Source organism: Anastrepha obliqua, chromosome 1, assembly GCF_027943255.1.
Source record: "Anastrepha obliqua isolate idAnaObli1 chromosome 1, idAnaObli1_1.0, whole genome shotgun sequence".
Classification (NCBI taxonomy): domain Eukaryota; kingdom Metazoa; phylum Arthropoda; class Insecta; order Diptera; family Tephritidae; genus Anastrepha; species Anastrepha obliqua.
In genome coordinates this window covers 103,733,639-104,021,996 of record NC_072892.1, presented here as the reverse complement: position 1 = coordinate 104,021,996, position 288,358 = coordinate 103,733,639, and the positions used below count along the sequence as shown (strand labels likewise).

The 288,358-nt window shown below is 36.2% G+C and overlaps 3 protein-coding genes and 1 pseudogene across 4 annotated transcripts; 2 read left to right on the top strand and 2 right to left on the bottom strand.

The window, feature by feature from the left end:
- Positions 1 to 71,004: 71,004 nt before the first annotated feature.
- Positions 71,005 to 236,732, top strand: LOC129253469 (titin). Its single transcript, XM_054891857.1, has 7 exons — positions 71,005 to 71,775; positions 158,735 to 158,839; positions 213,594 to 213,632; positions 223,649 to 223,846; positions 223,935 to 224,189; positions 224,264 to 233,969; positions 234,095 to 236,732. Exons 1-7 carry the CDS (start codon positions 71,718 to 71,720, stop codon positions 234,195 to 234,197), a joined length of 10,464 nt encoding a protein of 3,487 aa, XP_054747832.1. The 5' UTR covers positions 71,005 to 71,717; the 3' UTR covers positions 234,198 to 236,732.
- Positions 236,733 to 243,597: 6,865 nt separating this feature from the next.
- Positions 243,598 to 244,211, top strand: LOC129253466 (ER membrane protein complex subunit 6). The gene is made up of 2 exons (XM_054891854.1): positions 243,598 to 243,840; positions 243,894 to 244,211. Exons 1-2 carry the CDS (start codon positions 243,714 to 243,716, stop codon positions 244,100 to 244,102), a joined length of 336 nt encoding a protein of 111 aa, XP_054747829.1. The 5' UTR covers positions 243,598 to 243,713; the 3' UTR covers positions 244,103 to 244,211.
- LOC129253465 (beta-1,4-galactosyltransferase 7) lies at positions 244,127 to 245,493 on the bottom strand. 2 transcript variants are annotated; one of them, XM_054891852.1, is made up of 3 exons: positions 245,446 to 245,493; positions 244,570 to 245,386; positions 244,127 to 244,512 (listed from the first exon to the last, which is right to left on the bottom strand). In XM_054891852.1, exons 2-3 carry the CDS (start codon positions 245,313 to 245,315, stop codon positions 244,263 to 244,265), a joined length of 996 nt encoding a protein of 331 aa, XP_054747827.1. In that variant the 5' UTR covers positions 245,316 to 245,386; positions 245,446 to 245,493; the 3' UTR covers positions 244,127 to 244,262. The 2 variants fall into 2 exon arrangements, with proteins under 2 accessions (XP_054747827.1, XP_054747828.1); XM_054891853.1 differs by having other exon boundaries at positions 244,570 to 245,161; positions 245,219 to 245,477.
- A 6,709-nt stretch (positions 245,494 to 252,202) lies between these two features.
- Positions 252,203 to 252,955, bottom strand: LOC129236319 (uncharacterized; annotated as a pseudogene).
- Between the last annotated feature and the right edge of the window lie 35,403 nt (positions 252,956 to 288,358).

The following is a 288,358-nucleotide window of genomic DNA, read 5'->3' as shown; positions in this document are numbered from 1 at the left end:
TGAAATAAATATTGATGAATATGATATCAACGTAAATATTTTTTGAGAAAAATAAAAGTCACCTCGTTTGAATCCAGAGTATGTTCAAGAGTATGTATCAAATGAAGGCAGAGATTTTCCATTAGCTAGAAATCACTCAGTTTGTCAAAGGGAAATCAGTGAACTCCATCTTACACTATCTGGTAGTTAAGACGAAGAGAGGCAACGAGTCGACGGAGACTGCGTTGAGCGCTTGCAAAAGCAATGCAAGAAGGCTTATTTGGAACTCGTATATAGCCATGTAGGCAATGTTGCCTTGCAGAAGAAGAGTCGCACGTGCTTGGGAATTAAAGATAGATGGATAAGACTTTCTAAGGAAAATTTTTGTAATTTGGTTACTTTTTACTTTAAAACTTGCTTGTTCTTCAAAACACTTCCATTCCTAAAAACTGGAAAATATTGGGTATGGGAATAAGTCTCCGCCATCGTAAAAGAGGTGTCGCTGCTGATACTATTTTTGTGTTCGCTCTATTAATATACTGGTGATTTGAAGGTGTATATGTGACGTTTCGATCGCAGTAGTTGACATTCGTTTGAAGCGTAAAGATTCTTTTTTATCTGACGTCAAAAATGCCTACGTTCGTCTCGAAAAAACAGCATTTGCGGTAAGTCATGCTTTATTATTGCTTTTTAAAGAAAAGCGCAGCTGAAACGTGTCATATATTGATAAATATTTACGGTAATCGCGCTCCAATAAATACAACTTGTAAAAAGTGGTTTGACGCTTCCAAAGTGGCAATTTCGACGTGAGTGATAAAGATCGCGAATGGGCAGCGAAAAAATTCGAAGATACTCAACTGCAACAATTATTGGATGACGATGCATGTCGAACTCTTGATGATATGTCTAAAGAGTGGGATGTTGACAGATCAACCGTCCGTACATGTTTACATGCGATGAGAATGGTCCAGCTGGTTGCCACATCAATTGAAGGAGAGGGATATCAAGAGACATTTTGTGTCGTGTGAGATGCTTCTTGAACGGCAGAAAAGAAAAGCATCGTTATTTGCGATGAAAAATGGATCTATTATGATAACTTTGAGCGTCGAAAAAGTTGGAGCCTGCCAGGTGAACCAGGTCCATCGACAGCGAAAAGAAAAGAAATTCATGCTTCAAAGTTTACGTTGTGCATCTGGTGGGATCGGAAGGGTGTTGTCTATTAAACCATTTGAAACCATCACTGGCGTTACCGACTGCGTATGAATCGAGCTCTCAAAGAAAAGCGGCCGGAATGGGACAAACTGATTTTGTTGTATGACAATCTCCGGCCACACGTTGATAAATTGGTCCAGTAATATTTCGAGGGACTGAATTGACCATCCGCCGTATTCCCCAGACATTGCACCTTCAGATTACTATCTGTTTCGATCAATGCAGTCAGCCCTTATTGGAGAGCGGTTTACTTCTTACGACAGCATTACAAACTGGCTCAATGAATGCATGAAGTCGAAAGAACTCGAATTTTTCATCAGAGGAGTCCGTATGCTGCCTGGAAGATTCCTACAAAAAAGATGTAGCTTCCAATGGCACACACTTCATATAATATCACGTATTATTTAATTGTTTCAATAATTCGTAACTTTAGCTAAGACAGGACGGAAACTTATTCCCATACTCAATATTTATTTGCTTGGTGGTTTTCTTACCAAAAGGCGACCGCTATTAAAAAAACCTTATTCTATCTTTTTGCTATTTCAGGCACGGAGATTCGACCCTGTGTACTTCCGAATGCTAGTCACGAACCAACCTATCGGCTACAACGGCCGCCAGTTTTCAAATGAAAGGATTAAATTGCATGCGTAACAAATGAAATATGGAAGGCTAAATTTAAAAATGGCGCAAAATCATAATTTTTCCGTGTTTCATTCGCTGTGAGCCACCTCAAACGCTTTTTTGACTGATCTAAAACTTTGTACCCATATTTGTGTTTTTAGTCTACTCACATATTTACAGAGGGTGAGACATAGAATTCGAACACTTTTCAAAGTACGGGTCACCCTAGAGTGCATATGGATGTATGTGCGTGTATCGATTCCACTCTTCGTTAGAACTTGTTTGTTCAGTTCGAGTTGTTGTTTTCCTTGCAGTAAGTAGCACTTCCTGCAACCAAAGAAATTCTGTATGTGTAATCAAGTATTTTTCTGACACAATTTCCGTCAACAACAATAAAACAAAACCAACTTATAACATGTAATCAGAACTTTCCGACTTACGTACCCTCGGCATCGTCGGCAGTGCGTGAGTGATTTTGCACGAAATGGCAATACTTGTCTATACAAATACTGTTGTTTGTTGGTCGTCGCAAGAAAATAACAGCAAGGCACATGAAATAAGTACTGAGTTATTTATTTACTTTAGTTTATTGCTTGTTACCCACTGATGTTGACATTTTGGATTAATGAAACGCAAGCTCGGAGTTGAAGTCTTTACGGGCAGGAGTTGGTTTATTGTTTTTGATCATAATCAATGAGGATACGTTGCAAGAAGGAGGAGTGCTTCTATTAAAGTGAACATCTTACGTGGCATTTAATATATTTTTAAAGCGGAAACAGCTGGGAATAAAACTTCATTCCCTTTATTGGCTACTCGGCCAAAAAGTAGATCTTCCGGTGGACAATATGTTGCTGCTCATATACCTATGTATAAAGCTTTCAGTATTGCCAATATGGACATATGGGGTAAAAATCTGAGGCTCAGCTTCAAAATCAAATCCTGACATCATACAGAAATTTCAGTCTAAAATACTGCGCATGTGTGCCAACGCGTCATGGTTTGTCTGCAACGATGCAATTCATCGTATTCTGGGAGTGCTTTCGGTACATGAAGAAATTGGCAACATCAGCATGAGTAAAATAACCGGCTTGCTAACCATTCATATCCTTGGGCGTCAAACCTGTCACACCAAACCTAGGGTCCACGCAGATTTAAAACTTGTAGCCTTACTGATATGCCACAAAGATTTAAAATGTAGACTTTAAGTCATGGACTCTATTGGGAGTTCTTGCCGTTGCCATTTTTTCAAAATATTAATTAAAATTATAAGTAATACTGATTGTTATGTGTGACAGATTTTTTGACAGTATTCCATAAATAGAGTTAAAAAAGTGCGTGTAGCTAAGTACACATAACAGAAGTGAAACTTTCAAGGTAGACAAAGAAAGAGTGAGAGACCCGAGAGAGAATGAGCGAGAGAGAGAGAGAGAGAGAGAGAGAGAGAGAGAAAGAATATAGATCTAAATAAATTCACAACATTTGCATGGAATACAAATAGACAAAATTTACAAAAAACGGAGCAGGGTCGACCGGTATAGGTAAACGCCGGACACAAACAATGGCAACAACGCGTACTACTCCGAGCGTTTGTCACCCGCACAAACGCAGCCATTCCAGGACCGCAGCAACGGCACAAATTACCGCAAGGCAATACCAATAAATCCACCGCCGGTATGGATAGCTTTTTATAGTACGCCCAAGCACTAGACGGGAAACGGAAATAAGCACCAAAAAGTAGGCACCAAAAAAACAACGCCAAAATATTGGGACCAAACGGAACCAACGCCCCAAACAGTAGGTACCAAGGAAATATAACGCCAAAAAGTAGGCACCAAAAATATATTTCCTACAAGTTTGCACCAACAAACAAGCGCCAAAAAGTAGGCAGTGTCATTTCTCACTAGAAATTAGCAACCACAAGGAAAAACTCAGGAAAAATTGCCTAAAGTGTATCTAAGATATATATAAGGTATAGCTCTTTCTCTCCTTTTTCTCTACGTTATATCTTTTTTCTCTCTCGCGGAACGAAAATGCGAAAAACGTTGCATGGCCTTGAAATTTTACTCTCTATTACTCACTAAGAAGTTTCACTTCAAAAACATACAAAAGTTCTCAAAGTAGAAATGCTTTTATTTTGTGAATCCAATATAAAGGATGATCAGATTGGATTTACTTTTCCCTATTGGGTATTTTTGACAGATCACGCGTGATTGATGTCAGGTAACATTTCTCTAATCTCGGTTCCAGGACATAGGAGCATAGAAGGAAATAAAATTGCTAATGAGCTTGCCAAGAAGAAGACTGAATCGGTCGCAGAGACCTCCTACTCGGTCATCGGCATCCCATTTCAGGAAGTCCTGGGGACTCCATGCCACTCAATTTCAAGCTCGTAGCTGTGTTTCCCGGTCATTGGATGATCGGAACACGCGCGAAAAACCTAGGTTAGCCATTTAACCCCCATTGCAGAAGCTTTGGGGAGAAAGCTTTGCACTTTCTCTGTAAATGTCAGGTTTGGCAACTAGACGCTGTACTGCATTTTACAGTAGTTTCTCTTTCCTCAAACTACCATAATATCTTTCGCGAAGTTGATGGCATCTCGACACCTCTTCCCCAGCGAGTGACACAAGGCCAGATTCCAGGAGCTTAACCCACGTAAAGATCAGCATTTAGAGGAAGTAATTTTTAAGAAATTAAATTCGCACTTGTATTCTTTGTTATAACGGGTGATGTTTTAGCTATTATCTTTTTGAACAGTTTGTTTAAACAGCTGACGCACGTTTCGTGTTTTGTATCACTATCAAACATCTTCAGTTTGGTCTATAATTTAACCATAAATGGCCTTATAAACGAACAACGCTTGCAAATCATTGAATTTTATCATAAAAATGCGTGTTCTGTTAAGAAAGTTTATCGCGCGCTTCTTGCATTTTATGGCCAGTTTAATCGACCCACTGAAGCGGCTATTCGAGCTATTGTGCCTAAATTTAGAACCAAATTTACATTATTCGATATCAAACCACCAACACGCTTACGTAGAGTGCGAATTGAAGAAAATATCGCAGCTATATCGGCCAGTGTTAATGATGACCATCAATTACCGATGCGTCGCCGTTCGCATTAATTGGACCTCTATTACTCAACAACGTTTTTTTGCGAAAGGATTTAGGTGTGAAGCCTTTCAAAATACAGCTGGTGCAAGAATTGATGCCGAACGACCTACCCAACGCAGAATTTTTGGTGAATGGGTTCTTGGAAAGTTGGCCGAAGATCCACTTTTTATCGAGAAATTGTGTTCAGCGACGAAGCTCATTTTTGAATCAATGTGTACGTAAATAAGCAGAATTGTCGATTTTTGAGTGAAGATCAGCCAGAAGAATTGCAAGAGCTACCAATGTATCCAGTTTTGTGCGGTTTATAGGCTGGAGGTATCATTAGACCGTACTTCTTCAAAGATGCTGCGAATCGTAACGTAACTGTGAATGGTGAGCACTACCGTTATATCCAACTTTTTTTTGCCCATAATGCAAGAGCTTGACTTGCATGACATGTGGTTTCAGCAAGACGGTGCCACATGCCACATGCCTCACAGCACGCGTAACAATGCACTTGTTGAGAGGCGAGTTCGGTGAACAATTTATTTCACGTTCGGGACCTGTCAATTGGCCACCCAGATCGTGCGATATAACGTCTTTAGATTATTTTTTGTGGGGCTATGTTAAAGCTCATGTCTATTCAGACAATTAACGCATTGGAAGTCAACATTAAAGCATTTATATGTGAGATACCGGCCGAAACATTGGAAAAAGTATGCCAAAATTGGACTAAGCGGATGGACCATTTGAAGCGCAGTCGCGCTCAACATTTGCATGAAATAATCTTCAAACATTAAATTGTATGGACTCTACTACCGATTTAAATAAAAATTTCCTGAATTTTTCTGAATTTTACTTGTGTTTTTTTTTAACTTTCCTATATTTCTTAAACAATCACCCTTTAGTTATTGAAATAAACTTTTATCATGTGAAATTTTTTTCTAATTTAGTTTTTAATTCATAATTCTGCCATCGGACACCCTGCAGCATGAGGTTTCGCAGCGTTTAAGCATAACTCATTTTTCTTTCCCTAGCACAATATTGCAGACATATCACTATTAATTTTAAAACATCTTCGACAAGGCCATTGCGATGAGAAAAAGGGCGCCCGCTATTGTTGCTTTAAAGAGTGGAGAAACATTTTATGCTTTGACTTCCTCAACTTCCACCCTTGTATTTGTATAAAAAAAATTTGTTTGGTGTTGTGTAGTATTATAGCATTGTAGTTTTGATATTTAGGTATACTCATCTATGACACATTTTCGCTAATTTAGCTAAATATAACACTAACATTTAGTCTACTTGTTGGTTAAATTTAAAATACCACGCTGGCTCAAGTACTTAAAGTTATTATAATTTTTGCTTTTGGCTCCGTAGCTTTCTATATGTAGAATTTTATTTCATTATTTTTGAACTTGGCAATTTTTAAGTATCCGACTTTTATTTCTAACGGTGCTTAGAAAATTAATTGCGATCTTTACGATCAGCAGCAAAACACCGCCGCTGCTGCGTAACCACGTGCACTGACCCTCAACGGTTGCTGCATATGCACATACATACACACATGTAATATATGGCTATGTGTTTGGACTTCTGAATACCGCTGCTGTTCGGTAACTTACTAGCAAGCAACTGCCCATTTCTAGCATTTCGGTGGGAAAGTTAGGAGCACTTTATAAGCAAAATAAAAAATGGAAACTAAAAAGCACAAGCAGAAATGGCAATCCAAAAAACAAAAAACACTAGTCTGCAAAATAAACAGAATCGTACATTTGATAAGCGTTTGATCTCGTACGCAGTTCTAATTGTTTTTGTTAAGTTTCCTTCCACTGGTACCTGCGCTCTTCTATTTCCGCTATAGCGGTGATTCACACCGAACTTAGCTAATTAATGCTTTCCTCTCGACTTGCAAATGCCCATTTTTCACAAATAAAGCAAAGAAGATTTCAACACAAAAAAGCAAAACACAACAAGAGAATTCACCGTAGTACATTCTAAAGAAAAAGTGCACTGAAACCGTTGGAAACCAAAGTTCAGGGAATTCAATAACACAAGTGCTCGTACACACATATGTACATACAATACAGTTAAATTCTCGTAAATACTTTCAATTTGCACCGATACTATCGCTAAGCAAATTATTAACCAAAAAATAAGTGATGCGAGGCGATGAGGAATTGGAAAGCTTGAAACAGTTTGCCGCATACAAAAAATGGATTTATGGATGGGCATTTACTCGTATGTATGCACATTAAGGCAGGTTGATTTGTATGGATAAAAAGATTATGTGGAAATAACCGTAAAGATTATAACAATTACACATATCGTTTTGAGTAAAAGTAAAAAAAATTATCTGTAAGTAAGAACGTGATCTCAACCCGCTGAATTTCTGAGCGGAATGTTCAAATTTTTTTTGAAAATTTTCTTAGTGATTACTTCAAAGTTTTATCTGGAAGAACGTGATCTCAACCCGCTGAATTTCTGAGCGGAATGTTCAAATTTTTTTCGAAAATTTTCTTAGTGATTACTTCAAAGTTTTATCTGGATTCGATGCACAATGTGGACATGAAGCAACGAACATAGATTAGATAAATTATTACTTCTAATAGCGATTCGAGTATCTTTCCGCCTGGAAAAGGCGCTTTATATAAACCCTCTGCGGTTCATAAATATATAATAGGTCTATCGATAAGTTCGTGCGGTTTTACAACAGATGGCGTAACTTGATTATTATTCCATCGATCCACATTTCCAAACATTCATTGGAGAGCTACTGTCGTAAGGCACAAACGTCAGTATAAGTTTTTTATTTGAAGCGTAAACAACAATATTTTTACCACACTTGAAAATGTCGAATTTCGTGCCAAATAATGTGTTTTTGCGGGGAATTCTTCTTCATTATTTTAATATGAAGAAAAAAGCAGCCGAAAGTCATCGTATCTTGGTGGAAGTTTATGGTGAGCATGCTCTAGCTGAGCGAACGTGCCAGAAGTGGTTTGCACGCTTTAAAAGTGGTGATTTTGGCTTGGAAGACGAAGAACGCGAGGGTGCGCCGCCAAAGTTCATGGATACCGAATTGGAGGAATTGCTCGATCAAGATCCGGCTCAAACGCAAGAAGAGGTTGCAAAAACTTTGGGAGTTGATCAATCAACCATTTCCAAACGTTTAAAAGCCATGGGAATGATCCGAAAGGTAGGCCATTGGGTGCCGTATGAATTGAAGCCAAGAGACGTTGAACGCCGTTTTATGGCATGCGAACAACTGCTTCAACGGCACAAAAGAAAGGGTATTTTGCATCGAATTGTGACTGGCGATGAAAAGTGGGTCCATTACGACAATCCAAAACGTCGGGCAACGTATGGATACCCTGGCCATGCTTCAACATCGACGTCGGCGCAGAATATTCATGGCCTGAAGGTTATGCTGTGTATCTGGTGGGACCAGCTGGGTGTTGTGTATTATGAGCTACTGAAACCGAATGAAACGATTACGGGGGATGTCTACCGACGACAATTGATGCGTTTGAGCCGAGCACTGCGAGAAAAACGGCCGCAATACGCCGATAGACACGACAAAGTTATTTTGCAACATGACAATGCTCGGCCACATGTTGCACAAGTGGTCAAAACATACTTAGAAACGCTCAAATGGGATGTCCTACCCCACCCGCCGTATAGTCCAGACCTTGCGCCATCCGATTACTATCTCTTCCGATCGATGCAACATGGCCTGGCTGACCAGCACTTCCGTAATTACGATGAAGTCAAAAAATGGATCGATTCGTGGATTGCGGCAAAACCGACCGAATTTTTCACAAAGGGAATCCGTGAATTGCCAGAAAGATGGGAAAAAGTAGTAGTAAGCGATGGACAATACTTTGAATATTAAATTTGTAACCATTTTACGTCAATAAAGTTTGAAATTTCGAAAAAAACCGCACGAACTTATTCATAGTCCTAGCGATTTTTTTAAAGATAAAGATAAAGATAAAGATAAAGATAAAGATAAAGATAAAGATAAAGATAAAGATAAAGATAAAGATAAAGATAAAGATAAAGATAAAGATAAAGATAAAGATAAAGATAAAGATAAAGATAAAGATAAAGATAAAGATAAAGATAAAGATAAAGATAAAGATAAAGATAAAGATAAAGATAAAGATAAAGATAAAGATAAAGATAAAGATAAAGATAAAGATAAAGATAAAGATAAAGATAAAGATAAAGATAAAGATAAAGATAAAGATAAAGATAAAGATAAAGATAAAGATAAAGATAAAGATAAAGATAAAGATAAAGATAAAGATAAAGATAAAGATAAAGATAAAGATAAAGATAAAGATAAAGATAAAGATAAAGATAAAGATAAAGATAAAGATAAAGATAAAGATAAAGATAAAGATAAAGATAAAGATAAAGATAAAGATAAAGATAAAGATAAAGATAAAGATAAAGATAAAGATAAAGATAAAGATAAAGATAAAGATAAAGATAAAGATAAAGATAAAGATAAAGATAAAGATGAAGATAAAGATAAAGATAAAGATAAAGATAAAGATAAAGATAAAGATAAAGATAAAGATAAAGATAAAGATAGAGATAAAGATAAAGATAAAGATAAAGATAAAGATAAAGATAAAGATAAAGATAAAGATAAAGATAAAGATAAAGATAAAGATAAAGATAAAGATTAAGATTAAGATTAAGATTAAGATTAAGATTAAGATTAAGATTAAGATAAAGATAAGAATAAAGACAAAGATAAAGATAAAGACAAAGACACGATCTATAATCTTTCTAGCGGTTTAAATTTTAAAATCGGGGTAGTTGTTTTCAAACGATGCTGCTTCGAATACATTTTTTGTGTTTATATACAGGGTTACCGAGAACGTCATTCTTGAACAATATATTTTATGCCGTTTCTAATTAATTTGGTTATATGACATATTGTCCAAGACTTAACCGTTTTCGAAGTATTTGATGCTAAAAATTATTTAAAAAAATATTTTTTTGCTTGTGCTTTCTTCAATTTTAGTTCAAGCGTCCGATTTATTTTGTTTTTTTCTGTTTTTATTTAAGGTGTTGCACATCAACCACGGATGAATCGCATAAGCAGCCAAAGGAAAAAAGGACGATTAAGGCGTATTCTCACAACGGACCCATTTCGTGGTCTGAGTGGCATCGCTGTCTCTATGTGCGATTCAGCTGTCAAACCTAACCTAAACTAAGGCGTACTCTAAATGTTCCATTACAAAAGTACAATCGGTATAGCACTCGAGTTGCTGGATACATACATACGTACATTCATACTTTTTAATTGATATCAATATCAAACATATTATGATACTTAGTTTCTCCTTTGTTTTCAAGGAATGGTGTTTAGAATGCGAAAAATCGTTTAGCTTTGCTACTCCAAGTATTTTTTAGCGTAAACAAAGATTTTTAGCTTTCAAAGATTTATTCATTTAGAAAGTTGTACTGAAGCAAAAATATATATTATAAATATTAAAAATATTATTTATTATATCTTTATTTATTTATCAGTTTTTAATGTATTATATATTATTTATTATATAAATTTTGTAACGATCTTTCTAGCTTCGCATATTTTTTTCTTATTAAATGCTCCTTAGTTTCATTTTATAAGTTTTGGAAGTAAAAAGGTCGACCCAACTTAATGTATTCATTTTCTTCCAGAACTACTTGCTAAATTTTTGCACAGATTCTTTGTGCCGCCGCAGTGAAAAAATCGATAATCATGAAATCGGCAAGCAAATTACATTAAATTGAATTAGGTAATTCAAGCATAAAGAAACAAAGGCAGGTATACGAGGGTGCTGGAACTTTTGAAGAAATGATTTCGGATATTCATTCCTATAAGTATAAAAAACAAATCGACAAGTCCTTATGTTCTGCTTTGAAAAAAATTTCAAATATTTTGCCTGATTTCTACGGAAGTTTAAATACGTGAAAGATGGGACTTGTTTTAGGGAAAAGTTTTCAAAGGAGTACATAAAAAAGACACTTAATGCATCGAATAACTTCATCTGCATGGAATGCAAAATTTAAAATATTATTGTGAATATAGAATTATATTAAAATTCCAAGTTAATCGAAGAAGATTTATTCCAGTTGTGCCTCCGGCTCAAAATACAGTAGGTTCTGTTTTTATGGGGCTTTTTTTATGCGATTTTGAAATAGTGCGGTTTTTTTAAATTAAAAAATGCATGTCGACCTATCGGGAAATGTACATATAAATAAGATTCTAAACCAGCTAAGCATAAACTCATCACAGATTACATCAGAAATGCTAACCCTACAAGTATGGAACCGCCTGCATAACCATCTAGATCAGACGTGTACATTTCCTCAAGTGACGAAAGTGATTTTACGCCAAATCCTAAACGAATGCGCAACATGTGGGTATTGTCTGATTCTATTTCTGACGTAAATTTATTTTTCGATTCTGACGGTTCTTAAATAAAGATAAAATTTTCAAATATACAATATTTTGTTTGTGCGATTTTATTTAATTATTTCAGATTCATGCGGTCTATGGAACGTATCTATAGTTATAATATGGGACTAGTGCCCTTTTTTATGCGATTTTATTACATTATTTCAGATTTATGCGGTTCTTAGCACTTTTGAAACGTATCTATACTTTTACTATAAAACTGGTAGCTTTTTTATGCTGTTTTTTTTTATGCTGTTTCTTGCGATACGTATCTACCGCATAAAACAGAATCTACTGTAGATGTATTCAGACGTTTCTCCCTTATTATTTGTATAAGCATGCCCTTTTAAAGGTTTGTGGCATATTTTAAGTAAATAGAAATTGATTGTTTGAATTTTCTATAAGTGCCCAACCTATGCAGAAGTCTTTGCGATCCTGCACGGTTGCAAAACGCTTAGGGAACTTGCGGGCGAACGATATATTAACATTTTCTCCTACAGTTAAGCCGCGATCAAGGCTCTGACGACGCCATAGTGCAGATCCACACTGGTGAGCTCGTGCTATGAGGAGATCAATTTTCTTAGGTGTGCTAATAATATTTCTCTGATCTGGGTACCAAGACAAAGGAACATGAGCTTGCCAGAAAGGGGTCAACTGAATTAGTCTCAGGTCTCAGGTCATTGGCAACCCCTTACTGTTAAAGGGGAATTGCAAAACTTATGACTCAGAAAAGCACAGAAATATGGAGATCCATTTGTTCATGTGCTATTTCAAAAATCATTTGGCTCCAGTACAATAGACGGAGGACACAAAAAGTTCTGGGGATTCCACGCCATTTAATTTCCAAACTCGTAGCTGTATGACTATCGGCACACACGTGGAAAAGTTAGGTTTACCATTTAACCTCCATTCTCTCCTTTCAGAAAGGAGAGTGTTGAGTACTTTCTCTGTAAATGTTCGGGTTTGTTAACTAGATGTTTAAGGTCACTGGGTGCTCATTCCTTCGACAGCCTGTGACCGTACGTCAATCTAAACCCCATAAATCTTCCCCATTACATCAACAGCTCTGACTGGCTGTAGATATATACCCATTAGAGGTCTCAAAATGGCGCTTTAATGCTGCTTGGGGAGTGTCAGAGTGGTACTTCAACCAATTCGCCTACCTACCTACCAACCTAGCGTGACCATTTCTTTTTTGGCTAGAAAGGGGACACTTTTTTTATTGAAATCGTTTGCACCAAAATAAGTAATGCGATGTATTTAATTTCTTCTTCTTCTTCTTATTCTTTTATTATAGGTTTTCACCTGTTTTTCTTCACACAATTACATAGTTATAAATTACAAAGTATTATTAAAATTCAAAATGACGAAATGTTATTGTCCTTCCGCTGATGTCGAAATCCAGCTTTCGCGCCATCTCTTAGGTGCTCTTCCAGGTCTGCGTTTTCCATATGGTATATAGTCCCTCGCTATTTGGATAATTCTGTCACCACTAGCTCTAGAAACGTGATCATTCCAAGCTCCTCTTCTTGTTTTATAAACTTCACTACGTCATTAACGCCAGTTTCGTCACGAATGACCTCGTTTCTAATGCAGTCAAGACGTGTTTTTCTTACGATGGATCGTAGAACTTGCATTTCAACTGTACGCAGTAGCTGTTTTGTTTTTGCGCTTTCAGCTTGTGCTTCGGCTCCATAGGTCAGGATTGGTCTTATTACAGTCTAGTATATACGCGTCTTGCTTTCAGTGGTCATATATTTGTTCCACCATACAACATCCCTAATGCAACCTGCAATACGTGCGCCCTGCATACATCTCTCTCTGACTTCTTTAATAATGTCGCGGTTACTGGATGTTTCTAGCCCCAGGTATTTAAATTTCATAACTTGCTCTATCATCGTCCTTTCTATTTCAAGTTTGCATCTTATCGCATTCTTGGCAGCTACTAAACTTTTTGTTTTTTCTCTGGAGACCTCCATGTTAAACTGTTTGGCTGTAACTGCAAACTTTTCTCTGCAAATTGTGTTCAGAGTCCGCAATTGATATGGCATCATCTGCATAACATAAAATTGGTATGCTCATGTTATTAAGACGATACCAATCTAATGACTTGACTTCTTTTATTATTTGGTCCATTATTGTATTGAAGAGTATTGGGCTCAGCGACTCTCCTTGTCGTATTCCGCTTGCGCATGGAACTTCGTTGATATAATTTCCATCTATTCTTATTTTTGTTTTGCAATCACAGTTCAGGTTTTAATGACGGTAAGAATGTCTGCTGGTACACCTTGTTTGGCCAAGTTGTTCAAAACATCTTGCAGTTTGACTCGGTCGAATGCTTTTTTAAGTCAACAAAGCACATATATGCTGGTGCATTGAATTCAATTGACTTTTCCACTATCTCTTGAATGATATATATTGCATTGCGTACGATGCAATTTTGTTCAAGAAATCTGGTTTTTCTTTCAAGTAGTCTTTGACTTTAGGCAGCTTTGCTCCAAAGTAGATTAAGTGAACAGGTTAGACTTCAGCGTTTTGACTTGTAAGCGGGGTTTTTTGGTCGTTCAAATACTTTTAAATGCGTGGTATAGCAAAGGCACACTGAATGAGAACCGCGAATTCTGTGAAATGTGCGCCATTTTCAGATTTTTTCTCTACTTTTACATCTACCTTCCGTTCATTATTTAAATTTTTTGGAAAATAGTTGCTTCCGGGATATAAGTACACATAGTTAGCTCTCATTCGAAACGATTGCTCAGAGTATGAACCCCCTTATTACGGATTTCTGATTCCGCCAGTGTACTCGCCTCCATTTACACACACATGCACAAACAAACCAACAATAGGAGTATTGCCAGTTGCCGGCAATTTTGTTCACATCGTATGGCTGCCAATTGCCTATAAATGCCTGCATGCCGGCATGCCGAATGAGCCATTGAATAGGAACCATTGCAGATAATCGCTAATTATTATGTTTTTCTTTTACATGAATAGAAACACACTTTACAACTAACAGGGCATACACTCAGCGGTAGGATCAAAGAAACTTGTGGTGCTTATTATATTTACTACTTTTTCTTCCTTTGAAGATATTCATTTTGAGTGATCCTAGTAATAAATTTCAATTAAAGAGCTCATTTAATTAAATTTTACATTTAGAACAAAGGCAGGAGCTAATTGCTTTTATCGCGGTAAATTTAATAATAAAAATATTGGAATATTCCCATCTAATATGTTGGCATTAATGCTCGGAGCACTTTTGAAGTATTCGTTATGAAAAATGCTCACTTCTAAATGAAATCAATAAACATTTTGAATTTAACTAAAATTTAATGTTGTTCATCTTTTATCAGATAAGTTACCTTTTGATCAGAACTGATGCATGAGATAGTCTAGGGTTTTTAAGTTAGTATTGTCACTTGCGAACCGAATGAAAGTAAATATATGCGAATTCAGCACTCTCGAATTGTGAGATGCGAATCGCCAGCGAATTCGGTAAAAAATGGCAAATGGAAAGGAAAAGAAATTGGAAAAATGCTAGATATACTGGAAAAATGTACGAGCTAAAAATGCAGGAACTAAAATTATTCTAAATAAAAGAAGGAAGGAAAAATGAAGAAAATTTAGAAAAAAAAGGTGACACAAAGAAAAAATGGAGATAAAGCACAAGAAGCTGGACAAAATATAGGTTTAGAATAAAGAACCACAGCTAATGAAAATGAAATCAAAAGTAGCTGAAAATGTGAAGTAATTTTAAGTTGAATATTTAATGAAGTGAATAAATTTAATTTGTGATTTTTATTTATTTTTTATGAACCAAGAAAAATTTTTAATTTCACCTGTCTATAATATAGAATTCAAAAGTTATCAATGAAATAAACAAACACAATGAAATAAGGTGAATGATTTTAGAATTATTCAATAATTCATCCTACAACAAAGCAGCAACTGCCTGCCTTCTAGGAACGGTAGCAGCATAAATCGTAATATGAGTTCCATCAAGGCAGCCAATCACATTTTGTACTCCTGATCTAGAGAAATATTTATTCCTTGCTTCTTGCTTCTCTTGTTCGGTCATTTCTGTGCTTATCGGGGCGCTGCAAATTTCACTTTCTAAAATGGGTAGTATCTCCTTTAAAATAAGCGGAACTGTGCACTGAAACTCATTCCCCACAGTTCGTTGGTAACTGCCATGAGCAAATAAACTTAGCATACAACACAATTTTAGCATCGGCGCTTTGGATGATGACTGGCGGCAATGAAATTTATCCTTAATTTTCTCAAGCACAAATATAAAAGCGTCCGCACTTAGCCGAACGTACGTTATGAATCTACAAAACATAACTTGCTTAAAAACATTCAAGTTTCTTCGAATCGATTATCTGCATTAAATACTTACATTACGGTCGGCAGCTCCGTAAAATTGGAGCAGTTGCTTATGAAACGCCTCTGATGAAGAAGATTGACTCCCGGCTTAAAATTATACTCGAAATAAAGCTGCGCGCTATTAAACACTTAAACAAGGTGAAGTCCAAAATAAACAAGGCTGAGCTGAATTAGAATCGACAGGAGCTCTGTTCTGATAACTTCGAGTTTATTTATTCGGAGGAGACTACCCTTTGTCCTCGATACACACGATCATTCCCGGAATGTCCTTCAGGATGCCGGTACAAGCCTTTTGGATGACCTCTACTTTTCCGAATAGGTAGCAGTCAAACAGACCCATATCAGGCGAATACGGTGAGTGCTTAATGATTAAAATGCGATTTCTAGGCAAAAAATAAGTCACAAGAGTGGATCGATGAGATGGTGCATTATCATGCAATAAGCGTCAACTTCCTCCTTCGCGGTATTCAGGGCGGATTCGACAAATGCGATGCAACAAACGCTTCAAAGCGCCAAAATAGAAAATTGTATTGACGGTTTAGCCCATTGGCATGAACTCCTTGTGGATAAATTCTCTCGTCTTTTCTCACCTCTTTAATGAGGTCTTTTGAATGTTGAATTCTGAGTAACTTTTGGTCCTCAGTTAACTTGTGCGGAATGAAACGTGCACAGACTTTTCGTTAGCCCAAATGATCAGTTAGAATGCGATAAATCGATGTTTTGGAGATATTCAACTTCGATTTTATGAATTTCAACGATGATTTCGGTTCATTTTTGATAAATTTACGAACTAGTTCTTTGGGGTTTTCGGTGATTACTGCTTTTGGGCGGCCAATATTTTTATTGTCAATTATGTCATCACAACCATCTCTGAAACGTGTAAACCACTCATGAACTCTGGCATAAGATAGACAATCATCGCCATAAACTTGTTTCATCAATTCAAATGTTTCGGTCAACGTTTTACCGATTTTGATATTAGCTCTGTGTTCGAAACACATTTTTGTACCGATAACACAAACATACTGACACTTTAGATGGAATAACTTCGCTTCCACTGAATCGAATGCCACCAAGAAAGCTGGAAGTCAGCTAAGGATGTAACTCCCAACGCATTAACTCATTAAAATGATGGCGCCATTAAAAAAAAATTTTTTATGTTTCAAATTTCAATTCGTTAAAGTACACAAATTTTTAAGCATAAATGACCCAAATGCCAAAAAAGTTTGAACTAATTTATTTGTTTCAAATGGCAATGGCATAAACTCGGCGAATTTTAGGTGTATTCGCCAAACCGTTCATACAGACTCTATTTATGCCCGATCGCACGAGTGAACAAGGATAGTATTGCTTTATTTATATAACGGTAATTTCTAATAGTCAAGCGGAATCGAAATATGCCTATATAAATAGGTACGGAGGAGTTCAGTCTATTTATACGTCACTGAAATCTGTACTGCAATTCACTAACTTTTAACGATTCGACAATTGTTATTTTTGTCTACAGGATTTGTCGTTGGAACTAAACAGCTGTCTAAACGGAAGTTTTTTCAAACCGATAGAAAGTTGCTCCACTAGAATGACATCGACAGCTGCTAAAGAAGCCGCGCCAGAGCTTGAGTTGCTCAATCAAACATTTCTTTTGCAGCTTGCCACACCACTTGGGTCATAGGAAATATAACCTTTGCGTAGCATCTGAATGCTACGGCTAACAGCCCACTTGCTCATGGGTACTCACATTGCTCACCTACAGGTCGTTGATAACAAAATCGCAGAATTTAGGAATAAGAGAGAAGGTATATGATTTACCTGTTTTTCAGTCCAAATCGGTGTTATTCTGGAACCTCCAAGTTGACTATCAAGAGGAGTTAGGTTCTTAGCCAAGTCTGGAGTTAACTGGAATAGTTTTTGGAATTCCCCTGTAGCTTAATGGAAAGGAGTGTCCTCAACTCAGAGCGAACGTCGATTTACTGTTCAAGGGCTCACTGCATCCTCACCACGCGATAAATCATAAACCAAATAATTAGAACCTCTTGATAATATAATTTCAACGTTTTATTTAAAATCACTAATTCTAATTTTATCATTTAATTCAACCACATTGGAGTTGTTGGAGTTTAGTTTGCGACTTGTTAACCAGAACAACTGATTTTGTCTTATCGGTTTTTGTTATGAAACGGGTTACCATTAGCAAAGCGTATATCGTTAAAATATGTTAGTGAATTCCACTACTGAGATGACTGAATGAAGTTTGGTGTCTATATCCTTTTATTCTGGAAAGATCCAGACTCTCTTTTTGGGAGTTCGGTAAGAACTTTCTACCCCGACGGCGCCTAAACAGAAAATGTTACTAGAGCGGAATGATACTTGGAAAGTAGCTTCAAATGCTTTACTCTTTGATGTTAAATGATAATGGTTTTCCAATCGGCAATCTTTGCGATACTTAAAGTAGCAGATTGGACAAGTAGCGAAAGGTGGCGAGGACTTAAAATCAGGATCTTTAGTGACAGCCAAGTTGCTCTAAATGTTTGAAAAAACACTGGCACCTTTACAAAAATAGTCCAGGAATATATATTAAGTTGAGGCTAACTCTCTTGTAAGTTTGAATGAGCTTAGACTTATGTAGGTGTCAGTACACTGTGATGTTCCAGGCAATGAAATGGCTAATAAATTGGCGGACCGCTGTTTTTTTGAGGGTTAAATACAGGGTAGGCCATATAGCGTTTGCTTTTTGAACCACCTATTTTTTTGAGAATGGTAACACAAAAGACATGTCAAATGTATTCATAATTTACTTAAAGGTTTTACATTTACGAAGTGGGACGCTATACGCTGGAACAAAGTTGGGAAATATTGAAAACCTATTTCCAAAGTGGTGAGTCTTCTTCTTCTTTTCTGATTTTCACATCGGTGGCTACGTCAATAAGCAAAATTGTCGGATTTGGGGCTCAGAAAATCCACACGTACTGTAGAGAAGCAAATGCATCCACAACGAGTCACTTTTTGATGCGGTTTTTGGTCTGGCGGCATCATCGGGCGTTTTTTTTTTTTCGAAAATGAGCGAGGAGCCGCGGTTACAGTAAATGGCGAGCATTACCGTGACATCCTCAACGAGTCTTTGTTTCCAAAAATTGAAGAGGATGACATGGACGACATTTGGTTTAAACAGGATGGTGCAACTTGTCACACTGCCAAAGAACTTTTGGCTACCGTTTTTGAAAACCGAATAACCAGCCGAAATTCCGATATCAATTGGCCGCCTCGGAGCTGTGATTTAAGCCCGTTGGACTATTTTTTGTGGAGAGCCGTGCTATGCGAACCATTCAGAGACAATTGATGCTTTAAAACACGAAATCGAAGTTTCCATTCATGAAATTGGAGCCCAAACAATCGAAAATAAAGCCAGTCATGGCAGTCATTTGAACGATACTATTTTTTATTCATAAATGACAATGTTGAATCTTCAAAAAAAATATTGATTCCTTTTTTTTTATAGCCGATTCAAAAAGCAAATTTTACATGGCCCACCCTATAGAACCGGACTCACTGTTAGAGCCAAGCACATCGCGAACAACTGGGTACATCAAGGCTTTCGTTAATAAAGCTCATGAGAATCATTGGTGCAGTACTGACATCTACAAAACAATTAAGTGTTTCTTAAAAATGTCAGGGTGGCCGTAAAATTCCTTCTTAAAACAGAGATGGAGTGATTTATGATATTTGATGGGACTAGTTACGGGGCACAATCAATGGAAACGACACATGGTCATCATAGAAATCGTCTATAATCCATTGTGCGTCTTTTGTTTAGAGGATGAAAGTAGTCCAGAGCCTCTTTCGCTGCCCTTTAACACCTATTCGGAGCATTAAATGGTTCATTTTTGAGTCGAATGTATTGAGAATGGACGAGCTGGATTCTCGTTACCTCGACAAACTGCTACGATTCATAAAGACATTCGGGAAGTCTGCAGGAGAATAATGAATTCCTATACCTCTCTCTATAAATCCTCTCTCTGGGCCTTAAGAACAATGAGCAATATTGCCTGAGTGCTTGGAAAATTTCGGGTCATCCGAAATTCTATTCCCGGCTGATGCAGGGTGATGTTGTAAGTGAACAAAATGAGACACTAACCACGACCACCTTCTGTCTATTGGTATTTTATAAAAATGCACGATGTACGATATTTCATTAGTACCACAGATTAATCATTATTAAGATGCATTTAAAGATTTAGAAAGTTGGCATGACAAAAAAAACCTTGACAGCTGCAGTATTCAAAGTGCAAGCAATGGAGCACTTAAAGGTCAAAATAAAGATTTCCATCACTCAAAATAATGTTTGTTTTTTATTTAGTAAAAAAGTTGTGCAAAAACCAAATTGGATATTTAATTTTGCGCCATCTTGTATATCTATGAAACTTTTTTACAAACATTATTTTAAAACATATTGAGTAATTATTGACTAGAGGAATGATTGAGTGCTTGAGTGTGGCTTATGTGTCAATAACCTAAACTTATGAGTTCAAATCCCCTTTCTCAGGCATAAAATATCAAAAAGTATAGAAAGAAGTTTTTTCTAAATCTATGCGAGTATTCCTGCTATAAAGAGAAAAAAATTAAGTAGTAAAAAAACAAAAAATTAAAAAAATAATAAAATAATAAAAATAACTATTTTATTTGTTGTTTTATTGTTAATCCGGTCGAGAGCTCGAAAAATAAAAATAAGGGTTTGAAAATTGGTTTCCGCAACTTAATAGAAAAAATTTCAAGTAAAAACCAAAAAAACGTCGAATTTGAATTAGCAGAAAAAAAAACTTTGTGTTTTTTTTATATTTTTTTATTCTTTATGTTGTATTTGTTCCCTTACAACATTCATGCTGACTGATCTTCTGTTGGTTAAGAGCAAATTTAATGTGCGCATTTTGCGGTCAAGCGGCAAAATAAATTCATCAGCTCATCGGCTCTTATCAGCGCTACTGTTGAATTTCGGAAGCCGCGTCTTTATTATGCGCGGCTTCACCGCAAATTAGGTAATCGGCCAGCAGCAAAGAAAGGTTCATATCTGTAAGTGAATAACTTCGCATGCCCAAACACACATTCAATTCACGCGCCTGCGCGTAACCATCAGAATGTGGAGAGGAGTTCCTGCGGGCATCCAGCACGCAAACACACACACACACGCTAAACAATAACACATCAAATGGTTATCACATCATCATAATATGCTGTACGTGCCACAGCGGTCAAGTGACGGATTGTTATTAACAACTAAGTACCTAAGTGGTGAGGTATGTGCTTGGGTATATGTGTGCATATGTACCTAAGCACGACGATTTGTCCTCATTTTCGTGTCATATAATTTTCGTGTAACGTGATTAGGGGTATTCGCTTGACACAAAAAACTAACAAACAAACAATAACATACTAACAACAAAAACAAAAATACAAATTTGCGAAATTGAAAAGGCGAGAATTCTAAATAAATACGTATAAAGTTTAATAGAAATATAAAAGTGTCACAAATCAACCGGGAGGTGTAAATTTTTAGCATCACTGTACCTCAGCAGCAAATTACTTGATGTCGCCAACAAGTAAGCGGCCAGCTCACGCATATATGTATTTAATTTTTTTTTGTTTTGTGTTTTTTTTTGAACGGTCTTACTTGCCGGGTGTAAACAATAAAGCTTCACTGCGCGACGAGCCGTATAAATTGGGTGGGAATTTTACGCAAAATCAAAGCAAACATTTTTTTTATTAATGTTAATATGAAAAGTAACAAAAAAACAACAACCAAAAATCGCTTAACAGCCGTAAAACACCTAGCTATTGTTTAATGTATTTTTGGTTGTTGTTGTTGCCAATTTTATGGTTAGTTGCCTCTCTGACTCTAATTATGTATTGCATACTTTGAAACAGTCTGCATGTACAGTTGTTATAAAACAATAGCACCAACAGTTTTTGTGTGAAATTCATTGTAATTTGGCCAGCTAACGGCTATCTACGGCCGGAATTCGCACCAAAATGTACAATAAAAATATTAAACATGAAGGATGCAGCAGAATGGGTTGGTGCGTGACTACTATTCGGGAGTGCAAATGAAACAGCAAAATGCAGAAAGAGTTTTTTCTAATAGCGGTCGCCCCTCGGCAGGCAATGGCAAACCTCCGAGTGTATTTCTGCCATGAAAAAGCTCTCATAAAAAATATCTGCCGTTCAGAGTCGGCTTGAAACTGTAGCTCCCTTCATTTGTGGAACAATATTAATACGCACGCCACAAATAGGATGAAGAGCTCAGCGAAACACCTAGAAATAGGAACCTTTAAGTCGATATAGGAGCATTCCATGGTTCGTACGGGACAGATCGTACGAATTTTTACAGTTTACAACCTTAATTATAGACAAACCATAACCTTTTAAAACGAGTTATTTAGTGCACTAATACTGTGTGGTAGTTTTCTAAACGAAACCTATAAACGTGCTTTAAAATATTCGCATATCTTTGCAAAATCAAAAAAAAATTATATGTTCGTACGGGACAGCTCCAGTCTACCACTACTCTGAGTTATAGTGAATTAAGTGAAATTTCAGCGAAACTAATAATATTAACAAGAAAACGAAAATGACATTTGATTGTGATTGTATTAGAGTTTATTAACACAACAAAAACATTTAAAACATATTTAGTTTAAATGACTTATAGTGTAAAAATGAAAATGTTCGTACGGGACAAATTGTGTTCGTACGGGACGCGTACGAAATTCAGCTCTTAAATTTTGATTTTAACGTTCTCTAAAGGGAAAATTTGATGCTGTTGTTATCTTGAGCATGGCTTTTACATGTAACTTCGCGCCCATTTCGTGAAATTTGGATTTTCCGGGTATAGGCTTGGACGATTCCCAGGGACGAACATCCCGAATTTCGTCAGCTATTTCGGATGCAGAAATATAAAAAATGGATGTTGAAGGAACTAATGTGGCAACAACTTTTGCGAAATCATTCGCGTTTTGGATTACAGTATTGCTTCCTTGGCTACGGGCTTTTTGATTAACAAGTATTTTTATATTGCCACCGACTCCGTCTACAACTCCCTTACTATGGGAAGTGGCAAAATACTTCCATTCAAATTGTTTGCTATATCTTTCAAAGAGATATACCAATAACGAGACCATATAACGATTTTTGAATTCAGAAGAAGGACCATCACTCCATATAACTTCTTTAATTCTTTCGCCATGATCCGCTGCAAAAATTTTATCATACAAATATGTCACGAAGGCGAATATACTGTCTTTATCTTTTTGCTTTGTATCAGAGCATATCACAAAAGTTTTACATTGTGCCATGAAAAATGAAGCAGCGGTAAAAGGAGTAACACTTTCCCTGCTCCATAAAGCTGGCTGCACCTCGTTTTGATATGCGCAAGAATAAGAAATAGCGAAATCAATTTGAAGTATTCTTGCATGTTCATTATTTTTATCGCTTTGGAATGCTTGTACTTTTTTTATATTTATGTGATACATGGCATATGGTAAGTCGGATATAAGGTTTTCGTGTAACTCTACACAACTGATTTCTTCTGTATTCAGTTTTACTCGTTGATCGTCTCCTTTTTTCCATTATATTTTTTCCTGGGTCATAAGGTACATATTACTATTTTACTTCCATTTTTACATGTATCGCACACATTTCTCCAACAGCTTGAATCAAGGGCCGTATCACGGAGAATGTTGCTCCAGTAGGAGCTATTGTAGCTTATTTTCAAACACTTCAATTTTAGAATAAAATTCTCGTGAATCATACATTTGCACTGTTCTGATGGCGTGTCTTTTAATAACAAAACATTTTTCGGTCGTAGTGCACAAAATCTAGAAAACTCTATTTTTATGTTCGGAAACTCTTCCTTAAATATATAAAATGCTTTTTACCGTTAGCCCAACAGACCATTGTGTCGTTCATGCCCGGGCATGTATAAACAATGTCTGGACGCAAGTAAAAATCTTTCACCATTTTGGTGGTTTTGTCATCGTTAATTGGTTCATTTATAGATTTATTCCTAACGTTATCAATATTAAGTCCAAGTTTTTTGCCATACCCGCTACAACAGCCTTTTGTTTAGTGGGTGAACTGGGTAGACTTCGCATACATTTCTGTACAGCCTTAGCATACGTTTGCTTACATTTGTATGGAAAACATTCAGATTCGCAATCACCAACAATATTTGAACCAGCCTTCCTGTCTTGGGTTTGGATCAACTTTCTTTCTTTTTCGTTGTTTTTGAAATCTGGACCTTTTTTTCGTTTCTCGTCTCTCCATTTTTTATAACGTGACACGCTATGGTTGTTATTATTTTCGCTAATTTTCTCCATTTTTTAGTTAAAAGAAAAACTTATTATATATGTGCCGTGTTCGTACGGGACAAAATTTAATGACTGAATATTGAACTTATTTGCAATGCAAACTGAAATCAATGCTTTACAAGAAAAAAGAGCACCAGAAGTTTGCTTTAAATGTAAAGTAATCGAAACAAATAAGTTACTCGGATGAGCACAAAAATAACTGTACAGTGTTAAGTGCGTTCGTACGGGACATCATCGAACCATTTTTTTTAAAGAGCATATCTGCGTTGTTCATAAATAAACTTTTTTTTTAATATTACGTTTCAAAATGTAAAAGTTTGTTCTTTTAACACTAATTATCAGTTTCACGCTATATATCACACATAATGAGAACTAAGCGCTTAAACTTGACCAAATTTCGATAGAAGAAAATAAAATTTTTATGAGTTGTTTTTGTTGTAAAAAAAGATACTTCAAACTGAGGTCCAGTAAAAGGTCGATGTTTATAATGAAGATTCATATATTTTAAATACATTAACACTAATATAATCATCCGGAAATGTAATTTGTTCGGCGGTCGAAATTTACCATTTTCCATGGAATACTCCTATACGAGTATCTGTGAGAAAATTTATTTTCTTGCTTCGAAGCGAATGGTGAATGGACTCTACAGCGCTTGCAGTAGAACACAGAACATCCGAATCTGGGAAACAGATAGTATTGGTCGTTGAGTCTAGTGACACGTTGGAATTCTTGTGATAAGCCTTACGTAAGTTTATGAGATCCTCAAGTCTGTTTTCTTCGTTCGCCGTGTGTTAGCCAAAGTTAATGAAATACTCGAGAAATGTCTAAATTAGTAAACTACTGTCCTCAACGTATGAAAACACAGAGAACATGCTTAGACTCGCTTCCCGAACTCAGCCTCAGTGCTTCTACCGATGGACTTCTAAGAGGAAGCAGAGCAGACACAAATACTACAAACAAAATGCTGCGTTGTAATGCTGTGAAAGAAGAAGTTTTTCTAAGTAAAAAACGTTCCCCCTACCCTCTCCGACTTGCCTTCGTACTTTTCATTAATTGTGAATTATGTGACACAAACGCGGTATTTTCCTCATCTTTACTTCATTAACACATGGTAAAAATCTTATCGAAAAAAAAAAATATTACAAAAAGAACACAAGAAAATTTAGATATAAGCGATTTTGATATAACTAACGAACATTTAAAAGCTTCTAATAAAAACATTGCTTCCTAAATGCGTTTGTTGTTTGGTCTCTTTTCCCTGTTTCCTTCTATTATTTTGACTGCTACTGTACATGTGCATATGTATTGCCTAAATGCTGTGTGTGCGTTAATAATTTTTGCGCAATTATCACTTTTTGGCGTGCTTTAACACCTTTGCTGGTGTTAATAAATGAAAATTTATACAATGACAATAGCTGCTCGTGGCTGCTATAGATGGCGGGGATGATGACAAAAATCGCATGATTAAATATTTACGCTCGTTTTACATATATATTACATATACATACATAAAATGTGATATGTAAATATTTATCACTAATTTTTAATGCACTTTATTATTTATTTATATTTGTTTTAAGTTGCGTTATGCAGGCCACAAACAGAAAACAAATAAAATCAATCGGTTGAAATGTTATAGTGCATATATATTTATAACTTTATTAACGAAAATGCAACGGAAAGCAAAATAATAGTATTAAATTTCTTAACTTTATTTAATTGTACTTTTTTCCCCCAAAATATGTTTATTTGTCCAAATGCATTTCCGCTAACGAAAATGCAACAGAAAGCAAAATAATTGTATTAAATTTCATAACTTTATTTAATTGTACTTTTTTCCCCCAAAATATGTTTATTTGTCCAAATGCATTTCCGCTAACGAAAATGCAACAGAAAGCAAAATAATTGTATTAAATTTCATAACTTTATTAATTGTATTCTTTTCCCACAATATGTATCAATATGTAAATTTTTTTATCCAAGTGCATTTCCGCTAACGAAATTGCAAAGGAAGGCAAAATAATAGTATTTAAGAAAGTGGAAAATAAAGAAAGACAGCTCATTATTGATTCAACCTTAAAACCGTGTGTTCTATTTTTTTTCGTTGTTCTCCGCCCCGGGAATAAAAGTTTGAAACTCATTTCGCCACACACAGCTGGATTTGTTGACTATCTGAGTTTCACGCTGTTCGTTGCTGAGTGAACATGGAAGCGGAAAAAGTGACTTTAAGGTGTGGTATTTATTTTTGCATGAAAATAAGGTAAAGAGGTGGAAAAGGGCGTTTAATTGGGGTGCAGGACTGGTTTAAAGGCGAGATGAGTTTGAGAGAATTAGAATGAACAGCTCCTGTAGACTACAAAAAATTTCTAAGGATGAACGCGGAAACGTATGAGGAATTACTTATCTTTGTAAGTCCCTTGATAGAACGGAAAGATACTGGAGTGAGAGGAGCAATAACACCGAATAAGAGACTATCTGGAACTTTAAAATTTCTGGCTTCTGGTCAAAGTTTTGAGGATCTTAAGCAATAATTTCAACATCACAAGATTTTATTAAGGTTAGTAAGTAAGAACGCCGCTGCCGGCCGCCATAACCGAATAGTTAGTGCATGACTACCATTCGAAATTCGGAGTATGTGGGTTCGAATCTCTGTGAAACACCAAAACTAAGAAAACGTTTTTTCTAAAAGCGTTCGCCCCTCGGCAGGCAATGGCAAACCCCTGAGTGTTTTTTTGCCATGAAAAAGCTCCTCTTAAAAACGATTTGCCGTTCGTATTCGGCTTGAAACTGTAGGCCCCTCGATTTGTGGAACAACATCAAGACGCACACCACCAAATCCTATGAACCAAATATACTTTTTCGGAAAGGGGAGAAAAAATAAAAATACACGTGTATCGGCGATTTTCATGTACACGTCAGAATTTTTTTTTTATGTGTAAAATATAGAGCTCGTAGTCCGGGATCAATTTTTAATCCTTTTTCCGTGATCCAATCGCGCTGAATTTCTGCAGGCAGACTCGTGGAAATGTTTTTATTATGTAAAATTAAGTAAAAAGATTGTATCAATTCTCAGATTTTCTTGAATTATTTTTTCTAAAAAAAAATTTTTTTTCTAAATTTTCGGCATAACTTGAAGGGACTCCAAATTTTTAAATAACTCATTAACCTTTAATTTATTGTTTCATACAACACACTCTGTGCCGTTTGTGTGTTTGTTACAGCTCCGGAAGTTCCCATGATTCAATTATACAAGGTTAAGTAAAGTTTAACAACTGATTTCGGATGCTACTTAACCCATTGATGCAATTCGGAAGCAAGGGAAAAAAGGGCATACGTTTATCCCCTTTCTGAAAATGTATTGTAGTAAAAAATTGAAAAAGGTCGTTGTAAGCCATAGAATAATTTTATGTTATTTTATAAGTGGTACTTAATTATTTATATTTTTACTTAACTATTCCCATGGGTTTGTGTCATATATATATGTATTTTGACCATGCATCGGATTGGAATCTATATGCCACTTGTAAACATATATACACTGAAGTAATAAATAAAACAACTTGAGAATAGTGGAAACTCTTAACGAGGAAATACCACTTTTATTTCGTCACGTCCGCTAATCATACATTTCATTTTTTAACGAGATTACCTGCAAAGTTACAAGTAAAAAATCTGTGTTAAAAAAAGATAAATTTATATATACGCAGAAACACAAGTAGATACCCAAAGCATTGCATACTTTACTTGCAATTATCTTATCGAATGCTCATTGTTCTCTTCTTTTGTTTATTGCACCGGTTAATATGCTTCATTCGAAAGTGCATCCGGGATTTAAAAAAAATTCGTTTAACAACATCGCGTAAACTCACGTTTTCACTTAATGTGAACAATTTTTGTAAAAATGATATCCCACCGTAAAGCTCCCTGCCGTTGAACTGGTTAAACGCTGATTCCAAAATTTTAATTTTGTCCAAGAACTCGGTGCTTGGTTTAACTAATCCGCCCTTAGATAAAGTGTCAACCCAAGTAAATGTAGGCTCATTGCATGAACAATCGGTCAACTTTAATTTGCGTATTATGTAACCGGCAATATATTCAAGGGCATCTTCGTGTAAGCTATCAAAGTCAGCGTCCTCATTTAATGAATCGTTGGCGAAGAGAGAGTCGTCTGAAACTATCTCATCTTCTGTTAGCAAACTTTGTAAAGTTTCTAAAGAAGTATCATTGAGACGGAGCCAGTTAGTTTCGTCGGCCTCAACATTGCCACGATCAACTAATATTGAACATGTGAATGTGGAACATCTGCGAACACGAAAACCTTTCCGTCTGTCGCTGGGTGGTCAAACCATGTTTGATCTAAATATAAATAAGTATCTATAAAATATCAATCCTAGTTTTTAAATGACCTTCACGTACCACATGAAATGTTTACGTCCTTCCATAGGGCTTGATTTGCGGAACCCATATCCGAAACAATTCTAACAACCGTATAGCCAACGTCATATAATTTGCTGATTGCCTTTTCTAAAATGCTTTTAGAAACTTTTCAATCATAATCGCAAAATATCGGCTGCTTCCATGAAGACCTTACACGGTTTGCGCACCGTATCAGTTAAAGAATCGTATTCAAATACCGATTCCACTCTCATTTCATCGAAGCTTATTATACACAACCTATCTTCTAACGGGGCATCGTTTACGCTGCGCATCATGCTCAATGAAAAACTTAAAATACCGCCCTCAAATTTTAGTTTTTGCAGCCATTTTGAGATTGTCGACTCACAAGGCAACGGTAATCCTTTGTTGTATAAATAATTATACGCCTTTCGCCCAGCAGAATGCAAGGATATAGCCTGTGTCATATCGTCCCAAGCCCAATGAATTGTTTTGGTCGGGTCTTCTAACTTTTTAATTTGCCCCTCAGAAAGTATTTCACTGACGTTTGATTTGAATTCATCCAGTTTCACTAGTCGTTCCTTAAGATGGGCCAATTCCTTTTGCAGTTGAGACACACGAAAATCGGTAAATTATCTAAATCAAAATTCGTTTAAATAAAACTACACTTTTCAAATAAAAAAAGTATTTACTCTGTTTGCGTAGAAGCGTCAACTAAATGAGGGGCTGTCTCAGGCTCATTCCAACAATGCAAAATTTCGATAGGCATCGGAAGAGCATCACTATACAATTTAGCCCTTTTCCGATCTGGTCCGATCTCGAAATCCTTTGCCGAAAAGTGATACATGCAAACTTTTTCGCCTGGCTCCAACGAAGTGCTGCATGATTTTACCCAATTTTTTCTTTTCACTTCGTCTTTTGGAACACGAACAAACTTAGCTTTTTTTTTTGTCCACGTTTTGTGGCACAAAACACAGCTTGGTTTTGGCATATTTCGTCTGTTAAAAGATTCAATCCAAAAATTAATAGTAAAGAAAACACAGGCATTTTTGATAAAATCTTCCCCGAAAATTGTTAAGAAAAATGTAGTATTTTGAGTGTTTTCCCTTATCTATATATATAAAAATTCAGCCGTTTTTCGAGTTGTGATGAACTTTACAGAGAATGGCTCAACCGATTTTAACCAAACTTTGCCACATTGAAGAGACACGTGTGGAGAAGGTTTGTGTTTTGAAATTTTAAGAATTTCACACAGCTAACGAAACAATGGCTCTTTTGCGCGAAAAATTTGATGACCGAATAATCTCACGTCGCGCCGATGTCAATTGGCCGCCAAGATCATGTGATTTCACACCGTTGAACTTCTTTCTGTGGGGTTTCTTGAAGGAAAAGGTGTACGTGGATAAGCCAGCAACAATTCAAGGGTTAAAGGATGAGATAATTCGACATATTAACGACATAGAACCTCAATTACGCCTCAGCGTCATCGAAAATTTGGACCATCGGATGGAGGTGTGCCGCCGAGGCCGCGGCGACCATTGGCCGATATTTTGTTCCAATACTAATATTATCATAATAAAGAGAAATGACAATAATTTCTTGAAAAAAATTTTATTCAAAACTTGAAACTTAACCACCCTTTATAAATATATATATATTGAAAGAAATATGAAATGAAAGAAAGAAATATCCACGGACAATTAAGACAATTAAGCTGCTGATGCCTGCAAATATTTTAACATTTTCTTCTCCTTCTTTTCAGTCCAGAAAAGTTCTTACTTTGTTTATGTGCAGAAGACTTGTAGATATTTTTTATTGGTTGAATACGTAATTGATTGATTTTTCCAGTAATGACGATATTTATGATTTTAGGTAACAGTAAAATATATAGAACCAGGTGATGTAAACAATAGTGAGCACTAAAGTCTAAAATCGCAACAAGATCCTCAAATCGTTTGCCGGCAGCACTTGGGGCAAAGGCAAAGAAATGTTGCTATCGACATTTATTCGATTTTAAACTATGCTGCCCCTGGAACCAGTTATTCGCAGTGGACGAAGCTACAGAGTTGTCAAAACACTGCCATTAGGACTGAAACAGGATGTCTTTTGATGTCCCCACTTCAACATCTACACGACGAGGCCCATATGCTCCCTGTAAAGGAGCATAATAAACTGCGCAGCAAGCAGTTCCTGTTAGACATCTGCTTGAGCCTGAGCCACCTCCCAGGCACGTCAGGACGTACCTCCTCATTTACGCGAACGAGATCCAGGACAAAACAGACCGACGATTACTGGAGTACAGACAGACAATTAACGACATTCATCGGCAGACTCTTACCACCTTCCTATGCTCCCGACCCCCGAATGCCGTCATCGAAGTCCAACCACCACCCATTCCAGACGAAGAGCTCCAACTTCCCGGAGAGTCCCGCGTAACCTTGGCACAATTGCTTTCTGAAAACTTTCTGTAACAGGTTAAACTCCTGCCTATCCAGAATTGACCCCGACATACTAAACATAGTCCGGCATGTGAAGGCAACGCGCACGACAGCTTTTCACATGTCCCATCAAATCCAATCGGTCTTAGATGATCCCTCCCTCTGGACCCAAGCTGTCGAAACAGCAAGTTTCCTGGGCCTACCGTTAGATGATCGAGACGAAGTCGACCGGTGATTTACACTACACTGATAAGGCAAAGTTAACAAAGATAGTGAACAACAATCGATTGGCGCCGTGCAAAAGAGTCTACTAATGGATAGTAATGATGGTTTTATTAGTTCAGACGAATGTGGAAATATGACTGACTAGGCCAAATGTTTCTCAAATGTTTGTTTAGATAAGAAATCAATAAATTAAAAAATGACTTTACTTTCACGAAGACTACTTTGTACTTAGGATCAAATGCATATTCCTATGGTGGGAAAGTGCAATAATTTGTAGCACTTATTATTATTTTAAGGTTTTTTTTTATTTAACTTCTATTTTTCTTGTGAAGTAATTAAATTATTAACTTATTAAGCATTTACATACATAAATATACATTTTCAGCTCACATACCTTATGCAGTCACTTGATACGAGCATTGAATAGAACAATGAAGAAGCGGCATCATTAATCTACAAATTGTATACATTTAGCTTTAGTGTCACTATAGAAGCAAAAATCATCAAAGTACTTGTACGCAGCGCCAAAACTTAACCATCCAGAAACAATTCACGAATCAATTGCACTTCAATTTCAAATTTTATGGAAATTACAAACAGCTCATGGAACGACTGTCCCATAGCAAATTAACTCAAGTCATGAAAATAGCAAAATAGTCAAAAAAATGGCAAAAATACGTAAGAATGTAAAAAACAATAAACACTTTTTTATTTTTAATGCAAATTGGATATTTTCATTTCATATTTTTTCATTTATGTTCACTAACTACAAAACTAGAAAAATGGCGCTAAAAAGGCAGAATCGTCGGTGAGAGAAGAACTTAATTTGAACAAATCGTCAAGTTTTTTGCAAATAAAGACATTAAATGACCGAAACCAAATATGAATAAAAATAATCTAAATGCTTAAAATTATTTAAAAGCTGAAGACGCGTGTTGCAAAAAAAATCCATTAAAATTTTAATCAATCAATGAGTTTTGAAAAACTTAAGTGATTTGTCATAGTGCGGCGGTATTTAATTGCTTTTCCGCTTTTTGTTTATTTTATATTTAAATACTTGAAGTTTAGTACTTAGTTTGCTCTTACACGCTTAAATATATTCATACGGATTGTTTTCAAGTCTAGAAGGACTTTTATTTGATACTCAAAGCGCAACATCGCGTGCAGGAAAAAGCTGCATTTACCATTAGCATGCCATATTATGGCCGCACGATGCACCACAGCCACATGCAGATACCCTGTAGGAAAAATATGAACTAGCGAAACTAACATCCACCTTAGTATGGAAGTACCGCCACTTAGAAGTGCAAGTAAAAGTAGAAATAGAAGCAGAAGTAGAGTAGAAGTAGAAAAAAAGTTAAATTACTTCAGGAAGAAGTAAAGAAAAGTAAATGTAAAAGTATCGACAAAATATATAGTAAATGTAGTAGGCGGCCGCCGTAGCCGAATGGGTTGGTACGTGATTACCATTCGGAATTTACAGAGGGATCGTTGGTTAGAATCTCGGTGAAAGCAAAATTAATAAAAACATTTTTCTATATTAATAGCGGTCGCCCCTCGGCAGGCAATGGCAAACCTCCGAGTGTATTTCTGCCATGAAAAAGCTCATCATAAAAAATATCTGCCGTTCAGAGTCGCTTGAAACTGTAGGTCCCTCCATTTGTGGAACAACATCAAGACGCATGCCCCAAGTAGGAGAAGGAGCTCGGCCAAACACCCAAAAAGGGTGTATGCGCCAATTATATACATATATTGTATATATATGTAAGCGTTGAATAACTTTGTCAGTTACCAACCATACATGTTTTCGATGTGTCAATTCAATACAATTTCAACCATGGATCCTCATAAAAATATCTGCCGTTCGGAGTCGGCTTGAAACTGTAGGTCCCTCCATTTGTGGAACAACATCAACACGCACACCGCAAATAGGAGGAGGAGCTCGGCCAAGCACCTAACAGAAGTGTACGCGCCAATTATTTATTTATTTATTTAGTAGTAGTAGTAATAGTTTTTTGTAATAGTGCTGGCAGCCGAATGGGTATATGAGTGAATACCAGTAGGCATGGCGTAGACTGGGTGCTAGTGAACTGGGTATGATTGCCACTTGGTGCTGTATGAATTGGCTATCGGCAAACTCTACCAAAATTGGTATTGTCCTCTTTACCAGAATGAGGTAGTTCGAAAGACTCGTTCTGCCTAATATCTGCCAAATATCTTAGAGTAACCCTCAATAGTAAATTCCTTTGGAAGTCGCACGTTGACACCACTAAACGAAACAAATACATCTAAATTATTGGCAGCCTTCTGGCAGCGCAAAGATGTCATTGGGAAATCATAGGGTCTTTCTCCTAACAAAATCTTATGAATATATACAGCTATGATAAGGCAGATTATCGCCTACATATGCATCAGTGGTCGGGATGAGTAGACTATCTCTCATGTGAGTCAACTTATTGAGACTATAACGCACTGTGGCCATCTGTCCGCATTAGATGCTCGTGTTAGTCTACCACCACTTGTTGTTTTCATCCAAGGAGAGGCTCTGAAGTCCATATGAAGGCTGAAACACAATTGGAATTGGTACGGTCCCTATCCAGCATTGGACAAGAGAAACGTCATGGACTTCGATCCAACATAATCAACATGCCCCTTGACTCCATGCCATCAGTCATATTAGAAAAGAGATGCAGAAATACAGTGTGGTGTTGTCAGAGGTTCCATTGCTGTCAAACTCTGAATATGAGCCCGGCAAACACTGTTTTCGTATGTTAAGGCTCCAGGGCGTAGCACGGTTCCGTCACTGGTGTCTACGTGGAGTCCAGCGGGACAAAACTACACTTTGCTCTTGGAATGTGCGCATCTGTGTTTCAACCGGAGGTGTACGAGTATGCTATTCAAGAAGCGATGAACTTTGTTGTAGAAAACAGATGTATAGGCAGATCTGTGTGCGTCTGCAGCGATAGCAAAGCTGCGCCCATGACCTTAAAATGCCCTGCAACCACTTCAAGGGTAGTTGAGTCTTGTAAATCCTCACTGAACTATGTCGGCAGACATAATATCCTGCTGCCAACATGGGTCCCGGGACACGTTAGTATCACGCGTAACGAGACCTCTGACTTTTTATATAGGATGGGTTCTAGGGCCAACTTCTGCTTGGACTTCGCTCGAATCAGGCTTGAGGTCTTTGGCACTGATTTGTTAAGAAGCCACACACAAGCGTTGGCTCCTTGGCACCACAAGATCTACTCAGATTCGTAGGTCGGGTAGATTTAAAAGAGACTGCACCTCTGTTGAGTTAATTTTGTTTGAGTGCTGTACTTCCTAATCTGTCTAACCTGGCTTGTTTTAGAGCCCGCTATAGACACGATATATCATAGGATACGGATGTGCTGATGTCACTTCAATTGTGAAACACATCCCAAATGACGTCGAATCCAAAGTTCTTCTAAAAAAAATTTTTTCCACCATATCTAACGAGTAAACCCGGCAATCTAACATCCTTGCGTGTTGAGTGTACTGCTTGCACGAGTAAGCTTTGCCTACCTCTGGTTTAGAGTTTGGGTCAGGCGACAGGTGATAGGGCTGCTTTTTGTTCAATGAAACTGAGCAGAAAAATATATCCAAACTTTTCGTGCACTTATGTGTTTGACATGAGGCTGTATTTGTAAAATATTTGGCAAATTGGGCATCTTTAAGTTCTCTCGTACCTTAAGATAAGTTTTTATCTAGCTGAAATGTGTCTTGGGGAATTGGGTGCAAAAGGCACCACATAAATATTTTTTTTATTAAGTTGTATACGTAAACTTTTTCGTATAACTGTTCATGAATAAGTTAGCTTTCAGTATAAAAAGTTTTACAAGTACAACTCTGCAAATACCTGCCTTAATATTCGCATTCAACATAATGTACATACTATACATACGTACAAATGTACTTGGAGATGTATGAATGGCCGTCTTTAGAACTACTAAAATGGACAAAAACTATGCTTTGCTCATTTTGTTTATAATATTTCTATAGTTCTTAAGCTACCATTTCATTTCATTCCATTCCATTGACCATCAATTTCCATGTGCGAATTCTTTGCCTACTGAACACGCGTTTGCGACGAAACCAAACACGGGCGTCCCCTTTATGGTAAGTCATTTTTCAAACACCGTGAAATGTTGTAAAATTTGCATATTTTTTGTAAATCCATATCTACAATAGGTATCTGTGTTTATTTAAATGCGGACTTTTATCTGTGAATATTTAGGAGCATCACAACTGAGTTGGAAATAAAAATTCATATTCGCAGAGTGGGCAAAACCAACACGCAGGTACAAGAATTAATATTGTACTACAATGAGGAATTGTGAATTTGGATAAAAATTGCAATAACAAATATTGATTCGCTATTCTCTGCGAATTTTTTGTAACAACATCAGTTTGGGAGTCTTTGATGTTGTTAAAGAAATGAAATCAAAGCATGAAAAAAAAGATACAAATCAAAACTTTCTCATAAACAACAACTGCTTTTGCAGCTGCGAAAGTGGTCCACAAAATTTGGCCCACAAAATAAATATAAATATAGAGAAAAATATAGTAAGTATAGTAAAAATAGTAAAAAATTATTATACTTATTTTTTTATTAAATTTATACATCTGCTTTAAACTCAAATACAATTTTCAAAAATGTTTCTTAGAAGCATCTACGAATTAGATTGCATTCAGCCGCATGTAAACTGTCAGAAAAGTGTAAAGTAAATAATCGTAAGTCTATTGGCTGAACTTGACGGTCATGCAAATACAGCCGTTAATCTTAACTCAGCTGAATCAATGAAAATTGAGCCTCTCGAATCGATATCATCGTGTGAAGCCTCTTCGGACATTTGAAGCTTTTTAAATAGAAAGATAATTTCGGCAATAGTTCACACACCGCTTGGTTCATTTTACTGTCTCAAGGATGAGGCATTACTGGAAACCTTTTTACCCCTACTACTATAGGGTGTTCTTTCAGAACTTGAGAATTTAAAATGATAATACAAATCAGAAATATTGATGGGATGATTTTTTTTTACTATAATCTGGTATTTATTTCTTTCATATGATATCCGGTATACATATGTCCGCCGCGGCCACGAGTATATGAACCATTCGATCAGTCGAATTTATCATTACTATTTCTAATAAATTTGGCCGTATGGCCATATTGGTTGCTTGAGAATTGTAATAAATCTAATTGTTAAGCCCGCTGTTTGGCAACTTGCCCCCTCTTGTTGGAGCCAACTGTCGTCGATGTTTAGCTGATCCATGTCGCTTGCCATTCACCATAACGAATGGAAAGAAATAAGGACCGAGTGCTGCACGAACTTGAAGATTTATTTTTTCCAATGTAAATTTCCATAATTTGGAAGCATTGTTCGAGAGTTAAGACATACTGAACCAAAATGACAGCACACTTTGCCATTCTTAGCTGTAAAACCAGAGTTATCGATATCGATAGTTCTCATGCTGCTTAAAAATCAATCGATACTACTACTACTACTGCACGAGAAAAAATATTTATTTCAAATCGGTATAGAAGCGCGAAGAATTTAAAAATGTTGAAAAGAGTAATTAAATTGAAAAACAAAAACTATCGAAATAAAAATATATGTATGTAGTAATATATAGAGAAGTCCATTCTGACAAATTATAATTGTAGGTTTGCTTAGGTTACGGTGGTTGCCACTCTCTATAAGGGTGCAAAGAGTCCTACTTAGGTTTGTAGGACCATTGTGATTACACTAGTTTGGCCTCGAATTCCACCTCTAATGTCTAAAATGGAGAAACCTCTTCATCTCTTTAATAAATTATGAAATGCTGTGGATGGTTGCAGTATCCAAGTCTACTAGGCATACAAAGAAGTAGTAGGTATTACAGCGAAGTCACGTCCTGCAAGAACTGAGCAGTGACAGAGAAAGTACTCAACTATCTCCACCTTCCCCTTGTTTCTGCAGTCGCACCAGAAGATAATTGGAGGAAATCCTCTGTACGCTTCCCATATGTTTCCATTAGACAGTACTCGGTAACGATACCATCCACTGTATTTTTGGAAGGCCAATCTAGATTTTTGAAAGTCAAAGTTCTGTGTTAATTCCTTCTAAACCAGGCCTGCCTAGTTACTTCATAAGTGAGTTCTGTGATCCATTACTTGAAAAAATGTAGTCTCGACAAAAACGTGCTTAAATTATCTGACGCAGTATGCATCGGATAGAGACGGACTACGTCGAAATTCGAAATAAAACTATTTAAACATTATTTTCATCTTTATGTTTTGGATATGCAATTTTTCATTCAAGTATTAAAAAATTTATTTTTTCCCTGTAAGATTTCTTTAATAATTCTAAATTTATATTTATTTAATGTAACATGCAACTTTAAATCGGCTTCGGTTAAATAAAGAAGGTGCACTGCGTCAAAACCCCTCGTAGCATAGTAAGCTTACAGTCACTCACTGAGATGGGCAGATATCAGTGAGGTTCAACGCTATCATACAGACGCCTACCCTCGACTGCAAAAAATGTTGATGGATATGTTATATCCTGAATTGATAGACGGGGATGTTTAGTGCCTGCCATGGGCCCCATGCCCCAGTCATGACATCTCCACGCTAACCTCGCCAATAAGGGTAATCCTGATAATATGCCTAAGTAAAACGATGGCACAGCCCAGCCCTTCATTAGATATACGCAAGCCCAACAAAGCAAACAACAAAGCCCAACAAATCGTCGGGTTTTAGATGTTAGCATTTTTTTTGTGAAAGCAGTGCCAATGCGGGCTTAGTTTTATAGTGAGCTGTTTTTTAATGGATTCACAACTACCTGTTGGGTGTCCATCTTGCACTAATATTGCTTCCAGATGGACTAGTATGGTGCTCGTGTAGATATACTCAAATTCATTACGTGGTATATGAACTATGTATGTATGTATGCACATACGATTGCACCGATGTGTACATGCACGCAACTACGGCGAACCAATTTCATTCGATTGCTCTCTTTATCCAGCTCCAATTAGCGACCCGCTCCAAATCACGCACTGCGTGTGAACTGCAGAATAATGAAATAAGCATGAAAGTAGAGAGGGAAAAACCAGGTATTGAAAGAATAAAAAACAAAAAAAACAATAACAAGAAAAAGGCTAAAGACAGAAGACAGGAGAAAAAAGACAAAAGTGGCTACAAGAACGCCAATTTTCATTTCAATTTTGTTTTGCAAATTGCAAACTTCTTACTTGGTAAATTTCCATTACTTGGAGTTTTGGTGTTAAAAATTATTCTAGTTTTAATTTATTTTTTTTGTTTTTTCGTGTAAATATTGTTTGGTAAGTCCCGAAATTTCGGGACGCGGGGCAGTACTACAAAGATATCAATTTTATTTTTATATAAAGTGACTGTGCATGAACTTAGTGATTTTAAGAGCGAAACAAATAAAAATCAAAGGATTTACTTTTTGCATATAAAAGACATACATTTTTTGATTACAAATAAATAAATATAAATACTCTATTTCTCAAAATTAAATGGACCGGTCGAATAGAATCTTCGATTCGATAGTTTGAAAGGAATGGAGAGAACTTACAAAAAATCAAACTCAATGCTTCCAACTTAATTCCGTTTGCTCCCTCTTTCGTTAAAAAGTTATTTTATTTATTTATATGCAATGTAAGAAAAGTTTTTTCTAATAGCGGTCACACCTCGGCAGGCAATGGAAAAGCCTCCGAGTGTATTTCTGCCATGAAAAAGCTCCTCATAAAAAATATCTGCCGTTCAGAGTCGGCTTGAAACTGTAGGTCCCTCCATTTGTGGAACAACATCAAGACGCATGCCCCAAATAGGAGAAGGAGCTCGGCCAAACACCCAAAAAGGTGTATGCGCCAATTATATACATATATATATATGTAAACGCTGAATAACTTTGTCATTTACCAACCACACATGTTTTCGATATGTCTATTCAGTACAATTTCAACCATGGATCGCTTTATACCGAAACAACCAAAATCGACGCTATCAAACCCAAAATGCTTGACAAGGGATGACCAACCCATATTCGACGGACCCATGTGTTTTTTTGGGCCCATTCCAATCGACGAGGCTTGTCCGCAGGCAACAATCTTTGCGTCAATTGAATCTTATACGGGAATAAATGCAAATCAATGCGGATAATTCGTTGTAAAGTGGTCCGAGAAATGCCCAACAGCTGAGAACGGCGATTTTGGGATGTACTTGGCGACGTCTCAACACTGGCTCGTACAAGTGCAATAATCTCATCTGATCGCCTTGGTCAGTTTTGATTTGGCCTCTTTGGATTAGAAAGAGCATCACCAGTCGAAAACCTTTCGTACACTTTTCACATTATTTAATTTTTTATACGCACGTCGAGTTTTCACAATTGACCTCTTTTGTTGAATGTAAATTTCAACAATTTGGGAGCGCTCGCGTGGCGTGTATTGTTCCGTGGTAAAAATCTGCTTGGACTGACGCTTCCAACGCGGTATGTCATTAAGCAATCTGACGTCTCTGTCAAAAGATACAGGGTTGACAGATGAGTCCGTCGAATATGGACAACCCGGTATATATGAAATGTAATTACTTTATATTTAGGGGGCTATCGGCCTGACTTGAAATTGAAATTTTAAAAGTCCTGCAAAAACCACTGAGAGAGCCGAGGAGGATATTTTGGAGGTTTTGCGAGAATCGGCCTACAGCAGATGTTTGTTTCTTTTGTGCATCATCATCATCTCCTTTTGGCACTATAGCTCTTTGTGAGCTTTGGCCTACTGCACGTGGGACCCACATAGCTGCATGTGGGATCTCGATCGCGTGTGTCTTTCCACTTCCTTATCCCAAGTTTGAATTCTCTCATCGATTGTGAAGCCTATAGGTCTGAATCATATATGGCCGAAAGTTTCTTCATGCCGCGACATGAGGTTTTGATTGTATCGTTCGGCAATAGATAACAGACCAGACTCTGCTTTTAATAACATAAAATCCTGTTATTTGTATATAAGTCCACCCTTCAGCGATAAGCGCGCTAACGATAACACTCGAGAAGGTAGAATCCTACGTAGGCAACAGCAAACCGATATTTTGGAAGCTGCTATATCGGCTGAAGAACTATTATATGGCCCAGGAATAGATGACACAGTGTAACTAATTAAATAATTCGTATAACTCGATATAAATCGACCTTTCCAGATTTATCTACAGAATTCTCAGCGACAGAACGGTCGTGGCAGAGTGGGGCGGCGTCTCTCTCCGCTGGCAGGTGAGCAGAGCATGATTCCTCTGGATCATTGTTATCAATGACTTGCTGGAGGAGCTGGTGAGGAGGGGCTGTAGGGTGATTGCCTACGCGGATGATGTGGCATTAATTGTTAGAGGAAAGTTTATAGATACCCTGTATGATTTAATGCAGGGATATCTGAACGTGGTTGTTCGATGGGCAGCAGATTGCGGCTTATCGGTGAATCCTTTTAAGACGGAGCTCGTCCTTTTCACGAGGAAATATAAAATACCCAGAGCTCAACTCCCCTCGATGGGGGCCGCTCCGCTGGTGCTTTCTGACAAGGTGAAGTACCTAGGTCTAATCCTTGACAGTAAGCTGACGTGGAAGCCCAACATTGAGGAGAGAGTAAGGAAGGCAACAATCGCCCTGTATGGGTGCAAAGGCGCAATTGGCAAAAGGTGGGGCCTCTCGCCCAGAGTTGTATTCTGGCTCTACAATACCATAATAAAGCCAATTCTGTTATATGGAGTCACTGTCTGGTGGAACTCACTGGAGAGGACGACATCAGTTAAAAAGCTAGAGAGAGTCCAGAGGTCTGCACTCATTGGAATCAGTGGGGCGCTTCGAACTACTCCTACTCTGGCGCTTAATGTAATGTTAAATGTGGTACCTATAGACATCCCAGGCAGAATTGCCGCTGCTCGTACCGCAATCAGACTGAGGGGCTTGGGCTATAAGCTCAACCTCACATATGGGCACTCAAGCATCCTCAGAAACTTTGAGTTCATCCCCTCGTCGACGGACCAGTGTGTGCCTTCGCTAAGTCCAAGTGGAACTTTCTCCACCCACATTCCACCAAGGAAGGAGTGGACCGGGCAGAGGTGGCCGCAATTAAAGAAGCAGCTGACTGGCTACTTACTTGCGTAGTAACTGTTAAGAAGGTATATTAAATATTTACTCCGATAGCCAAGCGGCCATTAGGGCCCTAGGCTCTATTATGGTGCATTCGAAGCTGGTCAGGGAATGCCTGGTCTCACTCTCGATTGCATCTGAATTCTTCGACATAAAGATAATTTGGGTACCTGGTCACAGTGACATTGCAGGAAGCTGCGAAGCCGACGAGCTGGCCAGACAGGGGACCTGTGCGGCAATGTGCCCGCGAGAGGAGAGGATCGGGATCCCCTTGACAACCTGTGCTCTACTCCTGGAAGGATGGGCTATGCACCAACTCAGCGAACGCTGGGCAAGTACACGAACGTGTAGGGTCGCGAAGTCCTTCTGGCCACGTTTGGATAGGAAGCGTTCGAGGGATATCCTGGGAATGACAAAATGTCATCTCTCAAATTTCGTGGGCATCATCACGGGGCACTGTCCGCGAGGTACACATGCCGTGAGATTCGGAATTACTTCAAGTCCTTTTTGCGTCAGCTGCATGGAGGATGACGTGGAATCATCTCAGCACCTGCTCCTTAGCTGCCCAGCCTTCGCGGGACTAAGATTCAAGTATCTTGGTTCTCACTTCTTTTCTGCGCCTGCTGATATAGCAGGTGTTGATAACAAAAATCTGATGAACTACATCAGCAGCATAATGAGGTTAACACAACCGCGGACTAGTCACCGTTCGTAGTCCACAAACACTCACCACTCCCCCTTCCCTTCCCCATCCCTTCCCCTCCTCCCCCTTCTCTGTCCTTAAATGGTATCACAAAGGACGAACCAAACTATTTCGTCCAAGTGGGCCCTACTCTCTGGGCAACCATTATAACCTAACCTAACCTAACCTATATAAATCGATAGCAAAACTTTAAATGCGTTTTTTTTTTTCAAAATTGTATTTTTTGAACTGGCGATCACTGCAACTTAAAAACTGCTTGGTAGATTTCAATAATATTTATACTGCTTTTGATAAACATAAAAAACTCGTGCCTGATCGAACGAAGTTTTTTTTTGTCAAAAATTTCGATTTTTTTAAAACAATTAATTGTCGGTTATTTTCTCGAAAATCTGAAAAATATTTCCTGAGGTCCCCATATTGTTAATTTTGAAAAAAAGTTTCGATCGGACACAAGATTATCTATTAATAAAATTAATTTCTTTTGTCCGATTGATTTTAGATGAATCTCCAAGGACTTGAGATGATCACCACAAAGGACTTCTGGAGAAACGGGCTCCACACAAACAGCGATAACTTTTACAATTTTTAATATTTTTTTTTTGGAAATTTTGCTAAAGTCAAGTGGAAATATGATGTATTACATACAATTGACTAGCCGACTCAAAAATTTTTATTAAAATAATTTAAATCGTCTAGCCGTTGCAGTGGGAATTAATAGGCGTTTTCTGATTGTAGGCGACACTAATTTTGCGCAGAACTCTTTTTCGCAAATCGATTTGCTATAAAATTTTGTAATACTTACTATTAATCTGCGTTAAGCCAATTTATTCACTTTTTCTAATGCTTTAAAAATTCTAAAAATAAAAAAAGGATTTGTCAAAAAAATTGTTGTTTATTTATACTAAGCGGAATAGGCAGGAATAAGCAGCAAATACAAATATGAAAAATGTATGCTTTCTCGCGTCTATAATTGTTCCTCACTGCTATTTCACATATACAGGGTGACTCAATAAGATTGTAGATTATCGTTTATATATAAAACGCATCCAAACTTATCGAAATGATTTTTGTTTTATTTTTTTATCATGATTTTTAGTCTATGGAATTTTTTTAATGTAATAATGAATAAACAGTATTCGCAAAATTACTACCACGACCTTTCCGAGAGTTCTCGGTTTAGTTCGAACTGTATATTATTTATAACTCGATTGATATCGTTTTCAAAACATGTTTCTTTTGGGTTTTTTTCGGTGTAGGTTTTAGCCTAACAACACTCAAGTTCCTGTTTATAGAAGGAACGGAACCCGTTCAGCTTCCTTAGTCTTGACTCATACATCCATCGACATTATTTACTCGATCTCCGCACAAGTTACTTAGGTTTTCAGGGGGTACCACGTGGAGGTAGGAAAGTCTATGCGATACTAACAGCAGGCGGCATCGTAGCTTGCGCGTTCACTACTCCGTTAACCCCCTAGAGAGGCTAAGGCAAGGCAATGATGTTGACCGTTACGGACGGTAAAATCATAATGATGATTATGATAGCGTTCCTCAGCTCTGAAAACATCTCTGGCGTACTTTTCACCTAGCCTCAGAAGAAGAAAAGCAATGGTGTCAAATCGCTAAATATCCGGCAGCCATTTGACCTCGTTATTTCTTGAAATCATGGGCAATAGAGCCATTGCTTCATGCGCTGCGTGGCAAGTGCCACCGCCCTATTGATAGTAATCCAAGTCCATCTCATTTAATTCAGACCATAAAATGTTTGTTATCCTGTCACGATCGTGAAAGATCACCGTTCACTATAACGAGCAGTACTTCTGTCGAAAGAGTAAATTTCATGAAGCAGTCAGTTTTGCTACTTATTAGTCCCACCTTGTATCCAGTTATTGTTGTATGCCTTCACTTACATACGAGTATATTGAAGGCGATTCCTATGAATCGTCTGCATAATTTACATTCCAGCCACGCTTTGAACGACACACCATTGCACAAATGAGCATAGCCAACTTATGCACACTGCTGTCTTTATTGTTATTTTTTTACGATATAAGTATTTATTTATTACGTTTTTACATTAACAAAAACTAGAAAAGAACATGAAACTTGTAGTATGAGAAATTGGCTTATCGATCAATTTTGCTAACTCGTTGCATGCAACGCTGCAAAGTAAGAGACGCTGCTCCAATAATAGGCTAAGTGGAGTAGGTAATAAAAAGGATCTACAATTACCAAAACACACATACGCACATCTCATACACACACACATATATATATCAATAGATCGACGAGCGATTTGTTGCACCAAGCATTACCATCCGTCATACACTTGCCCGCCTACGTCCCTTGACCATCACACTGTGCCAACATCGCCACCGCTGCTGCTGTCGATTCGTGGGTGGTCCATAAAAAATAGCCGCTTCAACTATTCGGAGCCCCATTGCGTTTTATGAGGCAATACAATCATTATCGACACTGAGTTATTCGAATTTTATATAGTAATTTTCGTTTTATGGAGTATTTAATGAAATTTTTGCATTTTATTTATAGCACAAGTAAATAGGTAGGCAAGTATTGTTATTGCACTGCATACGCGTGCGCGGCACCCCAACCGGCAGCAGCATGCATAGCAATTGCCCGCCAACACCAACTTTACTCGCCGTGATCACACTTACAGCGGCCGCATTACTTCAATGGACTTCGAGTTAAAAGGCATGCCACTAATGAATAACATTACTTAGGGATAAACCACATATCCACACAATGTTTTTGTGCGCCTTCTTGTGACACCATCTCATTCAAGTGCGAAACGGTCGGTTGTCACCAGCGTAAAGGCACTGACAGACAGTTCGTGGAATGCCGCCGCATGTCGCCTTCCCAGGGGCCGGGGTTGTGGCTATTGTCTATTGGCGATTGGTTGTCGTTTGTTGTTTGTTTTTGTTTTTTTTTTGTGCTTGTGGTGGCGGCGGTAACTGGTGACTTGATTCTGCAGAAACTTCCTATTTGCAATGTGCCGCAATGGACTCTTCGATTGGCAGGCGGCCAAAAGTCCATTGGGCATGCGGTTTGCAGTTAGACTAGCAGTGCCCATTCTATACTGGTAGCCCCTGGCCACTGGGCCGTGTGAGCGAAATGCGAAAACTTTATTGATGAGAAGTGTGGATGGACAGTGGTGTCATAAGCAGAGGGAGCCACACAATTTGCTGTGAGATTAGTGAGGTGACACGATATTGTTTTTTTTTTTTTTTTGTAGTTTTTGCGTAAATGATATGTACTTAGAGATCTAAATTCTGTCAGCATATTTCTTTCAAATCAATATGAACATCCGCAAGCAGCCGCAATACTAGTTTATCTTCTCTTATATTATTTGGACCAAGAAGCTCTGCAAATGGGTCTGGAGATGAATAGGAAACCATCTTGGCGACTGCGTAAGTTTTGTAAGTTAAACTTTTGTTAGCAGCTACATTTAAATGATTAAAAATTTTAAAAGCAGAGTTTTTTCGACACTCAAAACACAAACTTCATATGAGGGCTGTGTATACATACAATTGGTTTTTACACCTCTTTATGGGGTGTCTGGCCGCGCTCCTCCTCCAATTTGTGGCATGCATTTTGATGGTGTTCCGCAAATGGAGGAGCCCACAAATTTAAGTCGACTCCAACTCGGTTACGGTAGCTGTTTCGGCGCAGGCTAACAAGACAAGAATGCAGCGATGAACTAAAATCTTTACAGGGTGAGCAAGCAGCATCGTCGAGCATTGTTCGCTCACCGACCAGTTCCATGAAAATGGTACAATCGTAAATCGATTATTTTGGGCCAGAAAATTATTTATAATAAATTATTTATATAAAAATGACTAAGCAAGATTGTGAAATTAAGCCATCCTTGGGCATTAGTGTGACTATCATCAATTCGATTTTGCATGATCCCCTTATGGAAAATAGCTGTTTTCGCGTTGGATTCCACACAATTTAGAAAGCGCGCACGAAACGCGACTACACAAAGACCTTTGAAAATTGGTTCAAACGAATGCAAAAATGTATTACTGCGGATCACTGCGGAGGCTATTTTGAAAAACCATTTAATCATTTTTGGTGGCTAAACTCACTTTTGCATTGTTAGCCCAGAAATATAAATAGCAGCCCTCGACTGTCTGAAGATGCAGCTAACTTCAGTTTTCAGTATATAATATTCGAAAGAGTTGAAAACAAAAATAAGAAATAGGGTCATTAAATATTTTTGATCAGATCTGTAATTTGTGATAAATAAAGCTCTTATATGAAATGAAAGAAGATTGTCATTATGAACGCATGAACGAGCGTAGTTGCAGGACGTCGACATCGAAAACTGATGAAAACATCAGTAAAGTGAAAGAAAACTTGATCAATAATCGCAAATTAATCATCAAAGAGTTGGCAGAGGACTTGAACATTGCGTATAGATCTATTCAGGACATTGTAGTCAATAATGTGGGCTTGCGCCGGATTCCTACAAAGTTGTTCATTAGTCCTAAAGAAGCTGAAATCCATGCAAAAAGTGGCTGCGTTCATACCGCCAAATACATGATTTCCTAGGGTGAAACTGATCAAACAGTCATGAAATGCGTCAATACTGGTGACGAGAAGTGTGTTTATCAGTACGACAAGCAATCCAGACATCAGACGTGTAAGTGGAGAGTTCCGAATGAACCAAGACCAAAAAAACCACATTGTTTTCGGTCAAAAAATAAAGCAATGCTCACCCTTTTTATGGATTGTACACGACGGATTTCTGCCAGAAAGTCTGACTGTTATGTGGGCGTTGTGAGATGTTTCATTTCGCAATTCGCCAAAAAAATTGTGGGAAAACAACTCGTGTATCTTGCACCATCGCACAGTGCCGTAAATTTTTTACCAAAAAGAAACCAAAACCATCCAACAGCTGCCGAGTTCACCTGATATGGCTTCTTGCGATTTGCTTCTGTTTGATCGAGTCAAAAACTACAGGTGCGCCATATAGCGTTTGCTTTTTGAACCACCTATTTTTTTGAGAATGGTAACACAAATGACATGTCAAATGTGTTCATAATTTACTTAAAGGTTTGACATTTACGAAATGGGACGCTATACGCTTGAACAAAATTGGGAAATATTGAAAACCTATTTCCAAAGTGGTGAGTCTTCTGCTTCTTTTCTGATTTTCACATCGGTGGCTACGACAATAAGCAAAATTGTCGGATCAGAAAATCTACACGTTACTGTAGAGAAGCAAATGCATCCACAACGAGTCACTATTTGGTGCGGTTTTTGGTCTGGCGGCATCATCGTGCCATTTTTTTTCGAAAATGAGCGAGGAGCCGCGGTTACAGTAAATGGCGAGCGTTACCATGACATGCCCAACGAGTTGTTTCCAAAAATTGAAGAGGATGACATGGACGATATTTGTTTTCAACAGGACGGTGCAACTTGTCACACTGCCAAAGTTACACTCGAACTTTTGGCTACCGTTTTTGAAAACCGAATAATCAGCCGAAATTCCGATATCAATTGGCCGCCTCGGAGAGCCGTTAAGGACAATGCTATGCGAACCATCCAGAGACGATTAATGCTTTAAAACACGAAATCGAAGTTGCCATTTGCCAACTTTTTGAGCAAGTTGGTACAATTCTCGAAAATAAGTTGATTTCAAAATATTAGCAAAAACGTATTATATCATTTAATATTTCATGCTCATAGCGAACGTCAAAGCCGGGAGTCCCAACGCCAACCTGAAATTACTGGGAAATTTTTGTTAGTAGCAAAAAATAAACAAAAAGAGAGGCAAACCTTACTTGCTCGCATGACTTAGTAAAAGTATATGAGTATAAATATAAGCTATTCTATTTCGTGGAAAACCATTGCCCAATTTTTAAGTTTTTTTATTATTTTGAAGTATTAAAATTAAATTTTAATTTTCAAATATTATTAAAACCCTTTCCATATAAATGCCACCTATGGCTTTTAATCAAAAGTGTAACAAGTAAATATTAAAAAGTAACCACAGTGCTAAGTAAAGAACAGGGGAGTGCTGGAAAACACTGGAAAATTCATTAATATGCACAAAGTGTGAAAATGTCTGGGCATATTAAAGGGTGTAATAAAATCAGTTGTGAGTTCGATTTATACAAAAATTATGGCACGTGACCACGCATAATAATTACGCCAGTGATTATTTTATCAAAAACAAAAGTTGGACTTTGATGGAAAATAAAAAATATAATAAAAATTAAGAAGGCTTAAGTGGGAATAATTTAGTTGGACTTGAGGCAATGCATGAACTTTAGGTAAGTTGTTGGAAAATTAAAATTAAACAAAATGAAATGAAGCTAAATGCGAAAATTACATGAAATAAAACGTAATGAAATAAAATAAAACGAAACGACGCACATGTGCTTATATATGTAGTTGTGCACTAAAAAAAAGATGATATCTTAGTTGCCTATTTGAACAGATTTTCAGTATTTTATTGCGTTTACTCGGAAGACACTAATGCAGTTTCGGCAGCAATAAGAAAGGTAGGTATCGGGGTAGTAACTGGGAGATGTGCCCGAGCGCGAATAAAGTACGTTTCTGCAAGAAGCCCTTTCCCTTAGTCATTAGTCGGAAAAAATCATAATTCGTATAAAACAATCAGAATGCCAAGGTGTTGCTCAGCAGTAATCACGTCACATCCCGTAGATGTGTTAAACGTTTGTGCCAATTATTTATTGTAAGATAACTTCACAACGTTTAAAAAATCAGACCGTCATTTGCTAAGTCAATATTGCCAAAATGAGAAGACAAGAAACTGACTAATCAATTGGCAAACTGCAGTTCTTTGGAATGTCTAATTGGACCGGTGCCAATTTTAGGACCAAGTATACTGAGAACAGTGGATTACATCAAAGGTGTCAGTAATAAGTCTCATGAGAACCGTTCGCGTAGTACTGACAACCGCAAAACAAAAAGTGTTTCCTAAACAGCCATGACGGGGTGGAGACAAAATTTCTTCTCAGACAGTGGAAAAGTCATAGACGCTCCACTGCGTACATCTTGTTTGCAGAATGACGAAAGTACAAAACATTTTCTCTGCCGTTGACCGACTTTCGCAAGATTTAGGTGGCACATTTTTTTATCCGATGTATTGAGTATGGACTGCTAAGATTTATAAACAAGCTGAGGAGTAATGAATCCCCACCGCATCTTCGCCTCCCTATCCTTTTAAATCCTATTTCCAAGCCATAAATGTAATGGGCAATACGGCCTGAGTGCAAGGAAAAATTTCCGGGCATCCACAACTCCCTATTCGGCCGCCGTACCCGAATGGGTTGGTGCGTGACTACCATGCGGAATTCACAGAGAGAACGTAGGTTCGAAAGCAAAGATCGGTCGCTAAAGTACTTTTGGTTTATTAAAGAGTAAATATAAATTCAGATATAAAAATACTTTCGTTTTCATTTTGATATTTCGCCCTTGTATTTTAGTCTAAAACAATTACTTTTCATATTGCTCTAGTTGGTGGGTAGACGTCGTCGGCTTCCTACATATTTTGCTAAAAATCCTCGCTTTAAATACATTTCATTATATTTAGTAAACATTTTATGCAACATTCGCATATCCTAATATATTTTCTCAAGAGCCATTTTCTTTTTATTTACAATTGCTGCCTCACGTCTCTGCCCTGCTATGGGTTAACGCCATTACTACAACAATAAATAAGAATAAGAATAAATAAAAATGTACAAATATAGCAAAGCAAGACAAGGAAGAAAGGTGTTCCTTTCATATGTGCACCGATGCCCACACCTTCACTCAGCAGCCATCAAATACGTACCTTTTCGAAATGGACGAAACGAGGAAAGAAGGCTAAGATTTTGGTAATTAAATTTCCCCGCACACAAGCAAACTGACTGCAATACAATTAAACAATAGTAAATCGCCAGACTAATTCGCGCAAAGCCCCAAACACTAAGCCACTACCACTAACTGATTGGCAGCAACAACAACAACCATAAGAACAGCAGTAACAGTAACTAAACCAGCGTCCAGTCACCACACAAATGCTGGGATACGCAACAATAACAATAACAGAAAATGAAGTAATAAAATATATGAACACATCTACAAATTTAGTTGCCCTAAGTATAATAATAACAACAATAAAGCAACTATGTTGCAATATAAGTCTAAGGCAAAGCGAATTGTAGCAAGTCGCCGCTCAACAGTGTGGCATAATTGTTCGTATGTATGTGTTCGCATGCATATACGTCTATGTATGTGTGTATATATTGGCATAAGTATCCGTGTTTGTATTTACGTATTTATGTGTGAAGCAAATGCACAAAGATTGTTGTTGCGGGTCGCTCAAGAGCAATGACTTTATGTTGGTGGCCGAAAACTGTTGTTATGTTGGGGTGTAGTAGCCGGTTGCTGATTTGTGAATTTTCGCTGATTTTTATGCTTTGTTAGCGAGGGATGCTGTAAATTGAAGATTTTCGTTAGCGCAAGTATTGCGATACAAACCTTTATGTACTCGAATGTTGTGGAATCTTATAACAAATATTTAGGAGCAATAAATTTGTTCATTGGTATTAAAGTATGCGCTCCGAATCTTATGTTTGCTCATTTATTGCAAAATTTAGTAACAAAGAATATTTAAAGTCCATAAGGTGTTTCGTTCATTTATTAATTTATGTTTATGGGAACTGGAAAAATATTATTGGGAACTTTTTTAAAAGCTTGAGAACTCAAAATGATAATACAAAACAGAAATATCGTTGGAACGTATTTTTTTTATTAAAATCTGGTAGGTAATTGCATAGCATTTATTTTTTGAATATGATATCCGGCATACGACCACCGCGGCCACGAGTTAAATGGTCCATTCGGTCAGTCCATTTTTTGACTAATTCTTCCTATATATCTGACCGCATGGCATCAATGCTAGCATGTAAGTGATACGTAAAATAGATGAAGTGCTCTATAAACTTCGCGAGCAGATTTATTTATCCATTTATTTTATTTTTCTTTTCTTGTCAAAGTAAATTTCCACAATTGAAAGTGTTGGTCTGGCATTAACCGATTCATCATGACTTGCCAAAGCTTACTATATAGAAATATCAACACAAATTGTCATTCACAGTTGTCAAACCACAGTTATCGTTATCGATAGTTCTCATGTAGCTAAAAAAGCACCCGATTTTTCGTTAAAAAAAGTATCTAGTCAGCAGTACCAGAATACCAGAATTATAATTTCTTCTAATACATATAAAACCAGCTGTAAAATACTATGGTAAGACCCGAAGATGCTCAAGGTCCCAAGACCCAGATTGTAAACTTCTCCTTTCCTGTCAAAAAGGCATTTCAGCTATCGCCACGCATAGAATAATCCATTTCGACAACACTGGGTATTTGAAATAGTACAACGTAGAAAAGTGCATTCTACAAGGTGGCACAATATTAATGAACCTATCGGAAGATTTATAATTTTTGAAAATTACTTCGTACGTCAATTATATTTGACACTTGTGAACTTGACAGCTGGAGTATACAAACATACAAGCAAAGGAGCGATCGGAGCGGTCAAAAGATCAAAATGAAGATTTCCATCACTCAAAATCATTTTTGTTTTTTTTTTTTTTCATTTTGTAAAAAAGTTACTCAAAAACAAAATTGGATGATTAATTTTTCGGCACCTTGCATTAAATGTAAAAATAAAAATGTCAAAATTGCATTAAAAGTATTTAATTTTTAAACCTTATATTTTAATTAATATACAAAATATCTTATTCCTGAGTTTTAAAGGCTGTAATAATTATATAAAAATAAAAAATGGTATGTCAAAGGGCGTCAAAGAATCTTGTATATGCACATTGCTATTAAATTGCACACTTGAATTTTTTTAAAGGGCCAACATTTTAAGTAAAAAATTACACATAACTAGCCGTACATTTTTGGGAAATGCTACCAAATTGATAATCTTCCCCTGGATCTAGGTACACCCATGGTTGCTTAAGGATTATGCTTTGCGGAAGCGCGGTGCACAATACACGATCACAAAGTTTAACATAGAGGTTATATGTGTGACCGAAAGATATGTTCTTTGAAAAATTTATGAAAATTCATGAAAAGGTTCATGATCTGTCCATCGTACTCACTGTTTAGGTTATGTCGTCCGATTAGAATTGCTACGTCGACAGATGGTCATGCATTGCAGATATAAGATACATTAATTTTTATTTGAATTGACTTGGATAATGGCGTTGGATTGGACACACTATGCGAAAGGGAAATAATGGCATTACTAAAATTGCAATCACTAAGGTTTGCGAAGGAGAGGATGACCCAGGAATACATGGTTGAGAACGGTACATGCTGAATGCCAACAAATTGACAGCTGGCCTTATATTCGAGGAATTGTATGTACAAAATGGAGATAGATAGAATGCGTTAGTCTCCGATATATGTTCCGACGGCACTAAATTGTAGCGTTTCATTAATTTTTCTTGTATTCAATTTATTGTCAAGAAAATAATATATAATAAAAGTTTCACCCAGATCTGCAGCAGATAAAATTATCAGAAACTTTTGTACACTGCCCCAAAGTGGAATCATATAGTGCGTATCCGGCTGGCTCTTCTGCTTTGTCCATGGAGAGGGTGCCGCCCAGAACAACTTCAAACTTAGGTTCAAAAGAAAGATCCACTGATGACTTCATACCACAATTTAAATTCTTTTGCATCCCTTTCAGAACTATCCATTGAGTCTGATTAGTCCCATCTGGCATTTTAGGTAATCTTCGTCGATCCGATGAACATTGTTGCTGTTTTTGGCTGTCATATTGTACTAATTTTTTCTTTCTTGTTAATTTTTTTTACTTTAAAAATAGTGCGGCAAACTTTTATGCTACATTTTTCAAAAAAAAAAAAAAATTGAACATAAAACAGACTTCGCCGGAACAACCTATATTAGCTTTAAATTAAGTAAAATAACGTTGTTCATTAAGGCTTAAGTCGTCATACGCCTCACCTGTTATAGATTGAGCAGAAGAGGAAACACCTAATACCGCAGTCTGAATTACACAGTACATTTGCATAGGAAATGAAAAATCGTTTTTTTTCATAGTTTGTTCTTATAGCTTCTGCAGTGTGTTCGGAAGGTATGCCTGACCTTTTGGCAGGTCTTCCCCATAGAGGTACAATGACAGTTGGCAAATCATTTTTAATCGAATCAATCACAATCAAGCATATTCAGAGAGTAATAGGGTTTCTTTGACAGATCACGCGTGACTACTGTCAAGCCAACCACATACTTGTTTTCAGTATTCATTAGCATTTCATCATGGAAGGACTTTCGCCTCCACAACGTTTACAAATCTTGCAATTGCATTACGAAAATCGACGCTCTGTGAAAAGTGTTCATCGCGCGCTCAGACCAACTTATGGTGTACATAACTGTGGAGCGATGAGGCCCACTTTTGACTTAGTGGCTACGTCAATAAGTAAAATTCCCGTATTTAGGCTGAATAGTAAACCAAGGCCATTTAAGAATAGCCATTACATTCATTGAAAACAATCGTTTGGTGCGGCCTATGGGCTGGAGGAATCATCGGCCTATATTCCTTCAAAGACGAGGCGCCAGTGATCGCGCTATCATAAACGACTTTTTGATACTCTCCACAACATTTGGTTCCAACAAGACGGCGTTACTTGCCATGCAGTCCGTGAAATAATGGACTTACTGCGTCGTCGTTTCGGTGAGCAATTTATATCTCGCGTCGGACCAGTGCATTTACCACAAAGATCGTGTGATATCACACCTTTGGACACTTATTTGTGGGGATATGTAAAGTCTAAAAGCTTTGTGGATAAACCGATTGAGGCATTGGAAGCCAATTACTAAGGTTATTCACGAGATACCAACGGAAGTCTTCCAGGGATCATTGAAAATTGATGGCAGAATGACCGAATTACGTTGCAGCTGAAAAACTCATGCACGTAGTTATATTTGCAGGTAAACTATCATTAAATCTTTACATATTACGTACTAGAAGTTCTTTTTCGAGCGAATGCAGAGTTTATCATCGCTGAAACTTCCATTTGGGAGACGCTGTAGTGATCTGGTGATATAATGAGAGACTTAAACGTAGCTTTCGCGAAAATACGCCACCTCCGATCATGCCATCTACGCAGTTTTGCGTCTTCCATAATTTGCTACACTATCATATGGAGTGTGTGAATGCACTCTTCTTTCGATCATAATTTGATATTAGTAGGGCCACGCTATAACTCTTTTAAATAATTTTCGGCTATTAGGCGTGAGACATTCCACTTCCAATAACTTGAACACTTACGAAGGTGGGGTTTTTAACGGTATATTTTTCCCCCAGCATCTTCAATTGCCATCCAAGTAGTCGCGACGACAGCAGTCATATTGCCGCAACAACAGCAGACAGCCGCAACAACGAACCAGACGTTTCCGTGTCTCAACAACTGATATCAAATTCGAAGAGGACACAAAGGGCGGAGGCGAAATCCAACCATAGCACAACAACCAGCGAAGCGAGCAAACTTTTTTTGGGGGTTGGAAATTTGAGTGCTTGCCACTGAGGCTGTCGCCTGGTGCATGACAGCCTGAACAGAATGTTTGACATTATTGAATGCGACAAGAATCAAGCAAAAATATCGCAACGACAATACGAATAATAATGCAATAAAAATGAGAGTAAGAAAACACCAGCAAATAAATGAATTTCTTTCCGGTTTCAATGACACGGTTGCTAGTTAATATTAATGTATGTGTATACATACACTTACGTATATATATATATATGTGTATGTGTGTGAAGGTGAGCGAGGGTGGGCTAGAATTGTACAAGCAACCATAGCAAGTACGATTAAGTCGAGTGCCGGCATGGCCATTGAACGATAACAAATTTTGGACTAAATTGAGTATGCAAGAAGTTGTGTGTGGGTGTGTGCATGTGTTTGAAGAGACTTGTGTGTGCGTGACAGCAAGAGAAATACCAACTTATTTGTATCCAAGGAACTATGCTCCAAATTGAATTACTATTATTTCTATGATTGTTAAGATATTGTGTGTCTTTAGCAAAGAACAAGTTGATAACTACAAAAACAATAACAGCTTATTGTTTTATTGAATTTCATCAATTGTTCGCAGACATATTCCCCAAAAGTTAGCAAACTCAGAAGCGCACTAAACTTATTATTAATCTGCTCTTTTCCCTGTGACTGCACTCACATAGTGCAATACTATAACCTGGGACTGCGGTCCTTTGCAGCCTTACATACAAATGCGCTTAACAACGCTAATTGCACAGCGGTCATGGTCGCCAAAGCAACTGGTGTGCAACATGCGAATGTATGTATGTAAGTGTATCGTTGAATTTGTATGCGAATATGGTATGTGTAGCAAAATTATTAGGGAGCGACCGAACATTGATTTTTAAAACCAAACCGAACCGAACCGAACTTTGGTCAACTTCAGTCGAAGCGAAACCAAAACAGTACTGAAACCGAACCGAACATTATAAAGAGCCCGAGTAATTAAAAAGCAATGAGTTTTTAAGAATCCACTATTTTTTGGATAAAACAGCAAAAAGTTACTTAAGCCTCAACAACATTAGTTTCTGCTTAAAATACTTAAGGGGACCCGGTCGTCTAGAAATTTCAAAAAATCATTTTTTTGTATTTTAAGAATACACTGTGAAATTTTCATGCGAAAACTCTGAATATTATAGCTTCTACAGCCCATTAACTAGGTAGAGAGCGGTCCGCGTGCTCCTGTACCTCAAACTTTAAACTCATTTATCTCGAAACGACTTTTTTTGGCCTGGTGTTGTAAAAAACAAAAAACTATTTCATCGAATCGTCTGAAATTTTAATATGTTGTTCACAGTACCAATGGCTAACACCCGTACTAGAATCATATTATTATTTCGTACTTTTTTGATTAAAAAACTGAAAAAGAAAGGTTTTTAGAGTGTCAAATTCAAAACAGCGCCATTTTGTCAATTTTTTTTTATTCTAAGTAGGACGGGACATAGCTACAGTCGTACTGATTAATATTTTTTCGGTCTTTTGTGTTTCAGATAAATAGAAGAGTTTCAGATAATAAATAGAGTCCACGTCCAATTTTTCGGGAGGGTCAACTTCAGCGCCATTTTTAAAATTATTACAATTACAATTTTCCCCATTTTGGATGTAAAAGAAGTTACATAAAAAGTCTAAAAAATTTAAATATCGTTTTTCGTTTTTTATTGTAAAAATAACCTCCTGAAAATACCCTAATTTTACAAGCTCTAGAACACCGGGAGCCCTTAATCATGTTTACAAAAGTTACAAGAAGAATATTTGTAAAGGTGTAAATGTAGCAAATAATTAATAAGAGGCCACACAAAATTAGTCATCCAATCTTTTTTCTGAATAACTTTTCTACTAAATAAAACAAATTGATGTTTAATGACAGAAATCAAATATTATTTCCGTACAATCCCATTTGGTGGCTCCATTTATTGGGCCAGCTATATGGTAATGTAAAAACAATAGCTTATCGACATTTTTTGCTTACTGGGAGCATCACACTGAACAATGGCTCACTAGCCACACCTGATGGAGGGGCACATGATATTATATTTCGAAGTTAAAAGTTAAAGCAAAAATGTTAGATTTTATATCACTATCTCTTTTATCGATTTTATATCACTTTCTGCCATGAATAAGCTCTTCATGAAAATCCGTACGCTATTCGAAGGCGACTTAAAAACTGTAGGCCCCTCCATTTGTGGAAAAACATCAAAAAGCACACCACAAATAAGAGGAAGAGCTCGGTCAAATATCGAAAAATTTACCCAAAGAGCGTGAGCGCCAAATATATATTAAAAAATGCTACAAAAACTCAGAGTTGATAAAATTTTTGAACGCACAAGTTTTTTAGAAATATTCGCCTCTTTTTTTTATACGAAGTCGAACTGGAATTTTGTGACCGAACATGGCCAAAACGGAAGCCGAAATTCGGTTATTCTCTAAAAATTATGATGCTAATATACATATGTGTATATGTGTAAGTACCCTGCAGAGAAAGCACTAGTTGTGTACTAGAACATAGCCAGTTCACTTTTCAGCTCAACAAATTCATGTTCTGTCTTTTTTCTATGTGAGCAAGTTGGTATTTTTAATACGCCGATATCCTAGGAAATGTCAATTATCGGGTCATGCATCATCAAGAAATTAATTGTATTCAGTTAAAATACAAAAAAAAAAAGAAAACAAAAAAGCATCTACTCCATTCCAATGTTTTGAAATAATTCGTTTCATATTAAAAGAAAACACAAAATATCTTTTCTATTAAAATTATATAAAACTTCTTTCCGTACAGCATTTGGTTAAGAGTTAAAAATTAGTTGAAACTTACATTTTAAATAAGCCCAAAAAAATTTAAATAAATACTTAAAAAAAACTATTAAAAAATAAAGTTAAAAATATTCATTTTATTTTTTAGATGGTTAAGATATTTATTTAAGACATTCATAAATAAAAATGAGATTTCGGCATCTGCTAGTTTGCGCCACATCGACCTTCGCCAAGTGTTCCCTTGCGGGTTCCAGTCCAGTGCCATTCTCGTGATGGTATCTGGTGGTTTTCTCAACGTTTGTCCTATCCATCGCCACTTTCTGCGTTTGATTTGCCTAAGGATGGGTTCCGGATGGATGTCCGGTTGTGTATTTTTTTGCCATGGCCCTTTTTTGGAATATTTTGTATTTTTTTATTTTTTATTAAATTAAAATGCTTTTCTTATTAATTGCATTTCTGGTTCATCGACGCTGGTGAAGTTTATTATAAATTCTGAAGTAACATTACTAAAGCACATATTTACATTTATTTTGGTGTTATATAAAAGTTCATTGTCCAAGAAAACCGCGCAGAAATTTTGATTTGCTGTGAGGCTGTCATTTCCGTGGGTTCTGTATAAATTTGTTCATAAGTGCTAAACAAACTTTTATGATTTCTGCTGATAGAATGCTGACGCAGACTTCTTCTTGCAAAACTCTGTCAACGATAAACTAAACACTTTACCTCATCTGCATCTTTTTTTTATGATCGGAGGTAATACACACCAGCATAGAACAGTTTCTGGCACTACGCTTTCATTTATGTTAATGAAATTTCTGTAGAGTCCTTAGGAAAACTAGATTTAATAGACCCTTCTGCAAAATCTTGCCGAACCAAGTTTTTGTGATTATTTTTTGCTTTGCCCGTGGCGCCATACCGAAGTATAATAATTTTTTCTTTTAATGTTTTAAGCTTAAACTGAGCTAATGTAACCTTATTATAAATCTGTCTCTCTAATCTTACTGGCTTGTTATGCGAGACTACATTTAAAGTGAATAAATTTTATTGAAATATGAATGAATTGCTGCCTTTATTTAATAGACTTGGGTATAGAAGTTCCCAATTAAATGTAATCATCAGTATCCATTTAAATATACTCCTTAAGTCATTGCGATGCATTTAATTTTCTTATCAGAAAAAGAATCAACTAATTTGCATACAAATTAATCATTTTTTCTACTGGCACTATTCTAGTCAATGACGTAATAGTATTATTTATTTTATTGTATTAAATACCAATATCTGAACTAGAATATTTCCAAACTACTTATACGATAGTTTGTAATTCCCTATAGGGTATGTTCCACATCAGTTTTCGGTCCCTACATCTGTGTGGCATAAGAATCGTGCCATCTGACCAGCCTGCCTGCGTCGCTGATTTGACTTTCCATTCCGTACCTGAAACAGGTGTGTGCTCCGATGGTGACCTGAAATAAAAATAAAACGAAAGCACGTATTTGTCAGATATGGATTGCTGCGGCGATACGTCATTTCTCAGCTGGCATGAAGTCAACGACATTGACATTTCGTATCCTTTTGCTGTGATTTCGCACGACAGGATATGCCAGAATGATGTAGGCATACAATTGTATATCAGCAGAAAATAACCCACTACCTTGCATGGATTCCAACTGGATTACTGACATTTGAAGATTAATGAAATGAAGTTTCTTCAAAGTAAATTAACTACACAGCCACACGTAGATTGGAATATACTGTTAAAAAGAGGTGTTTCTGAAGTGGCATTTGCTGAAATTTATGTTGTAATCGATTAAAATAGTCATATCAAGTCTTCCAATTAAATTTAATTAGAATACACAATTTTAGCCCAGCTCAGTTTTATAGCAGTACAGCTACTCTTTGCATAAACAAGGTCACGCAATGTTAGCCTCATTCCATACAAAGTTTTGCCAAGGTTGGCTGTACAGGCTTCTTCGTTGATAGCTATAACTTAAGGTTTCCGAATCTGGCTATTACAATTGGCTTCTGAGGCCCTGAACTGAAGTAGATTTAAGAACAGCCCATCTAACTTAACTTAACCAAATCTAGAACTTCTTAAAATTGTTCCATGATTTACCATATGATTTTTGACAAAACAAAATTTGGCTCCTTTCGATAAAACTCTGCGAAGGAATGCAGTACGTAAACACGCCTAGTAATTGTACTCTCTAAGTTATAGCAGAGCTACTGGTTTGTAGCTGCTTAGGTAAGCAGCTTTTGATTCATCAACCTCCTAGCGAGTAAAAAAAAGCTACTGCAGCACTGCACTACGGCAGCACTGCAATATTTTCGTTTTGAAATGTGAAAAAATTTCGAACCCGTTTGTAAAAGATACTCCTTTTTTCATATTATGGAACAAAAAGTAATCAGTAGGAGTCTGGTCTGCTATAGGCTGAGTGAAGTCCCAATCTCGTACAGCGGGTTTTGAAACACGCGTAAACCGGAAGATTGTCGTAATGAAACAACACATCGGTAGTTAATTTTCTCGTCTTTTTATTTACTTTACATATGAGGCGCTTTTTTCATGACATATTTCTTTCATGGCAGAAACACACTAGCAGGTTTGCCAATACCTGCCGATGATCGATCGCAATTAGATATCATTTTTTCTATCAAAATTAAATTATGAAAAGTGATAGTGCAGGATTCTCTATTTACGGTTTCATACCTTTTTGTGTACTCAATCAAAAAACATATTTTCGGACTACAAAATAGCAGGTGGTGTAAAATTAATCAATTATGGAAAGATTTATAATATTTGCAAATATCGTCCTACGGCAATCAAATTTGACACTTGTGAGCTAGACAGCTGCAGCATACAAACAGACAAGCAATGGAGCAGGTAAGCAAAATAAAGATTTCCGTCATTCAAAATAATTTTTTTTTTTTTAGTAAAAAGTTGAATGGTTAATTTTGCGCCACCCGTTACTTCATACACTCTTGCTTACTTTCACGGCCATAGTGATGAGCATATGTTTCCCCTTCACTGAAAATAATAATTGAGTTTTCCCTCGCACAGTAGGCGACAAATTCAGCAGATTCTCACAATCTCAAGTAGAAAGTGCCGGTGTGAAATTGAACTTTGAAATTGGAAAAAGGCGAGCCAAAAAGCAAAGGGAGATTGGTAACTCTTAAAAAACTCGGAGTCCAAAATTCGTAGCCTGGCTCTTGTAAAGGTAGGATACTCACAGAGAAAATGATCGAGGCCTTCCGATTCCTCTAAGCAAGACAGACAAATCGGGTCCTCAATGATTCCAGTGGTGGTCAAATACAGACCCCATGGGTTGCGTCCTGTAATAATACCGACCATCAGCCGAACGTCTTTTCTATCAAGAAGAAAGTTCGACAGTTTTCTGTTCGGGATAACAAAACTCTTTGCTGTTCTGCACCGTTCTAGACTGGAACATCGCTCTTTATATAAATTGCATATATAATCGCTGATCCAATTCTTGATTCCTATAGAACTGATTCCTCTGGTCCGTGTGGGGTAACCGCTGATCCGCAGTTCGACAATTCATTGGCAATTTTATTTCCTTTAGTGTCGGCTTGTTTCGTTTATTTAGCGAGGTTAGGAGTATTTTCATTGTAAGTATTTCATCGGTTTTTTTCTTAACTCAATTGAGGGAGGTTTTAAAGTCTAACCATATTCGTAAGTATTCACAAAGTAAGTGTCAATTAGTTTAACGGGTACAAATACAAAAGTTCCAACATAACTTGCCTGTCCTATAAAATAACCTATAACGATTTATATGTAATATTTCTAGCAGTCGTTTTTACACCAGTCCAAGTGATACCAACTTTTTGGTCGACTCGTTAAAAGCATCTATAAATATTCAATTAAAATTTTGTTAGCGGACAAGAAGACATGTGAATGCAGATACCTAACTTGTGACATAATGACGACCTTTTCTGAATAAATGCGAATAAATGTTATATCCAGTTTACACTTGAATGCACACACAGTTCCACAAATGAGGAACTGTAATAAATTCCAGGCTAACCTACACCACTAACGCAGCAGGTCAGAGAAACGTCTGCCCGGAACACAAAAGTACGTTCGACAAGACAAGTAACTGCCACAAAAATCGACACTACAGCAAAACACTGTTGCCACTACTAAGCGAGCGCACTCACAAAAATTGTGCGCGCCAAGAGAGGAGAAGGGCGGTTGTGGCGTTAATGTAACAAGCGCTGTGAATGTCAAACCGAATTTTCGCGACATTTTTTTGTTGATATTCCGCATTTTTGGTTTTTTTTTCTTTCTTTTTTGCTCGCTGCTTTACTTATTTACTTTACTGATATGTTATTTTGTTGTTGCTGTTAGCTGAGTTGTCAATTCGTCTATTTGAAGCTGTTGCTCCTGCCAAAAATTGCGAAAACGGCCAAGAGCAGGGTCAGAGCAGCCAGCCTACCGAGCGACCGAGCGACGGACCGACCAACCAACCAGTCTCCGCCATTCGAATTGGCAGACAGCTGGGACAACCGACACCAACAAGAAAAGCACCGTAAAAGCCGGCAAATATGTAACGTGAAAATGCTTAATGGGAATACAAGGTGGCATTACAACAACAAGAGCAAAATGAACACACAGCATGCATTTAGTGACAACAAAGGCCACAGAAAGTGGTGCAACCGCCACACTCTACAAGTACTCAAATGTTCGAGGCGGGCATGCGCATTGCCGTGAACCAACGATGTCGGTGCTACCAGTGGATGCTGCAGCATGCAGACAGGCCGGCCGGTCGGTCGACCGGCATAATGCAGCCAAGGATGCCAAAAAGGATGTAGCAGTTCATTAGTGAAACGTGCGCCGAAAGCGACGGACAGCAACCACGACCACGACGACAAGGTAACAAGGCCAGCGTGGAAACACCGTGCGGGCGAAACGTAGGCAAATGGGCGAGTGTTGTTAGATGTGCGACATTGGCAGTAGTGGCGACCTTTGCGCAGTTAGACATGTGTGCGTGTGTGTGATTGTGATTACGATATGCTGTCAACCGAGGCGTTGGGTGAATAAACAAACGGCGTTGTTTTTTGTTTTACATACCTACATACAATACATACATACAAAAGTGGAACTAGCGAGTATTTCAAAAAACAAAACAAAACAAGGAAATTAAAATAAAATATCTGCATGTGTAAATAAAGCCAGAGTAAGGATTGTATTTTTAGAGATTTTATTTCCTTCAATTTTTTTTTATTTTGTACTCCCTTTGATTAGCAAATGTTTCGCATACGACGCGGCGCGGAAATGGCTAATAAAAATGGATGTGTGTGCGTGTGAGTTTGTGTGTGCGCGCGAAAACGGTAGCGCGAATTCTGTTAAATGTAATTAATTAATTAAATTGAATAAAACTACAAAAACAACAAACGCTTCGCAAGTTGGTAGCATTTCGCAATCGAAATAGATATGGCCAACAGACAGTCACAGGAGCAACGAAGCAGCAGCCAAAAAAGCGTCGGTGGTTGTAGAGTTCTTTACAAGAAGCTTGAAGAGTTCTTTGCAAGAAGCTGTCCTACCTTTGAATACATACATATGTATGTGCCTAGTGCCTAGTGACGGCTGCTATGTTCTTATGGATAGAAGAAAATTGCAAACAATTAGCAGAGTGTTGTTTGCCTTAATTATGCGGAGAGGTCAAAATCCAGCAGGCAACAAAACGACCAAAAGACCAAACGACCAACCAACCATTCATCCAGAAAATATCAGAGTAAATCTGCACAACAACAAGAACATCTCAGAGCATTTAATACAAAATACAAGCAACAAAGAAACAAAAACAAAAAAGGTTGACTAACTCTTAAGACCAACGCTTTGTTAGGCCAATTGAAACCGGTTTCGTGCACATCGAAACTAGTAAAGATTCATATGGGCTTTTATGTTCATACATACATACGTACATACATACATATGCATATATGTATGGCTTCTTGGCATTTATTGTACTCGCACTGGCACTCGCATTCGCACTCGTACCGGGCAATTGTAAGTTATCGTGGCAGTGCTTTTGGCGAAAAAGTGCGTACGACTGGCAAGTTGCTTTTGGAAGAGAATGATTTTTTTCTTATTTCTTGCTGTGCATGTACGAGTATATGTTTTCGCATGTACATATGTACATACAGAAGTGCGTTTGTTTGTCGGCTTCAGCCAACAAGTGCGTGCGTTCACTAGCTTTACTCTCAATTTTCTCAATTATTGACCAAAAAGTGCGTATTTATGGATTGAATATCCGCAAATAATTCAAGCATGTGGCGATCAAAATTAGTTACTTGCACCTGATATTTTTCTAAAGCCTATTTTTAATGTGCTAATCTTTGGCGTGCACTTATTTCATGTAATTTGAAATCATATTTTATTACCTGCTTTCTATTCTTGGAAAATACCCATTTTATGAAAATATGTAGGTATTTATGCACGATCCTAAATAAACAAACGTCGATTAGGCTTTTAATTCACAGTTTTAAATATCAGGCTCGAATGTACTGAAATTCAGACGAAACCCGATGTTCTCTGAGATTACAAAGGATATAAGATGTGGTGATATTTGTTAATTGTGCGGACTTGAATTGTTGACGATTTTTTTTATTATTTATTAAATCTAATTTGAAATCAGTTTTAATTATTTTCTATTGTTGCAAAATACTCATTTCAACACAAATAAGTTGTAAAATTAGCAAACGTTCATTAGGTTTTAATTGACTATGGCTTGGGTTGTAGTGAAATGTAAACATTATTTCGGATTATAAAGGAGTTAAGAAAGAAAACAAAAATTAAAAAAATAGAAGTGCAATAAAAAGAGTGGAGTGGCTAATTAATGAACAAATTTTTACATTGTTTAGAGAAAATTATAAGTAGCAGATGTGGATGAGCCTGAAAAAGAAGAAAAGTATCTAATAATGAATATGTTTGCATATCTGTGGACTTTTGATAAAGCAACTTATCAGATTTTACGGGGTTTTGCTTTGAGGTCAATAAAGTCTGATTAGTTATAGAAAAATTTGGTATTTTATTAACCTTTTATAAGGGGTTAGGAGTAGTCAGAGGCCCGAAAAAATGATGATTTTCAATATATATTTTTTTTTTGCTAGTCAATCACTTTATTTTACAAAAATAAAAACATGGCATTAATACATCATGTTTCTACTTAACTTTAGCAAAATTTAAAAAAAAAATTAATAATAATTGTAAAAGTTATCGCTGTTGGTGTGGAGTCCGTTTCTCCAGAAGTCTCTTGCGGTGATCGTCACAAGTCCTTGGAGATTCATCTAAAATCAATCGGGCAAGAGAAATTAGTTTTATTACTGGATAAACTGGTGCCTGATCGATGCTTTTTTTTTGTTTTCAAAATTAAGAATAAGACGGCCTAAGGAAATATTTTTCAGATGTTCGAGAAAAGAACCGACAATTAATTGTTTTAAAAAATCGAAATTTTTGACAAAAAAAAAATTCTTAGATCAGACAGGAATTTTTTATGTTCTTCAAAAGTAGTATACATTTTATCAATGTATACTACTTTTCAAGCGGTTTGTAAGTTACAGTGATCACCAGTTCAAAAAAAGTAGTTTTGAGAAAAACGCATATAAAGTTTTGCTATGGATTTATGTAGAGTTCTACGAATTATTTAATTACTTACACTGTGTCATCTATTCCTGGGCCACAGTTCTTCAGCCGTCATAGCAGCTTCCAAAATATCGGTTTGCTGTTGCCTACGTAGCATTTTACCTTCACGAGTGTTCTCGTTATCTGCCTTTCATACGTGCGGCATCCATTTTTTCAGCGTACGAACGCTCCGGGGCGCCTGAGCACCCTTTGTTAATTATTGAATAACTCGAAAAGTATTTGAAGGATTCACGTCAAATTTCACACAATATTTTTAAGCCATTATACATTAATGCAAGAAAAAACGATTTTTTTTTTAATTCTGACTAACCCCTTAAGGTGGTTAATTAAACTGTTATTAATGGTTACTTCTCATAAAAAGCCATCTTTTCGCCGCTTTTGTTCATAACAGTTCTTTATGGCGTCTCAAAATTCACAAATGCAGTAGTTCCAAAAGGACTGCAATAGAGGCTCAGCCAAAAACTTAGTGGCATAGATGCTGACGACATCTGCTTTATGACTCATGCATTAACTGACGCCAGTGCAAAAGTTCGCTTAGAAAGGAATATACGTCTTAAAATAAAATTCATAGAAACTATACTTATAAGAATACAAACAACAAACACAACTCCTCTTGAACTTATTAACAACGAAACCGCCTCCATTTTCGAGGATGGAGAGGAATTCTGTTACCTCGGTAGCCAAATCACACAGCTCCTATTTTTAAAGCACGAACTGCGTTCCATAAACTTAGGAGACTGTGGCAATCTCGCACCCTGTCACTAAGAATAAAACTGAAAAGCTTCAATACCAGCGTAAAATCAGTTCTCCTTTATGGTTTTGAGGCCTGGTTTGTGGCTGACCACATACATCGACGTCTTCAAACGTTTGCCAACAAATGTCTCAGAATTATATGCCATATCTCTTGGCCGAGAACAATCACCAATATGGACCTTCTTCTGCTTAATGAAAACTGCCCAATTAATTTCGAAATAAAAATACGAAAATCGAATTGTATTGGGCATACCCCCCCGTAAAGAAGACAATAATTTTGCCAACTTAGCTTTTCAATGGAATTGAATTGGTTAAATATTTCGAGAATAGCAAGGAATTTAATACCTGACAGATAAAAGTGCTAAGTCGACTTACGCTGTTTTATAAAAAAGTTCATAGGTATAATTGGATGTATGAGTTTTTAAACAACTAATACTTCTCAAGTTCATATTATATTTAGATAATTTTCAAAATGATCTGAAACCATTGAACAGTTTATAATTTTCAAGTTGTTCTCAAGTCCTTGAGAAATTTATAGTCCTCAAATGTCGAGTTGTTATTTACGTCACTCTTAAAAAGATTTCAAACTTCTCAGAAATTTATAATTTTGAAGTTCATATCTTACACTATTCTTAAATTGATTTCAAACAGATAAAAAAACTCATAATTTTCAAAATTTGCAAAATTCTGAAACTGATCTCAAGCCCATCAAAAATTTATAATTTTCAAGTTGGTCTCAAGCCTTTAAAAAATTTACAATTCTCAAGTTGATATCTTAAATTGACTTCAAGCTATTGAGAAATTATATTCCGCAAAGGTGGAATTGTTATTTGTGCCATTCTTAGGTAGATCTCAAACTTTTCAGAAATTTTTAATTTTCAAGTTCATATCTAACACTAATTTTAAATTAATCTTAAACAGTTGAGAAATGTCTGCAAAATTCTTAAATTAATTTCAAACGTTTGACAAAATTTAAAATTTTCTAGTTGATCTCAAGCCTTTGAAAAACTTAGAATTCTCAAGTTGATATTTCAAGTTGACCTCAAGCCATTGAGAAATTTACAATACTCAACTTGATTGTTACGCTCATTCTCAAATGTATTGAAACAGTTTATTCTTAAATTGATCTCAAAACTTTGAGCATATTTTTTTATTCTGAAGTTGATATTTAGTGTCATTCGCAAAAGAAATTTGAAAAAATGATTTCAAGTCATTGAGAAATTTATAATTCCCAAATTCATATTCTGTATAGTGTTTTAATTGGTTTCAAACTGTTGAGAAATTTACAATTCTCCAGTTCATATTGTGAAGCTGATCTCAAGCCTTTGGGAAATTTATAATTATCAAGTTGATTTTAGGCTTGTTCTCAAATATATTGAACCAAAATACTCTCAGCTTGAGATCAGCCTTTGATAATTTCTTTTATTTTGAAGCTGATATTTAGCATCATTCGCAAAAAAATTCAAGCAATTTTCCTCACTTCATCAAGAAATTATTATTAATTATTACGTTCATATTTCGTATAATTCTCAAACTGATCTCAAACTCTTGAAAAATGTATAACCCTCCAGTTAACATTTCAAGTTCACCCCAAGCCATTGGGAAATTTACAATTCCCAACTGGTTTTTTAGCCTGATTCCAATGAATTGAACCACTTGAGAAAATTTTTATTTTTCAAGTTGGCTATCAGGCTTTGAGAAATGTGTAATTCTGAAGCTAATATTTGGTGTAATTCTCAAATTGCACACAATTTATTCTAAGTTTACCGTAAAACAGTTGAGAAATTTATAATTTTCAAGTTCATAATAAGCTTCATTTTCTAATTGATTTCAAAAAAATCTATTCTTAAATTGATTTCAAGCTCATATTTTGCATAGTTGTTATATTTATAGCTCTCAAAATGTACTCGGACCCTGTATAATTCTTATTTGCATCATACTTAAATTTCTCTTGTTGATATTTCCAGTTAATTTCAAGTCTTTGAGAAATTTTTATCTATCCAATATCGATTTCCAATTTATACACTACGGTGCAAGTTGGGGTTAAGTTGATAAAAATCATCTAAAAATTTAACTTTTGCGTGCTAAGTGCGGTATCTTCATCCACTACGTCCCATTAGCTCTCATCACTCAAGTAGGAGCTGCATAATTTAGTACTGGCATTTCAAACGATTTCCTATTGTATTTACGCAAAAGATTTCAGAATAAATTCCTTTTCTATAATTTTATTAATTTAATTAAAATTGAATAGTTGTCTTTTTCTCTAAAATTCGCAAAAATATGAGAATTTTTCCTGCGGTTTTTCCTAAGCACACAATGTTGGCCTCAGTGGACTCTTCATCACAGTTGTAAGCGTAAGAATTACACAATTCCGTTTAATTTAAATGAGTAATGAGTAAAATACTCCAGATATGAATGAATAGGAATGCGTACATGCAATATATGCGCGGCTTCACGTGCATTCTAAGGTATTTTGCAAACGGGAGGAAACTATTTGCCCAAGCCGCACTTTGTTTAAAGGGCCACACAAGTGCCAATAGCGACTACATCGACGACACCTGTTCAACGGCGTCGCACAGTAGGTAATGTAAATAGCACACATCCACAGCCACACATACACATGCAAGTAAGTGTTTGTAGAAATGTAATTGCAAAAATTTAGCTGAAGCTGTGGTTGAGAATGACTGAGAATGCTAACCATGACTGCGATACGACTTAGTGCATGTAAGTCGACTAAATCAGAAAAATATGTTAAAAATTGCAAAGCTACAAAACCACGAGAACCAATAACTTTAGGAGTGAGTTGGTTTTGTTCGCGTTCTTGTTGTTATCTTTGTAGTGTTGGGTAGCGTGTATCAGCACACATACACACATTCATACTGAACATGTGTACATAACTACATACTTACTTACACGTATAGATGATGTTGTATGGACGCTAATGGTATTGGCTTGCACGAGATCTGTGCAAAAATCGCACGATGGTGCGCACAAGTAGACATGCGGACAGACATTACTACATAGGCTCTTTTCTTACTTGGCTCCTCACACATACATACACACTCGTGCATATGTACATATTTATGCTCATATGTGCGTTTACTTTTATCATCTTTTTATTTCTGCGGATTTACGTGTGTGTGTGTATGTGCTTGTTTGTGTTCGCATGTAACTGGCAGCAGGCAAAGTAGTGGAAGAAGCAGCTTAGATTTAAGCCATGTCTTCTTCAAGTGTCTACTTTTCCTCGTCGTCTGGCTCGTTAAGTCTTCTTCGGTTGGTGGTTCTGCGTTCTTCGATCTTCTTTCGGTCCTCTGCCTGCCTTGGTTGGCTTAGTGCTCTTGTCGCAGCTGTCTCGTGGGGCTTGTGATCAGTTTGGCTTGAAGGCTGCTGCGTCTTCGTCTGCGTTTGCTTCTTCTACTTTTACATGCTACTTCGCCTTCGTGTACTACACCTTTTTTAGATTTTCTTTTCGTTTTTTTTTTTTTGCATTTAGTATCAAGCAGCTTCTCGTCTACCACTTTTAGCAAAAAAAAGGATATTTTAGTTTTTTTTCTCTATTCTTGGCATCTGCGGCTTTTGTGTTGTCTGCACGACCGCCACCAACATGACCAACAACACCACCATCGCGCCGCTAGCTAACGAAACAACAATTACATTGCTTACCATCAGCATATTCAACGCCAACGTCAGAGTCAGAGCCACAGCCAGAGACATCGTCTTTGTCGTGTCGTCCGTGACCACGAACTTGAAAATGAGCCACAGCCAAAGTGAGACCACAGACAAGTCGAGCCAAGCCAAGCTAAGCTCCGAACAGCACCACCGACCAGCACTACACATACATACATGTTCATACACACAAGCTTCGAGCGCGTATCAACCAAAGCGCGAGTTGTATAGCAGAAATGTTGCAACAGCAATGTTGCTTGCTGCTGCTTAGTGTTGCTCTTCGACTGTTACCCATTCGTACTCGCCAAAGTCGTCGACCGTCATCCGTCGCCAAGCCGGCTCATTTCGTTTTGGGTTGCTCATGACCATCAAACACTTTTTAAGACTGTGGCGGTGGCGAAAGCGACGCGGGCTTCTAAATCAAGCACTGGACAAGCACAGCAGCCCGCTCGTACGAAGCTATTGGTATGAGTTGAGCCGAAGTATGCCGGCTGGCATTTGTAGGTTTTTACGCTCACACGCTTTCTTGCTCTCTCGCGCGGCGACGGCGACTGCAGCAGCGATGTTGATGCGCGGGCGCCGTCGCTGCCGCTGGTAGCGGCGACTTTGGTTCTTGGACATGGGCCAAGAGCAGCTGCAATGCTTTTATGGTGTGATGTTGCTGCTAGTTGCTTGTTGTTGCAATGCTGTTTGATTTTTATTTATAGTAACGAATATATTGCTTTCGCGAAGAAGTATGATTTTTTTTTTTTTGTAATATTTACTTGTTGTTTGTTTGTTTTTTTTAGTATTATCATTATTTCCAATTTACTACATCGCGTTTTTATTTGCTTTAGCGACGACGCACTCAACTATACAGCCAAACAAAGAAATTAACAACATAGCGCCGCGTGGATGCACGCACTCATCTCAAATTTATGCATACGCACATACATCAACACACTCACACTCACCCCACCTAACACCCAATTGCATTTGTGCTTCCTCGATTCTCTGCCCAAACTTGCTGCGCGTACATCAACAGCAAAAGTAGCAGCAGTAGCAACGTTCTGACTGCGCAGCTCAAATGTTCAAACGCGCGTCTCTCTATTTGTTGCGGCTTGATTTGTAACTCATTTGGTTTGACGCGCATTTGAGGCGGTTCGAACACGCGCGTGATTCGCACATTTGTTGTTGGTGCGGTTGTTGTCTGCCAGCTACCAGCTGCTGTCGCTGATTTCTTACTAGCAAAATTCATCATCGTCATCGCCATCATCCGCGTTCAATGTCTGAAAACAGTGTTTTATAGCGCGTGTGCCCATCTTCGCTGCTGCTGACTGCGCCGTTCGTAACGTTAGCCATCGCTGACGCGTTGTCTCAACCAACAACGTTAACGCTGGCGTGTTCGACGTTTGGTTTTTGTGGAATTGGTATATGGTTGTCGCTTTTCTACAAGCCGCCGCGCTACGGAGGCTATATAAATAAGCGTAGAGACGCAGAGACTTCGAGTCTCTTTGAATTAAATGAAGCGGTGGTGTCAACAACATCCAACAGCCCACAGCGCTGGTCGTCGCAACTAGTAACTAGCAATTTTTTTCAGTTTTTGCCAATTTAAAATTTTATGATTTCTACCAATCGAAGAAGAAATTGAACAAAAACGCAGCCAATTAAGAAACTAACCCACGAAAAAAGCCAATAGGCGAGAATTTGGCAGAATTTTTTCTTAATTGAAAAATATATTTTACAAAAAAACAAAAAAAAAAAGAAACAAGTGACTGCAAAAGTGTTAACGCTTTTTGGGCAATTCAGTTTTTGAAATTTTAATAAAAAGTATGCTCATAAAAATTACTTGCATATATCGTTAAAAGTTGAAAAACGGTATAGGCGTGGAGAAATAACTGCAGCCGTTTTCCACATACGATGAAAATTTCTGAAAGGAAATCCGCAAGTGTCGTGTGAAAAAGTGCTACCCAGTGTTTTCGCAAAACTGTCAAAGGACTACCCCAGCAGCAGCCACTGGAAATGGATTAACTGTTAAACCGAGCGCGAAGTTCAATATCGAACAGAGAATAACTAACTACCACCACCACAGAAAGCTGTGGTGCAATAATTCAAGTGAAAAATTAACAGTGTTTTAATTTTTACGCGTAACGCGCTTTTGGCCTGAAAAGTGAATTTCAAAAATTTGCATTTACAAAAGGAAAAAATAAAATAAACTAACAAACTTTGGAAAAAATTAAGTTGTGTGCAATTTTTTATGAAAAAGCACACAAGCACGTCGACTACGAGAAAATCCGCATACGCAAGTGAAAAAGGTGAGTTTTATCCAGTTTCGTTTTCAAAAGTACCTAAGTACTTATGGCCAGGAATAGCACGGCGGGACTTGTACAGAAACATAAAATATGAAGTGAAGCGTCAGATTTTGAATTGATATTTAAGTGAATATTCGTAGGTAGTAAATTTTTTTCAGAAACAAGGAATTTTTCAGAAAAATATTAAAACATCCAATTTCGACTGCGTTGTTTTTTTAATTAATAGCTAAAACTTTGTATTCAGTTGAATTTATTTCGTATCAAACGCAAAGAAAAAATTAAAAAAAAATCCTAATTTTTAATTATTAGCGTAAAACTTTGTATTCACTTTAATTTACTTCTTAATTTTAAAATTAAATAAAAATTAAAACTAAAGTTCTTAATGAAAAAACTAAAGTAATCTATATAAAAACGCTTTTAAATTATTATTATTATTAACATTCATATTTATAAAAAAATTAAGCAAAAATTCATTCAAATTAAAAGCTAAATTCAAATTTATTCAAAAAAATTAAACCAAAATCAAAACTAAAGTTTTTATTACAAAAAAAAAAAAAAATAAAATAAAAAATTTAAATAAAATACTTGCGATTCAAAAGTATTATATTATCTATAAATTATATTTTAAAGGCCAAAAAGTTTCAAAATGAGTCGTCATCATAATGAAATCTTTTCGCGTTCTGAGAAAAAAAAATTATTTTCTCTAATTAAAAAAAAATATAATAAGACATTCGTGTTGTTCAAATTTGAATAAATTTTATTAGAATTTCTGTTGTTGAAATAAAAGGTTAAAAAAATCAGCTACTGTGAATAAATTCCAATTTAATTTAAAGAAGTCCAAGATTTTCTAATTTTTTCAAATTTCGATCATATATAATTTATTTTTTTAAATTTTGTGTTGCTGAAATTTTGTCTTTTAATTAATTAGGCATCAAATGTGTACAATATAATTCTCTGAAAATAAAATCTGCATTAATAGCATCTGTATGAACAATTAACGATTATTTTAGAAAAAAATTTGTTGAAGTGAAATATTAAGAATTCTAAGGACACAATTAAAAAAAGTTGCAAAGCGTTTAATTTTCACGGCTTTTTTCTTAATTCGTTTGAATACATACATTCTAAAATGTCAAACGCTTCTTAAAGGATTTGATTTGGAAAATTCATTTGCGAATTTCGTTCAAATATCTACTTCATTATTTGTAGGCATTAATTTAAATTTATTTCTAAATTAAATTTACTTTTACTGCAAAAAATGTATTTATAAATAAATTTAAATGCTTTGCTTGCTTATTATAATGAATCGAAAATAAGGTAAAAATTAATTGAGACGCTCAAAACCTTTTGATACTTTTTACCAAAATTTTAAATTACTATATTTTTGTTTTTAATTTTCAGTTCAATTTATTTATAGAAAAAAATGATTTTTGTGAATTTTTAATCATCAGCGTAAAACATTTTATTCATTTAATTTTTTTTTTTATAAAATATTTCCCAAAAATTAAAACTAATTTTCTTAGAAAAGACAAATAATTAAAATAATTTTTAAATAATTAATATCAAAATAGGCTTTCTTAATTAATTTTTTGTAAATATACTGAAAATAATATAAAAGAAATCGGATTTAGGGTTAATAAACCCTATTTTTAGTGGTACTAAGCAGTGAGAAAAATGAGGTTTGACATTTCAAATATAATATATATAAATTATAAAAAAATAAACACAAAAAACGGAAATAGTGCAACACAAAAAAAAATATTACAAAATTAAGTACTAAGAAAAAAATCAAAAACAATGTAACAATAATTTTTTGCAAATTCAATGCGCATGCGTTTGAAGAAAACTCTGGTAGGATTACAAATTATTTACTTTATAAATGAATGAATATGAAATAAATAATAGTAATACCAAAAATTAAAAAGCTGCAGATTATTTATTTTCCAACTTTTGATGCAAAAATATTTAATTATAAAAGCCATTAAAACTTATTTCTTACAATAAAATATCACCATTAAACAAATACATTTGCTATTGTGAGCACAAATTAAAACATTAATTTTTAAATTAATTCGATTTACGTAAAACGATATATTTTTTTATTTAAAACATTTAATGAAAATAATAAAATTTTGAATAAAAATTTTGATAAAAAATAATAATTTTATCAGTTGAACTATTTTTGTCTTGTAACGAATTTGGCAGCTTTGAAAAATTTATGAATCGGAGTTCATTTAATATTATTATTTAATTTTTAAATTCTTTTTATTTTATTTTATTTTATTTTATTTTATTTTATTTTATTTTATTTTTTAAATTAATTTCTTTTTTTAATAACTTTTTTCATAAATAAACTGTAACTTTTAAATTTATTTTTTATTTTTTGCAGTAAAAGTAAATTTTATTTAAACATAAGAGGAAAAAAACACTTGTGCATCTACAATTAAAAACGATTATTTCAATTTATTAGTAGTTGATTAATTTTTCTTAAAGTAGTTATTGCTATACATAAGAAAAAAAATATTTTTTATTTTATAGTTGATATTTTAATGTTTTTACATACATATTTTTTCTTATTTTTTTTTGTGTTTACATTTCTAATTTTATTTTTTTTCTTCTTATTTATTTTTTGGTTTATATTTTGAAATTTTTTATTTTGCTTTTACTTCTTGCAAAGAAATATTATTTGTAGACTTTTGCTTTACAAGTTTTAGGAAGCATGGACATTATTTTTACTTTGAAAAATATCACAATTTAAACAAAAATTCTTTCAATATTGTAGGGATAGTTTTTAATATTTCGAAATTAACGCAAGAAATCTCTTCAAGCAGTTATTCAACTTAGAAATCAATTTATATTAATATTTTATATTCATTTTTATAGCTTGAGAACTACTTATTTCTTGCTTTTTCATACTTATATTGCTAAAAATATATGTGGAAAATATCAAGACCCACACCACAAACAGGAGGTAGCTCGGATAAACTCCCAAAAGGGTGTAAATGTTTTATTATTTGTTTTAATTTTTTTTTAACTGCGTTTTAATTACAATTTGCTCGGTTTACCATTTTGTTTTTTAATTTACAAAAAAATTTTTTTTTTTTTAGAATAAAATAATGTGCGACATTTTGGTTAGTTTGGCTATTTTACTTTTGTTTATTTAGTGTATATTAGTTTTTTATACAAGTTTAGCTTACTATTCAACAAATATTATATAAATAGTTTTTTTTTTTTTTAATTATGAAAATTCTGAAAAAATTTCAATAAAATATCAAGCTTTTAATCACATTTTTTAGAATAATTTATGGCATGCAGTGTAATAGCATTAAATAAAATATTATTAATTTGCTAGTTGCAGTTAGCTTCAAAATACTGTTAATTTTTTAATTTTGTTTTTGTTGCTAAGTTGTTGTGATTGAATAAAATTTAATTTTTTAATTTTTCGCAATGAAAAAGTCCCATCGGCATAATAGGAAGCTGTTATAAAGTATATCACTTCCATTTTGTTTTTAGTAACATTTTTAAACTGTTTTAACCCATACTCAGGCCTACCTGTTTATATTTTTATTATTTTTTCAATTAATTTCAATTTATTCATTTTTTAATTCATTTCTAATATTTCAGATTTTTTATTTATTTTGTTTCTATTTTCTTAATATTTTTATTATATTATTTTAATTAATTTCTACTTTTTAATTTTTTAATATTTATATTGAATTTTTTAACGAATTTCTATATTTTAATATTCAAGTTTTATATTAACTAAATTGTTTTAAATAGTCTTAACTAATTTCAATTTTTTATATTTTTATTTAATTTTTCTAATTAGTTTCTTCTCTCTTAAGATTTTTATATAATTTTTTTAATTAATTTCTATGTTTTTAATATTTTTATTTAACTGTTTGATTAATTTGAATATTTAATATTTTTGCTTAATTTTTCTAAATATTTTTTAAATTAATTTCTATATCTAATTAATTTCTGTTTTTTAATATTTAAATTCATTTTTTGAATTAATTTCTATTTTTTCATATTTGAATTTATTTTTTTGATTAATTTCCAATTTTTTTTTGGTTTTTCTTGATTTTTTAACAAAATTTCTATTTTTTAATACTGGTTTTTATTTTGTTTTTTTTAATTAATTCATTTTTTTAATATTTTTATTTTATTTTTGTAATTGATTTCTATTTTGTTAGTATGTTTATTTGAGTAATTATATTTTTTAAATATTATTTAAATTATTTTTTAAATATTATTTAAATATTTGATTAATTTTTTTAACTAACTTCTTTTTTTAATATTTCTATTTAAGTTTTTAGTAAGCTTTTATTTTTGGTATATTTACTTATTTTTTTACATTTATTATAATTGTTATTTTTATTAAATTTTTCGAACGAATTTCTATTTTCAATATTTTCGTTTAATTTTTTTTTTTAATTTCTTCAAAGCTTTTTTCATTTTCTTTTTTACTTCTTTTATTTAATTTCCATTGTTTTTACGTGAAGATTTTTAGAAAATCTGAAAAGAAAAATAAACCAAGTTGGGTTAAAGGTCACTTTTTGTAAGCAACCCCCTTGTAGGTACTCACTTGTATTATAAATAAATTAAAACTGGGAAATACTTAAATACAGCAAAATGTTTATTCCACTAATTTAATGTTTTCTTCGCGATCTTCGCACAGATCACAGAAAGCAATGATTAAACAATTTCACAGAATAGCCTTACTTCGGTTGGTGCATCCCTTTGTGTGTCAGTTGTAGTGGCAAATCACAAAAAGCAAAAGAAAACCACATACACACACAAATTTTTTTCACATTAAAACAAAATCAACAGAAGCAATAAATTTGTAATGGTAAAACAAAAAAAAAACAAGAAAAAAAGTACCTTCTCGTGCAAAATAAATAAATATTTCGTAATTTCCCAGCGACACCACAAAATTATTTCATTCATTCATAAAAATACTGCGGCAGTCAGTCGCATCCAGCGAGCACACAATACACCCCCATCTATAACTTCGACTTGCACACTCAATTACACACACAAACACACTTTTGTGTTATGACTAAATACAGCAGTCGTTACATTTGTATAAAGTACAACTTAGCAGCAATTCATTCAGCCGGACGAGCAAGGCGCTGCGCAGCCAGAACCGCAGACGCAGCCAGAGCGGCAGCAGCACTTTACGATTTACTCGAACGTAAATAAAATATGCACACGAGTGTACTCTGAAATTGGCGTTTAAGTAAAATGTTGAACAAAATGCCTATAAAAATATAAAAAATAAAAATAAAAAGAATATGAAAATATTAAGCATTGAAACCGTTAGCGGCTGTGATGGCTCCGGCTAAATGTGATGCCCTGTAGGGACATCAACTTGTTAAGTTTATGGTATTTCCGTGTGCTACTATGAGTGCAGTAAATTTTTTGAGGGCAATCAAATTTACAAATTTTTTAACTTAAAATTTGATGTTCATAAGTGAGTAAAATTTTTGGTTCACATAATGACTGGAATTTTTGGGTTAATTTTTAGGCTTGACTACTTTTATAATGTCCAAGAATTTGTTGGGTTTTCACTAATTTCACACTTGGCTATAAAGTAATAGTAGTTCAGGTTACTTTGGCAAATGCAAAAAAAAAAAGTCAATTTTTTATTCGAACCATCACATTAAAAAAAATACTTCTTATTTTATTCTAGAAATTTGCTAGTGAGTAATTAAAAAGTAATAAATAAACTTTGTACAAGTTTTATAAAGATTCGAAAAAATGTTAACAAATTTTAAATTTGTTTTAATCAGAATTAAAAAAAAATCAGATATGCCGTTTTATAGCCCAATAAACTTTATTATAGCGAAGGGCTAGTTTTAATTGGCTCAAAATTTTTGTTGATTTTTGATCATTTTTCTCTCCGATGGTATTTTTTTAAACAAAATAAAAAAAAATTATGTAAAAAGTTTATAAAAAACATTAAATATTTTTATAAGATTTAAATTTATAAATTTATAAAATGTAATGTTTTTCATAAAATTTTTTTTTCAATTTTTTATATATTAAATTTGTTTTTCAGGCTTCAAAATAGATACAGCTTCAAAATAGTTGACCTCACTTCCTCAGCATCAGTCAACTTTTTGTCTTTCACCCTCCTTCAATTTTAAAAATAAATAATAAACTGCACCTTAGGGGATTTCAAAATTACGCTGGTGTAGTCAATCCATGGCAATAAGACTATTCTAAACTGGCACTATTTCACGCAAAGTACGCTTAGAAAGAGTTCATTTCTCCTGACATATTTCCCCTTATCAACGAATATTCATTTTGAAGTACTCCTTTCAAGCCGATTGTAATACTTGAAGTTTGCAGGCGGGCAGGCAACTTTCTAGTGCGACTATTGATTCCTATATCAATTCAATTTCATAATGTTAACCCAAGTTTTTCTCTAACAAAAATCCAACTCATTGCCGCTCTGAATTTATGGATTAAAACAACCACCTTGAAGGGGTGCAAGTATTTCCGGCACCAATCTTCAATCTTTTACTAATTTTAAACATTCCAAGATCATCATATAGAATATTCAAAATAGGCGATCCTTCAAACTTTTTTGTGATTTATTTATTTTCCCAAGGCGCGTCTTTTAGAAGAAGTTTTTCGACTTTGTCCACAATATCTGAGTTCGTCGGCTCAAAAAGCCGCCCTGAGAGCTCAGCATCTTCAATGGGATATTTTATTATTCTAGATGACCTCTCTCTGATGATGCTGTCTGTCAGTATTATATTCATATTACCTAAAATGAAGTTCTCAAAGTGAAAGGGTATATAAAAGAGATTTATTCTTGCTACAGGGTAACTGCAGCTATACCTACTTTATGTATCTGCCTTTGTTATTGTGCTTAGTGCAAATACCCTATTATATATCCAATTTATTGTGCGACCTCTAGCCATTCTGCCACGATCTGCTTTTTAAAACAATCTCAAAATACAAATTTGATGGTGCGCGCTGCGGCGGGAGTTAAGGCTTACAAAACCTTGTTAATGCGCACCAAATTTACACCGAACACATTTTTTTGGGACTCTCGAAAACCTAGCAGAATTGTGGCGCTACGTAGGTAGGCAACTGATTTGGGAGCAGCATTAATTATAGCTCACTGTTGGTGTTACTATTGGCTGGGTGAACTGACTAGGGTAGTGGGTGAGCGAACCATTGAGCTGGGTAATAAATATTTGGCGCAAAGGGTGGTGGTGGCGATGGAAGAGTAAATATTTGTTTCCTTTTTCGCGCGCACGCTGAACGGATTGCGTGAATAGCGATGAGCGAGCGCACATTCCTTCACCAACAGCTCATTCCTTCAATCCCCCTCTCCTTCCAAGCAACGCATTGTTGCCATTGTCCTGTTTAAAGGATACCGCATACGCGGCTGTTGGGGTTGGTTGCCTTTTACTTGTGGCCGTTGCCACTGTCACGGCCATGGCCACGACCAGCTTGAATGAGTACAGCTGTGACCTGACTGCCCTTACACTACTGGAAGCAAAATATTGCTTCTGCTTCACCTTCTTCATGATTTTCTTTTTATTTTTATTTTTATTCCACAGCTTGCCTTCCCTTTTTCCTTTTTGCATTTGCCCACTAGTACCAGCACCAGCACCAGCACTCGCATAGCTTCTCATAGCTTTTTCGTGGCTGTTGCGGCACTTGTGTGCACTTGCCGCGCCGCGCTTCGAGTTCATGGCCGCATTCGCATTCGCATTCACATTCGCCATATAACCATGTGGCACGATGAATGTTGCAATAGCGCACCAACTTTTGTATGCTGCACGTGTTGTTATTATTGTTATTGCAGCCGGCTGCCTCCCTGTTTTGGTACTTAATTTATGAATAGCATTTCTCTTTGGCGCTGCTCTTTGAAACTCAATTGTGTGTGTGTGAGTGCCAAGTATTTGTAAGTGTGTTTCTGTTAATTAGAATTTATGGGTGAAGGTTGCTTCTGGCTATGCGCTTATGGTGCATGTTGTAGAAGCTGCCGCGTGAAAATTTACCTTCCAGCTTTCTTGCAATGGCAAAAATTTAATTTTGCATATTTATTGCAGAAATTTTCGAAAGTTGCCAACTGCAAATTACAACACACCTCATTGCAGCCTATAAATTCATGTAAAATGTTTGCGCTGCACACACACAAGCTCAAGTGCTTATCGTACATATACACGTGCATTGTGCACAGGCTCATCCTCAATCATATGTGGCAAGCACTTAAGCAAACTGCAAAAATCGCTTTCAACATTTTGCATTAGAAATTGAAAATAAACCAAAAAGGGCCATCAAAAATCAACTAAATATTCCCAACGGTAACTTCTGCATGCTGTTCTTTGCACTTTTTTCATCTTCTCTTATATTTACCACTGCCAACATTTCGCCATCTCGTGCCGGCGATGCCGTTCATTTACACAAAAGTCAACTCTTTCATACTTTATGACATTTTCATTTTACTGCCACATGCGCCACATATCAAACACACATACACACGCACGCTTCATAGCCGGTAAAGTCGATGCTGCCAAGTCGAGCCATCCGCTCAGACAGCTTACTGTTGCCCTTTCACTTGTCCATTTACCATGCAGCCTCACACAAGCGGCTGTTTGTCTATTCCATGGCAAAGTTTACAGAACCTCATCGAGTCTGGGAAAATAAGCTTTGTAAAAAGTGGGGAAAAAATTCCAAAGGAAAGAAGCAGAGAAAAAACAACAGCACACAACAACTAACTTTAGCATGTGATCATACGAGCCTAAGATTTATTTATAGTTTCAAAAATGTCATATTTTTTGGCGCAACCCAAAAAATAGTAAAAATAAGGAGTAGCTTATTCGGCACGGTTTGTGCAAATATTTATATGCATACGAATTCATGTATGTAAAAGAGCTTATGTAAATGGCCAGTAAGTCAGCAAAAGCCACTGTCTCAGTGGAAGGTATAAAACGTGTGAGGCCAGTGGGAATCTGCCGAGAGACAGTTAATGAAAAGACAAACCAAACAAAATAGTGCTAATGCACTGGAAGGTACACACCGGGAACAAATTATAGCATCTAAATATTTTGACCAGTTTTCACTAGGCTTTTCTTTTTTTGGAGTTTTATTTTTCTTTTAAAAGTATAACTCATCAAATTTAAAATTTGGTACGAAAATGTCTTCACTGAGCAGTGGATTCCTTTAATCAGCCAATTTAGCTAGCTTCTTCAAATTGCAAAATACTGTTAGTGTTTTTCAGGCAGAAGTCCTAGCGATCCTACAGAAATGCAAAATCATTGGGGAACGTGGGGGCGAGGGAAATATTACTTCTTTTCTGATAGTCAAGCTGCGACGCTAAGACGCTCTGACGACGCTAAGATCAAAATCCAAAATAGTCAACTTTTGAAAGGAGGAGATTAAATCTCTTGGGTATGAAGGTAACAATTATTTGATCTGGGTTCCAGGACATAGAAGCATTTTCCCACTACGAATTGACTGACGAGCTTACCTGGAAGGGTACTGAATTGGTCTCAGACACCTCCTACCCGGTCATCAGCATCCCCGTGACTGTTGTTAAAGGATTACACAACTTATGTCTCAGGAAAGCACAGAAAAGATGGAGCTCCATTTCTTCATGTGCTATTTCGAAAGCCCTTTAACTACAGTGCAATAGACGGTGGACTCAGAAAGTCCTGGGAACTCCACGCCATTCAATTTCCAAGCTTGTGGCTGTGTAGACCGGTCATTGGACGATCGGCACACACGCGGAAATGCTAGGGTTACCATTTAATGCTCATTGCAGAAGCTGTGGGGATCTGTCAGAGAAGGAGACTGTTGAGTACTTTCTCTGTAAATATCCGGGCTTGGAAGCTAGACGATTACGATAATTGCGCGCTACTTTCTTCGACAGCCCGGGGCCTTGAAATTTGTTCCTTGTTATATTACAATTTAATAGGCTATAAATCTGCATATCCGAGGTTTTTTTTTAATTCTTGTAAAAATAGTTTGAAATTCTATTGAAAATTTCTCGAATTTTTATAAAACTTATACAAGTTTGGAAACTTAGATTAATATGGGGCCTTTGTTACAGAATGAAATTTGTTAGAAATGAAACTAACAAAGTTTTGTAAAACATAAAAAAAACGGAAATGAAAAAATAAGTAAATAGTCAAAACTTGTAAAAATGTTGAGCTGCTATAATTTTTTTGCGTGCGGTTTATTAGTGTTACCAATTATTTTTATCATACTCACTCTCAATGTTAACAAATGCTCTGGTGTGAACTCAGACACAAGTGCATTATTGTCCTTACAACGCTAACGAATTTTCGGCAACCCTTTTCGAAAAATGGCTTTTGAAATAGCTTTCGTTTGAGTTCGATAATAAAATATTTTGTTTTGTGTTTTGTCTGCCCATCGAGTTCATGAAAATCATTGATCAAATGCATTACAAATGAAGCTTTTCGAAATATGTTTCTCTTAAATCCTAAACTATACATATATAAGAAGTTTTCAAAGTGCCCACTTTGTCAAACTAAAATTTATTTCACACTGTGAAAATTTCTTAACGTCCATCTAAATGCAACCCACTTACATACAACCACATCAATAACTTCACACAAATCCACACAAACTAGCAGAATGTGTAGTTTCAGTTTTACATCAGTCTGATGCTATTCGCCTGTAAGTATAAAGTCACAAAGGACCTATAACGCGCACACATACACACACCTGAGGTTATACAAAAAATTTCAAATGCAAACGACTGAGAATAAAAATCGAATAACGATGTGGTGGGTGTGCCAGCAGTACCGCCAATCAAATTCAAACAAGCACTCAATGAAAGAAGGGGAGTTAGTGGCTTAGAGAAATGAGAGAGGACAGCAGAGGAGAAATTGCACGGATAGGAAATACTACAGGCAGCAGCAGCAGCAGGTGTTTGAGTTTATTCAGCGCACATTCTGCACAAATTATTTGCGCTCAAAGGCATTTGTGTGTTGTTGGCAAGCAAAAACAAAATCAAAATCGAAATGCTGCCAACTCGCATATTCATCATAGCCATGACTAGCCATTGGGATATAAGTTTGTATGCATGTTTGGTATTTGCTATTCTCGTGTGAGCCGGTGAAGTTGGCGGCAAATATGTGATTTATGTATGTGCGGCAATCACAAATACAATCAAAGACGTAAACTCACACACACGTACAATTGGATTCACATACATGCATGGTTTTATTTGTAGTAATATTTTTTATTGTTATAAGTTTGTTGCTTTGTTGTCTGTGCATTTTTGCGAGATTTATTGATGGGCAAACCGAAAGTGCCAGGATACTCGCACAACAACAACAACAATAAAAAATACAATAATGTCGAATGCTGCAGGCTAAATTAAAACAAAAACTATTTTACCGCAACTTGGCAAAATTGAATGGCACAGCTGTTCCACAAGCGGTAAACTATGCAAAAATTCAAATAGTCTAGCAAAAACCGGAGACTGAGTGATAAAAAATTCCAAAAACACTTGTATCCCAAAAAAGGTAGCCAACTTTGCTGAACACATACAGCCATTCCTAGTAGTAACAGGTCTGTGCGTACATATGTGTATATGCAGTAGAGCGTAAAACAATTTTTATATGTAGTTAGTGAAGTAGATTACTGGAGTTACTAGCATATTGTTTTCTGTTTTTTGAAGAAGCCCTGCTGCCACAACTTGCCATGATAATGCACATTTTAAGCGAATGCGCTGTCACGCTGACACTCTCTAGCAATGTCAATGTCTGCCTAGAAAATCAAGTTTGACGGATGTTGATTGAGTGGTAGTGCAGAGAGTAAGGATTCGTTTGCTGGAGTGGGTGCTATGTAGTATGAGGTGTGGAGTACAGCATAATTTGGCTGTATGCGTAATGGGCGACAATAAAATAATAAGAAATTAAATTAAATAAAATGAAATAAAATAAAATAAAATAAAATAAAATAAAATAAAATAAAATAAAATAAAATAAAATAAAATAAAATAAAATAAAATAAAAAAAAAAAAATAAATATGCGTAATGGGCGACAATAAAATAATAAGAAATTAAATTAAATAAAATGAAATAAAATAAAATAAAATAAAATAAAATAAAATAAAATAAAATAAAATAAAATAAAATAAAATAAAATAAAATAAAATAAAATAAAATAAAATAAAATAAAATAAAATAAAATAAAATAAAATAAAATAAAATAAAATAAAATAAAATAAGCGATGACGTGGGAATGGAATTTGGAGCAGATAAGTGGGTAGAGGTCAGCTTGATGAATCCGAAGAAAACTACGCAGTAGATCAAAATATTATTATAGAAAACTTGCATAACAGCGAATCTTATAAATATTTAGGATTTCTGCAACTTAAATGAATCAACCACACACTTGTAAAGCAAAACCTTATTAACAAATTTCAGGCACGTTTGAAAGCTGTATTAAAAACGAGTTTGACCGGTGGAAATAAATGCAAAGCAATTAATTCCTGGGCCATACCTCTTTTGACTTACTCGTTTGGAGTAATAAAATGGTCTCAGACAGATATCCTTCAGATTGAATCGCTGATACGCACCACTTTTACTAAGTTCCAAAACCATTACCCTCAAAGCACTGTGGAAAGAATATCGCTTTCTCGAAACGTTGATGGGAGAGGAATCATTAATATAGCGCGTCCACACTTTTCGCAAACTTTAAAGCTACGTACATATTTTCTAAGCTATCGCTATGGCAGATGATGCAGCAGGATTTCCCAGTACCTTAGGGGGTTAAATCCTTAGCAGAAATGGAAGGCAAAAACAATACATGGTGCCCATCTCCATGATCTCGAAATGGAATGGACAGACGCGCAATCATTCAATTCATAGTTAAAAAGAGGAAGAAGTCTTGTATTTTAAATATCAACCAAAGGCAATATTGGAAAATATAAATTTTAAACTGTACTGGGACGGATTTATTTCCACAGATCACACTGATCAAACCGCAGCTGCCAACAAACCTGACATCATCTTGTTCGACCAGATAAATAAAATAATCGAAGTAATCGATATAGCGGTATGCGGTGTAGTCTCCGGCAATAGCCGAGATGGATTAAGCTCAAATAAAAAAATTATAAATTTAAAATATAAAAATTTAAAGAAAATAACGTAAAATAAAGTAAATTAAAATAAAATTAAATCAAAAATAAGAATGTAATAGAAAATAAAATCAAAAATAAAGAAGCATTCAAATAAAATAAGGTACTATGCAATAAAACAAATTAAAATAAATTAGTATAAGAAAATAATATTAAAAAAAAGTTTAAAAAATTCCAAAATCAGTATATAATAATTGAAAAAAAATGATGTGAATTAAAATCAAGTTAAATAAAGTTAAAAACATAAAACGAAATAAAAAAATATTAGTTTTGGCAAAAGAAATGCATTAGTTTTGCGTAAAACTTTGGCGCAAAATGTTTAAAAGTAGTTTGTGGTCGATCTTTAGCTCCTGCGCGATGCTACGACTACTAACCTGCCGGTCAACTTCGATTATTTCTGTGATTTTATCGACATTTTCTTTAGCATCAAAAATGCCTGAACAGAATCGACGAAACAAAAAATTTGCTCGTAATTAGCTGTTTCGGTATCGGCATTCACAATTTCAGCAGCCTGGCTTGCCGAACTGTCTCTCTGTTGACTTCCATTCTTAATACACTTTAACTCGAAACTCATAACTGAATGGAGCAAACAAAAAACAGCAAAAGAATTTGTTTGGTGTGAAATATCACATTGGAAACGCGCATAAACTTTGTTAATTTAAATTGTTTGATCAATACTTTACGCGGTATCGATCACTACAGCCGTCTTCCGATAGAAAACTGGATTTCTTTTTGCCCAAACTAATTTAAAATTAATGATTGTAAAATGAATGACATTTAAATGGTAAAAAGTATTGTAGAATAAAGTACTATAAAATGTAATAAATAAAATATCATAAAATAAAATAAATTATAACGAAATAAAACCAAATAAAATATAATAAAATATATTTGACCCTTCAATACTATCATTCCTTCATAGTTAGTGAATAATTAATAAAAAACAAAAACGCTAATAAGATGAGTCCACACTCTACACCTCTGAGGTGTGCCGAAAATAGAAGATTTTCGATTAAATTCCTTACCAATCATTGAATTGAAAAAGTTCCATCTATAACTAATTCCGAATTATAAGATTTGGATTAAAAAAAAATGTATTTTTATGATAAAAACTCAAAACGAGTACAAACCAACTAAAAGTGCGGCTACTGTTTCTCGATATCTCTACATCTTTAAATTACGTGTGGTTAAAATAAAAGATAAAAAAATTTAAAGCATTGCGTATATAAAGCGGCTCATTTTAGTGGTGTAAAGTTGGCGCGCAGCCACAGACACACCGACCGGCATGTGTATGTATGTGTGTACGTGCGTAGAACTTTTACAAGTACTGCATTGCCTGTAACTGTTTTACAACTTTTTTCTCAATTGTCAAATTTCTTTATCTATTTCCGACTGCCACTCTATTACTTTCACTTATATACCTACACATACATACATATACATGCATACACATATATATTATATTTAACTACATTACCACGTTCATACGTCTACATACAAATGTGCGTTGGTTAGATCTTGTTTGTGTTTATTTGGGAAGTACATCACAACAAAGTATGAAAGAAAAACATTAAAAAAAAACCTAAACAAAAGTGTAGTATAGACCACAAATAAGGCGCGGAAGGAAAACTGCTTCCCCTGCAGTCCTTTCTCGAAGTTGTGTGCCGCAGATTTGGGTAGTAGAATGCAATATACTATACATTTCTGTCTAGTCGCTGTCTGCTCCAGAGAATATATTGGCGGATGGGCATAAAGCCACAACCATCTACAAAACCATACACACGCACATAAATATAGCGTACTAAAGAAAAAAGGCAAATGCACACCCAAACATCAGATCTTCCGCCCAAAATTTCCCAAAAAATTTTTTTGGCAAGCAAAGCGCACTACTGCCGTTCAACACAAATGTACACTGTAATTGTGTGTGTATATATAATATTTATATATGATTGTGTGTGTGTGTGTATAAGTCACTTCCTATAGTCTTAAATCAGACAGGACATGCACAGCCACTTGAATGCCGTAGGCGAAATGCGTACATCTCGCCCTCGCCGCCATTGCCATCGCATTGCAGTAGAACTAAGTAAATAGAAAAAAACAAACAAATTCTAACCTCAGCTGGCACATTCGGGTCTATCAGTTTATGTACTCATTTTCAACATATGCATGTATATGTTTAGTCTGTATGTGTAAATAGACGCACAAATTATTTTAGTCTTTAGTCTGTGCGGGGTATTTTTGGCAACGTTTCCGGTTTTCCTTTATTTTTGCTGGTTTTTTCACTTTTGCCAAAAACTCAGTGAGGTCTGCGCGTAAAAGTGAAAAGTCAATGACGACAAGTTGTATGAACTTGTCTTCCAGAATGAATTGTTCGAAAGTCGAAAGTTGAATGTTGGTGTGTAGAAATTGAGAGGAGAAAATTTTCGGTGCTGGTTGATTGAGGAGAATGAGGTAACTTTGATGTGTAGGAAAAAATATTATTTCCTAGTATGTGATGATGCCGCATACATACTTATGTACCTATATGAGAGAGTAAATACAATATAACTCCGGAATTTGCAATTAAATTGTAAAATGGACGAATTGACTTAATAGGGAAAAGTGGGTGGAGAATTTTGCTAGATTGCTTTTATTCCTGTATTTTTTTGGAAAACTTTTAGAAAACTTTAATAAACTTTAATCAGATAATTTATGAAAATCTCAATTGTGTAAATGAAATTTAAATATGCCATTTTTGAAAAATAGGAATTGACCGGTTGAACTAGCACCGAATGCAATCTAAAATTGTTTCCAACAAAAAACAAAAAAAAAAAAAAAACAGCATCTAGTTTTTGGAATAAGTTTTTCCTTTTATTTTAAGCAACATTTTCTGGAAACCACAACTTTTGTTTATCGTCCAAGAGCTTAATTTTAATTTAGTTTTCTAATTTTTAATAAAATATTTATTTGTTCACATATTTTAGAAATCACATTAGGGTAGTTCACAATTAAGTGCAGATAGTCTGGGCGCATATAACACACGCAAATTAACATATCAACACAACAACAAAATTTACATAGGTATTTGCATTGAATTGTAAATTGCCTTACTAAAACATTTTAAATGCAATAAATACAAATTTGAGGAAATATGATTTTTTTTAATTTGTCAGCGAAATAAATTTTATGCAAAATTTAAAAAAGATTCTTGCATATAATAATGTTGAAGTACTAGTAAAATATTTAAGTCTTACTTACTACTACTGATATAAAAAAATAAATATATTAATTAATTAATAAAATAGAATAAAAATTTAAAAGGAAATTTTTTTTCATCGATTTTTTTATTTGGCTACTTAAAACTTAGAATCTACAATTTGAGTTCATCCAGCTTAGGTTAAGTGTGCGCGTGGTACGGTGAAAATAATGAATATAATTGGTAACACATTTTTTTAGTATTTTCACATATTTAGAAAGACAAAATACATTTCAAATTTTAGAAAAATTTTCAAATTTTTTATAAATTTAAAAACTTTCAAAAATTTTCAAAAACTTAAAAATCTTCACTAATTTCCAAAAACTTTCAAAAACTTACAAAAATTTTTTAAAATTTCAAAAAATAAATTACCAAAAATTTCAAACCAAAAAATTGAATATTTGTTCAATTTTTTTTCAACGCATAAGTGAACGCAATAAATGATTTAGTACCCACTCGAGCTTGACTTGTTTACAGTAGCACAGAAAACAAACTATGTGACATATCACGCTGAAATTTGCCATGTAAGCTTATAACAGTCCTACCCAAAAACAAAAAATTTATTTTTGCCATATGTCATCCGCGGACCGTTTTATTGATACCGTCTCGTTCATATTTGAGTAGAAGGTATACTCTCAAGTAATTCTTAGCCATATTTCAAAAATTTCAAACTTTAAAAATTTTAATTTCAAATATTTCTGAAGTTATCAAAAATTCTAAAAGTTACCAAGGTTACCAAAAAAAGTTGTGTATTTGTATAGTTTTTTTTAAAGCATGAAATAAATGATTTAGTTTTCGGAAAGGAACTTTGTACACTTTCAAGTAATTCTCAAAACCTTAGCCATATTTCAGGATTAACATTAAAAGAACAAATTAAGACGGAATTAACATTAAAAGAACAAATTAAGTTATTGCCTTTATTTATTTGCCGATACTTTCACCTCAATTAGAAGTTATCTTTAATTTTTATCAAATTTTTATTTTCCAATCCTCTTCTGAACTTATTTAAAAGCAACTGCACAACTCTCTTAAAATTAGAGCTAACCATAATCAGTTTATTAAAGTTAAAACTGCAGCATATATTTTTTCCAACTCGCTAATCTCTATTCGTTTCCCTTGAAGCATCAAGCATTTATTTACATTCAGCAATTTAAATGAAATAAGAAACAAAAATCGCACAATCACTACCGCAAAGCAAAACAGCTGCACATGAAATGTTACTCATACGCCAGAGTCTCCGAGTCTTCATGCAATTACTCAGCTCATTTGAACCAACATGCACAACTGCTGTTTTGCACACACTTTTCTCTGAAAAACATGTGACAAAGTAAGCTTTCTTAAAAGTGTGTACGCGTGACATTGTAAATATGCGGTATTGTAGATAAATATGATTCTCAAAAATAAGCGCATAGAAAAACACTTCAAAAGCGCATAGTAAAATGTTTCAGCTTCTTTGCTGAGTCAATCTGCAACCATGTAAAAATCATAGTCCACCTTTTCTTCCCATTGAAAAGGTAGTTCTCCATTTTCGTATTGCAATTCATTTAATCTGTTGACTAGTTTGGAAAAATAATCAAAAATATTATTTGCAAAGTAAGCGAAGCTGCGCCCACCGTTTGCGTTGTGGACATTGAAATTTCAAGTACGTGCATGTGCACACAAAAAGATTCATCGTTGACTTTTTTTATTGGCAAATATTTTGTGTGAGTGTCATAGGTATGAACTTATTTCTTTTATCAACTTGGCCATCGCTGTTATTATTCGGGCGCTGATTGTACGTATTGCTAAGCAGCTTATTGTGCAATGGGCGTGCAATTTCTGATTTAATTATTTGCCCGGTTTTGTTGTCTGTTGACAAGGTTGCATTTTTAACATTTCATTGCTGGTCAGGTGAGTTGCTGCCTACTTGACGCGTAGCGGCTGCACAGTCATTTCCTTGACATATTTCTTTTTTGTTTGATCGTTTTACTGCGATCGATTTACTGCGCTCCGCTTTTCCGGTTGGGCTTTTTGTGTGAGTGTTTTGTAGTGAAAATTATACACATCGTAATATTTCTTCGGAAAATTAATTATTACAATTTTACTAACTGCTTTTAGAGTAATTTCTGTGAAGAAAATGAGTCTCGGATTTTTCGTATTTTTAAACGTCTGCTGGTTTCAGATGATTTCCTGTACCTTTTTGTTCTGCTATGGTGACGTTAGGGTCTCTAGACTATCACTGTATCGCTCCTGAATAAAAATTGTTACTATGCGCCGTGAAATCGGCAACTAAAAAAAAATAAATAATTGGCACGTACACTTCTGTTAGGTGTTTGGCCGAGCTCCTCCTCCTCTGGTAAATGATTGTCATTTCATGTGGCTACTTGTAATTGCAACCAAAAACGCAAGCAGTCGTTTCCAAATGTTCTTATTATTACTTGTAACTACATGAAAAAATTATATGTAAACGCTATGGAATCTTTTAATTACTTGTAATTATTTTTGAAATCCATCGGTTATCATTATTCGATTTTATGATTTCTTAATTGTAGTTAGAATCTATAAATATTTTATAAATCATGTTAACATTTTAATGTGCAAAATGTAATCATTACTACCCTACTTTAGTCAAGCATTCAAACGCAGAATATTCTGTTGGTACAGCAATTGGCACCTGCCTGAATAAGGTCGTTGGCGCGCTTAGTTATTGGAAACTAATTATTATTTTAGTTTTTTACTTATTTAAAGCAATTATTACTTTTTTATTTTCGTTAAAATCAGTATTCTAGTTAACGCATGTGTACGTGTGTATGTGTGCACGCTTTCATGCGCGTTTGAAAAGCGTTTAAGCATAATTATGCTAATTCATTATAATTTTCGTACAGCTTCATATTTTTTTATTTTTAGTTTTATTTTTTTAAGTGTAAGTATTGTAAAAGTATATACAGCTACGCCTTACAATTTCGACCATTTCTTTGCTGTCTTTTCTTCAACAGCCACTTCAAACGGTTAACAAGCAGTTTTGTTCCAAAAACTTTAAGTAAAAAGGGAGGGCTAACTTCTGTGATGATGAAAGAGGAGAAAAAAATGTGTTTAGCATTCCTGGCTTTTTGTTTTTGTATACTCTGAAGCAACACGAAGAACGCTGCTGAAAGTTTATACTCTTTAAATACTGTTATTGTTTTTGGCGTTCAAAACATCTTTCCCTTCTCTCTCTTTTGTGCCATTTTATTTCGCCGCACCTTTCCGTTTCATTTCTTTTGCCAACAACGTGTAATTATGCCATATTTTAATATATACAGATACTTAAAAATTTACTCTAACTCCAACCTAATTAGTAGCTATTGGGTTATTTTTAAAAGCTGACGCTACTTTAACCTCGAAATGTTTTACTTACGTTATTACACAGTTATTTTTCAAAATTTATTGAGACTTTCCAAACATTCTTTATCTCTGGCTATCCATTGACAGTTAGCTGCTTAAATTTATTGCATCATTATCACTTGTAGGTTATGTTAATTTTTTGTTTTGTTATTTTTATTTTTTTGCTATCTTGAAATCTGCCATTGTTGGTGTATCAAAATTATTTCACGACGATTTATTGGCATAAAAATTGCTCAACACCTGTGACCGACACAATGGGGTGGTTTGCTTTTTTTGCTCCTCTTCATTTGATATGTAAAATAACAACAAAATCTCCCGCTGCTGTTGTTAGCACAAACTTGTACAATATGGCTAATGATCGCTTAATTTCGCGATAAAGAAAAAATTTTAATCCAAGTGGTTGTTTTCCTCATTTCCACTGTTGTTTTATTATTTTGTCTAAATGTTCATACATATGTACACAAATATATTGTATTGTTACTAAAAATAGCTAGAACGTTATAGTAAAAAATTACGTAGTTTTTTTTCCGACTGTTGTTACTTCATCGGCATTTAAGAGGATGTGTGAGAAACTGGAAATGTAAATTGTAAGCAAGTAATTTAAATTAAAATTTAATTTAAATTAAAAGTTTTATGGAAATACAGAAATAACTTAAAAAAATGTATATATAAGGTTATTTATATAAATATAAATGTTTTTTTATATTTATATTTATATAAATGTTTTGTTGTGATCAATACGTATGTATGTGTGCAAGCATTTGAGTCGAACACATTTTCGAAGTATTTTTAAATATTACCTGGAATCTATTGTCGCAAATATTTTCAAAACAAATACTGTAAGTGTTCACAAGAATAATGAAAGAAAAATAATATTTACTTCAGCTTCAAAGTTTGCGTAAGAAACATTCAATAGGAAAATGACTACGTTGGACACGGAACATATATATATGTATATTACATAGTTTCCTAGAGTTCTTCAAGGGCAATGGAACATAACCTGCGTTAAAGGACTATGCCACTATAAATAACTGACAAATTTTTACCAATTATTTGCTTCTTTTTAAATTTTAATAATTTTTTTTCTCCTACAAAAACTATATACATCTAAGTTGCAAACTGAGCGAAATTTTGAAAAAAATATTCAGAAGTTTTCATACAAATTTCGCACACGAACTCCTTCTCCAATTTGTGGAGTGCGTCATGATTTTGTTCCATAGAGAGAGATTTACAGTTTTATGCTGCATAACAAACAAACTAAGTATTTGTATGTTTCATTCCCCTACATGTTTTCTAAGGCCTTTGTTTTTGTATTTACTCTCATTGTTGTGTTGGTATATATAAACGTTATGTGAGTAAATGAACGGTCTATCAATTACGGTCAAGCAGCGAAACAACAATTGTTCTGTTTACACTCTTTTGCTTTGTAAAGATAGTGATTTTGGTTTTGGTCTAGCACAAGATGAGTCCACTTGACCGTGAGGTTTATGTGTTTGGACCAATCGGGAAATCAAAATCAAAAACAAATATTTCTTTGTTTTTGTACTAAGCCACACGACGTTAAACACCTATGGCACGGGCACTGTGATACATTTTGACAATTAAATTATTTCTTATTTAATTTTACAAGTTTTATATGAAAATATGGTTCATTCTCCTGCGAAAATCATAAAAATTAAAGTTTGAAACTTTGTGCAACTTAATGAAATAAATTCAATAAATACTCGTATTCATAAAAATTTGGAATTTTTTCATTAGAATTTTCAGAAAAATTAATATAGTTAAATGAATGTAGTAAAATATAATAAATGTAGTTTCATATTCAATTAAAAATTGGTATAACAAAGTGCATATTCTCTATATAGCGAATGTTCGACATATTTTTCTAAGAAAAAAAGCACCCAACACCGTCAGCAAAGAGATTTGCCGATTTTCTTGCCACTTGAAACTTGCACTTTATTGTACCATAATTTAAGGAGCTATTAAATTGCATGCTCGGAATTTTTTTAGAAGTCTGATTAAAAATTGTTAAATGTTGGTGGAAATGTATTGCATCATCAATTAATTTGCGCAACGTTTTAAACTTATATGCAATAGCAAATCAAAACTTGAAATTAAGTTTCTGCGCTATAGTTGTTTAATGCAGTGTGGGTTAGTACAAACAACATCTTTGCAACTTAGCATTATGGATGGATTATTTGTATCCATTGAGCAAAGCTAGCTACTAGCATTTCTTTGTTTGAAAGAAAAATCTTTTTTTTTGCATATCACTACGAATTTCGAATTTCGTTCCGCTAGCAAACTCTACACCAAATTTCCAGCCCCATTTATTGTCTTTTCTTATCTTCGCTTCTAAACATTTAAAATTTCTCAACTCTATACTGGAAAAATTCGCTGCCAATTGACTTCAAGTGATTTTTCCTACGATTGCCAATTTTGTTTATACAATTTTGCAAAACTATTTTTCCCCGAGAGACCGAGAGATTTTGAAATATGCATATTTTCAAGTGGCTTAATTGCTTATTAATTGAAATATTTTCACATGAAATAATAAGAAACAGAAGTTGAAAAAACAAACAACGAAGCTGGTATACATTTTTCTATCAATAACTAATCTCATCAAATGCATACAAAAACAAAAAACAAAAACAAAACACTTGAAATAGTGAATATTTGGACTGCCTAATTTGTTGCTGAGCTCATTTAGCGCCGGAATTTGTATGCGTATTTCAAAAATTGTGAATTGGCTTTTGAAATATTTTTGCGATAACTAGCGTTCAAATGTGCAAAGCAAAAACAACTAATCACGCTAACGGGTTTTATTTGTAACGCGCAAAACGGAGTTGTATTTGAATCAATAAATAGATAGAAAATGAGAAGGCAAATATGCATATAAATAAATATAAACAAATAATAATACAAACAAATTTATATTTGAAAATTCATATTTTAAGAAAACTCACATTTGAAGCGTAAGATTTCATGCGGAAGCATCAACGAACGCACTTAAACAATTGTTGATGATCAGCCTCATGACCTTAAAGTAATGAACTCAGGAGCCAGCGAAATCAATGAAAATGCATACATACATAAGTACATACATACGATTATGTGCACATGCGAGCGTACTAGCGATTACCTAACTTTACTAGTGATAAACCAGATAATAATTTTTTTTATCGAGTTATGGACAGCCATACCCGCTTGTACACGAGCAATTAGAAACTTTGTCAGAAATTTTAAACATGAAAAATTAAATATTTGTACTCACAAGTTTTCAACACGATGAGCTTATTAATTCAATCAACAGCAGCTTGGTTGCTAATTTTATGGCATAACTATTGACAGCCAATTGTTTGTTGAATTCCGAAGTGTTTAAGTGCAGATTATACCCGCGGCGCCTGACGATTGATCGCGCCAGATGAATCCTCAATATCCAAATAGCCCCCTCAGCGATGTTTATGGCCGTGCTTGCTTTTATCGTCATGGTACAGCTAGTTTGTTTTGTGCTTTCATATGGCATAATAGCCGTGTGTGGAGGGCTTAACACAAGTCAGATCGTTGATCAGCATCACATTAAGCTATAAAGTGATGTCGTGATGGAGATCTAAAGGTTTTTACATAAATATTACTTTTATATTTGTATAGTAAATGCCTACTTATAATTTGTGAAAAAAAAACAAGAAAACATTATACGTACTTGCCTGTTGTCATGTTCGTGTGCTTCGGTGTTGCTTGCTGGCCCGTCAGTACTGCTTATGGATATTTAAAGAAATCGAAATACTGAAATACTTAGTGTCAAAAACTCTAATTCTTGCTTCATGCTTCTACTTCTGCAAGCGCTGCACATATACTACTGTTGGCAAAAAGTAAGGTGAATTTGGTTGTAAAATGAAAAATCTTTATTTATTCTTGTAAATCAATTTCATCCCCTTCAAAATAATCCCCTCTCGATGAAATACACTTATTCCAACGATTTTTCCAATCCCCGAAACATGCCAAATAGTCCATTTCCGGTATAGCCATCAGCACCTTCTTCGATTCAGCTTTTATCTCCTCAATCGACTCGAAACGCGTTCCCCGGAGTGGTCTCTTGAGTTTTGGGAATAGCCAGAAGTAACACGGAGCCAAATCAGGCGAATACGGTGATTGCGGAACGATATGCGTGGAATTTTTGACGAGATGGTCACGAAGAACGAGTGCAGTGTGAGACGGTGCATTATCGTGATGCAAAAACCAAGAGTTGTTGGCCCATAATTCTAGTCTTTTTAGACGAATTGCTTCACGTAAACGACGCATAACGCTCAAATAATATTCCTTATTAACAGTTTGGCCAGGTGGAAGGAATTCATAGTGCACCACACCACGAAAATCGAAAAAAACTGTCATCATGACCTTTATTTTTGCTCAATCAAATCAGACATTGTAAAAATCGAAAAATGCACTCTTGGTCATTTGGTAAACACAAGCGTAAATATATTAATGATAATGACATTCACATGAAAGTTGGCCCAGATGTTATTAACAGTGCTGCCAACTCATGAAAAAAATAACTAGAGCGAAATTTTAATCACGCGAAGTTTGACAAATAAATTCACCTTACTTTTTGCCCACCTTACACATACGTAAATTTACATATACACACATATCGCGCGTTTGCTAGAACATCAAAATTGTGTAAAAACATGAAAACATCGAGAAAACCGGTTTAAATAATTTAATTTTACTATTATAAAAATAAAAAATACTGATGTATTTTCTAGTAATGAAATGCTTTTACATATTTTACACACAATTTCATGTTTGGTTGGTTGGTAGTGATGCTTTTTGAGTGACACATCCAAGACTCAATTAGCACAAAAGGTGCCATTTTGGTACACCACTAGTAGAACCAATGCCATTATTTAGTCAAACCATCTTAATTTGACTATAAATCTGCCTTTGCCATATATTTTCTTGCCTGCAATTTCTACCAAGTTGTTCATTGAGAATTCCCCTTCATTCTATGTCGTAGAGCGCCCAGCCTTGACCACTCACACATATAAAGAAATACTGTCCCTAGAATCTTTTTTAATGGCAGCTTCTACATCTATCGTTATACGGCCACCCCATCTTCCTAGCATGGTCTCCGATAGGCCAATGGTCGTCTATTCTTGACGTAATTCTGAAGTTGTCTGTTCTTGGCTTTCTTAACAACTCGTCAGTTATGGAGTTCTTGTAATGTGGCCACGTTTCCTTCGCTATTTTGCAGGTATTGGTCCATGTGTCAACAGTCTACTTCTGGTATAGCAAAAAGATCTTCCTTTTGTAGACCTTCGGTGGCAGCCCACTGCTACCATTTCGGATACTCTAGAGGAAGTTCCTTGCTTTGACAGCTCATTAGCTTTCTCATTTCCTTCCATGTTCCTATGGCCAGGTACCCAAATGAGAGTGATGTCTGTCGTGCGTGCTAAGCCATTGTATGACGATTTTTGAATTGGTTGTTGGTGACTTTTTGGCTAAGATGACAGCTTTACTATACAAGAAAATACGTGCTGCTGATAGTTGTTGTGGATGATTTTGATTATCCTGCAAGCTTTCCTTATACCGGGAGCCTCTGGTTGAAAGATACTCATTTCTGCGAACTTAATTTAAAAAAATCTCTCTGATGATGAGACTCTTCCAGCAAAATACGATAAACGATATGTCTTTGTTTAAAACTTCACTAATAAAACTTCAAAATAAAGATGCACCTACTAGTAAGTCCAATACTTTTTGAATTGAAAAATAATTAGAAAACCAGATTTCTCAATAAAAATTTGCACGATACTTACATTCTGATACTTATTGCATCTGTATTGATTTAAAAAAAACAATAAAAAAAAAAAATATATAATAAAAATACTATGCCCGTGTGTGCGCAAGGTTTTTTTGCGCAATTATATATGCATGCACAACAAATGTAAGTGCTAACAGCAATGTTAGTTGTTGTATGTAAATATTCATATTGCAACATAATTGCCTGTATAGTTTCTCTATATTCTGCACATATTATATTAGTAATTTAACATAAAAATCAGCATTAACATTAAGATTAGCATTTATTAGGTGCACATACAGAACTCCTATTGGGTGCTGTATTTTGTATGCATGAACAGCAGTAGAGCGTTCTCATTTGTGATTTGCAGATGAGTAGCGCTGTTGTAAGAGTGTGCATGTTAAATTACAAATGCTTTTCAAAGTCATGGGATTTCTTTTTGAAAAAACGTTTAAAAAAGTGGAATGTCAAAATTTAGAGAAAATCGAGACAGCAAAATATTTATTTCTATATTTCATTTCTATTTGCAAAATACTTATTTCTATAGATCACACAATAATGAAAATTAAATACACTCATGAATATTTAATATAAAATATAAAATAACGTAAGAAAATATAAAATATAAATAAAGTAAATAACAAATATTTTTGCTCATAATTAACTAATTTCCATTCTCTTCTCTTTTCAGGTAAGCTTCATTGTTTTCTCTTTATTAAAAATATCTGTAGTGCTTCCTAGACAAAAGAAGGTGAGAAATTTGAATCCGTGATCGAAGCTTCCAAATATCAAAATGAAATACAAAATGACTTAACAGTATGCACTAAATTAAGGACCCTTTATAAATTTATTGCAAATGCGATTTTAAAAGTCAATTAAAAGAAAAGACTTCTCATGCATACTTCTTCTACAACAACTTCAGTCTCGTTTAAAATAAATATTTGACTTTTTTAGAAAGAAGCTCTTAGGGTTATATGTAGTACATTTTCGTATGACTACAGCTCGGTTCGTTTTGGATTTGACATGAAACGTCTAAAGTTAGAAAAGATTTTTCTAAGAACAGTTACAACTCAGGAGGTAATGGCAATCACTCTGGCGTACATCTGCCTTGAAGAGCTTCCCATAAAAACCTATCTATGATTCCAAATAAAGTAGCTAATAACAAAAACTAGTTTTGAAAGTGAAAATGTGTAAAAAGCTTTCTTTAATTTGTACATTTTTGCGATAAAAGAAGGAAAAACTTTGACAACATAAAAATTGTGCGTAAAATCCAAATCTACTTATAGATTTTTTAAGATTTTTATTTTTTTAGATTTCTATTTAATTTGAAATGCTTTCCTGATTAATTCGAAAAATCGACCTTCTTTACATTTTCTGAAAAAAAAACATACAAAAATGTGGATATTCCAGTGATTTCGCTAATATACGAAAATATCAATGAGTTTTTTCTTATTTTTACAAAAGTACGATATTTGAAAATATGAAACAATTTCTTTTATCTGCTATTATTATATTTTTACAACATTGTAAGACTTTCTGTAGCAAAAAAAACTGAAAGTAATCACGATGGAGGAAAAGCAATTCTTGGAAAACAATTATTATAGAATTTAATAAAGAATAGCTCACTCAGTTTCTTATATTATTAGAAAAAGTAAAAATAAAATATATTTGATGCTTTTTTCTTATTTTCGAAAGTATGTAATACTTCTATTCATAATACTAAAGATTTTTATTTGATAAATTTCAATAAAAGTTTTTTGAAAACAAAAAAGAAAAAACAAAATAAATTTTTCGTACTTCTCATTTAACTCAAAATGTTCAAAAATTTAAATAAATATGTATGCTTTTTTAACTAGAAAGTGAAATCTAACAATCAGCATTCATACATATATTCTACACGTATTTGTTTTTTTTCATTCTATACTCGGTTTTTTACTTTGTCCAAAAATTTTCCTGTGAACGGGCAACAAATGCTTGAAACCGAAATTAGACCCGCGCAGCCATAGTCAGCTACAGTGGCCGCCAAAAATTACATAGAGATAAACAAATCCTTAAAGCACAATTGCCAACATTAGAGGCGGCAGTACATTGTAGCCCTACGCACTAAAAACCAAGCTAGGCTTGTCCTTGCAACGCAAATGTCACAATTTTGTGGACAACTTTTTTTTCCTCTCCCTGCGCTAATAAAGTAAAACTTCAAAATCTTATCCTAATATTTAAGATTCAAACGCTGCAAGTTTTGAATGGCACATATCCTTGGCGCAGCCAATTTAATTTCACTACATTTTCATGAATATTTTGTGATTTATTTGACAAGGTGGCATATTTTATTGCGAGTACTCGCACTATGAAATAAATTTAACGCGGTATGGTTTGAAAAATGAAAACCGCGCTAAACCATTTCACACCATATAACAATCGTAAATTAGTTTAATATACTTGATTTGCAAATAAAATTTAAAGCATATTTCAAAGAACACCCACAGATGTTGCTGACTTTTATAGCCCTATAAGTGGCGACAATTTTATGATTTTTGTCACGGTTGACGGCGGCTTTGCAAATATCTATGTAATAGTGGTAAAAAAACAAGTTCAAAAATGTTGCAAATAAAGAAATAAAAAATACTATTTTCACTGTCTCAAGAAGTACGTACAGCAAGAAGCGTACGCTTGTAAAACTACAATGCTCCACGACGCTTGCAGACCTCGCGTTGAGAACGCATGCCGCAACGCTCGCAATCCAAAATCCGGTGCAGTGTGTCAATACAAAATTCTACATAAAATTCATGCATATATACATACATATAGTCTATTCAAATGTGGTGACACATAAACGCAGTGCAGTTACCTGTCTGGCGCCGCAGCGCGCAGCTTAGATGCAACAAAAAACAAAAATCAACAGAAACGCTTTGTAGTATGCAGCAAACAGCCGGCGCGCTGAACTCTTGTCTGCCGCAAATCTCAATTTCTAAAGCAATTGGTATGTACATATGTGTGTTTATTACACTCGAGTTTAGCCACATTGATGCAGCACTAATATCACGGAAGCTTTACAGCCCAGCGCCGCATAGAATAGTTCTTGGCCTCATTGGCCATCTATGGCTCGATTAGAGCGCGCTGCTTAGCACATAAAATCAGATAGTGGCTTTGTATACTTTCATTACACCGATTGTCACATAAATCACAACTAGAAAAAGCGCATCATTTTATTCTTTTTTTTTCTACCAACTTCAGCGTTTAGCTTTGACTTTGCAATCGAGCAAAGCGAATAAACGCGCTTTGACACTTTCTTCCGCTGCGCCACTGTGCGACTTTTTTTTTTGTTGTACAGTGAATTCTTTCTCGTTTTTGTTATGTTTGTATTGTGTTTTGTAAAGAATAATCGCCAATGGATCTGCACGATAGTACTTTATCAATATGTTGTTACTTTTGTGGTAAGCTCAGTTGGGCAAATAGGGCAAATGGGAAAATGGGAAGCGCGCATAGCACGTCTGTCGCGTGACCAATACGCTGAACGCGTTTCAAAGTGGTCTCTCAGCAGCTTCTTTGCTGTGTTTGCTTGTTGTGATTGTTGTTATTTCTTTTATTCAGCGCAGCAGCTAACCACAAGTCGTCAGACAATTGAGTTCTACCTATGTTTGTGCATTAAATATAAGAACAAAGACAAAAAAGCAGAGCAGTGTTTATATTTTTAAAGCGTATCAAACAAGTTGAAAGACTTTAGTCGGCTGCCGCTTCGCGCTGTACCACACCGCGTAAACAACATCCAACATCCACATTTGGGTTGGAGAAATTGCTTTTCTGCAAACAAGTGAAAATTGTGCTATTGTGCTGATTCTAGTCCGCTACTCCGATCGCGGCACCTCCTCTGCCGCCTCCGCCACCTGTAAATGGCAAGTTGACATTTCTATTGGCGCAATTCTATATGTACTTATATATTTTAAATGATCTACAGTCTTAACGAATGTGCCGATTTAACGATTTTATTGTGCCAACAATTCGATTTTAGCGCGCACAACCTAGCAGACATTGCGGCGGCATTGCGACGTTAAGTGCGCTGCGCTTTCATTATCTTTCTTTCCGTTGCGCCGTTTGACATCATTTCGCGTTGGCGTTATTTTTGCTGCTGTTGTTGGTGTTAATTGTAGGTCGCACTTATTTAGCGCACATAAGTGAAAAGTAAAACGATATTTATCCGATTTAGCGAGAGTGAATGGATTTTGTAAAAAGCGGTAATAAGTTTTGATTTCAAATCAGTAAGAAGTACAAAAAAATTGTTTGCTGAACAAGTGAAAGTTTTGCTAAACGAATTCTATAAGGCGTTGTTGACTTCCTACAGAGAATTACAGCATATTTGAGGAGACAGCGAATTCGTCACCAATACGCTGATATCGAGAGTTGAGTTCGGAGAATTTCTTTCTTAATTGGGTCACTAGTCTTTAGTTTCAGGTTAGTTAACAATAGAGACAAAATATTGCAGATTTCATGGCTGTTTACAGCTGTTACGTAGAGCCGCCGAAACAAAAAATAAAAGGCATCGAAATTTTGAAGAGTTTCGACTATTTATTTTTTGAATTAAATTATATTTTTTTAAATATAGTTCATTCTATCGGGTGTTTTTTAGCTGCATGCGAACTAACGACATCAATAACTATATTTTGACAGCAGAGAATGGTAAACTGTGTTGAAATTTTTGTTCGGAAGAAAAAAAATCGATCTGTTCGCGAAGTTCATAGAGCACTGGCAGCATCATCGGTTCTTATTTGTTCCGAAATAAGGAAGAAGCTGCAGTTACCGTGAATGGCGAACGCTATCAAGCCATGCTGACTGAATTTTCGTTTCCAAAAATTAATCAGCTAAACATCGACGACATTTGATTCCAGTGCGCTTAACAATCGTTTTATTGTAATGTTCAAACCACCATTGACTATGTACGGCCAGATTTATAGGAAAAAGTAGTCAAATATTGGGTCATGTGTGAACTTAACTACCAGTTGGGAATATAAAAAAAATTCATCCCAAAAATGTTTCTGTGTTTTATGGTCATTTTATGTTCCCAGGCTCTAGATAAATACTTGTAGATGGATTACTGCGTGGTTTGCACTTCGGCCTCATGGCCTTTTGTGCCCTCTGCTCATCACAGTACTTCAACCAGAACCAGCATTCTTATTGAACTCAGCATAGAGCTCGGTTCAATTGAGCGTATGTGCCTTTCTTCTGGCTGCAGTTGACTGAGATGTCTCAGCCTTCTCCACGCTATAGATATCACCTATTTATCATTCCAATTGGGCTGGCAACCGATTCTGGCCAATACTGGCTACCACAACAGTGACCTCGTTTCTGCGGGTGTGCTCTTGATCAGCTCTCCCGAGAGCTGGCTGCAGACGCTCTTCGCACATTGAGAGCCGTGAGAGGATTTTATATTCATTCAGACAGTTTGAATATTCGCATATTCCCTTCTGAAGGAAGCAATTTTATTTCATCTAAAAGCGGATATTTATTCTGTAGCTAAGTGGTTTTAATTGACGCCAGAGTAAAATCTGTTTCTCACCAATGCAACCTCAAAGTTACAGAACAGTCCGGACTGATACTATTCATAGACATCGGTCTGTCGGCTACTCAACAGGTGGGGAAGATTCATCTCCGAAAGCAGTAGTGACTGGCAGATAAGCTGCAGTGCTAAATAATTGGATTTTCGGCACCGCGTGCAAGTAAAGAAGATATGAAAAGCCAAAAACGACTTGAAGTCGAATCTAGTAATCACATATTCATATGTATATACATACGTACATATTAATACAAAATTTGAGTTAATTTCAGCAATGGAAATGCGTGGTGTTGAATATAAAAAACAAAAACAAACCAAAACTCTCACAAAAGCATAAAGTCCCACTTAAAGGGTAAAAAAACCGCAGAAAAAAACACGAAATTTGGGTCATTTAAATGGAACATTTTTGTAAAACCAAAAACAAAAATAAAACGTTATACATAACAACAATTAAAACAACAAGATAAATAAAAAGCACAACAAACATCAATATTCACAATCGCAACAGCAACAAAAACAGTGCATGAACTATCAAGTGTGTTGCTGGGAGTTGCTCCCAAGCACTGCCCTCTGTGCGCCAGCTCTTCAACACACACGACGCACACAGCAAGGAGGTCCCACTCGGTCGACTGCGTGAGCGTAAACACCTCCAATTCAATAACAACTGGCTGCCTGCCTCCGCGCGTGCGCACGAGTTAATTGAACTGATTTTTGCACTGCTTTGTTGTACATACACAGATGGTTGTTGTTCTCATTGTAGCAGCGGTAGTTGTTAGTTTGTTTGTTGCTGTTGTCGTCGTCATTGTTATATGAATTTATGTGCTAGAAGTATATTTTGCGTACAGAAAAATCAAAGGCAAGTAATTGTTATTTATTTCTTAAAAGAAATTTACGCAAAATTTATGATAACAGCGAGTGTTCAAACAAAATAAAAGAAAAAATGAAAAGATATTTCTTTCATTGCGATGAGTTTATTGTGTTGCATGAAGAAAAAGTAGAGCGCGAATGAATAATCAAAAACCATTGAAAAGTTGGCTCGCGCGATAAGCATCTCTTCATTAGGTCAATCGAAGGGTATCTGATTGCAAGCGAAAGCACAAAATGAAACAAAGCCGATAAGTTGGCGAGAATTTTATTTTATTTTATTTTTGTATTCTACGAAGGAAAATAAAGAAGTAGGAGGAGGAGTAGATATAGGAGTAGGAATGGAAGCATGAAAAGGAACAGGAATAAGAATCATAAAAGTAATTTAAATAGTAGTAGAAATAGTGATAACAGAAGGGATAGGAATAGGAATAGGAATAGGAATAGGAATAGGAATAGGAATAGGAATAGGAATAGGAATAGGAATAGGAATAGGAATAGGAATAAGAATAAGAAAAGGAGCAGGAATAAGAATCGGAGCAGAAATAGAAATACGGTGTCAAAAAACGATATTTATGTATACAAATTTTAAAATCTGAACATATAGAAAATAGAATGTAGGTATAGAAAAAGTAAATGTGAATTAGAAATGTCCAAAATAAATCTTATTCGATTTCGAAATATGTATATACAAATAAGTGCAAAACCTGTGTATCTTGCCAATCAATCTTCACCCGATTGGCTTCGGCTCCATATTTAAAATGATGTATGGTTCGTTTTGGCCCAATTTGGCACATGTGTTGCATAGTTTAGTCCTCTTTTGCTTGATGACTTTATTTTGTTTCAATGGCAAATTTTAACTGCAATTGTTATTGAAGATATCTAAATATAAATCAAATAATAATAAAAAAATATAGTAATTAAAAATTCACGTTAAAATTTGCAACAAATTTTTTTTGCTAAATATCTGGCAAATACCAAAAAATCTTTTCCCAAAATAAAATTTACATAGGTTTTTGCCTTTGATATTTTTGCCTCCCATTAAAAATAAAGACAATGCAGCCTAGATTGGCAGATTTACGCAGCTTTTTTAATTTGTCAATTGTAAATTCTAATTGCAAATTTAATCGAATTGCAAAAGTCCTTTCAACTGAAAACAGCGGGGCCACTTGGCCCAAAATAAACCAAGGAAAATAAGCAAAGTAGAAGTGGAATAAATCAACTGCAAACAAACTCGATAAATCGTATTTTGTAATCAGAAAACTTATTTTTATCGCACAACCTCCACTCACAGGCAGCCATCCTTCGTCATTGCTAGAAAACTGTCAATTATTGCCAACTTCAACTGAAGACATTTATTTTTATAACTTAATAAAAGCACCTATAATAAATATTAAGATGGTCTCCTGCCGAGCGAATGTCATAAAAAGTTGACACACACGTAAACTAAATCAAAGCGAACGAACGCATCGAAATGCAAATGAAAATGCAAATCCGCCACACCGATTGCCAAGCGTGCTGCAATTTTTGCAATGAGGTGTCCAACAAACTTTACAAAAACAAACACCAATCGCATTGCGCTGCTATGTAAGTGGCTGATTGCGCTTTTCATTTCACTCACACACCGACACACACAAACACAGGCAGCCAAGCAAAGATTTGACACTGCGCTGATGGCAAGCAATTCCTTCGCATGGCTAAGTGTTTGTCTGTCTGCGCCGTCGATTGCAAATTTTATTGCCTCAATTTACATAAATAAATTATTGAGAAGGCTTATCCAAGCAAAAATATACAAATGTTAAGAAGAAATCAAATAAAATTAAAAAATGAAATAAAGAAAACTAGGAAAAATGGCAGCTCTGCCAAAAGCTGTGGGCCGGGACGTCTGTTGGCAGGTTGGCAAGCAGCCTGGCAATCAGGTGGGCAGACAGCAATTGTTCTGGCTCGCGACAACGCGAAGGACGCACTCAAGTGCTTTAATTGAGACAGTCGCCTCGCTGCGGACATGGAAGGGAATTGGCTGCAAATAATAGCTATGCTAAGCAGCATGCAACGCTACAGCGCCGCCATCCCGCGTACGCCTTCTATTCCACACCGCATTTGTATTTGTGCTTGTTTGCACAAACAAAACATAACAAAGGCGGGCAATAAAGCAAAGCAAAAGCTAACGACGAGCAAGGAAATAAACAACAACAGAAGCGGCAGCAATGCCACCTAAAATCTCGTGCAACGTCAAAGCGCCTTAATGTATGCGCAAACAGGCCACCAGGGAGTTGAATAGTGCAGCCAAGGCAAAAGGCTAAAGAGCCTCCAGTCGCATCAAAGAAGCTGCAACAACCTGCAATCTCGTTGTTGCTGCTGCTGCTTCCTGCTCGCTGCTAGGTGCTTACTATTTACAGCCTTACAGGTGCACTCGTCGACAGCTTGCTTTGCTTTTGCTTGAACTTTTTGCTGTTGTCGGTGCTTTTAGAGGCGACTAGGCGGCAATTTTTATTGGCTTTTTTATTGTTGTCATCCCTTTGCTGTCTTGCCTGGCTTTTGATTTGTTGCACATTCGCATACAACTGCAACCAACTGTGCTGAGACGCGTTAGTGTAGAAGAAATTGGCGCAAGTAATGCAAAGCGTATTTTGCAAGGTGTAGTTAGGTGAGCACTTAGTAAGTTGGCAATAGTTGGCGAAGGTAATTGTGGGTGTCTGTGTGTGTGTGCGCAAATTCCAAAGACTGATGGGAGTTGTTTGTTTAGATAGAATTTGCATAGAGCATACCTTGGAGGGCAAAGTGTGCTGAGGGAAGCAGAGATGCGAGGTGTTAACGTATGTGGGGAGTTATAGTTAAGTGTAGGAGGCAAGGAGGAAATTTATAGAAAAATTCAGAGGGAAATAGCAAATTGTGAGGGAAATAGCACGTTGTGAAAAGCGCACGAGGCTGTTCAACTTTCTTTAATTTTATTTTTGCATTTTTTTATATGCGCAGCTATGTATTTTAATGAAGCACAAAGCAAAATAGCAATGGTAGACGGACACATACATCTTTGAGAAGTGGTGACGCCAGGTTTCCCCCACAATTTCTGATTTGTGTCTAGATTTCGGCACACAAATAGCCTCTTTGATGTTTTTATGACAAACTTTTTAAGATGAAATTACTCATTGCTTGTGGAAGTTAAAAAAAAAAAAATATTTTATAGTAATGTCCGTAGTGTTTATTGCTGTATGTGCTCAGTATTTCCCATAGCGCAGACTTAATGAGCAAAATTCACTCACCAAATTCTGGAAGGAGTAAATAGGAAATTGAGTAGGCGCAATTGGCATAACAAAATGAACTTACCTTCGACTGTGGATAGTAATATGGTTTTTATTGCTTCTGAAGAATATTTTAATTCAGTTCTCGCCCCATCTTCCACTCTTTCGTTGAGAGTCATGTAACAAAGAAGAGAATATAGCAATACAATAAATTTAATGAAAAATGTTAAATGTTAAAAATGTTTAAAAAGATTTCAAAAACAGGGCGGCCCATCTTAATGAAATTGAGAATGTTGATTATGGTAACTGTAACAGCTAATTACGTGCAATTTTGGTTTCGTCGCTTCCGTTCAGACATTTTTGATGTTAAAGATGCACCACACACAGGCAGGCCCGTCGTCGAAATTATCGATAAAATCACAGAAGTAATCGAAGTTCACATGCATGCTAGTAGTCGTAGCATCGCCCAGCAAAGCTGAATTCAAAGAGATGCTCGATGTTTGGGTGCTACACCAATTAACACCAAAAACGTGATGGATCAAACTTCCATCTCCGAAGCCTATGCCAAACGGAATGAAATCGGCCCATTTCTTAAACGAATGATGACTGGGGCGTGATGAAGCAACTCAAAAGGGTGCCAAATCAGGACTAGCAACCAGGAAGGTTTTACTGTGTATTTGATGCCACTTAAAAATAACCATTTATTATGAGTTCAAATCTCAAATTCAGATCTCTACTGTCAACATCTGTACAAAAACTCCGGGAGCTTGGTTGCGAAGTCTTAATGCATCTACTCTCATTGCAAACTTCCTTAGTTATAGGAAATTGGTATCAAGAGAAGATTGTAAAAACCGATTATTAGACTTTTTCTCCAATACGGACCAATACTTCTATGAGACAGGCGTTATGAAGCTACTTTTAACAAATTATGCAACAAAACGGTGCTCATTTGAGCCAAATCGAAAATACGAAACATCTTAAATAAAAAAAATAAATAATTGGCGCGTACACTTCTGTTAGGTATTTGGCCGAGCTCCTCCTCTTATTTGTGGTGTGCGTCTTGGTGTTGTTCCACAAATGGAGGGACCTACAGTTTCAAGCCGACTCCGAACGGCAGATATTTTTATGAGGAGCTTTTTCATGGCAGAAATACACTCGGAGGTTTGCCATTGCCTGCCGAGGGGCGACCGCTATTAGAAAAATGTTTTTATTAATTTTGCTTTCACCGAGATTCGAACCAACGACCTCTCAGTGAATTCCGAATGGTGATCACGCACCAACCCATTCGGCTACGGCGAAACATCTTAAATAAAGTTTGAAATTTTACGGAAAAATAATAGATTTCTTTTTTTTTTTTGTTTTTGTATTAAAATTACCGAAATATTGCCAACTTGCAATACAGGAAAAAGTTCTGCGTTAAATACTGCGTTAATAACAAGTTTTCAGAATTTTTTTATTTAAATTAAATAATACTCATAAAAATCGAAGTCTTTAACCTTTTGTAAATCTAAATAAGTTCAACAACTTTTCATCGAAATTTCATACTATTTAATCGAATTTTCAGGTATGCAGTATAATGAAGTGCAATTTTGATTAGCTCCAAAATTGCGTTGATTTTTCATTTTTTTTTTTTTTGTTTTTTTTGCTGGCGCCTGTGCAGTTTGTCCACATAACGAATGTTCGCGACATCGTCAGTAAACAAAAACTTTTAAAAATCAACGCCATATTCCAGACACTTGAAACTTCAACTTTGTTATACCGAAATTCAATGGGCTATAAATATTTTTAGAAATTCTAATTAGAAAGTGTGAAATTTCGATGAACATTTTTTAAAGTTTTTTTAAATTTGCCGTAACTAATTTGGCATATCTACGGTTATAATGGTCACTGCTTCAACTCCACTGCAGCACAAACTAGACAAAGCTAGTACCTGGTTGAGCAAGTGGCGTATAGTAGTCAATAAAACCAAATCCGTACAGATTACTTACACACTCCGCAAAGAATCGTGTCATTAGGCGAAATACCTCAACTCGATAGAAGGCTAACATCACTTCCACATATATTCTTGAAACGTAAGCTTAAAACTTCGCTCTCTTTATTCGCTACTTAATGGAAAATCTGCATTATCACTGGATAACAAAATTTTGATCTACAAATCTATACTTAAGCGAATATGGACATATGGGGTTCCCAAATCAGTAAGATTAACAACAGGCGAACGAACAGATTGAGAAACTACTGGATGACGTATAACCTGTTCAGCCAGCAGCAATAAAAATTATTATTCCTTTTAAATTTACGATAAACCACTTTCACTGAATTAAGTAGAAAATGCTTAAATATTTATTTGCCCTCATCAGTTTTGAAAATATTAATACGCTTAATTTTTATCTAACGTTTTAATGATATTCAGCAACATGCAGATGCACTTTTTGCTTTTTACTGCTGTATGGAAATGAATTTCCTCGAAAAGCTCAAATTCACTTGAAAGTGGTGCTTTGTTAAAATGCTCAATTTATAGTAATTAACTGGGCTTAGTGACAGTTAATGATAAAATTTTTCATCTAACGAATTAAGCACTTAAAAGCAAAGGGTGGTCAATTTAGAGGTATCAGATTTTACATTGAAATAAAACAAAGAAAATTCAAATTGATTGGGCAGTCTTTATTAGTTTGTGTAGAACCATTCATGACATTTATTTTTTAAAGATGATTCCTTTAAAATGGTAGCATGAGTTGCACCGTAATTCCGGCATCAGTAAACAACAATTTCACTTGACTCGCTGGAGAACTTTGGTCGGTATCTCGTGAATAACTTTAGTAATGTTGGCCTCCAATGCCTCAATCAAAGCTTGTTTATCCACAAAACATGTAGACTTTATATACCGCCACAAATAAAAGTCGAAAGGTGTTATAACACACGATCTTGGTGGCCAATCCACTGGTTCGAGGCGAGAGATAAATTGCTCACCAAAAAGACGACGCAGTAAATCCATTGTTTCATGGGTTGTATGGCATATAGCGCCGTCTTGTTGGAATCAAATGTTGTGGAGCTCACAGGCTTCAATTCCCGGTAACAAAAAGTCCTTTATCACGGCGCGACAGCGTTCGCCATTCACTGTTACATTGGCGCCAACCTCGTCTTTGAAGAGAAATGAGTCGATGATTCCTACAGCCCAATGAATGTAATGGATATTCTTGAATGGCTTCAGATTGCTCAAATGCGGCAATTTTGCTTATTGATTTACGTCATTAAGCCAAAACTAAGCCTCAACGCTCGCGTCGATTTTCGTAATACAGTTTTACGATCTGTAAACGTTGTTGAGACGTACATAAGTCTTACCATGGTTAAAAAACAATGATTACTGGAAAAAACTATGCATTTAGTTTGGCAGTAGTCATACGTGATCTGCCAAGAAACCGTATTGGAAAAAGTACCTCCAATCTGATCACCCTTTACTTCCCGATGCAGTAGCGCAATTCAGTTAACTATTTCTCACTTTGTTGTTGCTTATGGCGTTCTGTCCCATCCTGTTTGAATCCTTTGAATTGTTATTTGTTAAGTGGCTTTGAATGTTGCCCGTTGAATTTACGCTGCTCGTGGCATAACGAAAATTGATTTTTGTTTAAAACGTGCAACACTTCAATTAACAAAGGAGCAAACATACACACAAACATAAAAGGTTATAAAACTGTATTTAAATTATTGTACAGGTCGCAAGTATGTTTGTGTGTTTGGTAGTGAGCGAACAAAAGTTGTCATTAAATTTTCAAGCACTAACAAAAGTCACAGCAGACAGCAAGCAGACGCTGACAACAAAAGCGGCAACATAACAATAGTAAATGCATTCGCTGACGTTGTTGTTGATAAGTTTTTTATTTCTTTTTTTTCGTGCACATTATTGACCGTGAAACGTTGACAATTTCGCCTGACAAAGAAAAAAAATATAAATAAAAAATGAAAAACAACTTGCCAACCTAAGTGGCCGTCTTGCAAGTGCAACGCAGCTTTGGTGTTGCTTTTGCTGTGGCCGCTGCTTTCCCTTCTCCTCCACTCAGGCGACTAGTGAAAAACACTTTTTCATTTCCGCCCAGTCCGAGTCGAGAATAAAAGTTGAGAGAATCGCTTATGTTGCTGTCTGACTTGTTGTTATTGTTGTTCATATTTTACATACATATTTACATATGTTGCGCTGTCTATATAGTAAGTTGAAAGTGTAGTGGTGGTGACGGCAAAAATCGACGGTAATGCAAATGTCAAAATGTCAAGTCAAGCGCACACACGCACAGGCAAAGATATTGGAAATGTAAAAATATAAAAAAATTAATATATACATTCCTATATCACTCATGTACTGAAAGAATGTTATAACCAAAATAAAAAACGTTTTTAATAAGTGGGAGGAAATGACCAAAAGCTCTTTTTTCAGGGCGATATCTATTAACAGTATCTCGTTAGATGGCAATGTATCTTTACCATTACCTAGGAAGACACAGTACATTCTAAACTTTGTAGTGGTTTTTCTCGAAATTTTTATTTTTTGATTTTTTATTTTGTTCATTAAGACGTATTTTCAACAAGCGTTTGGTATGGTACTACGAGTATATGTAGATGTGTACATTCAGCATCCATTTCCTTTGCATGCAACTATATTGAGGCTCTTCATACACGTATGCATGTATGTATGTACATACATTCCACACTCATTTTCATACATGTATTGTATTACACACCTTCATTAATGTATCCTTTCGTCCATTTTTTGGTCCTCACCATATACCAACTCGGTTAGCTCAGGTTATTCGTGAATTATGGATGAGCTGTGGAAGTGCAAATTGTGAATTGCAAATAAGGAACAAACTCGCATAAGTGTACGTGTAAATCTGTGTATATATATACGTATACATGCTACCTTTAATAAAATAAAATACGAAATATACGTATATGCCACTGACTGTATAAAGCCTCACGGACAATTTTCGAGTATTCATGTAAGCCCACTTAGACAAAAAGTTCGAAGGTAGCCTCTCTCGTGCTTTTGTAGTCTTGTTTGGAGTTTAAAAATTAAATTGAATTTTCGTTTCATGTCAATTGGATGTCAATTTGAATAATTTGTTATTGTCGCACTTCGTTTGCCATGGCTCTGGTGCCGAAGCAAGGATGCATGCATAAAAACAGATAGGCATACATACATACGTACATACGAATATATACAAATAGATCTGCAGAGAAATCCACTGCTTCTGAATTGTCACTATTCAAGTGAATCTGCAGCGACAGAACATTTTTGTTTGTAACAAAAATCTTTGAACTCATAGAGGCCATGCGCCATACCAGCTTTACCTTCTCCGTCTTGTGAGGCGTTGAGATGAAGGGACACGAGGTCTAACTGAAATTCCTTTCATTAAAGATAGCTCGATAGATTCCGAATTGCATGGGCTCAGCTATAGCCTGGGGAGTTCTTCATCTCGTTTCACTGTCGATACTCTTGCGTAGGTATAGTGCAGCTCTCGTGTTGATGCTCGTTTGGAGACCGATTTGTGGCAATTCTGCGTTTACTAATAATAGTTTCCTCTGTGTAAGACGCGCACAGAAAGTCTTGTAGAACATCATGCAGTTTCCGGCTACTTTTTTAAAGAGTTTCTCTAAGCCGATAACACATTTTTTTCAAATTCAGAAAATTTCTGTCTTCTGTATACATATGTAACACCTAAGAGACAACGACCGCCGGAGCGGAATGGGTTGGTGCGGTACTACCCTTCGGAAGTGCACGGGTTTAAAACCACGTGCACGAAACACCCAAATATAGGAAAGTTTGCAATAGCAAACTTCCTAGAGCATTTTCGCTATGAAACTCTCCACATAAAAAACGATCTGCCATTCGGAGGTGGCATAACACAATTACTAACAGCGCGCTCGCTTTGGCTAAAGAGTGACGAACGCTTAAAAGGCCACTAGGCCATTGAGCATATGACCACCGTATCCGGATTTCCTTATAATGATTATTACGAGTCCTGAGGAGATGAGAAAGAGTCCATTGAATACTTGTTTTTCGAAAGCCTGGCACGGAGGAGTACGCTTTAATTTTCTACGGAAACAATTTTTGGACGAGCCGGTTGGTTTCACAGGTACATTTCAGTTCCATGTGATAGATTGACAAGAATGATAAATTACTAGGTTGGACCAATCAGATATCGTGAAAAACAAAATTGTGCGAGTAACTTCGGCTGCCACGTCACCGGGTACTCTGCAGCAGTTTTTTCGTAAACGAACCCCTGTCCCCCAGTGACGTCAGCCAATCAGCTGACTCTTTCAAATTCGCTGAGAGCCAGTAAACGGTCTGATCTTGGTCAAACCTTCTGGACTCTTTTTATCATGGTAATCTGTGAAATATTTGTTGACCGGCAGCTAATATATAAAATTGTGGCCTGGTTTGATTTGAAATTTATGACGTCTGCAAAATTCAGCCTTATTTGGAAACGCCGTATTTAGTATCTAAAAGTCTTAGCCATAAAGAAGTAAATTGTGTACTTTAACACACTCGCCGTAACAAAAACTACGATAAATATCTTATCGGGCAACCAAGTGGCCATCAAATCAATGGAGGCAATCTTACTAAGATCAAAGGTTGCTCAGGAATGCCTGTCAGTTTTATATGGGTTCCGATACATAGAAATTTTGAAGGAAATTGCAAAGCAGATGAGCTTTCTAGAAAGGGTACTAATTTTCCACTGCTTTAAAACAGAAGATATATGGAATTCCTATGGCAGCTTGCGTATTAAGGATAAAAAGTAATATTCTCCACGACACCAATAGGTCATGGAAAGAAGAAAGTACTTGTGTTACAACCAGTCAAATTTGACTGTAAAGTGAGAAGTGCTCAACCTCTCGAGAGAGAACATCTCGAAGGGCGATCCCATATCATCGGTCATTGGCTGTTAGGTAGGAGCTCCTCCAGGCTATGAGCATTTTCTCATGAATACTGCAGAAGTTGTAGAGACGAGGAAGAGGAAAAATCAGTAGCAAGGTTGTTAGGAAAATATAAATGTTGGGATAAAACATATCATACGCTTCATAAAAGAGTATAATGGTTCTATAATAATAAACAGTAAGTTTTCTGTGTTACACAGTGGTAGCACAACGGACTTTCATGGCATACGTGAGCTTGCTAATCTTAGACGGCTGCCAGAAAAACCTAAACCTAGCCCTAGGAAAGAAAAACATATAATACTAGGAAGAACATGTTGTTTGGAACCTGGCTGATAGCTTAAAAGGTCATAATGTAAATAGGGATAATTTTTATTCTTCATACAAACTCGGTCAGAAATTAATAGTCAAAATGGTATTACTATGAGAGAAACTATGAAGAAAAGGAGGAAACAAAACTCAATAAAATAGGGCAAATACTAAAATTTATTGAGGAAGTTTGGCTCAGAGCAAAAGTATAAAAGGAGCGCAATAGATTTCACAAGTCACAGTTCAAAATCCCCTTGAAATAATAATAATAATGAGGTAAAATAAAATATCCAGCGCACTAAATCTTACCTTCTATGCTTTAACTATAAGGAAGTAAAGGTTTTTTGATTCAAAAGATATTATGCTCATTAATATTTGTTGGTTTTGTCCAAAAGGTGCATTTAAAAAAGAACGTAACCGAAGTGTACTCGAATGTATTAACTGTTTTGAAGATAAGTCCCTTTAAAACCGTGCAATTTCAAGTATTTTCACAAAGCGATTAAAGAAAATAAGAACGGCTTTCGCCGCTACTATAAAGCTTAACTTTTTCTCATTGTGCGCTTTTTAGTAAAGCAAAAATACTTAAATATGTCGTACGCGTGAAACCAAAGCATGAGGCAAACATTTTTTTGTTTCAAGGGCTTAAGCAAATTCTAAATTTTAAATTCTCTTTAATTAGTTTGTTCACCTCCTAAAGAGGCATATTAGCAACCTGCTGTATTTACGCAAGTCAATTAAACTTTAAGACTTTGCCATTTTAACTGACACAAAATCAGAGTTACCATGGCTACAACAACTCCTGCCAATTAACCTTTCTTACCTGGCAAAAATTATGGAGCAACATTATTTTGCTTTTAATAAACAATCTACTTTTAAATGAAGCTGCAACAGGGACCTCATAACTGTAGTTTATAGCTTTGGCTACACGTTTGACAACAATGTTGTTGTTTTTATTATTGGTTGTTGCTAGCAGCATTTCTTCAAAAAAGCACGTACAGCGGCAAGCACAGAGCTACACTTATACCAACACTCGTGCAAGGATGGGTGTGCCATGGTAAGGCGGTGCTTGTGGGAAGAGCACACATACATACATATATATGGCTACATACATACATATATAACCGTATTTATGTATGCGAGCTTGAAAAGGAAATCTTCTTGAGTGTCATGTAGCTGGCGGCAAGTCGAGGCGGCAACCGAAGCTTAAGTTTGCAATAAAGCGCTAGGGCTTCTATTTACTCACTTTCTTGGTGAATAATTTAAATTATAATTACGAAAGCTAGCACACATACACATGCATGCTGGCACCGCTCAATATTAGATTTTATGTATTTCACGTTATTGACTTTACGCCAAATTAGCTTAAATTTTGTTACGAAAATTGCGGCATAAAGCAATTATGAAATGATTTTTTTCCCCCCTTTTTTTGTATTGGTAAGGGTAAATGTAAAGTTCAAAGAGCTTGGTAATAAGGAAAGCAAACATGCATGAAATTCGCATGCCGGAAGCGTTGGAAGCAGGGCAAGGAGCTGCTGAAGATTAAACAAATCGAAATTCGAAGGAAATTTTCAATATTTTAAAGCTGCACGCCAGCATTTGCGCACCAATTTTGACTTGACTTAATAAATAAATAAATTGTGCAAAGTTTATTAATCAAAATTTTAAGATTTTAAGCTTAAGGCCAAGGCAGCTTAGCACGCAAGTCTCGAATGAAATTGCATTGAGAAGTAGCTAGTTTTGAAAACAATTTAGTATTGATTACTATTGCGAAAATAAGTTTAAAACCAATTTCTCAAGTGGTATAAAGAATGTGAAATTTTGATTTGCAAATCTGCTTTGGTTTTTATTTGCAATTTTTATTGTTGAAACGTGCCTAATATATGCCAAAGCGGCTAACAAATAAATGAAGAGAAGGCATAGGTGTTGTAAGAGTGTGGGTGTGTGTTTTTGTTCAAGTTAGCAATTGGAAAAAATGTTCCTGCAGAGAAAACCTGTATTAGTAAAATATTTACATATATTCCTGGCTCGGTACCAATTTCGAGCCACTTCGCTACTCATGCCACGAGTAGTCCAGCCATCTGCTTTTTGGGACTTAATCGAAGCCGAAAGGTAAGTCAAATGGGTCGTTTCTTCTGCTTTTTTATACAAAATTAATCACCCTATCACAATTTTTATAATTTTTAAGCGTCGTATCTCAGTCATATTTGGCACTTGTGAACTAGACAACTGTGGTATACAAACAGACAAGCAATGGAGCTCGTGAAGATCAAAGATTTCAATTTTTTTTTATTGATAAAAATGGCATTCAAAAATAAAATTGGATGATTAATTTTGCGCCACCTTGTACTACAGCCATGGGTTTTGATTCATTAAGTTGCTAATTCGATGAGTTTTTTTTTTTTTTTTTAATAGCAGAAATTATTTAAATGAAATAGCCATTAATCGAACTTAGAAGCCACCGAATGACTCGCAAAAGTACCGTAAACTAAGTTACAATTTTTTCAAACTGAATACAACTTCCAAATTATTCGAAAAGTTTAAAACGAGCTACTCAAAATATTTGTTTTTTATTTATATAGTAACAAAATTATTCAGAAAAATATTGGATGATTAATTTTGCGCCACCTTGTACTACAGCCATGGGTTTTGATTCATTAAGTTGCTAATTCGATGAGTTTTTTTTTTGTTTTTTAATAGCAGAAATTATTTAAATGAAATAGCCATTAATCGAACTTAGAAGCCACCGAATGACTCGCAAAAGTACCGTAAACTAAGTTACAATTTTTTCAAACTGAATACAACTTCCAAATTATTCGAAAAGTTTAAAACGAGCTACTCAAAATATTTGTTTTTTATTTATATAGTAACAAAATTATTCAGAAAAATATTGGATGATTAATTTTGCGCCTCCTTGTATTACAACCGTAGTTTTCGATACATTCAGTTATTCCGATGATTTTGGTTTTTTTGAATAATAGAAATTTTATAAAAAAAAGTGTTGTTGTTATTTTTGCAAACCCACTACTACACTGGGGCCACAGGAGTCTCATAAGCTTAGTTAAACATTTTTTCAAATTTAATACAGATTCCAAACTATCCGAAAAGGACCCTCGAACGTGTTAGACTACATTCGCCAATTTTAGAAAAAAATTCGAGCTCTCAAAAATCGTAGCAGTGAGAACTCTCTACTCTCAATAGGGTATTGATGTGGAAAATTCACCAGGAATCAAAAAAATCCGGAACGCATACAAGGCATAGTTTTTCTAAATGATGTTTACCGCTTCAATTTTAATGGATTTCCTTCGCTGCAGGGGTTAGATGAGCAATAAATCAATTTTAGCACCGCACACAAAGTGACCCACAAAATGAAACAAACAAAACAACAATCACAAAAAAACAGTATTGCCAAATATTTAAGTCTATAAAGTGCAAGTAACTGCGCAAAAAAATGTAACAACAAAAAAACTACAACTTGCGGGCTCAATAATAAAACAAATTATACGAACATTTTTAAAGCAATTTTATTACACATAAAAAGGCTAAAATATGTGAGGCAGTTAGCTGCCTACGTAACTTTTGACGTCAACTGCGAACCAACAATCCAGCACGAGTTCGATTGCCTGTAACTATTTTGATCAACTCATTAACAAAAAGTGAAATGAAATTCTACTAAATTAGAATCAAATTATTGCCGACAGATTTTTAGTAACAAATAAGCTATTTGCCCTTAACTACCAATAGGCGAAAGCTATGAAAAAAAATGTGCCTATCATTTGATATTTCAAGTCGCCTCTGGGCATTAAGCACCAACCTAATGTATTAAAATTTAGTTCATCTGCACTTGCTAATTTTTTTATATAATGAAATATGGCTTTGATAATCTTCGCGCACTCGAAAAATATCAGCCATGCAAATGTTGCTGTTATAAAATCAGCTTCCACTCGGCATCGGTATAAAATTTTAGCGTCCGCCTTTTGAAGTGTAAGGCTCAGCGCGCACCCTTTTGAGGTCGAATGCTTCTTAAATGAAATATTACCAATATTTTATAATAATAAAATTATTTTTATTAAATTTTTTCGTTTAATTTTTTTTTTCAAAATATTTTTAAAACTCTTCATTTTTTTTGAGCATTTGTTATTATTATTTTTACTTTTTTATTTTTATTGCCTTTTTATTTCTATTTTTTTACTATTGCCAGTTGCCAGCGGTCAACGAATGTCCAATCAATGTCAACTGCTATATAAAAATATGCGCAAAAATTCGTTGTAAACGAGTTTGTGATTTTTAAGTTTTTGCCTTTTGTATTTTCTCTATCTTCTATACTCAACTTTTGTTTTGCTCTATTGCCGCTAGGTGGGTGTGATGAGTCAATTGTTTTATAAATATTCAAAATTGTTTATTCAACTGCGTGTTTTTTATTTGGAAATCCTAACGGTATTGGCTTATTTATATGTGAACAAACCGCTTGAGAAGTCGTGTGAGGCTGTATTTTGAACAGTTTTTTAGTTAGGGTTTTTTCGCTTTTGTAAATTCGCTACGTTTCTTTTATATACGCATGCATGCATACATTTTTTTTTAACTGATTTCAATTCATTTTGTTTATCTCATTTAAACACTTTTTTTTGTGGTCTCTTGTCATTTGACATTTTTATAATTAACTTTATTATCTGCTTTATTTTGCTTTTAATTTTTTATTTATAATGAAAAGAGCAGATTATAAAATTCTTATTTTTACGCGCTGCCGATAAATAAAAATGGTTGGTGTTTAACATCAGGCTTTGAAAAACAATTAATAATTTTATAAAACAGCTAATTGTGTTGTCAATAAAAGTCATTATTAAATTTAACAAACGTTTAAGTAGAAATAAATTAATTAAAAAAAGTGACAAAAGCGAAAGAAGAACAAGAAAATTATTTGTTTTGAGCATAAATATGATAGTGGGTTTCTTTACTCATGCCGATATAAAGGCCGCGAAAAAATATAGCACTTCAAACAATGCTGACTATTTTTCTTTATTATTTTTAAATATATATTTTTATAATATTTATTATTATTTTTTTTAAATACAACTCATTGTCTAACAAAAAACCATATATACAGCCAAGTAACAAATTTTATGCAAAATTTTTAAAAAATTAACAAGATTTATACAAGATTTGTAAAAAATTTGAAAAATTGTTATCAAAATATCAAACTTTTTAATAAAAGTCTCTGGAAAATTTTCTAGTACGCAGATTTGCAGTCCATCCAATTAGGGAATAATAAAATGAATGTTTGAAGGGAATCAAATTTCTTATTGGTTTAATGTTAAGCAACGTTGAGTATTTTTCTTCTTTTTTAATATTTATTTTTATACTTTTTTGATATTAATTATTTTTTCTTTTTTTAATATAACTCATTGTCGAAAAACACCACATAAAACCAAGGGTCAAACTTTTTAAGAAAACAACAACACTTATACAAGTCCTATACAAATTCTAAAAATTGGTATCAAATGTTCAAACTTTTTAATAAGAATATACAGGAAAAAAACCAGTATCCAGTTTTATAGTCCATTCAATATTTATTTAATAACAATTAAATTTGAAGTGGCTCAGAATTTTCGATTAATTTTGATATAATAAAAATCAAATTTGAAGCTCGTTGATTTTTAATAGTTTTTCCCCCTGGCGGTGGTGGTTATTTTCTTCCACGAATACCCGAAAGTTCAAATTTGCACTTTATTATACTAAAATTTAATGAGCTATAAAACTGTGTATCCATTTTTTTGTTTGTAATTCTGATTAAAACTTTGTAAGAAAGTTTATGGAATTTTTATAAAACTTGTGCAGAGCTTCAAACTTGTATTACAATAGTCTTTATCATGGAATATTAATTAAATTAAATAATTAAAATAATATTATTTTATTAAAAAAAAAAAACATTTCGATAAAAAATTTAATTTTTGGTTTAGACTTGATTGTTGTTGTTGTAGCAGCATAAAGATTCACTACACATGTACAGGTAATGCTGCTGGAGTGACTGCCCTTCCGGCAACGTAGAACCGACTGTCGGCTGAACGCTTGGAATCAATTCCTCAAGTCCTGTTTCAAACCATTTCCTCGTACCTTCATCTCGCGCCTGTGTATTGTGGAATATATTATAATAATTATATCGATATTTAAACCAAAAGCAGGAATTCAAAAAGATTTACTTGTGGACCAAAAAAATGAGTAGTAATTTTTTTATAAAAAATAAATTTCACATAGAATATCAGAACGGTATATAGCAGGCATTTGCTGGAAATAAAAATATTTTCGAAGATATTAATAAAAAAAATTAGAATTCTTTGTAACTCTCATTTATTTGAAATTACGAATGCTTATTTTTAAATATTCGGGCTTTTCGTTTGGTTTAATCAAAAATATTTAGAAAATGGCACAATTTTCAGCACAGGCCAGATAGAGGCATTCTATTAAAATGCATATGCGAAACTACTTGCGAAATTTCATATTAATATTCCAATAATCTATTGCCACAATTTGAAGAAAGTTGCTTTGCGAGAACTTGGTTTAAAGTTGTAGAGTACTTTCGCGCAACTCTAAGGCCCTGTGCTAAAATTGAAAATAGCAACTCTGAAAAAATGTGTTCCCTATATAATCAAATGGTTATGGTTCCCAAGAACCTTAACAATTGTTAAAGGGTGAGGGGTAGTCAGAGGCCCGAAAAAATGATGATTTTTAATAATTTTATGTTTTGCTAGTCAATTGGTTTATTTTACAAAAATAAAAACAGAGCATTAATACATCATGTTTCAACTTAACTTTAGCAAAATTAAAAAAAAAAATTAATAATTGTAAAAGTTATCGCTGTTTGTGTGGAGTCCGTTTCTCCAGAAGTCCCTTGCGGTGATCATCGCAAGTCCTTGGAGATTCATCTAAAATTAATCGGACAAGAGAAATTAGTTTTATTAATAAATAATCTTTTTCCTGATTGAAGCTTTTTTTTCAAATTTAACAGATTTTCGTGAAAAAAATGGACAATTAATTGTTTAAAAAAAATCAAAATTTTGAAAAAAAGTCCTTCGATCAGGCACGAGTTTTTATGTTTTTCAAAAGCAGTATGCATTTTATTGAAATCTACCAACCGGTTTTTAAGCTACAGTGATCACCAGTTTAAAAAACATTGCTTTGAGAAAAACGAATTTTAAGTTATGCTATTTGCTCTCGGACGCTATTTGCTCTCCCTTTGTTAATTGTTGAATAACTCAAAAAGTATTTGCCGGATACACTTCAAATTATCACACAATATTTTTTAAGAAATTGCAAAAAAAATTTTTTGAATTCCGACCACGAATAACCCCATAGGCTAAAAACAAACAAAAAAATTATTATTTTTTAGATACCCAAGTGAGGTTACCTCTTACACTCATCGATCGACATGTTTTCTAAAGCTTACAAGTTTCATCACTAATGTCATGCACAGCTCTTGCATTGGCAATAAATCGATCAAGAAAAGTTGCCTGCTGATATCAATTTCTGGCTACACGTCGAAATGTAACAAGAGGCCGTTAGCAGCTCTCCAAGCACAATAGAAGAGTTTACGCTTTCAAGTGCGCCGCAATGGCAAGCACACATTTTGTTTTGTTTAATATTTCGAATAGCAATTTTTTAACCTTTTCATGACTTAAAAGCAAGTCTTGAAATTCTTGACTTTTTGTTTTCTTTCAGCTGCTAGAACTCGTTTAGTTCGTTTCGCGTGTTAGCCACATGCTGTCCCAGCCAGCCACTGTGACCTTTCATTAACTTTTACCCACAAACAAAGCAGCAGTAGTACCATGAAGTCAGAAATGAAGTGATAAGCGCAACACTTTCCTTTTTTTGTGAACCTGAAAAAAATGTTAATTATAAACTGTAAAGCGCTCATAACTTTTCAGGTTTCATTCATTAAGTTGCCTTTTTTGATTTATGTTTTTTTTTTTTTGTTTACGTTTTATTATACTGCAGTGAGTGAAATGCAGAATACTTTCATTCAAACAAGCAAAAGAAAAATCGCGGTAAAAACGTTTAAACAATTATAGCAATAAAAGTGAAGATAAAATATATTTAAAATAACGTAACCCGTTTTGCTGCATTTATGTCTTTTACGTTTGCTGCCTTGAGTGAACAATCCAGCATGATATTATAACACGTTTACGAGCATGAATTATCTTCCTTCCTGCTACTGTGACAATTTTTTATGAGCGCAATTTTTATTATTATTACATTTTTTTGTCGTTTTTGTTCCCCCACATTTTTATGACGCCGGGATGCTTTTAGGTATATTTTTCTGCTAGATAATCTTTGCCGCGTCAATTTTTAAAAGTGAAATTTTTCGCTGTTTTACAGCATATTAATTTGTTGTTCTGTTTTTTCATAATTTTTTAATTTATTGCTTGAACTTCGGTCGAGTTTAGCATTTTGTTTTTCATCACCTGCAATTATGCATATTTGCACACTTCAAAAATATAATAAATTCAAATAGATTTATGATTTTTTTAATTGCTTGTCATTAGCATGCTTGGCCTGCGGTGAAGGTACTGCTCGATTTTTAACACACATTGTTGTTTTTATTTTTTTTATCAATACAACATGTGCAAGGTGGCGCAAAATTGATGATGATGATTTTTGTTTTTTTGATTAATTTTTTTACTAATTAAAATAAATAAAATAATTTTGAGTGACGGAAATCTTTAATTAGATCTTTACGCGTTCCATTGCTTGTCTAGTACACGAGGGTCAAATATCATTGAGGTACGACACCATTTAAAAAAAATTATAAATCTTCCGATAGACTGATCAATTTTTCGCCACCTTTCCCCAAAAACACTTTTATTCATGTGAAAAAAATATTTAAAATTTTTCTTATATTCATCCCAAAAATATATAAATCTTACATTGCAATATTCGTTAAATGGTTTTCTTGGGTAGTTGATCCTTTTAACGAAATAAAAAAATCATTTAATCATATGGGATTTATGTGAAAATGCTTACACGAATTCATCAATAATCATCCTCGAATCTCAGCCTTCAATTCAAGATTTGTTATTGAGCCATAAGTAAATACCTTTAATTCGACTGAGCCTCATTGATGGAGCATAAAAACTTGTACACAACAATGCAGCTTAGGCCCACAGGCACACAATAACAGAACTTACTGAGGCACTCATTAAAATATATTTAAAAAAAACGCAATATGTATTTCGCTTTATATTTCGGCTTACTAATATTCGTTCTTTATGCTTTTTTTCTCTTTACAGGTAAAATAAGAATTATAACAACACACCAGCAATAAACACAACCCGAACTTCTCCCTTTCAAATTGGACTAAAATCTATGCAAATTTCTCACATCAAATTACGTAAGATTGAGCATTTAAAAATATAACACGGGACACATTCTATGTGAAATAAAAAATTCAAAAAGTAACTTCTTAAAACAGTCTAGTGAATATACAAACACACATAGATGCTATTTATACCTTAAGCTGCTCCTACCAAATCCAGCTCGCTAATATTGAAAATTCATTACGATTTGCGCAATCTTTGGCTAAGCAAACAATCATCAAATCGCACAAATATTGATTCTAACAGCAGCAAATAACGCACGCTGCCTTTTACGGATTTCAAAAGGGAATTTGATTTCGATTTCTGTTTTTTTTTTTGCGCCAGCAAACATCAAGCGAAATGCAACCAGAGAATGTTGCTAAATACGTTTTTTCTTCTTTGGTTCTTTTGTTTTTGCTTGTGTGTAGAAATAGGTTGGGGGAAAAGTAGAGCTAAATTGGAATTGGCGTTCGAAGGCAGACAAAGATGCACAGAAATATGGCTACTCTTCCATATGTATTAGTACTTCCAGATATTTTCTGATGCATTTTTTGCTAATGTTTGAGGTCAAAATGACGTGCTTTATATAGCAGAAAATTCGCAACATCGTAAGGAAAGGCAAAAAATTGTCAAAAGTAAACGCGACTCGACTGACTTATACTTTATTCTACTAGAAATAAATGGTCCATAAAACTGCGTATCCAGAAGTTTTCTAGCGATTCTGATTAGAAAGATTAAAATTTTAATACGATTATTTTGAGTTTTTATATTTTTTGTAAGCTTTGTGTAAAGTTTGGAACTTTGATTTATAAAGTTTTTAGGGGACCAAAAATTTATGAAAAAATTGATATTATTATTACAAATATTGTAAAAAAGATTAAATCTATGCCATCCAGGGTTGGGAATTTTGCACTACCACTAAAGTTTTAATGGTAGTTAAAATAAAGGTTTCATTATCACTAAATTGTCTGTTTTTGAGTCATATATCTATCCGTTTATTGCATTAATTATTTAATGCACTATGCGTAACCCTCATCCACCGTGAACAAAAAGTTCCCGCAATGTATTAAAAAAATCAAATTATTGTACAAGTGTATTCCTCAAAAGTGATACTCGTATTATCGCCTTCAAAGTACTCCCATCAGCGGAATCGCACTTAAGCCAGTGTTTGATTCAACTCTTCAATTTGTGGAACTCTATTTTCTGTATAGCCATCAGAGCCGTTATTTACCCATTAATTCCTTTCGGCTGTTGAAATGCCATGGTTTCTTATAGTGATTTTTTGATTCGATCAAACAGAAACAAATTCTGAGAGCGATGTCAGATGAATTCGTTTCGTTCTTGGTCAAAAATTCACGCTTGATGCAAAATCCACGGAGGAAATAACTCCGCAAAAAAACTGCCCTTTACGTGGTGCTGAATAATTTAAACAGGCATTGAAATGCATCGGATTTGGAAAAGACCCACTGCAGTTACTATACTTTACTTTTCAAGCAGACCGGCAAGCCGGTGTCATTGTCACGTGTTGTTGTTGTTACATATTTTTTGGGGATATGTTGTTTTCGGTTCGCAACTTTTCACAAATGGTTGGAAAAATGGTGAATCAGAAATGTTGAGGACAACGTCTGATTAAAAATTGATGTGGCCCTAGAAGCATTTTTCAGGTTTGTTTTAAAAATGTGTTTTACTTGTAAATATGCCATTATTTTATTATTCGTCTAGATGTTGTGTCCCAGGAACTCTAACTGGTGATCATTTATAGCTTCCTAACTTTTTGCGTAAGAGGTATTTGGAATATGGAAGCATACTTCTAGGTTAGGTTTAGGTTAGGTTATTTTGTAACGGTTTTCCACTGTAAGACACAACCGTCTCACAACTCACTGTGAAACTTGTCCTTATCTCCCCTAAAGCCAATCTGAGCCGCTTAGATACTTTCGAAGGCCCTGATTTCTATCGGGCTGAGATCTTATAAGTCATGAAAAACTAGTTTTCCTAAAGTGGTAAGTCTATGATTGGAGAGCGCAGGAGGGTGACGTAACCTACTTACTTACCTCTGTACTAATCTGCTCGTGAACCATAGCAATGACCAGGAACGCATGTTACCTTTCGATGAAATGGCTCAGCCAACTCGTTAGGAGATGTGTTTTTATTTATGTTGGATGTTTTGGATTATACAACTTAATCACATATTTCATTAAAATTATCTCTATTTTTCAATTTCCTCATTGAAAAATAGAATAAATGCAAGTATAAAAAACTCGTCAATTACCAAGCAATAAATCAACATAGCATTGAGTTAGCAACTTTCCGTTAGCAAGAGGAAATATTCTAATATTCTCAAAGCGAATCATTTTTTTCGGCTTTTGTTGCAACGTGCAATTTGGAATCTGCTAAGTACTTATATACCCAAAAAGCTAAATACGTATAAATAATGTGTATGTCTGTATAACTACTATTGTTAATATGTGTGCATGTAGTATGTGCCTCACGTTAACAACATGTTAAATAACACTTACTAAGTGGCAAGGTGAACGTACTAAGATTTCACACCAGCCACACAATCGGCAACAGAAGCCACATCATCATCGCCATCAACGCAATCATCATGTGCAACAAAAAAAAACAGCAAATATTTATGATCATCATCATCGGCATCATCGTCATTATCATCATTCTGATTCTCTTCATGATTTACAACAACAAATCAACAGCCATCGGTACCAAGAGTCAAGTCGTAATCTACAATCAACGCAACAATATTCACCAACGATCCTCCGCTGCAATGAATGACCAACAAATGGAAAAGCGTATAACAACAATAATACGAGCCAGCGCTCTTTGTGTCATCTTCTTCTTAAAACACAGAAAAACAAACACCGAACTGCATCGTACCAAGCACTTTCCCACCCCTCCATTGATTGCGCAAACACTAGCAATATTTACAAAATGTGTTAACACGACGACAAGTAACAAAACGAAAAAGCAAATAAGTAGAAGCAAAATTGAAAAAAGAAAATTTGAAGCAAAAAAAAAGCAGTTTGTGTGTGAAACGAAAACTTTGCGCGACAGTGTGAAAAATCAACTTCGACCAACAAAAGCGCGGCAGGCAGCAAACATCATTTGCTGCAGTACGAAAATTGTTTCTGCGCAAACGCAAACGCAACGACAAAGTCAAGTTCAATAACACAGAACAGTTGGTAAAATAATTGAATAGTTAGTTGCTACTTCACAGCCCGGTAGAAATTTCAATGGCAGATGCCAGCTGTAGGAAATGAAGCAATGCTGAAAATATGTTTTGCAAATTTTCTTTTTTGGGTTTTCGAATCTTCATTATTTTTGTATTAAAGTTACAAAAAACGTATAAATCCAATTCTTAAACTCTATGGAAAAATTAGAAAAATTCCAAAAAGTCTTCATACCAATTCCCACAGTTTTCAATTAGAATTTCTAAAAAGATTTTTCGTGCGCAGTTTTAACAAAGAGTTTTAAATAAAGGAGAAAAATAGTCAAAATGTTGATGTGCTAACATATTTGGGCAAGGTTTGTGAGGCTATGCACTATAAGTACTCAGCTGCAAATAGTATTTTTAGTTTCTAACAAGACTCATTCATGGCTAGAGTATCAAGTTTTTTTTAAGTGACGTTGCATCGTTGGTTGTCTCGTATTTTATTGCCATTAGACTGATATTCACAAAGAAGCTCAAGATCTCAAAGGTTTCCCAATTTCCGTTATCTATAAAATCTCCATTTGGCAGGTCGTTTTACAGCAGTACAATTGAAAGCGTTAGAAATTTTTAAATGGCGTTTCCATCTTTAGAGCGAGCGGACGAAGGAGATGAAAATAGCGTCAGCTCGAGATCACCTGCCAGAGAGGGAAAGAGATTATTGTATTTGCTTTTATTTTTTAATCTTGTCTACTCAGTCCATCTCGCAAAACGCAATATTAGGTGCCTTCGATGCGCCTCTTCTCTGCTCGCTATCTCTGGACTCTCGCCATCTCTTGACGAAAATTTGCATGTGACAGAAACAACAAAGTTAACGAGCAACATTCGCGGCTAGCGACTACGGTTATACCTCATAAAACTAGTGGTGAAGCTCACTCTCTCTGTTTCAAGAGCATTTCATTAGACCGTGTTCACACAGTGAGATTTTTGTTGCTTCACACCTTGCAGTTAGTTTGTTAGCTTTTTGCCTACATTCAATAACATTGAGAAGAAATATAACATAGAGGGTGCTAACAGAGCACGACTTGAAGCAACAAATGTATCCCTGGGAGAACGCGATCTTACTAAAGCTCAGCAGCTCTTTTCCGGTGCTACCAACATATGTTTATTTAGACCATTTGCTTCATCATTCGCCACTTGCTCACGCTTGGCTAATTAGAGACGCCTATTATTTTTTGAGCGGTTTATTATTATATGGCGTCAGCTGTGGCCCAATGGGTTGGCGCGTTACTACCATGGGAATTTGAAACGCTGTGCAAGAAACACAAAAAAAAAAATGAAATTGTCTTAAAGCGGTCGCCTTCGGCAGGTAACGGCTTCTCATATAAACAATTTGACATCTTTAGGACCTTCTATTTGTGTATTTTTACCATGAAAAAGCTTCTCATAAGGAACCATCTATCATTCGGAGACGGCATGAACCGGTAGAAGCCTCCATTTGTGGAGAAACATTAAGGCGCACACCGCAAGTAGGGGGAAGAACTCGGCCAAGCAACCAACCAAGGATGCAAGCGGACATAATGATTTTCAGTGTTTTTTCAACGTTTTCCGGAATAACAGCATCATTTGGCCTTCCAGTAGATGGAATGTCATCGGTGTCTGTACGACCACGTTTGAATTCGGCATACCAATAACAAATGCTTCTTTTTGATGGAGCAGAGCCCGAATAATGTTTTTCAAGCCATTCCTGGCATTGAACAGTATTTTTTTTTTATTAAAAAACAATGATAAATCAGCACACGGAACTGCTTTGAATTCATTTTTTTTAAAAACTCAAAAGTAGCGTCACTTAAAGCACTGTAACTTGTAAACAAATGGTCGGATTAACATATGATTTTGACAGTAAGCCTAAAAAGGTTGCCAACTTTCGAAAAAAAATATTGATTTAGTACTAGTGCCGCCATCTATGTGTCAGTCACACACATTATTGAACGTCCTGGTATATCATATATATGGGCCCTTAGTCTTTTGAGGCAGATAAGTTCATATAACTGCGATTAGTATTTTCCGACAAAGTTGTCCTCTATTGATATAAGATTTTTATTTTGAAAACGAATAGCTGTCAGAACCTTCAAAGGAGCGATTTTAGAAGTCTGCTGAAATAAGTCTAAGGCAATAAACAGGTGTGGTGGTACGACCTGTCCAGTGTTCATTTTCAGGGTTCGGACACTGCTTTTCCCAGTCCTGACCAAGTTATTCGAATGAAGAAACCATTGCTAGGGTGCGAACACTGCTTATTCTGGATCGGATTAGCGTAGTTTTTGGTTATGTTATATTATTTAAATAATAATAATACAAGCTCGAGTAGCAAGAGAAAAGCAGGTCCGTATTTCGGAAAAGAATTTTAAGAACCATTATCAATCTCATCGCAATCTCCGGATCATAGTCTTCATTTCTGTGTGGAATACACTCATATACTCAAAAATCCGTATGTACTCACAAACAAAACTTACATTGTAACTAAATTCGCGTTGCTTGCCTCTAGGGGCACGTTTGTGCCAATCAATTGCGCGGCAAACAGTCAAAAAATATATACATGTTTCTCGTTATGCGATTTGTAGTATTTGCACGCGTGCATGTTTCACATGCACTGTACCCTTACAGAAATATACATACATACATTCACACATGCGTTCGAGTGCTTTTGCCAAGTCCCTGCATATTCGTTAGTGATTTGATGTCTAACTAACGGTTTATATAAATCATGACTTTAGCCAAGCAGCAGCTTGAGAGGAGTTGAGAGCGCAGCTCTGCAAAATTCACACAGAAGTAGCGTCAATACTTACACACACATACACGCGCAATCATTAGTTCAGAATACTGTCAGCTTAATTCTTAAGCCGCCTTGTCAGCCAAGTATTACCTACATTTGTATGTATGTGTGCTGGCAGATCCACTCGTACATGCACATGCGTATGTATAGATCCTTCGGCAGTTCTCATACCACACACACACTCGCATATACACGTGGCCACTGCAGACTGCGCTATTGACTGCTGCTAGCCGTTTTCATTGTTTTTGCTACACATATTGGCATGCATTGGTGTTGCTGTTGCTGTTATTGTTGTTGTTGACTGTGCCGGTGTCAACTCTTACTTTTGCGTTCTTTGCTTTTCTATCATATGTTTTTTTTGTTTGTTTTTGTTAGAGCCTTCTCATTGCCAGCTGACTGACTGCCCGTCAATTTTACGCTGCCGTTTATACTTTTCACCCACCGCTATTTGGTTTCCTTGCTGACAATTCACATTGCTGACCACTTTTCTAGGTTTTCTTACGCTGCGTTTTACCTTCTTAATTTTTTCCATATTTTTTGCAGCCACCTAGTTGTCTCCTTGTTGCTGCAAATTGCTTGGCTGCCAAGAGAGATGTGTTGTTGCTGCTTGTCGGTCGCTGTGCAGCGCAAAGACACTTCAAGTTGACAGTCATGTTGCTTGTGTGATTGCCGCTATTTATGTGATTTGTTATTGTTTTATTATTGCAAAACTGTTTTTATTGCTGTTACACATATGTGTGCATTGCGTGTTTAGCACCCTCACCCAACCTCGCCGACTCACTAACTTACTCACCAGCAAGTTCGTCTTCCCATTGCTGCTGGTTCAGCATTTCAGCTCTTCACTCGGCCAAAGCTTGAGTGATGTGCTCCTCGAACAAAATATCAGCACCTTCTACTTGAGCGAGCGGCAACTTGAAGCCGCCGCATAGCTGTGGTTGCCACACATCCGCTGTAGTAAGACTCCTAGAAAAAAAAAGAAATAATAAAAAATGGCGTAGCAAAAATTGAAAAAAGAAGTTAAGAACTAAGCATGGCGCGCATTTTTATGCAATATTTAATTTACACGTAGCTAGGTAGGTGTATGTACAAACATACGAACACACACACATACATACATCTGTACATGCACCTTGGCATATCCTATGCGTTGCCTTTGGTTTTTGCTTTTTATGCAAGGACTGAATCAGCGTTGCAGTTGGGTACTTTGCTGCTTTCCTGTTTTCGTGTATTTTTTCCAGTTCTACTTTTGTTATTTTTTATTGCCCTGCGGTGTTGGCGTTGGCTTGGCACTTACTCTTCATCTTCTTGCTTTTTTTTAGTTCTATTCTCGCATATTGATTGGCATTTCCTGGTTGCATTGCCGATTGCGAATCGACGTGCCTCTTCAGGCGTTGCTGCCTTTGCCACAGTACCTATCCATATGTTAGTCGCTGTTTTTGTTTATGTTGTTTTTATTGTTGTTGGTGGTCATGTCATACGCGCACACATGCATATTGTATGCACATTCTTTTGTCATGGGCGCCAATTCTGCGAAATTTATGTGCCTAAGCATGGACACAGGATACCACCATTGGGCAGCTTAGATTCCTTATAAACTTGTTTGACACTTCTTAGAAAACACATTTCACGAGATGAGTTTGAATGTGTGAAAGCACTACAGAATACGGAAATTAAACGAGTTGAATAAAAGTGTCTGCTTCTCTTAAGTGCCGATGACTAATGGTTGTCTCATCGATGATGGAATTGACAATGAATAATAGTCTGAAAATGCGAATTTTTCATGAACTCTCGTAGATTCAATGACTTGACTGATTAAAAGGATCGAATCTAGGTATCTGTGTACGTTTTATTCGAAAACAAGCAGATTTTATTTATTTCTTAAGAAAGTTGTACTCATAGTTAAAACTTAATTACAACAAATATCTAAGCCGTGGCTGTGGTGGCCTCTAAGTTGTTACTTAGGGGAACCCCAAATCAGTGTGTGATTATAAAGGTCGATTATTGACGAGCTCTGAATGAGTATATAAGAGTCGAATTATTTTCAATTAAGTTCATTTTGCATACTCGAGCCCTTAACACTGGTTTCCAGCAAACTTTGAAGGATATCATTTTCTTCGTTTTCTCAGCTCCCAAGTGGATTTGAGGACTTTTATTAAAACTAAATTGCGTCTGACTACTCGCTTTTACGTAATCTTTCCCAAGTACTTCACTTTTCTGAATTACGTCTTTCTTCACATTTCGTTCGCATCTCCAAGCGGCATCGCTTAATATAGTCAAAAGCATTTCGTGTGCCCTTTACAAATTGCAAAGCAATAATAGCTTTACGAAGCAATATTAGCTTTGACCACGTTTGCTGCCACGACGATGTATAGTCCTTTAACCGAAAATTCTTCTACCTTTATTTTAATTATCGGCTTGCATGGGTAGCTCGCACCACAAATTAAGCTATGCAAGATGAGCTATCTGAATGTGTCTGTATAGTTCTGACTCAGATCTACTTGAGAAATCGAAATCATTCCTGTTTACCACCCACTAGCAGAAAGCAAAAACTCAAGCCAAGTGATTTAAAACCAGTGCTGGAAGGAAAAAATAGGATGCAGAGTCCTCACTCATTAACTGGTGGGGATGTACCAATGAGCTGTAGGAGCTTTACGAAGGCATAGACATATTGCAGGTGCAGGGCAAAGTAATCTGTATTATACCGAATATGAAATTGAAGTTAAACAATTTTTTTTGTGATACAAAAAAATTTACACTACGGTAAAAATTTATTTTACAATTTTTCAAAATTTCATTAAAACTTTCTAATTTTCAACCAGAATTTTCGGAATTTTTTCGGATCTACAGACTTATAACCCACTTAATTTTAGTAAATTGTGCAAGCTTCAAGTGACTACAAAATAACCTAGATTTTTGACGATTATTTTTTTATTGTGTTATGGCTTTTTCTGCCATATAAAAAATCCGAGCATCTACTTCGTATAGAAGAAAAGGTGTGATACCTCAGCGAAAAAAAATTCTAAAAAATGAATGATATTTTGTATTGATTTGAGACTTGCACTTTGTGATACTACAATTCAATGGGCTATAAAACTGCATACCCTAAAAATTCTTTTTGACAAGTTAAGTTAAGTTAGCCAGGATGCTTGTCTAAAACAAGACACTAGGTTGCCCATTGTGATACCTGCATTTGACTTCCATTCCCTAACTAATTTGCTTAAACCATTTAGACCTTTTCCAGAAGGTAACTAGTCCCTCCTGTCAGTAAATTAGCAAATTTCCCTGCTGTTCAAAAAAATAATAGCCAAGGTATTTGGCACGGTATTTGAAATTTTGCGTCTATCAAAAAATTTCATAAAAATTATATTCATAATTTTTCAACGAAGTGTATATGAGCAAAAATCGTAGTGGTACAAATTGATAGTTATTAGGGCAAGTATATCACGCTTAAAGAAAAATCCTTTATTATATTATATATACCTTCGGCCGGGTCGATTTGTGGGGAGGCAAAAAAATCGCCCATTGCTCTATGAAAATCGTATTCTAGGGATAAAAATAAGAAACTTTGCCGAAGGAACCATACCTCTAAAACGAATTCTGATGTCCCCCAATTTGGGTCGAACGAAAAATCCCACTTTGACCCATTTAGAGTGCTCCAATCGAGTTCAAATGCATGACCGACCCCCACTAACTTTGGACGGCCGATCCACCCATGCCAGTGGCACACTCGCCTGGGGGTTCCCCATACAATCATTTCAAAATATCACCATTTTTGGCCTTTACATGAGAAAAGAAACTAAAAAGTTCGACCCAAATTGGGGGACATCAGAATTCGTTTTAGAGATATGGTTACTTCGGCAAAGTTTCTTATTTTGATCCCTATAATATGATTTTCACAGAGCAATGGGCGATTTTTTTGCCTCCCCACAAATCGACTCGGCCTATTATAATATACATATATATAATTGGCGCGTACACCCTTTTTAGGGTGTTTGGCCGAGCTCCTCCTCCTATTTGTGGCGTACATCTTGATGTTGTTTCACAAATGGAGGGGCCTACAGTTTCAAGCCGACTCTGAACGGCAGATATTTTTATGAGGAGCTTTTTCATGGCAGAAATACACTCGGAGGCTTACCATTGACTGCCGAGGGGCGACCGCTATTAAAAGTTAAAAAATATTAAAATCACGCGCAATAAATTTTATTAGGCGATTTGTGATAGAAATACATACATATATAAGTACATACCAATATCGGTTTTGTGCAGTTTTCATCCACCTTTCATCCAATTTGACTCATTTCTTAAGAAAAATCCGAAAATCATTCGAAAAAGAGAACTAAAATGATCGGCGAAAATATTTTCCATACAATTTTAGTTAAGGAAATTAGAAAACCGTTTTTATTTGTGATAAAAGTATATTTTATACTATATTATATCAAAAATTATATAACACAACTTGGGAAAAATGTTTTAAAAGTTTTCAAAATTGTGTAAAAACAATGCAAAAATGTTCAAAATTTTATTAAAACTTTCAATTTTTAAACCAGAATTTTTGGAATTTTTTGGGAATACAGTTTTAAAACTCATTGCATTTCGCCTGAGTTTTTGGAGAAAATCGGACAATGAAGGCCATTTTTGCTAAATATCATGACTTTTGGGCCAATTAGTGAATTCGTTCTTATTTTGTATTACAATCTCTTCCGTGAAAACTGAGATGTATTTACATATGTATCTTCGTATTCCATCTCGGAAGCTTAAAATCTATTGCAAAATATACACCGAAAAGGTAATAATCAAAAATATCTAATAGAGATAAAAAAATATTACAAAGTGCAACTAAGGAAGCCAAAATAAATTTTTGGCGGGTTTTTAAATGTCTAAATTCATATGCAGCGAGATAAGCAGATAAGATGGAGAAAGATAAGCGAATAGGAAATCATAGTTTTCGAGTGCGCACAACGGGCAACAGCAGATGTGTGAAAAAAGTCAAAACCAACTACTTAGCATTTTGTAGAATTTTCGACATTTTATTTATTTGTTTTTGCAAATATCATTTTTTTATTTTTGTCACTTTTTTCTATATTTATTTTTGTTTACTTCTTGTTTGCGTCCGCATGTTTGCTGGCAAACGCGACAAAAACGTGCACGGCATGCGAAAAATAAATAAATAAGCGAATAATGCGACAGAAGCTGACCGGTTACTAACTGAACTAGCACGTACATATGTAGGTATATCAAACATTCTACTAGCGCACGCAAATTGTCACATACATACATACATACATACATGCTTGTACAATACAAGTGTAACTATGCATTTGTGTGTTCTCTTAACTGTAAGTTGCTCAGTAAAGGTAAATATATACATATGTTTGCACGTATTTTAAAAAAATATGCCCGTATACAACACGCGACAAGACGATAGCTCATCAAGATATAGATCAGTGTTAACCATTTTTCTTTTATTTTTCGAATTTCAATTATTTTTTATAAAAAGTATAGCTTATTATCTAATAAAGCGCATATAAATCCAAGTCCCAAACTTTGTGCAAAAATTACAAACATTACACAAACTTTTCGTTCCTTTTCGGCGATGTTTAATTAGAATTTCCAGAAAAAAATTTGGTACGCAGTTTTAGGCCTCGTTAAATTTCAGTTCAAAAAGTGCAAGTCTAGAGTTGCTAAAATATTTCGCAGATTTTTTATAATTTTTTTCTAAACGGAGTTGCGTATATTCTCCGTGTAGCGAATGCACAACACTTTTTATTGGACACAAATGCGCAAAATCGTAAAGGAAAAAAAATTGTAAAAAATCAACGGAACTTTTAGCAAATTTAAGCATCCATTTTATTTTATAGTGCATATAAATATATAATTCGTGCCTATCCCCCTTGTGGGGTATTCCGACGAGCTCCTCCTTAACGTATGTATTTTCACACATGGAAGGACCTACAATTTTATGCTGCCTCCGAATGGTATATGAATTTTTTTATTAAGAGACAAGGGCGGCCATTGTTGAAAAAAACAGACCTTTTTCCATCATTTAGATGTTTCGCGCTTAGGATGCAAGCACGGTTCCACTGTATGGTAGCCACAAATACATTCGGCTACGGCGGCCACTTTGTGCTTGCATTTTGTTGTACTAAAATTCTAAACACTATAAAATTGTATTGCAAACTTTGTAGAATGTTTCTAATTATTGCATAAAATTTGAAGCTCAGGTTTATAAGGTTTATTTGTTACGTAATCAACTGTAATTTTATTAACAAATAGTGCAGATTCTAAAATTTAGTCAAAATCTTGATGTGCTTTCGTTTGTCGCGCACTGTAGTTTTCGGTGATACATTAACTTTTTATGGCCAACCAAAAGTAGTATGCAATTTGGGCGAAGGATATTGGCGACATACAATTATTGCATTTTGCTTTCGCATGCGAAAATATCATACAATGGCAAAGAAGAGCCAACCGATGTTTTAAATTTTATGCAGCAGAGATAAGTGAAAGGAAGGGCTTGGAGGGTTTCTTAAGGTTTTAAAAAGTAGCTAGTGAACAAAGTTTACCAATAGTTGTTTTAGACGCAAGCGCAGTGATGCCCAAATCAACGACTGCTTAGACTTAATAAGAAACCCAAGCCACCCACAAGATTAGCAACGCGATGTAACCACAAAATAAATATTTCCAACGCAGGCAAATACATACATACGTACAGGTACTTCTATAACAAAACTCGTACACCCACTAATTGCTAATTGAAAGCAAAAACAAAAAACAAAAAACAGCGAGAAAAAAATTTGCATAAATTTTTCATTTCCAGCAAACTGGTGCAATTCAAGCAGATAGCAACTGGAGTAATCAGATGTCAGTGTGTGCTAAAAAGGGCATTCCAGGTGTATGGTAATTTTGTGGTAATTTCTAATACCAACACCAGCAGCATTACCAGCCAGCAACAGTAGCCAATCGTAGTGGCAATAAGAAGTGGCCAATTTGTTTTATGCAAATTTCTGCTTCACAAACGTGATTTGGATATATTATTTCTCCTAGAAGGAGAGAACTTTCTTATTTTCTTGGGGTTCAACAACATTAGCACAATTGAAATCAGTGCAGGGCAGCGTGGCACTTACGTACGTACTCGTATGGTATACAAAGGTATACCTACTTATTGTACATAGTCGTTTTTGCATAACTACAACTAGCGCAGCCCGTTTGAACGGCATTTGTGTGCGCGCGCATGCGCACAATCGGCCAAAGCCAATGTGCCTAGGCTTCCCGTCGAAGTCAAATATTTCAATAAAAATTCATTAATATGATTACTCATACGCAGCGCACGGTTGTACGCTCGCACATATACATGCATACGTAGGTGTGAGAGTGTTTAACTACTCATAAGAAGAAAAAAAACAACAACTTGGTATTGGCGTCACTTGCCAGTCTGATATGTAATTTAATGCGATTTATTTATATTTAAAGCAGCAACGACGAGTCACTGCAGGCGCGTTTTTTCTTGTCGTTTTATTTTACACTTTTTTTACCACCTTTTTGTGGTTTTTTAAGCACATTCCAGAGCAGCGCACAACTACATATTTGTACATACTTCTTTTTATTGCTTTTGAGAATTTTTTTAAATTTTTTAACATTTTTTCTTCCACTGTGTAAATTACACGGAAATTCCATGCAAATTTAGTTTAATTTTTTTGTGTTTGTCGCTGATGATTCCTGCTGATTGTACTGTTTTGTTTTTTTATCAACGTATGTATGTGTGTATGTGCGAGTGCTGTTGCTGCTGCGGACGCTTCTTCAGCTGTACATTTGTTCACCTGCTCGAAATCTGTTTCATTTATAAAGTGTGATGTCATTATTTAATGACTTTAATGACTTTCATATATCTTTGGTTATTTGGTGCCATTTGTTTGGGTGCGAGATTCTTATGTATATATGTATATTTGGATGTTGGTTCGCATATATTGTATATGTGTGTAGAAGTTATTTCAAAAGATGTTCTTCCATTATGGGTGATTACTTATGAGAATATTTCATTACTAACATAAACAAAGAAATAGCTGAAGTATTTATTCTTCTTCTACGCATTTGCACTATGCTTTTTTCCTTAGTTTTTTTCTTCATTTGTTTTTTTTTTGTTTTTTGCTTTTTCACATAAATGACTGTTTGACTAATTGCTTGATTGACTGCCAAATTTGACTCGTGTCTAGGTGATTCATTCACTCGTGCACGTAATAATTCCAAACAAGTGCTGTTCATGAGGTATTTGGTCAGATATGATCAAAAAAGTTATCAGAGATCACTATCAGTTTGTTGCTTTTTTAGCGCTCGACTGAGGTCATCATCAGCTTTGCATGAGTGTTTGGAGTTAAGTGTTTTTAGTGTTGTTAATGTAATTAGTTCTTTTGATTCCTAATTCCTTTTTTTGATAAGTTTTTGTTTAGCATAAAATTGATATCTTGTCTTAGCAACTTAGCTGTACTTATTGGCTTTTTATAAGAACCTCACAATTACCACAAATTCAGCGTGACTTTTTGCCAAGTATTATATTTAAGTAATTTGCGGCAGTCAGTCATATGTCCACCTTGAACTGAACTAAGTTGCTATTAATTGCTCTACAAATATTTCAGATAGATAAAAACAGCGCTTCCTGGTTGATTAGTATTGATTCGTTATCTTGAAAATCTAGCCTAAAACACGCAAAGCGCTTTTTGATACGCCTTTCCTGGAACCTCTAAGTCTGCAGTCTTCTAAATAGGCGAAGTTTGTTCTTCATGCTTCTATATGTTATAAATATGGCCCCGATATTTATTCTCTCCCAATAGCTTTATTCCCGCTACAGTTTTTGCTATTCATCCAGTGTCAAAGCCTATTCACCAAACAAAAATTGCATTCTTCCACACTTACTTTTTAAAGTGCATAGTTTCGGATACTAATTCCACCATGACACACCAGTACAATTAAAGTAACTGTTGGCAATGACGATCAACTGAGCGTATTTCTGTCATATTCAGGCTTCCGATAAAAATGATTTACCATCCGAAGGCACTGTTGTTGCAGCATAAAATTCTCCACACACATTTGTGAAATGCTGCTAGAGTGACAACACTTGTCCGGATATATACGTAAATATGGCAATGAATCGCATAGAAACATTCGAAAAGTAGATACTAAGAAGATTACCGAAAATACCTTGAACATTCCGACCATATCCCCAATTCTGAAGTACTTCGAAAAAAGAGCTTCTAAGATGCATTAAACAAACTAACACCTAAGCCATTTATGCCGACATTATAATTGGAAACTCCTTCAACTTATACTACATGAAAAGATTGAAGGAAGATGAGGAATTGAAAGAAAGAAGTTATTATGGCTGCGGAATACACGTCAATGGATTGACGTTTACAATATTAGTCATCGTTTGGAGTTAGAACCAGAGAGGCTAAAATAAAAAATAAATAATTGGCACGCACACTTCTGTTAGGTGTTTGGCCGAGCTCCTCCTCCTATTTCTGGCGTACGACTTGATGTTGCTCCAAAAATGGAGGGACCTACAGCTGGTTCCGAATGGCAAATATTTTTTTATGAGGAGCTTTTTCACGACAGAAATACACTCGGAGGTTTGCCATTACCTGCCGAGGGGCAACCGCAGGCGAAGTTCGTTATCCCAATAAGTCCGTTATGCCATTTCTCTTTCGAAGGAAATACCGCGATAAACGATTTATTTAAGTTAATGCTCTTGGTCTTGCAGAAACTCATTGTGCCAGCGATACAGAAGAATTTCTCTAAAATTCACAAGCGCCCTCTACGAGTCGTACCGAGGTTCTTAGCCAAAAAAAACATAAAAAACTATTTCATATCGTTTGAACAGCCTTTGAGCACGTTCCCTTGTGGCTTAGCATTTCATTTTTTATTTTACTCTAATAGATTAAATTAGAATAGCATTTTTTCTCTATTATTTTTTCCTTCTTGAGCGTTTAGCGCTAATGATATTTAATTGTAGAACTAAATGATATTAATTAATCGCTTTTTTTTTGCTTGTTGCAATAATAAGCATACTTACCCACACATATTCTAAACAAGCGCATCGATATGTCGGCCAGTACGGAAGTCAGTGGCGCAAAATTTCACAAAACATTATTAAATTTGTTGAGCTTTTGCTAATGAATTTTGTAGGAAACAAAGCGAAACTTAATTTGTGGATCCTTGAAAAGCATATTTGCAAAAGCACTTAAACACTTAGCCAGGTGATCATGCATATGTACGTGGGCACGATTGTAAGCATATGCAGTCAGCTAAATTTTATTAGATCGATAGATGGCTGAGTGAAAGATGAAGCATTCACAACTATTCAAATAGGAAGCAGGTGTTGTCGAACTTGGTGAATAATAATATTTCGAACCAGTTCCTCGAAAACGGATATGCTCACACACACACACACACACAAGCATATTTAGCTAGTATCACATGAAGCACATTAAAAAGTGCCTTTGGCAAAAATTGGGTAGTAACCGCGAAGAATCAACCAGCAAAGACACACAATGGCTTAGAAGGCAAATATCTGCTGGAAGTCTTATAGATTGCCGCAAGAACATACGTGCGTCTAATATGCTTGATACCTTGGCAAGGCTAGCTGGGGATTGCCACATAGTTGCTAGGCTGGCTGGCTGGCTGCTTGCCTGCCTGAATGATTACATGTCATCCCTAGCTCGGCTTGTTGAGTTAGTTAGGGCGCATAGGCGTCAGCAGTTTCACCGTCAGCAAGCCAGCTCTTGATTGTCGCATCAGAAAGATGCAGCTGCAAGACATGCAACATACTCGCACAGCAACAACAACAACCACAACATCAGCACCAGCGCCATAGTTAGCTTCCTAGCGATTGTGTTTGCACACTTGAGTGCCAGAAGTGGCACCTCAGCAACAAATTCTAACGCGTTTGAGTACCCGCCCTCATGACACCCGCCATCTTGCTTAGAGGTTGCGCGCGCCATGCCACAACACTTGTGCCAATTGCATTGTGCTTCCGCATTTTTCATGCCATACATGATCGACACGTTCGCGCTGGGGCGGTGGCGGTGGCGTGGCAGTGGCAGTGGTAGTGGCAGCAACAGAGCAGTTCTTGTTTGCAGAACAGTGGCACAGCGGCAGGCGAAACAATTGCAATAGCAACAACAATAAAACCAAATAATACATCAACTTGTAAGTAGTGGCAAGTAAGCAGAAGGCTGCAAGCAGGTTGTTTTTGCTTTGTTGTGGTGGTTTTGCCTTTGTTGTTTTGTTTTGCTTGGTTTCGCGTCCAGGGGCGGCGACGAAGTGACAAAACGTAGTCAGAACTCCTTTGCTCGATGAAGATCTCGCACAAATATGTTGTTGCCGCAGCAGCAGCAGCAGCAATAGCAGCAAAAATACGATGAGCGAATAGATGCATACACGTATGCACTTACACACACACACACACACACACATTCAAGCATATGTAAGTGTGTTCTGTATGCAAGATGAACAGCAGGCTGTGGCGGCTGCTGCCACAAATGGTGTGCATGTGAGTCGAGTTGCAAGCAACCACAAGAGCAGCAGTGCCAACAAAAACAACAGTAGCGGTAGCGTTTCGTGTTGCTGACAATTTGCTTAGCCAAACGTGGCCCAACTTAATAAGTGGTTAACTTGTGTACCGTTACGTTTGCAAACAACGTACACATGAACTTGCCACATGCAGCCAAACGCTAACAAAGAAAGTAAAAAAACAACAAATCAGTAAAAATATAATAGAAAATCCAAAGAATAAAAATTCACATGCATCAACACCTTTAAGGCAACAGCAACTCGTTTTGGGCTACAGAGAACCACGCACGCATACATTCTTAGTTGTCCACAAATGTGCTGTATGTGTGAGTGTAAGTTTTTGTTTTTCCCCCCACTTGCTGTGTGCACGTTATTTCGTCGTGCAGCATCTTGCAAATATGGCCAAACGCTAAACAAATTGTGAATTGACAACATTGTCAGCTGCTGCCAACTGGCAACTGACGAGACCACAAATTAGCCAATAAATTTCTTTGCAGATCAGCATACACATACATATGCATGTATGCGTGCTTAAGTATTTAAATAGTTATTAGCCACATATGTGCCTACACACAGGCGCAAATATAATACATAAGCCATTGTTCAAACACATCATTACTTGACAACGACCCGTCCAAACTGCCATTTTACTTCCACTATTTACATAGAAAAATCGTTTTTTATTACACGCGTTTTACGGCGAGTTATTTGGGTTTACGATGGTGTCAATTATCTCAGAGATTCCATTTTAGAAGTTGTGTAGTACCTTTAATTTAATTTATAATTTAACCCTCTTGAGTATTCATTACCATCATTTTTTTGCGAGTGCTGCTGCGGCATACTTCTTGGCTTTGCCCACTTGTAAACGAGTACCATAGTACCGACTAACCTGGAAACTTATGAAGTCTCCTCTTTAACATTAGCTGAGTTTTTAATAAGTCGCGAGATGTTTCTAGCTATGCGTAGATCGGTCGCACTCGAGGGAACTTTTAAGGCTAACAAAACCGCAGCTCTCGAATTTAGTAGGTATCCTTACCGGGCAGTGTCCGTTAGGTATTCATGAGCTTACATTTGGAATTGCTTTAAGTTCTTTCTGTAGAAGCTGTCTGGAAGACGACGTGGAATTATCTCGGTACCTTCTTCTCGGCTGCCTTGCTCTCATGAGGCAAAGATTTAGACATTTGGGATCTCACTTTTTCGCTAAACCTGCGAATATTTCGGGTTTGGAAATCGCACATCTGGTGGAATTCATCAGTATCTTAAAGCGGCTAATACGAGCGTAAAAAGCCACTGTTGTTGGTCATCCTCTAATCCAAAGACCATTCTTCCTTTTTTCACTTCACCTGTCTGGTTCCTTTCCTTCTTCTTTCCTCCCCAGTCAGTCCAAAAACACCAAATAATTCGCTAAATTCCTGAATTTGAAATGCATACTCGTAGAAAAGAATAGAATTGTGGAACATCTACATATGCGCCCTCATAGTTGAGTTAAGTTACTTATTTTCCAAAATACATTTATAAAATTATTATTATTTTTTCATATTGATGCAGTTTATATTTCTCCTACAAATTTATTTTTTCTGTCCCACCGCTCTACTGCGGGCACCTTAAATGTCCTTGTATTTAATTGTCAAGAGACTTCTGCTTCACTAAAGAGGTGAGCTTACATCTTAAAAAAATCACGTGCAGCGCAAAACAAATCAAATGCACAACTCAGCTACTTAGACGAAACCAACAAAGCTATAGGGGATTGTGGTGGCCAAACACGGCAAACGTGGTTCAATGAGTAGGAGAGCAAATGTTGAAAAAACAATTTACTGCTAGTAGAACAATCGGCAACAAACAACAAATTGACGCTGTGTGAATTTTCCACTAAAGGAGTACAAGACAACAAATTGCGTTCAATCAAATGGAAAAGTTAAATAAAATATAAAAATAAATTAATTTAAAATGAAGTAAATTAATAATAAAAAATCCAAAAAATTTAAGTGAACTAAATTAAATAAAAAAATTAAAATTATATAAAAAAATTAATTAGAATAAATTAAACTCCATTAAATAAAATAAAAAACACAATAATGTAAAAAAAATTAAACTAAATTTCTTTAAAATATAACAAATTCAATAAACAAAATAAAATAATAATAAAATATCCAAAATAAACTAAAATAATTTAAAATACAGTAAAATGGAAAACAATTTTTTTTAAATTAAATTATACCAAATTGTATTAAAAGCAAAAATTAAAAATTATAAGCTTAAATAAATTAATATATAGTTAAATTAATGAAATGAAATAATTATAAAAAATATAAGATAAAATTACAAAAACGACATGAAACAAAATAAAATATAATGAGGCGAAATAAAATAAATTCAGATAAAGTAAAAAAAATTATAAAGTATAAAAAAATTGTAATTAAATTAAATTACATTAAATGCAATTGAATTCAATATTTTAGATAAAATTAAATAAGATATAAAATTTAAAAGAAATAATACAAAATAAAATATTGCAAAATAAAACCAACTAAAATAACTTGTATCAAAATTATTAACAATAAAAACAATAATAAAAAATAAAAACATAAATTAATTAGAATTAAATTACCTTAGATTAACAAAATTAAAAAATAATGCGAAATATAAAATAAAATAAAACCATCATAAAAAAGAGTACAAAAAATAAAATAAATTAAAGTAACCTAAAAATGTATTTAATTATACTACATTAAATTAAATTTAGAAATAAGAAAGAATATTATTGAAATATATATTGTAAAAAATTTAAATGAGTTCCAAAATCTTAATAAATTCGATATTTTATGTAATTATCTAGAATAAAATAAATTCAAATAAAAAACTTAATTATAAAATAATTAACACAATAAAATAATAGTATTAAATATAAAATATAAAACGTGGTAAAAAACTACATAAAACATATAATAGGTATAAATTAAATGAAAATAAGATATTTTAAAATGCTGTTAAATAAAATCTTAATAAAAAAAATTAGGTTGAGCCAAATTAAGTTACGTAAAATTAAATTATTCAAACAAATTATTAATATATTAAAAAAAACAACTAATTAATTTAAATCAAATAAAAACTAAAAGTTATATAAAATCATTAATAAACTAAATTTACTTAGATAAAATAAAATATTGTAAAATACTAAAAAAAAATTATAAACATTAAAAGTAGAACAAAATAAATTGGCAAAATAAAATAATAATACAATTAAATCACATAAAATAGAATAAATTAAAATTAAATTTTAATACAAAAGCAAAAAACAAAAAAACTAATAATAAAAAAATTAAGTAAACAAACGGCATAAAGCAAATAACTCGAAATATAATAAAATGACCTAAAATAAAAAAAAAATTAATTAAATAAAATTTCATTATATTAAATGAAAATAAATTAACAAAACAAAATAATAATAAAAAATTAAACTAAAGAAATTCCATAAAACAAATAACAAAAAATTAAATTAAATAAATTCAAATAAAAAGAACTATTAAATAAATTAAATTCCATTAAATTAACTTAAGCTAAATGAAATCAAATTAAATTAACAAAATAAAATAAAGTCAAATATGCATAATAAAATTAAAACCAAAAAAATATTAAATAATAATTTGAATAAATAAAAAATATGAAAAAAAATAAATGAAATAAATTTAAAATAAAAAACTTGTGGCGCATTTTTCGCGGTCATTGATCATTGAGCAACCAGACCAACCATCAGCTGCAACACCAATTGCATATACGCGTACAAATAAGAGCGCGCCAATTTATAGTCCAACTGGCTTTGACTAAATATGCAACGGAAGCCGCTAAATATGTGCCTGCAACAAGGTGTGTGTTTGACGGTAGTGGTTGCAGCAGCAAATTCATATGCTAGCAGCTTGAGGAGTGGAGGCAGTTGTGTCGTTGACAGCTTGACTGCTGGTGGGCGAATTTCTACGCTCGCCAAATACAACGATTACTGCTGCTGCTGTATGGGTTATCAGCTATACAAGGTGGCGTAAAATTAGTCATCCGACCGGGAGATTTATAATTTTTTGCAAATGGTGACGTATGTCAATCATATTTTACACTTGTGCACCATACAGCTTCCGTTATACAAACAGACAAGCAGTGGAGCGCGTAAAGGGCAAAATATAGATTTCCATCACGCAAAATCGTGTTTTTATGTAGTAAATAAAAAAGTAATTCAAAAACAAAATTGTGTGATTAATTTGCGCTACCTTGTATTAACTCGTGGCAAGCATGCAATTTCTTTGTGCGTGCGTGCATGTATGTGTGTGTGTGCGTAATTTCAATTCATCATTGACGTCAGTCATCAACTGCAGCTTCAGCATGTCGCTGCGTTTATTTGGTTCTAAACTACTGAGAAGCTCCTTAAAAGGGGTAATTATTATAACTAAATTGTTGTTGTTTTTGTTGTTGACGTCTATAGTTATTAAACGAACACTGTAACATAGTTGTTGGTTTCTTATTTTCTTAACATTTCCCGATCTACGTAGTATGCAAGTGCAGACCCTCTCTTCTCCTCTCTCTCACTCTCTTTCACACACACGCTTTTTCGCCCGCCGTTTTTGCCCTCTCGCCTACTTCCTTTCTATCCTTTAATCTACGTAAATATGTGGGTTAAAGCCAAATTTAGCGTTGTGTCATTTTAGCGAAAAGCATGCGAGTGGACACGGTCACGGTTGTTTTAAACTCAAACGGGGCAACAACACAGGCAGTAACTCGTTTTGCACAGTCAGTGCGTGAATTGAGCGGCAAACTTGTTTGGTTCTTTTTTTTAATATTTCCATAAAACAATGATGGTTGTTCCGTAATTTTTTTATGTGCCTGAGAAGTTATCTACGCAAAAGGAGTTGGAAAAGCGGAAAATGAAATTCGCTCGCTGTACTAAAACGGTAATGGAATTACAAGCGTTTCAGGACATTTGAGTAAACCAAAAATAGGTGGACGCCACAAATTTCGGCGTGCAGTCGTAGAAAAAAGAATAAAATGAAGAGGCCTGTAATTTGTGTTGCAATATTTTTTTGGTTTGATAATCTTTGCTATTTCCCTCTTCGCTTGATTTCCGCAAGTATTAAATATAGCACTCCATTTCCTTGACTATGTGTGTGTGTGTGTGTTTTCCCATAAAAAGGTAACACCAGGCCGTTTACATGCCACTTCGGTGAATTCACAGCTCGCCCCCCCATAAAGCAAAACTACACACAGCCTTGGCTATGGTAAAGGGAACCTTGGGCTAGTGGTTCGTCGTGACAGTGGCAATGGCAGCAATGGAAATAAAATTACCACAAACATACATAAATATTTAAGTGAAGGCGCAAAAGCTCATAAACGTATGTATGTATGCGTAGATTTGTTGTTTTTATGCCGTAGGGACGTGCTTTGATCAGTTAGTTGAGGCATTGTTTATGCTACATAGCACAAACAAAATAAAGGCCAGTGTCCAGCAAACGCGAATTCGTGCAACATGCAGCAAACGTGCCACCAACGATTGACATATGGCATATGTATGTGTATACATAAAAGTGTATGCTCGGTTTGATCACAGTATTCCATTTCCCTGTGGCTTTGGTTCTCGCCACACGCAGGCTGTAAGCTTTAACTGGTCTTTGCTGTTTTTATTGTTGTTGTGCATTACATATGCGTGATCCCTTTACCATTTGCCGTTTGTCTGCTTGTTGGCAATTCGATGCTGCATAAGTACAAGTGAATGTGTGTATGTGTATGTATGTAAATATGTGCAAACAAACTTCGAAGCCCTAAGTTAGCAGTAAGCAGGCCACCCTGGGACGCGCTGTGGGCAGAGGCTCTGGCGTTTAAGGGGCTCACCTGCAACCGCACAAATCTTTATCGGCACAATCTCCTTTCCTAACTTCGACTGTATTTTCTGCATCTGATGTGCTTATTCCATCAATGCCGTTGTTGTAGGCTACAAATTGCTGCACTGTCGCCCACTGCTGCAACTTGTTGCAATTCGACGCTTACGCATGCTTGTAAGCACAAAGCCACATAGCTTCAATATAGGTCTATGTATGCATGATATATGTAAGTATGTGTGTATATATGGATGCATGGCCTATTGGTGCAACATAGTGCTTACCACATGTCCACAGAAGTAAGTGCAATAGCAAAACAAAGAACGAGTATTGCAGGTCCTGTTGCAAGCGCAACTTGAACTTATTGCATATATTAAAGTTTTTGTTTTTAAAATGTATGTAAATATTTATGTGCGCGTTTTTTTCATTTTTTCTCTATTTTCCTTTGGGCACTTCAAAACTGTGAGAAATATTTATTTCCAATAACAATCACGGCAGCTCTCCTTCTTATTCTTTAAACCGTTTTACATACATATATGTGTACACTCACATGCATACAAGCACATGTACACTACTCTCTGAATCCCATTCCTCCTCTTTCATCTTCGCACCCTTCAAAGCATTCCACTCATATCCTGCTATTGACCACCCCAGCAACGCCTTCTTGCACCTCAGGCCAGTGAATGCTGAAACAAAGTACGAATATTATTGATGAAACAATGCACTGCTCAAACATTTCAACAAACACGCATGCTTCCGCTTGCGCAAGTGTTTGTGTGCGTGCGTATGGCTTGAGCATAGCAGTGCCACTCTGCGAAATTCTAATCGCTTTTCAGCGTTCTCGATCTTGATCCCCGAACAATTGACAGCTGTGAAAAGCGCCACACATAAACACTACGAAATGCATTCTACATGCAGACACATACACACATATAGCATTTGGTGTGTCATTTGTTTTCGTAAGCGCATTAAATTGCAATTTTTCGGTCGGACTTGATTGATGCACTCGTTAGATAAGTGCATGTTGCCGCGTATTGAGAAATTGTGAAGTTTTCGATATCTTTTTTTCTGGTTTTTGTATATCGAAAATGCTACTGCTTTCATGCAGCCCGTATTGAAGATTCCGCAGACGTTCAAGTGGGACTAAAAGTAAGCTGGGAATAAGAAAACAATAGGTATAGGTGGATAGCTTCTTCTTCTTTATCTTCTATTATTGAAGAAATAGTTTTTGGAATTGTTTTTAGAGGAGACTGGCGGTACAAGTAAATGAGTGCGATGAACATACATCAGAACAGCAGTTGCTCCAGCTTCCTTGATTCCCAGCTTCCTTAAAACTCCCTTGCCTTCCATGAAGCCCTATCTAGCGTGCCATGGGCATAGCTGCGCATATTTTGAAAATGTTTACTAAGAGACGTGCACTTTGGCTCTCACTAGCATCTTAAAAAATTCTGAAATGGATTTATCCGTATAGCAAATATAAGTAGTGTGATGGGGCAACGCCCATAATGACTAGAATGACTCTAAATGTTTTCTATATCCAAAAAATGAGACACCTATTTTTTAATTTTAGTTTTTGCTTATTTAATGTTTACTCACGTAGTCAAAATAGGATTAGTCCAGAGGGGTGCTAGGGGTGTTTTGGAACACTTATTTGGCCACTGCACTGCTCTTTGTAGAACTCGACCAATTTGTCTAGGATCAACATATTTTTCATCCTGATAGGGCTGAACGGCTTGTTAAAACTCACGAAAAGGTGCATTAAAAATTACATAAAATAAGATCTTCGACTCCAAATGCATAGAACTAGGAACACAATGGCTTCTCCTAAGTAAGATCTTTTTACAGATCAGCCAGCACCACCTAACCTATGTTAGGTTCATATGTCGGTTTTACTTAATCTATTCCTTGAATTTTCCTTCACAAATGTCTCTATGTTTTATTCAAAAAAAGGCTAACTAGAAATTTTTATTCTTTATAGCGACCTAAAAAGCTCAAAAAATTTATAAAAATGCTAAAAATAAGATGATGTACTTTTATTTTATTGGTTAAGTTTTTTTATTGCTACCTAAAAAGCTCAAAAAATTTCTAAAAATGTTAATAATAAAATAAAATCCTTTTTTTTTTGTTAAAGTTTCTTTTTCTAGTATGTTCCAGTTCTTTTGGTAGCATTAAATGCAACTCTGCATTATTTTTACCATTTATTATTTCATCTGTTCCTTCAATTTCCTTCCTTAAGGGCCATATGCTTTATTTATATTAAAAGAAAAATCTAACAAAAAAAATTTTTTGGCGACCCTGGAAAGGCCCCAAAATTTACAAAAGTATTAAAATTAATTATTAATCACAAAAAAATAATACTTTCACAGTAATAGCACTAACTGCAACCCTGCATTATTTTGAAACTCTTCTTAAGGCACTTTATTTCATTTATTCCTTTAACTTCGCTTAATAAATTCCCATTTGAAAAAAGAAACATTTTTATAGCCACTTTGAAAGCCCACAAAATTTATAAAATTGTTAAAAATAATATCAAAAACAAAAATAGTTATTTAATATTTTTTTTTGTAAGTTTCAATTCGTGCGGTAGCACTAAATGCAACCCTGCATTATTTCAAGCTTTTTTTTAAGGCACTTTGTTTCATCTATTCCTTTAACTTTGCTTAATGAATTAGGCTAAGAAATTTCTTTCTAAAAATCTCAAAAATTTATGAAAATGTTAAAAATAAGAACAAAACCAGAAATACTTATTTAATTGTTTTTTTCTTTTGTGGTAAGTTCCAATTCTTGCACGAAATGCAAACCTGCATTATTTCAAAACTTTTCTTATTGCACTTTTATGCTTGGCTTGTCACTTTTTGTCGCTGGGTAGATAAGCAAAGCACATGTTTTAAATAAATTCCATATTAAAAAGTCATAAATCACTTTCAGTCACATATGTACAGGGTTATCGGGAAAGTGGACCTAAATAATTTGATTATGCGGCATGAAATCCAAATCTGCTGAACACTACTGGAGTGACAGTTCTTGACCGGATATCAATCCGGGTCGTTCCGGTAACGTAGGACGGCCTGTCATGGGAACGAGGAATTGGGACTTTCTTCATCCACTAGTAGTGAATTTCGCTTAAATATCTCAGCGCATACCCCGTCAAGTTCTAATATAGTCAAGATGTTAAACCTTTGGATCATTTGAAACACCAAAATTTCTCTTTCTCATTTTTCCAAAAGTTATACTATAACCCTATTAAAGACCCCTATAGTATTCAAAAGTGATCAAATCAAAATAACTACTCATATAGTGCCAAATACACCTGCAGCACACCTGTTCGAAATCCATTGATTTCACTGCTCAGTGTACGTTCCCGTAGTTGCATACAAAGTACTCGGCATGCATATCCAGTTTCAGATTTGCTGGTATTTATCGCAGCACGACACAGTGACCGACAATAGCGTGAACGCAATTAAGAATTTAATTATCTGCGGCTGGTTGTAATGCCACAACATCAAAATTCCAGCGATAATCGATTTGAACATCAATGCGCCACGGCGGATACCAAAGAAAAGCAAACAGACAAAAAACCAGCAAAAACCAAAGTGTAAAAGAAAAAAATCCATTTAATGACACGCGCGAGTAATAGTTTGATGGTACTCAAAGGTAAATAGATAACTGCAGTGCGAGTGCCTGCAAGGCAGAACTGCTACAAATAAAAAACTTGAAATTATTGTTTTCCCCTTTTTTTTTGTATTTTATTTCACTTAACTTGGGTTTCTTTTTGGCGGCCTAGTGAGGCGACGTGATAATCCAATGAGTTTAAATATTGAATAAGAAAATAAATGCGGTTGCATGAAGAAGAAAAACATTAACAAAAAAAACCAACAAAAAATTGTAGTTAGGCTTTCTTCTGTGCTGCTGTTGGGTAGAAAGTTTGTGATTAGCCGCATAGGTGCAAAATCATCACCACATTCATCAGCAAGTAGCATTGAAAAATTCTTGCAAGCTGCTGCTTTTTCTTCTTTCTAATCAATTCGAGATTTTTTCAGCCACCACTTGGATTCGTTTGCTGTTATTGCGTGTGCTTTAGCGCATGCGTGCCTGACCTAACCTCTTGCATTGGCAATTTACAGCTCTTGCTTACGTTTGTTATTGATGTTGTTGCTCTTATGGTGGTTATTATTGTTGCACTTGTTGATGGCAGCGCAGTTTCGATTGGTTTGTTGTCTGCTTAGCAATGTGTTTTTTTACTATTCAAAAAGCGGCCTATGCATTTCTCTGGTTCTTCGTCTGCATCGTCTGCCTACTTTACATAGCTCGAATGAGTGAAGCATTTTGAGCCGCCGCCTATACAAACCGCCTTCTTGCTCGCCCGCATCCTCGCCTGTATTGCATGATTTTTATTATTGTCTATAATTTGGTCACTTAACGGTGCAATTTGCAATTACATAGCGCAGCGCGCCGAGGTCACCACGGCAACAACAACAACAGTAGCAACAGCAACAGCAGTAACAGCAGTAGCATCTTCGCGTATGCCCGTGGGACTCTAACGCTCTCGCACACATACATGTCCACATACATACACACACACATACACATACTTTGCACTTCACTGCTATTCAACTCGCTAATGGCTGCAAATAGCCACCTCAGTGGCAGTTCTTTACTCGAATTTGGCACAAATCAAATTATCGACCTCAGCAGCCGCTAATCGGTGCCTTGGCGTCTAAGCGCGCGTGCTGCCATATGCACATACATACATACATATTTACTTTGGTGTTGTATGCAACGCAAGTGGCATTTCGCGACTTGCATTCGCTTGGTAAGCGATGCCAATTGTTTTTAATTTGTTGCCACTGTTATTAGCATGATTGTTATTGTTGCTATTGATATTCGAGTTGTTGGTATTTGATAAAAGCCGTAAATGGGTTTTTGAGTTGGTGTTTGTGCGCGTGCGCGTCTGGGATTGACACGCTCTGAGGGTACACAAACAAATAATGACAATGACACACAAACATACACAAACACACACATAATTGTACTCTATTTCGCTGCCACACGAACGTTATGAAATATTAACACACATTATTGATTTGATTTTCCATTTGGTTCAGTGTGTTGTTGTAACTGTTGCAGCCGCAATTTATGTTGTGATTATTACTAGTTTTTATTGTCTCTTAACACCTCATTTGCTTTTTATTGATCCGTCAAGTTTGGATAAATGTTGTCAGCAAGTGAACTCAACTGTATCTACCCAGCAGATATTTACGACTAATTTCAAATTAGTTATAAGAAAGTGCTGATTAACTAGGTCACCGTGGACTACTTGAAGACTAGTTTATTGGAAATTAGTTGTTGCACTTCATTGATTTGTATGCCCAATTATGTAAAGATGTACTCATGATTTTAGTTGTTTATATCTAAAAAATTCACAAAAATATTTTTTGAAATACAGAATTTATGGTGGTAATAAAATTTTAATAAAAATTAATTTAATCAAGTTTATTTTTCTTAAATTCTTCTTCTCGCAAGCCCTAAAATGGTAAATCCCTTAGCAGTTACACTATAAGTAAATAACGACCGAACCTCGGCTCGGCTTCGGCCATGCTTGGTCACAACAGTTCAGTGCGGTTTCGGTTCAGTTTCGGCAAAGAAGCCGAAATTTGGCCAAATATTTCTTTTTCTTTTTTCTTCGTTAAAAATTTAAGAAGCTTTTATTTTTTGTAAAATATTTTGTAGTTTACTGATAAAATTTCGGCTGAAAACCATTTCGTTAAAATATCATATATTAGTTTGGGAGAAAAGAAATCCAAATGATTCCAAACTGTTTTATGGTCGATATTTAACTCCTGAGCTATGCTACGACTACTACAATGCCAGTCAACTTCGATTAATTCCATGATTTGATCGACATTTTCGACTTTATCTTTAGCATCAAAAATGCCTCAATCGCCTGTTACTGTATCGGCACCATAAACACAATTCACAATTTCAGCGCATTTATCAAAGAAAACTGTAAGATGTACCGAATTCTCTTTGTTGACTTACATTCTTAACACCCTGTAACTCACAACTGAATGGAGCAACCAGCAAAAGATTTTTTTTTATGTAAATCGTCACCTTGGCAAGTGCATAAACTTTGTTAATTTAAATTGTTTGATTGATACTTTACGAGATGTCCATGACTATAGTCATCTACCGAGAAAATAATGGATTTGTGTATAATAAAATAAAAACTACGTATTTGTTTGGGTAAACCTTTTTTACTTCTCGACACAGTCCCCGTCTATGCTTATACAAGTAAACTTCGTCCACCGCTATTCTAGTTCGTTTATCCCTTCCGAATAATAGGATTTTTTCAAGTCTGAAAAATATCCATTCGTTTCTGCAATTATCTCCTCGTTTGAATAAAATATTTTTCTGGCCAGCCATTTCTTCAAATTGGGGAACAAATACAAGGGGAGCGAAGTCTGGATAACAGAGGCGATGTGAAACAAGTTGAAACCCTATTCCCATTAATTTTGTGATCACAACTACTGAGGCGTTGTCGTGATGGGAAAAGAAAATCGCTCGACTTCCTCAATTCAAACGAATTCCAAACACCAAGAAATATACCGATCTGGCTGAAACTTGATGTGTGTTCTTCTACTAACTAATCGTAACCTCGATATGCGCCGATAGTGTCAACTCCCTGACTTTGCACGGCCTTTTCAAATGACTCTCGTGGAACTTTATAAGTCTCTTATAACGCCCGTACTATTGTATAACGCAGAAGTTTGCATGATGATAACATTCGACGAGGCCTCCTTGGAGAGGTTAAGAGATAGGTTCTGCAGAAGATTTTTTAACGTTTACACACTGGCGACTGGGTGAAACAATGAGTTGTATGAGCCATACGACGACGTAGACAAAGTGCAGGGAATAAAGGTCCAGAGGCCCCATTGGCTAGGTCATGTTGTCCGAATGAATACAAACGCTTCGGCTTTGAAAGTATTCGATACGGTACTAACTGATGAAGATCAGAGCAAGAGGAAAGCTTTCTTTGTATTGAAAAGATCAGGTGGTTAAAGACTTGGGTTCCCTAGGTATGCCAAACTAGCGCCGATTAGCATAAGAAAGAAAGTACTAGCACGCCTTGTTAGACTTGGCCGAAATCAATTAAGCGGTTATCGTGCCATTGAAGAAGAACAGAAGCTCAAGCAAACGTTAAGATGTAATATGAAGGACTCGGTTTTAAAATTTATAAAATTCTATTAAAATTAAAAGCCGTTTTAAGGCAAAAATATTCGCATATATTACGGAACAGTATTAAAGAAGAACTGATGCCCCTCAATGTACGGTAGTAGGCAAATATTGACATCCACTTTTGCGAATGTTACTGTCTTACCAGGCCGTACCAAACACCGTAAAAACGCTTCAAACATGCAAAAGAAACTTATTTATCATAGAAGAATGGCTTGGCAACATATCCTGTCACCTCCCACCGTGAATACTTTCGCATCAAAGTTACCGCACAATTGCTGTCGAAGAATTCCAGCTATTCGTGCTGACTACATTAATTATTTGGCATTCTTGCTGTGCTCTTAAAGCTAGCGGTACTTTTAGGATAAAATTTCTTCTTGTCGCTTGCACCACAGACATATTTCAAATACCATTTTCAAGATTTTTTGGTATCAGTTTATTATTGCCATTAAAGATTCTCGCCCAACCACTCCAATGTCAGACGGCAGACCAGGTTGGATAGCTGCATTATTTACGACCATCTCAAGCTCATAAAATTTTAATGGTTAAAGAAATAACTTCTGATGGTGTGAGTACGATAGTACATAAAAAAAACCAAAAAAACCGAAGCCAATTAGAAGGTATTGCAATTTTATCTTTACTATGCCAAAGAAGGCGGTAGGCCGTACGTGTCTCCACTCACAATCACCCCTCTTCATTTTCAGCATACAAAGCAAAACAAATGGCACTTATTCACCACACATGCAGATGATTGTAATCTGATATTGTTCACGTGTTGCATCTCTGGGGAATTTATTAAAGCAAAATATTGCAGCCTCGTCTCCTCCCACACACGACTTAGGGTCATAAAGGAAATTGTTGCTTTTAATGGTAGACGAAAAGGGAAGGGAAGATTATTGATGTTTTTTTTACGATAAAATTACATAAAAATTAACCATTTTTGACGAAGTGGCAGCTTATTAGTGGTGTGTAGGAGGAAATATGTGTGAAATGTTACAAAGTAGTACTCTAAAAAACTAGACGAGTCCTTAAGGAATTCAAAAAAAGCTCAAACATTTTCTTGTTGGTCAATTAGAAGACTAGAATTAGACACAATTTGTATGCTTCTGAGGCAAATGAATTCTGTAGTCTGAACGTAGCAACTGAGAATTTAATAAAATATTGGAAAACTAATTCAATTATCATTTCTGCAATAAATTTAAAAAGTTGGGTTATATGGAGAAAATCGTTGAGAGCGCCAGCAAAAGAAATTGTCACAAATCAACGCAATTTTTTGGCCACTTGAAACTTACATTTTATTATACCAAAATTTGTGGGTCTTCAAAATGGGGTACTTGAAATTTTTCTAGATATTCTGATTAAGAAATATGAGAGCTGAAAATTTATTGAATTTTTTTTACATGTACGCGCAAAATTTGAAACTTGGATCTACATGCAATGAGCTACTAATATTTACAAAATTCTATAATTATTTAATGCAATGTACAACACTCAAAACAGTCCGCCGTAATGATGCGAAATAAGTATTTTCCAAAAACAAGTATTTCCAAGATGAAAAAAATTTTAAAATGTAAAACAATAAAAAGCTCAGCTTCACTCCACCAGCACCTCGCACAGCATACAGTGCTCAAATCACAGTTAGGGGTTGCGTTATCGCCAACCTAGAGACTGTCAATTTTCGACGCAAGCCCATAAGCAAAGTTCAAATATTAAACAATTGCCATTGTTTGTTTGCAGAAAATTGTTTTAATCCGCCAATTCAAAAACAATGTCAAAGTTTTTGATATAAATTGGAATCACAAATGCATTTAAATCAAATCGATTAAAAAATATGTAAGCGAAAGCAAACATAAAAGTATACAAAGCCATTGAGGGCAAAGGTTAGGAATATGAAAACATATTTTAGGGCGCTTAAGCGTCATCCAACTTTGCGAATACGCGCTTCCGGCGCGTGTGTTGAAAAAATATGCAATAAGCAAACAAAAGTCGAACACAATGGTAACGCCTTACAAAAGAGCTGAAAACCACAATCAACACTTTTTCGCCTCGGTTCTTTCTTATTTGCTTTTGTTTTCCCATTTTGTATGCAAACAATTTCGAGATTAAATAGCCAATAGCTATACGTAGGGTTGGAATTGCTGCCACGCTCATATGTTAATACAAATTTGAACTTTCATAGAGTTATAGAGGGGTGATACCAATTTTTTTTTAATATGGTAAAGCTTCAGTAAAAAAGATTCAAGGACGAAGCAAAAAACGCTTATATTAGCGAAGGGGAAATAGTCTATAGATTTTTAAATGATTATACCTGTTTTCAGAACAATTCTAGTCAAATATCTGAACCCGAGATGGCGCTCACATTAAAGGTCGTGTGGAGCTAGAACTCTACAATTAAAATTGCATATTATTGCTACCGAATACGTTTCATCCGTAGCTGGAAAAGTAAAAGGCTTAGTTTTCTGAAGAAATTTAGTATAAATCAAAGTTTTGTACCGCTGCAACCTTGTTATATAACGGTTTGGACTAGAAAATCTCTCTTCTGTATCTTAAGAAGTTCCTTACTATGAATGCGAAATATACTAACTAAAAACTAAGTGATGTAAGAGTTGGCAATATTCAGCCTGATTGCTTCTATCTGGTCACGGCAGAATATAAAAAAATATAAGACAAAAATACAATAACAATAACAAAAAATATCGTTTAAAAACTTATCAAATTAGCCACAGAGCCTCAATTCGAAGTCTCCCAACAATATTTAATAGATCTATCAATAAAAATATGGTTTCAGTAGCAAACATAAAAGTATAATAATATATCGTTTGAATAGCCCTTCTTCGAATAATTCAAATTAAACAAATTTCGTAAAGATTAGGTTTTAAAACATTTATTCCAGCCCAATTTTTTTTTTTATACAGCTTTCCACTCTAAAGCTACTATCACTACTCGTATTACTTTACTAATCTACTAATGGATACCTGTAAGACAAAAAGTAGTAGTATGACAAGCCGCCGTTTAGCACTAGAACTTGGGCAATTTCATCTTTTCGATGACAGTTGGGCAGACAAAGTGAAGCAGAGTCCTTATCGACCTGATACTTCCAACACAAAGTAGGCCTTTCTCTTCCTCTGCTACAATCAGCTGCTACCGCATCGAATACTTTCAATGCCGGAGGGTTTGTATCCATTCGGACGACATGACACAGCTAATGGAGCCGCTGGATCTTAAGTCGTTGCGCAATGTCTATGTCATTGTCCAAGCTTCTGCGCCATACGACAGGATAGGCATAATGAGAAGATAATAAAGTGTTAGTTTTGTTCGTCCAGAGGGAGCTTTACTACTCAATTGCCTACTTAGTTCAAAGTAGCATTTGTTTTGGTAAGCGAGATACTCCGTCTAACTGAACTAAAAGTAAAATTAAAATTCAATTATTTCAGAATTCAGAAACTGAAAAATTTAGGAAGTCATAATTGGAGATTTCATTAAAATCATGAAGAGCACTTTCAATAGGAGCAGCGCGAGCATAACTTTTATTGAAATTATTTAGACAGATGGAAAAAAGAGCGTTACGAAGAATTCTGGGAGCTGCAAAAATAAAAAATATTAATACTTTGAAGCAGAAATGGGCAGTCAATGTGACCCTTAATAACATTGAAAATGTTTAGTGAAATATTGTACCTGTGGTGGATAGTTATTGTCAATAATATTTACAATTACCCTTCTGGGTATATCTTAAACCAACTTGTATGGCAATGGTCCTAAATTTGTAGCGATCTTCAATATAGCTATACGATCTTCCTGTACTAGACTAAGCTACCTGAGTGGTCTCAAATTCGAAATACTAGAATGTATCCCTGACCTCGAGCTTGAGCGACTCCTAAAATTTGTGAACAGTACGCGCATCTTGAGTAATGCATTTTTTCGCTAAGAAAGGCCACTGATCTGGTATCGCTATGGACCAAAATGGTCTCTGCGTGGCATGCATATACCTTAATAATTATTACTGAATATCTCAAGAATGTTGTAATATGAAAGGAGGTAATAAAAGAACAAAAAAAAAAAAAATGCAAGAACTTTGTAAAGATTTTCTAGGTGCTGGGTCAGTCGACAAAACTGCTTCTCGCCTATAACCAACTTTTTAAAATATGCAATATGCAAGTAATATGCAGTAAGTATGAAAGTAATGTATTCAATTTGGAAGTCAGAGGTAAATCTTTTAACTGCTGAATGCTTACAAAGGATTTAAAATTAAAATTTTATGAGCCAATTGAGAAGAGCAAAAGACTGAAACCAGTGCGTAAAATTAATTATGTTTTTTTTTTACTTAAATATCTGCCAATAACTTTTGTGTCTTAGGGGCATAACAGGGTAGAGAATGCTTAGTATATATAGATTTTCAAAGCTTCTTTGTGGCGAAATGTTTTACACAATGCTAGAAAATGTCTCTCTACTTGAGAGTAGGAAATACCTGCCAGAATAATCACTACCCACACATATATATGCTATATTTTTATGACACATTTCTTCATTTTCTTCTTTTCTCTCTTTGCAGAATATTGCAAGATGACCAGGAAAGGTTCGAGTCCACTTGGGCTCGACATGTTGGCGGTATCAGTGGCAGTGGCATTCGTATTTTTACCATTGTTATCACAAGCCGGTAAGTAAAAACAGCTAATATTTGTATACTTAAAATAATAGTAAATAATTCATTGTGTACTAAAGCCACAAAAATAAGCAAGTCAATAAATAATAATAAAATTATATAAGTACCATATTATACATATCAAACATAAAAAATAAATGCGCAGCACTCACGGAAGGTAGATGATAAATCAAATATGGAAACAGAAGAAAAATCTATAAATGAAGCCTATAAAGGCAAAGAAAATCTACACTGACTGTTGTAAGATGAACTGTGGCATGGAAGGTAGCCTTATATGCTGTATATGCCCGCGTGTTCCAGGCAAAACTATTGGCAATCAGAGAAGCACGAAAATCACTAAAACACTACAAACAAATTGGTGCAAGAGTAGCTATCTTTTCAAACAGCCAAGCAGCTTTCAAGGTCTTAGTCATTTCGTCCAAACTAGTTTTACAGTGTAGCGAAAAACTAGAATAGTTTAGTCACTGGCTTCAAATTAAGCTGGTATGGTTGTCGTTCATGGGAATATAGAAGGTAATGGCATAGCAGATGAGCTAGCAAGAGAAGGTTCGGCACTGGACTTAACAGAGACGGTGGCAGTTGCTACCCCATTCAACACAATAAATCCTTAACGCTACTATGCTTTAGACAAAAGAAGGTAGAAGCAATTAAGTACATGCACAACAACAAGAAAAATATGACCAAAGAACGCATTACCTGTTAGGATGCTCTCACCCAAGCATCTCACGTATCACTGCAATCCTTACAGGTCACTGGAAGGTAGTGGATCATGCAGACAGACTTAACCTTCCTTTCAAACTCATCTGCAGAAGTAAGAAAGTCTCTTCCACTATTTAAGCGATTGTATCTAGGTCTAGCTAGAGCAAGACCTCACTCTTTCGATAAGACTTTCCTACAGCAAAGTAAGGAAATCTCAGTCATGGAGATAAAAGAATTGCTGTTCTCTTGAATACAAAAACGAAAACAAACTCAAGACTTCACACAAGAATAGTGGCAATAAAACGGCGCAAGTCGCTAATTAGGACTACTTCAGTAGAAATACTCAACCATTTCAACAATAACAACAACAATAAAATATTTAAAGGGTATAATTTTGGCATTTCATATGCCAGTAAACAAGGTTGCCGCATGTAAAAAATTCGCACAAATTGATTGAGGTAAACAAGTCTTACGTTTACCCTGCTCAAAGTATTGGGGGACAGAAAAACTGGGCATATGTAGCGTTATAACAGCAATTAAAGTGTTTGCATTGTACTTCAAATGAATTTGCGGGGCATTGCAATTTCCATAATAGAATTCCACGAATTTTATTATTTTCGCCAAACATTTTCAAGAAGGGTGCGGCTGAGGGTGAGGCTGAACGGGCGTGCCATAGCGTTGCACCTGTTAACACTCTTTTCCACGCATTGGTGATCACCACGCATTCACTTGTGTTGTGCTACACACATACATATACAGGCATAAATTACACTCACCTATACATACATTAGAGTATCTAAAAGGACCCGTCACGCCATTTATTGTTCTGCAGCTGCCAAATTAAAAAGAATTATCCATTAATGTCCCGCACATTAGAGACGAAAATCTAACAGACGTACACTAACACTTGTAAATAAGTATTTACTGCCGCGTGTAGATGCACTTTTCGCTTGCTCACCCCCTTATATATGTGTGTGTGTGCACGCTTACATGTATGTATGCGTCTGAAAGCAATCGATGACTTGACGTGACCCTTGACACGCTTTTGGCGTTACAGGCAATAAAAGCAAATTGTTTTTCTTCCGGCATTTTTACGGTGGTCTAATGAAGCTGGACAACTGTGTATATATGTATGCATGTATTATTGTATGCATGGATGTATATATGTCTACTAACACCATATGCATCTGCATTAGTGCCAAAGGGGAGACAGCTAATCCAGTGAGATATGTTAACAGTAACAGTAAATAGTAAACAACAATGCACACCCTCACCGCTTACTTTCCTTTCTTTTCTCACTACTACAATAGCTAATCCACTAAAGTCACCAATTTTACTACAGCCAAATTTCACGAAATAGGTGGGCATTTGTTTCTTGGGTCTAAGTTGCTTGCCATTTTCGCCCTGACAGTTCAAACGTTACTTATTTGGTATTTTAGCAAAAATTGACAAATTACCTCGGCTGTCATTAGTTACATTAAATAGCAGAATAGCCACGCTCTCCACCATACAACAAGACAACCGTGTGGGTGTATACAATTGTATTTCAGTGTCTGTGAGGTCAATGTATTTCGTTACTTAATTAAGTGCGTTGGTCTCATTTCAAGTTTCGTAAATTGGGTGTTGAACAAAGTGCCAAAAAATCTGTTGCATTTTGTGCCTTCGCCGACTTATTTATTTTATGCTGGTAACGCATTTTTCACAGTAAACTAAATTGGGGTGCAGCCCAAGCCCAGAAAGGGCGAATGAATACGAACAGCCAATTTATAAGTGCTTGCTGTTATGTATTTTTTGGTTTTTTTTTCTTTTTTGGTATTTTACTTTGCTGCTAGTCAGTCATTGGCATTGAATGCGAATTTCATTGTGCGAAAATTCCATTAAAGCCATTTATGCTAAATTTACGTATCAATTTACTTGTGCAGGTTCGCCAAAATTTATTTGATTCATACGAATTCATTTAAGAGTCATAAATAAATAAAAGCATTGCCGCACACTCACCCAGCTGGAATTGGTTTCGCAAGTTAGTTGGCAGTATCGCAAATAATTGATTAATTTTGGCATTCTCGCGCTTATGCAAAGATAATTTTTTATTGCTATTATTAAAAATAATGTTTAAGCAAAGTTTAGCATACCACAATTAAGTTAGGTTAATCACAACAGAAGTAGGTATATTTTTCGTAAAAATTTGGGAATATCAAACGTAGAAGTTGAAATAGAATTAAGCGAGAAGATATGAAATGATATGAGACGAAGCGAAATGGAATGAAATGAAGCGAAATGAAATGAAATGAAGCGAAATGAAACGAGATTGATAAATAAAATAATTGGAACAGAAAAATGGAAAGATATGAAATGAAGTGCAACAAAATTAATTGAAATAAAATGAAATACGGTAAAATGGCTTGAAATAAAAGAAAAAAATTTGAAAATTTGAATTGAGCTGACATAAGATTGAAAAGTAATTGAAATAAAATGAAATAAATTGGAATGGATTGAGATAAAAAGAAAATTTGGAGCAAGTTGAAATGAAATTGAAAAATAAAATGAGTTGGAATAAAATAAAATGGAAAGATATGAAATAGAAAGATATCAAATGAAGTGAGACAAAATTAATTGGAATAAGATAAAATGTCATGAAATAAAAGCAATATATTTGAAAATATTCTAAATTAAATGCGAGTAAAAATGCTCGAAATCGATCAACTATTTGCAGAGAATTTTTTACTTGCATATAACTCGGGACGAGTATGTGAGGAGCTACTAGGGATGTTAATTTTCGAGATTTTACGAAAGCTGGGATTTTCGGTATCTTATTTTGCAATTCCGAAATCCCAGGCTTGTCCTGAAACCAACAGAAGTTTGTATATGAGTATGTGAGTACGAGGGATGTCAATTTTTTAAGATTTTTTTGAGCCCGAAATTTGCGGGATCTTATTTTTGATGATTCCACGATCCCGAAATAAATCAAGTATGTATTTGTGTACAAGAGATAAAAAATTTCGAGATTTTACAAAGCCCGAAATTTTTGAGATCTTATTTTGTAATTTCGGGATCCCGAAATGTAAACAAGTATAGAGTTTGTTGGACTTAAATATATTAACGGTTTACTTTTTGAGATTAAATTACTGGTTGTATGGATAAAAAAGTGATCTTATAAAACTAAAGCCTTGGGCCAAATTGTAGTGCACCAAAAGCCAATAAATGAGGCACACCGTTCTGCTTCAACACTTGTTGTCTGGACTTCTGATGTAAAATGAAATGATTTTTTCAAAAAATGATTTTTTTTAAACCTCTATCTTCAGCATTAGAAAAAATATTAATTCTCTGGTTCAGAACTTTTGGCATATCATACGACTTTCTATAAACACTGAAGTTTGCGAACTGTTAGTTATCCTTGAGGTGAATTGATGTATGTACATATTGGTCATTTTTGACTGTTATTTATTCGCACTCTCACACACAATTCTCCGTCAAATACAAGCTAAACTGATTTATTAAAAAAAGGTGTTGCAAATGCGTGATGGTCAAGCAAATAATGTCTTCCATTTCTCAAAAAGGGGGCTTTCTGTAATGAAAATTGTATTAATTGCATCTGATGAAAAAAATTATAAGCCGGCACTCCGGGATCTTGGGATTTCGAAATTGAAATGAATATCTAGTCAACAATTCCCTCAAATAGCTCCTTGTTAAGTGTTCGTCCGATCTTCTACCTCTACTTGTTGGCTTTTTGGCAGCGATTCCGGTTTGTCATTGAGCGCTGAGCGGCAAAAGCCACTAAAAAAAAACTGAATAGTCATTTTATTTAATATTTCATCTCCAGTATGAGCATCGAGCGCCGTAACAACCACTCAGCTCTAAAAATTCCCACTTCACATCCAATTTCAGCTATATTCTTACTAAAGTTGATCACAACCCAATGCGAGTCAAATATTTTTGCAAAGCGAGCGAGGTGAAAAGTGTCTGCGCAATAAAATGTTACCCATTTATCAAAGATGAGCCACCCAAATGCACATACACATATACACTCGTACAACAGTCACTATTTCTTCACATGTAAGCATTCAAATATATTTGTTTACCTAAATAAACCGTCCGCCTGCACTTGCAGTTACTTGTATTTGTGAAAAAAATTGCCACAAAAATAAATCAAATCAAATTGACAGCCATTATTTGTTTGCTCCACTGCGGCAAGCCACAAAGCACGATGCCCAGCTGCAAGCTGCAGACTGCGGCGGTGCCAGCGACGTAGTCGGAGATGGTGGTTGCACGCCTCGCAGGGTCAGCGCACCTTCTGAAAGGCTATTACGCCTATTCACCTGCACACCACATACTGCATACAAACACAGTCGCATTCACACACACGCACCTTTCGTACTACTTATAAGCACACATTTCAGGATAGTTAGTTTTTATAATACTTGTACTATGCGGTTTCTGCATTTCTAAGCCAATACTGAGGATATAGTCGTCGTAGCTAATTTTTGTTTTTTTTTATGTTACCCACAAACAAAAGCTTCTAATTTTCATTCATTTCCGCCAGGCGATTGCCTAGTCGTCTAACTGGCTATTAAAAATTGCCGCCGGCGTCGTCGCCCTTTGGCTGCGTGACCGTTAGGCGTTTACGCCTTCCAATACCAACATTTATAATATTTAACTGCTTTTGGGCGAAAGCATCATTCAGTCAGTTGGTCGCTCGGTCGCTCGACCGGCTGGTTCTATGCAAATTATATGGTGCCTAGACATTTGCAGTTACTATTTAGTCATTCATCTGTAGGTACATTTCATTTCGTTTATTTATTTGTGGTTGTAAATTGATGTATGACTGGCAAGCAGCGAACAGCAAACAGCAAACTTTCACATAACCTTTACGTCTCGAAAACGTCTGAGAATTCGGAGCAGAAATTAGAGTTTGTTAAAATGAAAATGAAGAAACTATGGAAAACAACAAAAATAACTTAGGTATAAGTAGATTCTTGTGTGGAAATGTTAAAATATACTGGAAATAAAATACTTGAAAAAAATTGTTTGTGAAATGAGAAAAAATAAAAATACTGATAAAAGCGCACCGCTCAATGCTTTTAAATACTCGTCAGCTGGTGCAATTAAATCTTTGTTTATAGACCAAATCTAGGGCGGTTGCGCTTTATGACTTACAGCCTCATTTTGTTGTATTGCTTTTCGATTCAATTAAGTATTAGTGCATAATTTGTGGTTTAACAAAAAAGTCGTGCAAGAAGTCGGACAGTGTCTTCCAAATTCGAGTTTGGTTTTTCTATTCAAGTACATACACCCTGCATATAGTCCGCAGTGCAACTCATAAGTTTGATGTCACTTTCGCCATGTCATGATAACGCATCAAATAGAAAAGTTATCGATAAAATTTCCAAAAAATGTATGCGATTTGCCGCTATTCATAAAGCCAGAACATTTGTAGATGTCATTTTTCTAATGAAATTATTTTTACAATGTTGTTAGAAAATATCGATGACTAGCGTCAGACCAAGCAAACAGCCATTGAGTTTATTTTGTTAATGAGGTACGCAGTAACAGCTCTGAAATATCGATATTGTGACGAAAACAATTTCAAGGCAATAACAGCAAATCATACTTCACTGCGCATGCGAAAGCCTCGCATGATCGGTTTCTTTAAGCATTTTGGCACTTTGCTGTATTCTCTTTCTTGGTATATTCTGCTGCTGCTGCTTCGAATGTTTAACATCTTTTTAATGTACCTAGACTCTGCATACTTTACGACATAGTTATTGACCCATTTTACATACAGGCACGGAGATAACCTGAAAAGCAGAAGACTTGCATATCTACATACATAAATAGTTTCAGGAAGTGTTTTATTTTCATTTGGAACTCTTTTTATGGCAGAAGATTTTACACCATCAATTTTTCTTTGCATGTCAAGTGCTTGTCCCAAAACTTCTTGGAATTCTCATTAGCACTGCACATTAAATCAAGTGCATGCCGCAAACATATATATATAAATTCAAGAAAACAACAACATTAAAAAAATGACAAAAACAACAGCAAAACGAAGAGCTACACTATATAAACCATATGCAGGTGAGGCTTAAGTGTCAGTCGCAATAATCACAAGAGAGTAATAAAAAACAAAAGTAACAACTGAAAAACAAAACAGCTTAGGCATACCAAAAAAATGGCTTTGCCAAGCTCTTAAGTCGTCCATTCAAAAAATGAGTTATGTACCACCTGTGTGTCTGATATTTGACACCGAACAACTTTCTTTGGGAATTTTTTTTTTGTCTTTGGTACTTTTTTATAGGCATTCAATAATCTTTATGTGGGCTGCAGACAACACAGAAACCTACATTTAAATGTAACACTCGTAACAAAATAAATATTTAAAAAAAATTTAAAAAAAATGCAAAACTTTTGGGAAGTAAATTTAGGTTCGTAAAAATAAATCATCATCACTCTTCTAGGAAGCAGATTGATATTGCAACGAAAATTCGTAGTAAATTGTTTGTAGGGTCGGTGGGCCTTATTTTTAGAAAAAATTATTTGAACTTTGAAGAAAGTTTAGCACATTTTTGAACGACTTAAATTTAATTAAATTGTTTAAGAAAATTTGAGCATCCATTCGGTTACTATGTATACCTTTTCAAAGAATACTTTAGAATAATCAATTTTACTTCAGAGATCGTAAAATATATTTCATAGTAAACTTAATAGGATTTTAACTATTTTTACTCTTTTAATATATTTTCCAAACTGCCCGTAAAAGAAAGTAGTCGTTTCACATCTGTCTAAGAATGAAACAATTAATTAATTAAAACAGATTTAAAATATGTACCAACTAGAACATCTAGTAAAGATAGTTCATCTGATTTCAAACTGGTAAAATATTAAATGGCTCCGCCACAATCACCACATCAACTGTCGCTTTTGCCATAAGTGGCTCCAAGTGCCAGCGCCCTGGCTCGACAACGCCCGAGCAAAATGTACCTGGAATGTCAATATTTATCTTAAGGTACAGTTGGCTGCTCTAAAGTGCATTATGCAGTTTCTAAAGTACATTTGACTATTCTGAAGTATATTTTACAGTTTCTGAAGTACGTTTTACGATTTCTGAAGAACAACTGACTATTCTGAATTGCATTTGACACTTTCTGTGGTACATTTGATTATTCTGAAATACATTTTACAGTTTTTGAAGTACATTTTATTATTTCTTAAGTACAACTGGTTATTCTGAGGTACATTTTCCCGTTTCAGCAGTAAAATTAACTGTTCTGAAATACATTTTATAATTTCTCGAGTACATTTTATTATTTCTGAAGTAGAATTAACTATTCTGAAGTATATTTTACAGTGTCTGAAATACAAGTGACTATTCGACAGTATGTTTCATAATTTCTGAAGTGGGATTAATTATTCTGAAGCATATTTTACAGTTTCTGAAGTACATTTTACGGGTTTTCAATGACATTTGACTATTCTGAACAACATTTTATAATTTCTGAAGCTGATTTGGATATTCTGAAGTAAATTTTACATTTTCTGAAAAACAATTGATTATTCAATAGTATGTTTTATCATTTCTGAAGTAGAATTAACTACTCTCAAGTATATTTTACAGTTTCTGAAGTAAATTTACTTCAATACAAAGTTTTAGAAGTACAATTGACTATTCTAAAGTACATTTTACGATTTCTGAAGTCGATTTAACAATTCAGAGATACATTTTGTGGTTTCTGAAGTGAAATTGACCATTCTAAACTACATTTTACAGTTTCTGAAATACAATTGTTTCTCCTGAAGTGCATTTGACGCTTTGTGAAATATTGTTGCGAAAGGTGTGGAACCAATTTGATAGATATTGGTAATCCACAAGCAGCTGCTTCACAAACCAGTTGAGTTCACAAAGTATAATATTTAAATCCTCTCTGGACATTATTATTCCCAAAACTCGAGAAATATTTTCATAATTCCAGTGAAACAAATATCATACAAATTTAAAATATAGGAGTTCTCAGCAAACGATTTAGGAAGATCGTAGACAATATTTTCTAAAATCCGATTGTGTCCAATATTAAATGCATTCTCAAAAGTCATGATATGTTCTTCTTATTGTAATATCATAAACATTCACCATAAATATTTGCGGAATGCTCTTGGAGTGGCAGTCTTTGGAAGGATATAAATCCGAGTCGTTCCGGCGATATAGAACTGGATGTCGTGAAAAGGTGCCATGATCTCCTCTCTGACAGAGGAAATTCTCCTCACTTAATTGGATATTTAATGCTTTTAGTCTCATTACTTAAATAAAAATTTCCTGATGAATCACCATGCATTACTTGCTGTTGATTTCACCTCTACTTGAATATTTCAATGATTCAATTTGCTTCTAAAATTCCAGAAAATTTATTTCAGCTTCTCCACCAAACTTTATGATTCAACAGTCACTCATCAGACTCACAGATTCCCTACTAATACATTCTCACTATATACTCATATATCTCATTCATTGCTGTGCTGCTTCTAAAATGCTCAAATGTCTATTGTTTCCATCTTTGAATGGCTATATATTCTTTGTCTTTATAACAATACTGAGGGCCTTTTATGGAGTTCGACTTATTTTACAGATGCATACCCCATATTTTATTTAATTTTTTCCTTTTTTCACCTTTTTTGACAGACGTCAAGATTTTTGCGCTGTAATTTGCAAAGGGAAATCAAAAGACAGGTTGCATTGTTTGTCTTTTGAATAAAAACAATATGAAAATAGTAATTATTTTAAATATGCGTGATCGCTCTGTTATTTTATGCCAAAAACTGAAGTAGAGTTAAAACCTATTTTCAAGTTTTCACCAAAAAGCATCAACTACGAGTACAAACTTTTCTCATGGCAATATTTCATTTCGAGCACCACTTCAACCGCATGCCAAGTGCCACTTCAGTGACCAAGTAATACTCACTTACTGGCGCTTAAAAACAATTTAATAATGCATTTGCAATAATTTGAACTTGAGATAATAGCACAAGTATTATCAAGCAGCTAAGCTTCTAAAAGCACTTGGAAGCAGATACTGCTGCTGCTGCTGCTGCTGCGGTCCACCGTTTTGTCTTTTTATACAAAAGTTGGCATACAAATGCGCACAAGCAGCACTTCAGCATTCGCACAAGCTTTTTTTAACGCAATTTCATGCACAAAACAATGAATTTCCTTGACTTGCAGGCATTTCTTTGTCGCTTGACTGCGTCTATGGCGCTTCACCTTAAACTCAGCACGAAAATTCAAGATCAAAGCAAAATTCGTGGTAGGAAGACTGCGTTCGATCGTTGACGATCGATGCCGGCAGTCAGCAACTTACCAAACGAAAAAAAAAAAAAAATTACTTATAAATATAAAAAAGAAAAAGAAAAAAAATGCGGCCATTTTTCAGAGGTACTCAAGGTCGTAAGTTTCGAGACTTTTATAAAGCGCCAGCAGTGAAAGAAGTCAAGTGCTGAGTCAAAGAAAGTCGACTCGAAGAGCAGACACAGCAAATACAGTCTTAGAAAAGATTATGATATTTAACAAAAAATATAAAAAATTATACTAAAATTGTTTAAATGTAATAATCAACCAAAATGTGAGCTGCCTACACCTACATATGTAGGTAGCACAAAAAAGTACCAGCAAAGGCTCTTAGCTTTCTTGCTACAACCAACATAATCACATTGTTTGGCAATAGCTTAGAGCGATCTCAGATGCTGGGGTAGTCTGTTCGTACAAGTGGCGGGCCGTGATTTCAGTGCTGTTGATGACGTAGGCGTTTCAGTTGGTCGACCGAAATAGGGTAAATTTTTATTGCGAATTAAATAGACATTATATATTTAAACAAAATAAAATTAAACAAAAAAAGTAAAAGAAAATGAAATGAATTAAAAAAAACTAAAAATTAAATAAAACTAAATTTATTTAAAATAAAATAAAATATACTAAAATAAAATAAATTAACATTAAAAAAAGAAAATTATATACAATTACTTAAATAAAATTACATAAAATAAAAGAATTTAAAAACCCAAAAATTAAATAAAATTAAGTTGAATTAAAATAAAATATACTAAAATGAATAAAAATAAAATAGATAAAAATAAACTGAATTAAATGAAGAGCACAAAAATTAAGAAAGATAATAATAATAAATCAAAATAAATAAGATAAAATGAAATAAAACATAAAATAATTAAGCAAAATAAAAAAACAGCCGAAAAAAATTAAATAGAATCAAGTTTAATTAAAATAAATTAAAATATATTTAAAAAAATAAAACTAAAAATATAATTAAATCAAATGAGCTAAGATAAAAAACATAACTTAAGTAAAAAAATTTAATAAATTAAGTTATGCAAAATAAAATAGAGTAAGTTAAATAAAATAGAATTAAGCAAAAAAAAAAAATGTATTTATAAAACAAAAAATTAAACAAATTAAAGTAACTAAGATAGAAATAAAAACAAAAAATAAATAAATCAATATAAAATATAGTAAAATAAAATACTGTAATATAAAATAACATAAAATGAAATAAAGTGAATTGAAAAAATTGAGTCATATAAAATTAAATGAAATAATACAATAAAACGATAGAAAATTTCGCGTACATTCTTTATTGGCTTTTGGGCGAGCTACTCGAGCTACTCTGCCAAATTGTGGTGCGCGTCTTGATGTTGTTCCAGAAATACACTCGGAAGTTTACCATTGCCTGGCGAGGTGCGACTGGTATTAAAAAAACTTTTCTAGCATTTGATGTTTATTGGACTTCAAACTCGGTCAGGCACTAACACGTTCGGTTGCGTTTGTTTGTTTGAGATTTTCTGTTATGTGTTAGAAGCCAACTTAGAAACCACTTCTCCATCGAATGATCTACGCTGGGATAAACTTTCAAGACATCGCAACCAACATCTCAGTCTGGACGAACAGGTGCTTCTCTCGGCTCAGATTAGGCCATATTCTTTCAACGCATGAATACATTTTGAAAAACACATTGCTTCATTGTACAGTTTTACGCAATCAACGGAATCACATTTTTTTATCATATACTTGTGTAACTAACACCAGACTAGTCGAAAATTTTAAAAAAAATATTTATTAGCAATATGTGAAATATCATAATTTAAACATTTATGCCAAGTGACCCAGCCGATAGCCCTGTCAGCTTGTGTGTAAATATTGTTCCGCAGTTTTAATAAAATAATAATAACACGGCACAATCTGCAATACCCTAACGCATTTTTTGCATTGTGGAAAAAAATCATAAATAAAAACCTTCTGTGTTACAAGCTCTTTGCTAAGTCTGCCAGTCAGTGAGTCATCAGTAAATTCTGCGTCTCAGCCAACGCGCGATCATTCAACACCCTATTAGTAGCATAAAGATGTTATCATTTTTCGGGACATAAAGATTTTACATAGTAAAAATATTGATTAAAACTCTGCACCTAACTGTTGTTGTTGCCGCCACTCGATAGCAGACTGGCCTTTGCGCTGCGTCGCGTGTCTTTGGTCACACGAAAGGGGGCGTTTTGGTCAATCAATAGCCGGTGCGCACATGCGCTGTTTCAACTGCGTTACTATAAACTTCAACACGGTTCATTGGCGTCATTTTATAATGTTATTGTTCTTTTGAAACCTCATGATTTTATTGTGCGTTGCCTCTTCAATTTATTGAAGGTTTTTAACAACGGTCGATTATCGGCGTTAATTTATGGTCGTGCGAATTAGCTTGTCAATTTGATTATTTATTCGTGGGATTTTCATTAATGATTCACTTTTGTTGTTTTTATAGCAACAATTATATTTTTATAGCAGAAATAGTCATGTATATGTAGATATTAATTTATTTGTAAGCTTCATGACAATGATTCCATCAGGTTGCTTCTCTTCAGCGGCTTAAATATTATGACGAGCGTCTGTTTTCCTTATTAGCGGCCGCTTTGTTTTATTGTTATTACATTTTTTATATTTTCTTTATCGTTTTTGTTTTCGTATACATACATTTTCAATTAACTATTTTCTATTCTTCCCGCCAAATTTTCTGCAATTATTTCTAACTAAAAAAGCGTACTGTAGTAAAATGCTGGCAGTCAGAGACTAATGAACTTATGCGCAGCCGCAACTCTTCACTGCTTACTGCTCACTTGAGCAAGAAGCTTACCCACGGTAGCTATACTCAAGCAATTTTCTAACATTCGTTCCCATGTTAACTGTTCCGCTGTTTAGTTGAGATATGGTCTTCTTTTTGCACTTCATCTACTTTTCTTGACAGCCATATTTTTTATTGTTTATTTCAATGAGTTCTCGCCGAATTATTCCCAGCCAGCCAAGTGAATTTTATGCTTGGTTGCTTGGTCATTTAAAATTGAATATCATGTCATTTAAACGGATTTGTGATGGATACAAAACAGGCTTGATGATGACTCTAGGGTCGTTAGGAAAGCTAATTAATGGAATAGTTCGCACATCTAAAATAAATCAATATAAATTAATTATTTTTTATTTTTTTCATGTAAATACAAATTTTGAGAAATTATTGTGACAACTGGCTAACAAGCGCCATTTTTTATAACATATACATATGGAGTATGTAATACATGTATGTATGTATGTATGTTCGTGGTTGTAAAGCTGGCGCCAGACGACGAGTCCAATTAGAGATTCTACAAGGGAAAGCTTAAAATAATTTGAAACAAAATTTCTGCTGGAATAAGAGGATTACTGAGAAAGACTATATTGTTCTTTTTTATTTTGTAGTTTGTAGACCCTTTCCTGTTATAAAGTATAGGAATATCGTTATAAAAATTTCATTATTTTTTCATATGACAAACGAAGTTAGGCTTAGGTTGTAAGAAGCAAAGTTTATTAAAAGAACAACTAGATAATTTTTCAACCATGAGGTTTTCAGCAAAATCACTGTGACCTCGTACTTAGAAATATCAGCCTGATAAAAAAAAATGTTTTCAGATGCGCCCGAAAGAGACTAATCTAGACGGCACTGTCCTTGTGACCTAGCTGACGCTTGGCTACCGAATAGCTTGGCTACCTTTTTGCACTAACGAGTAGTCAACCGACACTCGTCACTTCGAAATACATCCATTTCATTCCATTTTTCGTGAGATAGTGAAATCTTTACTAGTCGATTTTTTTATTCTTAATTTCTATCGCTTTTCTAAACTTCTTATTGATTTGCTCGTTTAAATAGAATCTAATATGAAAATTACCATAAAAAATACTTCTTGTTTAATATATTTCTCCATCAATTGAAACCTGAGATCTTATCTAGAATACGCGCATTTGACATAGATTTTTGATAAATAAGAGAAGAGAAGAGACAATAAAAAATTAGGAAAATGAAGTCAATATTCGTCACCCACATTTTCGTTAGTAATTTTACGCTTTCGAATTGCAATTCGATACCTTTAAACTACAATAATTCATAGCGATATGTGTCAACTAGAATTCGCTGGCCTCAATAAACTTTCATTTGCTGTTGAAGAGAGGAAATTTCACACAAACATGAATTTAGCAGAGGGAAAAGTACCTATTTTTTCGATTGAATAAAGCAAAAGCAAATTACATCATAAATCATTAATCATTGTTTCAGACATTTCATAGCATTTCTGGTTGTTCGTGAACAATTTAAAATTTCACAAGCATTTAAGCAAATCAAAAGCAATTGGCGAATAAATTTAAAAGCTGCAACAGGGAAATCAAAATTGCGGATATGCGAAATGTATTTTAATTAAATAAATTGCGCATTTTTGGCTGCTAAATTGAGTGAATCAATACTTGAGCATTTCAATAAAATAAAAAAAATAAACGTGTGTAAAAAAGTAGCAAAACTATAAAAAGTTAAAAGACTGCTTAAATGGAATTCGAATAAAAACTGATGAGCATTTAAGTAAATATTGAAATAAAATAAAAAATAAATGTAAAATAAAATAAAATAATAATAAAATAAATAAAATAAAAAGTTACAATAAAAAGGTAAAAAAATAAATGAAAACTAAAAAAAAATATATATGAAAAAAATAAGTAAAATAGAATAAAATAAAAAATAAATTAAATAAAAAGAAAATTAAATAACAATAAAATAAAGAAAACAAAATAATAAAAAATAAATAAGAAGAAAATAAAATAAAAAGAAAATTAAATATATTAAAATATAATAATAAAATATAGCGGCAGGCTAATCACCTACCCTGTCAGAAATCAAAATAGATTAACGAAACCAATGCAAGGCTGAGTTTTGTCGAGGCCCTATGCTCCCGAGAGGAGTGAACAAGAAAAAAAAAGCAAAAAATAAAATAAAATGAAATAAATAAGAAGAAAAAAGTGAAATAAAATAAGTATAAAATTAAAAACCAATAAAATAGATAAAATAATTTAATAACAATAAAATTTATAAATAAACAAAATAACAATAAATTAAAATGTAATAAAATAAAAAATAGATTACATGACATTAAGTTAAACCAAAGAAATTAAAACAAAACAACAACAAAATAAAATAAATTAAAATTAAATAGATCTAAATTAAATTAAGCCAACCAGGCATCGCCGCGAGTTTCTAGGGATGACTTCTCATTGAGATCGAAATATCAACAAACAAAAAAAAACGGTAGTTTAATTTGTTGTTTTATTATTAATGCGGCCTTGAGCTCACAAAACGAATACACGAAAGTTAAAATAAAAGAAAAATTACAAAAAAGTAATACAAAAATTAATAAAAATAAAAGGAAAATAAAAATATTAATTTAATTTAATTTAGTAATTAATAAAATAAATTAAAATAAACTACGTGAAAAGAAACTTTATGAAATCAAATTAAATGCAAATCAAATGAAATGAAACAAAAAACAAATTACTGCTTTCCGAACGAACAGAATATTTGAAGTAGGCCCAAATACCCAAAGAGTTAACTTTATGATAACGCAACTAAAATTCTTTTGAAAACTTTTTGAATGATAATGATTAGGTCCCCTCTTTTGATAATGATTAGGTCTTCAATTATTTATTTAATTTTTTTTACTAAATTTTTTTGTTTTTGTTTTAATAATAAATAGTTTATTTTCTCAAAGCTAACTTGATTGCCTTACTTATAAAAACCACCTACCTTAAGGAACTTTGCAAAGTGCAGGTTCACACGACTATAGCTCCTAAAACAGGAAACACAACAAGAAACAGTTAAAAGTTTGGTGCTGTTTTTAAGAGTAGATAAACGACTGTGGATAAATGTCAAGGCAGCTGCAGATTAACGTTTAGTTTTATAAATAAACGGCGCAAACAGATTTTTTTTTTAATATTTCTACGTAACTGATAAAAAACAACGAAAACAATTTGCAACGTTATCTTATAGATAATTTATTGGTTAAGGCAAATTTAAGTAAAAATCAATTGCAGAACAAAATGCAAAAACTTTCATGCAGATAATTTGAAAACTGAGAGATTAGTTTGCACTGTTGAGCCGATAAAATGGGTGGGTTGATCCAGCTACTTTTCATTATATTGGCCACTTGGATCAACCCATTTGGCTTCACTGGATTAATATTTTTTAGACGTACGATGAGTTGGAAGCCAACAAGGATGAATATTTGCTAGATAAGACCTGCTATTTTACTGACCGGTTATCTACATAAAATGCTGGTGAAGTAGTAGTGTGCCCGAAATTATTAATGTACTTGTATAAATACTAAAATCCCAGACAATAATTCCATTAACAAATAAATTTAAATACGGGCAATTTACTTCGCTTTTTTATATTTAATTTCATAAAAAAATGTATACTTTTATAAAAGTGCCTCGCATACATCTGGTTGGTAAAAATTTAATACAGTTTCCTAATTCTTAATGCGCATCTTCATACGCAAAAAGAACAGTTATTTTAAAGCGAATGAAAAAGAACAACAAATACTTCTATGGAATAAAAGATAAAAGAGATATCGTAATTTCATTCATTCCTTTATAAAAACTATCTTTCTGACTTAATTCGAGAATAATTCATTTGTTGAAGAGCTTGGTAGAAATACCTAACAGTAAAAGAAGCTAAGCCGCTACTGCTTTTCATAAATATACAATCAGTAAGAAATATTATAATTGCATTAAAATAAGTTTTTGAATTCTTGAAAACACAAAGCACACACAATTCGCTGAGCAAAAACTGCTGCTTAAATGAATGTCCCAAAAATAACTCAAAATCAAGTTAGCGCTTAAGCAAATTAGCGCAACTGCCGGCCGGTAAAAAATATATTAGCAAATGAGTTGTGAGGGTTAAACGCTTAGGTTGGCCCATTAAAAACACCGGCAGCCGAATGAACGGCCGGTTTTATAAAAAATCTTTTGTTCTTTTTATCATATTTTTTGCTTGGCAATTTTTTTATTGCTTCAACGCGCATAGATTTATTACTTATATTATAATTATGATTACGGAATGACATTTGCCCGACTTTTGCGAGAGAGACGACATTACGTGAAAAGATCAATGACCAGCACCTAAAAGTAAAACACAAAAAAAAAAATTCATTAAAAAACCAACATCACAGAAACTCGACGGAGGCCTATCCCAGCTGGACGGTTGACTGCTGGCGCAGTTAAAGTAGTTTACCTTGCGACCGCCGCACTGCTGACAGCGCACAAGCTACCAAAACAAAAACAAAAAATTATAAGCAAATGTGGCAAAGCAAGTGGATAGGCGAGCGAGCGAATGTGGGGTACCGACCTTACCAGTACATACATATATAAATTACAACAATTACGACCAAGATCAGTAGGGCTTCCCGATGGCAGAGCCACTGCAGTTCATTGTTAAGGCGAAAAGGTAGCAGAAGTAACAACAAAGTTGTAGATAGTAAAAAAAATAGAAAATTTGAATTTAGTTTTCATTGTCAAGGTAAAAAGTTATGCACGTAAAATTGTGCTGGCAAAAAGCAGTCGGTCATTGGCACAGAGTTACAGCACCAACGATGCTATTACATATAATTTTACATCTTATAGCGTTTTTGTTGTTTTTTATTTATCACATATTTCTTCCCACTCAACTTTTTTTTCCTGTTTTCCGTTTTTTTTTGTTGTTGGTTCATTGCAGCCAAGCGTGTCTATTATACCGTTATGCGACGTAGATATCAGCTTGCGGGCTACCCGGAAAATCCACCGAGCGCGTGCACAGCTATTTTCTCACAAGTTGTTGCTAATTAATTTTATAGAAGCGCAAGCAGCTTATGCGCCTGCGTATGTACAAAACGCCGGAAATGTAGGCAAAGTATTCTTTCGAAAAAAAAAACGCTAAAATTTTTAAAATTATTTCTGACTATTACGAGTATAGTTCATTTAAGTTTTCGGCTGGCTAACTCTGTCTTGCATTCGTTCAGCGTCTACTTCTTTCACATTTGCATATTAATTGCTTAAAAACCGTTTAAATCTATGCCTGGACAAGACGTATGCAAATGCTTTGAGGTGAGGAGTCTTAATTGGTTTCTTAGAAAGCAAAAAAAAGGCTTTGGCCAGCAGCACTCAATTAGAACCCAGCATACATAAGTGGTATGAAATTTAAGTAAATCATTTAGTCGTACAGCAGCCGCAAAGAACATAATTGAAAAGCGGCAAATAAAAAACGATGAAAAAAAATAATAAAAAAGTATGAGTTATGGTGCGCAACTTTCTTTGCTTTCCCGTTTATTTAGTTCTAGTCACAGAAATGAACTTAGCTAAAGTTCATTAAACTTCAACTTACGCTAGACTTTGCTAAGTGATAAATTATACAACAACAACACCTTTTATATTAATATTTTTATAACATACACTTTTGTAACGATATGTAGGTACTTCTCTTAATCATGAAGTTATCCACTGGTATGTAATATTTTGTGTTGAAATAAAAAGTAAAAGACTACTTTGGCATCGGTGAATAGCGTGCGACCATTAAAAGGGTAATAGAGATTTTTTTTTTATATAAGAGAAATATATTACAGTGGTATTGAGTCGATATATATACTTATGCATATATACATAAATATATGTATAATATATAAATATTAGTTTCAGGAATTTCTTGCGAATACTTCGGTGATTTTATCCCCATTTTCGACATTATCGACATTTTTTTTTAACATCAAAAATGCCCGAACGGAATCGACAAAATCAAAATTGCATGTTTTGGCAGTTACAAAAGTCGTTTCAAACGCCAAAAAATGCTTAATTCCATAACTAAATTTTTTTTTGAAATAACCCAATTCATTTGAGTCCATGGATTTCGTTTGAAAATTATTATAAAAGATCTGAAACTATCTCAACATCCATTCTAAGCCAACCAATTAGGTCAAACTGCTTTAGCATAGTTCTATATTTTGCATGCCTACACCCTTCGAAAGCTGGTTTTACTCAATTCGAAGTATTTCTCTGCTGGCAATGATTAGCGCCAAATGGTTCATACAAGCACATTGAATATATATTTGAAGAATATTCTTCGTGTACTTGGATTCTGAAAATGAAAAAATGTTTTCCTCTAAATTTTCCAGCTGTCCAGTGAAATAAAAATGCCGTACACTATTCCGCATTGGCTTTGCATTTATTTTCGGTCGTGGGAATTCTTACATCCGTTAACGTTTTTTGATTTGCTTTTGACTCTTTCTACATGTATTAGGTTCTAAATTATGCTGTGTTCTTAAGCTGATATTTGGTTGTTTTTTTTTCATCAAAGTCACATGCGAACGCCTGTTCTCATTTTCTCTTAGTGCACCAGACCTCCGTGAGTTGTCGGTGCGGTTCGACGATAAATTCGTTTCTCGGTCAAAGTATTCGCAATCAATTTTAATATTTAAATGCGAAAATCATTAGGAGTACGAAAATATATTGTGAGTGTGCATGAAGATACATCAAAACGAAGCATATTTCTTCCCAAATAACTGTTTTTCAATTAACCCAAGCAAGAGCAACAAAGCAGGAAATAACACACACACACACACAGAAATAAGCTCAGATAGTAATCTCAATAAGAATCCCACACATACGAGTATTGCCAATTATTTTACGAGTTAAGGCACACACACACACACACACATGCCAAATATATTGAAGTCACTTAGAATTTGATGTTGAGGCATATCTTTATGTTTACTGGAATTTCGCAATTAAATTGCAATTATTCTTCGATGTATGTATGTATTTATATAGTAAGTAGTGAAATGGAATTTTCACTCTTCCAACAATCAGTCAAGCGACAAATGACCGATTAACAAAGGTTAACTCGTAAAATCGCATTTTATCGAATTTTTTTTTTTTTGAGTTGTAAGTACAGGCAAACATCTTACGTGTTGTTGTTGTGTTTTTTCTTATTTTAAGAATACTGTTATCTAGGTGCGCTTTGAAAACCCGTTGATGAATAGATTTATTGCTGCATAAATTTCTTGAATTAAATACGAGTAGCGGCTGCTGTATCCGAATGGGTTGGTGTTTGATTACCATTCAGTTGGGGCTGGGCTCGAACGCCACTGTAGGCATGAAACACCAAAATGATGATATCGCTCCTATCGATAGTTAAGTTTACAAATAGCAATTGGATTTTTTTAATTATCAAGGAAATAAAGAAAAATTATAAAACGCAGCACTGGCTACGAGGCCTTCAGCAAATAGTTCAGTATTCGCTCAAGCAATTAATACCAACTTCTCATAAAAAACCATTTGTCATTCAGAGACGGTATAAAACTATAGGTTCCTCCATTTGTGGAGCAACATCAACACACACATCACAATAGAAGGAACAGCTTGAGCAGATTATGATACTTACTTGCCCTAACCACTATCAATTCGTACCCCTATGATTTCTCCACAAAAATACCTCGTTGAAAAGCTAAGAAAATAATTATTATTTATTTATTATAATTTATAGGGGATATATACAATATAACCGTAACTAAATTATCACACTGGTTCATACAAACACATTGAAAAAAAAATATTTAGAAAATTTTTAATAAAAATACCGTTCATGCTATGACAAAACCTATAGAACGCAAAGTTTTACACTTTCTGTAAAATTTTAATAATTTTTTTTTTTCATTTCATTAAAACTTTCAACTTTTGGATCAGAATTTTTAGATTTTTTTTGGATATTATAGCCCATTTAATTTTAGTAGAAGAAGGTGCAAGTTCAAATATCTAAAAAATTCCGTTCATTATTGACAATTTTTTTTTCACAGAGAAGTCACACACTTTCTTCCACATAAAGTACTTGCACGAATTTTTTTATATGGAAAAAAGCCTAGCCCCATCAACGGAAAAAATTGTCCAAAAATGAACGACATTTGGTGGTAGCGTAAAAATTGCTTGAAAAATTAACAACACGATCCTCTATTTAGAAATAGTAAGAAAGTGTATTGGAAAATAGGAAATATTTTTAAGTAGACTTTACAAAATAGTTTTTTCCAGGCCAATTAGAATGATAAAAAATCACCATATAAATAAAATCACCATGTAAATAAATATCAAAGGGAATAACTTCGCGTTAAAGATAATTTATTTTAGAATTATGAGACGCCAAACTATTTTTTTGGTCGATAACTGTCTCCTATGCTGACCTTCTTTCGCTCACTGATAGCTGCCCAATCAATCTTGAAATTAAAAGACGAAAATGAAACTAGGTTTAACGTATTTTCCGTAGAGAAGACAACAATGTTACCAATGGCTTTTCAGGGGAAACCACAAGGGAGCCGGTGCAGAGAAACTTGGATGTGCACAATCCTCAATGAGAGCTCTTCCAACGCAGCCTTGAATGAAATTAGATATATAGACAACTTACAGAAATAGTTGGGGAGAATTTGTTTTAGAGAGATGTTTTTTTACATAGAATTTCTTTATATATAAAAATACATTTTTTTAAAGAAAAGCTAAATATGAAAAATCTAAAGAATTGTTTTTGATGTCAAAAAACCTAAAAAGAAGTATTTTAAATTAATTAAAAGATCAGCAGCGTTTGTACTAGATTCGACATTCAAGTAAGATTTAGTAGGGTCGCCATATATTTTTATGTCCAAGTATTTCTTAATATAAAAATTGTTAACAGATATTTTTCAGACATAAATAAAACTTATTAAATTCTCCAGCCAAATATTTCCGTTGAAAAAAGCGGATTCTAGCCTTGATTTAAATGCAAAACTATCACATTGGCCACGAAAACAGTTAAGTGGTAGTTTAAAGTAAGAAATAATTTATTGGCTCACTTCATTGCTTCAATGGAAAAATTACTCTTCAATGATACAACAAAATTACTCTTCTAAATGAAGTTACTAACTGTGCTGCTTGGTGGGAAGCAACATACAGCGTCTTAAAGTTAAATTCAGTTAGAGCCATTGCTGCTTTTTTACTTTTTTTATTTATTGCTTTTAGAGGCTGTAACTCCGTTAACAACCGAAATGCCTGTACCCCCAAAGCCTACGACACTTTCATGCAGAGAAATGTATGACCAACTCTGCAATTTGTGTCGTGTGTGACACTTCAAAGCGGACTGAGTGCGCCTTTTGTGTCCAAAAAACAGAAAAAAACAACCTTAATTGTCAAACATTCTTCACCTCAAATTCAAATCTCATTTAAATTGAGGTAAGGAATGTTTGCGCACTTGTTTGTTTGTGCCTTGCTAGCCCCCCGCAAAACCGCGGTAATAGCACGGCCGGCCACTGTATGTTACCGGCGGCCACTGCATGAACTCAGCGGCAGTCCGTTTCCCTGTTCAATTGTCAGTTAGTTTGTTTATTTGACGCTCATCAATTAATCACAACGCATCACTGGCATTTTATCTCTTATTTGCTAACACAGCCACATGCATGTAAATGAGCACAAACATACCTACCTTCGTACATACATACATACATACTCGTATAAGCATACACGGACAGATCACAATATGTGTACCTACGTAGCTTTGTGCGTATGGGCTTAAGCTGAGAAAGTGCTGGCCTAATTCCATGCAGAGTCAACCAACTCAATGTAAATGGGTGAAAAACAAAACAAACAATTGAAGCCCAACAAAACATAAAACTTACCTCAAAATTGTGTCATTAAGTCAAGAGTAGAGGTTCTCCTCAGCTTACATGCATCCGATGTTTGTCGGTTAAGAAAAAGTCAAAGAAAGTCTGCCACATGTCGAATGCCGCATTTGCATGCCACACACGTACTAGCAACATACACACACACACACTCACACTCTGAGGTGGTACATTGGTTGGTCGCGTAATGACCAATTGTGCCCATATCTAACAATGTGGAAAATCGCTGATTGTGCGCAAAGGAATTATCCATCTGTCTGAGAGGAAATACTTCCAACAAAAGGCCACAAGACAGTTGGCAGTGTGTGTGTGTGTGTAGCAAAAGTAGCTGCGCGTTGTTGTCGCGCTTGACACTTGCCACCGGTTAGTGGCCTCAAACCGCTAAAGCCATTACCGGCAGGCATCACCACACAACTACAATGTAGCCAACAAACAAACACGCGAACAAAACGCATGCCAGTCAACAGCATCAATACTTATGCGAGTACATTGTCAGCGTAATGCAACATGTTGCATACATTCGTCTCTACGGAGCAACATGCCAATAGTTATAAAGCAAAAACAACAGCCATGTCAACCACAACGAAAGCCAGTATGCCACGCAACATGCATGTTCTGTCCACCGCATTTAACCTCACCAACGAAGATCATGATCCCAAAAGCAGTTGTCCAAGCAATGAAAAGTCAGAGACAGATCGACATGGGTGCTCTTTAGTGGTGAAACGTAAAACAAAAACATATAAAAATGTTTGGCAAAAAACGCTGTTGACATATAGAACCGCGAAAAACTTTTAGACGAATACACGCATATTGGCAGGGTTATGAGAAAATGGTGATGTAGGTAGGGTATGGTGGACATGTTGCTCCAAATATAAATAAACTATTGTAACTAACAACCAAACGAGTCACACGAAAAGGGAAGATAAAATTTATGTGTAGGATTATAGGTACAGAGAGTCACATAGTTTCGAAAATAACCACACGAACTTTGAAAAACTTTCAAAAATATAATAAAATTCAATACAAAAAATTTGACCTAAAAAAATGGTAAAAATAAATAAATAAATGGCGCGTACACTTCTGTTACGTGTTTGGCCCAGCTCCTCTTCCTATTTGTGATGTGTATCTTGATGTTGATAGAGCGCCTCGAAATTGACGAAATCCGAGTCCGCTGGGAACGATGTCGAAAAAAATTCGTTCCATACAAATCCCACCCTAATGGGTATACTGAATGAGGTGTGAGCTGAATGAGATGAAGGACAATAAGAAACCTACATGATCCTGGACTTAAATTCAGGGTTTGCAATGGCATCAAAGCTGATTTAAAGGCCACAAAACCTTCAAAATTAGTACAGGAATATTAGTTGATGCTGAACTCCGCTGAAAGTTGGAAATAGCTTGAACTTGTATGGGTGTCGGAACACTGTTGTGTTCAGGGCAATGAATCGGCTGTTGGATTGCCGAACTGGGGGTTCATTCAGGCTTCCATTAATAAAACTCATGAGAGCCAGTGGTGCACCTTCAAACCAAACAATTGCTTCCCGATACGGCCTGATGCGTTGGTGGCAAAATTCTTTCTGAAAGCGCTAATAGAACTGATTACAGATCATAATCCATGGCGACGACTCTGGTTTCCATAGTCGTCATCGGTTTTCCACTGTGCGCTTCTAGTTTGGAGAATGTATTATCCCGTACACTAATTTTCTGTGTCGCTGTTTGGCTTTCACCAGACTTGGACGATGCGCTTTTTGGATGGTGCATTTTTGAGTCGGCTGTAATGAGAATGGGCAAGCTACATTTCTTTCCCGCGAAAAACTGCTCAAATTCGTGAAAGAGTCTAGGTAGTTTGCAGATGAGCAATGAATCACCACTCCATCTCGACTACAATCCTTTAAATATTCTCTCTTGGCCTTAAGCGTAATGGGAAATATTACCTGAATGCTCGTAAATTCTGGCCATCCACAATCTCATTATATCCAGTGGCACTCTTTATCGCCACTATTCCTTTTAGTAACTTTAAGAGGAGCTGGCGTAAAAAATATAATTCAAATATATCTTAGTCCCACCAGTCAACTTTTGAAACCGAGCATCTAAAACTTGTTTTTAACCATGTAACCGTTGTAATACGCATTCAATCCATATTTTTCATAGATGGTTCCCCAAACAAAACTCTGCGAGACGATGATATATTCAGAACCTCATAGGCCAAACATTTTACAAGTAACTCAGCAATATTTAATGGTCTTAAGAAAGAAAAATTGAGCTCTTTAACCAACCATTAAACCAATTATTTTCTATCTCATTCAAATCATCTGCATGCTTAGTTTAAGAAGTTACATAACGTATTCATATGTAAAATACTTTCTGACAAGCATAAAAACTATCATCCCCCACTCGCATTTCTGAAAATTCTCCCATCAATTGTATATGTAACTATGATACTTAGCAAAATACGAGTAAAATGAGCAACTATCACCAAAAGCTAAACAGGCATTATAAAATTCAAAAATAACAACGGTACTATTGCACCAACAACAACTTCTCATTGTCGCCATTATGACGCTCCCAGGTAAGCAGGCCTTTAAGGCCAATGACAAGACGCAGGTGTTGGACGAACACAAAACAAACGAATAATCTACATATAAGCATCGATGCATCAGTGCATCAATATAGGCACTACCCTGCAAGAAAAATCCAAAGCAAATTTCGAATAAGCCAGCTTTGTTAGTCATATCGCCTGTAACGGCATCTACCATAAAGTGTAAAGAGTATTAAAGTCGCCGAAAGTAAACGCGAGTAAGCGACCGGCTGGTTTCCTGGGTTTCTAAATTAAATAAATAATAATGACTAAATTTACAAGTAAATAGCGAATAATAACAGAATACTTTGAAAATGTTAAAAATCGTATATTAAAAAAACTTGTTTACCCAAATAATCAAATCTCAGAGATATAGAAGTACTATAGAAGCCGAGTTCAATACTGGTTCAGAACTATCGAAAATGGAATGTAGCAGGCTGGGGCAGGAAAGAGCTTTTTTTGAATCAATGTTGTGTAGCCCAAACATTGCGTTTATTGAAAATAAATTTAATTCATATTTTCTGACGAGATGCATTTTCATTCAGAAACCGTCACCTAACTTAGAAAAATGGGTTAACCGGATGTGCTACTATGAGGCAAGCCGAGGCAACCACATGAATGAAATCATCATCATCACTGGCTCTTGTTTCTACCATCGAAGCATACGGTCTCAATAAAACACCTCCGTCTGGTTCTGTTTTTAGCAAGAAGCTTACTTTTGTTTCAAATTATGTAGACATTCCCAAAACATGTACGGCGAATTCTGATGGGATGGCAATCCTTGGTCGTATATAAGTCCGGGTAGTTCTTGCAACGTAGAACCGACTGTCGCGGGAACGTTCAAGTCTTTCCTTCGATTGCTTTCTGGACCGCTCTCCGCGTTTTTTTTTTTTTTTGACAACAAACCGTCCCTTCCAAGGCTTGAGGACAGATTTCATTTGCGTTCTTGCGCAGCGTGTGCCCAATCCACCTCCACTTTTGCAGCTTTATCAAATTTGCAATAAGTTTAATTTGTTACGCTTATACAGATCATCGTTACTTATAATGTTGGGCCAGCAGATCTTTAACTATTGACACAGCTTTGAATTTTAATTTGAATTCTATTGTTGCTGAATGAAATGGTGTTCCAGAATTTTGGCAATGTTTGCTTCTTTCGAATACAACCAATAATGTAACGAATTCAATTGGGTTCCGATTTCAGTATTTTTAAAAATTAATCGCTATGTGGACCACCCTCTACTAGACATTATACCTTGAATTACATATTATAATATTTATTTACGTATGTACATAAGTTTACTACCAGCGCACCAGTTAGGCGTTAATTACAATTTTCTTGCAGGGCATGAACTTCAGCGAAATGTCGCGGTGTAAGTGCTTGCCAATACACATGCAAAAAATATATTCGATTCTCATTGCATTATCACCGCAATATTTACCGTTGCCAATACATGCCGAAATGCCAAACACCAAATACCAAAGTGACCATAACATGCCACAATACCTCGCCTCTCCCACTATGCGCCAATGCGAGATTCTACACATACATATGTACATATTTAAGATCACATCACGCCATGTCGCCGGCTGGTAAAAAATCGTGATCTTACTCCTCTTTGGCCTGCGTGTTTTGTATTGCAACGCTTGATCATGTGGTATGTGGCATGTGGCATGTGCCATGCGGCATGCGACTATTTTTTTCTCGGGCTGCTTCCTCTTAATCATCCTTTGGTATTTCATCTTGGTCGCTTGTCACGCGTTGTTTTCGTTGTTATTGTGGTTGTTGTTGCTGATTGCAATCATCGCCGGTTGGCTATCAATGTGTTGACTTTTTTATATTGTATTTAATATTCCTTCTCCTTTCTTTATTTATGTATTTTTTTGCACTTTGGTTTTTCGCTACATATATCAAATTTCGATGTCTTAGGCGTACTTGTTAAATATGTATCTGATGGTGATCGCGATTCTATTAAGAGGTATATTAATCTTGAGGCGTGACTCAGAAAAGTGTCGTTAGTGGAACGTGAGACGCGGAGCTCAGCGTTTGATTTTGATACCAAAAATTTTCTGTATAATTTGTCAGAAAAAAATATAAAATATTTCTTTTAATTTGAAGGTGACCCATGTACCTTTTTTTAAGTAAAAAGCATTCCTTCTTCCTGTAGATCCCACATAGACCAGAAATTGATCCATAGTGAAAAATTGGAAATTGTAAGTTAAAGTGTCAATTCTTTAAGTTGAAAGACCCCCAACGGGTTATAGCATTCGAAATTGCTTGCATTAACAGATACCTGTCGTAGGAGGCAACGATAGCCCACACCTCAGCCTATAAGTTGTGAGTGTTAACTCAACGGTATTACACTGAGCGAAACAGGTACAGAAACAGATTAGGGTCGATGGGACTCTCGTAATTGTGCGAAAATTGGTCAGTTCACGCGCCCTTCTGATAAAAAGGCATCGTTGTGGAAGACTGCGCAGCTCCCATTTTTTATTACTTTGAAAAAAAAAAGTTAACACATTTTATGATATGGATAGTAAAGCACCTTTTTCAGAAAGCCATTTTTTTCATTCTCACGCCGAAAAAAGTTGAAAAGACCAACCATTTAAATAAATATTTTAAAGCTTTCATTTTCAAATGAGATACAACTTTACCAGCCATTGAAAATTAAATTTCATCTACCCTCAAGGCTACTTGTAACCCACTTTTTCTTGAGAACATACTTTTACAATAATCTTTCATTTTCTCTTGCCTAATGAATCAGTTGCTTTGTACATAGTTCAGCTTTCAATAGCCCTAAGCCGCCATACATAAGTACCATCTACTTTTGCTTGATTTATTTATATAACTAAATAAAAAATCCTGCAACTTGTCAACAATTTATAGCTTGACTCTCTTTCCTCTCTCCTGGTGAGATCCTTTAATCTTAGCTTCACTTCCTGTATCATAAATATCTACGTATGTGCAGTCATTCGCCAACAACCAAGTTGCAGTAACTAATTATAGCGCCAACAACTAGGCCAGTCATTTTATGACTACTCAAATCCATAAAGAGACTTACTTTTATTTTGTACACCTATTTTTTTCGATAAAGTTCAATCGCTCATTAACGTTTGTGAAAAACAAGTTGCTGAGCTATTTCCGGGCTGAGGTGATGTTGATGGCGATGGCACAGTGGGAAGCAAATATACCCAGCAAGCAAGAGAACTGGTGCGCTGATAGTGAAACCAAAACCATAACTAGTCGGCGCTTTGCCGATTCTCCACACAAGTAACTGCGCAAATTGGGCATTTATATAGTTAAATTTGAAAGATTTTTTCGTAGTAGAATACCATAATTTTAATTGGAATTTAAATTAGTTGTAGAGCTATTTTGAAGCAACCACTAGGTTAGTGGGGAGTTAAGAAAAATTCCCCATAGTTGAAGGACAATTGGCATTTTTCTACGTATCTAAGAGAGATTCTACATTAACGAATCGTACGGATTCAAGTGCCATACCAAAGAAAATAATAATAATACACGTTTTATAAACAATAGTTGTAAAAATAATAAAATAATCATAATGAAATTATATTATATTATATAAAACACGCGATAAGTTTTATAAAATTCACCAAAGTCCATGGTGGGCAGTGAAAAAATGTCAAAAAAAAAAATTCAAAAAAATTGTAAAAATTATGCATAATTTTGAAATATATTTTGCGAACGAAAAAATTCAAAGTAATTTACTGTTTGCAGAGCGTGCTTCCTTATAAAGAGTCTTTCAGCAGATTCCTCTAAATATTGTTTTTTTATTTTTAAATTATATGTGAAAAATTATATCATTTAAATGTCCACCATGAGCAGGTCTGCAGGTAAAATCCACCAATCAGTCGATTCATGGATGTCTAATTGTTGAGAATGTCGGGAAATCGATGTTGAAGGTTGATTGGCAATACTTTACACTACAGCAGCAATATTCTCAACATAGAGTCCAATTTTTGGTCTGCCAGTGCTTTTTCTATCCTCTAAACTGGTTGTTTCTTGAAATTTTTTCACCAACCTTTGAATTGTGCACTTATTCGGTTCAATATTTCCACCATAAAAGTCATGAATTTTGCAATAATTTTTTCTTAAAAATCGGCAAGTTTCAATAATTTCAATGCGTTGTTCTAACGTGTAAAATTGTATATATCTCTACTTGACAAATGTCAAAGATGGCATAAAAGAAAATACCGACTATTGACATCTAGGCGTCACTTTTGAAAATCCTGTTTTTGGCCAATATTACGCAGATATCGAAACAATACGATTGCAACTTGTTATTGTTTTTTTTTAGCACTGGCAACACAATGGACCCTAGACGTCTAAGTGTGATCTTCTTACAGATGAGCCAACACTGCCTAACCTAACTTACTCTTCTAGTGAGGTTATGGCTTTATTTTGATAATTTCTTAGCCACGTTTGCTCTGTTTGAAATTTTCTACGATAAGATCCAAACGGTTGTATCAGTATGCAATGTGTTTTTAGGCGTACTGTTTTGCTCTTTTCTATGAAAAAAGAATAGTTTGCGTTGCGTTTTTCAGCAAAATTCTTACCTAATTTGCAACTCTCAGCAGTAAAATTCCATTTAAGGTATCACTGTCTAATAAAATTGGCAATGAATAACGGTAAAATTAAGAGTTTCATAATTTTTTTTTGCATTTGTCAAATCAGAATTCAGATTTTTAGCTTCAATGGAAGATTTTTCAAACTAAAAGGGTGAAAAACATCATAGGACTAAACAAATAATATATATATATATATATAAATAATACTAGTTCAAAAACATACTATAAAGCCAGCATTGGTTTGTATGCGTTACACACTAGTTGAACAGCAACTACTTGTTTTCCCTACTGGGTTACCTCATATAAGTACCCGCATAGGTGCAGACAAGCCTACTAGGCACAAAAGCTATTTTAATACGTTGTGTTATAAATAAATTAGTACAAATTGTACCAAACGTTAGTTGTTGCTTTTGTTCCTTATTTTGTTTTTGTTTTTTTTTTTTTATTACTACTGCTATTCAATATCTGGTCGTTTGCATTTTCATTAGATACTCACAGCAGGATAACAGTAGTGATTTGTGGACAAGTCAGGCGATGGGTAATATGCTGAGTATAACGAACAACGAGCAACGTGTCGCTCTACAATTTAACAAGCTTGTCAGCTTAATGCAAACTTGCAACACGCAACAACGCACTGAGCAGTTACGCGAGTAAATTGTAAGGAGTGTTTTGTTGCTTTCTACTTTCTGCATTCTGCAATCGGCTTTCTTTTTCTTATTGAGATATAACATTTTAATGTTGTACGTTGGAGATTTAATGACGCCATTGCAATTGAGAATTTGATTACAACAATTTCATAGACATGACAGCCGTTGGTGATGTCTCGTTTGTAGTTGTTGTTGTATGTTTGTGCAGTTAGCAACATAACTTCCAGCAAGTTTTCACCATCAACGAAATCATCACCATCAACAGAACAACAAAGTGTAATGGTATTCTAAGAAGTTATGCTAAAGAAGATAGAAGAAGGCATAGAGAGGGAATGGGAGAGGACACATACATATATACTTACTAATACACATACTTGTTACTACACTTACTACATTTACAAGTACTACTTATGGTGCAATTCTTTCGTGCCGTGGTCATTGTATTAAATATTAATGGGTTTTTTTCTTCTTCAAAAAACCCTTGACTAGCGGTCGGCGACTTTGGCACAACGTGAATTTCGTCGCAGATTTCCTCGCCGTCCAACGCCTACTGGTGAAACACTGCGACGTTTAGCCGCTCGCCTCGAAGAGACTGGCACAACACGAGATGCTGCCAGGCGTGGCAGACCCCGGAGTAGCCGTTCTGCAGAGAATATTGCTGCTGTAGCCGAGGATGTCATGGAAGCGCCGTCGATATCGACCAGACGACCACGGAAATGGGTATCAGTCGACGGTCTTTACAGCGAATTTTGGTACAAGATTTCAAGATGTTTCCGTACAAAGTCCAGACGGTGCATCAGCTGTTAGCTGCTGACCGCCAATCGGGTCTAACATACGCTCAAGCCATCCTTAATCACCACCAAGAGGAAGATGATTATTCATCAAAAATAATCATGAGTGATGAGGCCCATTTCCATCTTAGCGGGTACGTAAATAAGCAAAATTTACGCTTCTGGGGCACTGAAAATCCGCGTGTAACCCACGAAGAGCCATTACACCCGCTCAAAGTCACTCTATAGTGTGCTGTTTTCGCTGGAGGAGTCATCGGACCCTTTTTCTTCGAAGACGTCACGGGCCAAACGGTTACTGTGAATGGTGAGCGCTACAGAGCAATGATCAACGAGTTCTTTTTGCCGCAACTTGATGAATTGGGATTGGAAAACATGTGGTTCCAACAGGACGGTGCAACGGCACACACTGCACGTGCCACAACCGATATGCGGAAGGATGCATTTTCCGGGCGCCTAATCTCCCGTTTTGGCGATTTGCACTGGCCAGCAAGATCGCCTGATTTGATCGCTCCGGACTTCTTTTTGTGGGGCTTTTTGAAGTCGCGGGTTTATGTCAACAACCCTCAGACTCTTGCAGCTCTTAAAGACAATATCCGTCAAGAATGTGAGGACCTATCGCCGGAAGTTTTGGCCAAAGTGATGGAAAATGCCATAAAAAGGGCTCAAATGGCAATCAACTGGGGCGGCGGCCATTTACATAACATCATATTCTCGACTTGATGTAAAAAAAATTAAAATACCAAATAAAAATAATCCACAAGAAGAATCAAAGTTTTTCATTTTTTTTTAATTTCCGCCAAAAAACATCGCAAAGTTACTTTTGCGCCACCTTGCGCCTATATACAAACAAAAAATTAAAGAATTTCGGCGAATTATGAATTTTAATCTCAAATTTATATTTCCTCTGGCTCTCATGAATTTGGTCCGAACTTTGCTCGACTCCTGATTTGGGTTAGAAACAGATATGCTTAAAAAGCAAGGCCGCTATTTTCGGGCGGCTGACGATTAGGAAGGAAATGCGAAATTATTTCTTCCTTCTTATCGTTCTCGCGGCCTTCGCAACATCTCCATCTGTATGTTTCTCTTTACGGAGTGCGTACGGCCTCTATTTGGCCACGTTTGTAAATTCTCAAAGTATTTTCTAAGGAAACTCTGCTGTGATATGCCTTGCTTAGGAAGCTTATCTTCCACACCCATGCTAAGACCTTCTCTATGGTCCAAAGAAGTGAGCATGAATGAAACAGAGTTCTAATAAGAGTCAAGATTGTACTAAAGGCAAAGACCACTTTTACCAAAGGTTCGCATCCGAGCTTTTCCTTTATTAAGCGTTTAGCCAAGCTACAAATTAAATGTACAGGTATTATAATAATCTCTCTAAAATATTATATATTTATGTATATATAATTGGCGCTTGCATCCTTTTTGAATATTTGGCCAAGCTCCCTAATTTTTTATGAGGAGCTTTTTCATGGCAGCAATACACTCGGAGGTTTGCCATTGTCTGCCGAGAGGCAACCGCTATTACACATTTTTTTTTTTTTTGTATTGTTGTGCTATAAAATGAAGGGCTCTATTGTTATAGTTATATTTTTGGCAGTAATGCATTTGAAGATTTGGCATTGCCTGTCGAGGGCCTATGGATTTACGAACCCTTTTTTTAATTTTTTTCCTATGTTTCATTGCCCAAAGCGGGTTCGGAGTTTGATTCCAACGAATATTCACACACGCGCGCAATCGGAATAAAGAAAGTTATTAAGCATACAAATACTGTTAAAGAAAAAAATGTGTATGGGCATGGCACAGTCTACTGTTAGTAATAAATAGTAATGCAAAAATTACTTGCGCATCATACACGCATTGCATTAGGTTTTATAAAAATATGTATTATTTTTTAAATTATAAAAATCGTTTTTCTAAGGCATTCGTCCGTTGTATTATCGCAAGGCTTGGTACCGCTAGAACTGAGTGCTTACTCAACTTGTTAAAATTATTTTTTATCAACTTAGCTACCATACGCAGAATACTAAGTATTTATATGTTAAATTTTCATCCTTTCCCCATAAGCCATCAATTACATTCAAGCGTTCTATAAAAAGCTCAATTACACCGTCTGTCTGGGCTTATCGCAATTTATCTCCAATTGGTATGCTGGATAGCAGTAGGCAAAAGAGTTGCAAATATCCCATTAGCTTCGCTATAATCTCAAGCAGGAAATCGCGGATGCGATAATCCATTCTAGCCATTTCGCCTTTCTTAACATAGCTAACACGCCATTGAAATAATTGTAAGCGTATCAACGCACAAGTGCGCATACCTATAGCCATTACACAAACACACACATGCATACATATACAGGTACTTACTACATTATGCAGTTATTAGTAAATGTGTTAAGTAAGTGTGCGTGCCTGCTGGTTTAACAAATTTATGCAATCAAGCTGATTCCTTAATGATCAAATGCCGCTGCATCAAAACTGGGCAATGAACCAACCAACGAACCAACCAACACAACAACTTGTCGACTCTATGCCAGCAAGCAGTTGGGTGGCAATGGACGAGACCAGGGCACAGGTTTACGCTTTTGTTTGTAGGTAAATTAATATTGTTGAGCAATTGCTATTGGTGCTGCATTGTCGTTGTTGTGGGCATTGCGTGCGAATGCTGAATTTTGCTCTTCCGCAAAAGCACACGCAAACGCACAAAAATACACACCAAACTAAATCGTAAAGCCATTGAGGCCACGAAACGCCACCGCGCAGCCAACTATACGAAAAGCATAAAAAGTTAAGATGCTTCGAAAGCTGAGTACGACTACTACACTAAAGATTATACACTTGGCTAGGTCCAATGACCATTCTTTTATGCGTCGAGTGTATGTTGCGCTGGTGTTGCGCTGACTAGATCAGCAATGTGATAATTATAAATTGTTGGTTGAAGCTCACTAAAAGCCACCACATCAGCAAACAACTGTAGCCAACAACATAACTTTGCCTGTAGCAACTTGACCTGCACAGCCAGTTGGAATTGTACGCCAAATAGTGGCGATGCGTGAAGGTGTTAGACCAGAACGGCACAGTATCCATATATAGACGTATGTATGTATATATGTATTTATACAAGTCCAAGACGCACGACTGCACACACGCACTTGCGCAGGCGTGCAATTTCAAGATTCTGGAGTGCATCGTCGATCGTGCCGACCACTTTGCCGACTTCTATTTTTTCATTGTTTTTCAAACCGAGTTGATTGCACTCAGAGGGAGTTGAGCAATTCAAAAATAGCTAATACATATATGCATATGTATGTATGTACATAAACGGTAAATGAAAACAGCAACAGCGAGGAATGACAAAGCCAAAGAAAAGCTAAGAAAATGCAAAAATAAAATTCTTGTTTCTTAGAATGAAGAAAAACTGAACAAATGTGAGAAAATTAATTAAAAGTGCGTATGCGTATGTTTATATGTCGCGATGTCTTGTGCTAAAAGTCATTGCACTTGAAACGTTATAGCAAACAGGGTGATTTCCTCAGATTGTCAATGAAATGAGTGGTGTGTGAGTTTGGATCCCATAGGTGGAACCGGATTCAAGCTATTTCTGAAAATGATGCTTACAGATCGATCTAGAGTTCATAAAATATTCATAAAAATTCTTCGCAACAAAAATTCACCTTGATTATAAAACTAGACTCGAAGCGAAAAAAATGTAAATCGTTGCTCCACACAAGCGAAACGACAATTCTTAATGGAAAGTCGAAGACGTAAGGTGATTTATTACCGAAAATTCCCATGTTCTCTTCGACTAATTATGACTTGCATTCATATTTATCGTTCTCCGTTCATCTAGCTTTCCCATTGACAATTTGACATGTTTCGTTGGGGCAACAATTTTGAGGAAAGCCTCACGCCTAGCCATTTATCTTCATTCTAGTGGCGGAACTTGTCCTGCTTAGAGAATCAAGACCATCTTAATTTACCTGTAACTCATTTCTGGGAGCTTGGAAGGTCACCGTTAACCCACATGTGTCTCTTCCGCAGCCATTTCCATGTGTCCAAAGACTCTGGTGTAGCCATTAGCACCTTTTCTAACCTCAACTTCAAATATGTTAAAGAAGCTCAAAATAGGAATAAAGAAGGGTGGTCCTCTTCTCAGCAAACGCTCTCCAGTAGTTTTTAAATCGAAAAGTTGTTACTTTAGAATTATTTTTGTCGTTTTTCAAATTATTTCTGAATGGGGGGTGTTGTTTTGGGCAAGTAACTATGCAAACTTGTAAGCTCGCGAAATCTTCTTCGCTCGAGGGATCTTCTGAGACAAACAAAATGTTAGCTCTCGAATTTGGTGGATGGCCTTATTGAACGCTGTTCGTGAGATATGTATGCTGTGAGATTCGGCATTACTTCGAGCCGTTTTGGCGTCCTTTCAGCTGCCTCACTCTCGCGGGACTAAGATTTAGGCATTTTGGCTCTTATTTCTTTGCTAAGTCGGCTTATAATAACCACTTGAAAAACTTCATCATCAGAATGACGTTTCGTCTTTTCGTTCCTTCTGCCCTATTAGTTTTCTCCTCCTCATTTTCTCTATAATGGTATTAGAAAGGATGAATTTGATTTCTTCGTCCAAGTGTGCCCTCTCGCTGAGCCACCAATTCAACTTAACCTAAAGTAGTATTTATTGTATTAATTTTATGTTAATTCTAAAAGCATGTTTTTTGGCAATTTTTTGACACTAATTGCTTTATGATGCAGCTAAATCGCCAGAGTAGCAGACGAGCTCTTTTTCTTTGTTTAAAAGGCATCCAGTACTCCATATCCTACAAGGAGTTGAGGAAGAGACGACAGCTCTTACTCTTATGGAGTTACTTTGGCAGTTCTTTACGCACTACCCCTGTGTCTAAGGTATTCGTCTTTGCAATGTTGTACCTTCACCCTTCAGCATCTGCCAGAGTATTCCACTGTATTCTAAATATTTCTCAATAGAACCAGCGATACTCATGCGGGATGCGCATACTCTTCCTGAAGGGTAAGATAAAACTTTAGATATACGATTAGTCATTTATTGAGTTTTACTATAATAAGTTGCTGCTCTCTGATCTCTGATCCCCTTCTCTAAGCTCGAGTTACCTATTCTACTATAAGACACCTTGAAAATATGCTTCTAAAATATAGTAGAACATCTTCGCATTCATATTGCAACATTATCCATTTGATTTGAAAATTATAGTATAACTAAAGCCTAACAAAAATTGCAGATGTTCAATCGTACCGGTTTAGATCGCTTTTCAGTGCTGGTGATCGCGATTTTCACACAGCCTTCATGTGACTGCGCTCTAATCTCTACGCGTTTATGATTAAATTTAATAGATTTTAAAAAGCTAACAGGGTCCGCTACTTCGCAATTTCAGCCAATTAAATATTGTTGTTAGCCACTGGCTCATCATTAATCATCTAATGACCGTTGAGCGTTTCTCCATACCCTCAATACCCTTTGCCGTTGTGAATTTCTATTTTTTAAAATGCACTCATTATATCAACTTCCATCGAGCTAATTCTCGTTATCATTTATTTCATCTGCCGAGCAGCTATGCATTTATGCAAAACACAAAAATGTAACAAGCCAGTTGCCAGTTGCCACGCCAATCGAACGCGGAACACCAAATGTTTGACGATCAGTGTGCGATGGTGTGCGTTGGCTCGCCGCGTGCGTAAATGTGTTGTGTTGATCGCGCGTAAATGATCGCATTGCGCCCGTTAACTGTTATTGATAACAATGTATGCATTACAGCGGCGTTAATAATAGTAACAGGCAACGAAAAATGTGAAAACTGGTTGGCGACTACCGCAAACGAACGAACAGCAGTCATGCCGAAAAGCCGGCTGCCAATGTCAAGTTGTGGTGGTGTCAACAGCTTTGCGTCTAGTGCAACCGTATCAATTGCAGGCGAGTCGGAAAGCAACAACAACAACAATATAACTATAATAACCGCCGCAAATCCCATTCACAACCAGTTTAAGTGATTGCGCTCAAGCACGAAATCTCAATTTAGTTTCGCGCAACAAATTGTTGCTTTGATTGTTATTGTTATTGTAGTTTTTATACATACACACATAGTAAATAAATAGTTATTGTTGCATAATACATTTGTGTTGATTTTTTGTTGATCGCTTTTAAAATGAAGTAACTTTGCAAGTTGCTGGTACCCAATTGCATGTTGCTTGTTGCAAGTTAATTAACAGCCGTTGCATGTGAGGCGAAATTGCGTCAATTTGTGGTGCCCATGTTGGTGGTGATCACAGCAAACGCAACGCTCGATTTGATTAACTGCCACACATAGCAACAACAAACTAGTCACCACATAATAAAAAGCCAATAAGCAACAATGAAATCGACTACAGAGACGGCATTGTTGCTGCTGCTCGTTTGACGATTCGCTTGGCACTCAAGCGTTGACAAATGGCCAGTTTGGCGGACGACAGCAACTAAAACCAAACAGCTACAAAAATCAACAAAAACACTTTGTCGCCGCATTGCAGCATTCAGTGGTTTTCTGCCTTTGTGAGTGTTGGTGTGTGTATGTGTGTGCGCCGCTCTTTGTTGGCAATGACATTGGCATTGACGGCGGTTGACGGCGGCAGTGCGCAATTCTAACGGTAATTTGTTGGCGCATAGTACGCTCCATTTGTTACCGCCGTCGCACAGTCGTGGTAAGTCAATGTTGCATGACTTGCAACAGTAGCGGCAGCAAACAAAACGCCTAAGCCAATCGAGTCTGATATTGTTGTTGTTGCTGGCGCTAACTTCTTGTTTGGCAATTAATCAGCGTACTTTGGTGACTTTTGTTTTTATTGTTGTGAGTTTTTACACAGGTTTTTGTGTAATTTATGAAATTTTTACGGGCTGAAGCTGCTGCTGCGCTAATTAGTGGCAAATAGCAAGAAATTAATTAACTATTATTTCAATTAAATAACAGCAATTTAATTAACTTTTTTATTATTGAAGATACTATGACGAAGAACAAATTGAAATAGAATGAAAGGCAAATTTCAAGATAATATTTTTTGTATACTTTTTTATATTGGGGAGAGCGCTGGCCAGAAGAGACCGAAAGCCACCGGTCACTTTAATCTATAATCCCGCATTCAAATGATGATACAGATGGCAGTTTTGGTTCTTCTTATGCCTTTCACCGTTGTGATTTCGTCAGGCATGGTATTTTTGCGGATGTTTTTGAGGATTTCAGCATAACTGTGGCCCTCTATCGGCTTTACCAACACAGCCTACGATTTTGGTTTTGGTATTCGTTCACTCTTCTTTTGGTTCGCTTTAGCCTTCCTTGCGCCATCGTTTTGCGCTTCATCACTTCCTTTTGGCACGGTATTGGGCCTAGATTTTTGCCGGCTTACCACTTGCCATTTCTCAGGCTCTCGAACGCTTAGTTTCTTCGAAGAGTCGGGTGCGGCAGGACTTGGTGCGTTCCGTTTTGCGGTTAAAGGAGTACTCTCCTGGGCAACATCTGTTTTTCGAGCTGTTGCGGGGGTGTCACCTCCAATTTCTTTCGTGGATGTGTCCGGCAAGAGACGACCTTTACCGGCTTTCTCAGCTCGAATCCAACCTCTTTTGCAGTTTTTCATGACGTCAAATAGTTCGTCAAGCTCTGAGACTCCGGTCTTTATTTCCGTGGAAGTATTTCTACTCTTCAATATAACTGTTTTCATCTTCCTAAGCACTCTCAAACAATTCTCTACGGCTTCCTCTTCTTCAGCTCGCATTTTCAGAATAATAGAATAATTTGAATAATGAGAATAATTTGAATGTTTGCATCCTTTGCAGTTACAGGGGTATGCGACGGCGCATTGGCCGCATGTGCGGTATTTTTAACCTCTTTTGACGTTACTCTTACATCTAATTCTTGAGGCGTCTTCGATTTTCCTATAGTCGGCAATCGGTATAAATCTCACTTCACTTTCTTTCTCCAAATCAGTCAACCAGTTTCCCCAAGGCGCATTCATTAAAGGTGGTGGCACTAGACCAATAACAATATTCCGTACGTTTGATTCTCAAAGCAAAGTATTGGGAAACTAGAAAACAAATAATGAATCTGCGTTTTTCATTCCTTGTCAAGCATTTCGGGTTTGATGGCGTCGATTTTGGTTGTTTCGGTGTAAAGCGATCCATGGTTGAAATTGTACTGAATTGACATATCGAAAACATGTGTGGTTGGTAAATGGCAAAGTTATTCAGCGTTTACATACCGACATAAAAAATGGGGCATCTTTTAAGCTTACTTAAAATATAATAAACCCTTTATTTTATAACAATCATTATTTTCTTTAAAAGATGAATGCGTAAACAATAGAAATACCCAATACACAAATAAGAGAAAGAAAGTGATTAAAAAAACATATTTTAGCATTTTTCTAGAATTAGAAAAAAAATTGGGTTTTTTTTTGTTTTTATTTTGATTTATATTTATTTGTTTATTTTTGGCAATCGCTGCTGTCAAATACGCACGAGAAATTAAATAATATTGCCAACGAAATTTTTCGACTGAACAGCATCTTTAAAGATAGACGAATGGAAGATGAATCTTTAAAATAGATATGAAGAAGAAGATTACTCTTACGAACTTTATTTTACTCAAACATTTGTTCATGACTAATTACGGTGACCGGAGGAATGGGTTGATGCACAACTACAATTCGGTTTTACTGTTTGCGAAACCTCAATTGACGTTTTTTTTTGTAAAGGGTAGTACTAACTTCACAGTCTTGAAATTTCAACTGTAACATGCATTTGACTTACTGTGAAATGTAGGGAGCAACATTAATTGTCAAATGAGAAGAAACATGAAATTTATAAGCATCGCCCAGAAGCAAATGGCAAATTTTGCTAAGAAAAGTGTTTTTAAACAAACTAATACTCATCTCTTCTTCTTAATTGGCGCGATAACCGCTTACGCGATTTTGGCTGAGTTAAATAAAGCGTGCCAGTCATTTTGTTCTCGTGCTAACCGGCGCCAATTAAACACACCAAGTGAAGCCAACTCCTTATCCACCTGGTCTTTCTAACGCAGAGGAGGCCTTCCTCTTCCTCTGCTACCACCAGCATCCTCTGCTACTACCGCATCGAATACTTTCAAATCCAGAGCGTTTGTATCCATTCGGATTCCATACTCATACATAAATATATGAATATTGACACACACAAAGAAAACAAGATTTACTTACACTCTTTGACAAGACATTTCACTTTAAAATTCCATACCTTTGGAGTAATCGAACCCAGACACAAACACTTGCAAACGAACTGTCAGTTTACGCTCAATTTTAACTGACTTGGCATTTTAGGTTAGGTTAGGTTAGTATGGTTGCCCAGGGAGTGAGCACACTTGGACAAAGAGAGATTCGTCCTTTGTGATACCATTGTCAAGGAAGTGAGGAGAGGGGAAGGACCGATGAGGTGTAGGGAGAGGGCGGGGAGAGGTGGTGATGGGAAGGTTAGGAGCGTGCGGATTATGAACGATACTATGTTTGCGTCAACCGCTTAATGCTGCTGATGAAACTCATCAGATTTTTAATGTCAGCGCCAGCTATATCAGCAGGCGTGGCAAAGAAGTGAGAGCCCAGATGGCTGAATCTTAGCCCCGCCAGGGCAGGGCAGCTAAGGAGAAGGTGCTGAGATGATTCCACCTCATCCTCCATACATCCAGCACAGAAAGGACTCAAGGTGATTCCAAGTCTCACAGCATGCATTCCTCGCGCATTGTGTGCATTTTAAATTGTTGCGAAAAAATGTTGCTGTCATCATGTTGCGCGATGTTTCCATGACTTAAAGTGAGTGCTACTTTGCCGTGAGGTACATATGAAATACCATGCATTTTTCACGGCTATGCAATTTATATGAATTTTGACAGCCATTTCACGTGAAACGCGTACTTATTGTAGTACTATGCTAAAATTGCGGTAAGCCCCCGCCAGGCAATCGCAAATATCTGAGTGTATTTCTGTCATGAAAAAGCTCATCATAAGAAAAACCATCTGACGTTCGGAGTCGGCTTAAAACTGTAGGTACATCTATACATGCTTTTTTGAGAAACTGATTTCGCTACTTTCGAATTTGGAAAGTTTGATTAATTCATAAATATTCTATATTCGAAGAAAGCGCATTATTAGACTCACTTAAACATTATCTTTTAATATATACAAAAAGATATTCCTTAATATTACATATCCACACATCCACTTGCACATCGATCTGATAAAGACGACTTGCATACACAAATGCCTGTATTTATACATTTACAACCATCCATCCATACAAGAAATCAGTCTGGGAATGAGGCAACATCGTGTACCAACTCAAAAACAATCAGGCATGCACACACACATATGTACATACATCTTGTTTTTATTCTATACTAGTTACATATTAATGGGCGTATAAGTTTACAAAAACCACGATACCAGATAGCTATGATACTACCACGTTTGCCTGATGATGCAGCTGATGGCATGATGATGGGGTTTATTGCATGCTACTGCAATTCCTCGTACATCCTCCTACTGTTCTTGCTACGCTTCTTTACTTTTGCTTATTATAATTGCTATTATCTGCAGCGATGAAGCGAATTGCTTTTGCTGTTGCTGTTGCTGTTGCCTCGTAGCTATTGTGGTTGCTATTGCTTTCGCATTGGTTGCGTGCTGTAGTCAGTCTGCCTAAGCTATTGTTTCTAAAGCAACTGAGCGGCTACATTGAAGCCTCAAGAAGGCTGCGGAAGACGACTTTAAAAGACAACTGACTGGCAAATTACAAGTATGCCCGAAAGTCATAGACATACAAGGCGATGTAAAAATAAGTATAAATAAGTGTTATATAGAAGATTACCTGCTACACAAGCACACGCATATATGTACATATACATACATACACAAACGTACTTGCAAATACCCTGCGATAAGTTAAAGCGCTGCGCTCCAACACAAATCATAGTGGGGTGACTCGCAAGAATAGGCAGGCACTAGCAACCACTTGCCCCATGCCAATCGCATACCACATATGTAGTTGCACATACATATATATACAAATTTTAATATTTTATTTTCCTTCTGGTTGTGCTGAGATTTTCCTGCTACTCATTTATGCGAATTATTTATTTACTTAGAATTAATTTTGAGTGCACGCCACAGTGGTGGCACTGGCAGTTCAGTTGCATGACAAGCAATGGCTGTTGGTTGCTGTCGCTTGAACTTTCGCCAAGAATCTGTGTAAATGCATATTATAAATTTTTATGGCATCAAATTAAGATATGCTGCAATCATATTCTCATTCGTGCAGTCGATCTATTATACTTACATGTATGTATGTGTACGTATACATACCTGTGTACCTATGTGTGTACGACAGGTAATACAACGAACTAACAAGCTTATGACAACGTTCAACACAACAACAACTAAATTGTTGGATCTCTCAACTGTTGAGTGGCTGAAATTTCGCTGAGTTTCGATTGTTTGCAACCAAAGTGGCGCAAGTTGTTGTTCATTGTTGTTGCGAAGTGCAGATATATGCACTTGAGCGTCTTAAGCCCATTGCATCTGAATGCCATGTACGCGTGTAAGTATGTAAGCAAATATATGCGCTTCCTAATATTCTCAGGTTGATTGTTTTCTCGTTGTGGCGGCGTACATTTAACATGAACTGTACGTATATCTTGCGGCGCCTTCCGCCATCCGTTAAAAGTAGAGTGCCGCGGAAGGATGACGGCCTCAAAGTTAAGTATCAAAAGTGGTTTTGTGCAAACACAAATATACTTGTACATTAGGGCGGGTGGATTTAAAAATCGCTCATTGCTCTGTGAAAATCGTATTCTAGGGATCAAAATAAGAAACTTTGCCGAAGGAACCATACCTCTAAAACGAATTCTGATGTCCCCCAATTTGGGTCGAACGAAAAATTCCACTTTGACCCATTTAGAGTGCTCCAATCGAGTCCAAATGTATGACCGACCCCCACTAACTTTGGACGGCCGATCCACCAATGCCAATGGCACACCCCCTGGAACTCCCCTGGGGGGTTCCTCATACAATCATTTCAAAATATCACCATTTTTGGCCTTTACATGAGAAAAGAAACTAAAAAGTTCGACCCAAATTGGGGGACATCAGAATTCGTTTTAGAGGTATGGTTCCTTCGGCAAAGTTTCTTATTTTGATCCCTAGAATATGATTTTCACAGAGCAATGGGCGATTTTTTTGCCTCCCAACAAATCGATCCGGCCTATTGTACATATACACAGACATATGTACAACACATCCAAAAGGAAGCCCAAGAAATTAGAATGTAATGAAGCTTTGCTTTTGTAATGAGCTCCTGGTAATCTAGTGCGTTTTTTTTTTTTAATTATTTAATTTACATGAATTTTTTTATTTGATTGCCTCTAATTTATTTTGTATAGGGAGAAGTTGATTTGGAATGGATATGAAAAATGTGGGAAAAAGATGTTGATCCTCATGCTCGAAGTCATATAGAAGAACTTCTGCTCCAATTTTGAGTCATAGGAAATGTAAATTGTCGATGAACTCAAAGTTGACTCAAAATTGTGACGCTCTAATCTGTTGAAAGCCGGTTGAGTATTGAAACAATGCTTTGTATTCTCTTTGTTCTCCGTACATAGCACCTCGTATGTGCCCTAAGCTATATTTATATGACATCTGATATAGTCATAAGTTCCCTTATTTGGTGTGCACTTTCTGAGTTGAAGTGGACATTTTGATAAGCCAGTATAATCTAACCTAACCAAGGCCTCAGAGGTCCATCTGAGTTTTATTTATATATCCCGTGAAGCACCTAGAGTTCTAAATTTTACTCTCTGTGCACCACGCATTTTTAAGTTAGTTTCTTCACCCTTCTGAAGACGGAACTAAATGAGGAACATACTCATATTAACTGATGAGAACACTCAGCCTCGTACAAAACTATCAAAAGTGTGCTAAGGGCTTGGAATCCGAAAACTGCGAGTTTTATTTTATCATTGTCTATGAAAGACCATAAAATATTGGTTGGAGTTGGAGCTGGGACACTATCTCACACCATCTCACACAGCCAAAATGGGATTAGGAGCGATACGTGTAACACATGCAACGAAACGAATGCTAGGGGTCCTTTGGAACATGTACTTTTCCACTGCCCTGCTCTTTATAGAACTCGGCAAATGTGCCTAGGGTCAACATATTTTTCATCCTTAAGGCACATAGCACTGGCAACACAATGGCCCGAGAAGTCTAAGTGACTAACTTTAATTCTTTTTTTCATAAAAAGATATTCGATAGCAAAAACCATATAAATCCAAGTTTTAAACTTTGGGAAAACCTTTAAGCATTCAACCAATTTCCGTAAAAATTTCACACTTTTTATTAAGAATTTTTCGAAACTTTTCAGGTATGCAGTTTTGTAGCCCGTTAAATTATAATGCAATAAAGTGCAAGTTTGAAGTGGCTCAAAATTCTCACTGACTTAAGATATTTTTCCTCCTTGACGGCGGTGTGCATATTTTCCAAATAACGAAGGCACGACATTTCTTGTTTTACATGAGCCATAGTGCACCGAGACCTTTGATGTGATCCATTGTGCTTAACCGTAAGCCTACAATTGGAGGCTTCTAATGAGCACAATTTCAATACTTCTTCCGGCTTTTCGTTCTATATTACCAATGGATTTAGAATCAATCCACCACCTAGTCTGATGGTTATTCGCAACTCCTTTGCTGTAGTTCTTTTGTTCTTCCTGCCATTTCAATGCATTACTACCAATATTCGGACTATACGTACATACATACATATACAGCATATTACTACAAATACATATCTTTATACTCCTAAGATTTATTCTAATCTTTTTCTTTTTACTCAGAGCCAATTTTTATTGTTAGTTACCCTATTTCATGCAATTATTGCCGCAGTTTTATGTCTTTCTATGAAGCGCTTACGATCTCTTGCAACTCATATATGTATGTATGTATGTGTATGTGTATATGAACACATGCATGCATATTGCTTGACAGGCTGTCTGTTGCAGTTGTTACCCATCCGATCGAATCTTCGTACTTCAGCTACAGGCAGCCACTTGGTCGCTTCTGAGAATTAGCAATGCTCCCAGTTTTCGTTTCGTAATAGAAACATATTTGTGTATGTATGCGTATACATTTACATGTGCTTATATGCGCACGTACATTCATTCACTCACATATTTCTCATCTGCTCATCCTGTCATCATCCATCCAACATGGAGTGATGGTGCTACGAGCATAGTAGGTACGTGTGTGTGTATAGGACTCTGGCAAATAATTTCTCTTAAACCTGTTGTTAGTTAGGTTAATATTACCGTGTTGTGGTTTTTTTTTCTTCTCGATTTTGCTTGGTTTTCTTCTTTAATATTTTTATTCTAACATCTTCTTGTTGCTGAATTGCAGAGTCTAATGTGATTTTCCACGGCATAATACTCGCATGTAATTTTACAGGACGGATAAATCATCGCATGCATAATGCAAATTTCGTTGCACTGCTTGCAAATTGTTTGATCTGTATAAAGTGACTTAATGTGCGTTGCCAGCCACTGAGTTGCTTCCTGTGCATACATAATTATGTGCTTAATAGATCATACAAAAATGCTTGACGACATACAAACACACACGCGTGCGGTGAATTTATTTGCGGTGCTTTTAACTCATCCCAGTCAGGTGGTGTGGCCTTATGGTCCATACTGGAATTTATGATGATGATTGAGTCTCTTGATTATTAGGACTTCTACGCAGCCATTTTTTAATATTTTTATTAATACTCATTGATGTTTGTAGATTTGAAGTTGATCAGTTGTGATGCCATTGCCTTTAAAGCATTTATTTTTTATTATGCAAATTTCAAATTTTACGCGGATGTCTATGGCCTTAAATAAATGCATAAATATGTTTGTGGATAGATGTGGCTAATATTGCAGGGTAAAAGAGCACTGCAACCAAAACCAAAAAAAATTTTGATTCCTGAAAAGTTCAGTTTTTATAGACAAAGCCTGAAAGCAATTCTGAAGCTCTGAAGAACATAACGGTTAGGTTAGATCACAACGGACCCATTTCGTGGTCTAAGTGGCATCGCTGTCTCTATGTGCGATGCGGCTGCCAAACCTAACTTAGGTTGAACTTGACTGGTCCTGTAGATAGAGTTTAATAACTTTATATTTAGTGCACAGTTTAGATAATTTAAGAAGACTACTAATTTTTTGACGTGCCACATTTTTTAAAGTTAAAAATGATGCAAAACCTGAGAAGTTATTCGTGTTTTGCCAAGCGCAGGGCAGTGGCAGATTTGATCTTCCAGAGTTCCTCTCGCGTTGACTTCGTTACTTATTGTGCATGCATCGTTCTGCACTAGCTTCAGTTAGGCCGCATACTGTGAGATGAGACAGTATCCCGTCAGTATTCCCACTACAAGTTTACACTCTCTCCTGTAAGAGATAGAATACAGTTTGTAGACCTGGCATTGTGCCTGCGTATCATGATTTTCGAGTTTCTGTTCGAGCTGGGTCATTCCCATCTTGTGTTCGCTTCTTGAATCATTGCTGCATCTAAATCCAATCGTTGTATGCATAGAAGTGGTTGCATACTGGTCGTTCAGGCTACACGAAGATTTGAGTTTGCTTTGTCTAGTACATTCACTCTCTCATTTACTTAAATTCTCTTGTGCCCTGGAGCCCAGTAGATTGGGGGTTGTTTTATCAGTTCGTAGCCCATCCATCCTATTCCGGCATCGTCGTACGCAGTGTGAGTTTATCATTGCAGCTGCTATTGCTTTGATGACTACTTGGCTGTCAATGCGAAAGTTTATTTGAGAGTTCGCGAAGTGTTTTCTATGTCTAAGTCGTAGATCTCAGCTTGGAACACACAGTAATAGTCCGGTTATTTGTATGTCTGTTCATAGCCTAATTCTGAACAGAATACTTCAGCCCTCTTCCTTTTTGGAACCGTCTGTGTATATGTTAAAGGTGTGGCGCGTTGAAAGTTGTCCCTTATGCCATCTGTCTTTTTCCAATATTACATTTGGTTCTCTGTGAGAGTGGTGCGTACAGCTCTGAAACTCTTTGTACTTTCTCCAATTTGTTAGCGTACGTTGTCTTATTCAAACTTGTCCACCATGCTAAAATGCCATAGAGCATTATTAGTCTTACTATGGCCATATGAAAGTCGTGGAGATAAGCTCCAAGTCTTACCGACCATTTCTCTGCACGCGTGTAAGGCATTAAATGCTTTCGTCTTTCCTTCTTCCACATTGAGCTCCCACGTTTGTTTGATATCCCACATTATTCCTAGGTACTTAATACATGTCTTAACCTATATATATATGTATATATAATTGGCGCGTACACCCTTTTTGGGTGTTTGGCCGAGCTCCTCCTCCTATTTATGGTGTGCGTCTTGATGTTGTTCCACAAATGGAGAGACCTACAGTTTTAAGCCGACTCCGAACGGCAGATATTTTTATGAGGAGCTTTTTCATGGCAAAAATACACTCGGAGGTTTGCCATTGACCTATAGTGTCATGTTATGCAGCCAAGGTGGAGTCCAGTTCGGAATCTTGCACTTCTTGGTGAACAGTACTAGGTCCCTTCTCTCAGGATTAACTTTTAGTCCCGCTTCAGTTGGCCACTTGCTGGTTTCCTTAAGTACCCTTCAAGAACTTGACTCATAGCGTTTAGGCATCTTCCCGAGATGATGATGACCAGGTCATCTGCATAAGCAGTTAGCTTTGTTCCTTCGTTTCTCATTTTAAGTAACGTTCCTAACAGAGTCCACAGTAGAGGAGAGTGTCCCGCACATAACAAGAACTTACAACAAATTTTGAAATCGGTATTAAAATCATATATTTTTACTTCTAAGTTATACAGTTATAAAGCTTCTACTCGCTTATTTTGTTGTTGCTTTCTCAAAAAAAATTTCCCTTACGCTTGCATAGCCGATCTTAAGCAAGCGTATGGAAAGCAGCTACTCCTCCATAAGCCAGTTAAAAGGTGCAGAAAAAAAATAGCAAACGAACATGCAACCTGTTCCTAAGAATTGCATATTTCCAGGCGAGAGCTCTAATACTCGTAAGCACAATTCACTTAAACACGAAGTATTTGCTCGCCAATAGTTACTTCGCCATTTTTTGTTGCTAACCCAGATTTTAACTCGTTGATAACTCTAGTTGTCCATCTGCCGCGTCTTTCGTGCCTGTGGATGAGCCACGGTCACACTCGTGAACTCAGCCAGAGATACTGCCCTGTAAAGGCAAGCATCAGCTGTGGTTTCTGCGAGTTGCAAAAAAAGCAAGTGTAACGTTGTCGCTACCACTTGACACACAACACATACTCATGCATACATACAAAATACGTACACCTCTCAACTTGTGGGTGTGCCTATCTAGCGAAGCACGTTACTGAGGTGGGACCATGCCAGTCTATGCATGCCACTGTCAAGACCAAGCAACAAGAATAGCAACAATGTCTGGAAATAACTGTGCAGTCTGCACATACTTAAAGTTAATGTGTGTTTTTTTTTTGTTTGTTTTGTTGTATATTTTCTTTGTTTGAAGCACAAAACAAATGTGGTGCGGCTACTTACGAAAACTATTCAAAATGCTTAACAAACGCTTTGTTAGCGTAATTGTCATTGATACTTCTCCTGCTAACAATACGCGCAAACGCAATTCTATAAAAAAAGTAACAATGTACAACTTTAGTGATGCAAGTTGTGGCATGTTGCAAGTGGATTTCTTGCTTCAATTTCCGCAAACTTAGAAGTCAAGTTAGGTACTCGCCATTTTCTTGTGCAGTTTTTCTCTTTTCTCTGGTGCTTATGTTTGCAATTTTGTCTTACTTTGTATGCAGCATACAACGAAATTGTTTAAAAAATTATGAAAAGAATTAAGGCGCACTAGAATAAAAAAAATTGTATGTGTTTTCGCTCCAAGTAAAGCATTAGAACAGCTGGACTTTGAAATGTGAAAAATAATTAACAAAGAAAAAGAAAAACGTTGTTGTATCTGCCTCAATCAGCAGTGTCTAGATCGATGCTCTACTAAGGCATTGTCGCCATGCGGCAGGCTCAGAAAACCTGCCACTTCAACAAGGGGTTAGCCAAGATTGTGGCGCAAAATGAATATACCAGTTTTGTTTTGCAAAAATTTTTTACTAAATAAAAAATTGGTTTTGAGTAATGGAAACTTTAATTTGACTTTTACGCGCTCAATTGCGTGTCTATTTATGTACCGCAGCTGTCTAGTTCCACCAACCAATTTACCAAAATTATAAATCTTCGGACAGGGTGATTCATTTTGTGTCACATTGTATGTATGTATTTTGTGTTAGTAAGGCGGCACAAAGTTCATTCAACTTATGACTTATATTTTTGCATCAAAAGCTCAGATGATAACGTAAATGCGAACGAGCTGAGCAAAAAGAGGAATGCAATGCAAGAAGTGTGAGGAAGGATTTCGAATGCGATTAAAAAAATATTAATGTACGCACAGAAAATTGAAGTATAGAGTGTAGAAAATATGGTGATGCACAACAACACACCAGACAACAACCACTCGAATATAGCTATAAACTTGTCCGAACAGAGTATTTTGCAATTTATTTGTAGTATTCGTCTATTTTTGCATTGGTTTGATAAATATATCACAAACACGTGCAAAATAAATAAAGAACGAAAAGTATAACGCACAGAAAAAATAAGAAAAAAGCAAAGAGTAAGAGACATAATTTTCCTTGAATGCAATATTTCAATATGATTGCATAGCAGTCAGCATTCGTAGATGCGGTCAAATAAACAACAAGTATTTTGCAACTTCACATTGTCTACTCATACATACACGTATACACAGTCATGTGTAGTATATTGAATATGCAAGTCAAACAGTTCATCAACATGCCAGTAAATTGAGCCAGAGCTTTTGCCACCTTCGCCTGCGTGTCACTCACACTACACCAGACGAGAAAGCAGCAACGAGAAAAAATGCATATTGCACTTGGTTGAGATTCGAACGAAATGTCGGTGTATTTGTGGTGTGTACGCTAGCCTAACGAAAGACTAAAGACACGAACTTTTTCAGCATTAGCTGCTGAAGAAGCTGGCGTTACTGCTACTACCACTGCCGCCTCTATTACTGCTGGCTATTATTGCAAACGCTCTTATTGCTGTTAATATACGAATTTTATGCGCAAACATGTTTTGTGGCGTCTGTCTGTGTCTGCTTAAGAGCTTGTTTGGCTTTTGCGTATGCAGATTTTGTGGTCATAGTACAAGTGCAAGGTTCTCTAGGCATATACTGCAAGCACACACGCATACATACATACACCCATTTATATACACATATATCACTATGAGTATGCTCTATGGCCTGGGTATGCTTATAGTGGCTTCCAAGGTACATACGTTCACTTGCCGCTAAGCACTTTGCATTGTGTTGATGCAGCCCGTCGCATTTATTGTGATTGTAGGTATATATTTTGTTGTTGGCGGTATTTGCATCCGTTAGCAGACAGGATTTACACACATGCATGTTTGTGCATACTTTCGACATTCAACACAGTGACTAAGTTGCCTTCGCCTGTTTACCCAATCTTAACAAACGGGAAATATATTTAATGGGCCTTTCCCAACAGGATTCTTTTATCGTTTTAAATTTTTAGTGGCGGCGAAATGAAATCTGTATGAAATGGTAAAGGTATGTGAAATAAAATAAGTATTACATTGAATTAAATACAGTGACATTGAATCTAAACAAAAACAAAATAAAAAACTATTTGCAATAAAATAAAAAAAAATTAAATTAAGTTAAACAAAACAAAGTATAATAAATTAAAATTAATTGGAATAAAAAAAAATGTAATTAAAATAAATAAATTACATTAAAATAGCATCAAATATACTTAAATAAAATAAATCAAAATAATATAAAATAATATAAAATAAAATAAAATAATTTACATTAGAAAACATCAACGAAAATATAACAAAATGAATTAGAATAAAATTAAATTACAATAAAATAGCATCAAATAATATAAAATAAAACAGAGAAAAATAAATATATTAAAAAACATCAGATGAAATATCATAAAATAAAATAAATAGGCAAAAACTAAAATAAAAATATGCATTTAAACTAAATAAAACAAAGTAAAATAAAATAAAATAAACTACATTAAAATATTATCTACCCAAATATCCTACATTAGAACAAATTGGAATAAAATTAAATAACAAATTACATTAAAATATTTAGTATCAGTTAAAATAAAATAAAAAAATCAAATTAAATTGAGGCAAAATGAAGTAAAAAAACTAATTAAAGTAAATAAAATAAATTCAAAGAAAACAATATATTAAATTAAACTAACTACAATAAAATAGCATCAAATAAAAATGAATCAAAAATAAAATAAGTCAAAATAAAGTGAAATAAAATAAAATAAATTTTATTAAAGTATCATCAAATAATAATAAAATGTCGTAAATCAAAATAAGACAAAAAAATTATAATTACAATTATAAAAATTCAAACTAACTACAATAAAATAACCTCAAATAAAATACAATAAAATCAAAGGAAAATAATGTCGAAATCAACTCACGCCATTTATGAAACTTAGAACTCTGCCACAGGGTTAACCGCACAGCAGTCATTTTCGAGTTACATTTTCACTCTATGTTCAAAATTCAGATATACAGCACGAAAGAAGATTTCTTGGGCAATTCATATTCTCTCAAACACCTCTGACTCTTTTTGCTGAGCTTAATTCAGGATCTTGCGCGAAGAATTCACTTCCAATGTTTGAACAAACAGTGTTAGCAAAGCAGAAATTTTAGCAAAAGCATAGGTCCCTACTTTAAGGCAACGAAATAGAAGTCATCTGGTAGTTACAAAACTTTCACGAGAGACCAAGAAGTGCTACAAAATTTGCCCAACCCAAGAACCCATAAGATTCAGAACTTTTGCACGGGGAAACCCAGCATAGAATTTTCTGTACGCCAAACTGCAACAAAACTCTACGGAAGGGAATAATTCTTTTATTGTACAATGCGCATCATATACAGATTCTTCCACGAAATAGGCTTTAATAGATAATTTCAGCAAATCTGAGCTATAGACAAGAATTATTTTTACTTGATTTTTGCATTCATACAAACAACCGAACGCAATACAAAAAATCATCCGACTGCAGCGGCATGATCATAACTTGTCACAAACTGTTCACACCATCACAACAGCTACACATGTATGACTTTGCCACTTGCCATACGAGCACACAGTTGCCACCATTTCAATTCGTAAATGAGTTGTTGCAAGCAAAGACGTGGATAACTTGGCACAATCTGTCAGCTTTTAACAATTTGTTTAGTGGCAATCTAACATATGTACATACCTACATACATACATATGTCTTATGTTGCAAGTCAAGCACATGGACACATAAAAACACAGACACACGTCCACACGCATGCATTCAAATGACCAGACAACAGTTGCAAGTTCACATTCTACTGGTTTGTTATGGCCACACTGCAACGTTAGCTGCCGCCACCGCTGCATGCAACTTTTACGAGTGCAGCAGCACAATGCAGCCATGCACCGCAAACGTCACATACTCGTGTAATTTGACTACTAAAGCGTACCAACAATTTCTGTTGCACGTATTTTTTTCTTATTTTTTTTTTTGCTTTTTGCATTCAATTCTACGTTTTCGCTCCACTCGAAACGATTTTGTTTTCTGCTCTTCAATCTTCCTTTGCCTGGCTTGACTTCACCTTGTTGTTATTTGCTGTTGCTTTGTAATTGTTATTGTTGCAGCATGTTGCAGTTATTATGTGATAATGACATGTTGCCAAAGTTAACTGGATTGCTGCTCAACTAGTGGCTTTCGCAAGTGTTGTTGTTGTATGTATGTTAGTATTCGCTGTTTGCACTTCGATATTTATGTAAAGGTGCATACCTTTATTTATTGTACGTACAAGTACTTGAAAGTGTGTGGGTACTTTCGTATCTTTGTTGGCATTTTTGTTATTAGTAGCGGCAATTTTCCGCAATTTCACGGCTATTGGTAACAATGTTGTTAAGTTTGTCAGCTCAGGTTGTTTATGTGTTATTGTTATTATTGGTATTTTTAACTTTTCACGTTTGTACTTTTATTGCATACTTGGCCGCACCAAAACCAATTTAAGTGTACTAGCGTTGGTATGTATTTATGTATGTGCGCTCACATATAAGTATTCGCTCGTCAAATTACGCTGATGCTTGAAGTTCTTACGCAGCTTAGTGATTAAATTGCATAGAAGGAAATGAAACATATCAAACCTACACTTCTTTTAAAATAAAGTCCCAATATATACGAGTATATATATATTTATGTACTTATAACTATGCACAGAACGCTCAGATTCGCACAAGTTTTCTTGTGTTTTGCAGCAAATCAATCCTGGAAGTTTTTTTCCAACATAAATTTGCAAAATAAATATTTCAATAGGACAAAATATGTTAAAAAAAAGCATAGAATTATTTTGCGCACTGCAACAAATAAAAAATTACTCAACCAATTGGAATACCGGCCGCCGTAACCGAATGGGTTGGCGCAGAATTCGGGATTCGGAGTACGTTGGTTTGAATCTCCGTGAAACACCAAAATGAAGAAAACGTTTTTTCTAATAGCTCCTAAAAATATCTGCTATTCGGAGTCGGCTTAAAACTGTAGGTCCCGCTATTTGTAGGGCGCACACCATAAATAGGAGGAGGAGCTCGGCCAAACACCCAAAAAGGGTGTAGGTGCCAATTAATATATATAAATATATATGTCATAAAAATAGCACTTTGTCGCTATAAAACTTTGAAATGTTTGTTATCACAGTGCATTAGTCACGTTAATCAATTATTATTAAGATGTTGGAAATAAAAACCGGGCTTGGAAAAAATAGATATTTGAGTGCATGTTCGTTGTGTACCAAACACCACACAAAAAAAAGACGAGCAATGTATGCTCTCTGATTTCTATATTTGTGGATTTATATCTACAAGGTGGCGCAAAATTAATCATTCATTTTTTTTTTATTAATTAAAATAAACGTTTTTGGGTAATGCAAATTTTTACTTTAACATTTTTTAATAAGATTGACGTCCACGCCATTTGCAAAAATTATAAATCTTCCGTTAGGGTGATTAATTTTGTGCCACCTAGCACTTTGCCTGAACGACAGAGTAGGGCATACCGGGTATTTCCTAGTTATAAGATATAAAAGCTATTAAAAATATTTAACTATTCCAACTATTTTCAACTTTAACTTATCAATGACTTCTTTTTTGTTCTCATTTTAGCTCCCCTACAAGATGCAACTGAAATTCAACAATTCACAGGTAAGTAATGTTCGCATTAAAGGCTTTGAAATTCATGTAGAAAAACGTATTCAAGTTCCGCATTTACGTTCTTAAATCAATAAATGATCATCTTTCGTTAGGCACTTAAATTTAATTTTTCTCAAAAAGGATACTTAATCTGCAGTTTTGTATGAGCAGTAATGTTAATATGAGAATAATCATGAGAAAAGGCAATAAGAGCAAAGTTGATTTATGTGGTTTTACTAAAAGGGTAAGATATTTAGTATTGAAAAAAATTATTGTGAGCTATTGGTATATCCAAAAAAACATATCGGAGAGTAGGGTTTGAGGTTTCAAGAAATTGGTGGTATTGTTAACCTCCCTAACCTCCTTGAGTTATCTAAAGGAAATCTTTATTTGAAGGAAATATTTGTTTAACCCTTAACTACCCAGTACAGGGTTTGATGGAAAAGTAATGAGCCTTATTTTTTTTAAACAGTTTTATTAAACCTTTTGGCTTATACAACAAATATTCTTAAAAATAGGACCCTTGAGCGTCAATACACCGCTGGCAGTGGTCCTTCCACTGCAGGAAAAATTTTTTAAACTCTTCCGCCGGAATCGCGTTCAATTCGGCTGTCACAGTTTTTTGGATCGCCTCGATGGAGTCGAAACGCCTCCCCTTCAACTTTTTTTCAGGCGGGGCACAAGTCCAGAGTCCAGAAGGGACAGGTCTGGGCTGTAGGGAGGACGGGGAAGCACCGTAACCCCCATCTTGGCCAATGCAGAGGTGTAGAGGAACTCGGTGTGCGCCGGCGCATTGTCGTGATAAAGGGTAACTGTTGACGAGGTCGGGCCGAACCCGGGCGACGCGGTTTTTCAGCCGAAGGAGCACTTCTTTGTAAAATGCCGCGTTTACAGTGCTTCCTGGAGGTACAAACTCCTTGTGGACGATGCCTCGAGGTTCGAGGCCTTCCAGATCGCTGTTCGTCTTCGACGTCCTCCCGGCCTTCCTTGAACGACTTGTGCCACCATTTTACCTGGGCACTGGACAGAGATTGGTCCCCGTAAGTCTCCTTGAGTAGCCCAATGGTTTTGGTACTCGTTTTGTTTAACTTTACGCAAAATTTGATCGAGTAAAGTTGCTCTAACGATCCCTGCATTTTCGCCACTGCAAAATCCTAACACTTTTTTAAAACAGCTTTCACGCGCGGAGCGATGTTGACTGCACCGCTGTTGCCAGCGAACTGGGACCAGTAGTGTCCACCGAGCGTGCTAAATAAATCTAAAGCACTTTTGAAAGAAAACAAACACATTTTGAACGCAAAACATATATTAATATAATAGAACATACTTCAATATATTCACCTTCATATATTACTAAATTGTTTACTGTAGGGGTACAAAGGCATTTTGAATGCAAAAAATATATGTCCAAGTATTGTATACTTCAATATTTACTTATTTGCATATACAAAAACACTTCCACATTCGTTTGAACCAATTTTCAAAGCCCTTTTGCCACTAAGATGTGGATACCTTCAAAGCGAGCTGTTTAAAGCCTTCAACAGCTTCTTTAGGCGTTGAAAAATGTTTACCTCGTATTTAATTTTTGATATTCTGAGACAAAAGGCAATCATTAGATACCAAATCAGGGCTGCAAAGCGTATGACCCATTGATTCGATCTTTTGAGTACTCAAAAACTATTTTGTGTGAGGCAATACGAGGGAGTTCGCATTGTGAAGTATGATATGATTGGTCTTCCTCAATTGATTGGTTTCCCTTAATTCTCCGAAAACTAATGGTAAACTAATGATTGTGTACCACTCTGAATTGACTGTTTTAAGTTGCTGTAATGTTACAGTTACGGGACGACCAGATTTTCCAGTTTATACGAAAAAGCAGGCGCCCATTTGCTTTAAGGGGACTCTTCCGCTCACAACTTTTCTTGGATTAAGCTCGTCTTTGAACACCCATCTGACGATTGCTGTTTGGTTTCCGGCTCATGTGCATGGATTCAAGCTTCGTATCATGTTTCCATATTCGAACCACCGCGGTTAAGTTTCTGCAATATTTCTTTACACCAATCGACACGCTCCCTTTTTTGAGCAATTGTCAAGTTATGCGATATCCAACGAGAGAAAATCTTCTTGACGGTCATGCATGAAATAGTCCAACTAATGCTCGAGGATACCTCTATCTCGCGATGTTTCACATAATGATCTTGCGTTATCAAAGGACGCACATCATCAATTGTTTTTGGACAATATATATAATTGACGCGCAACCCCATTTTGGGTGTTTGGCCGAGCTCCTCCTCCCATTTGTGGCGTGCGTCTTCATATTGTTGCACAAATAGAGGGACCTACAGTTTTAAGCCGACTCCAAACGGCAGATATATTTTTTTATGAGGAGCTTTTTCATACACTTGGAGGTTTGCCATTGCCTGCCAAGGGGCGACCGCTATTAGAAAAAACTTTTTTCTTCATTTAGGTCTTTCACCAAGATTCTGGACTGTCTTCACGAAATTCATCTTACAAGCATCGACAGCCACATTGAAGCTCGTTGTACCAGCATTTTACAGTGGCTAAATATGATGCTTCAACGCCGAAAGTCGAAGTAAGTCGATCAATGCACTGCTCTCCTCTCGATAACCAACGTTGGAAATCATAATAAATCATGGTACAGGAGTTAATTCCATCTTTTGAGGGAACTAAATTCTTCAACTCACTAAAAAAACAAATAAAGCTCGAAGTGAAAACTTTATATGTAATTTTATGCTAAAAAATACCAAACGTTTCTATAAAAAATATAGAATTACGGCTCATCGCATGTACTGTTGCAAGAGCTGCGTTTTAAAAGTAACTCCAGGAGTGTACGCTCAACACTCAAGGCAACACTCAAGTCTTTGTCGTACTGTGAGATTAAGTCCTCACTAGTTCTTGAGTGTATCGAGAAACTGAATCTACTAAGAACGCAAAATTGCTTGCGACATAGGGGTATAACTGGGAACAAAGTAGCGAACGCATTGGAGAGAGACGCTGCGGCGTGCCATTATTAGGACCCGATCCTTTTCTTGCTATGAGACAACACAACATCAAGGAAAAGCTTAGAAGTTAAGAGCTGAGGCTAAGGATTTCTGGATTTTCTGGAAGGAAATTATGGGGTTACGCCAGGCGAAATCCTTATTAAGAAGATACAACCAAAAGTGGTTTAAAAACTCATAACCCTACCCAAGGATAAACTTAGAATGCTCAGGGGCATTCTGAATCTTGTCGCTTCTGCCACCAATCCCAGGAGACTCTAACGCACCTTCTCCTTGAATGTAGCGGCCAACTGGAGTCCGAAGGAAGGCACATACGCTCAATGCAACTCAGCTCTATCCTGAATTGAATAAGAGAACTGAGTCGGGATGAGGTACTGTGATGAGCAGAGGGCACAATAGACGATGAGGTCGAAGTGCAAACCTCGAAGTAATCTATCTATATAAAGGTAACCCTCATATTAAGTCCAACCAATTAATGGCCTGGCCCATATTTGTGCTTGCTTGACTCGAAAACTGTCTATCATATAAAGGGTGGCGCGAAATTAATCGGGTGGCGCAAAATTAACCATTCAACCTTTTACTAAAAAAAAATTATTTTGAATGACGGAAATCTTTATTTTGACCCTTATGTGCTCCATTGCTTGTCTGTTTGTATGCTGCAGCTGTCTAGCTCACAAGTGTCAAATATGATTGCCGTAGGGCGATATTTGCAAATATTATAAATCTTTCCATAATTGATTAATTTTGCGCCACCTGTTATTTGGTGAGCTGGAATACATTTTTGGACACAAAGATTAGTCCGAAAGAACGAACATGGCCTGGATGTCCAATTTATAAGCAGAAGTCAGTCACAAAAGGCCAATTATTTCGTGCCTAATATAATATAATATATTGAGGGCCATTTGCACCATTTAGCAGTTAAATGACCAATCATTGGTGACGTAGGCAACTAAACTTCGTCTGAAGTTTTGAAAAAGTATGGTTCAATCATGCAAATCACATTTAAGAGTAATTTTGGTTGGATATTATGGAGTCTTGCGTGTCTCGCGATCAGCACAGTCCCTCTAAATATGGCATTATTTTTTTATTCATATACTCATTAAACCATAAATGAGTTTTATCGCTAAAAATGTTCTGTATGTTAAAGGTTGATCGGAAAAAATGTAACTCATTCATTAAGCAAAGCGATAAGCTAATAAACCAAAATGCCTGACACACGCCACTCCATTTAACACTTTTAAACGTAAATTTATTTACACCTCATTTATCCCATTAAAATTCATATTTACAATAATGAGACATAATTTACAATAATTGACTTGTTAAGGAAAACAAACAGTAGGTTACTGTGGAAAAACAAGAAACAATGAAGTGAGTGAATGAGCGAATGAGCGAATTAATTGAACAAGCGCTTTTGATGTATATCCACCCGCACCCACAAACACTGTAAAATGTCATTGTAAAACAATAAGCGAAGAAAAAACAACAATGTTTACCTACTGATCGCTCTACCTAATGTAGTGTAATGTTCGAGCTGAAGCCGTTACCCCGCAACCCTCTTGACACTTGAGCTTCTTATTTAGTTTCTATTTGTTAAAGCTGTGAAAATCAAAAGTTGCTTATCGGCTTGTCTTGTGCGCGCTTAGCGGCTTACCCGCTCAAACCTCGTCAATTATAGTGGTTTACTTTTATGACATTTTATTGCTGTGTGAATTTCTTTTTTTTATGAATTTTTACTTGATACAAATCTGTTTAGTCAGCTCCTTGCGTTCGGCGCTAAAAGTGCTATTTAGTGTTTGTGTTGTTGGTGAGTTATGACACCTCATTTACTCATTTGTTCATTCGCTATTGTTTCATGCTCGACAAATGGAAATAAACTGTAAATTAGCGTACCCTCCTCGCGCCGTGAGTGGCGCTCACGTGCTTTTATAAATCGTTAATTATTTGTTACCCTCATTCACTTTACTGTTCACACATATTATGTATGTATACACAAGTACAGGGTGATTGAGTAAGACCGCAGATTTTATTTTTTAAATAAAACACAGCAAAATTGGCCGGAATAATTTTTTTATTTCATTATTTATTTATAAACTAGCTGACCCAGCGAACTTTGTTCCACCCTAGAGGCAATAAAAAAGCAGATTTTTGATTTTATTAAGTTAATTCTTTTATTAATCAAGTATTTCAATGAAGCTTTAATAGATTGCACTCTTCGGTTAAGCACCTTTTGATACACGACAGTTTTTGTTTTATTATCAGGTGCAAGAACAAACAACGCAGATGGTTTTCCGACTCGTGAACATGCCACATATAATTGACCATGTGAGAAACATTGATTTTCTAGATTCAGACCAAAAACTTTCAAGGATTGGCCTTGTGATTTGTTAATGGTCATGGCGAATGCAAGACGGATCGGAAATTGAAGTCTTTTAAACTCAAACGGAAGATCGGTTAGGATCATCGGGATCCTCAGAATGAGAACTTCTTCACCTTCGAATTTTCCTTTGAGTATCATCGCATAAATCACATTGTTCATCAATTTATTTACCACCAAACGCGTACCGTTGCAAAGTTTTGGTGGGCTTATGTTTCGAAGCATAATTACTACAGGGCCAACTTTTAGGCGTAAATTGTGCGGTGGTAAGCCAGGCACATCCAAGGAGTTTAAAAATTCAATTGGATAGTTGGTGACTTCATCTTCATTTGTTACACAGTCAATGAATTTGAATGAATGCATTGTTCCAATGATATCATTTTGAATTATGCAGTTTAGGTCATCTACATCTTTATTCTTAGCCGCTAAAATTGCTCGCTCACTCAACCATTCATTATTTTTGTAGTTATTAATGATGTTTGGGAATACTTTATTGACAAGTTCGTCTTTCGATGAGACAAAGTTACAGAAATTCTGAGGAAATGAAATCAATCCACTCGATTCGTCGATAGGCACTCGACCATTACCGATAGTCAGTAATTGCTCAGAGAAATCTTCAGTAGATGTGTCATTAAGTAATGCAACTCTCATGTTTGTTGTCAGCTGAAGTTTCTTCACATAGCGCCATTGATTCGATGATTTGAGGCAAGCGTTTATTTCGTCAGCAGCCGTTGATCTTGGAATTACTGGCAGTGTTTGGCGGAAGTCGCCAGACAGTAAAATCATTGCGCCTCCAAAAAAGTCAATAATGGCAATTTCACCCTTCCACTAAGGCAGCACAATCCGGGCGTTTCTCCGGAAAACTTCAATGCGCCACAATACTCGCAAACAACGTTCATTGGCCCAATGCAAACGCTAGGATGCAAGCAGTAATCAGTGTTGCAATCATATCGAAATGCTGCTCGATTCAAATCAGTACTTGATAATTATCTTCTTGTGTATCGAAAATGATCTACTTGTTGATTTCTGTTATTCGCTCGACGATTTAGCACTACCAACCCAGCCGTTTCACGGGCTACCACGCTTTGCTCTTGTGATTGAGAAGCACGAAGTCAAGCCATACTAACGCGGCGCTCTTCACGGGCAATACCTTGCGCTTCTTCAGTCGTTTCATTCGCAATGTTTCGTATCCTTTTTGCATTACAGCTTTGTCGGGAAAGATTCGATCGTCTTGGTCGCGACATTGATAATGATGATTCAAAGAGAATACAAATTACTTAATTAAATTACTTAATTATTATTATCTAATTTTCTACTTAACCATAGACAAAATTACGTTTAGCTGCCATTTGCGTTTTGTTATTCCATATCAGATGCATTTTTGTTATACCACATTTTATAGTGACTTCACGGAAACGCGTTCGAATGGGATAAAAAGTATCCTATGTCCGTCTCCTGGTTCTAAGCTACCTCTCCACCAATTTTCAGCCAAATCGGTTCAGCCGTTCTCGAGTTATAAATAGTGTAACTAACATGACCTTCTTTTATATATTATATGTTCTGAAATCATCTCAAGCTTACTCGTATTTGCATAACTCATACTTTTGACCTAGCCTGAGAGAAATAAGTCCAATTGTATAAGTTCGCTAGATCTCAGCGGTCATTTGATATCATTTTTTGTAAGATTAAAGCATCTTTTTTTTTTGTAAGATAATGCATTTGTCCGATCGACTGTCACAAACCCCTCTGTCATTAAGCAGAAGGGAGTGCAGACGGCTGGTTGGACTGATGACGGGTCACTTTCCCGCCTTCGCTCGTATCAGGTTTGAGATCTTTGGCGCTAATGTGTTAAGAAGCGAAACATCTTGGCTCCTTGTCACCACAAGATCTACTCAGATTTCTTCGGAGATCGGGTAGATTTAAAGAAATTTAAAAGGGAATCCAAGTTTAGTACACTGGACTTAATTAATGTCTGAGTGCTGCACTTGGTAGTTGTCCCGACTAAAACACAAAACAAAAAAAAACAAAAGATAATGCATCCTGGGTTGTGTTGATCATCATTATTGTTTCCTGGAATACCTGGTGCGGCATAGGGCACCAACAGCACCTACACGCCATGTCGTCCGCTTAACTGGAGTTGATCCGTCTCGCGTCTTCTTTTCCAGGCTTCCTTTGGCGCTCTTCCTCTCCCTGTGAGAAATTGCCTTGTTCGCTATGTGTAAAATGCGTAAAATGTGACCAATCCATTTCAGTACATGGTTGGATTAGCTTAAGTTAAAATGTTTACACAAATAGTGTCCACACTTGGACGAGGAAATCAAATTCATCATTTTTGATACCATTTCAAAGGAGGTAAGGTAGATCAAGCCGATGTGACAAAATGACGGAGAGAAGGGGGTTGAGTATGTATGGATTACGAGCGATGAGAGTTACAGTTGAATTCACTCCCTTATGCTGCTGATGAAGCTCATCAAATTTTTTATATCAAGGCCTGCTATATTTTAGCACCGCGAGAGCAGAAAGAACTCCAAGTAGTTCCAAGTCTCACAGCATGCACACCTCGCGGAAAGTGTACTGTGAAGACACCTACGAAATTCGAGAACTGAGATTTTGTCAACCTCAGAAGATTCCTCGAATGCCTCCGAACATCCTGGGAACTTCGTACGAAATAGGGTAATTTTTGCAAGTGGGTAATTTTTGTGGCAAGTGGCAAGCCCTGCTGTTGTAGTCACATATTGCCTAAGTCCATGTGTTCCTATTCAGGTCATTCGTTTTCATAAAACGTTTGAATCACTTTTACGCGTTGTTCAACTGAGTATCGCTCCGTGACTAAGTTTACCAAAGTCTGTAGTACTAACTGTCTGAAAAAAAAATTAAAAATAATTAATATAACATATCACAAATGATTGTTGTCAAATCACTCTTGAATCACCCTATACATATAATACTATGCATGTGGATGTGTGTACAACTCTTCTGTATGGCTGGATATTTGCACTAATCATCTGGTCACATTATTTACATTTGGTTTGTAAGCTTTGAAATTAATGTGGTTGCGTGATGTATTACCGAATAGCTTCTTAATTTATTACACTTGTTATATTTGTTGTTGCCCCATTACTGTTAATTATAATTACAATATCTGCAATACTATTTATAAATAGACATGCGCATGAGTAATTCGATGTAAGTTGTTGTAATAAATCTTAGTTATTGAATGACCAGATTATTATTAATAGTTAAATAAATTAAGGTAAAGCAAGCTAAGATATTGGGTAAAATGGGAACGAAGAAAAACTACGACGTTCTCAACTACAGTAACCTAAGCATTTTCTATTGCCTTTCTTAGAAAACCTGCGGAGCTTTTCTGCACAACGGAAAGGTACAGACTAATTTTGTTTTGACTGAATTTTATTATATATCCACGGGGTTGTCTACAGTAGCACCCCCAACTCAATGCTCAAGTCATTCTTTTTAGCTGCAAACCGTAAGGATCGGTTTCAAGCTACATAAATATCCATGTATTCCAACCTACGCACCTCGTTAATGTAGTTATCTGACGATAAGATCCCGTCCCAGCTACCATAGCATCCAACACTTCTGGATTATCTCTCTACAGCTCACAATGTCTGCTAGTTTTCTCGATTTATATACTTAAATGATATAAAGTCGTCCGAACTTCTTACGAGGTTGTTCACTGCAAAAGAGATATGCTCAAAGCTTTGCTTGCCTAAAACCGCTCCCCAACGTACTTACCTTGATCTGAGTGTGCCCACTTATTTACTAAACTTCCAGATGTAAATAAAAAAATGAGCAGCTGATCGATGGCCCCTTTTTCTGCATTCCCACAAAGGCCAGGTACTCAATAGAACATTACTGTGTTATCCCTTGCCAGAAGCAAGGAGTTCTAGTATTTGAACTACTATATAGAATACTGGTTTAAAGAGAGCCCATTTCTCTATGTGGGTACATAAGAATAAATGGGCATTTCGAACATTTAATTACTGTTACCGTTCGCAGTGTTTATGATACCGCGGGTAAGATACCAGAACTGAAGCCTGTAGCACAAAGGACCTTTTTTCTACCAAGGTGGAAATTTTGTTGCCATTTCCACATCTACCTGCATCCAATTCTTCGCCCATATTTTAACAATCTAGAATTAAGAGATATGGCTCCACTTCCTCAGATTTCTCGAATTGAATTTGAATGGTAATTTTCTACAAAAGCAGATTTATTAGGTCAATGAGTCTATGCATGATAGCGAATATTTACCTCTTAAGCCAAATACCGGAGAGTTAAATAGTAAAGGGCAGTTTAGTCTCTAAGAAATCGTTTTCTATCCGTCCACGCTTCGGTTAACTCTTTACTATGGTGGATCAAGCTCCGTTTCCCTTGAGCACAGGCAAGCTGTGCAAGTCATCTACCGCGGATTTCGGCAATAAACCTCAAAACAAGTTCAAGATTACTGTGAAATGTCGGACCACTAAGAATTTAAATATTTAATTCTTTTATTTGATTCGAATTCTTACCGTTAGGCAGTGTTAACATTTGATCATAAGCCAAAATATTTGTTAAAACTTTACAAAACATTATTATTTACCCCTTTTTCTTTCTTTGTTTCTATTTTTCAGAAGGCTGTTACTATAATTACAATCACTACAATGAAGGCGATAGAATATTAACGAACGAGCCCTGCTTGAATTGTACCTGCCACAATAAGATGCTCATGTGTTATTTGCGTGTTTGCCCGTTCACGAAGCCAATCGGTCACGATTGCATTGTGGAGAAGCGTGAGGATCAATGCTGCCCGATTATCACATGCCCCGAGGGTCAGTTTCCACGCTACCCATTTACATAAACTGTTGTTATTTATTCTAATTTTCTTGTTATTCTTTCTTCATTTTCCAAATTCTATAGTTCCGGTTGATATTGCACATCACTCACCTGAGCCAGGCACTGAACTCAGTATTCCAGAGAAATTTGGTTGCAGTATTGATAGTAAATTCTACCCCGAGGGTGCACAAGTACCATCGAATCCCAATAAGCCTTGCGAACTGTGTTATTGCATAAAGAATCGCACTTCATGTCTAATGCAGGAATGTACATTGCATATTGATGGTTGTACACCGATTTACAACAAAGGATCTTGCTGCCCAGTGCGTTACAATTGCGGTAAGTCGCCCAAGACTATAAGGCAATTTGCATTGGACTAAGTTAATATTTTTTCTTTTGCTCTTCAACTTTAGATCACGAAAATGATATTTTGGGACTGGAGGATCACTCATCAACTACATCCACCACAACCACAGAGCGCCCAACGCCTGGCTTCATTCTCACTACTACCATGACCCCGTCAGTAACCACCGATTGTGTACACAATGGTGAATTGTATGCCGATGGCTCATCCATCACTGGCAGAAGTGCCTGCGAGCACTGCTACTGTATGCGTGGAGATATTGTTTGTGCCGTTCAAGAATGCGAAATGCCAATGCTGGCCAGCAATGGCAAAAGCTGCCATGCATTACCACCGGCAGATGGTGCATGTTGTCCAAGCAATTATGTTTGCGAAGACGACTCAGCCACAACGGAACTCATTGAGATCACTACCTTGCCATATTCTAAAGAAGATGAAGTGGTCACTGCCTCCATCGATAGGGATCTGCATGGTGCCATACCAGAGGAGGATCTTCAATTACAAACACACATTGACGAGGACGAAGAAAAAGAAGTATCCACAGATAAAACTGAAATTGAACAAGAACAACAAGCAGAAGCAACCACAGTATCGGCTATTAAAGAAGAGGAACAGAAACCTACAGTTGAGTTTGAAACATCTAAACCAAGCAGAGATGAAGCAGAAGCTACAGTTCAACCGGAAGCGCCTGAAATACCAACCACTGTACCCTCAACAATCAAAGTGGATAAGGAAACAAGTGAAGAAATTAGTGCTGAGGTTCCAGAATTGACAGAATCCTCTGAGGAGCCAACTACTCTCCGTCCTGGTGTCGAAAAGCAAAGTGATGAAGTATCGACGGAATCTATGGAAACAATTGAAATTATATCTGAGGAAAGCACAGAGAAGCTTACAGACTCCGAAGTCAGCAATGAAAAGGAGAGTGGCGAGGGATCAACTGAGTCTGGTGAAGCTGAATTATCAACTAAGAAATCTACCGAAGTATCCAGCGCAGAGGAGGAAGTTCCAGATATGCAACTACCAGCTGTTATTCCAGGTGAAGGTGACTGCTTGGTTGGCCATAGAACATACGAAAACAATACCATTATTCCAACGGCGGATGAATGTGATATCTCTTGCAAGTGTGTTAGCAGCATTATTGTCTGCCAAAAAGTCGAGTGTGATATTCCATCAGATATTAGCAAATGCGTTATCGATCAAGCTAGTTCTAGCAAATGCTGTCCCTCATATATCTGTGAACCTGGCGCAGAAGCTACTACAGCACCCATTGCTCAGGAAGGTGTGCAAACAACAATTACTTCGCTCTCAGACATTGACATACCTGTGGCTCCTACTGAACTGCCAATGTCTCATGTCAAGGAGGAAGAGGAAGCAGAAATTGTGGGCAGCACCACAGCACCAAAGACTGACCAATCGACATTGATTGCCGATAGAGATGAAGAAGTCGAGGAGGTTACAATTACACCAAGTGGTCACACAACACCAGAGGAACCAGAAAAAGTCAGCGCCATACCTACTACAGAAGGTGAATCGGAGGAACTCTCTACTGCTCCTGCCTTGGGACCAGAAGAGACTGAAGGTTCTACAGCTGCACCCGCCATCGGCGAAACTGCAACTATTACTCCTGGTTTTGATGCTGAATTTTCCGAAGGGCAATCCACTATTTCTCCGATAATCGGAGAAGTTTCAAGGGCTACAATAGCTCCAACCATTGGTGAAGGAGAAAAGGCATCTGAAGTGGAAACAGAAGTATTTGAGGAGGCTGTAAAAGCCACCACAGCTCCTGGTCTGGAAGAAGTTGAAAGGGTTACTTCTGTTCCTAAAGATATTACGGAAGGCGTTGAGCAAGAAGCAGAAATAGAAAAATCTACTGCTAGTCCCGGCATCGGTGAAGCGGAAAAGACCACTCTTGTAGCTGGTGTAGAAAAGATTACACCGTCTACTGAAGCCGCTGAAGTTGAGAAGGTTACATCTGGTTCTGTCACTGAGGAAAGCGTGAAGGTTACTACACCATCTGATGGTGAGCAACCTGGAGGTGTCGAAAATGTTATTACAACTCCTAGTGCCGACGAAATTGAAAAGGTTCCTGGCCCCGAAGAAATTGAGAATGTTACTGCTGCCGAGGAAATTGAGAAGGCAACTGATGCTCCTAGCTCAGAAGAAAGCGAGGAAAGTACCGTCACTCCTGTTATCGAAGAAGGTGAAGAGATCATTATCTCCGAACCGGGATCTGAGGAAGTTGTCACCAATGGTCCTCTTATTGAAGATAGCGAGAAGAGCACATCTGCCCCTGATGCTGAAAAAATTGAAAAGGGTACTGCTGCTCCAGCTATTAAACAAGACAAGGAGAGTACTTCTGCTCCTGTCTCGGAAGAAGAAGAAAATATTACTGCTTCTCCAGATATCCAAGGTACTGAAAAGACTACTGCGGGTCCTAGTATCGAAGAGAGCGATAAGGCTAGTGTTGAAGACATTGAAAAGTCTACTTCTGCTCCTGTCGACGACGAGTCTGATGTCCAAAAGATTGAGGAAACAACTGGATTTGAACAAACAACTCACAAAGAGGAAATCGCTTTTGGTGAAGAACACGAGAGCACTGCTCTGCCTGGAACAGAAGAAGAAATTGAAAAGGTCAATGATATTGAGGAAATCGAAAAGACTACCTCTGCTCCTGTTTCCGAAGATATTGAAAAATCAACTGCTCCTCCAAGTCTTTCAGCTGTTCCTGCAATCGAAGGAGCAACGGAGGAACCTGCTCTGGATACAGGAATTCCAGAAGAAGTCGAAAAGACCACCCACAAAATCCCAACTGATATTGACAAAGATGAAAGTGTTACTTTCATTCCTCGTATCGATTTGAACACTGATGTCGAAGAAGTTGAGAAAGCAACTGCCGTTCCTGAAATCGAAGAAACTGAAGGAAGCGGCGAGGTTACTGCTGCTCCAATTGGCGAAGAAGATGAGAAGGTTACGGTTGCTTCTGGATCCAAACCGGGTACTCTCGAAATTGAGGAAGGAGAAGATGTGGAAAAGACCACGATTGCTTCTGGAATTGAAGAAAGCCAAGATGCCGAAACTGCCACCCCTGCTCCTATACTCGAAGATATCCAAAAGATCACAGCTGCTCCTGAAGTTGAAATGGGCGAAGCTGTTGAGAAGACAACTCTTGCTCCTGAAACCGATGCTGTGGAAAAATCCACTGCTATTCCTGGTGTTATCGATACTGAAAAGGCTACTGTTGCTCCTGAAATCGAAGAAGGCGAGGGTGTCGAAAAAGATGAAAAGGATATTGCTGGCCCTGATGGCATCGAAACTGAAGTGGTTACAGCCGTTCCCGAAATCGAAGATATTGAAAGTGTTAAAAAAGCCACTCCAGCTCCTGGAATCGAAGGCGTCGAGGAGACTACTGCTGAGAAGACCACCTCTGCGCCAGGATTCGACGACTTCGAGAGAACTACGGTTGCCTCTGCAGTTGAGAAAGCCACTATTCTTCCAGAACTTGAAGAACCTGAAAAAGTTATTACCACTCCTGGTGTAGAAGAAATTCAAAAAGTGACCGCCGCTCCTGAAGTCGAAGGGGAGGACGTTGTTGAGGTTAGCCTTGCTCCTGAAACCGAAAAGACTACAGCCGCCCCTGGTGTAGAGGAAATTCAAAAGGGTACTTCCGCTCCTGAAGTCGAAGAGGATGAAGGTGTTGAGAAGGTCACCGTGGCTCCTGAAATCGATGAACTTGAAAAAGCTACTGCCGCACCTGCTGTGGAAGAAATTCAAAAGAGTACTGCCGCCCCTGAAGTCGAGGGAGATGAAAGTGTTGAGAAGGTCACCGTGGCTCCTGAAATCGAAGAACTCGAAAAGGCTACTGCCGCCCCTGGTGCAGAAGAAATTCAAAAGGGTACTGCCGCTCCTGAAGTCGAAGAAGATGAAGGTGTTGAGAAGATCACCGTGGCTCCTGAAATCGAAGAACTCGAAAAGGCTACTGCCGCCCCTGGTGCAGAAGAAATTCAAAAGAGTACTGCCGCTCCTGAAGTCGAAGAAGATGAAGGTGTTGAGAAGATCACCGTGGCTCCTGAAATCGATGAACTTGAAAGGGCTACTGCCGCACCTGCTGTGGAAGAAATTCAAAAGAGTACTGCCGCCCCTGAAGTTGAGGGAGATGAAAGTGTTGAGAAGGTCACCGTGGCTCCTGAAATCGAAGAACTCGAAAAGGCTACTGCCGCCCCTGGTGCAGAAGAAATTCAAAAGAGCACTGCCGCCCCTGAAGTCGAAGAGGATGAAGGTGTTGAGAAGGTAACTGTGGCTCCTGAAATCGAAGAACTCGAAAAGGCTACTGCCGCACCTGATGTGGAAGAAATTCAAAAGAGTACTGCCGCTCCTGAAGTCGAGGAAGATGAAAGTGTTCAGAAGATCACCTTAGCTCCTGAAATCGAAGAACTCGAAAAGGCTACTGCCGCCCCTGGTGTAGAGGAAGCTCAAAAGGGTACTGCAGCTCCTGAAGTCGAAGAGGATGAAGGTGTTGAGAAGGTCTCCGTGGCTCCTGAAATCGAAGAACTCGAAAAGGCTACTGCCGCCCCTGGTGCAGAGGAAATTCAAAAGAGTACTGCCGCTCCTGAAGTCGAAGAGGATGAAGGTGTTGAGAAGGTCACCGTGGCTCCTCAAATCGAAGAACTCGAAAAGGCTACTGCCGCACCTGCTGTGGAAGAAATTCAAAAGGGAACTGCCGCTCCTGAAGTCGAAGAATTCGAAAAGGCTACTGCTGCCCCAGGTGCAGAGGAAATTCATAAGGGTACTGTCGCTCCTGAAGTCGAAGAAGAGAAGGTCACCGTGGCTCCTGAAATCGAAGAACTAGAAAAGGCTACTGCCAGCCCTGGTGCAGACGAAATTCAAAAGGGTACTGGCGCTCCTGAAGTCGAAGAGGATGAAGGTGTTGAGAAGATCACCGTGGCTCCTGAAATCGATGAACTTGAAAGGGCTACTGCCGCACCTGCTGTGGAAGAAATTCAAAAGAGTACTGCCGCCCCTGAAGTCGAGGGAGATGAAAGTGTTAAGAAGGTCACCGTGGCTCCTGAAATCGAAGAACTCGAAAAGGCTACTGCCGCCCCTGGTGCAGGAGAAATTCAAAAGGGAACTGCCGCTCCTGAAGTCGAAGGGGATGAAGATGTTGAGAAGGTCACCGTGGCTCCTGAAATCGACGAATTCGAAAAGGCTACTGCTGCACCAGGTGCGGAGGAAATTCAAAAGGGTACTGGCGCTCCTGAAGTCAGTGAAGATGAAGGTCTTGAAGAGGTCACCGTGGCTCCTGAAATCGAACAACTCGAAAAGACTACTGCCGCACCTGCTGTGGAAGAAATTCAAAAGAGTACTGCCGCCCCTGAAGTCGAAGAGGATGAAGGTGTTGAGAAGGTCTCCGTGGCACCTGAAATCGAAGAACTCGAAAAGGCTACTGCCGCCCCTGGTGTAGAAGAAATTCAAAAGGGTACTGCCGCTCCTGAAGTCGAAGGGGATGAAGATGTTGAGAAGGTCACCGTGGCTCCTGAAATCGAAGAACTTGAAAAGGCTACTGCCGCCCCTGCTGCAGTGGAAATTCAAAAGGGTACTGCAGCTCCTGAAGTCGAAGAGGATGAAGGTGTTGAGAAGGTCACCGTGGCTCCTGAAATCGAAGAACTCGAAAAGGCTACTGCCGCCCCTGGTGCAGAGGAAATTCAAAAGAGTACTGCCGCTCCTGAAGTCGAAGAGGATGAAGGTGTTGAGAAGACCACCATTGCTCCTCAAATCGAAGAACTCGAAAAGGCTACTGCCGTCCCTGGTGCAGAAGAAATGCAAACGGCCACTGTTGCTCCTGAAATTGAAGAACTCAAGAAGGACACTGCCGCTCCTGGGGTCGAAGGAGTTCAAGGTATTGAGAAGGTCACTATTGCTCCTGAAATCGAAGAATTTGAAAAGGCAACTGCCACTCCTGAAATTGAAGAAGGTGAAGGTATTGAGAAAGACTCTCTTTCTCCTGAAACTGCAGAAGGAATTGAAATTATTACTGCTGCTCCTGAAGTCGAGGGAGATGAAAGTGTTAAGAAGGTCACCCTTGCTCCCGAAATCGAAGAAATCGGAAAGGTTACTGCCGCTCCTGATATCGAGCAAAACGAAAGGGTTACTATTACCCCACCTGCAGATAAAATGGAGACTGCTACTGTTGCTTCATCAGCAGAAGAAATGGGAGATGTTGGGAAGACTACGCGAGTACCTGCTATTGAGACCGATATGGCTACTTCTTCTCCTGAATCTCTTGCAACTCAAAGCGCCGATGAAATTGAAATTCAAGAAGCAGATCATCATGCTACGAGTGCTCCTGCTGAAGAAGAAAGTGAGGGAATTACGGGCGCTCCTCGCTTGGACTTGGACGCTGAAACAGCAACCACTGCTCCTATTGTGCCAGCTGTCGGAGATGCCGTGGAAGATATTACCACACAACCCCCACAAATTAGTGAAACAAAGACTACTCCAGCTCCTTCAGTAACAGCCGATTTAGAATCAGTGGAAGAAGGCGAACTATCAGTAGAATCAGAAGAAGAGACGTCAACTGAGCACAAAGTACAGCATGTAGGCGAATTTGTTACGGAACACGTCGTTGAGGGCACAACAGAAGGTGCAATTAAACCTATAGAACCATCTAAAATAGACGAGTCGGAAGCATCCGGTGAGGAAGGAGAAGATATAGAGGATATTACAATTGAGCCTGCCTTGAAACCACATTTCACCGGGGCAGACATGGTTGCAATCACTGACCAACCCGAGTCTGAAGAGGAGAACGTGACGTCGAAGCCTGGAAGCATCGGGGAAGAACAACTACCTCCAGCTAAGCCTGAAGAGGAGAAGCAACCAAGCACGGCGGCTCCTGAAGAATCAGCTGAATCTGAAGAAGAAAAAGAATTAGCAACTGGCAAACCTGTAGGAGAAAGTGAAGAGGAGAAACAACCAACAACAGGCAAACCTGAAAGCGAAGGAGAATTAGAAATGCAACCTAGCACAGCCGCTCCAGAAAGCGAAGCTGAAGAAAAGGAGCCAGCAGTGACTGTCAAACCTGAAGAAGAGAAACTGTCAGTGACAATCAAACCTGAAACGGAAGCTGAAGAAGAGAAACAAACTGCCACCCCTGAAGTTGAATCATCAGAAGAAAGCCAAGCAGCAACAGCCAAACCTGAAGGCAATGCCGACGAAGAGCCACAACCTGGCTCAACTACTGCTGAAGCAGAATCTGGGGAAGAAGAACAATCAGCTACAGTTAAGCCTTTAGAAGAATCTGAAGAGCAGAAGCAACCTGCCTCAGAAGCCCCAGATACGGAGTCTGAGGAAGGAAAACAGCCAGCCACAGTTAAACCTGAAGTAGAAACCGAAGAAGAGAAACAACCAGGAACAGCTGCCCCTGAAGACGAAACTGAAGAAGAACAACAAACAGGAACAGTTAAGCCTTTAGAAGAATCTGACGAGCAGAAGCAGCAACCTGGCACAGTTGCTCCTGAAATTGAATCTGAAGTTGACGCTGAGAAAGAAAAACAACCAGCAACAGTCAAACCTGAATTCGAGGCAGAAGAAGAGAAACTACCTGGTACAGCCGCCCCTGGAGTTGAATCTGAGGAAGAGAAACTACCTGAAACAACCGCCCCTGGAGTTGAATCTGAGGAAGAGAAACTACCTGGAACAGCTGCTCCTGAAACTGTGTCTGAAGAAGAGAAACTACCTGGTACAGCCGTTCCTGAAGTTGAATTTGACGAAGACAAACTACCTGGTTCAGCCGCCCCTGAAATTGAATCTGAAGTTGACGCTGAGAAAGAAAAACAACCAGCAACAGTCAAACCTGAATTCGAGGCAGAAGAAGAGAAACTACCTGGTACAGCCGCCCCTGGAGTTGAATCTGAGGAAGAGAAACTACCTGAAACAACCGCCCCTGGAGTCGAATCTGAGGAAGAGAAACTAGCTGGTACAGCCGCCCCTGAGGTTGAATCTGTGGGAGAGAAGCAACCTGGAACAGCTGCTCCTGAAACGGAATCTGAAGAAGAGAAACTACCTGGTACAGCCATCCCTGAGGTTGAATCTGAGGAAAAGCAGCAACTTGGAACAGCTGCTCCTGAAACGGAATCTGAAGAAGATAAACTACCTGGTACAGCCGCCCCTGAAGTTGAATCTGTGGAAGAGAAGCAACCTGGAACAGCTGCTCCTGAAACGGAATCTGAAGAAGAGAAGCTACCTGGTACAGCCGTCCCTGCGGATGAATCTGAGGAAGAGGAACAACCAGTAACAGCCAAACCAGAAGTCGAGATAGAAGAAGAGAAGCAACTCGCAACAGCCATTCCTGAAATTGAATCCGAAGGAGAAAAACAACACGGCACAATCGCGCCGGAAGTGGAATTTGAAGAAGAAAAACTACCAGCAACAACGAAGCCCGCACTTGAAGCCACTCTTGCAGGTGAATCTGAAGAAGAGAAACAACCTGTGACATCCAAACCTGGGTCGGAAGCCGAAGGAGAGGAAGAACGAATAACAACAGCACCTGAAAGAGAATTCGAAGAAGTAGGACCTGTTGTCACAGTCAAACCAGAAGTAGAAACCGAAGAAGAGAAACAACCTGGCACAGCGACCCCTGAACTGGAGTCTGATGGAGAAAAACAAACACCAACAGTTAAACCCACAGGTGAAGCAGAAGAAGAGAAGCAACCTGGAACAGCTGCCCCTGAAGTTGAATCTGAAGAAGAAAAACAACCACCAACTGTCAAACCTGAAGGCGCGGCAGAAGAAAAGAAACAACCTGATACAACCGCTACACTCAAACCAGAAGAAGCAATCGAAATAGAGAAACAGCCTGAAACTGCTTCCCCTGAAGTTGAGTCTGATACAATGGCTCCTGAACGAGAATCTGAGGAAGTAAAACGGCCAGCAACTGTAAAGCCTTCAAGCGAAGTTGAAGAAGGGGATGAACGAGTGACGATAGCAGCTGAGCCTGAAGCAGAAGGAGTAATTCAGCCAGCAACAATCAAGCCAGCAACTTCGGAGAAAGACACAATTGGCTCTACGGAGAAGACAGAATCTGCCGAAGAAAGTGAAGTCAGCGGAGAAGAAGAAAAAACAGGCACCGCAACCACAGTTCACCCATTATTCCCTCACATTGTCACAACACCGCCAGCACCAGTGATCGACAGTCGAATCGACAGTGCCAATACAACAGCACAGTCTGAAATTGCTACAGAAACGACAACGCCTACAAATCTCATTAGCAGCGATGTACTCATTACAACACAACCAACAATCACACATTACCCACCTCCAGCCCCAGTATACGGACAGTATCCATCCTATAACGATGAATACCCCGATGAAGATGAATCTGAAGTATTCGGTCCAGGCACTTGCCGTTATGGCGGTAAACTTTACGTATCCGCGCAGCAAATACCACGTGATGATCCCTGCGATTTCTGTTTCTGCTTCAGAAGCGATATTATCTGCTTGCAACAATCTTGCCCGCCACCAATTGCCGGTTGCCACGAAGAACCAATTTCGGGCTTCTGTTGTCCACGATACGAATGTCCCGTATCGATGGCAAACGTACTGAATATTACCACCAGTACGACAACAACGAGCACAACACTGCCGCCACATTTCCTGCATCACTCATATGGCGGAGCGGTGCAACGAAATGGCTGCCAGATCAATGGCAGATCGTACAAGGTCGGCGAAAAGATCGAATCGACGAGCGGCCCATGCATCAATTGCACGTGAGTACAAATTTTAGAAAGGCTGAACGTTTCTTGCTTGTGCTTTTCATATGTACATATGCCATTTGGTAAAGGGCTAGACTAATATAAAATATTTTTTTTGTGTCTTTATTTTTGCTTTTCAGTTGCGGTGGTGATGGAAAAATGAAATGTGATCCTCAGGCGTGCGTGCCCGAACCAACGATGCAGCAAGTGATGGCCGTCGTTGCGACTGGCAGGAAAAGATGAAATAATCGCTAAGCATAAACGCTTACGAATAGAACACTGCAGATAAGGAACAAACACATACATACAGACACTCAAACACATTAAAAGACTAGTGAACAAAGAAAATCTGCAATCCCGGTGCCAAAATCACAATGAAATATGGAAATATTGACGAAGAGAAGTTGGAGGCGAATTAGGAGGAAGGTGTGGGAAAAGAGAAATTGTCCAAGTGAAATATGAGATAGACACACATACATGCATACATATCGGAGTATGTGTTGTATATGTGGCTCCTTTTTTTCTTTGAGTACACACACACACACACACCCTTATTACTTATATTATATGTATATATATATATAGGTATAAACTATATTTATATATATAAATAATACTTTGTTTTTCAGCAAACAACCAGTGATATTGTGCTGTATACCTAGTATAGGTGCAATTAACAATTTTTGTAATTAAGGACGCACTTACTTAAGCGAATTTTTTGTTTATAATTTGTAATTGTAAAAACGATAAACAAAACAAGCAAAAAAACGAAAAACAAAAACTAACATTATTTAATTTGTAATTATAAATTTTAGTAACATTTGTAACGTAGTTCTTTGTGCACGAACGATCGGCGCGGCGCGACAACGCTGAAAAAAGATTTATGCGTAAAATTAAGAAAAAAAATCAAGAGACTCTCAAGCGAAAAAAAATAAAAGTTATATAAAAAAGACACTAAGCCGCAAGTGTCGTGTGGCGCAAATTGTGGTTGCCACAAAGAATAACGTTATGAACTATAAAAGCTTTGCCATTAACTATATTCGTACTGCTAAACTACCTACGCTCTAGCAACTAATTGTAAACTATGATGTTTTTTACCTTTTTATATGTACTATATATAACTTTTACTTGTACGAGATGTTTTTTTTTTAATTCTGTATTTTATTTATATTTTTTTTTTTGAATTATGATATTGTATTTTGTAATGTTGCTACTAGTCTTCTTTCTTTGTATGAGCAACGGCAAAAAATCGAGAAACATTTTTTTTGTTTTTGTAATTTTTTTTTACTTTTCCCGCGTTTTTATAAGCTTCCTTCATATATTTTCAAACGAGAGCTAAGCAATTTCTTCCTCTTATGGAATTACAATGCAAGTCCAAACTTGCTGAGTCATAAGAATATGCACCACAAATCGATATAAGTGCTTGTATACACTCACCCATGCGCCACAAATAAATATACAAACAATTTGAAAAACTGTATATGAGGTAAAAAACAAAAAGCAAGCAACATGCCAACAAACACACGATGAAGTATGTAGGTGTAAGCGGTGGTGAAGGAGAAGGCGTGGCAAATCGAGTTGGTCGCGTGCGAAGAACAGAATTCTGACTAGCAGTAAATATGCAGCATCGAATGAAGCGCTTGCATTTTTTAATATGAAAACCAAGAAATATATATAATAAAAATCGTAATTAGTTAAACTACCTTATACTGTAAAAAATAAAAACTGAAAAACACGAATATTATATAGTTTAGTAAACAGACATTGAAATACTTATCACTAATGCTCGACTGATTGAAAAAATGTTTAAACTTAATCGTAATCGCATAGTATCTAATAGAAATCGATAAATAATAATAAATATGTAAATTTATATGTATGTAACTATGTAATTAAAATACGTACACAGTAGCAATGAAGTTTTCTATACATGCAACGAAAAATAAACTAAAGTAAATGCGCCGATTACATACATACATATATTGTGTAAGTGTAAGTGTAGCACACGTCAACTATAAATATGTAATACCTAATTATGAAAGTGAAAAAATAGCAAAAGTTGTAGAAAAAAAAAACAAATAAGTACTAAAACCTTTTAACACGATTTTCAGTCACTTGAGCTTTAGCAGTGAATTTTCTGGTGACATGTTTTCAACGCCCAGAAATTCTCACTTTTTTATTCTAGTAGGTTAAAGCGTAAGAAAAATGTATTAAAAATATATATAAAAACAAAACAAAAAAAAAATAAAAATAAAAACTATAAATAACGAAATACACATAAACACACAGCGAATAGATTTTAAAAGGAAACCAGCTTAGTTTTATCTAACACTAAAACGCATGAAACGCATCATATGAACAACAACAAAAACAAAAACCACAAAAACTAAATTTACTACAAAACATATGCATACATACATATTATGAAATAAAGAAAACTATAGCAACAATAGCACACAGTAAAATAAATTAATAAATAAATAGAAATGCAACCTAGATTTTATATAAAAAATAATAATGCATCATTTTTAAGTAATGCAATATGCAACGTACACATAAAGTAGTTGTGTGTCAGCAACTCTTAGATTTCTAAAGCTAATATTTTTCTGTTTCGATTTTTTTTAAATAAATATTTTGCCCTTTTTCACCGATATGTACATGTAGTTGATTCTGTCCAATTCGCACTTGTCAGACAAGAATTGGGTTTAAATCAATATAAAATAAAAACAAAAACATATTTAAAAAATATATTCGCGCGTGTAATCGCAATTGTAGATATTAAACTGAATAATAATTTTTATTTTAGTTTTTATTTTTTATTTTTTTTATACATCGGTTTTAGCTATAACTTAATACGATATTATAAGTAAATATTATAATAATTTTTTTATATTTTGTTCGAAATAAAAGACGATAATAAATTATTGTATGAAATGTAAAGTTTGCTTTTTCTTTTAATTAATGTTCACAATTTGTGCCTGAGCGATTAAGTTCTGCGGCTCGTACGATGCTCTCTAACATCAGGTTGAAGAAGTCACACGACAGCGAGTCACCTTGTCTGAAACCTCGTTTGGTATCAAACGGCTCGGAGAAGTCCTTCCCAATCCTGACGGCGCTGCTGGTGTTGAGCAACGTCTTCTTGCAAAGCCGTATTAGTTTTTTGGGGATACCAAATTCAGACATCGCGGCATACAGATAACTCCTCATCGCACTGTCGAATGCAGCTTTGAAATCGACGAAAAGATGGTGTGTTTCGATTCTCCTTTCGTGGGTCTTTTCCAAGATTTGGCGTATTGTAAATATTTGGTCGATGGTAGACTTTCCAGGTCTAAAGCCACACTGATAAGGTCCAATCAGTTGGTTGACGGTGGGCTTCAGCCTTTCACACAATACGCTCGCCAGAACCTTATAGGCGATATTTAGAAGACTTATCCCGCGGTAATTGGCACAGATTGCAGGATCCCCCTTCTTATGAATTGGGCAGAGCACACTTAAATTCCAATCGGCAGGCATACTTTCATCCGACCATATTTTGCATAGGAGCTGATGCATGCACCTTACCAGCTCCTTGCCGCCATGTTTGAATAGCTCAGCCGGCAGTCCGGCGGCGCCTGCGGCTTTGTTGTTCTTTAGACGCGTTATCGCTATTCTCACCTCGTCATGGTCGGGTAGCGGAACGTCAATTCCGTCGTCGTCATTTGAGGTATCGGGATCTTCACATTCTCTGTGACATGCGCAGCTGTCACTCAGGCATAATATTTTATAAGAGCGTACAATCGCTGGCGTATGCCGATGATATTGACATCATCGGCCTTAACAACCGCGCTGTTAGTTCTGCCTTCTCCAAACTAGATAAAGAGGCAAAGCGAATGGGTCTGGTGGTGAACGAGGACATAACGAAGTACCTCCTGTCTTCAAACAAACAGTCGGCGCACTCGCGTATCGGCACCCACGTCACTGTTGACAGTTATAATTTCGAGGTGTAAAAGACTTCGTTTATTTAGGAACCAACATTAACACCGATAACAATGTCAGCCTTGAAATCCAACGTAGAATCTCTCTTGCCAACAAGTGCTACTTTGGACTAAGTAGGCAATTGAGCAGTAAAGTCCTCTCTCGACGAACAAAACTAACACTCTACAAGACTCTCATCATGCCCGTCCTAACGTATGGCGCAGAAGCTTGGACGATGACAACATCCGATGAAGCGACGCTTGGAGTGTTCGAGAGAAAGATTCTGCGTAAGATTTCTGGACCTTTGCACGTTGGCAACGGCGAATATCGCAGACGATGGAACGATGAGCTGTATGAGCTTTACGACGACATAGACATAGCGCAGCGAATAAAGATCCAGCGGCTACGTTGGCTGGGTCATGTCGTACGAATGGATACAAACGCTCCGGCTTTGAAAGTAATCGATGCGGTACCAGCTGGTGGTAGCAGAGGAAGAGGACGGCCTCCTCTGCGTTGGAAAGATCAGGTGGAGAAGGACTTGGCTTCATTCACCGGTTAGCACGAGAAAGAAACGACTGGCGCGCTTTGTTAAACTCGGCCAAAATCGCATCAGCGGTTATCGCGCCAATTAAGAAGAGAAGAATGCTCGCAATTTCCTCAGGAGCAAACGTTTTCAAAGGAGGTAATAGCCTAGACAGACGGCGGTGTTATTCGGAATTATTGTGCTCACAGTCACCAACGTAAACGCAGGCGCGTGTCAGCTGGCACGATGAAACTAATGAGAGCCCCATGTTAATGAATTCTCACCACCCTTACATTCCGTAGTATCGTAGGTTTTATCGTAGGATTTTCGATAGGTTCCGTAGAATCGTGTCAGCTGATTGCTCTCTCATCACATAGTGTTGCCAAACAGTACATTTCGAAATCATTTAGAAAATAAACTTAGAAAAATTTTAGTTTTTATTAAAATAACTTAAAAACAATGTTGAATAATGTTAATTATAGATAAATGAACTATTTTCATTTGGTGGTGTTTAACTTTGGTTTATTATACAATGAAAAATTATAACTGATAACGTAGATGTGTGTAAAATGTGTATGCAAAAATATCAATGGCAACATTGTGTTGATACAACCAAACACAATCACACACAAACCAATGTATTGTATAAATATGTAACTAAAAGAACGCAGTTGTTTTCTACGAGCTAAAGATTTGCTCAATTTTGTGTATCCTACGGGCAGCGGAAAGGGACTACGATATGTGGGTGAGTGTGAGCACCATTAGCGGCGCAGTTGATTCTGATTAAAATTGTAGTATGACAGAGGGTTGTTACGCGGATTAGTGAGCAGCTGATTTGTTTATTGGACAGTTTTGTTGGTAAACGATAGATCGCAGACGACAAATATGAGCTGTTCTGATACTAAAAAACTGCTCCATAATAGCAATAACAATTGATGAAATTTCGAAATTTGTGTTAGTGAAGACATGTTAGAAATGCATCCATAAATAAAATAAGGGGTGATCAATTTAGTGGCATCTGATTTGAAATTGAAATAAAATAACGAAAATTTTCATTGGTTGGCCAGTATTTATTGATTTTGTGTAGAACCATTCATGAAATTTGTTTTCTAAAAATAATAATACGTTCACATATAAAAAGATGATCTACTTTTTCGTGCTTAACTCCCAATCCGTAATTAAAAAGCGAGATTTCCCATACAAAATTTCTCTAACAAAATCTGAGATTATAAAATTATCCTAGATTATTACCATGCTTTTTTCATACAATCCTGTTTTTCTGTGCAATGGGTCATTATTTTTACGAGTGTTAAGAAAAACGTCAAAGAAAAACTAAATAAAATGGATGCCGGCAAAGAAAACAGGTTTGTAGACATAATTCTAATACAATTTTTGTTAGATATTAGTAACTATGCATTTATATAACAGAAAAAAACGTGCTATATGTGAACGGGTAGATTAATTTTTTGGATGCAAATGCAACTGCGCCGTAATTCGGACAACCATAAACACCAATTTTGAATGACTCGCTGGAGGACTTTAGTAATGTTGGCTTCCAATACCTCAATCGAAGCTGGTTTATACATAAAACAGTTACACCTTATATACCCCCACAAATAAAAGTCCAAAGGTGTAATGTCACACGATCTTGGTGGCCAATTCACTGGCCCGAGACGAGAGATAAATTGCTCAGTGAAACGACGATGCAGTAAAAACATTCACGGGCTGTATGACAAGTAGCGCCATCTTGTTGAAATCAAATGTTGTGGAGATCACGGTCTTCGATTTAGGGCATCAAAAAGTCGTTTAGCGGCGCCAGCCTCGTATTTGAAGAAATATTGGCCGATGTTCCTCCAGCCTATAGACGGCACCAAACGGTTGTTTTCAATGGATGTAATGGTTGTTCTTGAAAGGTATCGGGTTGCTCTGTAGCCCAGATTTGGTTTATTGATGTAGCCATTAAACGTCGATTTTCGTAATACAATTGAACAATTTGTAAACTTTGTTGAGACGGAAGTCTTTACATAATGAAATGACAATGAATACTGTAAAAAATAAGTTTGAGAGTAGTCAAGCGTGATCAGTCAAAAACCCTATTGAAAACAGTACCTCCAATTTACCTTTACCTGTTTCTAGTGTGCCCATCATATTGTTCTAGAATTTTAATGCCGATACGATTATTTTTAGCCTACCTGTTCTTCTCTTTAAAAGTTTCAATAGATATTAACTAGCATTTTTCGGCAACGTTGGCAGCGAATCTCCTAATCTGCTTAAATTATAAGAATTAAGTCAAGTTGTCAATCCGCATTAGTTGCACTTAATTACTGAGATAATTCCAAATTAAGTCATTAATCCCGAGTGGAGGGAATTTAAAAGGTGTGGCCATCATTGACCATTCAGGTGATCTCAGCGATTTTGTATGAATCTGCTGATTTGCTGACGTAAAAGGGGATGTGACAGCGGCTTGTTTACGACAACACTGAGACTGTGCTAGTGATATACTTGACAATTCTGTTGAATGTTATATTTGGTCATTGTACAGATCCATAAGTAAAACATTCGCACCTGGTCGTCAAAAAATGCCCACAGCTAAGATCACCTCATTCCAAAGTGCTGTTTTATGTAATATGATTGCATAAAATTTTTTTAAATTTTATAGAAAATCGTGTCCAAAAGTCTAAAAAATGTCGTACAAATTTAGATATTTCTCATTAAAATAGCATTATTATAGTTGAGAAATATATAAAAAATATTTGTTATTGTAAATTTTCCAACTCAAAGATATTATGTTGTATTTTACTATATTTTGTCGATATTCTATTGTTTTTTTATGTTATCATAAAATTTTAATTTAGCATAGCAACCCCATCAATGCACTCAACTAAAAGTGCAAGCACTTACACGATTACACACCTAAGTGCTGGTCAAACTCAAACCTAGGGAGCCTGTCAAAAAAGTTGGAAGAAGAAGAGTATTTTTAATTGTATTCGTTCCGCCGATTTTCGTACCGCTTAATTACTCTCAGCGAATTTGACAGAGCCGTAGTATGTTTGACGTCACATTTGTGCAATTTATTCGTTTATTGTTTGTGTAATTTCTTTTTTTTCTTGCCTTCGTGTTCACATTTTCACATTAACTCGTGCAACTATACCACTGTCATGTCGCGCCTTTTTGATTGCATAAGACATGAAACGTGTGAAATGAGCGGGTTCAATTCTGCTGCCGGATCCTCTATGACATGTCATTAGAAATTACTCTTAGAATTTGCTTCGTATGGCCAAACCTTATAATCTATTATTCTTCATTTATCTATTATCAAGAGATGAACTTTTTGTGAAGTGGGAGCAAAAGTGTTCTAATAATAAATTCACATATTACTAGATTATCTGCTTTTTCTAGATTAGGAGATGGGAGAGAAAATTTATATGGGAAATCTCGCTTTTTAATTACGAATTGGGGGTTTACCGAAAAAGTAGATAATCTATAAGTGCATAATATATATAATTGGTGCCAAAATTTCGTTTTCGGATTTCCTTCAACTGCCTTTTACTAGCAGCAAATTACGCAATTAAATTAACTATTTCTTCTATTTCCCCTTTCTTCATATAGTTAATAATAATTAAAAAAATCAAAAACACTAAAATATTATATTCAGAATATTTCAAACAGTTTTGGCAGCTAATCTGCATATGTGAACCGGAGGATTAATTTTGTGGATTTATTGCTAATCGGTGCATATGTGAATGTACTCTAAGGAGCTCTACCACATCCATGAGAAGTACAGGGTCCGCAATATATCTTGACGGAATTAAAAATGCTATAAAAAAGAAACTACTCAATATTTTTCAAAACTGTTGTTTTTATTTTGAAGTACAATCCTTCCGGTTAATGATGGAACACAACTTCATTCATATGGCTGCCTCGGCTAGCCACGCACCATCCCATACGATCGGTCCAATTTTTCAACATATTTTCGATTGTATGCGGCTGTATTTCAGCTATGACATCGCGTATGTTGGTCTTCAGTGCATCAATTGTTGCTGGTTCGTTGGCATAACACTGGTCTTTGACGGCACCCCAAAGATCATAATCCAACGGCGTCAAATCGCAGCTCCGAGGCGGCCAAACGATATCAGAATTTCGGCTGATAATGCGATCTTCGAAGACAGTGCGCAAAAGATTGATCGTAGCATTCGCTGTGTGGCAAGTAGCGCCATCTTGTTGGAACCAAATGCCACCAATATCCTCCTCTTCAATTTCTCGGAACAAAAATTCGTTCAACATGACCTGGTAACGCTCTCCATTGACGGTTACGGCCACTCCTCGCTCATTTTGGACCAAAATGAACCAATGATGCCTCTCGACCAAAATCCGCACCAAACAGTGACTCGTTGTGAATGCATAGGCTTTTCTTCGAGTGCTTGCGGGTTTGCTGAGCCCCAAATGCGGCAATTTTGCTTGATAACATACCCGCCGAGATGGAAATGAGCTTCATCCGGTGCATTTCTTCTTCCCATTGCCGTACGTAATTTTCGTACACATTCTGCAACATTACTATGATTTTCAAAGTAATGTCGCAATATTTCCCAGCGTTCTTTGAGCGTATACACAACCATTTTCGTTCAGCGGAAGAATAAAACTAATTTTCTGTTAAATCAGATGACAGCTAAGTGTTACCATTCTTCAAATAATACCTAGTTCAAATCCGTAACGATAGATGGCGCGCCATGTAGTTGCAGCTATTGAATCAACTGCATCAATTAGCTACTGTGAAGATATAATTTGTTTACCTCCACCACCGAGTACACAAATCCTTGTTTCTGCAAGGATTTCGTCCCATAATTCTTTTCGTCGGCCGGTTTTCACTTGGTGACACTTTTTCTTATCGCAGGAAAAAATAGAACGCAAACATAAATTTATACAATCTTTGCTAAAAATTAAATAAAAATATTATTTTCAGCTTCTTTTTTCTCTATCACTGACATATACAGCAAATAGTAATAATAAAGGAAGAAAACAAGAACCAGATGGAGATCTGCTTAACTGAATTATAAATACGGTTTGGGATTTCATGAATTACGTGGAGTGTTAACATAACATTATATTTCTGTACTCACTTCAATACTGTCACAGTTTTGCTCATCGCCGTCATATTAGTTGATTGCCGCAAATATCGATAACAAGTCCAATCAGCTGAGCGGTGACATTTGCCTTTTTCAATCAACTAATTAACACGGTCTCACTATTTCGCCAATATTCCAAAGAAATTGATTTATTAAATTATGAGTAGCAAAGCGAATACCAAAGCTGGCGAAATAATCGCTTATAGTGAAGCAGCTATACGTGGAAATATTTCTGCTGTGGAATATTGTCGCACTTCCATGGCTGCTCTATCCGGTTGTGCTGCTGGTAGGCTTCATGTTATTCGCTAAGATTACTTAAAACAAATGAATTCATTGCAGGCATTTTGGGACTAAACGGCTTGCTTGGATTCCTCTTCTATTTCGTGTCAGTGTTTGTGTTGTGGCTGCTGGTGTTGGCGAAATCTGGTACTCAATGGCGCAAATTCTTCATCAATCGCCAAAGCCTTCTCACCAACAACTTCATGGGCGGCTTATGTACATATGTTTTGTTCTGGACATTCCTTTATGGCATGGTGCATGTGTATTAAACTAAGATTCTTATTCTATTAGCATTTTAGGCAGTGTAAAATCGTGTAACTTCTTTTTTATTCACTAAAAAATTATAGTAGGTAATTAAATTAAAGATATAAATAAAAACATTACTTGTTTATTACTAGTCTATAGCACAGCTAGTCGATTTAAAGCATATTATGTTGACACCGCAGAAGCCGCTACCGCGGTACCCGAACAGTCGCACCAAGGTGTCTCTTTCAGATCGCATTCGAGCAATATATTTAAAACGGTTATGGAAATGCCATCGACAGCGAGTTCCTGAACATGTAATATTTTATAATTAAGCGTATTGAGACCGGTTACACGATCACGCTTTCTAGTCACTTCCTTCTGGTTAAAACATTTTTGAGTGTCTCGCTTACGGTGATAACGATTATGTATATGCCTGTAAGTAAGTGAACTGTGCGATTAAATTAGTTTATTAAAAGTTTTCACTGCATACCTAAATGTGTCGTTGACACCAGTATTAATATTGTCTGGTCGTGTCACTTTCAGACCAGCATCTCTGATGCGGACATAAAACTCATCGTCCTCCAATCCCCAGCCCCAGTAATTATTCGACATACCATTGAGCAGTTCAAAATGTTCACAACGCACCAGTAAAATTCCACCGACAAATGTTTCATAGTGATACTTCGGGTGTAATTCAGGTGCAGCAATGTGGTGTGGGCCCGCGGCGGAGGGATATTTATAAATTAATGCTTCATTCAAAGGCAATAAGTCTACATCGTGCATGGCAATGTAGTCATAAACACTGCTCGTAAATCGAAAACCGACATTAATAAGTGAGGCACGATTAAAGCGATATCGATCGACTTGATTAAGTAGAAATATTTTGTGTTCAATATCCTGGCGTTTAAGGAACTTTGTCAGGTGTGGCACGAATTGAAGTAACTCTTCGAAACGATCTCGAAACGGTACCAGTACAGCTAGCTTGTGTTCTGGCTTTGGTGCTGCTTCTTGTACGCTAACGGGCACTTCACGCAGCTCTGTATTCGGCTTGGCCCGCCCACGGCTCAATGGGCAAATGCAATCTTTGGAGAGAAAAGACAATATATTTATTGTTATTTTTTGTATATTTGTAGCATTACCTGACCCTAGTGGCATAAAACTCAATACAACAATTCCACCGATGCAAAATGCTAGACCACACACGAACAACCAGTTGATGGTTCCCATTTGTATCATTGTTGCTAATTTGTTCACTGCGTTCGTGTTCGCGTATCACATACCTTAACTTTAATAAGTATCATTCTAAACTAAACCAAAATATTCATTAATTAGAACGAGAAAAATGTGCAATGTTTATTTCTAATACCTAGGGTTTAAAAATATATTTGCCTATAGAGGTTAAAATTAAGTTCTATCATCCCGCTGACTGCATGTCAATGTTGCCAGAAGACCGAAACTCACAAAATTTAGGAATTTTTGTTATCGTTTTTTGATAAGCCTATTCATACAATTCTCTATGCTTAAATGCCTAGTACACCACGTTAACTCGTAAACTTACGAAAACTTGTATAAGAAGTGGTTTACTCAAATAGTGGAAGTTTTATTTACGATTTCAGCGCGTAAATTTCAGCAAAGGCTGAAAGCAACCCTATCTAATGGAATTTTACAAATATTTCCCGGAATACGTGCATGAAACAGATTGACTAAACGTTTAAATTGTATTGCTTCGTAAGTTTAAAAGTGTATATTGATACCCCTAACATATTATAAAATTTAATAGTTAAAATTCAAACCAACTTAATAGTAAAAACTTAAATCGACTTAGAAACTTAAGAACCTGTAGATATTTAAGTCTCAAGACTCGCCCTTATATGATTTTCACATAGCACAATAAACTCGAACTTAAGATTTTTGAAGTGAAACTTCTTAGGCGTCGATGGACGAGCGAGAAATGGAGAGTCAATGTCTTAGATACACTTTAGGGTACTTCTCCTGAGTTTTTCCTTGTGGTTGCTAATTTCTAGTTAGAAATAACACTGTCTACTTTTTGGCGCTTGTTTGTTGGCACAAACTTGTAGGAAATATATTTTTGGTGCCTACTGTTTTGGCGTTATATATCCTTGGTACCTACTGTCTGAGGCGTTTTTTTGATGCCTACTTTTTGGCGCTGATTTCCGTTTTCTGGCTAGTGCTTGTGCGTACTACAGGGTGGCGCACGAATCGTGCTACAAAAACAAAACGTAATAACTTTTTTTCTGTGTGAGTAATCGGCTTTTTTTTTTATTTTGCAGATTAGTATTTAGATTTACAAAAAATGGAGGCTTGGGATACCGAAAAGAGGATTTGGATAGTGCAGCGGTACCATGCTTTGCAGTCCATCATTTCCGTCCAAAGGGAATTTAGGCGGGAGTTTGGCGGCACTCCCCCGAGCAGATGGACCATTGTGAGGCTGGTGAACATGTTTGCTGAATCTGGAAGCATCGCACGCAGACCGTACCATCGAGATCTCTATGTTCGGGTCGAAGCCACAATCGCGGCTGTAGCATCGTCAATTCAGGCAAATCCAAGAGTTTCGACTCGTAACTTGTCGGCGCAAATTGGAGTTAGCAGACGGTCATTGCAGCGCATAGTTCATGATGACTTAAACTTGTTTCCGTACAAAGTTCAAATCATAAGCAAATTAAACCCTCTGGATTTGCCTATTCGCCTGGAATTTTGCCAAAAAATTATTGAAATGGCCGAAGAAGACAACAACTTCATAAATTGCTTGCTTATGTCTGATGAGGCCCATTTTGATCTAAACGGCAATGTAAACAAGCAAAATTGCCGTATATGGAGTCAATCAAATCCGCAAATACTCCATGAGATGGAACTGCACCCAGAACGAGTCACAGTGTGGTGCGCAGTTTCATCAAGGTGCATTGTCGGGCCATACTTCTTCGAAGAAAACGGTGTAACAGCGACTGTAAATTGGGACCGTTATTTAAACATGTTGAAGGAGTTTTTTTATCCAGAACTGCGGCGAAGACGTATCCCTTTTAACAGCATTTGGTTCCAGCAAGATGGAGCAACTGCACATATAGCCAGACCGGTTATGGAGGAGCTCCAACGAAAATTTAGAAATAAATTGATATCCAGAAATTCCACTTTCCGCTGGCCCCCAAGGTCACCTGACCTCACTGCACCAGATTTTTTTTATGGGGTTATCTCAAACAAGAGGTGTATAAAACAAAACCAAGTAATTTGACTGAATTGAAGCAGTCCATCACAACAATAATTGAGGCGATCCCGACTTCAACCCTTCAGTGCGCAATGAACAATTTTCTCATCAGGTGTCGCATATGCGTGAATGAGCATGGAGGTCATTTACGTTCTATTATTTTCAAAACTTATTAGTTACATAAAATAAAATTGAATTATCTATACAATAAAAAAACAAAAAGTTAAATACATTGATTAGAAAAAAAGAAACAAAACGTAATATTGTTTTTGTAGCACGATTCGTGCGCCACCCTGTATAAAGTGCAATCCATTCCGGCGTCGGATTTATTGGTATTGCCTTGCGGTAATTTGTGCCGTTGCTGCGGTTCTGGAATGGCTGCGTTTGTGCGGGTGATAAACGCTCGGACTAGTGCGCTTTGTGGCCATAGTTTGTGTCCGGCGTTTACCTATACCGGTCGACCCTTCTCCGTTTTTTGTAAATTTTGTCTATTTGTATTCTCTGCAAATGTTGTGAATTTGTTTATATATATTTATTTATATATATATATATTCTTTCTCTTTCTCTCTCTCATTCTCTCTCGGGTCTCTCCCTCTTTCTTTGTCTGCCTTGAAAGTTTAACTTATTTTATGTGTACTACGCTACACGCACTTTTGTTGTTTATGAACAACTGTCTAGCGTTCATATTGGAATGTTTAAGAAATTCAAAGTTTAATTTGCCATTTGTTTGTTGTTTACTATTTTTGTCATTATTCTTACATGTGTGACTGGATGAATTGTGTAATAATTGTCAGTGTGAACAAATTTATCAACAGCGAGGAAATAGGGTTGTATGTTCTTAAAAAACGGATCATAAAAACTTCTATGGTCATTAAAACTAAGTAATTTGTGTGATAAACTGTGCATTTATGAGTGGTTTATGGTTAAACTTTAAAATAGCACATAAACGCGAACGATAAAAAGACAATATACATAAGTCACTTTGAAGAAAGTGCTTCCCGTTTCAAACTTTTTTTTGAAGTGAAAACTTCTTTAGAATCGTTGGGAGGGATTTGAGAAAAAGTGAAACGAAAAAGCGACACCAAAAAGAAGAAGAAAAAAGATATATATGTATGTATAGAAAATGCTTCATTTCCAGGCACACAGAAGGATGGCATAAGCAAATTTAAATTTGTGAATTTATATATGTATGCGGATATATGTATATATGTTGTGTGTATGTACATATGTGCCACAGCAAAACATACGGTAAAATTTCTCAAGAAATCCAGCGCGCATTCATAGGCACAGCATTGCATGTACAGTAGGCCGGGTCGATTTAAAAATCGCTCATTGCTCTATGAAAATCGTATTCTAGGGATCAAAATAAGAAACTTTGCCGAAGGAACCATACCTCTAAAACGAATTCTGATGTCCCCCAATTTCAAAATATCACCATTTTTGGCCTTTACATGAAAAAATCAGCTAAATGGCTATGTTTTTTCTTTATTTTTATTTATTTATAATATTATCTATTTTTTCCCGTAAGAAATTTATTTAGTCAGAACATATGTAAATGAATGAATGTGAGTTATAGAAAAGAAACTAAAAAGTTCGACCCATATTAGGGGACATCAGAAATCGTTTTAGAGGTATGGTTCCTTCGGCAAAATTTCTTATTCTGATCCCTAGAATATGGTTTTCACAGAGCAATGGGCGATTTTTTTGCCTTCCCACAAATCGACCCGGCCTAATGTACAGTAACCTTGAACAGGCAGCTGCGGTTGTCGAGCATTTAGAAACATATATTTACATACATATATGGGTGCAAACATATTTATGGAGCCGCGGGCACTCGACTTGACAAAAATTGAATATTGGTAAATAATTCTACGCGAAATATTCCAATATTGACTATTTTCGAATTGTCGAGAAAATTAGCATATGGGCGGCTCGTTTTATGAATGAAAGTACTTGCTCTTAGAACTATGAGCTCGAATTTATAAATCAATTTTTTGATGATGAGTTTTTGTTGCACAGTACAATAGTTGAAACTGTTCGGCGCCGCCGCGACTGTTCAGCGCTATGGCAACTAGGATGATGGCCGCTACGCCTGCGCCTATTAATGCATTTTGTTCTTGTAGTCGCTAGGCATAGAATTTTAGCTTTGGACGACATACGCATTTACAGGAATAAAGTGAGTGGCCTGTGTGTGCGGTTGTATGTAGATGCATATGTGTATATTAATAAGCATTGTTTTGCTGGAAGTTCAGAACACAAATATGTATGTACGTACATAGGCTAGGCCATAGTATAGCATACATACATATGTATAAAAAATTCAAACCAAGCGTCCTACGAATGTTTGTGTGTATGTTAGTACGTCTGTGTAATATACGCGCTACGACGCTCATAATAGCAACCGCGTGTGCTGTATTGCGTCCGTATTTTAATATTCGTAAATATTTTAATTTTTAAATGTTTACCGCAATTATGCCGAAAAATAATGCAGAAAAGTGTCGTGAATATCGACAGAAAAAAAATCAATAAATAGCATCACGGAAGTCATTCACGAAAATTTAATAAAGTATACACCAGAAGTATCGCGGATACTTAGAAAAGATTACGATAAAGTTCCAATGATTTTAAGTGGCGATTTTAACGTAAATTTTGCATTGGACACAGCGGTTCCTTTAATTGACTTTCTCAATACAACATTCAATTCAAAAATGTGTAACAATCGCACTGAATCGACAACACGATCAAAAACAACCATTGACGCGGTATTTCAAAGATATGTTGACAACAGCGAAACCAAAGCATTTGTATCATATTTTAGCTATCATAAGCCACTCATATCATTTGTTGAAATTGAAAACATTGAGGATGAATAAAATATGAACTTTATAGCAATATTATAATGAACCTATAATTATCCCGCTCCTAATGCTGCCTTCGTCTCATTCTCTCTCAGTTTGTTTTACGGAAGGTTTCACTTCTATCGCGTCTAACCGTTAGACTGGTATTTTTTTTTTTTGTTTACTGAACATTTTCCTTATAACTTCTGACTAAATCCTGCTAATTTTACTCCATATGAAGTTAATATTGAAAACCGCCATACTGAATATTTTCTCTAGGTTGGTATCAACATCAGTGAATAACTTATCATGAATCAATGATTTTTAATGGACAATTTAAAGTTTATACGAAGTTTTGCGAAAAATATAGTGCATAATTAGACCTTAGAAAAGAAAGTGACGAAAATTAGGTGCGCATTTTTTATGATTGCATTAGCTGGTAAAAAAAAACATATAAAAAAAATGGGCAACAGAATGGGCGACTAAGAGGAAAAAATATTGTTATGCGAATATTTTGCGAAAAATTGTAGAATCCACGGATTACCAGAATTATTTTATGATTTCGAATGAAAATTCTGATATAAAGGCGGGACACCAAAGTACTTTTGGTTCCTTATAATCAAGAGACAACATTGCATTTTGGTAGCAAACTATGAATCCCAAAAATCGTTATCCGGTCTATATTCATCGGCCACCTGTGCAAATCACGCATATATCACATGCATATTTATTATTATTTATTAAAATATAATAAAAGTAATAGATTAATCTAATATAAAAGCTCTAGCATATAAGCTAACTTCACACAAATTTAGTACCCGCTCTGTTTATTTTAACACGCAAGAAAATTAACCAGCACGACATCCGCTGAAAACGTAAACAACAACAACGTGCACGGGCAAACAAACGTCACACCGTGAGGGTGATACCTCATACCTAAAATTAAATTTTAGGCATATTTACTTTAAAGTAATACTCATTAATTACATTTGAATGAAATCAAACTGTCTTGATTTTCATTTCGGCAAAGTTACATGCATATAATTATCTGCTTTAATGGCGATATGACTATATTTTAGTGCGATATTACAATATTTTAGGGGTTGACTGTTTACTCTCAAAAAGAGAAATTTGCTTAGGCTGTCGAACTTGCTCGATAATGTCTTCAGCACATTAAGTGCCGCGCAATCTGTTCTAATCGATTTTTACGTTCCAATTTTTTTGATCGGTTTTAGATGGCGCAGAAACCGAGTTTTTGTTATCGGAAACTAACTGTATTCTGCATTTGTATGTTTTATGTGAATGTAAGTAAATGTGGTTGGATGGAAAGTTTTGCTTATAATGACTTTTTTGTACTAAAAAATATTTAATATTTCATTAAAATTCTATTAGTACAAATGTTCTTCTAAACGTTTGTAATACAGTGCAAAATAAATATGCGGAATAAAGTAACGATAGTGAGAAAAGAATAAAACGAAGTAAGAAAAGACTGGCCAACAAAATTGCAATTTTTGTCTGATGATTTGGGAGCAAAACTTTCCTTTACTACCACGATATATTTGGACGGGGGGCGGAGGGGAGGGGGCGTGGCACCACCCACCACGCTCATTAGAAAGGGCAAGGTCACACCATTATAACAATGAAAGTCCTAACCTCCTAGGGTCCCTATAGAACCCTCAGGAGAAGTTTAAAAATTAGGTTTTTTCCGACCACGTTTGCAGTTTGTACTGAAATACAGTTAAAGAGAAGAGTATACAGCAGTCGTCAACCCAGCAAGCATTTAACTTAGGTTTTATAATTCATAGCACTTATGAAAATGTTGTTTTATCGTAAAAGTTATGAGTGCCGATGGCGAAAATTTAGGCCAAAAATTGGCCGATTTTGCACTATTTCACTATTTATAAACATTTTTTTTTGTTACATGTATGTATGTATATTTGAAATCAGAAAAGCGCTGCAGGCCAAAATTTGGACTAAAACTCGCGCGATGTTTAGTCCAAATTTTCAGTATTTGTAAAAGTATTTTTCTTTAATATTGTTTCTTGAGAAATGGTGCGTGTTCTTTACTAATACCTGAAAATATTAATTTACATAAAATAAAAACAATTTTGTAAGAATTTATTATATTTTATATAAATATTATATTTTATTGCTTCAATTAAACTTATAAATGGATCTAGTTTTTTCGACTTAATGTCGCGTCTCCTCATGAATTCTACTATGACATCGGAGAAGTTGCCAGTGTTGCCGCCACTGCGACTCGATCCGCTGGGTGTGTATTCCATCTTCTGCTACAAATGGACTCGCAGGATCGCTGTGGTTCACCTTTTGGTGAACGTACCCATACAGGGAGTCGTACGCTCGCCAGCAATCAGTACGAATGGTGGTGCCTTCAATGACATGTTTTCTTATAAGAGGTATTAGAACCTCGGCGGATCTTACATTGTCTGGGCACACCTCTAAACGAAGGTCTTCTTCTCCATCCTTTATCATTCCAAGTACCCAGTGTCCTTCGACTCTCTTCCCTGGAAAATATAAGATAAGTCACAGATAATGCTGTTACAAATTTTGTCCGTTATTAAACAAATTACCTTTGTTCTAGTTTCGTTTCCAAATTTGCTTTCATCAATTTGGACAATTTTTCCAACGCCGCCAATTCTCCCTTGAACTGCTTGATTATCTAACTGGTATATTACCACAGCCTCCCTGCAATAGCTATACCAGTCAGATATCGTTCTTGATGATAGGACGGTCCCATCCTTTATAAAATCTTCGCGCTGCACCGTTTCATTAGGCGTGCGGTATGCAAAACAAAACATTAAGTAAAATATTCGCGGAAGATGTAGTCGCGCGTTCTCAAACCATGTGCCTGTGGCACGAGAGATGTTTTTCTTGGACTTGCACTGGCCGCGAGAGCACACAATGTACTGCACACAACATTGTTTTCCTCAAGAGCCCAGCTTCTTCCGAGAATTTAAGGCATTTTTCTTGTGTTCCCAGTTCGGTTACCACGTCTGTCAAATTCCACATTGATTTGATTTCACTCGCGCTTATCCTTTTTTTCACACCTGCACTGGTGGAAGGTTCATCGCCATATATTAAATTATCAATGTTATTAAACTCTTGGTTTGTTAATTTATTTATATTTACCAGAATAATTATTCATATCGCACAAAATTGTTTTAGTAAAAATATGAGCAGCCATTTCACAGAATAGATAAAGGAAATTTGAGTCCCGTTAGGACAGTGCCGTTATCGTTAGCCCAACCAACATTAAGCAAGGTTTTAAAATTCATAAGTAAGAATAAGTCCTGGCTCCCTCGCGCGGGGCGTTGACGTCCGGCGGCCTCCGGCCCAAGAACACGCTCATGATGATATAACCCTCAATCAATAGAATTCCTCTTCCTGGTACTGCAGTATAGTGGAACACAATTCTTTCTCTAACCACAGTATTATGAACTGTTGTTGTCATAATGTTTTTGTTTTTTATATTTTTTAAAATAAATAGTGTAAGAATCAGTGTATTCGGGTTTATATTGTATATATCCCCTATAAACAATAAAAATAATATAAGGATTATTCCCTCTCTCTCATCGTTCGTTTGACAGTTCGCTCCTCACATTTATTCTGCACGGTATTACAAACGTTTAGAAGAACATTTGTAATAATAAAATTTTAATAGAATTTGTAGTATTATTTAGTGAAAATAGCTTTAAATCGAATCTTAATGTAATAAAGAATGTTTATAAGTTATTTTGTTACTTTTCTGTGTTTGTATTTAAGTGAAATAAGCGTCTGTAATAGGGAATTTTTTCAAGCTAATGCAAAAAAGATGCATTTTTAACGTTAAATATTGCTATTCATTCTTAATTTGAATTTATAAAAAGTAATAAAATCAAAAGGCTGAAATAGTGACTACATTTGCGTGTTATAATTTTTAAATTCGGTCCACGCACTTAGATATTATAAGCAAATATATCGTAGTAGAAATGGAAAGCACAGCCATTTGATATGGCATCATCGAGACCAGTTTGTGTAAATGAGCCGAATCAATTTTGTTTCATTTGCGGAGAGTACATGTTTAAGGAATACCGATTAAATGTGACCCTGTTCGTAATTGAGGCCTATAAAAATTACTTTGAAAAAAATTACAAATGAAAAATTAGCCTTGGATTCCTCAAAATGCATACAAAATATGCCTTGAGTTTCTACGTTTATGGACAAATAAGAAAAGGAATAGATTTAGGTACGAAACTGCTATGGTCTGGAAGGAACCCGTGAACCACCAAGACGACTGTTATTTTTGTTTGGTTAACATAACTGGCATTAACCGGAAAAATCGAGCCTAATGGGAATATCCCTGCAACCATACGGTCAGCGTATAGACGTGTTTTAAGCCTTAAGATATCACCTGAACCTCAAGCTGGCTCGTCACAAGAGGAACCTATGCTTTTGAAGGCGAATACTGATTGTAGGGATGGTAGCTTCGAACGTGACCTAGAAACGCCCAGACCATTCAACCAAGATGATTTAAACGAGCTTATCAGAGATTTCTTCTTCTTCTTCTTCTTAGCCTCACAGTCCGTGGTGGACCATAGCTACATCAACAATTTTTCTCCACTTTATTCTATCCATGGCTACATCTCTCCAGTTGTGTACGTTCATTTGCTTAAGATCTGATTCGACGTCATCTAACCATCGCTTTCGTGGGCGTCCTCTTTTTCTTCCTCCAGTTGGTGTTAAAATAAAAGCTTTCCTAGCATTTCGCTCTTTCGGCATGCGCAGTACGTGCCCAATCCATCTAATTCGTTGGGCTTTGATAAAACGTATTATATTTTGTCCTTGAACTATTTCTTCGATTTCATTATTGTAGCGAATGCGGTAGCTGCCATCTATTGTTGCAACCGGACCATATATTTTCCTTATGATACGTCTTTCGAAGCACATCAGCTGATGAATATCATTTGTTTTCAGCGTCCATATTTCTGCACCATTTGTACATTCTTATTTTCTGTGCTCTGGACAAATCTTTTGATTTAAATAGTTTTATGTTAACGTAGTAGGCGTTATTTGCAGCTTGGATTCTGTCGTTAATAGCTATCGCCGAATCTTTATCTGCTGATAGTTTAAAACCCAAGTATTTAAATTCAGTGATATTTTCGAAAGCAAAGTTGTTAATACTTAGGTCATCGCGTGTCGTGTTGTTGACTGACCGAATCATGTATTTGGTTTTCTCGGTATTTACGTGTAGTCCCAGAGCTTTTGCATCTTTATCAATACATTTAAAGACGCGTATAAGAGTGTTTCTATCTTTAGCCATAATAAGAATATCATCTGCGTAGGCACATATCTGAAAATCATTATTAAATAATGTTCCATTCGTGTTTATTTCTTTAACAGTCGTGTGTAGCATTAGATTGAATACTAAACATGACAATGCGTCTCCTTGTTTTACTCCGGATATGATTTCGAATGGGTCTGACAGGCTTCCTTGCACCAGTACTTTACTTGTTGTGTTCGACAATGTACAGAGAATCAAATTAATTAACTTCAGAGGTATTCCAATTTTCTGAAAGCAGTATTTTATCCGTTTTCTATTTATACTGTCAAATGCCTGTTTGAAGTCAACAAAGAGGCAAAATATATCAATTTTATATTCGTAAAACTTTTCGAATATCTGGTGGACAGTAAAACCTTGATCAATCGTTGAGCGGTTGTTTCTAAAACCACATTGGTAATCGCCTAGGATGTTCTCAGCATAAATATTCAGCCTTTCAAATAGAATGTTTGTAAATACTTTATAACCTGTATTAAGTAAAGATATGCCTCTGTAATTTTGGCATTCAGTTTTATGTCCTTTTTTGTGTATAGGTACTATTATGCTTGATGCCCATCCAGTGGGTATTTCATTTGAATGCCATATTTGGCTTACTAGGGTAAATATTTGTTTATGTAGTTCATGTCCGCCATATTTCAGAAGTTCTGCGGGTATTCCATCTTCACCACAGCTTTTATGGTGTCTCAAAGGGAAAGAATGTGCAACGAGATGGCAGATCGAAAGAAATGAAGCCTTTCACCTCTTTTTTCCAATCCCCTTACATCGCCTTCACGTGGTGACACTGTTAACCTAGTGCAGAGATCAAGTAGCTATCTTTTTACAAGAAAGAACAAACCTTGGTGGATGCTCTAGGAACGGAATACGTAAGGTGAGCACCCCCGAAAGGGGACTGGCCTTTAGGCTGACAACCTAATGTCAGTATAAAAAGAAACTTGTCTCGACACATCAACAACAGCCTCGGATTATCAGAGATTTGGGTCTATCAAATTCTGCTTCTGAACTTTAGGCTTCTAGGCTAAAAGAAAGAAACTTAGTAACAAAGGAAACTAAAATTTCTTATTATCGCACAAGAGAACAAAATCTTCTGAAATATTTTGCTGAAGAAGATGACTTTATATTTTATAAAGATATACCTGGTTTAATGGCTTCAATGGGATTTCAAAATTACGTTTATAATTAGTCGCGTTTATTCATAGACTCATCAAAACGGAGTCTAAAATGCGCTCTCTTGCACAATGGGAATAAATTTTGGTCGTTGCCTATTGCACATTCTACGAATAAAAAGAATATATAGTATAACTGTCTCATATGTGTCGATTTAAAAATGGCAAACTTCCTTCTAGGCGAACAAAGTGGTTAGACAAAGTATCCCTGTTTTCTTTACTTGTGGGACTGTAGAGCTAAAACACAACATCGGATTAAAAAAGATTGGCCTACTCGGGAAGCGCTAGTTCTCGTGATAAACCCACCTCTAGTATCATACAACTAGGGCTTATAAAACAATTTGTAAAAGGTCTTGACTAAAACGGAAATTGTTTCCTTTTTCTATCAAAAAAGTTTCCAAAACTAAGTGCATAAAAGATAAAAGCGGGAATTTTTGATGGTCCACAGATAAGAAATCAAATTTCTGATTATTCCCCACACGTCGAAAAACTAATTTGTAACTTTCAAAGTTTTGGATGTAACATGAGCATCAAGTTACACCTTCTTCATAACCACCTCGATTATTTCTCTGCCAATCTTGGGGATCTAAGTGCAGAATATGTTAAGCGGTTCCACCAGGACCTTCGTAGGATGGAGGAATGCTATCAAGGCTCCTGGAACGTACACATAATGGCTGACTATTGTTGCAGCATTCAGAACAGCTCTCTGCCTTCAGCTTCAAAAAGAAAATCAAACAAAAGAAAGATTTTTCAACTTAAAAACTAAATAAAATATGATAATCTTTAAATATTCGTGTTTTTTTTTATAAAAAAACTTGTGTGCCATATTTTTTTATCAAGACCTGACACTAAAATATAAGTTATACATAGATTTGAAATCCTCATAAAAAATTGGATTAAGATTATGTGTCAAAACCTAATCATCAGAAATGCTGTTGTGCAGTGTAATTTTTCTTGAAGTAATTTTGTGTAAAATGGATAACCATTCAGGTAAATATATACAGTGTACAGCAGGTAAATATATACAGTGTACACTTCACGAAAGTTTTTGAGTATTTTCATATTTTATTCAAAATTTAATTAAATCCAATTGCTCTCTTTTGAAATATAAGAAAATATAAAATATAAACTATTTCTCATTTAAGAAGAAAAAAATCATAGAAAATCTGAAAATTCGCACAGCAAAAGTGTTGATACTCTTGTAATAAACATTTTATGTATGAAAAAGTTTAATAACAATTTGAGAAAAGTTACCCTTAATATTTATTTAGTTGGGGCTCATATCTGGGCTATGTGGAGGCGTTGATAACAAATGAGGTACTTTGTTTATTGACCGCATCTCCACTATGTGCGCGGTGTGTTTGGAATCGTTGTCCTACTAGGACAACGCAAACGCCACCAGACAATCTCATTTTTCCAGCGATTTGTATAAAGTTTTCTTGAAGGTGTTTTAAATATATGGTACTTCTCTTGCAATTATTTCATCAATGAAAACAGTATTGCCAACACCTGATATGGACACGCAGCCCCCAAACCATGACGCCTTCACTTCTATACTTGACCGCTTTAATTGTATTATTTGGATTTAACTCTTCATTTCCCTCTCTACACATTTAAGTCGCCCATCATATCTGAAAATATTATATTTCGATTCGTCGGAAGTCAAATTCTTTGAGTTGATAAGTTCTGGCAAATTTGAGCCTTTTATTTCTATTAGTATGATTGACAAAGGGCTTTTTTCTAGCAATACATGCCTTATATCCATTTCACTTGATTGACCTTCGCACTGTATCCGATGAAGCAATGGTGTTTAGAGATGTTTGCAATGCAGTAGCTATATTCGGAGCTCTTTCGAAAGAACTTTTTTTCTATTTTACTCTTGATAAGACGTTCATTTCTCTCAGTTAACTTTCTTGTTACTCTGCTTATTTTCGATTCTTTTCTGCTTTTGAATCTTTTCTTTTTCCACTGTTGCTTTACTTCTGCTGATGGTTTTCCCGATTTCTGAGTATGTTTTTCTACCTTTATGCATGCGTACAACAATTTTTCTCTCCTCTAATGTCAATTTTTTTTCGAGACATGATTGTATACGTAAAAAAGTAAACACAGGCGCAAATAAATGAACTTCATCAGTTATACCGAAAATAGTCTGCCAACAAATATTATTTCGAAGTATCGCAAATCAAAACTACCGTTATTTCGCGCATTGGCTACTTCAAAGTACGAACGTATCAACACATTTGCAGTACGAATTTTTTACTTACAGTTACATTTTTTCTTGCCGTTGTTGATGCAGCAGACATATAGGGTGGGCCATGGAAAATTTGCTTTTTGAATCGGCTATAAAAAAAAAACTAATCAATATTTTTTCAAACTTTTTTTTTATTTTGAAGATTGAACATTGTCATTTATGAATGAAAAATAATATCGTTCAATGCCACTGCCACGACTGGCTTTACAGTAGGCCATTCGATCAACCCAACTTTTAAGCACATTTTCGATTGTTTGGACTCCAATTTCATGAATGGCAACTTCGATTTCGTGTTTTAAAGCATCAATCGTCTCTGGATGGTTCGCATATCATTTGTCCTTAACGGCTCCCCACAAAAAATAGTCCAACGGACTTAAATCACAGCTCCGAGGCGGCCAATTGATATCGGAATTTCGGCTGATTATTCGGTTTTCAAAAACGGTAGCCAAAAGTTCGAGTGTAACTTTGGCAGCGTGACAAGTTGCACCGTCCTTTTGAAACCAAATGTCGTCCATGTCATCCTCTTCAATTTTTGGAAACAAAGACTCGTTGAGGATGTCACGGTAACGCTCGCCATTTACTGTAACCGCGGAAGAAGAAGAAGACTCACCACTTTGGAAATAGGTTTTCAATATTTCCCAATTTTGTTCAAGCGTATAGCGTCCCATTTCGTAAATGTCAAACCTTTAAGTAAATTATGAATACATTTGACATGTCTTTTGTGTTACCATTCTCAAAAAAATAGGTGGTTCAAAAAGCAACCGCTATATGGCCCACCCTGTAGTTGATTCTGTTTTTTTAGATTACGAATGAGTACAAAGTGTATTATTCATATAAAGGGTTTTCCAATAACAGGTGTTATTGGTGAATAGATTGCGCTATCGAGAGATGATTAACGATTTTTTATGGCCGGAATTGCATGGTATTGATCTGGAAACGTTTATTTTCAACAAGATGGTGCTTCGTGCCACTCAAGCAACAATCTTTTGCGAGAAAAGTTTCGGGACCGCGTTATCTCTCGAAGAGGTGATCACAATTGGCCACCGAGATTTTGTGTATTTAACACCATGTGACTTTTTTCTTTGGGGTCACGGGAAAGAGAAGGTCTACGCCAACAGCCCAGGGTAGAAATGGTAGGGTATCAAGATTTATGCTGTGCACTGTATATACATATATATGTAATTGGCGCTTACTCCCTATTTTGGTGTTTGACCGAGCTTCTCCTTCTATTTGTGGGGTGCGTTTTGTTGTTGTTGACCTCCGATCGGCAGATATTTTTTATGAGGAGCTTTTTCATGGCAGAAATACACACAACGTTCTCCGAACTCCGAATGGTAGTCATGCACCAACAATTCGGCTTGAGGTAAATACATACTTATATGTATATAAATTAAGAAATTAAGAGATTAATAACATTGATAGTTCTATAGATAACGATGAACCTTACACCAATGCTGGTATGAGGAAATGCACAAGGGAGGGTCAGATTCAATCAATGTGGAATTTGACGGACATTATACAAAAATGCCGCCGTAGCCGAATGGGTTGCCATTCGGAATTCACAGAGAGAACGTTCGTTCGAATCTCGGTGAAACACCAAAGTTAAAAAAAACATTTTTCTAATAACGGTCGCCCCTCGGCTGGCAATGGCAAACCTCCAAGTGTATTTCTGCCATGAAAAAGCTCCTCATAAAAATATCTGCCGTTCGGAGTCGGCTTGAAACTGTAGGCCCCTCCATTTGTAGAACAATATCAAGACGCACACCACAAATAGGAGGAGGAGCTCGGCCAAACCCCCTAAAGGGTGTACGCGCCAATTATATATAAAGGGTGATTTTTTAAGAGCTATAGGAAAGTTTTTCAGAAAAACACACGTAAAACTCAGAAAAATGCATGAAATTTTTATTTAAATCGATAGTACAGTCCATATAATTTAATGTGTGAAGATTATTTCATGCAATTGTTGACCGCGACTGCGCTTCAAATGGTCCATCCGCTTAGTCCAAATTTTTTCCAATGTTTCGGCCGGTATCTCACATATAAATGCTTTAATGTTGTCTTTCAATGCGTTAATTCAAGCAGGCTTGTCTGAATAGACATGAGCTGTAACTTAGCCCCACAAAAAATAATCTAAAGGCGTTATATCGCACGATCTGGGTGGCCAATTAACAGATCCCGAACGTGAAATAAAATGTTCACCGAACTCGCCTCTCAACAAGTCCATTGTTACGCGTGCTGTGTGGCATGTGGCACCGTCTTGCTGAAACTACATTTTGGGCAAAAAAAAGTTGGATATCATTTCACGGTAGCGCTCACCATTCACAGTTACGTTACGATTCGCAGCATCTTTGAAGAAGTACGGTCCAATGATTCCTCCAGCCCATAAACCGCACCAAACTGTGACCTTTACTGCATACATTGGTACCTCTTGCAATTCTTCTGGCTGATCTTCACTCCAAAATCGACAATTTTGCTTATTTACCTACCCGTCGATCCAGAAATGAGCTTCGTCGCTGCACACAATTTTTCGATAAAAAAGTGGATCTTCGACCAACTTTCCAAGAGCCCAATCACCAAAAATTATGCGTTGCGGTAGGTCGTTTGGCTTCAATTCTTGCACCAGCTGTATTTTGAAAGGCTTCACACCTAAATCCTTTCGCAAAATTTTCCACGTTGTTGAGTAACAGAGGCCCAATTGCTGCGAACGGCGACGAATCGATAATTGATGGTCATCATTAACACTGGCCGATACAACTGCGATATTTTCTTCAGTTCGCACTCTACGTAAGCGTGTTGGTGGTTTGATGTCCAATAATGTAAATTTGGTTCTAAATTTATTCTCAATAGCTCGAATAGCCGCTTCAGTTGGTCGATTAAACTGACCATAAAATGGAAGAAGCGCGCGATAAACTTCCTTAACAGAACACGCATTTTTATAATAAAATTCAATGATTTGCAAGCGTTGTTCGTTTGTAAGACGATTTGTGGTTAAATTATAGACCAAACTGAAGATATTTGACAGTGAAACAAAACACGAAACGTGCGTCAGCTGTTTAAACCAACTGTTTAAAAAGATAATAGCTAAAAATTCCCCCGTTACATATATACAAGGGCGGGCCAATAAGTCCGTGTCTTTTTGTATTTCTGACCTCTTTACTGAAAAAGAAATACTGCTCCCGTTAACAGGCATCTGTCAGTTGACTCCTGTCAAAATTTGAACGTGCTGCGTCAGTTAGTTTGTGTTTTACAGCTACCTTTATCAGACTACCCAGTAATTCACAGTCGACCACAAACGCAATCGTGTAACAACTTCACAGGAAGGTTTGGCGTTATTTAATCGCAATATGGAGGAGTTTTTGCGCCATTTTGTAACCGTGGACGAAACATGGATCCATCACCACACACCAGAGAACAAACAACAGTCGAAACAGTGGGTTTCTAAGGGTGAATCGGCTTAATAAGCACACGAAATTCAGTTTTTCCATTTTCTCCTCAAATTACTGGGTAGTCTGATAAAGGTAGCTGTAAAACAAAAACTAATTGACGCAGCACGTTCAAATTTTGACAGGAGTCAACTGACAGATGCCTGTTGACAGGAAAGAGGTAAGAAATACAAAAAGTCAGTGACTTATTGACCTGCCCTCGTATATACAAAAATGAGAAATGTAACACAAATGCATGAAGCTGGCGGAAGAAGTTAGCCTTTTGAGCAAATCGAAGTTATGTGTGGTAAATAAACTACAAAAGTGGCTCAAAATATGCAACCAAAAAGTAGGCCTCTTTGTGTGCTCCCGCAGCCAATGCATATCAACATCAAAATATCTGCCGTGTCACAGGAACTTGGTTTGAAAACGCGTGATTGAGTCTTCCTAATATTTCACTAAATGTCTTACTAAAAATTGGAAGAAGAAGAGTGTTTTTACTTGTAATTTTGTACAATGGCCGCGGTGGAGGATTTTAAAAATACTGTTACAAAGAAAATTTTTTGTACAACAATACTGGCAACTTTGATGACGTCATATTAAAGTTCATGTGTAGACGAGACATTAGGATCAAAAAAGAAGATCGAGTTTCGATAGAACTTTTGTGGTTTTTAAATTGAGTGGAATTAACCTTTGGCCTTCGATAAAACAATACTTCCATGAAAATGAAAATTTGGAATAAAAAAGAGTTCAAATCAGTCCAAATTTTCGTCTGTGGCGTGTTGTTTTTAAATATACATGTATAAATTGTACGTTAAGAGAACATTTTCATAAACATTAAATGCTTGCTGGGTTAAGAATTGCGTGTTACTAGAAGTATCTATTAGAAGAACGCGAGAAGATTCATGATTCTTGGTTCGACTCCAAATATAAGTATTTCAAATCAAAGCTGTAGTAGCTCGTTGTATAACAAAAACTACATATGTATATAAATCCAAGCACCAAACTTTAAACAAAAATCAGAAAAACTCCATAAACTTCTCATGACTATTCCAAAAAAATGTCGTGCCTTCGTTACATGGAGAAAATATGCTATATCGTCAGGGAAAAAATGATCAAAAATCAACAGAATTTTTCAACAATTTCAAACTTGCATTTCATTGTGCTAAAATTTAATAAGTTATAAAACTGAGTGCGAAATTTTTTTATAAATTGTAATTAAAAGTGGTGGAGTTGCAATGAAAAATTTGTGATCTAAATGCAGAGGTGTTATAGGTTTTTTGCAACCTGTATTTATCGGGTTTTTAAGAGCTTGCGAATTTAAAATGATAATACAAAATAATTAAAATGATAATATTGTTGGAAAGACGTTTTTTTTTATAATCTGGGTTTTATTTTCTTTTTTGAATATGAATATTTTGAATATTTTTTTAGGTGCACAACTAAGTTCCCGCTGTTTGTCAATATATGCCGCTAGCAGTGTGTGCTAGTCGATTCTAACATAGCCTAGACGTCATAAAGCAAGCTTAGACATATGGTAAACAAACTGTTTGGACACATTAGTGATTTTGTTTTGGTATCATATACTTTTGGATATGTGAAAATGTCTCATTTTGTGCCGAATAATCGTCATTTGCGGGAAGTGTTGATTGTCCTCTTTCATTCGAAAAAACGGCGGCTTAAGCGCATCGAGAAAGTTTATGGAGATGCTGCTTTAAGTGAAGCAACGTGCCGAGATTGGTTCCGTGGCTTGAAAGACGGTGATCTTAATGTTGACGAACGTCCGCGTTAAGGAAGGGCAAAACCTTCGAAGACGCTGAATTGGAGGCATTGCTCAATGACGATCCGTGTCCAACGCAAGAAGAGTTCAGTATTAGGAGTTATCCGCCAATACATTTCTTGCTTCATCTTCTTGCTTTGGGAATGATTCAGAAACAGTGGACTTGGGTTTCTTATGAGTTAAAACCAAGGGATGTTGAACGTCGTTTTTTCCACATGTGAACAATTGCTCCAGCGGCAAAAAATGGAGGTTTTTCTTCATCGCATCATGACGGGTGATGAAAAATGGGTTCAATCCAGCAATCCACATAAAAGAAAGTTATGGGGACTGCCCGGTCATGCTTCTACATTGTCGCCTCGGCCGAATATTCACGCTGCGAAGGTTATTCTATGTATTTGGTGGGACCAAGTTGATGTTATTTATTATGAACTGTTAAAACTAAGCGAAACCATCACTGAGGATCGGTATCGCCTTCAATTGATGCGATTGAGCAGAGGACTGCGCAAGAAGTGGCCGCAATACGCGGAGATGCATGAAAAAGTGATTCACAGCATGACAACTCTCGACCTCACGCTGCCAAACCCGCTAAAACCTACCTGGAAACACTGAAATGGGAAATCCTATCCCACCCGCCATATTCTCCAGATATTGCGCCGTCCGAATGTCATCCGATCGATGGCACATGGTCTAGCTGACCAGCAGTTTCATTTATATGACGACATCAAAAAATGGCTTGATCCGTGGATAGCCTCAAAAGATGAACACTTTTACCGCGCTGTGTGCGAGATCTACCACAAAGATAGGAAAAAGTAGTAGCCTGCGATGGGCAATACTTTCTATAATTCACTTGCAACTATTTTTTCAGAATAAAGTTGTATTTTCATAAGAAAAACAGCGAGAACTTAGTTGCTTTTTTTACTACTTTATTTCCAATAAATCTGGCCATATGGCTTAAATGGAGGTTTGAATTTTGCAATAAATCGCTTGTTAAGCGCGCTGTATGACAAGTTGCGCCGTCTTGTTGGAAACAAATGTTGTCGATAGTTTGGGAAAAAATGCAGGCAGCATAGCTCGATTCACCTCATTGCGAAAGAAATAAGGCCCGATTATGCCTTTGTTTGTTTTCAAAGTAAATTTCCACAATTTAAAGCGTTGTTCTGGCGTTAAGGTGTAGGTAAAAAACATTTCTGGTTCTTGCTCCTTTCTATCCTCATTCTGTATCTATTAATTAGTTTGCAGTTTAAATCTGAAATTCAAGTATCATAAAATGCAATGACTGTTAACTGCGAACTTCCGGCACGATGTACAGAAAAGCTCAGTGTAAGTACCTATGCATCGTATTCGTTTGACTACATACATGGCCGTCACAAATAAGGGAATTTACTGTAGTTGTGGAAATTATAAATATTGATAGAATTATTTTGATATAAATTAGCACCACCGTCTGATGTAACTCTTGTAAATGGTTTAATTGGTAATGAATCCACTCTAGGCTATAATTTATTTTACATACACGTATAAAATAATTATAATAGATATTGCGCGAGAAGATTACTCTCTCAATTACACAAAGTTATTAAAATGTACGATAAAGAGAATTAATACCTTTGAGTTTGATTTCGTAGAAATGCCAGGCAATAATTATTTACTTGTGGCACGATCCAAATCAAATACAAAATAAATTAGATAATAGTCGATTGCGCAGCTCGCTGAGACTTCTGGAAATTTTGTGTGCCTGAACATAAATTTGGTTAATCCTGAATTCCGCGTCACACACTGCTATCGAGCGTATTGTTGAAGTGGCTGTAGGCTTGGTATGCATATCATTTGCCATTTTATATGCCAAATATTGTACACCTTCGTGAAAGGAGAATTTTCGTTATCAACATCCGAACTAGAAAGAACTGTTTCAAAAAATTGTGTACCACACAAGTTGCGGAAAATATCGCAGTGCAGGGAATGCGATGGACAGGACACACAATTACTCGTAATACAGTGTTCATGAGACGGCGCATAAATTTGGTGTAAGAGTCATGTTAGGATGAGTCTTCGGCACTCTTTATCAAGGCATAGCCGCAAAATAATGAAATGCAAACATCAGAGCTACATATAAAAATAACTGCGCACGCTCCGTCCGCTCTATGGAAGCTTAGAGCAAACTCCTGAACGCTATCCATATTTTAAAGGGGTTTTCAATAAGGGCGGGTAGTTGTTGAAAACGTCAATCGTGGCGTTTGCTGTGTGACACGTAGCGCCGTCCTGCTGGAACCACATGTCGTCTAGGTCCATATGGTTCAATATGGGCCATAAGAAATTGGTTATCATCGTTGTGTAGCGCTCGCTGTTGACGGTCGCCAACGTCGTTTTCAAGAAAGTACGGACCAATGACGCCGCCGGCCCAAAATCCACACCAAACGGTAACTTTTTGAGGATGCATTATCACTTGGTGAACCTCGTGTGGATTGGTGTCGTCCCATATATGGCAAATTTGTTTGTTAACACAGCCATTCATCCAAAAATGCGCCTCGTCACTAAAGATGATTTTTCGCCCAAAACTGGGGTTCTCTTCCAAACGATTCGAAGCCCAGTCAGCGAACAAACGGCGTTGTCTATGGTCATCAACTTTGAGCTCCTGGGTCAGTTGGATCTTGTACGGGTGTAGGCCCAAGTCCCGACGCAAAATTCGCCAAGTTGAAGTCTGCGAAAGGCCAAGTTCTTGTGCACGGCGAGGAATAGACTGCTTCGGGTTCTGCTGTACATTTTCACGGACCGCGGCAATGTTCTCGGCTGATCTTGCGTTCCTTGAACGTACAGGTGTTGGCTGATTGTTTACTGACCCGGTCGTCTCAAATTTGGCCACCAAACGTTGAAGAGTCGACTTTGAAGGGACACCACGTGGATAATAAAGTTTTATCATTTGAACGTGCTGTTCATTCGTGTAACTTGCCATGATGATTTGGCATAAACAACTGAATAATAAACAAAAGATTTGACAGATATCACCAAAACAAAATGGTTGCCACAGGGCGCCAAAATCGACCCGCCCCAATTAAAAAACCCTTTAGCATTAAAACTGTGCTTGGCGACATCAACGATAAGGTGGACAAAGAATTAATACAGTACTTGGTGATATAGTCGCCAAACTGAATGCTCGCTAATATAGAGAGGTAAACCGGTTTCACCGTGGCATGCCATGCAATATGTTTTTGAGTACCACCATATGAATACATCAGCATGGGAATCAAATACACGCGTTGATTTTTAGCAATTTTTGTTTTTGTTGGTAGTCTTGTACAGTACGAGTATCTCCATAAAACGAATGCTCGATATTTTTATATATGCATTCTGTCAAAAAAATATGGGGGAATTGTTCAATAAAATGCAATGTAGTTGTTGCTGTAACCATCAAAATTTATTTTATCGCCTTCAAAATAGGCACCAATACACATAAGCCAACGATTAGTCCAATCATCAAATCACCTTTTAAACGGCGCCTATCGACTCAAAGCGGCGTCCGCGGAGTGACAATTTAAGTTTTGGGAAAAGGAAAAGGTCACAGGGGGCTAAATCCGGTGAATACGGTGGTTGTTCGATGATTACGGTGATTTGTCGAGTTTTTGGTCAAAAAAGTGTTCACAATATGAACCTTGTGAGACGGTGCGTTATAATGGTGCAAGGTTTATGAGTTTTCTTTCCACAAATTGGGCCGTTTTCTATACACATTCTCTCTCAAACGTCGCATAACTTCCAAATAATATTCTTTATTTACCATAGAACCATTTGCAATGAATTCCGAGTGCACAACTCCATGATAATCCAAGAAAACGAGTAGCATGACTTTCACTTTTGACCGACTTTGACGTGGTTTTTTGGGTTTCGGCTCATGTGGACAGCGCCATTCACGCGCCTGTTGACTGGTTTGCATGTCAAATTCATATACCCAAGCCTCATCACTTGTTATCATGCGCTAGACAAACGCTGGGTCCGAATTCACCTGCTCAAGCATGTCTCCAGCCACCTTTTTCCGATTAATTTCTTGAAAGAAATCCAACTCACTTGGAACGAGTCGAGCAGCCACGCGTCTCATGCCCAATTTGTGGTGTAAAATGTTGCGAATTGATTCGTGAGACACGCTAAGGTACCTTCGGCGAGCTATCTCCCTCAAACTTAAATAATGTTTTCCAGCACCATTTCCTTGACTTTGTCGACGTTTTCATCCGTTGAGGTCGTTGATGGGGGACCAGATTGGGCCAAATCTTCCACGACTTCTCGTCCCTCTGCAAAAGCCTTATAGCACTCGTTGACCCGTGTTTTTGATAAAGCACACTCGCCATAAGTTTTCTGCAATATTTCCAATGATTCGGCATACGAAATCCCGTTCAAAACTCAAATTCTTTCTTCGATATTTTTATCCATAGTGAAAATCACAGATCACTAGAGATCGGATTTTTATGCAAATTGAATATGCAAAATACATGCAAATATGCAAAAACATGCAAAAATATGGAAATATGCAAAACATAGGATCCTATTAATTCATGTGATGTTAAACAAAAATATGCACTTGCATAAGAATCCGATGTCTACAGATCACACTTGCGGTTGACTGATATAATTAAGTGCCAAAAACAAGCTAATTGACAGATCACGCTCAAACTCTGGGACACTATAGAGAACAGTTGTACCAACATTCCAGCAAAAAAAATTTATGCATATTTGTAACGCGCGCTTTTTAAATGAACAATTCCCGATATGTTTTTGGCAGAATGTAGAAGAAAACACTCAACAGCGTCAGCAAAAAAATGATTAAAAACTAACGCGATTTTTGAATCACTTGAAACTTACACTTGATTATATCAAAATTCAAAGTATGTACTATAAAACTGCATACCCTAATTTTTTATTTTTTTTTAATTAGCACAAAGTTTGAAATGATTGCTACAGAAGAATTAACTATATTTCATAATACAAAATTTAATAGAATTAAAATAACAGAATAAATTTAATACAATTAAAACAAGCAAATTGCCAAAATTTGTCAATGAGTCTCCGTGCTGCAGTTTTTTTGCGCATTACGGATTATATATGTAAATAAATACTGTACACTTTTCAATACTCGAATAAGGTGCAGGACTCATGGAGGTGATGGTAAACCGGCTGAGCTGTTGTTGTTGTTGCTGTAGCAGCATAAACATTTCCACGGGGAATGCTCATAAAGGGATAGTACTTGGTCGGATATACATTAATCCGGGTCGTTCCGGTAACGTAAAACCGACTGTCGTGGAAACGTGGTGGCTGAGCTCTCCAAAACCGGTGGATGGAGTTGATATGTTTATTGTGCTTAATAACTTAGAATATTTATTTTACGGCATTTACATTCCTGACTACCATTCTGTTGGTTCGGGGTTAGCTGCAGCGAGTCCTCCATTTGTGGCATGACATCAATATGCTTCAGAATATTTCTTTATACCGATTATAAGGCCATTTTTATACTTATGCCCAATGCAGTGTATACAGTGTGAAAAACCAAATGCGGCGTAGCTTTAGCCTTTGAAAATCCACCATAGACATTAATTCCTCAGTACGTTATATCCTGGAAAATACTCTGAAGCGTGATCGTCTTCAGGGGTTATGTACAGTTAGAATTTTCAAAAAATCGATTTTTTTCTTAATGTAAATATATTTAAGAATACACACAGAATATTTACATGCAAATTTGAAATGCGTTTCGAATGCGTTTCAGAGTGCTTGAAAGTACAAGACAAAATTTAAACGCGTTTTTCTCAAAATGGTATTTTCAAAGTCGGTGACCAACATTACTCGAAAACAGCTAAGCCAATTAGTCTCAAATTTTAACACGAGCTTTTTAAATTAAATTAATAATTAATCGAAGATTTTTTCTCATCGATAAATATTTTTTTTTATAAAAAATTTAAGACCGAGATTTTGGTCAAAAATCGATTTTTTGTTTTTTTGAGAAACCGCCATTATGTCAAAAAATTTATTTTGCATTCCTTCGATTAATTATTAGATTTAACATTACTTTAACGAAATCTGTTTCGTTTTTTAATTTCAGAGTGTCCAGTTCAGAAATTTAGTGGTCACTGCAAAACGTCTTTTTGAGAGGAGCTCTCGGAGATCAGCTGTAGCTCCTTTCCAAATAAATATTTTGACTAATACTAAGTCTTAGAATACAGTTAAAAGATAATATAATATGTGTACAAATTTTTAGATCAATAAATTTAAAAGTTTTCTCAGAAAAAATTCTTAAAAATTCGCTTTTTTCGGCCTTCTAACGGTATATAACCCCTTCTTCAACGGCACTATGTACAACAAAATACTGGTGTTTTTAGATATAGCAGAAGGTATTACTACGAAATATTTAACCGCCATTGCTTGACATTTGTAAGCAACGCAGTCCTAAGTAAATCTACCTCTGCACTTCTTTTCGATTTTTTACTGCGAATTTGGTCCTAACGACCTGAAATTCATGCGTTCATATCGCCAAAGATATGATTTCTAATGCGGAATTCGGCTCAACATTCAGAAAACTGGAGACATCTTTACTGGAGACGACACGTGAGCTTATAAGTGCCCAATCCAGACATCAGGCGAGTGAGTGGAGATTCGAATGAGTCAATATCAAAAAAAATTGTGGGAAAACCATTTGTGGATTTTGCATTCTGACAACCCACCATCGCACAGTCCCATCATTATCCGTGAATTTTTGACCAGGAACAAAGCGAATACTATCCAATAGCTATCGAATGCACCTAATTAGCTCCCTGTGATTTTTTTCGGTTTGACTGAGTCAAGACACCTCTACGGGGATTCCGTTTTAACAGCGTAAATAATGGAAGAATCCAAGCCTGCTTTGATGGCTATACCGAAAATAGTGTTCCAGAAATGTTTCGAGGGTTGGATCAAACGCAGGCATAAGTGCGTTGCAGTTGATGGGGAGTACTTTGAAGACGATAATATCACTTTTGAGGAATAAACTTGTGTTCTGAATTTTCTGAGTATATTCCGGCAACTTTTTGGTCAAGGTATTGGTATAGCTTGCTGGTATTGGATCTTTCGAACTCAATTCAATGGTTAATGTTGTAATACTAGAACTTTTACTTAGATACACGGGGGCCCAAAATTAATTTTCGCAAATGGCGTCGTACGTCAATCATATTTGACACTGTCAAAATAAAAATTTCCAAAAAGTTATGCGAAAATAAAATTGTATGATTGCGCCACTATTTTAATGACAATTTATTTGTATCTTATTTAATTTTAAATGAAATTATAGTTCATTCTACTACAAAAACGATATATATTATAGTATGTAATTTTTCCTGGCAACTACTTTGAAAGGCAAGTTATTTAGTTCGAAAGCCGAGGGGAAGTGATTTATGCCCGATAAATCTTTCATTCAAACATACAGTTTTGGACAATACAGCTCTTACTGCCTGCTCAAAATTCCAAGAAAGAGCTGTTAGTGGTAAAGTTATGTATAATAAAAGAACGAAACGGTTTATAATTTTGTAATACAGAAACAAACTTGTCACATCATGAACGAAGAGAAAGAGTGATTTTTTGCCAGTTAATGCTCCTGCCATAAGTTCTGTTTTACAAGGTGAAGTTCAAAATAAACCAAACTAGTCTAAAATACAAACGGCAGGAGCTTTGTTCTGATAACTTCGAGTTTATTTATTCAAAATAGTCCCCTCTGGCCTCGATACACTCTTTTACGCAATCTAAAAGCTTTTCGAATGATTGTTTCAGGTCATTGGCTGGAACCTCCTTTAGGATGTCGGTGCAAGCCTTTGGATGGCCTCAAAGGATGCAAAATGTTTTTCTTTCATGGCCAATTGCAATTTTTCGAATAGGTAGAATGCGGTGAGTGATTGATGGTTAAAATGCGATTTCTAGTCAAAAAATTAGTCACAAGAGTGGATCGATGAGATGGTGCATTACCATGCAATAAGCGCCGGCTTCCTCCTTCACGGTATTCGGGGCGAATTCAACGAATGCGATGCAACAAACGCTCCAAATGCCAAGATAGAAAATTGTATTGACGGTTTGGCCCGTTGGCACGAACTCCTTGTGGACGATTCCCTTGGAATCGTATAAACAAATGAGCATCGACTTGATTTTTGACTTCTCCAAACTCGTTGACACTTAGTTTCAGGTTCATGCAGGAAACTTCACGTTTCACCACCAATTACAATGTTGTAAAGACAGCTCTCGTCTTTTCTCGGAGGTCTTTCTTTTAGGAGGTCTTTCGAATGATGAATTCTGAGCAAACCTTTTGGTCCTCAGTTAACTTGTACGGAATGAAACGTGCACAGACTTTTTATAAGCCCAAATGATCAGTTAAAATGCGATAAATCGATGTTTTGGAGATATTCAACTCCAATTCTGACACTTTAGGTGCAATAACTTCGTTTCCACTGAACCGAATGTCACCAAGCTTTCTCTGGAAGTCAGCTAGGGATGTAACTTGCAACGCACTAACTCATTAAAAAGATGGCGCCTTCAAAAACATTTTTATGACACCAGTCTTGTTTATTTGGATTTCATTTTGAAGTTTGAAACTATAATACTTTTTAATGAAGGTCGTTTTATTTAATCATGAAAATATTAAAAAAAAAGACTTTTCATTTTCATTCGAAATGGTCACCATTTGCTTTTACACGGTTGCCATTGACGTCGCTACTCGAACCAAAGATTGTTTCAGACGCTCCAAATTTCCGTGAGGTTTTCGACAGTCTTCTCCACAAACTGACCACAAACTATGAACCCAGGAATATTGTTTTTTTAGCCACTGCTGGGTGGTTTTCGCCTTATGAGCTGGAACAGAATCTTGCTGAAAGATCCAACGCTCTCCATTGAAGAGAGTACTACTCAACTGCTTCACCACGTCCTCTAAGACATCCTCCTAGTACACTTATGCCCGGTCTTAACCCCTGTTGTTTTTTTTTTTGCACGCAGATGACATTGCAGCTGTAATAATCGCTCGAAACACTGACGAAGCCAAAAGGAAGGTAAATCAGGTAAATCAGACGATTAGAGTTCAGGCATGGCTAGAGGATCATGTATTATGAAGAGCTTTTTCATGGCAGAAATACACTCGGAGGTTTGCCATTGCCTACCGAGGGGCGACCGCTATTAGAAAAAACTTTTTCTTAATTTTGGTGTTTCACCGAGATTTGAATCTACGTTCTTTCTTGATTCCGAATGATAGTCACGCACGAACCCATTCGGCTACGGCGGCCGCTGATTCTTTTATACGGATGCGAAATATGGGCAGATTCGCTAAGGGTGCAATGCCGGCGAAAAACTCTTTGATCTGTTCAATGCACCTGCGTTCTCAGAGTGGCTTTTTCATTCAGAACAGTATCTGAAGCAGCGGTTTTAGTTATCAGCGAGACCATCCCTATAGATATTCTAGCACAAGAAATGGCCTATGGCAGTACCATGCTTCTCCAATATTGGAATTCAAACGCTCAAACTTTGGTAGGCAAGATGAAACTCTGAACGGTACGGTAGATGGACAGCGAGACTAATACCCGATCTAAAACCGCTGGGAAGAAAGAAAGCACGGTGATGTTAACTATTACCTCACACAGTTTTTGACCGGACATGCGTCCTTTCGCAAGTATTTGTGGCGATTGGGAAAAGTGAACCTACCAAACTACATATCGTCCCCTTAGTATTAAAATAGCCTATACTTTTTTTGATGTTTTGAGAAAATGAATTTCAAACTTTTTGTCGAAAGTAGCTCTCACTCAAATCTCGTTATGTCTGTAAATATTTATTATTTTTTGACTGATGTTTTGACCCACTTTGTGGAACTAGAATTTAACAAAATTTCGACCACATATAAAATCGACGATGGAAAATCCAAAAATTCAAAAAAAAAAAAATAATAATAATAGCCTATGAGCACATAAGCTATTGTTATACTAAGGGGACGATATATGGAGATACTGAGTATGATGATGCGGAGCACACCTTCTTTAAATGCGGGAGGTGGAACATAGAGAGTACAGCTCTGCAACGAGCTATTGGTGTATTTAGATCTGAAGAAATAATTGAGAAAATGATGATAAACGAAGAAGAATGGAATGTCGTCGCAAATTACGTGGAGGATATTAACCAAAAAAAGAAGCGTGAAATGGAATCTAATGCTGAAGAGCATTGAGCATAGGTTTCTCAAAACAGGCGACCCTGGACGCAGAGTGAGTAAGTAAGTGTCCTTCTTGGGACGCCGTCTTGGCCCTCTACCTCGAAGCAATGAGGAAGCAGTCCGGGGTGGAGAGAAAAATGCAAAAGAAGAAGAAGGATATTTTTAGTGGAATCACCACACATGTAGTAGGGACAGTTACTATATGGTACGAAGGCATTTTTAACCGAACCTCACCGCCAAAAAAAACCGTTTTTTGCAGAAATGAAGAAATGTACCGCTTTTACAAAACACTCCCCACCAAACCATTACAGAGGGCTTTGGAACAACACATTTTGCTTATTAAAAACTTCCTCAATAGTGAAAATTTTCTCATCTGTGAAAACAATATTTCCATGGCCGTTTACCGCGTGCCACCAAAGGTGCTTGCATCTGTCGAGTCTAATTTTCTTCAAGCGTGTTGTCAAAAGATGACCAGTTGAGCGACGGAAGACTGTCATGTAAAGATACTCTCTAATTAGTCTTTATATGGATCTGGTCAATGAATTCATTTCCCTGGACATGATTTTCTGCTTTCTAAGGGGATTTCTGCGAATTCCTTCTCGAACGGCTTTTATGGCTGCACTGGTTCGAACCACGCGAGGACGATCACTTCCTTCGACTGTCTGTCACTTCACACATAAACAAACATTATCGATATAAAGGGTGTTTTTTTTAGAGGTTAGGTTTTCAAGTTGGCACTACTTTGTTCGTAGATGGTCTTTTTGACAGCTGTCACTTGATTTATGCTCAGTTTGGTTTGCCATTTTATAATGAATAGACTTACACCTGAACAACGTTTGCAAATCGTGCAAATTTATTACGAAAATAATGGTTCGGTTCGCGCGACGCATCGAAGAAAATTTTGTTCAGCGATGAAGCTCACTTTTGGTTGAATGGGTATGTCAATAAGCAAAATTGTCGCATTTGGAGTGAACATAATCCACAAGCCATTGCTGAGACGCCGTTACATCCTCAAAAAGTCACTGTTTGGTGTGCTCTATGGGCAGAGGGAATCATTGGTCCATATTTCTTTAAAAATGAAGCCGGCCATAATGTTACAGTCAATGGAGAGCGCTATAGAGCCATGATTAATGACTTTTTCGTGCCTGAATTGGACGATGTTGATGTGGACGACCTTTGGTTCCAACAAGACGGCGCTTCATGCCATACAGCCAACGCAACAATCGATTTATTGAAGGAAACTTTTGGTGAGCGCATTATCTCGCGCCGTGGACCTGTGGCGTGGCCTCCAAGATCGTGCGATATAACACCGCTGGCCTATTTCTTGTGGGGCTATGTGGAGTCGCTTGTCTACGCAGATAAGCCCGAGACGATTGGCGTCTTGGAAGAGAATATTCGGCGCGTTATTGCTGACATACGGCCCCAATTGCTGCAAAAAGTGGTCGAAAATTGGGCCTCCCGGCTGGAATTTATTCGAGCCAGCCGCGGCGGCCACTTACCCGAAATCATTTTTAAAACATAATGGCAAACCCTTATCTTTATAATAAAGCTAAATTCTTGGCCATAACATTAAATTATATACGTTTTATTTCATCTTGAAAACCTAACCTCTAAAAAAACACCCTTTATTAAGATTTTTCAGCAATTCGTAAATCTCACTTGCACTTTTACCACACTTTTGTAATGCAGTCACTGCAATGCGATTTTCCTTAGTTCGCTACTCCATTGTTAACAAGCGAAATTTGCCACGAAACTGAGTATAATTTATGAGTAGACAAGCAAAAATAACGGAACTTTTTTCTGCGAATTTGTTCTCGCCGCATGCATTGTAAAATTTATCGCAGAATTTATGGCAAGACTAAGTAAAATTTTAAGACGAAGATTAAACTAAAATTACAAAAAGCAAAAGGCTGTTGTGCTATCGACTTTATAGTAAACCTCATTTTAGTTATTACATTTGTACCAAAATTACTTAAAAACAGAGCAATCTAATGCATTAAAAGTAAACATCCACATTTTAACGAATATTTTTACTCAACTACAATAACAAATAACCGCCTTAAAAGTCGCGATCTATTCCTCTTAGTTATTGAGAATATTTATTAATGACTTGTGACTAAGGGTTAATGGCACAAGTTCCCTTTCCAAAAAAACAAAAACTCAGTTCAACATTTTATTATTATTTATTTGTTTTATTATTCAAAAATTTTCCATAACCAAACCATCAAAAATGGCCATACAAAATTGTAAACTTTGTATCAAACGTTTCCGCAGCGAATGACGTTGGATATTCTCACAAACAAATCATCATAAAAACTCTTAAATATTTGAATATGGACTTAAATAATTCATCTCCATAATTCAGATAATTAATTATACGAATTTGGAGAAATTCAAAAGCGAATCCGATTTGATGTCTTACATATAATCTTAACCTAGTTAAGAGCTCAATATGGCAAACAGAGGTGAGAAAACTACTTTGATGTGCGAATTCAACCAAAGTATAATTTTATGAGCACATTTAAAAAAAATTAAAAAAAGGGTAGCAATACGAAATGCCGCGGTTGTGAATGTCAAGCAGGTGAATAGAGCGACAAGAGATGATGCGAAATACCAGCATATGATGCCCACTGCAAATTTATAAATTTGCAAAATGCCGATTTTTTACATTTATTCCGTGAATACATATGTACGAGTATGTATGTATGTGGTTTTTGTAAAAATGCGAAACGAATAGCAACAACATCTACGTATACTTGCACGATGGTGGTGTCTTCAGGTGGGAGTCGGTACATTTGGGGCCAAGTTTGCATTTGTAAAATAATGCGGCTAAGAAGGTGACAACTTTATGTGCCGTATTTTTTACCTGCTACACATATAGTTACCATATCTCGGGATTGCATATATGGATATTTATTGGACACGAGGGGTAGCCGATAAGTTAGGTTTAAAGTGTTAAGTACTGTGGGCAAAAAGTAAGGTGAATTTATTTGTCCAACTTCGCGGGATTAAAATTTCGCTCTAGTTATTTTTTTCATGAGTTGGCAGCACTGTTAATAGCATCTGGGCCAACTTTCATGTGAATGTCATTATCAGTAATATATTTACGCTTGTGTTTACCAAACGACCAAGAGTGCATTTTTCGATTTTTACAATGTCTGATTTGATTGAGCAGAGAAGTGCCATCAAATTTTGTTTGCGGAATGAAATTTCGGCTGCGGAAACGTTTAGCATGTTGCAGAAGGCATTTGGTGATTCGACCATGTCGCAGAAAAATGTTTATAAGTGGTACAAAGACTTCAAAGAGGGTCGAGAACGTGTTGAAGAGTTGGAGCCCTCCGGACGACCATCGACGTCAACAGATGACCAACACGTCAATAAAGTGAAGGAGTTAGTGCTCAAAAATCGTCGGTTGACTGTTAAAGACCTTACTGATATGATCGGAATATCAGAAGGATCTGTCAAAACCATTTTGAAAGACCATTTGGGCCTACGAAAAGTCAAATCTCCTTTGGTACCGAAAACTCTCAATTTCTTGGAAAAAAGTCGTCGCGTTGATGTGTGTGAAACAATGCTTTCAGACTATCAGGACAAGCTCAAATGCATCATTACGGGAGATGAGACTTGGATTTATGCTTACGATCCTGAAACAACCGGCCAATCAAGCGAATATCAAGCGAGGCCAGACCGAAAAGAGCACGTCAAAGTCGTTCAAAAATAAAGGTCGTGGTGACAGTTTTTTTCGATTTTCGTGGTGCGGTGCACTACGAATTCCTTCCACCTGGACAAGTCTAAAAAGACCAGAATTATGGGCCAACAACTCTTGGTTTTTGCATCACGATAATGCACCGTCTCACACTGCACTCGTTCTTCGTGACCATTTCGCCAAAAATTCCACGCATATCGTTCCACAACCACCGTATTCGCCTGATTTGGCTCCGTGTGACTTCTGGCTATTCCCAAAACTCAAGAGACCACTCCGGGGAACGCGTTTCGAGTCGATTGAGGAGATAAAAGCTGAATCGAAGAAGGTGCTGATGGCTATACCGGAAATGGACTATTTGGCATGTTTCGGGGATTGGAAAAATCGTTGGCATAAGTGTATTTCATCGAGAGGGGATTATTTTGAAGGGGATGAAATTGATTTACAAGAATAAATAAAGATTTTTCATTTTACAACCAAATTCACCTTACTTCTTGCCCACAGAATTTTCTTTTTTTTTATTTTATTTTTTCCACTGAAATCCCAAGCCATGGCTAATCTCCGAGTGTATTTCTGCCATGAAAAAGCTCCCCATAAAAACTATTTTCCGTTCGGAGTCGTCTTAAAACTGCAAGTCCCTCCGTTTGTGTAACAACAGCAAGACGCGCAGCACAAATAGGATGAGGAGCTCGTCCAAGCACCCAAAAGGGTGTAGTCGCTAATTACTTATTTATTTAATTCTCTTCAAATGAAATAAACTTTCCACATCGTGAATTTAAAGCTTTAAGGTCGCTGAAATTTATCTTCAAAAGGGACGTCGCCGTACTTCCTTTTTTTAATTGAAGAGAGTAAAAAATCACTAAGACTTAGGTTTGGTAAAGTGTTACTAAATTTGTGTGAATCACTTAGCTTTTAAGCCACGAACAGCATTCCTCACGTCAACTTGCCATGTCTGTTCTGTACAACTATCTCACGTGCTTCTTCTTCTTTTTAGCATCCCAGTTCTTGATGAACAATTACTTCATTCAAAACCTTGCGCTATCTGTCTCTCTCTAAGGCTACATCCTTCCGCAGCCGCACGTTTAGCTTTTCAAGGTCAACTTCTACGTCTTCGAGCCCTCTCTTTCTGGGGCGTCCTCTTCTTTGGCTTCCAACAGGGTGTAGTGCAACTGCCTTTCTAGTTGTTCTAGTTGTCGGGCATTCTAAACATGTGTCCGAGTCATCTTATCCTCTGAGATTTATTAATCTTATCACAATTTCGTTTTTTTATTAATAGTTCCAGCTCAGTCTTACAGGTCCATATATTTCTCGCAATATTTTTCTTTCAGTAAAGTTCTCTTCTCTCATTAGTTAAAAAATTCTCTTCGCAATCCAGAAAAAGGTAGCACTAATCTTCAACGTTCACCGTGAGTAAAAATTAATCACAACAAAACTGTTCGTCAGACAATATTTTCTGCTCCTTTGAAATACGTCTTTGGCAAGCAATTTTTTAATTTTTTAAATCAATGCCATTAGAGACCTATTGAACCACCCTCGTCTATGGACGAGTATTGCCTAAAATTGAAATGGAATCAATTTTGCAGTTTTACTCATTCCATTTAACATTCGATCAAACTTAACTTTACATATGTACGTACATACATTCATACATACATGTACATACATCCAAGCGTATATTGTATTTCGCTTGATGCCAGCAAAGTTCAAGGTTAAACGAAATTAGGTTGTCTAACTTCGGCGAATAGACAATTTAAGACAATAATCAAATATGCCAAACGTGTGTACCAAAGAGCATCTAATTACACTAGTTTACAGCGAAAAATACCCAAGAACTAGACCTTCAAATTCCTTTGAAAATTTTTTGTCTGTCATGTAGCTTTCGAGATTTCGCGAAATAACAAATTTTAATTAAAGAAATAAATCGATTCTGTGTTGGCTAATTTTATAACTTTTTACTTAAGATGTGTAAGTATTTTTGTACTCTCTTTTTCATGTATTGGAGGAGTGTTTTACTTTATATCTTAAATTTTTTGTAGTTAAATTAGATTATAGAAATGAGTAAAAAAAATATATTCAAAATTTCTTTCAGCATAAGCCGAAAATGGTCATATTTTACAAAAATATTTTTTTTTTTTAATTTTTAAAATATCTTGAAAACGTTTAATTTTGTTGAAAAATAAAAATTAAAAAGCGTAACAAATATAATTACATTTAATCATGTTTCGATAGGAAAATATTCATATTTCTGCATTAAAAAATATTTTTCTTCTTTTGGAATTTATTAAATATCTTGAAAATGTTTGTTTTTGATGAAAAACAAAAATAAAAAAGGGTAGCAAATTTAATTACATATAATTTTATGTGTCACTTGTTTCGATAGGAAAATATTCATATTATTGCATATATCTTTGGTTTTTTTAAATATTTTGAAAGCGTTTAATTTTCATGAAAAAAAAAATAAAATAAAAGATAAGAAGCAAATTTAATTATATTTTATTTTACGTGTCACTTGTTTCGATCAGTAAACTCATTCTCCAGATATTCGATATTTTTGAGATCAACCGTTTCTTCTTAATTTATCTTAATTCTTAACTAATCAAAAACCGTTATTTGGCAAAATCTCGAGAGCTACATGGCAGAAAAAAAATGTTGCAGATTTTCCTACTTAGCGACTGATTTTGGATGGTCTGGTTCCTGCGTAAAAAAATCATTAATTATTGGTAAACCTGTGTTATCGCAACAATACTACCTCATGCATACAAAATTACAGTTTGTATAAAAAGCTATGATTTGAAAAAAACTTAAATTTTATTAAAAAAGACAACGTAAAACCGCATCAATGACAAGGCATAATTTTCCACTATCAAGAATTTCGTAATGAAATTTTAAGAAAAACCTCTACCAGCTGCAATTGCAATCAATAAGCCATCAACGCTCGTATGCCCTAATGACAGCAACTTGAATTGTGCAACAACAATGTAACACTTTGACACTACTAGAAATCTTTCAATGGGCTGGTCAAGCAAACTCTTTAAGTGGGCTTGGAAATGGGTTGAATTTGGCGAGTTGGGAGTATGTGTGTGTGCGTGTGTGCTTCTGTATGTGTGGCACTAAATGACTGCTATGTTGCTAAGTAAAGAAAAAATCTTTAAAATAATAAAAAAATTGATAGCGGCGGCGATGGTTTTATAAATATGTAAGGTATTTATTTTCATAAAAATACTCCAGAATTTGGCAACTGTACTATAGAATTGTTAAAGTTCCAAAGTTCAAAATAAAATGCAACCACATTTTACAAGTCATCGTAAAAAATGGCAAACAGCAATTTAACAGAGTTTAGAATATGATTAAGGGTTGTCGCCTTTATACCTTTTGTTGGATTCTTCCTTGACTGCTTGAAATACACAAACGCCTACTGTTAAAAAATAATAATTCATGCAAATAAAACTTAAATAATAATTATTTTTATGTCACGTGGTACGCGGTTTTCTTCTTATGTAGATTTGTGGCGTTTTGGACCGATAAAAACAATTTAACCTAACTTCTTCAAAACTTCGTTCTCTATTGTGTTGGTATGCGCTTACGATTCGTTGACCTTCCTTACGTACCGAATCGAAAATGTTTTTGAACAGTTCATATGTTGTGCCAAACTAATCATACAATTTTGCTTCTGAATAATTTTTTGCTCAGTGATAAAAATCTTTATTTTGACCTTTATGGACTCCATACTATATGTCTATATTAGATGAAGGAAAAGCTATTGACCATCTTCCGGTAGATGTTTTTAGTGCGCCATATCCCACGATGTATACATTGCCATGACCCATGTTGAACGGCGATTCAAAGCTGATACTACGCTTCAAAGAAAGTCTTTCGGCAATTTTGTTTTTGGAGGGTGCATACGGTAGTTGAGGACATGAATATATGTGGCCATAACTAACCGAAGCCCTTATTTTTCTTTTTCTGGTAAAACATTGACGCCTACAACTTAACACCAGAAGAGACAAATGAAGAGACATGCAGTTATCGTCGCTATATGTGCAAATCATACTGCGATAGTAATCTTTAATTTTCTTAAATGCGCCCGTTCATTTGTTCATAAGGAATTGGAGCATTAGGCGGCGATGCAGAATCTGTTACAAAACACGAAAAGCACGAGGAACTTTCTGACACTGTCCGATCTGCTGAATTTATTCAACAAGTGCAAGCGACAATTGACGAGGACCCTTCAAAATCAATGAAGACTCTTGCGAGGGAGCTTAACGTTTTTAAGTGTCTTATCAGGCGAGTTGTTCATGAAGATCTCCAGTATACGAGATGTGTTCAAAAAATAAGGTGAAAGTTTCAAATTTCGCGTGCTATGTACATTTGTATTTGTTGTTGTTCGAAAATATGATCACGGTTTTAGCAATATACTCGTAGCATGTTTGGTTTGTTTGTGAGAGGCATAAATATTTGGCGTAAGACAACCCATTTTTTTAGTGTGAAATGCACCTTGACAACGAGCATAAGCTTTAAATTGTTTGATCGCTATTTTACGAGATACTGATCACTACAACCATCTACGGAGAGAGGAATATATTGATTTTTGCTCAAATTAATTTATGCATTTTAACCTCCTCCTACTTGTAGCGTGCGTTTTGATTTTGTTCCACAAATGAAAGAACCTATAGTTTGCAGACTTTTATGAGGAGCTTATTAAGGAGTCAATGCCTGTCGAGGGGCGACCACTATTAGAAAAGCGTTTTCTATCATTTGGTGTTTCAGGCACGTAGATTCGGACCTGAGCACTTCCGAATGGTAGTCACGCACCAACCCATTCGGATACGGTGACCTCAGTAAAAACATTGTCCACAAAAAAAAAAGCGGATGGAGGAGAGACAATTTTTATTGCGGCAATCATATTTATGATAATATACCAGATGATGTAAAATGTCATGTCGACAGCAAATACGTTTATCAAATCCAAAACCTGGACGCGACACACAAGAATAGGCCTTATAATGAGAATGATGAAACACCACTCTGACGTAATGAGAAAGCGGTTCCAGGGTGGGCGACAGTTCCAAACGAGGGGGAGTTTTTTAGTCTCCGGGCATATCATTGCTGTGAGGACAGCTTTGATGATGCATTAGGCATTTTAAGCCTCCTCATCCCCCAAAAGAACAAAAGAAAACAACCTAAAATATGATTGAAGTAAATTTAATGGTCACGACTTGAAACTGATGGGGAAAGAATGAATAGATTATAAAAATAATTTGTATATTTTAAATGTGTATTTTTTATATATTTTTTACAGAATCGTTATAAGTTTTGGGTTATTGAATTATATGATTATATGTTTATTTTTTACTAATATTAAATACAACTGTTATGAAAAAAGGTATGCTTTGATTTAAAGAAAATTAGTGCTTTTAGTGTGCTACAGCGCAGTTTTTTCACGTTTTGGTGCGTTCCGAAATCCAAATCAACGTGGTAAGGCCAAAAAATGCTTTTATCAGTTCTGAAACTTTCCGTCATTTCGAAATTCTGAAAATTGGTATTATTTATTCCGAATGAAACTCAGCTTTGACAGTTTTATGTAACAAATTTATACGAATGCTTTAGTTTGTCTAGGGAAAACATAAAATAAATAAATATAATTAAAACGCATTGTTAAATTAATAAAATAAAACAAAACGAAAATGATTTATTGGTAAATAGTGCGCAGTATTCAAGCTATTTTTTTTGAAATAGGTTTCGATTATCCACACTACGAGGTCAGTACGAGAGATTGATATGCTGAATTAAATTCATTTGAATAAATTAAAGTTAATTTATTTAGTTATTCTTAGAAAAAAGCCGTTACAAAATTGGTACAAATAACAGAGAATTCATTACGAGGAAAGGTGTTGTCAACACACATCAAGTATGCACATATTTAAATTTACATTCGCTGAACCGGAAATTATTAAAACAAATTTTAAAACCTAATTCGATATAAAATATTGAAGAAGGATATTAGACTTCACCCCAGCAAAGTTCAAATCGTGCAAACGCTTAAGCCTAACGATTACAATTTGCATACGCATTTCTGCCAACCGTTTCGTACGGTGTATACTATTTTTTGGAGTGATGAAGCCCATTTTCATTTAAATGGAAGTGTAAGTACGTAAAATTACAGTTATTAGTCACCGAAAGGAAAAAATCCACTATTAAAATATCAACAGCCACTGTACAGTCCCAAAGTGACAGTTTGCCTTGCATCATCAAGTAGCGGAGAATTGGACCATATTCTTTAGAAAAGCGTCGACGACAAGCAATTTCTCTGGACGGTGCGTCTTTTATTTATTTATTTATTGTCTTTGAATGGATACATTCTTACAGACTATATTAAACTAATGTACAGTAGTTGGTAGTTACTAAGAAAAGAACGATTTAAGATGATTGACTAAGATGCCATACGGCCATGTAAAATCAGCACCAGAAGAATTGAAAAACATATTTAAATCTGCACATGCCCTAGGAATCGGAGCATTCACCCCATAGTTGGTTCACGAGAAGCCAATTTTAAAGGTTTCGTACTGTCGGAGCCTCATATTGGGTATATTAAATTGAATTTTACTTAAAAGGGAAGGACAATCAATAGATCCAGAAATGATACGAATAATAAATGAGCACGATAGAATAGATCGTCTGCTATCAAGTGGTTTTAAGTCAATCAATAAACATCGAGAGCGGTACGATGGTACAGGTTCAGAAAAGTTTAAAGATCGGAGCGCAAAACGAAGAAAGACTTTCTGAGTTCTCTCAATCCGATTAGACAGACCTATTTGGTACGGTCTCCAAATAATAACGGCATACTCTAATCTTGATCTAACAAAAGCACAATACAATGTTTTGAGAGTGTGTGGGTTGGTAAATGCAGAACAATTTCGGAGTACGAATGCTAGCATCGCATATGATCGTCTTATGACGTGGTTAACATGGCTGGTGAAATTCAGCTTAGAGTCGAAAATAACGCCTAAGTCTTTAATTTCCTCAACGGATTGCAAAGGTAAGCCAGCCTCAACGGATTGCAAAGTATAGTTTGATTTAGCATATTTTACATGAAAGCATTTGCTAATATTTAGTGACAAACGGTTTAAATAGCACCGATGTAGCACCAGTTCCGGACATTGTGTAAGTCGGTTTGCAACTTTTCAGAGACCCTCACACTGTTAATCACCGCAAATATTTTAAGATCATCAGCATACAACAAGTGTTCTACAAAAGAAAAGCAAGAACCAATATCGTTAATAAAGAGTATAAAGAGAAGGGGTCCTAGAATACTTCCCTGTGGGACACCAGAGGACGCAATAAATGCACGGGATGTCGTGTTATCAACGGCTATAACGCAGTGCCTGTTGGACAAATATGATTTGATCCACGACAAAAACGTGGAGTGTATACCCAATGATGCAAGCTTCGACAAGAGTATTCGGTGCGATACTTTGTCAAACGCCTTAGAGAAGTCTGTATAAATTGTATCAACTTGAGATCTGTTCTGGAAGCCTGAAATGCAGTAATCATTTAAAATAGACAAATTAGTGACAGGGGAGCGATTTGCAACGAAACCATGCTGGGTGGTAGATATTAGGCCTTTGACAGCAAAATATAACTTATCATTCACTGTTATCTCAAAAAGTTTTGCGACAGACGAAAGCTTCGAAATCGGTCTGTAATTGCTAACTTCGTTTTTATTTCCACTTTTAAATATAGGCGTAACGGAAGTAAATTTCCAGTCGCCAACAAAGATACCGGAGGACAACGATTTATTAAATATATGTAATTGTAAGAGGCTCAGTGAGACACAAGCAGTTCTTCAGCAAAATGCCCGAAAGGCCATCCGAGTCAGTTTTCGTTGTAGACTTGAGCTTCATAATACCCTTGACGACATCAGTAACAGATAGGCACAAAGTCCCAAAATTGAGAGGTGAAAAACTATTAGAGGGCAAACTAGAATCGAAGTCTAAGTCGGGTTCAAAATTAGAGCAATAAAAGTCGGCAAATAAATTCGCAGATTCTATGGCAGAATTTGCATATTTACCATTATAAAAAACATTGTTTGGCACCATTGAGCAAGTCTTTTTTGATTTGATGAATTGCCAAAAGGCCTTCGAATTCGAAATAATATTGTTTTCAAAATTCAAGATGTAATTTCTATATACGAACTTGTTCAAACAGTTAAACTCTTTTAAATGGCATTGAAATTTTGAGTAGTGCATTGGGTCTCCAGACCTTTTTCACAGTTTAGAAAATATGTTTTTTAGATTCTTTAGATGCCTAAGCCGTTTGATATGCCAAGGTGTCTTATATACTTTCTTATGATAAATAGGAATGTGCTTCAAACACAGCTCAGAAACCTTATCGGTGTATGCTTAACGAAAATTTTGTTTCAATATTGAGAGAAGATCAGTACACAAACATGGTTTCAGCAAGATGGCACCACTCCGCACACGGTGACGGGAGATATCGTGCGCTTCTCGTGTACTGTAAAGGAAAATCTACAGAAACAGCACTTAACTCACTTCCTACAGAAATTGAAAAGTCAATCTATAATACGGAATTCATACTGGTAGCTTCGCTTGATATCGAGGGCGCATTCAATACCATCCCAGCGGGCGCCATAATGAAGGCTCTGACATACGATGAAGGCTCGTATACCCGTATAGGTTCTGGGTGAGTTCATCAAAAACGTGCTCATGAGCAGATTTGTGATCGTAACCCTAGGAGCCTCGAAGATCAGGAAAAAAATCAGTAAAGGAACACCACAAGGCAGTGTGCGCTCCCCTCTCCTCTGGGTGCAGGCAATACACTTCTTGCAAAAGAGCCTAGAGGAGAGCGGATAGCCTATGCGGAGGAGGTTGCTATTGCAGTAAGAGGAAAGTTTCCCATACAGTCTGTGAAATCATGCAAGGAATTACTAAACATGGTTGAAAATTTGTCGAAAGCAAATGGGCAAAGCATCAACCATCATAAAATTGAACTCATCTGATTTATTTGGAAAGACAGAATTCTAGAGATAACTCCTCCGATGATAGGTGGTACGACACTTTAGTGATGAAGCTCGCTACTTAGAACTAATATTAGACAGAAAACTCAGAGGGAAGTCTAATGTTGAAGATAGAGTAAGAAGAGCGACAATAGCACTCTACTCTTGCAAAAAGTTAATTGAATTAAGTCTTTCCCTTTTTATCGTACATTGGCTTTACAAAGCGAAAGCAAGATCAATTCTAATCTACGGTACACTAGTGTGGTGGCCGGCTTTAGATAAGGAATTTATCAAAAAGACTATGGAATATGTACAAAGGATGGACAATACCTACAGAGACACTAAATATTATGCTCAACCTATAGAGGAATTCGGCAAGCAAATAGCTGCCAAGTCAGCTCTCAGATTAAGAGAACTGGAGCTACTTAGAACGAATCAAAGAGGGTACTAGTCAATTTTAGAGAAATTCTCCTGTATTCCTAGTACATCGAGTTTCTGTAAGAACAAAATAAATCCATATCACGCTAGAAGGTTGGGACCTCCATACCACGATTTTTGTAGAAGCTGTCTTACCACACGGAAGAAGAGGAAACAATCAGATACCTCCTATGAGAGTGTGAAGGCTTTGTCAGTCGCACTCTTGGTAGTGCATTATTAATATGTAGATGTAGCGGATATAGCGCATCTAAAGCTAACGAAGCGGATTTAAAAAGGAGTACATAGTGCAAAGAAAAGTATCAATGTCATCACAACGCATCTACGACAGGTCTGTCATTACAATAGCGACCTACCTACCTAGTTAATGCTTATAAACATTGTGTTTTGTTCAAAGCCTTCAAAGCGGTGGGAAAATGTATAAAATTATTCCCCCACCTAGCTATGACGAGGTTAGTGTCATTATCCAGCGACTGAAGAACAATAAATCAGACGGAGCAGATGAACTCCCAACAGCACTGTTCAAGGCCGGCGGCAATGTGCTGGTTGGGTGCATGCATCAGCTTATTTGCAAAATATGATATAATATATGATTAAAATCTCAGCGTTCTTTGTTACTGCGAAGAAAGGCGACCCTACTATATGCGTCAACTACCGTGGGATCAGTCTTATTGCCATCTCATAGAAGGTTCTGTCGAGCGTGTTGTGTGAAAGACCATATGCCAGCTCACTGATTGGACTTTATCAGTGTGCTTTTAGACCTGGAAAGTCCATCTTCGACCAGATCTTCACACTACGCCAAATTCTGAAAAAAGCCCATGAAAAAGATAACGACATCTCTTTGTCGATTATAAGGTTACTTTCGATAGCTCGATAAGGGATGCCACAACGTCTGAATTCGGTATTTTCGCAAAACGGATTCGACTTTGCGAAATGA

Bases quoted from the DNA above. Each gene is read 5' to 3' on its own strand.
- LOC129253469 (XM_054891857.1), top strand. From the start codon at position 71,718: ATGAAAAAGCACACAAGCACGTCGACTACGAGAAAATCCGCATACGCA. The intron at 223,847-223,934 runs GTCAGTTTCCAC...CAAATTCTATAG, and splicing joins GATTATCACATGCCCCGAGG to TTCCGGTTGATATTGCACAT. The intron at 233,970-234,094 runs GTGAGTACAAAT...TTTGCTTTTCAG, and splicing joins GGCCCATGCATCAATTGCAC to TTGCGGTGGTGATGGAAAAA.
- LOC129253466 (XM_054891854.1), top strand. From the start codon at position 243,714: ATGAGTAGCAAAGCGAATACCAAAGCTGGCGAAATAATCGCTTATAGT. The intron at 243,841-243,893 runs GTAGGCTTCATG...AATTCATTGCAG, and splicing joins TCTATCCGGTTGTGCTGCTG to GCATTTTGGGACTAAACGGC.
- LOC129253465 (XM_054891852.1), bottom strand. From the start codon at position 245,315: ATGATACAAATGGGAACCATCAACTGGTTGTTCGTGTGTGGTCTAGCA. The intron at 244,513-244,569 runs GTATGCAGTGAA...ACTTACTTACAG, and splicing joins GGTGTCAACGACACATTTAG to GCATATACATAATCGTTATC.